We start from the raw sequence: 288,358 nt of genomic DNA on the forward strand, positions 1-288,358 counted from the left end.
TTGATGATCTTACTATCGACGTTTATAAAGGAATACTGACGATTTCTTTACTACCCGCACGCTGCAGGTGGGAGTGGGATGTGGTGGGTTTAGTGGTAGCATTGAGACTGAACTGTCAAGTTGATCCTTCTTACTATGTGTTTGAAGAATTATCTTAGGAGGGTGACATGTACAGGCATTGTTATATAGCGGTGTGAGTATTTTCAGTGTTTCTCGGGCTATAGAGGGTCAACAGGAATAGTTGCAGAAATATATATATTTAAAAGACGTTAACGTCTTTTGTTTCCGTCATTACCACTCGTGATGTTTAAGGTACCCCACAGTTACTGGAATTCAGCACATTAGAAACTTATCTCATTTTACAAGAGAGCGAAAAATAAAAATTAGATGCAAGATTTTTGCTACTTCGCATATCTGTTACTGTTCTCACTTTGTATAGGCGTGATACTCAAGATACAACCAATACAGAAGCTAACACTAACTAACTACGTATTTTATATAGCCAACATTCAACGGAACACCTGCTTATACCTTCCTTTCGTTTGCTACAAGTTGCAATGTTCAAAACGTCTTTCAATACAAACAAATTTAATGGCGTTATGATCATTATCTAAGTACTAGCGAGACGTATCCATCAGGATTTTATACATGTTAAGGAGTAGATAGATAAGTAACAAGGATACTTACAGCAGAACGCTGGACCAATTTTCAAAAATGTGACTCATGTTTCCGACGTTTGATCGACTTTTATCTACGTGTTATGCAGTTACCCAGTTTCTTTATTCTAACACAGTACTGCCAGTGTGTTGTAACTGTTCAACAGAATTAGCGAAGACCGACAGGCAGACTCTAGATGTCTAAACTGTTGGTACAAAAACTTAGAAAAACAAGGAACGTGAACAGATAATGATTAAAAGAACAATGATAACCGCAATACATCCATTGAACGTTGCGTTTCTCTTCGTGTTTATACAACTTACTGTAATTGCTGCATGTTTTGGTGGAAATCGTGCTCTTATTAAATGTACTATCTTAATTTTTCCTCTAATGACCTTACGCGGTAATTCCCTAACCAAGAGGACAGCAAGCTGAGTTTGTGTCGGTTACATGGAATTAGGCGACAACTCACACAAGCGCTCATAGTTGGTGGGAGACACTATTTTCTAGAGCATCTTTATGTGTTCACCGCGTGCTCAGAATTGAAACAAGCGACTTGAGGCCATGGGCGGGGACTCTGTCCAACACGTCTACGCAGAACTTCGTCAGTTTTTCATTATGGTTTCCTTTCCGTGATCGATCGGACCTTACATTCCAAATAGCCCTGAAATGGGAAAGTACGTTTCTAACGTGATCCCCCCACGATTCTACCTACACTAGCTATCGGCCTTGTACACTAACTGTACTCCGTACAAGAAATAAATTTCCTTTTAAAAGAGAACCGAATCTCCTAATTGCCAGCTCCCTAAAGGTTACCGTGCCAGAGCAACTGTTGAGCTGCTTTGTACGCATTGCAGTGTGAATCAATATGTGCAGTGAAGTAAGTGAATCCAAAAGAGCAGGAAGGTCATAGGAAAAATAGTGAGGTAAGCAATTGTGATTGCTGTTTCAGCGCAGGAATGCCCTGGGCACCAGTGTGTTGTCGGTGCCGGGCTTCTGCTGCCTCTTGTGGTGCCCCTGCCTGGCGGCAACCAGCCTGTGCAGCAGCACCTCGAATAGCAGCGCCGCCAGGGATGCGGCGACGCCGTAGCACACCATGAGCAGCGCGGGCGACACCTCAGTGAGGCCCACCTCGGCGTAGCCGCTGTCGCGGTTCAGGCAGCGCGGTTTCTGCGCCACCCAGCGCGTCCACTCGCGCTTCAGCAGACCTGTCTCCCGCAGCCACGTCAGCCTGTTGTATAACAAAACTTCCCTTTAGCTCCACCATATGACAGACAAGCTAGTGAAATACCAAACAAAACACACACACACTAGGCTTTAATACACTACTGGACATTAAAATTGCTGCACCAAGAAGAAATGCAGATGATAAACGGGTATTCATTGGATAAATAAATATATTATACTAAAACTGACATGTGATTACATTTTCACGCAATTTGGGTGCATAGATCCTGAGAAATCAGTACCCAGAACAACCACCTCTGGCCGTAATAACGGCCTTGATACGCCTGGGCATTGAGTCAAACAGAGCTTGGATGGCGTGTACAGGTACAGCTGCCCATGCAGCTTCAATACGATACCACAGTTCATCAAGAGTAGTGACTGGCGTATTGTGACGAGCCAGTTGCTCGGCCACCATTAACCACACGTTTTCAATTGGTAAGAGATCAGGAGAATGTGCTGGCCAGGGCAGCAGTCGAACATTTTCTGCATCCAGGAAGGCCCGTACAGGGCTTGCAACATGCGGTCGTGCATTATCCTGCTGAAATGTAGGGTTTCGCAGGGATCGAATGAAGGGTAGAGCCACTGATCGTAACACATCTGAAATGTAACGTCCATGCGGACAAGAGGTGACCGAGACGTGTAACCAATAGCACCCCATACCATCACGCCGGGTGATACGCCAGTATGGCGATCACGAATACACGCTTCCAATGTGCGTTCACCGCGATGTCGCCAAACACGGATGCGACCATCATGATGCTGTAAACAGAACCTGGATTCATCCGAAAAAATGACGTTTTACCATTCGTGCACCCAGGATCGTCGTTGAGTATACCATCGCAGGCACTCCTGTCTGTGATGCAGTGTCAAGGGTAACCGCAGCAATAGTCTCCGACCTCATAGTCCATGCTGCTACAAGCGTCGTCGAACTGTTCGTGCAGATGATTGTTCTCTTGCAAACGTCCCCATATGTTGATTCAGGGATCGAGTCGTGGCTGCACAATCCGTTACAGCCATGCGGATAAGATGCCTGTCATCTCGCCTGCTAGTGATACGAGGCCGTCGGGATCCAGCACGGCGTTCCGTATTACTCTCCTGAACCCACCGTTTCCATATTCTGCTAACAGTCATTGGATCTCGACCAACACGAGCAGCAATGTCGCGATACGATAAAGCGCAATCGCGATAGGCTACAATTCGACCTTTATCAAAGTCGGAAACGTGATGGTACGCATTTCTCCTCCTCACACGAGGCATCACAACAATGTTTCACGAGGCAACGCCGGTCAATTGCTGTTTGTGTATGAGAAATCGGTTGGAATCTTTCCTCATGTCAGCACGTTGTAGGTGTCGTCACTGGCGACTACCTTGTGTGAATGCTCTGAAAAGCTAATCATTTGCATATCACAGCATCTTCTTCCTGTCGGTTAAATTTCGCTTCTGTAGCACGTCATCTTCGTGGTGTAGCAATTTTAATGGCCAGTACTGTATATCAAGGTGACAAAACTCATGTAGCGATGGTAATAATAGCACATACACAAGGTATGAAAGGGCAGTGCATTGTCAGAGCTGTCACTTGTACTCAGGTAATTCATACGAAAAGATTACACATGTGCTTCTGGCTGCACGATGGAAATTAACAGATTTTGAATGTGGAATGTTAACTGGAGCTAGATGCGTGGGACATTCCATTTCGGAAATCTTTACGGAATTCAATATTCCGAGTTCCACAGTGTCAAGAATGTGATGAGAATACCAAATTCCAGGCATTAACTCTCTTCATGAACAGTACAGTGGCTGACGGCCTTCACTTAACAACAGAGAACAGTGGCGTTTGTGTAGAGTTGTCAGTGCTAGCAGACAAGCAACTCAGCGTGACATAACCGTAGGAATCAATATGGGATGTTTGACAAATTTGTGTCTTAGGACAATATGGCGGAATGTGGTGTTAATCGACAGTTGAAGACTGGCGTGAATATCTTCGCTAACAGTACAACATTGCCTGCAGCGCACTCCTGGGTTTGAGGCCATATCGTTTCGACCCTAGAGGGCTAAAAGAAATGGCCTTGGTCACATAAGTACCAATTTCAGTTGGTAAGAGCTGGCGGTAGGGTTCAAATGTGATGCAGGCCCCACGAAGCCATGGGCCAAATTGCCAACAAGACACTATGTAAACTGGTGGTGGCTCCATAATGATGTGGGCTGTGTTTGTATGGAATAGACTGGGTCGTATGGTCCAACTGAGCCGATCATTGACTGTATATGGTTATGCGACTACTTTGACACCATTTGCAGCCATTCATAGGCTTCCAGTTCCCAAACAATGGTGGGATTTTTTTGCATGACAATATGCCAAGCCATTGGGCCACAGTTTTTGCTGACTTGTTTGAGGAACATTCCATACAAGTCAAGTGAATGGCTTGGCCATCCAAATCGCCTGACATGAATCCCATCGAACATTTATGGGGCATAGGCGAGAGGTCAATTCATGCAAAACATTCTGCACCGGCAACTTTCGTAATTATGGACAGCTATAGAGGCAGCATGGTTCAATATGTCGACAGGGGACTTCCGACGACTTGTTAAACCCATGCCACTTCGACTTGCTGCACTATGCAGGGCAAAAGGAGGTCCGACACGATATTAGAAGGTATCCTATAGCTTTTGTCATCTCATTATATGCAATGCATCACTGGCACATAATATTTTACCAGACAGGTTAAAATATCCAATTATTAATCCATTTCATAATAAAAGTGACAAGACAGACTTAAACAATTTTCGCCAAGTTTTCTTGTCTCTATTTGTCACGCCGGATTTGGAAATAGCTAAGAGAACTTTGAACTTTAACTTTTAATTAACGTTTTTATCAGCAAAAATAAATACTTCACAAAATATAAATATTGTTTGACATTTACAGGACGAAACAAACATAAATAAAACGTAGATCATCGATTTAGTAAGTGTCCTCGCCTCTAATTCCTCGGGATGCGCCTTCCAATTTGTATCTAAAATTATTTTATGGTGTATCCCTCCTCTATCGCGAGTTAATTCCTACTAGAACTAAAAACGTATTTGCTTATTTGACCTTCATTTAACCTTGTCGTGATCTTGAATAATGTATTATATTATACGTAAAATTTGATTTGCCGCTCTTTTCAAATCTCAAATCAAATATTACGGTACTCATTTTTTTTAAAAAAAATCACTTAACCTCCAAATCACCTTGAACTTACGTTCAAGATCATGGCCAGTAGCTGTAATGTCTGATCCTCTTTGCCCCCTACAACTATTACCTAAAACATTTTGTTGTATCTCATCTCCATCCCGAGTTATTCCGCATTATGGATTAAAATAGTGCACCCTGTGTAACTGCCTGAGTAGGACTACAAATAATGTGTTCATTAATGTTAACGCTTATCATGTAGAAATATCCTGTAAACTGGCTTGTTCCACATCGATAAAAGAACCGTTCAAGTTATCTGCTGAGCATATAAAAACACACACTAGTCTTTAATAAAGAGTGACGCACCTAGAAGGAGACGAGAAAACGGAATGAAATGTAACGGATTGAGAGGGAATGCGATGTTATTTCAGTGATTACAAAAATGGCTCTGAACACTATGGGACTTAACATCTGAGGTCATCAGTCCCCTAGAACTTAGAACTACTTAAACCTAACTAACCTATGGACATCATACACATCCATGCCCGAGGGAGGATTCGAACCTGCGACCGTAGCAGCAGCGCGGTTCCAGACTGAAGCGCCTAGAGCGACTCTGCCACAACGGCCGGGCAGTGATTACAAAATCGAGTTAAATTTACAAAGAAGTTGGCTGCACGAACCCACTTATCAGCATGACATTGCACCCCGTCGGCTCTGTTACGTGCTCTGTTTTTGTTTCAGAAGGGTGTCATAAGGCCGTGCAACCTATCCTGGGGCATGATAGCTTACAACTGTGGAAACTAGTCCTTTATATCCTATATACTGGGACTGGGATGCAGTTGACATCCTAGATGGTCCCACCATGTTCTATCAGCGGCGGATTTGAGGTCTTTCTGGTCACGGAAATAGGTCGACATCACACATGCAGCTCAAAGGGATACGTCGAATCCGTTTATGATGATTGTACTGTAGAAAACTGGCCCCACTATACTGTCCCATGGAGACACGAGATATCCGTGACGTACTGTTGTGCCGCCAATAACTACCAGCCATGACCTGAAGTCGTACCTGATGATTTCTAACATCATGACGTCAGGAGTAACATTGCTGTGATCCCTAAAACATTAGAAGAATGAGACCTTTCCCTGGGCAGCCACCATGCTCACCGACAATGGTCATTCAGGGTAGCGCAGAACCGCGAATCATTGCTGAACACAATGAGACACCATTCTTCACCAGTCCTTGATTCGTGGCGTCGCCATCGATCCAAACCTACCCGTTTGTATTGTGACCTTGACGGTAGTCAACGCGAGTGACGGTAATTACGTAGTCTGGCTGCTGCTAGCCTCCGACTAATGATGCCAGATGACACGTGACCTTGCAGGCAGTCCATTGTGTGATCTCGGATGGCAGGTGCAGCTGTGAAGGTGTTGTGATATGCTTGGTACACAATACGGCGATCTTCCCTTGTGATGGAGACGTAATCGATCGGAAACTTAGGATGAGTATGCCTGTCCTACGCTGTCACGCAATCTAAACGTCAGAATACTACCACATCTGAATGTCACAAAAATCTGGATAGTGCATGAGTCAGCTAGCCTAGTAGAGATCCATAATGAGGCCCCTTTCAAACTCTTCCAGGTGCTAATATGATTACGAAGTCTTTCGCGACGGAGTCCTTGCATAAAAAGTTCTCGGTTCAGGTGCTGATAATACAAGTGTGACGCTGTTCACGGTTTTTCTATACCGTTTCAGGCCTGTTAACAACCCTGATCACCTACGCACTCTAACGGCCGTTTTGCTTATCACATAGAACTGCAACTCTAATCATTTACACACCAACCGATGATGTGTATGTGCACGGAACTACTTTGACATTCAACAATGTGTTCGAGGCCCTTCACTTTGTTTGTCATGCGGTGCATTCCAGAAAGTATCTTCCTAACTGAATAAAATTCTCACGTCAGACGAGATTCGACTGCGAGTCAATAGTGTTGTAACAACTCGTTCCCAGTGACGCCGTGGGGTCGTCCTCTCAGCCGTGATGGATGCGACAATTGGTGGGTTTGGGCTTAGGTCATCCTGGATCTGATCGGAGGATCTTTCGCTAATCCTCGTAAATCAGGTTATGTTCGTCGCCTACAAGGCTGCCTTGAGGACTAGTGACTGTCCCATAATGCTGGTGCTTTCGAGCACCTGTTCCAAATAAACTTGCGAAAATTACTGTCAGAAGGCAGCATTTCCCAGAGAAGTGGTATTATTTGGAGAAGCGAATAACCAATGATAATTCTTGCTAGTTTTCTGTTACTGAGAATCACTGGCTGAGAGGTCAGAAGTTTGAATAATTTCGGGAGTTGTTGTCAGTTCGTGGGGTTGGTAGTCAGCCAGCAGCCCCTCTGGGTCAAGGAGGCAAGTCGTGTACCCTCTGGACTCGACGTGGAGCTTAAAACCGTTTAACATTTATGATCCTTAGTTAATAACAAAATCCTTAGTTAATAACAAAATCGAACAGGGAACAATCGACACCAAGTGTTTCTAATGGTGATGACATAATATCAGCACTTGTAAGCTGGTGGCCAACTTACCACATTCTTATTATAGCTGTTCTGTTGGGTGCTCAACCATTTTACTGAGCGATTATCCCAGGGGGCAAAACCTGGACCCAGTTGCAGGCTGCCTATCTAGTGGCTACCCAGAGGTAACAAAACTTCTGTTTTCAATGTTTCATACAAGTACTGGCAGAATTAAAAAATTTAAAATGCTGACAATCTACTCATTAAGAGATATGGTCTTACGTGAAAGGTTCCATACTTTTAAACTGTATATGTCTTCAAGAACAGTAATGCACATCCCATTAATACCCAGACTATATTCGTGCAATATTTAAAAATGAGAACATTTTGTGGCTTCCAACAAACTTTAAACATAAATTCAAACCTTTCCCACACTTTTTCTAGTTTACATGGTTGATATCATACGTTTAATACATGGAGAAGTAATCAGAAGTTTGAAGTTGTTTATAACAGTAGTTCGATTCCCTAAAGAATCAGGGGGTTACTGACAAAACACTAATTTATGTAGGTTAGCAACTAGTAATAAGGACGGTACATATGCAGCACAAGGTGCCACCCTACAATGTCAGTACTGGCTCTTGAACAAAGAAGTCTGATGGCCACTGCCAGAAGTCAAGATGGTGGTGGTGGGGGCTCATTTTCAATATTATTACTGACTTTCAAAGGTAGCATACAGATGTATAAATGACATGTAAAAAAATGTTGATTTAAAAAAAACGGTACACAGAAAGAACAATCATCAGAGTTCAGAATTTATTTTCATAAGCTCAGAAAGCATATATGTAGTCAGTGCACTCTCTTGGCTTCTTTGTATTTGGCTATGTTGCATGTTTACATTCTGCTGGTTTTTTCCTTATTTCAACTAAATGAATTATTACTCACAACTTTTTTTATAATAAGAATATGGGAGGAAGGAACTAAATGTGCCAACAACAAACATTATTTTAAAAAATGCTGCTCATGAGGAGATAAAAAGTTCATCGCATCACTAAGAAGGTAGTAATTCTGTTGGTTAACATGGTGTTCCAACATACTATTAAATTCTGGTGCTGATTTGACAATACTACGCTTGAATCATATTTGCGACAACTCAGTGACCCAGAGTATAGTTCCTCAAAGGCTAAGATATATTGAATTATCACCCAAAAATGAATCTGTAGATAAGGATAACACTTTTAATTCCGATATGGAAAGATTACGTGAAATCAAAAATGCATTCCCCCGCAGAGACATGGAAATATGATCTGTCGCTCTCTGGTTTCCCAGGCGAGAGTTGTGGTTTAGAGTCCGTGTTCGTGCTCGGTAGGCAGATGTCTTGTATCAGGTCGTGGAGACACTAACCAGCTAGAGATGATGGTTAATGAAACAGATGGACTTGACAAAATGAAATAGTGAGAATACCGAAATCCCTGACTGATTTAGAAAACTGTGCCAAAATACGGCTAGCGATTTCTGTGAACCACACGACGACTGCTACAGGCTGCGTCGCTTACGTCCTGGAGAAGATCTCCTTGTACTGCGACTGCTTCCTGACGGCCATGATGATGCCCCTGAGCGGGAACATGGGCACCGCCTTGAGGCTGCACTTCTCCGACTCGAGGAAGGTGTCGCCGATCACCTTGTAGGCCGCCTCGTCCGCGTGGCACGCCACGCCGCCCTCGCGCATCTGCGCCACGCAGTCCTCCAGCGGGCGGAACGCTTTGCGCGGCTGCGAGTACACGCGCTCCCGGTAGAAGGACTTGATCAGCGGATCCTTCGTCTCCTGCAGACATCCACAACGCATTTGCTGTACAGCCTGAAAAGGTACAGACAGCAAATCTGTCTATATTTATCAAGCAGTTCCCAGCCTAAGAGGTCCTAAACATAACTTCCACTAAAAAGTTACTGCAAATAAAATCGTACGACAGTAATTTTTGTTTAAATAATCGTAAATGGCATAAATACTAATGTCGCCATTATACACTACTGGCCATTAAAATTGCTACACCACGAAGATGACGTGCTACAGACGAGAAATTTAACCGACTGGAAGAAGATGCTGTGATGTGCAAATGATTAGCTTCTCAGAGCATTCACACAACGTTGGCGCCGGTGGCGACACCTACAACGTGCTGACATGAGGAAAGTTTCCAATCCATTTCTCATACACAAACAGCAGTTGGTCGGCGGTGCCTGGTGAAACGTTCAGTGATGCCTCATGTAAGGAGGAGAAATGCGTACCATCACGTTTCCGACTTTGATAAAGGTAGTATTGTACGCTATCGTATCGCGACATTGTTGCTCGCGTTAGCCGAGATCCAATGACTGTTAGCAGAATATGGAATCGGTGGGTTCAAGAGGGTAATAAGGAACGCCGTGCTGGATCACAACGGCCTCGAATCACTAGCAGTCGATATGACAGGCATCTTATCCGCATGGCTGTAACGGATCGTGTAGCCACGTCTCGATCCCTGAGTCAACAGATGGGGACGTTTCCAAAACAACAACCTTCACACGAACAGTTCGACGACGTTTGCAGCAGCATGGACTATCAGCTCGGAGACCATGGCTGCAGTAACCCTTGACGCTGCATCACAGAGAGGAGCGCCTGCGATGGTGTAATCAGCTAAGAACCTGGGTGCACGAATGGCAAAACGTCATTTCTTCGCATGAATCCAGGCTCTGTTTACCGCATCATGATGGTCGCATCCCTGTTTGGCGACATCGCGGTGAACGCACATTGGAAACGTGTATTCATGATCGCCATACTGGCGTATCACGCGGCGTGACGGTATGGGGTGATATTGGTTACACGTCTCGGTCACCTCTTGTTCGCATTGACGGCACTTTGAACAGTGGACGTTACATTTCAGATGTGTTACGACCCGTGGCTCTACCCTTCATTCGATCCCTGCGAAACCCTACATTTCAGCAGGATAATGCACGACCGCATATTGCAGGTCCTGTACGGGCCTTTCTGGATACAGAAAATGTTCGACTGCTGTCCTGGCCAGCACATTCTCCAGATCTCTCACCAATTGAAAACGTCTGGTCAATGGTGGCCGAGCAACTGGCTCGTCACAATACGCCAGTCACTACTCTTGATGAACTGTGGTATCGTATTGAAGCTGCATGGACAGCTGTACCTGTACACGCCGTCCAAGCTCTGTTTAACTCAATGCCCAGGCGTATCAAGGCCGTTATTACGGCCAGAGGTGGTTGTTCTGGGTACTGATTTTTCAGGGTCTGTGCACCCGAATTGCGTGAAAATGTAATCATATGTCAGTTCTAGTATAATATATTTGTCCAGCGAATATCTGTTTATAATCTGCATTTCTTCTTGGTGTAGCAATTTTAATGGCCAGTAGTGTAAATACACACAAGTTCCGTGAGAAATACAGTGAGACTGACAGCACTGGAAGCGATATGCCGACGCTGTGTTGTTCTGCTTGTGTAGAACACTGTATTCAACTCTCCCAGACGCTCAGTCCGAGTTCCAGCTCCGTGTAGCCATCACGTAATCGTTGAGAGCGCCATCAGTGAAGCTGTGTTTTTTGTTTTGTGTTACGAAAATGGAACAACGGAATGTGGAGCAACATTAAGCCATCAAGCTTTGTGCAAAACCTGGAGAATCTGCGAGTGTAATCTTTTAAAAGTTGCAACAGGGCTAAGAGGAACATTCATTATGAAGCGCAAAAGTTTATCGTTCGCACAAATCGTTTCTGGAAGGCCAAGAAAATGTTCAACCTCGCTCAAGGAGATCCTCAACTTCAACAACTGACAAAAACCTCGGACGTGTGTGTGTTTCTGTGAGATCAGACCGACGTTTAAGGATGATGGGTGATCTCTTAAACTTAAATAATCTCACCGTACATCGGATTTTGAGCGAAAATTTGCACATGAGAAAGGTTTGTACCAAAAAGGTGCTGGAAAACACAACAATTGATCAGAAGGACAAATGAAGAAACATGTGCGTTGATCTTGAGAAGATTGCAATGACCAATTCGGTCGTGTGATCACAGGCGATGAGTCCTGGATTTCTGAGTACGATCCTGAGACAAAGAGGTAAAGTGGGGAGTGGCACAGTGAGACATTCCTCGACCGAAAAATAAGCTCGAATGAGCAAATCAAAGATCAAAACAATGCATATTTGCTTTTTTGACAGTAGAGGTCTCGTGCATAAAGAATTTGCTCCTCAAGGATGAATTGTCAACCACGTGTTTTACAAAGATATCCTTGAAAGGCTCAGGAAAAGAATGAATCGAGTGAGACCGGACACAGCAAACAATTAAACTATAGTAAAATGAAGACCCTAAGCTGTCGACAGGCGTTGATATACATCAACGGGGACAGTTGAAAATGTGTGCCCCGACCGGGCATTGAACCCGGGATCTCCTGCTTGCATGGCAGACGCCCTATCCATCTTTTTTTCATTATGGTTCTTAGCGGACGTCACATGACATCTGTTGAAGTTCGTTGTTGATCTTTTCACTCAGTTTTTTTTTTATTACAGAGGCCAGCCAGCTCTCTGACCGAACACGCTGAGCTACCGTGCCGGCTCCATCTGAGCCACTGAGGGCACAGAGGATAGCGCGGCTGCAGGGACTTATCCCTTGCACGCTCCCCGTGAGACCCACATGCCCAACTTAATGTCCACACACCATATTCGTAGTGCCCCTCCCCATTACACTCATTACTCGCGGCAGACAATCTTGCCGAGTCCCGTAAGAGTTCGGGCAATGCGTGTGCATCCAGCACAGAAAAAGAAGGTCAATGGCCGGTTAGCCTTAACTATATGAAGATGGTATCTGTTCTTTCGGACATGTTCGAAAGAACAAATATCATCTTCATATAGCGAACAATTGGATGCTGCATCATGACAACGTCTCATGTCACACGCCCACTTCCACCGCGGAATTTTGGAGCTCTAAAGGCATTGCTGTTGTTCCACAGACCCCCTATTCGCCTGATCTCTTTCCTTATGAAATCTTTTCTTTTTCTGCAATTGAAAAAGTCTTAAAGGACATCATTTTGGGACTCTGCAGAACATTAAAAAGAGTGTGACCGACATGTTAAAGGCCCCACCACTTGAAGCCTTTCCGCACTGCTACGTAGAATAGAAATAACACCACCGGTGTATGGCTGCCTATGGGAACTGCTTCGAAGGGGACAATATTGTGGTTTCAAAATAAAAAGTAAAAGCTTTAGTAGATAAAAAATCAATATCTTTACCTTTCTCACACGTCTCGTAATAATTACTGATGTGCAAACACATGGCGACCATTGTCCACCGCGAGAAGCAATGCCAACTGGGGAGCTGTCCACTCCGCAGCAGCCAACTCTTACGTGTTTCCATATAGACCTAGACATCGTCATAGTCATCATCATCATACCTGACACCTTCAGTTAAAATCGCAGAGCGCACTAGACCATCTAGATTGAGCCGTCGATCAATGGAAATGTGTCGACTGGTCGAATGAACCATGTTTCTTGTTACACCATGTCAATGGTCGTGTCCTAATACGCTATCATCCAGACGAACGATTCCTCGAAAACATTTACAGCGCCGCAGATTCAAGCTTGTTGGGACAGTATTATGCCGCTGGGGAAAATTACCCTGGTTTCCATGGGATCTTTGGTAATAATCGAAGGCACATTACAGCTGTAGACTACATGAACACTACTGTGAACCCCGTGTATCCTTCCATGCTTGTCTCTTCTATGACGACAATGGTATCTTCCAAGAGGGTAACTGCCCTTGTCAAAAGGTGATAATGGTATTACAGTGACTCGAGGAGCATGTTAGTGAACTCACATTGATGTGCCCACGAAATTTGTCAGATCTGAACCTGGTGGAATACAAAATGAATGCTATCGGGCGTCAATTCTGTGTCCATAAGTCAACCACCCGTAATTTGTAGGAATTACGTCACCTATGCCAGTCACCTCAGGAAATGCCACGCAAAATTCTTGATGTGTCGAATTTTAAGAGTAACAGACAATTATTTAGTTGTTATAATGTTTTGGATCCTCAGTGTAAGTAGACGGTAAACCACGCAATCTATTGTACAAATGCTACATGTGTATCTGAGGTATGAAAGCTGAGTTACGCGGCACATTTTGATGCAGATAGGTGACAGCCGTTGTTTGTGGTAGTTGGACGCTAGGCACCATATCCTGCACGTGTTGGAGAGTCTAGATATGGATATGTAAAGAGCACGATACGAAAATAGGGGCTTGTGGTATCTTGTTGAGATATAAAGTACCATACAGTGTTCAAATGTTAAGTGGAGTCATTGTTTCTTTATTGGTTGTACTAATTATCAAAAGTCCACACCTCTTACACAGTCAGTTGATTTGGACCACAATGGCCATTTTCAAGTGATGAATATATGCATATACATAGTAAATGCGTACAGATATGGTCGGACGGCAGGAGTTAGTAAATCATGGAAGTATGAACCAGTCGTCATTGTTTCTTGGATCAATACAAGAAGAAGTCGATTGTTAAGTAGTAGTGAGTACTAAAAAGTAATGAGTGCTATCGACAGCGGGTCACAACTTGATTCCATACTTCTCGATTTTCAGAAGGCTTTTGACACCATTCCTTACAAGAGACTTCTAACCACATTGTGCGTCTTAGGAGTATCGTCTCAGTTCGCGACTGAATTCGTGATATCTCATCAGGAAGGTCACAGTATGTAGTAATCGACGGAAAATCATTGATTAAAACAGAAGTGACATCCAGAGTACCCCAGGGAAGGATTGCAGATCCTCTGCTGTTCCTAATCTATGTAGTCGATTTTGGAGACAATCTGACTAGCCCTCTTAGATTGTTTGCAATTGCTGCTGTGATATACCGTCTCATAAAGTCATCAGGACATCAAAACCAATTGCGTAACGGTTTAGAAAAGTATGTGTGTGGTAGGTAAAATGGCAATTGTCTCTGAATAAGGAAAAGTGTGAGGTCGCCCACATGAGTACGAAAAGACAACCGTTAAATTTCGGTTGCACGATAAATGATACAAATCCAAAGGCAGTCTTTTCGATTAAATACGTAGGAATTACAATTACGAACAACTTAAATATGAACGATCACATAGATAATGTCGAGGGGAAGGCACAGGAAAGACTGCGTTTTATTGGCAGAACGCGTAAAAGATGCACAAACCTACTGGAGAGACTGTCGACATTACACTTGTTCTCCCTCTGCTACAGTATTGCTGTGCCGTATGGGATCCTTACCACATAGGATTGTCAAAGAAGGGCAGCTCTTTTGTATTATCGTGAAACAGGAGAGAGAGTGTCACGGTTATGATAAGCGATTTGGGGTGGCAACCATTAGAAGAAAGGCGCTTTTCGTTCTTTTCAAGAAATTTCAATTACCAACTTTCTTCACTGAGTGTGGTGCCAACCTGCACTACCGTCACTACCATCATCCGAAAGCACAGTGGTTATGACACCTAACCAGCTTTCGGAACTAGTGTTGTTTAAATCATTGTCCGACCATCTAGATTTTTATTTTTCCGTTCTTTCTCCAAAATCTATTCCCCCGAATTTCGGGGTAATCTCTTGAAAAATTATATGGCCGATCATCTTCCCATTCTTCATCTATCCGACACGATGCTCTGTCTCTGATGACCTTGTCATCGACTGGGCGTTAAACTCAAAGTTGCTTTATTACATGGTAGGTACTGTACTTATCCTAGCTCTGTACCACTTTCTGATGACATACATGTATCCCTCGCAACTTGCTACATTAGGTGGTTATGTGGCCAGAGGTCAGCGACTATAGGGCATTTTTTTCTGTGTGTTCTATAATACATTTTCACCGGTATATTTTGTGTTTGCATTTATTGATGAGAGACACAATGTATGTCTCGCCTTACATTTCCGTAGTTGATGTTGTAGGGCAGGTCATGGATGACGATGCGCATCTTGGAACTGAAGAGCGACTCCAGGGTCTTGATGCTGCTGCTGGGCAGCTGCAGGAGCGTCACGATGCACGCCGAGTAGGCCGTCATGTGGAAGACGGCCAGCACCAGCAGGAACATGAGCAGGATGCGCGAAGAGGCGTTCTGCGGCGGGTCCTGCATGCCTGTGGAGACGTACAGTAAGTCGTGTTAGAAATGGTACATCTATTAACTGTTGCTGCCCTCTGCGCAGGACGACACCCCAGTGTTATTTACGGCTTCAGTAAACAAGTCAAAATCATTTGAGATCCAACATTTTGCAAGTTGCAATTTTATAAACTGGAAAACGTGTGATAGCAATTCACTCTGCAATCTGTACTAAGTGTTTGCAATTGACCTAAACTATGCTACAACCTAACTGGCATGATAAGGGACTTCTATACAAGAAAATATGATCGCGTAAGGATGGAATGGATAGAAACTACAGCTATGATAAAGCTAACTTACTAAAAAAGAAATCCACTCAGTGCAGCATCGAAGAAGGAGAGAACAAGAACAATATCTTCATCACCAATAGCATGTCAATTGCATCAACTGGAGAAAATGGTACTGTAGTTATTATCTCGAATCCATAATGGTTTGTGTATATACAGTACTTCTCTTTACTGTGGAAACTATTACGGAGGGAGACGGAGAGAGAGAGAGAAAATCTAGTTACACCAGTGTTCGTTATGGGTGCTAACAGTGCTCATTTACCTGGTGAGCTGAAGAGAAGAATATTGACTTTATGATGAGTGATGAGTTACATATGACTAAGCAGTCAGAGGATTCAGGCAAGTAATTCGAAAGTTTCTACAAAGTAATGGTTGTACAACTTATTCTGTTCGGGACTAGGAATTGGCTCTGGCTTTAATGCGCAAACAATGTTGATCGAGTGGGGTGTTGAAGAAGGAAACACTTAGGAAAATGTGATAACCACACTTTTGCAACTGGTATTGCAAGTCATCTCAAGCAGTAAATGATACGCAGTAAAGTCAGCGCCGGCACGCCAGACCGGAACGACAAAGAAGAGAAGGCTGTGAGAAGAAGTCAGCCAATCGTACACTGACCAACCTCTCTCCAGGACAACGCGACAGCAGCGGCCCCCAGGTGAAGAGGACATAAGAGCCGCGCCCGGCTGGAGGTGGATCACTTCGATAGCAGCTTCAACGTTAGCGACTTCGTTAGGAATCTCTATGTAGCAAAGACTTGTGGTTGTCTGTTCTGAAGAAAAGTGATTATTTTGTATGTCGCCCTTTGCTTGCGCCACATCTAATAAATTCAAGTATTGTAATTGTCTTATTGTAATAAAACTCATTAATACGAGTTGTTTGATTGTTTGTCTAGTGGACAAAGTATGGTTCAAATGGCTCTGAGCACTATGGGACTTAACTTCTGAGGTCATCAGTCCCCTAGAACTTAGAACTACTTAAACCTAACTAACCTAAGGACATCACACACATCCATGCCCGAGGCAGGATTCGAACCTGCGACCGTGGCGGTCGCGCGGTTCCAGACTGTAGCGCCTAGAACTGCTCGGCCACCCGGCCGGCGTGGACCAAGTATGCAGGATTCCTAGACACAACAGGATTTGTGACTAGGATGGGATAATAACATTGACGACGAGAATGGACGAAAAACATTGTCGACGAGGTGAACGAATACTACAGCGACATTCTTTTAACATAGCCACCCGCTGTCACAGATGTTTTGTTTTGCCGTGGGCATCATTGCGCCTTAATTTTACGTTGTCTTTTCTTTGCAGGGGTGTGTTTACATGTTTTAACAGTATCTCTTATAACGCTTTTTTCTATTCAGTGTTTTCAGAAGGGTGTAGCAGAAATTTTCTTTGCTTCTGTGCTTATTTTTCTTGCTTGCATTGTCTATTTACTGCATTTGCCTGTTCCAAAGTGAGTAGCCCACCTCTCCCACCCCCTGCTGAGGCGTCTCAGCTGCAAGCGATAGATGCAACGCACCTAACACAGATGTTTCAGTTTCAGATGCAGCGGATTTCAACCCTTCTAAACACGGTACAGTAGTTACTAACAAACCAAGCAAAGAGCGCAACGCAACATGCAACAGCTGTATCTCTGAGAGGCATACTGCCTTTTCGCCAGTTTAATGAAAGAGCAGACGAATGGCTCGAATGGTTGCGAAAGTGTGAAGCCCACATCATTGCTCACAAAATATCAGATGCTATGAAACTACATTACTTTTTGTCAACAGCAGAAAGTGTAGTCTTTCGCCTCATTCAGAAATTGTTCCCTAATTCCACTCCGAGTGAACTTCCCTATGATCAGGTTGTAGGTTCTCTAACTAATATGACCAACAAGTGAATGTGGTGGCGGCTAGGTATCAATTCTGTCATTGCAAGAAAAGGTCAGTACAAACTTATCGGGAGTGGGTAATACATTTGCTGGGTATGACTAGGAAATGCAAATTCAGCTGTGCTTGTGTTACTTTATATGCAGATGTTATGTTGCATGATGCAGTCGCGTACAATGTAACTGATGTCAAACTTAGAGAACATATTTTGAAGCAGCCATATCCATCGTTTCATCATATAGTGCAATTTCTAGATCAGCATGATTCAGGTGCCGTAGAGGCTGATAAATTTGAGCAGCCACAAATTTCTTGGGTTGAGTTGTTCCTTGTTCATGACTGACCCAGTAGGCAGAAACATACGCACGTGCAACGACACGTAAACAGTTCTCTAAACAAGCGGCTACGTCAGTGAATCGAATTAAGTCACGCCGTTGGTGCTATTCACAGCACAAACGCCAAGATTGCCCGTCCAGACAAGCACAGTGTTACGCTTCTTGCAAGAAGGGTCAAATACAGTCCGTATGTTTGCAACGGAACAAACATAAGAATTATTCCCATTCACAAAAATCTAGTTCAAACAGTTCAAATGGCTGTAAGCACTATGGGACTTAACATCTGAAGTCATCAGTCCCCTAGACTAAGAACTACTTAAACCTAACTATCCTAAGGACATCACACACATCCATGCCCAAAGCAGGATTCGAACCTGCGACAGTAGCAGCAGTGCGGTTCCGGACTGAAGCGTCTAGAACCGCTCGGCCACAGCAGCCGGCAATAATCTAATCACAAGGCCCATATAACCAGTGCAGTGTATTCAACGTCTGCTGCAGGTATTAGCAAAACTAGCAAGCAAACAATTTCTTCAGTGATACGCTCGTCCAACAAACTTTTTGTTCATTTGCAACTTAGTGGAAAATATGTGAAATTTCAGTTGGACACGGGAGCCTCTGTTACATTGCTGAAGCGTAACGCGTATGAACTGTTACGTTCCCCATGCCTGTCTAAAAGTAGCACGCACCTGATAGCTTATAATGGACAAGACATTCCCGTTCTCAGAAAATGTACTTTGCCTTCTAAGTATCGTTCGCATACACGAACTGTGACTTTCACTGTGCTATAATCACGCAATTGTGGGAACATGTTTGGCCTTGGTTCGTTTGATTTGTTTGGCTTTCAAATTCATGACAATGTGTTGTCAGTGACAGCATTTAGTGATAAAGACAGTGTAACAGAAAGAATTCCCTGAACTCTTTTCCGAAGGTTTAGGCAAGGCTAACAATTTTATTGCACTTATTGCTATGAAAGACAATGCTCAGCCGAAATTTTGCAGCGTCAGAACTTTTCCCATTGAATTACGGTACAAAGTGGCTGCTGAAATTAAAGAATTGCAAGATAGCGGAGCCCATACAAGCTAGTCAGTGGGTAAGTTCACTGGTTTTTCTCACCAAACTTCAGGTCGCACTCGCCTCTGTGTTGACTTAAAGTCTAGAGCCAACCCACAAACTGTGGTTCATATTCATCCCTTGCCACGCCCGAAGATTAGGCGCTGGTCGCTACTTTTCAACAACTGATTTGCGTGACGCATATCTTCAAATACCACTAGATGAAGAATCTCAAACTGTGTGTGTTGTAAACACTCATTTAGGCTTGTTTAAATATTTGCGTTTGCCTTTTGGCAGTGCTTCCGCACCCGCCATTTTCCAACGGTATTTGGAACAGCTGACTGCTTAAGTACCAAACTGTTTAAACTATTTGGGCGATATTGTCGTAGCAGGTCGTACATGTGAAGAACACATTGGAAATTCGTGTGCTTTGTTTCGTGTGTTATCTGATTCAGGACTAAAGTGTAGACTGGGCAAAGTGCGATTTTTTTAAACCTGAGTTGCAGTGTCTTGGTCTTGTAATACACAGTCAAGATGTACATCCTCTTCAGTCACATTTGTTAACCATACTTGGTCTACCAGTTCCTTGCAATGTCACAGAATTGCAGTCAGTCTTAGGGAAAATGAACTATTATATTCGATTCATACCGAATGCTGCACAAATCGGACCTCCATTGCATTGCTTGCGTTGCGAGGATGTCCCCTTTGTTTGGACAGATGAGTGCCAAGAAGCTTTTGAAAAGCTTGAAGATTCATTTCTCAGTGATCGATGCTTGGTTCACTTTGATCCTGACAAACCAGTTGTGCTGCAAGTTGAAGCTTCCTCTTACGGAATCGATGCAATGCTTTCGCACAGCTTTGTTGATAAAGACAGGCCTATTGCTTTCGCATCGAAAGTGTTGTCCACAGCTCAGTACAACTATTCACAAATAGAGAAAGAGGCATTGGTTATTGTGTATGGTGATACCAAATTCCACCACTATTTGTAAAGCAGAAAATTCTACTTAATAACGGATCACAAGCCACTGCAGTCCTAGTTTCATCCTATGAAGACGGTTCCTGTACAAACTGCCAAAAAATTGCAAAGATGCGCTTTGTTGTTGTCTCAATATCAGTATAAGACTCTGTATCGTCGGACTGCTCAACATGGCAATGTGGACACACTTTCACATCTTCCATTTGGCCCTGATACAGACTTTGACGCTTCTGCTGCATCTTATTGCCACAACGATGCTCATGATTCTGAATTGCTTCAATCATTTCCTCTGAATTATAGGAAAATTGCACAGGCCACGGAAGCTGATTTAGATTTGAACATTTTGCTCCACCCTCCTCAACATCTGGTGCCGAAGGAAGCCGGAGGTATCGCTTTGCGCCCATGATATTGTGTTTTTCAGGGTTTTCAGTGGCAGCAGATTGTGAGCGTGAGGCAAGATCCTTCGTCGACTTGGCAAATGCATGTATCTCATTTCAGGCCGAGACAGATTGCAGCGCCGACATCACAATCAAATTCACCAATGTCATGTGAACGGTGATCCTTCTGTTTCCCTTCCCCCAGATTCACATACCCCGAGGACAGCGCGATGCCGGCCGCTGGTGGCCGAGCGGTTCTGGCTCTAGAGTCTGGAAGCGCGACCGCTACGGTCGCAGGTTCGAATCCTGCCTCGGGCATGGATGTGTGTGTTGTCCTTAGGTTAGTTAGGTTTAAGTAGTTCTAAGTTCTAGGGGACTTATGACCTCAGCAGTTGAGTCCCATATTGCTCAGAGCCATTTGAACCATTTGACAGCGCGATCATAGCAGCCACCAGAGGGTGTCATCACGACACTGCAGAACGACCCTATGGAGCCTTCACCTCCTCCGCCCCCTCTCATCCTACGATGGAGCTGGACCTGCCCAATCCGCAGACGCCGACATCTTCTACATCTTGCTATGGGCCTCAGGAGGCGGATGCGTACCCTCCTGGGCGTTTCCCAGTGGACGTTTCCAACAGGGCAAAGGCCGGATGGCAGAGTATGACCAGGACTCTGACGTCCCCTGCAGCCACAGCTTCCGGTCCATCAAAGTGTCCACGCTCCTGCCTTCCACACTACCCTCCCCTTGTCGTGCTCCATATACAACGACGGTCAGCGCCGGCAAACCAATCGGGAATGAGAAAGAGAAGGCTGTGAGAAGACGTCAGCCAATCGCACGCTGACCGACCTCTCTCCTGGACGACAACGCGACAGCAGCGACCCTCAGGTGAAGAGGACATAAGCGCCGCGTCCTACTGGTGGCGGCCCGCTTCGATAGTAGGCTTCGTTAGGAATCTCTATGTAGCGCAGACTTATGGCTGTCTGTTCTTCAGAAGACTGATTATTTTGTAAGTCACCCTTTGCTTGCGACACATCTATCAAAGTTAAGTATTGTAATTGTCTTACTGTAATAAAATACATTAACACGAGTTGTTTGATTGTTTGTCTAGCGAACCGAGTATGCAGGATTCTTAGACACAACAGTAAAAATGTTAACTGTCGTCTGTCTTACCGTATGACATGTGAAGCCAGACACTCAGATCGAGATAGTGCCATGGAAAGGACCGCTGAACATTGATGGAAAGAAGAGGATATCACATCTGTTACAGACCTTAAAATACCAGGGGAAGAGTTCGAGACTTCTGTAATGGGTGTCAGCTAGACGCTTCCGAATGAGAAGCACTGGTCAGGAAATCCGTTCCGCAAATTCTCATGAAGAGCCTTATAAATCAATATCTTCACTTCCGCACTATTTTTAAGTTCATGCTTTATGCAGCTCCGTCAGACTTATAAAATAATCTTGTCCACTGTCCAGCATCACATAGTATCTCCACCCTCTTTGCCGTCCCATTTCTGATGACGTTTCCATCGACAGAATGGTGTATCCTTATCTTCCTAAATTTTTTGTTATCCTAATGTATCACAGAAGCGGCATGCCCTGTTTCTCACGGATGTGCATTGAGGATGTGGTGATGTTACTTGATATTCACTAGCTTCCAGGCGAATCTAGGATGTCAGAATTGGATAGCTGCAGCTCTGCACATCCAGTCAGTACTCTCGCCATGTGTAGGACCCAGTCAACAAACATGATATCTTCTTGCCTCAAAATATCCTGGCGCTGTTATGTCCTCTATGTGGCAAAAGAAAAATTCCGACATCTACAATCAGGCATTGAAATAAATCCAAGGGCGACAAGTAAAAGTTTTATGCTGGGTCAGCACTCTAATCCGGCTTTTTCAGTTATACTTAAACTCTTGGGCTATCCGAGTCTGCTTACAGAATATCTCATTCGTCTTGTATATGTGGCTGCGTGTTTGTGAATGGTGTCTGTTCTTTCAGACATCTCTGAAAGAACAGACACCTAACATATATACATTCCGCGTATGCCTCTTGACGCTAAATAATAATTTCAGTGCAGATGCACTCTTCGTCCAACCTCTCCTGGGTAGCATGTGAGGCTGTGAGCAGAGAGGGTAATGGGCAGGGGGCGCTATTTGTGTAGTGTACGACATACGGGAATTTGGTTTGGATGGGAAACGTGCTCGGATAGCAGAAGTGCTTAAGGCGGACGCTCACGATAAACGATAAATCCGGGTTAGAGTCCCAGTCCAGTACAAATATTAACTTATCGCCAGTGGATTTATTTCACTGCCCCTTTGCAGCTGATGTCAGAATCCCTCTTTCGTCATTTACATACGGCTGCAGGAACATGAATGGTATCTGTTCTTTGTGACATGTCGGAAGGAACAGCTACCACACATATAAATTGCTTTTATCTGCCTGCAGTGGTCGCAAAGAGTTTTCATTTATTTACCACCATTATCTCAATCAAAATACGATGTAAGGTCATTAGACTAAAATAACGACAATAGCACTCGTTGGTTCTAGTCTACAGCATGGTACAAATGCATCCAAAAGCACTTCAAGGATCTCTGCTACCGTATAACACAATGCGTTTGAGTGTTGATGGTGTTATTATGTGGGATTAAGCGATGACATACAGTGCGATAGTCTCACACCAGCGACTCTCTGCTGAAAGTAGCACAGCGAAAGGTGCCTGCCCTCGTGTACCCTTCTGATAAATCAGCAAGATCGAAGACCTTTAGTCTTTCAAGAACTTTGGAGTACAGTCGATAGGTAAAGGTCTGGATGGATTCTGATATTGGGTTTGCGAACCTGCACCGACCTGAATATCTACAGATCTGTTTGTAATAATTACTTTATGGGTAAACGGTAAAAGACAAAAGACAGTGTCCATTTAGTAGTTTCTTCTATTTTTGGAGTACAAGCAATTGAAAACAACACTTAACATTTTTATCATATTATCGCTCACTAGGGACAAATGCCGCTACTGGACATTGGCTTGAGTGCGCAGTATCCTGGGAAAAAAGATAGCTGTGCTTTGACATACGCAAGGGCTGCAAATGAGGACGCAGATAACCTTCAGATTTTCCGCTCAAATCCATGTACCTCTTGCTTGCGTCGTATGAACAGCTACTTTACGCCTGAGTCGTTCCTTTTTTCATTAACATTGGTCACTTACGCAATTACCAAAGCGACATTAAGGCTAATCTAGCATACCCCATCCATTGGAATCTTCGCTCCATGGTCTTTCCCCCGTTTGTTCACCTCACACGACATGAACACGTTTTGTAGCCCTTAGCATGAAGATCGTCCAATAAATAACCTTTCCACAATTTTTTCCTCATGACATAACCATTCTTAAGAGTTAGAATTTGGTGGAAATACCTACATTTCATTCACATTTAATGTTTGTCTACTTAGTCTCCGTCACATCCTATGGCCAGAGTAGTGTAAGAGCGTGTGGAAAGGTGCCTGCCTATTCATTGGATCGTTCATTTCCTCATCACCTATTTCACATTCTTCGAGATCTGTGATATTTATTTTATAACTATCGCTGAGATGTTGACTTAAACCAGCTTTTGTATCTGCGCGCCGACATACTCCGCGTATTCACGTGCAACAGCTTAGTCTTGAAAAGGCTATGAATTATTAAATATTTGGAACTACATGGTCCCGTCACAGTAACGTAACCACCACTTGTGGTCGACTTCAACGTGCAGTAACGACTCACACATGATAAGTTGGTTTGTTGGTTTGGGGAAGGAGACCAGACAGCGAGGTCATCGGTCTCTTCGGATTAGGGAAGGACGGGGAAGGAAGTCGGCCGTGCCCATTGAAAGGAACCATCCCGGCATTTGCCTGGAGCGATTTAGGGAAATCACGGAAAACCTAAATCAGGATGGCCGGACGCGGGATTGAACCGTCGTCCTCCCGAATGCGAGTCCAGTGTCTAACCACTGCGCCACCTCGCTCGGTTTACACGATAAGTGGCAGACTTGTAGTGGAGGGTATATAAAGCATGTCGGGGGCACACGGAAAACAGTTGTCGTAATCCGGAAATGGAGCGATTTATCTGACGTTCAAAAGGGCATTATCATTGGCTTTCGGGCCGATACGGCTAAGTTTGTATACTGTTCCCGTGCCGCCGTGGTTAAAGCATACTGTGCAACTCAGAATGAGGCTATCCAAAACCGGTGCCGAGGCAACTGTGGTGGAATATGGGCCATGACAGGTGTGAACGAAGGCTGTAGACATGTGTGCGGTCGAACTGACGTGCAACTGTTCAGCAACTGACAGCCTAGATAAACGTAGGAGCTACCAACAGTGATTCCTCAACGACCATTCAGCGAATGTTGGTGCATAGGGGCCTCCGCAGCAGGCCCTGCACCTGGTTCATGCACCCATGCTGACTGCTGTTCATCGGCAACGAAGACTGGAGTCTGCACGTCAGTACCGCAACTGGACGTCCACTGAGTGGCGACAGGTGGCCTTCTCAGATGAATCACGTTTTATGCCCCATCGGACAGATGGCCTTTGGCGTGTAAGGCCCTGCAACAGTCGTCGGAAGGGTCCAAGCCGGAGAAGAGAGCAGTATGGCCTGGGGAATGTTTTCGTGGTATTCACTGGAAGATCTCATCGTTCTGGAAAGCACAATGGATCAACACAAGTATGCATATATCCTTGCGGATATACGCAAACCACTACATGCAGATTGTCTTCCCTCGGCACGATAGCATCTTCCAGCAGGACAATGCAACGTGTCCACAGCAATGTACGCATGTGATTCAAAGAGCACCAGGATTAGTATTCCATACTCCTCTGGCCACTGAACTCACCGGATTTAAACCCAACTGAAAATCAGTGGCACCATCTCGATCGGGCTATTCGCTCCATGGATGCTCAACCGGAAAACATAACGCAGGTGGCCACAACACTGGGGTCGACATGGCCTCGGCATCCGTCAGTGGCTTCCAGAACCTCACTCACTCTCGACTTGTACGTCTCGCAGCACTCCGCTCTGCAAAAAGTGATTATTCGGGTTTTTGGCAGATGGTCATGTTAAAGTTACTAGACAATGTAATTACTGCATTATCATTTCGCATTACTATATCTTCAATTTTTCCGTGTTATAAATGAAAGAAGTGCAAAGTCTGTTTTATATGGACGATACATTATTTCTTTTGCGACTATAGACGCTTGGTTTAGTAAAGATTAATTTAGGTAGGATTTTAATCACGTGGTTATAATTTGTGAGCCGCGCGGTTTGAGGCGCCCGTGCCACGGATTACGCAGCCCCTCCCGCCGAAGGTTCGAGTCCTCCCTCTTGTGTGTGTGTGTGTGTGTGTGTGTGTGTGTGTGTGTGTGTGTGTGTTTTGTTCTTAGCATAAGTTACTTTCAGTTGTGTGTAAGTTTAGGGACCGATGACCTTACCAGTTTGGTCCCTTACGAATTGACACACATTTGAACATTTATAATTTGTGTTCATACACTCCTGGAAATGGAAAAAAGAACACATTGACACCGGTGTGTCAGACCCACCATACTTGCTCCGGACACTGCGAGAGGGCTGTACAAGCAATGATCACACGCACGGCACAGCGGACACACCAGAAACCGCGGTGTTGGCCGTCGAATGGCGCTAGCTGCGCAGCATTTGTGCACCGCCGCCGTCAGTGTCAGCCAGTTTGCCGTGGCATACGGAGCTCCATCGCAGTCTTTAACACTGGTAGCATGCCGCGACAGCGTGGACGTGAACCGTATGTGCAGTTGACGGACTTTGAGCGAGGGCGTATAGTGGGCATGCGGGAGGCCGGGTGGACGTACCGCCGAATTGCTCAACACGTGGGGCGTGAGGTCTCCACAGTACATCGATGTTGTCGCCAGTGGTCGGCGGAAGGTGCACGTGCCCGTCGACCTGGGACCGGACCGCAGCGACGCACGGATGCACGCCAAGACCGTAGGATCCTACGCAGTGCCGTAGGGGACCGCACCGCCACTTCCCAGCAAATTAGGGACACTGTTGCTCCTGGGGTATCGGCGAGGACCATTCGCAACCGTCTCCATGAAGCTGGGCTACGGTCCCGCACACCGTTAGGCCGTCTTCCGCTCACGCCCCAACATCGTGCAGCCCGCCTCTAGTGGTGTCGCGACAGGCGTGAATGGAGGGACGAATGGAGACGTGTCGTCTTCAGCGATGAGAGTCGCTTCTGCCTTGGTGCCAATGATGGTCGTATGCGTGTTTGGCGCCGTGCAGGTGAGTGCCACAATCAGGACTGCATACGACCGAGGCACACAGGGCCAACACCCGGCATCATGGTGTGGGGAGCGATCTCCTACACTGGCCGTACACCACTGGTGATCGTCGAGGGGACACTGAATAGTGCACGGTACATCCAAACCGTCATCGAACCCATCGTTCTACCATTCCTAGACGGGCAAGGGAACTTGCTGTTCCGACAGGACAATGCACGTCCGCATGTATCCTGTGCCACCCAACGTGCTCTAGAAGGTGTAAGTCAACTACCCTGGCCAGAAAGATCTCCGGATCTGTCCCCCATAGGGCATGATTGGGACTGGATGAAGCGTCGTCTCACGCGGTCTGCACGTCCAGCACGAACGCTGGTCCAACTGAGGCGCCAGGTGGAAATGGCATGGCAAGCCGTTCCACAGGACTACATCCAGCATCTCTACGACCGTCTCCATGGGAGAATAGCAGCCTACATTGCTGCGAAAGGTGGATATACACTGTACTAGTGCCGACATTGTGCATGCTCTGTTGCCTGTGTCTATGTGCCTGTGGTTCTGTCAGTGTGATCATGTGATGTATCTGACCCCAGGAATGTGTCAATAAAGTTTCCCCTTCCTGGGACAATGAATTCACGGTGTTCTTATTTCAATTTCCAGGAGTGTATGTATGAGAAATATATTCGTAAATTTATATTCAACAACGTGTGTTTCTTAGTGAATTACCACAGAGATCATTCCTTTTGTTCGTGTTTTACTTAAATGTGCCTCAAGTGGCTCTGAGCACTATAGGACTTAACATCAGAGGTCATCAGTCCCCTAGACTTAGAGCTACTTAAACCTAACTAACCTGAGGACATCACACACATCCATGCCCGAGACAGGATTCTAACCAGTGACCGTAGCAGCAGCGCGGTTCTGACTGAAGCGCCTGGAACCGCTCGGCCACAGCGGCCGGCGTGCTTCAAATACGATGCCACCATTTTGTAGTCGTGATCTTAGACAAAGTGGCAGCTACAGTGAAAGGTTTTCTGATGATTAAGTTCACACGCTGTGAACCATGATTTGAGGCTAACGATAAAATTAAGTACAATCTCTTTGCATCCTACCCAGTTTCTAGGAACTGAATAAGGGAAGACGATGTGCGTTGATGTGTCGCTGGTGTGTTACGTATGGTAACCCTATGTCACTAAATTATCATCATTTCACGTGCGAAAGATAATGGAGTGCTATTAAATGATTTTTCAGATAGTTAACCTCTGCATTCACTCTGAACTTACGAGTATATGATTGGTGAAAGTGCTACACGCCACAGCTGATCGCTGTGCCACTACTTTAGAGGTGGTTATTCGAGTCGGATAGGGATAGAAAATTTGGTGGCAGTTACATATTTCATTTTGCAAATCACCACAATATCAGGGCTTGCGCGCCACTACCCGTACACACCTTCTAATGCAATCGTTGTTAGTAAAAACAGTTTTCATATGCCCATAGCCATTTCATGAAGTACAATCTCTTCTTCTTCAATGTGTGTCCCGCATGTAGGATTCTTAAACGGCTGAAGTAGACAGATGTCCGAAGGCGCTAGGTCGTGGCTGTAGGATGGATGAGGCAATGATGTCTAATCCAATTTGGTGATGCCTACGCAGGTTCTGGGACTTACGTGAGGGTGTGCATTATCGTGTTGGAGAGAAATTTCTTTTGGGTTCTTATCAGACCGAACAGGTCAGATATGGTTCTTGAATTTCTTCGGAGTGTTTACATGTGCCTCTGAATTAGTGATTATCCCTATGGCAACACTTCCATGAGAATGATGCCATCACTATCCCAAAAGACTCTCATTATTACTTTGCCAGCAGAGGGTGGTGCTACTGCAGTGACTACCTCTGATTTTCAACACAAGGTGATGCACCCAAGCTTCATGAAACGTAATGGTCCGTGACAGCCTCTCTGTTCGCCTCAAACGGCGCCAACAGTTTTCTTTGAACCTTATGTCTGTTATGAGCGTTCGTCGGACCTATCTTGAGCACTGCGTGCAATACCCAAGAGTCTCAGTGGTTGTACACGCCAATCCAGCGCTCACAGATTGCTGTTGAGCCAACTGTCGACATGTGTTGTGTCGATCTGCACGGATAATGGCATCCGCGCGATTCACCATGTTGGAAGTGTTGGCTGTGACGGGACGCCCCTAACGTGGCCGATCATGGAGCTCAGTTTCCCCACTTCATAACGTTTTAACTCTCTATATCCAGAGCCCACAGTACTATTATCTACTGCGTCACTGCCAAAAACCTCACGCAAACATTAATGAATTTTCAACACGGTTTCTTTCTCCGCAACCAAGAATTCAATTACAGCTGCCGGCCGGTGTGGCAGAGCGGTTCTAGGCGCTTCAGTCTGGAACCGCACGACCACTACGGTCGCAGGTTCGAATCCTGCCTCGGGCATGGATGTGTGTGATGTCCTTAGGTTAGTTAGGTTTAAGTAGTTCTAAGTTCTAGGGGACTGATGACCTCAGAAGTTAAGTCCCATAGTGCTCAGAGCCATTTGGACCGTTTTCAATTTCAGCTGGCTGCTTGTAACAAATGCTTTGCACGAACGCAATTTCGATGAGTCATTACGGACTGCCACGTGTCGGAATTGTTAGAAATTTAGCAGACGTGCTAAAGAAACATCAGACGTGACGCAGCTAAACTTACGTTCTCCTGTAGTTATTAACAGCCGTAAAAACTCGTGGCAGTGTTTATTGAACCACCCTCGTACTCTGAGAAGTGTAGCACGTTAACATGCTTTAACATTACGGTGAATAAACGTACATGTGATAAATCAAGTAGCTGGATAATATTTAACAATTTGCAAGATGTGACAACAACTTGTGAAAGTGCTTCATTTGAGTTCCCGATGTTGAGGAAATACTCTGATAAACAGTCACAGAATCCATTACAGCAATGTAAATACAATTTACGTAAATGTATACAATATGACAGAGGGCGCTGATAACCTCGCCGCTTAATGACCTAAAACACCAATCACATAACAACACAATATGACTGAGTGTGTTGTATTAAAATGTTGTTATGTCTGGTCTATACATTCTTAGTCTATTGAATGTGGAATGAGAGGTCAGCTGATGAAAATTAAGACCAAGTGCAAGCCTACCACCAAACGTTCAGTGTACAGAACGAATAATCAGATGAAACTACATGGTTCCAGAGGCCTTCTCATGTCTATAACAACTATGACGTATGAACGCAGACTGAAGCGACGAATGAAATTTGTACCAAGGCCAGGATTCAGACCCGGGTCTCCTGCTCAATAGGCAGATGCGCTAACCATTACGCCATCCTGGCACAGTGGCTTTGCACAACTGCACAACTGCCATAGCACGCCTCCCTCTTGAACCCAAATTCCCATTTACGCCTCAACCTACTTGGTATTCCCCCTAAACTCGAACATCTCTGCAGAGACTCCCCAACTGTATTGAAATAGCACCATAGTATCGAATGAAAAGGGGAATTTTGTCTAAAACCCACGTATAGGTGCTTTAATCAAATGAAATTATTTGGTTCTAGAGACCTTTCCAAGTCTCTAACATCTATTCTGTATATATATACAGACTAAAGCAACGAATAAAAATTTATACCAAGGTCAGGATTCGAACCCAGGTCTCCTACTTACTAGGCAGACACACCAACCACTACGCCACCCTGGCACAGTGGCTTTGCAAAACTGCACGGACTGCCCAGGCACACCTCCCTTTTCAATCCAAATTGCAATTGATGCCTCAGCTCACTTGGTATTCTCCCTAAACTCGAACGAATGATATTGGTTTACAATATTGTAATGGACTTGTGGATATGGACAGCATATTTCTTGCCCAGGAAATCTGCAGGACTTTCCACGTTCTAACTCTCTGCATAAACTGGGGGTAGCTGTTGAGAAGGCACGATCAGTAAGAAGGTGGAAATCGAGGCTGGTTCCAGAATGAATTTTCACTGTACAGTGAAGTGTGCATTGACCTGCAACTCCCTGGCATATTAAAACAGCTCTCTGACTGAGCTATTCAGGATAGGAGAGAGACACTGGCGGGAGTAATGTTGTGCAGAATGTCATGATTCGTTCTTGCATATTCAGTCGGTATAGCACTTGCTACCGAAAGACGAAGCAACAAGTTTCGATTTCCCGTGCGGATTGGAGAGGCAGGCTGATGTGACTAATCATTTTTCTCATCCTGTAATACTATGATTCCAGACTCATACATCGTTGAAAAGAGAAACAATCTTCAGCATTCTCATTTGAATCCAATATCGTTACTCGATTAGCGTTATTATTGTCAGTGAACACCGAGCTGCAAAGCGCCACAGGTGAGTGACGCACCTTCCTCGCAGACGATGCTGAAGGCGACGAGCGGTACGTCGGCCCAGGGCGGCGCGACGGCGGGGTCGGCAGTGGCAGAGAGCACGCCCTGCGCCCTGGCCAGCAGCCGCTGCGAGGCGACCACCAGCAGGGCGAGCAGCAGCGCCGCCAGCGAGTAGCTGAGCCAGACGCCGCGCGAGAAGGGCCGCGTGTACACGTTGCTCACCGCCGCCAGCGACGGCTCCCGGAACATGAACGCCGGCCTGCACCGGCGACAAAGCCAAGTAATCAGTTTGGGACGTTACTATTTTATTGTGGCTGGGGGTCGATCTAGGCAACACGAAAATGGATACTGTACACATACCCTGAAACTCGGAACTCATTTTATACTCTCCATTGCAAAACGAAATAAGATTCTATAATGAGGCGAGAAAAGCCATGGGGCAGCAAACTACTCTCTGGCCGAACATGGGGGTTGAACCCCTCTACCATCCTTCACACCTACAAATCCTTACTCTATCCCATCCTCTGTTATGCCAATCCCACCTGGATATTCAACCCCCCCCACCAAATTCCATAAGTCCCTCCAGATCCTCGAGCACCGTGTTCTCCGCCTTGCCTTCCGTATATGCCTCCCGTCCCCCACGCGGATCCTCTACGACCTGATTCCTTTCCCCCATCTGCTCCTTTTCCTCGAATATATCCACGTCCTCTGCACCTCCCGCCGCCTAGATCTCCCTCATCCCCTAGTTGCAACTCTCCTCTCCAAACCCCACCCTCTGCTGCGCCTTCACAGTTGTGTCCCCCTACCCTCCTCCTCTTCACCCTTTATCTCCTTTCCCAAGATGGCTTCCGTCGACTTCCTGTCCCAGATGCTGCCCTCTCTTCCTCCATTTCTCCCTCCTATCAACGCTGATCATCACCTGCCCCTCCCCTCCTCTGTCCTTTTCCCAGGCTCCCTCTCCCCCCCTTCCATCCTATTTTTCCCTGCCTACCCTCTCACTGCCTCCCTTCTCTCCCCTGAGTCCTTTTGCTCTCCCCTCCACTGCCTTTCCCACTCCTTCTCGCATCCGCCCAGCCCCCTCTTTTTACTATGTCCCCCTCCCTCCATCAGCTCCCCCTTTTTTCCTTACCTCTCCTCCCACCTTTTTCCCCTTCATTGGTCCGAGTCCTCCTCCCCCCCCCCCCCCAAGTCTGCCTTTGTGTCGCCTCTACAGTACTGTTTTAAGTGAATGTTCAGTGTTGTGCATCCCCTCTCAGTGTTGTGAACAGCCACCATACTGTCGCTAGTTTTGTTTTTATCTCGTGCGAACAGAAACCAGTGTGTCGCCGTGTTTTTTAATTGTAGATGTCTCCTTCCTGTGTGTCTTCATCCGCATCGTCAACGCCGTGTTTTTGTATTTTAAGTTAGGCAAGTTTCGGCCATTTTACTGTTATTAACTAAGTCACCGTTTTATCGCCTTTTTATATTGTTTGTTCTCTCACCATTGCTTGTTTAATTTTTCTTTCGGCTGCAAAGCAGCGTATTAAACTGCTGTCAACCCGCCCCTCCCCAGGTGGGGGGGAATCGAAGATCAATAAAAAAAAAAACATGGGGCAGCGATATGCGCATATAGAGATGGCAGTAGTATTACATACACAGGTTACAAAATCGCATGTGCTGGGAGAGACGTCATTTGTACTCAGGTGATTCATGTGAAAAGTTTGTGACGTGATTATGGCAACACGACGTGAATTACCAGACACTGAACGCGGAATGGTAGTTGGAGCTAGACGAACTGGATATTCTATTTAGAAAATCGTTAGGGAATTCAGTATTCCGAGATCCATAGTATAAAGAGTGTGCTGAGAATACCGAACTTCAAACTTCACCTCTTAACATGGACAACGCTGTTGCTGACAGTCTTCACTTAACAACCGAGAGCAGCGGCGTTTCTGTAGAGTTGTCAGACAAGAAACACTGCGTAAAATAACCACAGTTATCTGTGAAGTCCTAAATCATCGACTGCACACAGACCAGTGTAGCGTCCCGAAACGGCATCAAGAAGTCGCTCACCCGCGCGCCAATAGAAAGAGCGGGCAATGGCACAACTCGAGGATGTGTCCCCTGTTAACGCTGATTTAACCAGCCACCCATCGCTAGTCGACCCAATTCTGTCACATTACTGCTGAGTAATAAGAAGGCGTTAGTTAGCCTGCGTTCTGCGAGTAGTAATAGAGAGCAAAGTATTTGTATATAGGAGGCAAAGGAAGCACAGAAATAAAGAGAAGTTAAGTTTCTTTTCTTTTTAGAAATAAAGTTTTCTAGTAATTAGAAAGTGTTTTGCATTTATGATTCTAGATCCCTGCCAACGGCCATGGCAATTTCTCTCGTTCCTTTCTTGTGTCCATGCTGACTTCCACAGTAGCCGACACAACAAAATAAATGTGATACATATGACGAATGTATCGTATAGAATATTGCCACTTCTGAGGTCGTCACCGTATCGGTTGGACGCTAGGCGACTGGAAACCCGTGGACTGGTCAGGTGAGGCCAGATTTCAGTTGGTAAGAGATGATGGTAGGGTTCGAGTTTGGCGCAGTCCCCACGAAGCCACAGACCCAAGTCCTCAACAACGCATTGTGCAGATCGGTGGTGACTCCATAATTGAGTGGACTGTGGTTTACATTGAATCGACTAGCTCCTATGGTCCAACTGAGCCATCATTGGCTGAAAAGGGTTATGCTCAGCTAGTTGGAGATCATTTTCAGCCATTCATGGGCCTCATGTTCCCAAAGAACGATGGAATTTTTATGGATGACAATGCTCCCTGTCACCGGGCCACAGTTACTCGTGATTAGTCTGAAGAACATTCTGGACGATTCGAGCCCATGATTTGGCCACCCAGGTCGTCCAGCATCGATCTCATCGAACATTTACAAGGCATAATCTAGAGGTCAGTTCGTGCACAAAATCCTTCACCTGCAACACTTCCGCAATTATAGGTGGATGTAAGACAGCATCGCTCAGTATTCGTGCAGGGGACTTCCAACTTGTTGAGTCAATGTCACATCAAGCGGCTACACTACACCGAGCAAAAGGAGGTCTTACCCGACATTAGGAGGTACCCCACGACTTTTGTCACCTCACTGTATAGTCTCTATTGCAAAACGGAATAAGATTGTCTCTCAGATCAGCTTGTGGAATAACAATACTGTTACTAACAAAGATCTACTTAGTGCTAAGAGTCATCGATTCCGCGTTGCTCTAACGTAAGTATACTCCCTGGTTTAATCTGCGAATTTGGAGAGGGAGCTATTTCAAGAACAAGTTATGCAGGATGAGACATCCTCCTTCAGTTCATTACCAGGTCGAATGTATAACTGATGGAATTTAGGTATTCAAAAAGCTCACTTTATTTTATAACTGAAAGACACAATGTTAAACATATTTAAATTAGTTACAGTCTACACAGCAAACAGTAGTACAATTCTACTTAAGCAAACCTTAAAATACTCAATAATATTATCCTTAATTATTTGCATTTGTAAGGGATTGCGTTTGGGATCACTATAACACTAGCATTATGTCATATTTAAGAAGGTACACAGCATTTTAATGAAATTTCTCCTTCAGAAATATCTATAGTTAGTTATCCGAAGGAAATCCAAATTTACATGAAATATATTGGATTTGCAAATATGGACAACCATCGACGACATTGAAAATTTGTGCCTGACTGAGACTCGAACCTGGATTTCCCACTTAAAATGGTTTAAATGGCTCTGAGCTCTATGGGACTTAACATCTGCGGACGTCAGTTCCCTAGACTTAGAACAACTTGAACCTAACTAACCTAAGGACCTCACACACATCCATGCCCGAGGCAGGATTCGAACCAGCAGCAGCGAGGTTCCGGACTGAAGTGCCTAGAAGCGCTCGGCCAATACGGCCGGGCTTCCTCACTCACCACGTGCGATCGCCTTACAATTAGTCTATGCAAGTACGACTGATGGTTAGACTCAAACTTCCCAATGTCAACAGCCATGTGTGTAAAACCTGCACTGGTACATTCATTATGTATATTCCTGTACAGGTGAGACATTCTAATTAAAAGTCACTTCCCCAGTTTCGGCGGGTAAATACGATACTGCAATGCCTGTGCTGTACAGAAATACGATTCAAAGTTTCTTCGGACATACATGAATGGATATTCTTGTCGTCATTTGGTCATACAGCTGATGGTTACCCGTATTCGAATATGGATGAGGACACATTTTATGTATTTCTTAACGGCCGTAGTCGCCGCCGTGTCTGTTCCTTTGACCCTGCATGTATGTCCGAAGAAACCTCGCATCTCACTTCTGAACAACACAGGCAGAGGACTATCGTACATCCAAATTTACTTCTTCATTTATAATTTCAAGTGAAATATTTTTGTTGTTTTTATCTATAGTATTAAGTTCTGCCTGTTCCACTTTCCTTGTTATATGCTTTACCACACCGACCATATTCGCTCAGAAAGGTGCAAAGTAGGAACTAGATTACGGCAGATCCAGCCACAGGTGCACACAGATAATATGCATTACAAAACACAACACAGCCATCGCATATTGCGAGGCGGGCCGGCCAGGTGAAGTGTGGAAATAGTTGACAAAGCAACAGCTAAATGGATGAAAGTAGAAGCTTTTCCACACTAGCAACCGCAGAAGTGTTTACCGTACATCATTGACAGACTGGACACCATGCACACATTCTCGGGACCAACTGGGTGTCTCAGCCACACTGCCGCTGCTTGCAGTGAGCTATGGCGGGGAGCAGGAATAAAGCAATTTGGAAAGCACAAAACAATTTCTCTGACTCCAGCCTCTTCAATGCATATCTTATTTGTAGAATTCAGTATCTGACAATCACCTTTCGATATATGTTAATCAATCATATGCTTGCATTTATTTAACTCTTCCGACTCAACATATTTAACATTTTCTGTTCCATAGACAGCAAGCTTTACTCAATTATTCTTATGCACACATATTTCCAAATAACCTTTCTACTATTTCTTATCTAGAACTGTTTTTAACTTTTGTCTGGTACAGTGATAATCTTTTTGTCGCTAAAAATTACTTTATAAACTTGAAATTCTGTTATTTAGATGTATTTTTGAAATAAAATTTGAATATAATTATCTCTTCTAAAAGAACTGTCATAGTTTAGAAAAATGATCTGTAAGTAAACAAAATGCAGAAACACATGTTTAGCATTAATTAAAATTCAGAAGAAAAAGATTTCTAAAAACAATTTTTGTTTTTGGAGATGGTTGAAGCATAAGGTGGATAATTTTTTATGTAAGCAGTACAGAAAATACTTGCTTCTTTACTAAGAGAATATAATGAAACTACATGATATGATTTACACGTAAATTAAGGACTGAATGTGAAGCTCTCCTTATATATATTAGGTGCTTTCCTATCCTATTCTTTTATGCATCACTACTATTAATCATTTTTAAGTACAGAATTTTCATTCTGTAACTTACTAACTCGATATTTTAATGTAACAGTATTTGACTTAGACATTTCCAATTTTGTCTCCTAAATTTAAATTAATAATTGTCCTATCCACTATTGTCATGCTATTATTGATTATTATTGTATGTTTTACACACTATTGTTTTTGAAAAACCAGTAACATTAAAATTTATTGATACATTAATTATACTTTGTGAAAACCGTTCATACACTCCTGGAAATGGAAAAAAGAACACATTGACACCGGTGTGTCAGACCCACCATACTTGCTCCGGACACTGCGAGAGGGCTGTACAAGCAATGATCACACGCACGGCACAGCGGACACACCAGGAACCGCGGTGTTGGCCGTCGAATGGCGCTAGCTGCGCAGCATTTGTGCACCGCCGCCGTCAGTGTCAGCCAGTTTGCCATGGCATACGGAGTTCCATCGCAGTCTTTAACACTGGTAGCATGCCGCGACACCGTGGACGTGAACCGTATGTGCAGTTGACGGACTTTGAGCGAGGGCGTATAGTGGGCATGCGGGAGGCCGAGTGGACGTACCGCCGAATTGCTCAACACGTGGGGCGTGAGGTCTCCACAGTACATCGATGTTGTCGCCGGTGGTCGGCGGAAGGTGCACGTGCCCGTCGACCTGGGACCGGACCGCAGCGACGCACGGATGCACGCCAAGACCGTAGGATCCTACGCAGTGCCGTAGGGGACCGCACCGCCACTTCCCAGCAAATTAGGGACACTGTTGCTCCTGGGGTATCGGCGAGGACCATTCGCAACCGTCTCCATGAAGCTGGGCTACGGTCCCGCACACCGTTAGGCCGTCTTCCGCTCACGCCCCAACATCGTGCAGCCCGCCTCCAGTGGTGTCGCGACAGGCGTGAATGGAGGGACGAATGGAGACGTGTCGTCTTCAGCGATGAGAGTCGCTTCTGCCTTGGTGCCAATGATGGTCGTATGCGTGATTGGCGCCGTGCAGGTGAGCGCCACAATCAGGACTGCATACGACCGAGGCACACAGGGCCAACGCCCGGCATCATTGTGTGGGGAGCGATCTCCTACACTGGCCGTACACCACTGGTGATCGTCGAGGGGACACTGAATAGTGCACGGTACATCCAAACCGTCATCGAACCCATCGTTCTACCATTCCTAGACCGGCAAGGGAACTTGCTGTTCCAACAGGACAATGCATGTCCGCATGTATCCTGTGCCACCCAACGTGCTCTAGAAGGTGTAAGTCAACTACCCTGGCCAGAAAGATCTCCGGATCTGTCCCCCATTGAGCATGTTTGGGACTGGATGAAGCGTCGTCTCACGCGGTCTGCACGTCCAGCACGAACGCGGTCCAACTGAGGCGCCAGGTGGAAATGGCATGGCAAGCCGTTCCACAGGACTACATCCAGCATCTCTACGATCGTCTCCATGGGAGAATAGCAGCCTGCATTGCTGCGAAAGGTGGATATACACTGTACTAGTGCCGACATTGTGCATGCTCTGTTGCCTGTGTCTATGTGCCTGTGGTTCTGTCAGTGTGATCATGTGATGTATCTGACCCCAGGAATGTGTCAATAAAGTTTCCCCGTCCTGGGACAATGAATTCACGGTGTTGTTATTTCAATTTCCAGGCGTGTATTATTAATTGATCATCATAAGGATTAAATATCAACCCTTCACCCAAAAATGCTTGTCTGTGGTTATTAATTCTTCTTCAGTTTCTGCTTCAGTTGTGCTTATCATGTAGATAAGAATAAATATTGTCCATCTTCACAAATGAAGATTCGTATTTTTTCAATGAAACGGGTTACATGTGTCCATATCTGCTGTGATTAGTGGCTTACAAAATAAAAGATAATTGTTGAATTACACATATTGTGTAATCAAGAAAGCATCTTCCTAGCTTTATGATAATTCCATTTGTATTCAGTTTACTTTCAACAATCAGAGAATTCATAAGAAATCATTTTCTCAGAACAAACAAAGATAACAATCATAAATTTAAGTGATTTCAAAGATTAGTTCACAAACCATCTGAGTAGCATCCAGTGAGTGCGAAAGTAAAGTTTCAGTAATCGATTTGACCAAAAACCCAAAGAAGTTTCGGTCATAAGGAAATTCAATATTCAGATCGAAATAAACTATTAAATTGCTCGGTGACCATACTAGCATCGAAACAGAAGATGACAGATGTAATATCAAAATACTGAATTCGGTCTTCCAAAGTTATTTCACAGCAGAAGATCTTAATACAGTTCCTTCTTTCCATCATGACACGATTCTTGAGGATCGATATTTCTCATCAGTCTGGTACCCTTACCAAATTGGATTAACAGAAGAGATAGGGATTATCCAAAGAAGAACTATGTGCTCCGTCATGGGATCGTTTACTATCCGTGAGATCATTGCGGAGATACTCAACAAACCTCGATAGCAGGCATCAAAAGAGAGGCGCTGTGCATCACAGAGTAAACTGTTGAATTTCCGAGACCGTACATTCCAGCAAGAGTCGGGTAACATATTACTTTCTCCCACACACATCTCGTAAAATGATCGCGACGAGAATATCTCATACATTAGAGCTTACACAGAGGTTTGCAAACAATCGTTCTTCCCATGCTCAATTCGAGAGGAAACGGCTAAATGATGGCATCTAAATCTTTCACCGCAAAACCGTAAGATGACACAAGGAATACAGATGCGGAAGTAGATATGAATGTAGATATTTGCCTTACTTTCTGGAACAGTTTTATCTTTTAATTTTAAGCACATGTACTCTACATAGTATATATCGATTATACGAAATTCTTTTAAGAGAAAAATGAGTAACTTATTTAGTTACAGCGTCAACTTTGTATGTAACAGGTTTTTAAAACAAAACAAAACAATTTAAGAAAATCTATCAGAAAATAAAAGAAATGCCTCACAAAAGCTGTTAACAATGTAAGAACGTAAGAAAATTTGATTCATTTCTGAGAACCTGGATAATTCCGTGAGATTAGAAGTTGGCGTTCAAGTTACTTCTGTACTAAAATAACTGATTTTGAAAAATTCTAGTTTTATTTCTGTACATGGTAATATACCGTCAGTAGGTATATACTTACAGAAATTTTGCAAGGCTCTCTGTCTGGATAAATATTTTACCACATTGTTACTAATAATACATCATCCTACAAGTTATGAGATAAACTGCACCTCATAGTAAGGACAGCTTCCTTTAACTGTACTGAAATTTTCGACGATATTATGATGAAACCAGCTGTATGTAGAGAGGTCGTCAGGTTGTTGCACTTGTAAGGCGTAATATCAATCGGGACTCCCCACGAGTTTGGATTTGTAAACCGCGTGTCACTTAATTTGGCAGTGTCACTGTCAATACACGTTGCACTTGGTTTTCACTTGCACAAATTCCCATCACACATGTAATGAAAGCATTTTTTTTTTAAAGAAATGTCACCCATGATCATTTGCTAAGGCATGAGACATTTAAACTCTGGTTTTGTAAAGATCTCATTCCGTATAGTTAAATGAAATTCCTTGACGAATCAGTCATCCACAATGAGACACAACTAAATGAAAAAGTTCCATCGCTTAAGATCAATCTCAATAATAAATCAAATGTGTTTATCTTCTAGTAGGGTAAAATTTATGCTCACAGCTCTCCGGCCAGATAGTTACTTGTAACGCTGTGGGATGTGTCAGACTGTCAGACAGGACGGAACACTTTTCAAGATTTTCTTGACTGGCAACAAATGTGTCAACCAAGTCTGCGTCAATGACAAAACGTTGAGTTCCACATTCATCGAGTTCTAGTGCTCATTACAGCTGCAGAGCCTGCATGAGAAATTAAAGCCTGCGGAAGCGAAGTGTCAAAAATGTATGTAGGCAAAAAAATAGTCTCCAGTTCATATTTCTCACAGTGGCCTGCCATTTGACTGTTCCTCCAATAGCAAAAATCTTCCTAACACGCATCGAAATCATGCCAGCGGACTACAATGTATTTTACATGGTAGCTGAATTCTAAATGCAACTCCCCTTTTCTTTCAATAATGCTTTCGTGGAATTTAAAAAAGCGAAAATTATTAAACAAAATTAGCACAAACCATCTAATTACATGTTGCGCGGCTATTAGTTCAGAATCACTACGAAAAGACGTGAAGAAGGCATCTGGAAGGACCCAACTCGACTAAAGAGAAAGGTTCATCTCTAGCAATAAGCCATATTATTGAATATTTCTGGTATCTCAACTGCAGATTTTTCAGCGCTCATTTAACCTTAGGACTCTATATCTCAAAATGAACAAAAATGGACTTGTACCACTACTGAAATAAGCCCTTCAATTGTAATGTGGCTCACGCCATCACAAGAAGATATACTTTACTTTAGTTGCACGAGACACGGGAAATGTCTATGTAGGTATCGATGAACTCCCTCGACTATCGAAAACACCTTCACTATGTACTACTGTCTTGCCAAATTCGACATAAGAATGAGGGTAGACTAGGTGAAACGATGATCAACGACACATGTCCCCTACTACAGAAGGATGAAGGTTCTTCTAAAAGTTATTAAAAAGTCCAGAAGCATGTGTATCATGTCTGAGATCAGTAACTCTTACAATAAAATTAAAGCAACTTGGAATATTATTGAAAGGGAAACAGGGCAACCAAGAGCACAGGAAGACTTCAGTGCCATAAAACTGAATGACAAGTGTACTAACAAACCATCAGAAATTGAAAATATTTTCAATAATCATTTTTTAAATGTTGTGGAGAAAATAGGATCTAGATCTTCACAATAAGAGGCAAGGCTACTAATAGAAGAGGCCATACCGGTGCAGTTTGAAACAACTGTAATTCCAGCAACCTCTCCCTCTGAAATCAATAAAATAATGAACTCACTGAAAAGTAAAAGCTCTTACAGAATTGATGGCGTTTCCAGCAAGGTACTTAAAGCTTGTCCGCCACAGATAAGTAGGATTCTCAGCCATGTATGTAATAGCTCTTTGGAGCAGGATGTTTTCCCCGATAGACTGAAATATGCCATTGTAAAACCATTGCATAAAAAGGGGGATACGTTGGATGTCAACAACTACCGCCCAATCTTTCTTCTGACAGCTCTATCAAAAATTTTTGAGAAAGTAATGTATTTAAGAGTAGCCTCCCATATTTGTAAAAATAAAGTACTAACAAAATGTCAGTTTGGTTTTCAGAAAGGCTTTTCAACAGAAAATGCTATATACACTTTCACTGATCAAATATTAAATGCTCTGAATAACCAGACATCACCCATTGGTATTTTTTGTGGCCTCTTAAAGGCCTTTGATTGTGTAAATCATGGAATTATTTTAGATAAGCTAAGTCATTATGGTTTGAGGGGGGCAGTGCACAAATTGTTTAATTCATACTTAACTGGAAGAATGCAGAAAGTTGAAATAAGTGGTTCATGTAATGCTAAAACATCAGCTGATTCCTCAAACTGGGGGGCTATCAAGTACGGGGTCCCACAGGGTTCGGTCTTAGGTCCTTTACTGTTCATGATATACATTAATGACTTACCATTCCACATTGATGAAGATTCAATGTTAGTTCTTTTTGCTGATGATAGAAGTATAGTAATAACATCCAAAAACCAAGAACTAAGTGATGTAATTGTAAATGATGTTTTTGACAAAATTATTCAGTGGTTCTCAGCAAACGGACTCTCTTTAAATTTTGATAAAACGCAGTATATACAGTTCCATACAGTAAATGGCACAACTCCAGTAATAAATATAGACTTTGAACAGAAGTCTGTAGCTAAGGTAGAATTTTCAAAATTTTTGGGTGTGTCCATTGATGAGAGGTTAAAGTGGAAGCAACACATCGATGGTCTGCTGAAACGTCCGAGTTCAGCTACGTATGCTATTAGGGTTATTGCAAATTTTGGTGATAAGAATCTCAGTAAATTAGCTTACTATGCCTACTTTCATTCACTGCTTTCATATGGCATGATATTCTGGGATAATTCATCGTTGAGTAGAAAAGTATTCATTGCTCAAAAACGTGTAATCAGAATAATTGCTGGATCCCACCCACAGTCATCCTGCAGACATCTATTTAAGGATCTAGGGAGCCTCACAGTAACCTCACAGCATATATATTCACTTATGAAATTTGTTGTTAATAATCCAGCCCAGTTCAATAGTAATAGCAGTGTGCATAGCTATAACACCAGGAGAAAGGACGATCTTCACTATGCAGGTTTAAATCTAACTCTGGCACAGAAAGGGGTAAATTATGCTGCCACAAAAGTCTTTGGTCACCTACCAAACAGCATCAAAAGCTTGACAGATAGCCAACTAACATTTAAAAATAAATTAAAATAATTTCTAGATGACAACTCCTTCTACTCATTGGCTGAATTTTTAGATATAAATAAAGGAAAAAAAAACAGCTTAAACATTAGTGTCATGCAATATTTTGTGTAATGTAATATCTTTTATTAACCTGACACGTTCCACATCATTACGAAGTGTCGTATTCATGATGCATGGGACAAGTATTAATCTAATCTAATCTAATCGAATCTAATCGGACCCGCCCTCTGCCACGGGGCTCTATGAGTCACTGAGTTTGTTCATTCTCAACAACATCGGCAGTGTCAGATCGAGACGAATTTAGAGGGCAGGCGCCACTTCATTGGTCCACACCTGGAAATTTATAGTACTTGAAAATTAACGTGATAGCATTAACAGAATATGGTTTACATTCTTTTCACTTGGCTCTGAAAATTAATGTATTACCAATTGTCAATTCTTTTTAGAGTCGAGTCTTATTCTTTTACTGTCGCCTGAAGGCATTATATTCAGGTCACATCTCTATAATCACACCGTCTTTCACGACGGTTTTGTTCTGTTGGATGTTCTAGGTGTACTTGTCACGTTAATTCTCTATGAATATCGGAACTCTCGATATTATCCACCTTGTCATCGCCAAGAATGAAACTGAATGTCAATGAAATAATGGAATAACTGAAACCAGAGACCACTTTGGCGGTAGCGATGAAAGGTCAATAACAGTGCCTTCCTGCACTATCAGTAATACGGAACGTATTCCTCAGCGGAAAAGGGCATTGTGGATAAGCAGAACAGAAATTTTCCTCTGTTCTGCGCATTAAGTCGATGTGTAAAACTCTGCTCAGTATAGGCGAACTTTTTTTTGTTAATTGTCTTTAAATAACTACAATTTGAAAATTAAAGATTACGTATTGTAATTTTCCCGAAGCTTCACAAACATGTGATAGGTGAGTTCAGCTCAGCAGGAGAAGTGATGGCGTTAATACTACTCGTAAAAACGCTGCTTGTTAGCTGTAGCATACATTTTAAAGACGACAGCTATTTACGATCTCCATGCCTGATTATTGAAACTTCCGTAAAAGAAGACTTTAAAGCCGGTTGCAGTGCCTACTTTGCATCTTCAAGTTACTTATGCTGCTCTTCCTTCCACTAGCCAATAGGTATCACACTGGATTGATAAAAAGAATGTTCGGTATCCTTTAATGTTAACTGTCACCGAAGAAGGAAAACTTACATCAAAGCACAAAAACAGAAAAAGGCCGTACTGTGGATAACATTAAGAAATTTGAGAAAGAACTAACACTATTGAGAGCAAAAATTCAACCACTAATCACAAAACACACTGAAAAACAAAACCAACAATACTGGCTCATGCTTTATGCAGACAGGGGAAGCGATGACAAAGCAGTTTCGTCACAGTGCTAAACTAATGACTAAAATACACCACATTTCATAAAAACTCTTTATAGACACACAAATTAAATGCCACGTCAAATGCAAGACGAATGCCGTTGGGAGTCGGGAAGTTATAAGGAAAATCTTGTTTTTACCCTCTTTGCCCATGAGACTATACAGGGTGGTGACCGGGCCAAATACCTCACGAAATAAGCGTCAAACGAAAAAAACTACAACGAACGAAACTTGTCTAGCTTGAAGGGGGAAACTAGATGGCGGTAAGGTTGGCCCGCTAGATGGCGCTGCCATAGGTCAAACGGATATCAACTGCGTTTTTTTAAATAGAAACCCCCAATTTTTATTACATATTCGTGTAGTACGTAAAGAAATATGAATGTTTTAGTTGGACCAGTTTTTTCGCTTTGTGATAGATGGCGCTGTAATAGCCACAAACTTATGGCTCACAATTTTAGACGAACAGTTAGTAATAGGTAGGTTTTTTAAATTAAAATACAGAACGTAGGTACGTTTGAACATTTTATTTCGGTTGTTCCAATGTGATAATGTACCTTTGTGAACTTATCATTTCTGAGAACGCATGCTGTTACAGTGTGATTACCTGTAAATACCACATTAATGCAATAAATGCTCAAAACGTCAACCTCAATGCATTTGGCAATAAATGTAACGACATTCCTCTCAACAGCGAGTAGTTCGCCTTCCGTAATGTTCGCACGTGGATTGACAATGCGCTGACGCATGTTGCCAGGCGTTGTCGGTGGATCACGATAGCAAATATCCTTCAAGTTTCCCCACAGAAAGAAATCCGGGGACGTCAGATCCGGTGAACGTGCGGGCCATGGTATGGTGCTTCGACGACAAAACCACCTGTCATGAAATATGCTATACAATACCGCTTCAACCGCACGCGAGCTATGTGCCGGACATCCATCATGTTGGAAGTACATGGCCGTTCTGTCATGCAGTGAATCACCTTGTAGTAACATCAGTAGAACATTACGTAGGAAATCAGCATACATTGCGCCATTTAGATTTCCATCGATAAAATTGGGGCCAATTTCTGTCCTCCCATAATGCCGCACCATACATTAACCCGCCAAGATCGCTGATGTTCCAATTGTCGCAGCCATCGTTGATTTTCAGTTGCCCAATAGTGCATATTATGCCGGTTTACGTTACCGCTGTTGGTGAATGATACATCATCGCTAAATAGAACGCGTACAAAAAATCTGTCATCGTCCAGTCATTTCTCTTGTGCCCAGTGGCAGAACTGTACACGACATTCAAAGTCGTCGCCATCCAATTACTGGCACATAGAAATATGGTACGGGTGCAATCGATGTTGATGTAGCATTCTCAACACCGACGTTTTTGAGATTCCCGATTCTCCCGCAATTTGTCTGCTACTGATGTGAGGATTAGACGCGACAGCAGCTAAAACACCTACTTCGGCATCATCATTTGTTGCAGGTCGTGGTTGACGTTTCACATGTGGCTGAACACTTCCTGTTTCCTTAAATAGCATAACTATCAGGCTAACGGTCCGGACACTTGGATGATGTCGTCCAGGATACCGAGCAGCATACATAGCACACGCCCGTTGGGCATTTTGATCACAATAGCTATAGATCAACACGATATCGTCCATTTCCGCAATTGGTAAACAGTCCATTTTAACACGGGTAATGCATCACGAAACAAATACCGTCCGCACTGGCGGAATGTTACGTGATACCACGTACTTATACGTTTGTGACTATTACAGCGCCATGTGTCACAAAGCGAAAAAAGTGGTCCAACTAAAACATTCATATTTCTTCACGTACTGCACGTATATGTAATAAAAAATGGGAGTTCCTATTTTAAAAAACGCAGCTGATATCCGATTGGCCTATGGCAGCGCCATCTAGCGGGCGAACGATAACGCCATCTGGTTCCCCCTTCAAGTTAGACGAGTTTCGTTCTCTGTAGTTTTTTCGTTTGATGCTTATTTCGTGAGATATTTGGCCCGGTCACTATCAATGGACTACCCTGTATATTTATGTAAAAACTAAGGGACATGATCAGAATACCGTTACCAATATTTTCAGCTTTATAACAATGGGTATCTAATTCTTTTCAGTGCCATCTTCTCATTTTGATTAACGTGTGTTGACTAGTGTTACGTTTTTGCATAATTATGCGTAGTTAACCATCTGAAATCACGGTCTTTTCTTATTACTTCATATCAGCAAGAAAAAGATGTTACTCACAACTGTCGACTGTTCATACACAAAATGTGTCGAAGTCAAAGAAAATCCTTATCATTGTTGCATATGCAGCACTATTAACCTCTAGCTGGTTAAAAGTTATTTAATAGAAAATATTTAGTAATTGACTACCCTATATGTGATCAAGAGCAGTCGTAATGTGTAGTATTCCTCTTTTCATTATGCACTGTGGTGACGAAAGCCATGGGATTAGTGATGTACACATATACAGTTGGCGGTAGTATCACTTACATAAGGTATAAAAGGCCAGTGCATTTGCAGGTGTGTCATTTTCACTCTGGTTATTCATGTGAAAAGTTTCTGACTTGGTTATGGTCGAACGACGGGCAGTAACAAACTTTGAACACGCAGTGGTAGTTGGAGCCAGACGCATGGAACATTCCATTTAGGAAACCATTAGGGAATTCGATATTCCGAGATATACAGTATCAAGAACATGCTGAGGACATCAAATTTCAGGCATTACCTCTCACCACGGATGACTTCATAAGCGAAAACTGGTGTTTGCGTAGAGTTCTCAGTGTTAACACACAAGCAACATTGCGTTAAATAACCACAGAATCAATGCGTGACGTACGAATAACGTATCCGACAGGACACTGTGGCGTTTAATGGGCTACGGCAGAAGACGACCGACACAATGACTTTGCTAACAGCACGACATCGCCTGCAGCGTCTCTCCTGGTTTCGTGACCATATCGATTGAACTCTAGGTGACTGGAAAACCGTGGCCTGGTCACATGAGTCCGGATTTCAGTTGTTAATAGCTGATGGTAGGGTTCGAGTGTTACACAGACTCCACGAAGCCTAGGATCCAAGGTGTCAACAAGCCACTGTGCAAACTGGTGGTGGCTCCATAATGGTGTCAACTGTGTTTGCATGGAATGGACTGGGTCTCTCGTCCAACTGAACCGATCATTGACTGGAAATGGTTACGTTCAGCTACTTGTAGATCATTTACAGCCATTCATGGACTTTGTATTCACAAACGATGACAGAATTTTTATGAATAACAATGCGCTATGTCACCGGCCCACAGTTATTCGCGATAGGTTTGAAGAATATTCTGGACAGTTCGAGCGAATGATTTGGCCAACCAGATCGCCCGAATTGAATCCCATCGATCATTTACGGGGCATAATCGAGAGACCAGTTCATGCACAAAATCCTGCACCGGCAACCCTTTCGCAATTATGGACGGCTATAGAGGCAGCATGGCTCAGTACCTCTGTAGGGGACTTCCAAAGACTTGTTGAGTCCATGCCAAGTCGAGTTGCTGCACTACGCCGAGCAAAAAGAGGCCCGACACGACGCTAGGAGGTATCGCATAACTTTTGTTACCTCAGTGAATAGAAAGCGATACGTGAATTTCGTCGCCATAGGAACTAATAACAAACGTCCGTATATATGTATGTTTCTATCGTCCGTGTAACTCATTATACTGCACTGCCCTTCAGTTTTCTTAAATTAATGTTGGTTTAAGTGGAATAGTGCCATACCCGATCGTGAGAACACGTCTCGCAGTGCTACCGCTTCTTGACAGTGACGTCACGCGAAAACCCCTGATCGCTGTCGAATGCATCGGTCCGCCGATCTACGTAGTAACCCTGCTAATTCCTACCTAGTCTCTCGGTATCAGGTACACGCCCAACTCTCTGCTGAGCGGGAATGCTATATCTCTACTAAAGCTGTTCACACATATTCTAATTTTATAATTTCCTTAGCCTCTTTGATAAGTGAGTCCCAGCGGTTTGCAGTGAGGAGTTAAGTCTGTGTCGTATCAAACAAGATTTTGCACTTCTTAAGGCTGTGTTATCCATCAAATTTGTCTAGATTCCGGTACGTGAAGTGCTTCTGATATTCGGAGCAGCGCAGGGATACAGTTTAGACGCACGTTACTGCCACTTTCACTTGGAATATTATAAATATCTGGGACTACTTCGATGCACATGAAAATATTGCACGTCATGTAGGATAGTAACGGTACCAGAGTCCCAGATATACACAATAATCCATGGTAATATGACAAAGCAGCGTGGGAAAGTTTATTAAAACTGTTTCCCAGAGCTGTTCCGAATACCCGCTACACATAAAGACACTGAAATTTTTGGTTATAAAATAACATTTGGTGTAGAAGACATACGTTATGGTACCTGCAGGTGGGTTTTCTACTGACTTATATATTGTTCCGTCTTTATATGGTAGAACAATTTCATATTTATCAAAGAAAACACGAACTATAGATGCTCTACAATATCCCTGATGAATTTGTTACTCATACGACATCCATTGACTAGCGCACGTTACATGCCACAGAACGCTCCTGATCGGCCCATTCTGGAGTTAGTACTTCGCTACTGACAGAACAATACTCTTCACCTTATTGTACCCTGGCTGGTCCGACTGTCGTGACATCTAGTGATCAATTCCGCATTACATATGAGTAGCTGGATACTTTTGATAAGATAGTGCAGAACGGACTACATTTCAAAGTAAGAGCATTTTTTTCCTAAGAAACACAAGATAAGAAATCTTCACTTTGCTTTCGTGTGTGATTGTGACTGTCGGTATACCTTCTTATTTAACCGGTAGTTTACTATAGACCACAATAACAGACCCAACAGCAGTTGTGACCGTAAAATAGTATAGAAGTTGGTAGCATGATGTAAGTCAATCCCTCCAGAACCCAGCCAATAATGACAGGACGAACACTGTCACATTCAATGTCCATGACTTCTACCTTACCATTTACGACCGTCCTCTCCAGTTAACGAATACATTAAAATACCTTGGACTAACCCTCGAGTGCTGAGTAATGTCGAAATCTGACCCACGAACCATCCAACAGGATGTGCACAATAGACTACAACAACTAAAATTGCTAATGGGCCTTACTTGGGGGTTACACTCCTCCACTGTTCTCCACACTTAGAGAACCCCAATCCTATCCATCCTCTGCAATGTAAATGTTGCATGGACCTCACCCCTATTGAAGTTCTATAAGTCCCTTCAAATCCTCGAACGCCTAGCACTCGGTCTCACTTTCCAATTCCGTTTAGCTTCCCCCACATGGATCCTCTACCATCTCATGAAATTCCCACCCCCACGCCTCCCACTCACATCGAGCACCACCGCATCTTCTATACTATCTGCAAACTAGATTCCAGTAATTTCATTGTCTCCCCTCTGATTACCAACCGTGGTATGCTGTTGCACCTTCACACACAAAGCCCTCCACCCTACAACAGCACACACACTCAATATCTTACCCAATGGAACTTCAACTAACTGCTCTCCCCAACAGTGAGATTCGCCCTGGTATTTACCCCTCCTATCAATTCTAGCTCTTTCCCACCTATCCACCAAACCCCTTCCTGTCCCCTCTCTTTCCCAACTTCTGTCTTCCCACTATCCACCTCAATACCTGCACTGATCTCTACAGTTTTCCCTACAACTCAGTCCTACCGAACATATTCTCTTCTCCCAAAATACTTTACTACCAGTGCAGGTTCTTCAGATTTTAAGTGAAGGTACAGTGCTTTTTTCTCCTACAAACATTTCAAGATCCTTTAATATATTTTTAAAACGTGTATATTTTCGCTTTTTATATTACCGTCTTTGTTTTTTTTAATTTAGAATAGTAAATCAGTCCTCTTGTCTGATCTTTATATCATGTTTATTATATTTTTAAAACTGCCGTGAGCCAGCCTTACTGAAAGAGGCCAGTGGGCGTGGTGTAGTCGATGGCGTCGCTGCGCTCGGCCCGCAGGGCGACGCCGCCGACGGCGACGTCCACCTCGCCCCTCTGTATCTGGCCCACCTGCCCGTTGAACATGTCCTTGGTGACGCGCGTGCCCCACTGGTCGGCGAACACGATATTGTGCCTGCACACAACAAGCACAGAACGGATAGCAGGCCAACATATTCTAGGCAGCAACACTGGGTACACGCTGCTTCTGGACTTCACTTCAACCTTTGAGGATGAACTGCCCCAGGAAGTGGATCACTTTCCTGTCAAGCGAGATATGCTGAGGTAACAAAACTCATGAAATAGAGGTATGCACATATACAGATAGCAGTAGTATCGCGTAATCAAAGGTATAAAAGGACAGTGCATTGGCGGAGCTGTCATTAGCACTCAGGTGATTCATGTGAAAACGTGTCCGATGTGATTAAGGCGGCACGGCTTTTAACAACTTTTGATGGTGAGTAGCAGCTAGGACTAGAACATAGGACACTCCATTTCCGAAATCGTTAGGGAATTCAATATTCAGAAATCCATAGTGCCAACAATACGAAATTTCAGGCGTTACCTCTCACCACGGAAAACGCAATGGCCGACAATGTTCACTTAACAGCTGAGAGCAACGGCGTTTGCCAAAAGTTGTCAGTACTGACAGAGAAGCAACACTGCGTGAAATAGCCGCAGAAATTCGTGTGAGACGTACGAAGAACGTATCCGTTTGAACAGGACCCTAGACGACTGGAAACCCGTGGACTGCTGAGAAGAGTCCCGATTTCAGTTGGTAAGAACTGGCGGTAGGGTTTAAGTGTGGTGCAGACCCCACGATGCCATGAACCAAAGTTGTCAACAAGACACTGTGTAAGCTGTTAGTGCCTCCATAATGGTGTGAGCGGTGTTTACATGGAAAGGGCTGGACTCTGTTACTGGAAATGGTTATATTCAGCTACTTGGAGACCATTTGCTGCTATTCGTGGACTTCATGTTCCCAAACAACAATGGAACTTTTATGGGTGACAGTTCACCTTGTCACTGGGCCACATATGTTTTCAATTGGTTTGAAAAATATTCTGGACAATTCGAGCGAATGGTTGAGCTACCCAGACCGCTCTACATGAACCCCACGAACATATGTGGGACATAATTGAGATGTCAGTTCACGTACAAACTCCTGCACCGGCAACACTTTCACAATTATGGACAGCCATAGAGGCAGCATAGCTCAATATTTCCGCAGGAGACTTCTAACGACTTGTTGAGCACATGCCACATCTAGCTGGTGCACTACGCTGCGCAAAAGGAGGCCCAACACTATGTTAGGAGGTATCCCACGACTTCCGTCACCTCAGAGTATCGTTACTAAGTTGTGTGTATGAGACATCTGTAAGATTCTCAGAATGAGTGACAAGAACTGTAGATAAATTATTATTTACTGACGTCATGTCTGAATAAATGTGTAACATGCTTTGTTAGAGCTTTCATTCCTTCGCAAAATGACTATTCAATTGTTAAAGAGTCTATTTCGTGTTCTGAAATACATCATTGATTTGGACAGTCAGTCAGATCTAGTGACATTTGTGGTAATTTGCACCAAATACATGACGTGGCCACGAAGGCCAACAAAAAGGTGTGACTCACATAACAAGAACTCATTCACCCGCAAAGTGGACAGGTAGAGCCTGCACAGAATACTGTGGCCAGCAGATGAGCATACGTGGGGAGAGCAGTAGTGGCGGGGACTGCAGGCAGACACTGTGGGGAAATGCCGAGCGCTGGAGGGGAAGTGCCGTTCTAAACTCAAGCCTACCTCACATTTTTTGTAAATATTAAGTGGGGTCCCTCCACGCCCACATTCGCTTGTTGACCATTCAAAAAGATCTACTGTCACCTCTGCTTTGGTTAGTATCTAAAAGGGGTTCCACCGAAAACGCGGCGATTTATTTTCGCCTAGCTTGTTAACCATTTTTAACTTGCAGAGAACCATCATGTGTGGCGAATTTTGAGTAAAACCAAGACATTTCTCTTGTTGCCATGTCAAAAAATGAGTCTTTTGCCAAAAAACAGAGGAATGTACACAGTCTCATCTCACTCACATGTCGTGCCAACGCAGCTGTGAGAGAATTCTGAAACAGTGGTTTATTAAATTTGGAACTGAGAAAAAGTAAGACCAGTATCTTATGGAAAAGCACATCCTCGGTACGAAATAAAGTGTAACATATTCACTCACATAATTCTAAAATCCACAGCACTTTTCATTTCACCAGCTCACTTCACCTTAAAAATATATTCTTTCGTCGAAAAAGTCTGTTAGTGAAATTACACAGTCGATAATGAAGTTTTGCATAATAGCCACACGGCAAAATACTTTCCTCTTTGTGTGTTATCATTTGCCAAAATCGTATTTCGATGTCTCAAACAGTTTATGGAATACGAGGAATGTTGTGGATGTTTCACTCTGGCATTATGGCTAGCGCGGCGCGATCACAAATGAGTGTCCTATGTCAGATCAGTTTTCTCGAGATTGGTGACAGACAGACACCTCCACCCAGGTCTAAAGATAAATGCAATATGTTAGATAAATTTCGTGTGCAAACATACTAAATAATATGCACCTAGCGCAAAATCATAGCGACTCCTATTTTTCATAGAATTTTTTTTCGAGTTTCGCGTAGTGTCTTATTTCCACGTAATATCACAATAACTATGACCATTAACGAAATGACGGGCATATCGTCGTGAACCTGATATACCCTCTACCACAATTAAAGATACAAGTAAAGCAAAAATTTAAATTTTTACCAGATAGTTTCTGTAAAATCGTTTAAGAAAGCTGGCAGGACGCGCGCCTCGATTCTGTCATCGCTCACTGCGAAAGGTGGCAGACAGTGTCGGCCTCACCCTCCAAACAAACGAGTGAACTCGCCCGTCGCTTTGGACGAAAATTGGTCACTGCACATCGGCCACCGTATCCTGCGCGCACTTCTGCTGTGTTCACGCATCAGCACAGATGAGCTGGAGTTTTACCCGGCTGTGACTAATAGGTTGCTGTGTAGAGTAAGCAGTACCGTGGCTAGCACTTTTGTACGCATGGCTTTCAGAAACTGGTGATAAGACTTTTTAGTGAAGCATACCACGTAAGTAGACTTCCTAGTAGAAGACTGTTAAATATTCCAGGGCAAATAGCCACAGAAGACTTTGGTTGATGTGATCTAACAGCGACAGCCTGAGGATTCTCGTCATTTTATATTTTTCTTAGCTACTTTTAAATTGATCTCGACAATCTTCAGTGATCTTTGCTTTCTTCGAAGTGTTGAAAATAAATTAAATGCTATTTGGGAATATGGGCGGGTATTCATTACAAAGGCAATACCAAGTCAGGGCGAAAAAGGAACAAGACTATTTCTATTACTAAGGTACTATTAACAGTTGTTTACCGACCTTGAACTGAGTTCATATGTCGTAACAAGTTCAAACTTGGAACATTTCAGGGCAGGAAAAGCAACCATTATAGCAGTAGCGCTTTTGCACTCCTGTGAAAAATGTGTGTGGTCTGACACAATACTCTAGAAGTTGATTCAATGACACAGTGAAATAACAAAGCGTATTCAGTATATACTGTAATTTTCAAAGTATGACTTATTTGAGTTCTCGCACATCTTAATTTGCACCTTCTACCACTCAAAATATTTTTCACTCCTGCCGTTTCCCTTAAGGGTGCACGGCAACGACTCCAATTTTTGCCTTCCACCAGAGCGATAGGAAATATCCGTAGTAACTACAAGACATTGGCACACTAACACGCTATGATAACTAGTTTCTTAGTGGTGTTAGTATCCTTATTTCTTTTCAACCAGAATTCGCAAGTAAAAGCAGTTGCACGTTTTGTGGGTAGTCAAAAAATTCATAAAAATTTTGGTGATAGCACAGAAACATGAAAAGAGTTACATAGTTGTAGGCAGTGCAAATGGATTACTAAAACAGCTGCGATATACTGAACAGAGGAGCCACTCTTTTGGTTGACTAACGCCAGTGAAGCTTCATAATTGAAAAAATAAATGGAGATTAGGGCTTTACTTCATTGGCCAGATCATTACAGGTACACACGTCTTCACATACACATGTCTAGCATAACAATCAGTGTAGCCGGAAAGGGATTTCAATCTAGCTTCTCCGTAATAAAAAATCTACTCTGTCCCAGCTCAGTTAAATGGTATAAGACCGAAAACGGGTGCTGTTACAGTTTTATAGGTGGACATTCATGTTATGGACAGGTGAGTAATACTTGTAACTTGTGCAAATACATCAGATTCATTACCACAATTTTTATTCGTTTGTTGAGAGAAGCCGTTGGACACTTACGTGAAATTCAGCCGCGCTGCCGCCACTTTGGATACGGCGTAGTGTAGTTTGCTCCAAGTGTCCAGATGCCGGTAACGTAGGTCGTCGTAGCGAGAGAAATCATCGTGCACTTTCTGGAACAACAAAATATTTGTCAGGATTTAAATTCACTGTGCACTACCTTTTTCGTTTTTCTTTTGTTTCGTTTCCTACATTTCTTTTACCTTTTTCTATTTATCGAATGAACATGAGAAATGTTCACGACGGATTCCTAGCAAAAAGAGCGAAGTTTTCTGTCACTGACTGGTTTTTTATACGAAGTCACCTAAATCAAAGGAATCAGTAACTCACCCTCCGTTTTTACCTGTTTGCAATACTCTCAGTTAAGCCCAGATAGCCGGCCGCGGTGGTCTCGCGGTTCTAGGCGCTCAGTTCGGAGCCGCGCGACTGCTACGGTCGCAGGTTCGAATCCTGCCTCGGGCATGGATGTGTGTGATGTCTTTAGGTTAGTTAGGTTTAATTAGTTCTAAGTTCTAGGGGACTGATGACCACAGATGTTAAGTCCCATAGTGCTCAGAGCCATTTGAACCATTTTTTTTAAGCCCAGATACCCTACATTTAAAATATGTAACACTTTGGAGAGCATTTCATTTAGACTGTCGTGAAAGGGTGAGAGGTAACAGATAATTGTACTGATGCCTGTACAACGCTCCCTGATTCCTACTGTGAAAATAAAAATTGTTAGGCACACCTCATATGCGAAACATGAATAGTATTAAACAACATACTATCAGAAACATAAAACTGAAACGGGAATAGATCGAATAATCTAAATCTGGGAAATCTAGGCGCAAAAAAACTGAGTAAGGTCGAGCCGTCATCTTGGAACCATATAATGAATTAATGCTACCAAAACATAGGAGTTACAGAGTGACGCACTAGTTTCCTGCAGTGATACAAAGAAGTTGGCCCAGTAGCTGACACATGGACTAATGCGATCCTCAGCTGCAACAAATAAACATTTGCAATTTTTGGTTATGCCTAAAAGAACACTTTGTTTGACTGAACGTCGACGCTCCTGAACAAACTGACAACATCTCTACAAATCGTCACTACCCAAAAATCTCAGCAAGCTGTTGCACATGAACTGGTCATTTTTCGCTTACTGAATGTCCTTAAAAAGATTGAAGTAATCTAGTAAATAGAAAATGAAGCGAATTTGTTCCAGCTCTTGGGTAAGTTATTACTCGATTCCTGATACAACCCTAGGCGCGAATCGAATCGGCGCAGCATAGCGAAAAATTACACAGGGAAAAAAGTTCAGTTTTGAAAATTCTGTTATCATTTAGGACCATCCTCCCTCCAATAACTCTTAAATTAATTCATTTCCCTCTAATTTCTATCAGATTCCGGACAAAGCTATCTTACCCATTATACACTGCCTGCCGAAAAAAAGGAAGCACCCAAAAATGCCTGATATCAGTGTAACGTTTTACACATATACACCGTCGACAGACATGTAAATCATAAGAAATGTAATTCTCTATGACAGGTATATCAGCCACCAGAACTCATTAGTGTCGCTCGAGTGTAGTGTTGTTACCAGGCATGGTACAGTCCTTTATAGGAGGCCTGAACAACATCAGATGTCGAGTGGTCACAGTAACTCCCAGAGATACCGGTTACTCGTATCACATAATGTTACCAGCGCTTGACAGTGTTTGAAAGGCGCCTCATTCTATGTCTTCATTTGGACGTTTGGTCGAGTTGTGCAATATCCACATTTGTGAGGATGTGCCCAATCTTTGACTGCATAGGAGTGTGAGGGCAGGCATAATCGCCGTCAATGTTGCAGTCCACCACGCCTGACTAAAAATGGTAGGACTGACATATTCTGCACCAAGCACATCGTAACACCCTTACAACTGTGCCTCCCGTCCGAACACAAGCAATGGACTCACCGCAACATTCTGTCGTTACGTACTATTGGTCGGAATATGGAATTAACCCTCCGTACGTAGACTGCCGTTAACACCACATCGCAAGCGGCTGCGTTTGGATTTATGCGTTGACCGGAAGCATGGACTGTTGATGAATGGCGTCGCATTGTGTTCAGCGATGAACCGCGGGTTCTGCACTAACCCGGACGACCATCGTCGGTGAGTATTACGACAACCTAAAGAGGAGTCCCATCAGTGTAATGTTTTGGAGTGTCACAGCGGTGTTACTCCTGGCATCATGATATGGGAAGCTATCAAGTATGACTCCGGGCTAGTTGTGATGAGGGACCTCTAACGGCACGAAGGTACATCACAGACATTTTACATCATCATGTGATACCTCTCACGGGGCAGCATCGTGCTGACATTTTTCAGCAGGATAATTCTCGTCCTCGCTTGTCACATCTCTCTATGAACTGTGTGCGTGGTGTTGAGGTACTCCTGTGGCCATCGAGGCACTCAAATCTGTTCCCCTTAAAACATGTGTGAGATTAGGTCGGACTTCATCTCAGTGCCAGTGCCAATATCCAGGATATCACCTGAGCAATTACAACAGCTGTGGGCCAGCTAGCCTCAGGGGAGGATGGAACCGCTTTATGGGACCCTTCTCAACCGAATCGGTTCATACATCCAGGCTACTAATAAGTACGCCCATACTGACAATGTCTTTGTAAATTTGGCTCGATATTGTTGTCATTGACATAATGTCACATCATTTCGTTTCCTCTTCTCCTTCTGGAATCTTCATTTCCTTTGTCAGGCAAAGCAACAGTCCTCAATGATTTTCTTAAAAAAAACGCTTCGCCTGTGGTACATCGCACTTACCATTTTAGAGAAAAGATTGTTGTTTCTGTGTATCTGGGACAGTCGGTGTTTGAATGTGTACAGTGGTGAAGAAAAATATGGAAACACTGCGAGAAGTGGTTGCTTGAACATGAATGCGGATGCTTGCCAAACCTGCAGGTAGCTGGTTGCATTTGACCACGAACGGGACCTGTGGAATGTCCTCAGAATATTGCGAGTGTCAGTCCTTGTCAGAACAGTGTTCTATGTACTTGTGAATGCATTATGTCTCGGAACTAAGTGGATATTGGAACGTGGGTAAATCGTAGGTGCTCGTATGGTGTGTGTTTCCGGAACCAGGGTAGCCGAAATGTTTGGTGTTTGAAGAAGCACCATGTCGAAGATTTATACCGCATATAGGGGAAACTGAAAAATAATCATCCGGTAAGACAGAAAGCGAACGAAAAGTGTGTGTTGAGTGACCGTGACAGACGGTCGTTGAAGAGATTTGTGGCGAAAAATAAGGGAACGGCAGCTGTAAAAGTCAAATGTTCAAATGTGTGTGAATTTCTAAGGGACCAAACTTCTGAGGTCATCGGTCCCTAGACTTACACACCACTTAAACTAACTTAAAGTAACTTATGCTAAGAACAACACACACCCATGCCCGAGGGAGGATTCGAACCTCCAGCGGGAGCTGCAAAAGTCACGCAGAACTGAATGACGCACACGCGAACCCTGTCAGTATCAAAACAACGTGAAGAGATCTCCATAAGATCGGAATTGCAAGACGAGCAGGAATTACAAAATCACACCTCAGTGATTCAAATGCCTGTAACAGGAAAACGAGGTGCCGATGCCATTAAACCTGGACAATGGAGGGATGGAAGTAAGTCACTTGGCCAGATGAGACTTGGCCACACAGTTTCCAACTTTTGTTCGAGTTTGCGTCTGGAGTACGCCATCTCAAGTACAGACTGTTTGCTGCCAAGAGTGAAACATGATAGCTGTTCGATGATAATCTGGGCAGCCATATCGTGGGAGTCAATGGGCCCCATGATTACTCTCCAAGGTGACATTCCTCCCAGGATTATGTGACTCTTTTGGCTGATCAGGTCCATCCCGTAGCACAGTATTTGTTCTCCATTGCTAATGCATTAATGCATGTTCCAAGACGACGGGGCCCCTGTTCACACAGCTTGCATCACCCCGGAATGGCTTTGTGAGCACGAGGATGAAACGTCCATGTCTACCACAGTCACCAGATCTCATTATTATTGAATCTTTGTGATCTACTTTCAAGAGAATGGTACGTGATCGCTATCCACCAAAGGCATAGTTATTTGAACTTGTCACTGTTTTGCAGAAATAACGCTATAAGATTCCCTTCAACACCATATAGGACCTGCATGTAACCATTCCGTGAAGACTCGGAGCCAAATTGAGTGCCAACGTTCTCCCTACACGGTATTAGCCTTGATAATGTGATTTGGTATTTCCATGTTGTTTGTCCACTGCATGCAGAAGTAGAAAGGCGAACAAGCGTAGCGACTTACGACGATGCCGGCCTTGATGGCGAGTCCTTGCAAGTTGTCCCGCGAAGGAGGGGCGGGCATGGGGCTGCCCGGTTGCCAGACAACGGGTGGCGACACCACGAGACGAGTGCCCAGACCGTAGACGTCCCTCAGCAGCCAGGAGCCGGGAGTCGCCGTGTCTGGAGTCGCCAGAGTGACGCTCGAGTCCAGCGCCAGCTGCGGCAGCTGATCAGGGTCCGACTCGCCCAGCAGCAGCCAGTGGCGCTGAGCTCCCAGCAGCTGGCGGCCTGCAGCCTGCAGGTCAGCGCATGAGTCACTTCTCGGTACGTGGTTGCCTCGTACCAATGGGCACCAGTCTTTAAACCTCAAGATAAAGATGAGATAGCGGTAATACCTGTTTTATTTCACTGGTCGCGTAATGAACAAGGGGTCAGACTACGCAACTCACGTGCCGACTGAAACACTATTGGCCATATTTTGAAACGTAAAATATAAAGTTTTCACTACGCTACTTTTGTGTATGGAAAAAAATAACAAGAATGGCATCTATAGTAGGTTGCTTAATAGAATAAAACCAATATGCGAGTAACATAAAAAGCTAGAGTGAAGAAAACAATACGCTGTAGAAATTAAAAGTAAAAGAGTGTGTTTGTCGTATGGAGCCTATGGTAGCATCGCAAAATAGATTTTAGCTGCTAATGAGTAATTGAACAGAGCTGTAGAGAAATTCGAGGGGCAGACAATAAGTAATACAACACATTTTTTCTGAAAGCACGTCGGTTCATTTCATGATTCCGGTACTATTATTCCCCGCTCTTTTGGCTACAAAATCCTATTTTTCACCATATTTTCGTTCAGTGTGACGGCCTTTCGTCACCTTACCAAGAGGGCGCTTTGCCCGCATTGTGCCGCTCCATTGGTCGACGACGGAGTCAACGTCTTGCTGCAGCAGTAACCTCTCCATAGTCCACGTACTGCTTCCTGCGGAGTGCATTCTTCATTGGGTCAAACGGAAGTCGGAAGGTGCGAGATCCGGGCTGGAGGTTGGTGAGGAAGAACAGTTCATTGAAGTTTTGTGAGCCGGCCGCTGTGGCCGAGCGGTTTTAGGCGCTTCAGTTCGGAACCGCGCTGCTGCCACGGTCGCAGGTTTGAATCCTGCCTCGGGCATGGATGTGTGCGATGTCCTTAGGTTAGTTAGGTTTAAGTAGTTCTAAGTTCTAGGGGACAGATGACCATAGATGTTAAGTCCCATAGTGCTCAGAGCCATCTGAACCATTTGACGTTTTGTGAGCTCCTCTCGTGTGCGCAGGCTTGTGTGAGGAGAAGGGGAAGTTTGTTTGCATTTTTGTGGCGACGAACACTTGAACTCGTTTCTTCAATTTCCTGAGGATCAGCCGGCGCACAGGAGACCGAACTGGTTTGCGCTGCCTTGTCATAATGATCCAGACGTAGGATTTTTTTTCCCTTTCATTTGTGTTGTGAAACCTTCCTTCTTGCCAAATTTCTTGATTCTGGGTCAATGACTAATAATCCACAGACTTTGATGAGTGAATTCAGTATTTGAAACAAATTTCAACTTAATACGTCTATCCGTTCATCAGAGAAATGGACGGACAGACAGACAGACGGACAACGAAGTGATCCCATAAGGGTTCCGTTTTAACCAGTTGTTATGCGGAACCTTAAAACCAGTACTTTTTCTTACTTTTTTTTGTTGCACTTTGTTCTTGGTTCGATACCACTAACAGTTCTTCAATCACTTATATAGGTGGTTTAATGGAGCGTAAACACTTTGAGAAACTGTTGTTGTGCCCCTGGATTTCTGATTCCCTGATATAGTAGGTATCTGGCTGATCATACGGTTGAAAAATTCATGGCTATGAACTCGGAATCACCTCGGCTATTTCTAGCGCAATATTTATCTCTTTCACGCAATTACATGACGTAACATATTCTCGTTCGTGAGAACACTCTGTACTTTCTGATATTCTCTGTGAGGCTAGACCTGAACACCGAGGTATTTTGTTAGTATCTTTCTACTGTCTGTATACCATAAATGTAGAAAACGATACACTGTTGTTTGTATTTGTTACGTGATTTTTTCTTCACGGTTACTGAGAAGTCCACCCCATTCGACATCGCCCAAAATACTATGGGATTTCTCTTAGCTACATACACTCTGAGATATTCCACGTAACCTGTCTCGGATATGTTCCAGCCCCGTGAGGCTATTAGGGATTTGTGCCATTGCTTCGTCAAAATTTCTGAAGATATTAAAAAATGAGAAAAGCGGAATACGATCGTTCATGAGAAAGTTCTAAATTAATGCGGGAGTAGTATGGTTGATTCCTATCAACGATTGTAAGTGGACCGTGAATGCTCTGCCTGTCTCCTAAACCGCTCGACATCACAACGTGCAACCTACAGCAGGTGTTTCAGTTGTGACGTGTTTAAGTTTTTAGGGATAGGGGAAAGACTACAGACAAATAACAGAGGTGCTGCAGTTGAATCCAAAATACGTATACTGATATGAATCACGTGGGTAAAAAGCAACTCGGTCGTCGCCCTCTGGGAAAAGCCATGAATCCACAATTCTGGACTGACACAAGCAAGCCACCTATGAAAAATAACGCAAAAAAGCACACAGTGATGGGAGTTCGTTCCAGCTCTTAGAGAAAAATTACTAGATCTATCGAGACAGAACTAATATGGAGGAAAGTAATAAAATAAACGACAGTAACAGAAACGAGAACGAGAGCGCGTAGCTAACCACCGACGCATCGGCGCGCTGGTGGTAGGCTGTTCACAGAACCAGCTGCGAGTACTTGTGATATATATAGCGGATATCATGTGCGTCTTTTTGAGGTACAACCGTATTACTATGGTAGGTTTGCAGTACATGTCTGGCTCCCAGGTTATGAAGTCCGGCACTCGTTGGTAATAAGACGGCGGCAGACTTCCACGCCAGTCTTCACGATGAACCGAAACCAAGCGACCGCGACCAGATACTGATTCAGACTGCGCTGCAGAGTGTGTCTCCATCGATTTTATTTTCTTATTCGGTGTGCCACCTCTGCGAAACACAGTCCGCGCCGTTAACTTTACAGGGGAGGCGGCGGTGACCTCTTACGCTGTTTAATTGCTAAGCGGCGGGAGGGAATTAGTTCTGACAAGGCCAGAGTGGCACTAATCCAGAGACGCTAGAAAAAAAAGGCATGCTTCCACCACAGCGTGGTCGGAAAGAAAGTTTAAATGCAAATCTTATTTTCTTATTTTTTAAGGAACACACTATTTTGCAACTATTTTAATAAACTGATTTCTAGTAATCTCAGAATTATCCGAATCTCCTCAATCTGTGGTCCATTTCCTTGGCAGAAATTTGGTCAATTTTGAATCGCGGGGAAAATTATTTTTAAGGGGAATTTACCTATCAAATTTACTAGCTCGTTGTTTATGTGATTACAGTCATTTTGTTCGTAATCCCTTCTACAGTTCGAATTTGCAATTGGCTTTCGTGTTATGTTTGTTTGGATGGTACGTTTGTTAAAGACGGAAAAATCAATAGCAGAGGATTTTATGAAGTTAAGGCCACAATGTCAACTGCGTGATCCCGTCAGTATCATCTTCATTACAGCGTCATATGCAAAACACATTAGTTGTACCATATAATTAATTTAAGTTCAGTTACGTAACTAAAAAGACTAGCGCTATGAATGTGAGACAATGCTTAGAAAATCTCTGGCTCACTTTTAAAAGGAATGTAGTGTAATATAATTCTGCTGAATTCTCCGCTCTTCTCATCAAAATATGATCTGTTGTAAGCACTCTATCAATATAAAACTGATTGCTTTGAATAGAATATGTTTATTCATAACTTAAATTTACACGTAATAAAAGTTGGCACTCATGTAATCTAATTCCACTTACGATTAAAATATTAAATTCCTTCGAGTTATCAGTCTCTTTTCATGACTGCAACTGTTACTTAACATTTATGTGATTTATGTGATTCAAGCTCCCGCTTTCGGTTTCATTGTTTAAGTTATTCCTAACATTACTGACATTTATTGAAAGTCACAACCACCTCTTATTCGGGGTGAAATGATAGGTTTCTTGAGTAACAGTTTCCGTGATCTAATCTGACCAATGCTGATGCAGGAACACCTCTCAACTTATTTGTTAACACCATTTAAGACACCCTTCTCGTGCAATTAAGATATTTAAGTCGTCCCAGGTAGTCGTAATACTTTGATTCACGTAACTAGTTTCAACAAATTAATTTTAATTATATTATTAAAATACGAGTATAAATACATCAATAACTATGAAAATATATTACCTTAAAAAACGTATCGTGATTACGGCGTAAGACTTGGTTGACCCCATAACAACGACGATACGAGCCGTTATTGCAAAAGACGCTTTCTCTGCTGACATTTACCAAAGAGACAGGCAGTGGCTGGTCTGACAGCGAAATGAGAGTTTGACACATTCTTTCACACGAGATGGAACTGTACTTTTTTTAAAAATATAACTGTATGTTGTAATACCAGTGTCATCCACATTGGTATAATTTTATTTGTGGTGGAAATTAGCATCTCACATTTCGTAAGTTTTTTGTTTTAAATCTCAATATGACCTTAAGCAGTGTATGAAGCCATGAATCTGTAATTCTGGACAAGAGGACACCAACAAGGATGAACAGATCGAAATGACTTGTAGAGTTGGATTTCTACTAATGAAGGGTCGATTCAATGCCAGAAAATTAAGTAGGAAGAGGCGCGGATACTTAGTTGGGTACTAGAATTGGGGCCTGTCAAATGAGAACGAGACAGATTTAAAAAAGTAAGTGGACTGTTTATTATATCGAAGGTAATCTCCATGAATGTTAAAACATTTATCCTGCTGTGAGACAAGACGGTCAGTGCCTTCATCGAAAAATATCTGCGGTTGCCTACGGAACCATGGCTGTACCCAAACGTGCACCTCTTCGTCCGAAGCAAATCAACGGCCACGATTGCTTCCCTTCATGGCTCAAAAAGTATAGAAACTGCTTGGGGAGAAATCGGGACTTACTCGGAACATGTGGGCGGACCTACATGTTGCCAAGGTTGTTTAGAGTACGCTGCACAAATTCTCCTCGGAAGTCCTTAAGCATCGTTAATATAGCCCCGACCTCGCCCCATACTATTTCCATATTTTTCTGATACCGATGTGAAAATTTATGTATGTGAAACATTCTGAATGCGACACTGTTCACTGATGCTCTCCAAGTGAGAGAGCAGACTTACGTGGAGCTGGACCGAGGCTGGAGTCGACGGACGCGGATTCGGCCCCAGATCGTCTGACTGAGAACTCCGCCAAAATGCGGAATCTAGGGTTTTAAAGAGTATGTGAAAATTTAAACAGTTTTAGTAAAATCGTTTGGGAGTGGGGACTGGTCATGGGGGTGGTGACCTCGTCCTTCCCCCACCTTCTATCCCCACCCTTTGATCTGTGCCTGCATAGGTACCGAGGGGTTATAATTAAAGTTCACCTACTCACAGAGGTCCAGTGTGGGCTATAATTATCGTATGGCAGCGAACTTGGTAGATATACTAATGCAATATTATGGAACCGACTTACGCTGCAAAAAAATAGTTACACAAGCTGCTTATAGTGAATTGCGTGCTTACTGAATATCGTCTCAGTTATGTGACTGGATTTGTGACTTACGGAAAGTCATCTAATAAAACAGAAGTGATTTCTGGCGTTCCCCAAGGCAGTGTTATAGGCCCTTTGCTGTTTCTTATCTATATAAACGATTTGGGAGACAATCTGAGCAGCCGTCTTAGGTTGTTTGCAGATGACTCTGTCGTTTATCGACTAACAAAGTCATCAGAAGATCCAAAAAAACTGCAAGACGATTTAGGAAAGATATCTGATTGGTGCGGGAATTGGCAGTTCACCCTAAATAACGAGAAGTGGGAGGTCATCCGCATGAGTGCTAAAAGCAATCCGTTAAACTTCGGTTACAAAATAAATCAGTCAAATATAAAGGCCGTAAGTTCAACTAAATACCTAGGAATTACAATTACGAACAACTTAAATTGGAAGGAATGTAATTCATTGATTATTCCTTGCTACTGTAGTGTTATCTTGAAGCTGTGAGAAAGGAGGACAGGCGCTCCAAGGCGCGGAAGCAGAGACGATGCTGAGGGCAGACGAAACTAGGAGAGATATTGTTACATGAAATAAAACGTAAGGGGAGAGCCTTGCAGACGCCCCCAGACGCGGTCCCAGGGCGTTAGTTACTCTTCAAGGAATTAACATGTATCTTCATATGGCGTATAGACGCTGTGGTAGGTTGCCACCGTAGAACTTTGTAACCAACAGGCACGTACTAGCGTATAAAGCCAGCTTGATATCAGCTCTGAGAACAGCAACGTCAGTAGGCTCACAAGGGTTAGAAAGAGAGCGAAAACGCCAAAAACTGTTGACCTGGCAGTCCCTACTCCGGGGAGCCCGAGGGGCGGGGCTAAATGACGTATAACAATAATGTTGCAAGCCTTATTTGGCAGAGCAGTTACTTTAGCTTTCAGCTGAACAATTTTGATACCAAACACGGGCTTAGTTAGTGCAACTGCATTAACATCCCCGCCTTAGGAGCAGTAGAGGGGACCTAACTAAACCGTGATTGGCAGGCACCTGCTAGAGATCTATGGGATTGGCTGGGTGACTTTAAGTGGAAAAAACAGTGCCCCCACGCGACTCTCTAAAACCCCTAGATTCCGCATTTTGGCGGAGTTCTCAGTCAGACGATCTGGGGCCGAATCCGCGTGCGTCGACTCCAGCCTCGGTCCAGCTCCGCGTAAGTCTGCTCTCTCACTTGGAGAGCCTCAGTGAACAGTGTCGCATTCAGAATGTTTTGTTTTGCAACTAAGTTGTTGCCTTAAGATACTGCTAGTGCTTGCTACTGTGGTTAGCATCCACTCCTGGGACTTAGTAAATGTAACAGATCTAGTAAGGAGGCTGCCTACACTACGCTTGTCCATCCTCTTTTAGAATACTGCTGCGCAGTGTGGGATCCTTACCAGATAGGACTGACGGAGTACATCGAAAAAGTTCAAAGAAGGGCAGCACGTTTTGTATTATCGCGAAATATGGAAAAAAGTGTCACTGAAATGATACAGGATTTGGGCAGGACATCATTAAAAGAAAGGCGTTTTGCGTTGCGACGGAATCTTCTCGCGAAATTCCAATCACCAACTTTCTCCTCCGAATGCGAAAATATTTTATTGTCACCGACCTACTTAGGGAGAAATGGCCACAACGATAAAATAAGGGAAATCAGAGCTCCTACGGAAAGATATAGGTGTTCATTCTTTCCGCGCGCTATACGATATTGGAATAATAGAGAAACGTGAAGGTGGTTCGATGAACCCTCTGCCAGGCACTTAAATGTGATTTGCAGAGTATCCGCGTAGATGTAGATGTAAATATTGGCCACCAGGTCTACATCTGGCGCTGTTGAGCATCATCTCCACGTCTCCGGTGCTCATATTGAACAAATTCTATAACCGGCGGTTAATAATAAAACCAACATTACGCCTTTCTTATTTGTTTGACCTTTCCTGCAACCGTCCCGTTCCTAATACATTGCGTATGGAAACATTTCTATACCTCTTTCTTGCATTCAGAGTGTCAGATTTACACCTGGTGGCCAAAATTGGAACTAATTTTCTTTCCAGCGTAAATCGGTTCTGCGCGCACCAACGTAGCTATCGAGTTTCGCTGCCATACGATAGTGAGTAGCTGCTGTTCGATGTTAACCATCTGGTACATCTCAGAAGGTGGAAGTGGAAAACAAGTACTGGATGACATGAGCGTGCTGATGCATATCTAGCAATAGACAGCTGTGGTGTCAGCTGGTAGATGCGGGGAGAGACGCACCTTGCGGAAGATCTGCAGGGCGCCCGGACAGGAGAGCGCAGTGCAGACGGCGACGGCGCCCCTGGTGGTGCTGAGCAGCGCCCCCAGGTCTGGCCGCACCTCCTCCGGCGCGTGGACGGAGGCGCGCAGACCACGCCGGCTCCAGGTGCGCATGGCCGACAGGCCGCCTGCAGGACGAGCACAAGGATCAAATGGCTCTGAGCACTATGGGACTTAACATCTATGGTAATCAGTCCCCTAGAACTTAGAACTACTTAAACCTAACTAACCTAAAGACATCACACAACACCCAGCCATCACGAGGCAGAGAAAATCCCTGACCCCGCCGGGAATCGAACCCGGGAACCCGGGCGTGGGAAGCGAGAACGCTACCGCACGACCACGAGATGCGGGCGACGAGCACAAGCTCCAGTTACGGTATTCCAAGTCCAGGAATGTAAACACTGTCGCATTCACGCATGGACCTGGTAAGCCCGGGACTACGGTGCCGAGAGACCTCTATCGGCGCTTGTCTTTTCAGCCGACATACTCACTAAAGGAAAGAACTGCTTTTAGGTCAAAAAATCCGGATAAATGCGAGTGGGACACGCGCAACGAGGTTTCCATACAAACTTAGTTACGTATATAGATAGTTCATCCATGTCGGGACTCGAGAATCTCGACGATTTTTACCTTTTATCGATATCGATGGTGGCGAGATATCGGTCCCCGGTATTTCAAGATCTCCGAGAATGCTTTAATTAAAAATTTTTCTGTCTTTTCGCATTTTTTCTTTTATTTTATTAATGTTGGAGCTACACCGGGTGGTTGTAATTAAAGTACAACTACTTACAGAAGTCCATTGTGGGCTGTAGTTATCGTACAGCATGGAGTCTCGGTGGGTATGCTAATGTGTTACTGAGGAACCGATTTAAGCTGGAAAAAAAAATTGATCCAGTTTCGGCTATCAGTTGCAAATCTGGCGCTATGAATGGAAGAAAGACTACAGAAATATTTCCGTATGTAACTTATTAGAAGCAGGAGGTGGGCAGAAGAAGTCGGACAAGTGAGAAAGTCAAAGTGTTGATTTTATTATTATTCGCCTTTACACAGTTTGTTCAATATGAGCTTCTGAGACGTCGACGATATGCTGCATCCGTAAAAGCAAGTTATCAACATTTGTTTGCAGCATTTATGGTCGAATCTCCGCAACGTCTTCCTAATACCGGCCAATAGAAACGCTTTCTTCTTACTGGTCTTACTAGTAGGAAATAAAGCTTTCTCATGTATCTGTCGAAGCCACGAAGCTATTTGGAACTGTATAAATGACATTTTTTGTAGGGACATAATATTTTATGGCTGCTGTCAAACTGACTCTCGAACTTAAATCTGCTTCATACATGCACGTATTACCAACATTGCGAGGGCAGTTGGAAATACTAAATCTTCATGAATGTTGAAGATGCAAATTATTGCCCGCATCTCGTGGTCGTGCGGTAGCGTTCTCGTTTCCCACGCCCGGGTTCCCGGGTTCGATTCCCGGCGGGGTCAGGGATTTTCTCTGCCTCGTGATGGCTGGGTGTTGTGTGCTGTCCTTAGGTTTAAGTAGTTCTAAGTTCTAGGGGACTTATGACCACAGCAGTTGAGTCCCATAGTGCTCAGAGCCATTTGAACCATTTTTTGCAAATTATTCCGAATAACTGGCATCAGTTCTAAGGCTACACTGAACATGACAATAGGCACTGGAGTGACGAACGTGGTAAACGCCGTTGGCTTTCTATGAGCAGTGAATGGTGTGCCGCGCCTTAGCCTTCCTCCCCTCAATCTAGCAGCTTCCAGTCACTGACGGCGATCATAATGGTGGTTTTTCAGCACCGATGCGATTTCGCATGTCTCTTACGTACAGGTCTCAGGCAAAGATTAAATTCACAGTGAGCACCAACTGTACATAGGATATCTGCTTCACACCCTATTTGTCCCGTCCAGTTGATCTGTACGCAAACCGGTTGGATTGATTTTTGGAGACTTGAACTCTAACACACACGCATACACACACTCATGCACTGATTATACTGTTCAAAAGAATTAGGATAACATGATTTTTGGAGTCCGCGATATTTCATTGAGCAACAACTGAGGACTGGGTATGTTACAAAATTATAGCTTTATCTGACACAAATTAAATACAGAACAAAACATCATCATATCCTCGATCGTTTACACAAAAAGAATTAAAATGGCCGAGCCGGTCGCTGTGGCCGAGCGGTTCTAGGCGCTTCAGTCCGCAACCACGTGACTGCTACAGTCGCAGGTTCGAATCCTGCCTGGGGTATGGATGTGTGTGATGTCCTTAGGTTAGTTAGGTTTAAGCAGTTCAAAGTTCTAGAGGACTGATGACCTCAGATGTTAAGTCCCATAGTGCTCAGAGCTATTTGAACCAAAATGTCCGACAGGTGTCGTGGAAACAATCATTCATCGCGTCATCCTGGGTGCTCTTCAGGGAACTTTGAGGGCTTCAGTAACTTGCGTGCCCAGCATCAGCGTCTCACACTGTCTGACAGCTATTTGGCGTGCTCTGTATGCGTGCACGGAGCTCATCCTGCAGCATCCGTTCCAGTTCTTCAAGCAGAGCCCATGAAAGTTCTCGGACAGTCTGCGGTGGAACATGACGACCACGAACACGTCTGTCAAGCATGTATCACATATGCACGATGGGGTTTAAGTCGAGACTTATACTGACCATTCCTTTATTTCAATTTCCAGTTTTCGCAAGACATCCTTGCTGACGCCCACCACGTATGTCCAGGCATTAGAAGAAATTCAGGGCCCCCACCGTATGCAGCATCACCACATGGTCCAGCAGAAACTTCTCGATATGCTGCCTGGCTGTAAGGTCACCATATGCATTGATAAGGTCCTAATGGCTTCCCCACAATATTACAGAAACTTGGAAATGTGTCGATGTACTGGACAACATTTGGCAGGTACCGCTCACCACGGGTCTTGCACATGAACACAGCCATCACCTTGCATCAGAAGATATTTGGACCTGTCTGTGAAAAACTCGTTTCGCCAGTGACGAAGTTGCAAGTTGACATGGGAACGGCAGAAGTGAAGGCGAGCTTCCAGATGTTGTCGTGTTAAATAGGGTACTCGAACACGACGTGTAGGTCATATGGTCCTTCCTCGTAAACTATTAATTACAGGCTGATCAGACACAGCGGGTTCAGTGGCCCTTCTGAAACCGTCTTGGAATGCTCTGGCGGTATCCGTTCGAAGCCGGAACGCGGAGGTAGCCAGATATTCGTCTTCATGCTGGGTTGTAATGCATCGGCAACCTTGTCCAACTCGCCTTCTGTATTGGCCTGTCTCCTTGTAGTGACCGCCATCTATAGATGACGCATAGAGAAGCATTGGCATGTACAGCAACACGACCGAAAGTCTATCCTTTTTGGATCGAACAGACCACCCCTGCAACTCGCACTGCTAGTGCCTGGTTGAATACAGCGCCCACAAACGACAACTGCCATCAGTGTATCTCTCTAGAAAACTACTGGACACGGGTAACCACTTCCTTCTGAAAGATCAGCTGATTTTGTGATGCGTAACACAGCCAATAGTTGGCGAATCATTTTGTTACCTACACTGAAAGCAAAGATCTCAAGCCATGGAATAAGATCACGGGTACAGCATTCCGGACGCTGATTGTGTGCTCCCTTAATTCTTTTGAACAGTGTATTTCTAAAAACTATTTCGTTTTTCAGTTATTGAATTATGCTACCTTATACAAAGATGAAAGTGGCAAACTGATTATAAACAACAATCATAAATGAAATTCATAGTCATTGATGAATTCTAGCCAAATATTATCTTTTTACGCCGACAGGATGGACTTTAGTTTTATGCATGTTACGAAAAAAGCGAGAGGACAAGCTGACCAAGTGTACTTACCGTCAGGCCAGCAACCGAACGCTACAACGAAGTGCAGGTGTCGCTGCTCAGCAAAATCCGCCACCACTGCCACTGCGTCGGGTTCAGTCCGTTGTGAGGTCTCTGATGGCTGAGGCGTGGAAGGGGTCGCTAGCGAAGTAGTCGTCAGCAGCAGGAGAAGCAGAACCACAACCATAGTCCACAACATCTGCTGCCCTACTACTGAAGCACCTCAGCTTACGGACTCGTCGCTAGTAAATAATTAATAAAGGCCATAAGCATCACAATATATCACTCAACATCCGTTTTAAAGAATGTGAGGCTGATTTATGATTTGACGTCTAAGCAAAGGCCTGATACCTGTTTCTCAGAATCAATAGTTTCCATTTTTTCAACTCTCTTCAAGAAATAGTGAACGGAGTCATTACTAAGGAATTATATTAGTTTAAGAATATTATAATAATAAATAGCCCCATACCCAGGGAATGAGCGTAGGGAGAACAGATGCAGGAATCCTGCACCACCGCTCATGGCAAGGTCCCACGCGAGGTGGTTTTCCGTTGCCTTCCTCTCACCTGTTATGAAGTGCAAGTGTGTATCTAGCCGTGTGGGTGACTATGATGAGCGCTTGGACACTGTAGTGTTGGTTTTGTGTTGTCGTGGATGAAGGGAAGGGAGAGGGCGAAACCCCATGCTGTCACATAACCTACTCCTCTCGAATACCACCAGCTGGGCCGCAGAGCTTAACGTCACCATCCGACTGACGGATGACCATCAACAGCGTCACACGCCCTCGCTTCATAAGACACTGGGGATAGGCTTGGAATTAAATCCAGGACATTGGCAGCCAAGTACTGGCAGTGAAAATTTAACTCACCACCTGAAATCGAACCGATTGAAAATTTGCTAGCAGAATGAAAAATACATTTTCCAAGTCTGTGGCTTTTAACTGTCAGATCTGATTGACATAGAGTAGGTATACAGTGGAATTAACTATTGCAAAAAGGAAGATCTATGGGCGAAGTCGGTTATTCTGGTTCACGAAATAGAATTGTTTAAAATCACATAAAAAATCTGAAATTTTTATTCCATGAGCATTAACCAGACTCAGACTTGACCCTTAATATAGATGTGCTCTACCTAATGAGCATCTTAAAAACGATGTAAACTAAGCAAATTAATACCAATAATCGAGAGACAAAGTAAGTGACCTAAGACGTCGCGCGGGGTAGCCGCACGGTCTTAGGCGCCTTGACACGTTTCGCGCGGCTCCCCCCTTGTCGGAGGTTCAAGTTCTCCCTCAGGCATGGTATGTGTGTTGTCCTTAGCGTAAGTTAGTTTAAGTTAGATTAAGTAGTGTGTGAGTCTAGGGACCGATGACCTCAGCAGTTTTGTCCCATAGAACCTTACAACAAATTTCCAAATAGCTACTTAAGCATTACGTAATCTCAGTGTTATTATATTAAACGCCCCGGTTTCTCCACGTTTCCGCAACTTTTTCTCCCTCAAATTCTTTCTGAAAGTAATGACTTAATTTTCAAAAATAAAACTAGTAAAGATTTATTTACAACATAAATGCTTAATAGAGAGTGAGCTGACTTTATTTTTCCGATAAATTAGTAGGACATAACTCGAAAACCATACTACAGCTTGATTACTGATTCCGTTGCACTATCTGCTTCCACCATCAAAACTTTCTTTTTTTTTAATTTTTTTTTATTTCATCCTTTCTGATATTTAAGGCCTTTTTACTCATATTATGAAATTTCTTGTGGACAGATACAGATTAAATATTGCTGTGCGCTGTTATTAATTTCATAATATTAATTGGAAATAATAACTAAGTAAGTAATGTCACAGAATTTAATTACTATTGTATTACTTAAACAAAATATGGCGTGCAGTTACTGAGGTGTTGATCTTCTTTTTCACTAGTCTAGCGTATATTCTCAGTAATAACAGAAAGAAAAGGGAATATTTAACTTCGAAACGTAGGTGAAATAGATACACACCAAGAAAGCTACAAACACAAAATAAAATTTCATTTCCTTAACACTAAGAGGAACAAAATTCACTTTCATATGAAACATTACCTAAGGTACCAATAGCAGGGCCTATATAGGCGCCAGAAAACGCAGAAAATGCTGGAAACAGGCGAGACGCCCCTTTTACATACTAACCTCCTCCGACGTTTATTCCCTCTTGTTACTCTGGATGTCGTGACATCTCGTATTTATCTCGTCTTCTCTGAGAATATGAGGTTGACTCGGCCCTTCCCCGACTTGCTACTAATGGTAACTTAAATGCGGTGCGACGAACTGATTCGCTGCATAATTTCCTAACGCTGACGTTCATAGTCTTTGGGTCCGCGATAGCGTGCCATCAGACTGTCAATCACGGTGCAAGATCAACAGACCGCACATCGAACTGTCACCGATCCGATATTTTTCGTGACGCAGCAGGTTATGTTCAGTTCCTGACGATTAGTGTTGTTTTCGGTTGATTTACAAAACGATTCCATGCAAAAAGACAAATGTCTTGCTTCAAACTTATTCAAAAGTCTTGAAGTTATGGTAAGACGAAACCGCGGCTTCTACGAACATAAACGAAGCTTTCTGATAAAAATCGTTCAGAATCTTGAGGCTTCACTGCATGGCCTTCATTGCAAATCGCTGAAGAATCTTTAACGTGGTATATACTCCTCTTTACGCCAAGAATAGCGTAACTGAATATTTTCTTTAGTGTGTAAATGAAAAAACAGTACTTCTACTATTCAACAGGAAATACGTGTTTGAAAATATCTTTAATTTAGAAAAATGTGACGATTATATGATCGCCGTGCCTCATAATTGTTCCTGCCAATGATGATTCATCCCAATGATGTTTTCTTTCACGTCGAAAAGAAATTAGGATCTTTTGGAGTTTGTCGTCAACCAGAGGTCTTGAGTAAATAACTTGAAATAATTTCCTATATAGATCGCTGCGGCAAAAAAAGTAGGTTACAATTAGATTAAAGAAGCACAGTGGATTCTGAGCTCAGAGGACGGTTCCTGATAGCAATTAGAGAACTTCTGTAATAAGACTGTCCCAATAGCTGGAAGTGCACGCCACGATCGCCGTGTTGTTACGTTCCATAGGATGATGGATTCCGAGACAACGCTCTGCATGTCTGCTCGGCTGTTGTAAGCGTGTGAGGCAATTGAGATTAAATTAGCAAGTGACCTTATAAATAGAGACGGAGGTTCTTGTTTCAGTTTTGCTTGCATTTCTGTTCCCTCCCTGTTCAAACAGAAGGACAGAGTTAATGCTGCTCTTCCACCCGCTGGTTATTAATATCCACTATCGATAACTTCTGACGTTGGCCATCTTTGGTAGCATGATGACGTGCTAGTTGTTTATGGTGTGTGTTTTTTCAGCAGATGTCCCGCTCACAGAGGCTTTAAAATTCCTTGCATAGCGCTCTCTCGTTGCGTTTGTATCTTGAAAATGACGAGGTGTCGAAATGTCTATGGCTGTCGAAGACGTCGCTCGGCTGCATTCCCGTCAGCTGCTTGAACATTTTATGCACCAGTTCAATTTTTACATCATCTTTTTCAAAGTACTCCACTCCTGCTTGAATGCACTTTATCTAGCGTCCTGCCCGTCCTCGAACATAGGGTGCCGGCCTTTCTTTGTCAGGTCTTTGAGAATTACCTCACTTTTCATGAGCACTGCTTCAGAGTCCTCGAATCGAATGCTGCGAAGCTTTGCCTTTAGTCATGGGAACAAATAATCAGAGTGTGCAAGATCGGAGCGGTACGCAGGTAATATTGAATTGAGCCATAAACTGCATGACATGATTTCCGTGCTGAGGCCGCGAATTGTCATGATGAAGCCGCCACCCAGTCCGAGAAAGTTCTGGTCGTTTCTTTGCAACGTGCTTCCTCAGTTTAGCCGATACTGCCGTGCAGTATGCAGCTATAACAGTAGTGTGAGGGAAACCGCATGCTGGTAAATCATTCCCTGACAGTAAAAAAATGTGATTGCCATCGCTCTCCCTGCGGATGGAACAACTTTGGTGCTGGAGACCCTTGCGAATTCAACACCGTGCTGGCTCGCTTCCCTCCAGGATCACTATAACGCGGCCATGACTCGTCACCGATGACAATCGATTTCCGGAACGCATTCCCTCCACAGCAAACAGACGCAACACCTCACGGCACGGCTGCAGTCGCACAGCCTTCTGCCGAGACTGAACAGAGGTGCCGGGGACAAACACGAGTCATACCGCAGTGATCATGCATAATCGTAAAGACACTGCCATTTTAAATTCTTGGCTCTTCGCTTGAGGTTATACAATGTTATCCGCCGATCCTCATGGACAATCAAAGCAGCTGTGTTGATCTTGACTTAAGTCATAGCAGAATCAGAAACACCAGGCCCACCTTGCTTAAAACAGACAAATCTTTGAAGTCCTTGAACTATCTAAACACCATTGTTCGAGATAATGGTTCAAATGGTTCAAATGGCTCTGAGCACTATGGGACTTAACATCTGAGGTCATGAGTCCCCTAGAACTTAGAACTACTTAAACCTAACTAACCTAAGGACATCACACACATCCATGCCCGAGGCAGGATTCGAACCTGCGACCGTAGCGGTCGCGCGGTTCCAGACTGAAGCGCCTACAACAGCTCGGCCACATCGGCCGGCTCGAGATAATGCATCTTCACCGTACTCTTGCTTCGGCTTTCGTAAGTTTCACTGACTGAACACAGAATTTTGTTGCGTCGTACAGCTCCTCTCTCGTCACCTCCGTAGTCTCGTATGCGAAATGCTAAGAGCGCCTACAAAACAGAGCGTTACTACCAACCTAACAATAAGAGAGTGCTGTTGCTTATGAACGTTATGCATAAAAATCCGTTCTTATCAAAAATTCATGGTACAGATAGGATACTATCACGTAACCTACAGGAAAAAATCAGTCTTCATCTTTGATCAGCCCTCGTACTCCAGTTGTGTTGTTGTGGTCTTCAGTCCTGAGACTGGTTTGATGCAGCTCTCCATGCTACTCTATCCTGTGCAAGCTTCTTCATCTCCCAGTACCTACTGCAACCTCCATCCTTCTGAATCTTAGTGTATTCATCTCTTGGTCTCCCTCTACGCTGCCCTCCAATACTAAACTGGTGATCCCCTGATGCCTTATGTCCTACCAACCGATCCCTTCTTCTAGTCAAGTTGTGCCACAAACTCCTCATCTCCCCAATTCTATTCAATACTTCCTCATTAGTTATGTGATCTACCCATCTAATCTTCAGCATTCTTCTGTAACACCACATTTCGAAAGCTTCTATTCTCTTCTCGTTCAAACTATTTATCGTCCATGTTTCACTTCCATACATGGCTACACTCCATACAAACACTTTCAGAAACGACTTCGTGACACTTAAACCTATACTCGATGTTAACAAATTTCTCTTCTTCAGAAACGCTTTCCTTGCCATTGCCAGTCTAGGTTTTATATCCTCTCTACTTCGACCATCATCAGTTACTTTGCTCCCCAAATAGCAGAACTCCTTTACTACTTTAAGTGTCTCATTTCCCAATCTAATTCCCTCAGCAGCACCCGACTTAATTCGACTACATTCCATTATCCTTGTTTTGCTTTTGTTGATGTTCATCTTATATCCTCCTTTCAAGACACTATCCATTCCGTTCAACTGCTCTTCCAAGTCCTTTGCTGTCCCTGACAGAATTACAATGTCATCGGCGAACCTTAAAGTTTTTATTTCTTCTCCATGGATTTTAATACCTACTCCGAATTTTTCTTTTGTTTCCTTTACTGCTTGCTCAATATACAGACTGAACAACATCGAGGAGAGGCTACAACCCTGTCTCACTCCCTTCCCAACCACTGCTTCCCTTCCATGCCCTTCGACTCTTATAACTGCCATCTGGTTTCTGTACAAATTGTAAATAGCTTTTCGCTCCCTGTATTTTACCCCTGCCACCTTCAGAATTTGAAAGAGAGTATTCCAGTCAACATTGTCAAAAGCTTTCTCTAAGTCTACAAATGCTAGGAACGTAGGTTTGCCTTTCCTTAATCTAGCTTCTAAGATAAATCGTGGGGTCAGTGTTGCCTCACGTGTTCCAATATTTCTACGGAATCCAAACTGATCTTCCCCGAGATCGGCTTCTACTAGTTTTTCCATTCGTCTGTAAAGAATTCGTGTTGGTATTTTGCAGCCGTGACTTATTAAACTGATAGTTCGGTAATTTTCACATCTGTCAACACCTGCTTTCTTTGGGATTGGAATTATTATATTCTTCTTGAAGTCTGACGGTATTTCGCCTCACCAGATGGTAGAGTTTTGTCAGGACTGGCTCTCCCAAGGCCGTCAGTAGTTCTAATGGAATGTTGTCTACTCCCGGGGCCTTGTTTCGACTCAGGTCTTTCAGTGCTCTGTCAAACTCTTTACGCAGTATCGTATCTCCCATTTCATCTTCATCTACATCCTCTTCCATTTCCATAATATTGTCCTCAACTACATCGCCCTTGTATAGACCCTCTATATACTCCTTCCACCTTTCTGCTTTCCCTTCTTTGCTTAGAACTGGGTTCCAAAAAAAATTGTTCAAATGGCTCTGAGCACTATGGGACTCAACTGCTGAGGTCATTAGTCCCCTAGAACTTAGAACTAGTTAAACCTAACTAACCTAAGGACATCACACACATCCATGCCCGAGGCAGGATTCGAACCTGCGACCGTAGCGGTCTCGCGGATCCAGACTGCAGCCCCAGAACCGCGCGGCCACTTCGGTCGGCAACTGGGTTTCCATCTGAGCTCTTGATATTCATACAAGTGGCTCTCTTTTCTCCAAAGGTCTCTTTAATTTTCTTGTAGGCATTATCTATCTTACCCGTTGTGAGATAAGCCTCTACATCCTTACATTTGTCCTCTAGCCATCCCTGCTTAGCCATTTTGCACTTCCTGTCGATCTCATTTTTGAGACGTTTGTATTCCTTTTTGCCTGCTTCATTTACTGCATTTTTATATATTCTCCTGTCATCAATTAAATTCAATATTTTTTCTGTTACCCAAGGATTTCTACTAGCCCTCGTCATTTCACCTACTTGATCCTCTGCTGCCTTTACTACTTCAGCCCTCAGAGCTACCCATTCTCCTTCTACTGTATTTCTTTCCCCCATTCCTGTCAATTGTTCCCTTATGCTCTCAGTTTATCCAGGTCCCATCTCCTTAAATTCCCACCTTTTTGCTCTCCAGTAGAAACTCAAATTTCACATTGTCCTCATAGTTCATATATATTGTTCGTGATTTACGTATCTCTCACAGAAACAAATTTGGAGTCCGAGCAATTAAAACTGCCATTGTTATCTAGCTTCCTCCTTAGCTATCCGATTGTACCCCAACTTCCTCTACATTCATTCTGTCAAACCAGTTTCATTAAGTGAACATCAAATGACACTGCCAATAGTCTTCATAACAAATGTTCACAGAATTGTGTCGATATTTTCCTATATAACGTTGAAGACACATTCCAGAATATTACCAGCACACAAACACTCCGCCGACCGCTTGGCAGAAGCACAGGGAGCAGTGAGTGCAGGGAAATTTGCGAGTTATTTACACTAGAATGTACAAACGATAGGCTTACTAAAAAGAGCTAGACCTCTCACCGGCTTTCAGCCAGCCGGAGTAGCCGAGCGGTTCTAGACGCTACAGTCTGGAGCCGCGCGGCCGCTACGGTCGCAGGTTCGAATCCTGCCTCGGGCATGGATGTGTGTGATGTCCTTAGGTTAGTTAGGTTTAAGTAGTTCTAAGTTCTAGGGGACTGAGGACCTCAGATGTTAAGTCCCATAGTGCTCAGAGCCATTTTTGAGCCTCTCACCGGCGCTAGTATCGTGCTCTCTTACTGAAGCCGCCATCTGCAGGGCACAGAAGTGTTTGCGCTTAGTAAATTATGTAAAATATATGATAAAACGTTGCGCACACAGTGACATAACAAACGCAAAAGACGTTCATAAGGACTCTGCAACCCTGTTAGAGACAAGTGTAAAAGTGATGTGGCTAGTTGAAGTTATATCGGAGATTACAATTACTCACTTTAAAGCCAGTTCAAGAGAAATCATGGAAAGGAAGTTAGATATAATTATGTCTTACAAAAATAAATTAAAGACTGAAAAATAGGCACAAAAAACAGATGCAGAGGGTGTGACAAGAAATTTTAAACAAGAACTGAAAGTGACAAACTTAGTGAATGATAAAATAATCCTACTATTTGCTAATTCATATATTTCATGCAACTATCTTTAGTCTAAAAGTTGCACATTTTCGCTCTTACTTGTCAGAAATCCAACCCTCCATTCTTGGATACATATCTGTAACTTAATGTCTTTTGATGTAAAACTGTTATAGAATACCAGAAAATTACATCTATTTCAGAAAGACTTGATTACTCAGTATGAGTTGTGAAGTAAACATACTTTTATTTTGCCCTTCGGTTTCCTATTGTTCTCTCTTATACCTTTGAAATCAATAGACGCTAGGCCAGTTTCCATATTTGTCCCTCCAAATGGTTGTTTCAGTTCGGGAACAGTTACCTCACTTGCCAGTATGCCTGGTAGAAGCTTAGTTCCAACAAATGAGGTAAACACGTAAACATCCTGTTGGGCATCTATCAATGATGGCCGAAGTAGAGGGGATATAAAATGCGGACTAGCAGCAGCAAGAAAATAATTTCTGAAAAAGAGACATTATGTTAATATCGAATATAAATCTAAATGTAAGAAACTTAGTGATAGATTGAAACTGTGTGCTGGACCGAGACTCGAACCAAGGGCCCTTGCTGTTCAGGGCCAAGTGCTGCACTGAGTGAGCTACCCAAGAACATCTCACGCCCGCAACTCACAGCTTGGTTTCCATCAGTGCATCTCCAGCCTTCCAAATCTATGAGACTGGCCATGAGTCCTGTCTGGGTAGCTCAATCGGAAGAGCATTTACCCACGAAAACAAAAATCCAGAGTTCGAGTCCCGGTCCAATACACAATCTGCCAGAAAGTTCCACATAAACGCCCACTCCGCTGCAGAGTCGAAACCTCATTCTAAGCGTAAGAAGTCTCCTCTGAAGGCACCCTTTCTGGAGTGTAACTTTGTACGGAAGCGAAACATGGGCTATAAACGGAAAAGATAAGAACTGAATAAAAACGTTTTTGAAATGTTGTGCTACAGGAAAACTCTGTAGATTAGATAGGTAGATCGGATAAAAAATGAGGAAGCACTGAATTAAATAGACAAGAAAAGAAATTTATGGCACAACTTGAGTAAAATAATTATGGAACACATTCTGTTCTCAAGAATTATGACATTTTTGGAGAACGAAAATCTCCTCTGCAAAGATCAACATGGATTCCGCAAACAGAGATCTTGCGAAACAGCTCACTCTGTTCATCCGTGAGTCCCGTAGAGGTGTAGAGGCGCTGAGCTTGATGCCCGTCTCTTGACTTCAGGAAGGTATCTGATAACGTTCCGCATTGCCGTTCAGTGAAAAAAAAATACGAGCTTGCCACGAATCGAACCAGATTTACGACTGGATTCAAGACTACCTTGCAGATAGAACTCAACATGTCGTTCTTAACGGAACAAAATCGACAGACGCAAAGGTAATTTCCAGGATCCACAAGAAAATGTGATAGGACAGCGACTGTTCACAGTTTTTATAAATGGTCTAGTAGAAACCGTTGGATGCTCTTTAAGACTGACCGCAGATGATGCGATTGCCTATAAGAAAGTAACAACGCCAGAAACTATAAGAAAGTAACAACGCCAGAAGACAGCATAGATTTGCAGAACAGCCGATACAGGACTGACAAATAGTTCAGGCTCTGGCAGTTGCCCTGAATGTAAATAAATGTAGCACATTGCACTTACACAAGAAAATAAACCCACTACTTCACAATTAGGCTACATTATTCCTGACAAAAATTTCTGGAAACAGCATCTACAGTAAAATATCTAGTAGCGCTTAACCACAGCGACATTAAGTGGAATGACCACCTAAAACAAATAGTACGAAAATCAGATGTGAGCCTGAGATACATAGGAAGAATCTGAAGGAAATGAAACTCATCCACGAAGGAAGGGGTTTACAAGGCGCTTGTTCGACCGATTCTTGGTTACTTTTCATCAATCTGAAATCCTTACCAGGTAAGACTAATAGAAGTGACAGAGAAAATCCAACGAAGAGCTGCACATTTCGTCACAGGGTCGTTTAGTTGGAGGGAAAGCGTTACAGACATGCTCAAACAAACACCAGTGGCAGACGTTACAAGAGAGGCGTTGTGCATCACGGAGAGACTGACTACTGAAATTTCGAGAGAGTACTTTCCGGGAAGAGTCGGACAACATATTACTTCCTCCAATATACATATCGCGAAATTATGACGATGAGAAAATTCGAGAAATTAGAGCTAATACACGGGCTTACCAACAATCATTTTTCCCACGCGCAGTTCGCGAGTGGAACAGGGAAGAAGAGTTAGTGGTACCAGAAGTATTGTCCGCTTCACACCGACAGGTGGCTTCTGATGTATTGATGCAGTACTCATCGAGGTCTTTAAAACTAGCTTAAATGCCGGCAGGTCCTTGTTCTCAACACAGAGGAGAGATCTTTTGTGTTGAGTTTGTGTGGTATTAATGAAGAGTTGAATCAGCTCGCCATTATTGTTTGGTTCGTCGAGATGCTGATTCCGTTTTAAAACTACAATATACTGCAGATAAGTCTGGGAGCGTGTCGACAATACTGCAGGGCATCTATGGTAATCATACCCCATTTTATTTGGCGTTCTGCCGGTATGGTTTCATGATCTCGGATTCGAATTCCGCAAAGGTTGTGGAGTGTCCGATGATGGGAAAACTTTCACGATAACGGCTTCATTCTTAAAATTGTTCCTTCTGTGGATTCACCAGGAATTAGGCAGACTGTCCTTAAATTGCCCTGTCCAAGTATTAATACACAGGTCTCAGGCTGCAGTGTAGGTGAGAAATGTCCTTAATGAAAAGAAGCGTTTCTCATCAAAGTTCTGTCCGTTGATGGGCACGAACCTCGATGATGGGTACATTTTCTTCACAGTGATACTATTTTGTGATGTTGGCGGTGCATCACTAGACAGCATGCCGCTCATTATTACCTCTTATCCTACTCTCTGCTAAGGCCATTAATGGATCCGTAATTCGCGACTGCTCAATCTCTTCTCTAGGATTCTGAAGACATTGTTCATGAGAGGAAAACTCTTCAGTTTTGGAGAACTGCATTGGTTCTTTCATAAATTCCAGAGTATGATGTAAATGTAGATGTAGGTCGGTAGATAGGACACGCTCTTATGCGTTAAGGATTTGTTAGCCTGGTAATGGATGGACTTAGTTGGGGTAGGAGGGAAAAACTTGTAGTGCGTTGATGCCCAAGGCTTGAATGCAGTAAGGACCTTCGAATTGTTTTAGGATGTAAGTTATAGTAGTTTGTAGAAGTACAGAAGCTTGCGCAGTATAGACTGTAGTGAGGAGCTGCATGAAACAAGCCTTTTTTTTTTTAGTTTATTATCTTTGGGGGCGTGCCCACTCAGCCATCTCCATAGCAGAATGTCAAGTATAACGATACTACCGTAATGACAACACAACACGCAGTCCCCGAGAGAAGAAAATTTCCGACCTGCCCGGGTATCGAACCCGGGTCCCTTCGCTTAAAAAATCCGCCTCTCTGGCTCGACGAGCCGCCGGACTGAATATCACAACAGCGTAAATTAAGGGCACTGCTTGTAATCTAAATCAGTTGGAGTCAATGAGGCGAGTCGATTGACTATCGCACCTACTACATTACCTTTCTCGGTTAAAATACTCGAGGTTCATCACGATAGTTTCGTCGCAGCTCGTTACTCTTTCTGTATTCATCAAGTTGTAGAGGCTTGATTTGTACAGTTCGAACCGGGCCATGACTGTAACAGATTATTGCGAGTCCCATAGGCTACGAAGTAAGAAGTATATTCCGGTTTTTTTTCTCGTACAGAACATTTTTAACCAAGTGATGCCCGTGGTGAACCTGCTGTGTGCATGTTCTAACTGTGATAAGTGGCTGGAAGTGGTGCTTAGTGTTCTGTAAACCATAGGACTGAGAGATCAGGACAACTTTCTGACATCACGAATGCTTCCAAAGATGTGAAATATGGACCGTGGAAAGCGCGGAGGGCAAGAAGCTACAACTGTTTGAAGTGTTACTGCAGATGGGTGCTAAAAATTAAGTTAAAAAGTAATAAATATGAGGGATAAGTACTCCAAAGTATAAGCGAGAAAAGAACGGTCAGGTTAGTGAGAAATTTCGTGACACAATCAGGAGCAGTCAGCGGAACGAGCTGAGGGGAAGAAAAGTTTCTGCGTAGACAACGATTAGAACTACGAAACTGATTATAGGAAACTTGGAGAATTTGCAACTATGCAGATTTGAATAAATTTATGTAAGACACGAAGGCATGTTGGTGAGTATTTAAAAATAGTGAGAAGAATAGGGGAAGTTGCGACCTAAACGGGCTCCGACAGTAGTCTCATTGTAGGGATTCTTTGCTAGCTCATGAGGTTCTGCTAAGATGTACCTGGGTCATATTTTATGGTGTTCTTATAACCAGATACTTGTCTTGTGATTTACCTAATGATCCTTAAGTTCCGTTCACTGAATGCTTTTTTTTTTCATTTAAACTCTTACTCGCTCTGTGACTGGACTGAGGACTGTTCGAGATTGTTGTAGGTAGTTTCGTCCCTGATAGCCTGTCTCCCTTGATTTTCTGACGCTTCCTAGGCCGACATCCAGTGTTCCTATAGTAATGATCAGTTCCGTAAGTCTGCTGTTTTAGTGTGTCAGTATATATGCCTCCTCCGTCTGCACATTATATTGTACACACGCTAAGGGCAAAGAAAAGAAAGATGAAAGTGGTAAAGAATAGTAACAAGCTGATCAGTCACTGTAGACGAGATATTTAGCCCTCGAAAAACGAGCTACTGATAGTGTTGCCTACCCATTACCTATTGTGCGCCAGGTCCGCGTCCTTGTCCAACGCTATCTCCAGCAGCCCACGGGACTTCCAGCCAGCACTGCCGTCCTGGTGTCCAGACAGCTCCCTATAAACCTTGCGGCCCTCCCTCTGCTGGCTCGGATTCTCTTTGTTGCGGGCTACGTCTTTTGTGATACTTCGGCTCAGCCGCTAATCCACTCTCATTGCCTATACAATACTTTCCACTGTGCGCTGTCAGCAGTACGTATTATTAATCAACCTATTCTCCACTCAACCCACTTGCCGCTGTACGCATATTTTCAAGTACTGCTGCAATATTCACGCATATTGCACAGTCACGCCTCACCACACCGTGAGAAGCCTGTCTGGTTCTAAATATGAAGTCAGTGTAACCTAAACCGAGGATGATTCCTTCCGACTCATAAATTTGTTTGGACCGAAAGGGAATCGCTTATCCAGTTTACCGAGGGTGTGCGTGATGAGCACTGTTTTCTGATAAAAACCACTAACAAGCCTATATTTCGATGCCGGGGATGAGCTACAAAGTGCAGAATATACAAAGAAAATCTCTGTGGTTCTTTAAAGACAAGGTGATTTTTGAAATAATCATAGCCTACCACTTTCCAGCATCGGTTTGCTAAGAGTAAGTCTAACACTGTTTATCCTGTAGGCCATATGCGGAGGCACCATGCATTTAAACAACTTTCTTCTATCATTGCTTCAATATGTTCTCTAGTTGATCATATTAGAAGTTTACACCTTTTACTCATATATGTGGTGTCTGTTCTTTCTTAAATCTCCGAAAGAACAGATATCATTATTGATACAGCAGCCATTATGTTTTAAGACACGAAGGAATTACAGGCACTGGCTGCGAAGAAAGTTGAAAATTTTCACCGGACTAAAATTCGAAGACGGGTCTGCAAATTACTAGGCCGATGCTCTGACCACTAAGTCATCCGGATACAGCGGTCATTGTAACTGCACGCAGTACCCTAGTACGCCTCCCGTCAGTCTCAAATTCTCAACATATTCACACACTACGAATGTAGTGCCCCTTCCCCATTATCCTCATTAACCGCGGCATTTCGCTGATTCCTGCTCGACGACTCCCGCTCGGACATGATCGAAAGAGCAGACGCCACAAATATATACAAGGTGAATATCAATAAAACCGACTGATTGCTGGCTAGAAATGGAGGAAAATGGCCAGTGTGCGTGCAACGACAAGAAGTCGTCCTGTAACACAGCGCAGAGCTGCATCGCACCCACGTTAAAACGTTCCAAATGGCCTCTATTGGATGCAATGCTCATGCTCACGCGTCGCTGATGAATTGCCGCACTTTGGCTTACGCCATGTTGGCGGACCACTTGCCTGGAGCTTGTACTAGGGTTCGTCTCAGTATCCTGTAGAACCTGGTCCTCCCAATCTGATGTACGCACAGTCCACATCCTAGCAGCGCGTTCCTCTGTCTCGAAGGACCCATGATCACACAAACGGTCAAAAATGACTTGAAATGTTGTGTGATGTTGTTGATGTCTGTGAGGGTGCTTGTTTTGGTATAGCTGTGTTGCCTGTCGACCGTGCCCATCCGCTTGGGCTTGCACAAACACAATCTCGGCTTGTTCCCGACATGAATAGGGGACCATTTTACTGCTTGCAGTACGCTGCGTCAATCACACAGCCTATATAACCCAAGGGACACATGACATGTGTTTATGAAATCTTCACAGGTTATCAGTCGAGTGGCGTCGTCTTCTAGTCGCAACGTTTCAATGGATTGCGTATCCATCATCTTTAGGCGAAGTGTCGGGATGCTCTCTCTCTCTCTCTCGCCTTTTACTTTCCCCTCCTTGGGGAAGTGTATGGAGGAGATTATAGTCTGTCGGCTTTTACTCCACATGTGTGCTGTGTGTGTGTGTGTGTGTGTGTGTGTGTGTGTGTGTGTGTGTGATTATCTTTGATTGTTTTGGCCGTTTGTGTATTGTGGTGGTGTTCTGGTGGTGTCTTGTACTTGCCTGAGGTTAGCGAGATGTTGGGTATTTTAAGGATTAAGGATTGGTATTAGGACTTGAAGATCTTTGGCATTTTTCTCTTCGACTTAGACGTTGAAGATCGTCATGACGCGTTTGTGCTTATCACGGGACATGCCATACTGACCTAAGGAGTGGATGAGGTTGTTTCCAGATCTGGAAGAGCTCTCTTAGAAAGCCCTTGCCAAATCTTGGAATCTTTCTTTGGGGAGTGGGATTTCGGCAGCGGCGTGCAGATCGTCGGCCCTCCTGAGGGCGCAGTTCTGCAGCCTCTGCAGTTTGTCCAGATGCTGCTTCGCCGTGTATCCCCAGGCAGGGCGCGCATGCTCCATTACTGGCCATATAAGGGCCTGATAAACATTTAGTCCTACAGAGCAGAGAAGGGAGCTGGTTGTGTTGAGGACTGGGCATAGGATGGAAATTCTGGCGCAGACCTGCCTGTGGATCTCGTCTATGTGGGGTTTCCACGTTAGTCTCGAGAAGAGCTTACCGAGTGTATTACAACATCTAAAGAAAACCTTCAGAAGAAACGGCTACAGCGGGAAACTAATAGAAAGAGCTTTGAGGAACAATAAGAAGAGAGGAGAAGAGAGACCAGAAGAGGTCGACACAAGAGGTTGTGCGTTCCTGCCGTATGCAGGACCACCAACGGCGAAGATCGCAAGAATCCTTAAGACGCACCAAGTGAAAACCGTCTTTCACGCAGCAAAGAAAACCAAGGATATTCTTGGATCGTCCAAAGACCCACTAGGACTAATGACACCTGGTGTTTATAGTAATGGATGCGAATGTGGAATGCAATACATACGGCAGACGCAACGTTGCATTACACAGCGCCGTACGGAACATGTAAGAAACGTGCGTCTTGGACAGGTGACGGAACACAACACAACGAAACGCGTACCTTCGAATTTGCCGAAACAAAGAAGTCATGCAGCGCCAGCAGATTTAGGGATTCGGTGATAAAAAGAACTGGTAAACATTCGTCCGCATGAAAATTTATTCAATCGAGACAGTTGTTACCACCTCAGTACAGCTTAAAATCCTGCAATTAGGAAAATTCAGCAAGAACGCTCCGGTCCAAAGGGGACCGTGGCAATAGCTGATATGAACAGCCACCGGGAATCGACGCCAGCACGTGATTGGTCGGCGGCCGGAATCTGATAGCGGTCCAGCAGCTACAAAGGCGCACGACAGACAGCAACAATCGCTGCTATTCCGAGAGTTAAGCAGAAGAAGAACAAACATTCCTCTTTCTCTCGCCGCTGGTTTTCTAGCACTCTTTGTATTTTATCCTGTCGAGCTCAGACAAGTTTTAGCAAACCCATTTTTGTCCCAGCCAATTTTACCTTTATACTTGTGGAGAAATGTCAATTGACAACAGACTCCAATACTGTAGACCACCTCAGAGGAGGTTGTCCATACCAGAGAGCTGCAAGCAAGCAACAAAAGGTTTTAGATGACACAGAAACTTGGGCCCGTCGCTGGCGAATCACCATCAACTCTGAAAAGACGCAGGCTATGCTGATTACCTGTAGGCTCGGAAAGCGCGAACTTCCTCAACGCCCCCCCCCCCCCCCCTCCCACCTTCACCTAAACGGAACCCAATTCCCCTGGCGCAGAACCGCCAAGTACCTTGGCGTAACCTTGGACTCTCGTCTTACGTGGAAACCCCACATAGACGAGGTCCATAGGAAGGTCTGCGCCAGAATGTCCATCCTGTACCCAGTCCTCAACTCATCCAGCTCCCTTCCCTGCTCAGTAGGAGTGAACGTATACCAGGCCCTGATCCGGCCAGTCATGGAATACGTGTGTCCTGTCTGGGGATACGTGGCGAAGCAGCACCTGGACAAACTCCAGAGGCTACAGAACCGCGCCCTCAGGAGGGCACTGCGTTTACCTCTTGGATTCCCCATTGACGATTTGCACGCCGCTGCTGAAATCCCACTCCTGACAGAGCGTTTTCAAGACCTGGCAAGGGCCTTCTATGAAGGTTCTTCCAGGTCAGGAAGCGCCCTCATCCACTCCCTAGGTCAGTATGACATGTCCCGCAATAAGCACAATCGCCCCATGACGATCTTCGAGGACTAAGTCGAAGAGAAAATCCCAATATCCATTCCCAAATCCTGCTCCTACCCAAATAACTACAATTATCTCGCCAAACCTCAGGCAAGTACCAGACACACACAGAACAATCATCACATTTCACAGACACCAAAAAGCACAGAAATAATCACACACACAAGTACACAGGGAAGTAAAAGCCAAAAGGCTACAAACTCCCCTTCACACTTCTCCAAAGAGTGGAAAGTAAAAGATGAGAGCAGCAGCAACTTACCCCCACTCGCTGAGTAGCAGTCGAGGGTTGAGCATCGTTCCTCTCACTCGCGTACTGCCAGCCATAGGCCCCCGCTTGCACGGGAGTAAAAACAGAAGTGATCTCCGGCTCTGTTTTTATTAAAACATTGACGGGCACTTGCGCCGAGGTCTTAGCACGGACGGCACTTGGAGAAAATTTTGCATGGCGTCGCCTGGCAGAGTTGTCGTGTCTTCTCGTCGTTGTGGTATGCCGAGCTTGGGTGGCGCCTTGGGGTCGCGGCGGCCTCTTTCCGCCGACGACACGAGGCGCGTTTTCTTGTTGCCGCACGGCCGGCCGTCTCGAGCACCTCAGCTGCCGCAGAGTCAGTCTCTGCCCCCCCCCCCCCCCCAAGAACAGGGAAAAGTAGGCCAGGACCTGGAAGCGGGCCGCGGAACCACAGAAATGTTTTCCGCCGCCCCCGTCCAGAATTCCGCGTCTGCCATCGTTATGGTAGGGTCATCAATGCAACCGGAAAACCGAACGGTGACAACAAAAGTTGCAACTGACAGTAACCTGGAAGCAAGCCCCCTTTCCGCAACCGACATGGCAAAAACACACAATACGCAAACAAACAAATACATCGTCAGGATTTGCGATCCCGCCCCTCCCTCCCCTCTCCTCAGCCCTCTCCTGCTTGCCCACGGCTTTAACCGCCTTGCCGACCACATCCTCAACCTGAATGGCAAGCAGAAGTCCAGTCAGCCGACTAAAATCCTTCCCAAACCCGCAACTGCCACCCAACCCCCTACCCGATCCCAGTTCCTCAAATCCCCCCAACTCAAGTCCACCACATCCAAGCAACGGCGTGTAAGGAAGGACAGGAAGGAGAAACACTCCAAGGGGAAGAAGCACTCCACCACCCCCCACCCCAACCACTTCTACACCCTCTGAGGAGCCTGCGCCCCCGACAGCACCCGTCGTCGTCCTGGGAGGGGACCAGGAAACACCGGCACTGGAAGGGAACCACGAAACCGGGCAGGATTCGGACGGTTTCGTGCTGGCGAGGAAAACCTTTCGCCAGCCGAAGCTCCCGCCGGCCCAGGGAGTGGAACCCACCCCCAACAGGTTTCAGGCGGTGGCCGATGAGCCAGAGACACCACAAGACACAACAACACAAACACAAAATCATGTCACCCACCACCTCCCTCCGATCGTCGCGGAGTTCACTCGTAATTACGAGGAAATCTTCGAAATGCTAAAAACAGCAATCGGGGGAGGCAATTTCGAGGCAAAACCTGCTGGTGGTGACAAAATAAAAATAACAATACGCACACTCGAGCACTACACCACAGTCAAAACACTTCTCAACAACAAAAACATACCCCACTACGCTTTCCCCACAACAAAATCACGTAATAAAAACATAGTCATCAGAGACCTACCGAGACGAGTGGCCCCCCAGGCGATCAAAACAGACCTGACTGCCCAGGGGTACATCGTCAAGGCGGTCCAACAGATGGGCAACATTGGGAGCAAATGGCCCCTGTATCAGGTAACACTGCCAGACGTCCCACAAAACAAAAGGGACATTAAGGTGATCCTGGCAGTCCCTGTGACCACTGAACCACTGCGCCGCAAAAACAAGACGGTGCAGTGCTTCAGATGTCAGGGCCCCAACCACATTGCCGCACACTGCTCCATGGCAGTGAGGAGCAGAAAATGCGCCGAGGCCCACGACACTAGAACATGCAACATAAAACACACGGACCCGCAAATAAGGTGCGCGCTGTGTGGCAAAAACCACACAGCAGGTTACCAAGGTTGTGAGGTCCACAAAAGACACACACAGCAGGCAAAGGGCGCAATGGCCACCCCCCACACACGTAAACAAAACACGACAAACCCAACCAGTGACACAAGAAAACAAAATACAACGACACACACAGACAAAGCCTGGGTAAAACCAAGACCAGACACACCCAGGGCAACCTATGCAGAAGTGGTTTCTCCTCTGAGAAACCATGAAAGCGTGGCCCTGTCACCACAACACCAATCACAGTCACAAGAACAACACCGGGAAACACACAACAACAACAACCAGGTCCACCAAGACGGAGGAAGCCCTAGGGAACCCCACACACAGTCTCCCCCCCCCCCCCCCCCACACTGATCAGTTGTTAGGCGTTATGGTGCAAACCATGAACCTCGTCATGGAAATGATGAAGGAATTCAGGGAAGCCCAGAAGCAAAACACACAGGTCCTCGTTGCCCTTCAGGCAGCAGTCCAGCAGTCGCTCCCTTCTGCGACTTCCTCAGTAGTTTCAAAACCCCATCATGGATAGACGACCAAACATCCAAGGCCTGACAATGTGTGTCTTTAACGCAGACGGCATTGTGAATCAAGAGGTCGAGTTCAGAGAACTCATGAAGGAGTTCTCCATCGACATATGCTTGATGGGGGAAACCCACCTAAAGCCGAGAATAAAAGCGACAGTCCTCAACTATGTTAGCTATCGCAAAGACAGGCCAACCCAAGGCGGAGGAGTGGCCATATACATAAAAAGAGGGATCCCCCACCACCAGGTATTCTTACCAGCTACCAACAAAATCGAAGCAGTGGCGATGGAAGTAACCACTGAGACCGGACCCCTAACAGTTGTTGCAGTCTACCAACCACCACATGACCAGATAGATGAGGGAGACATAGCAGCTCTAGGGCAAATTGAAGGCAAACTCGTAATAGGGGGAGACTTCAGTGCCAAACACCCAGACTGGAATTCTAGAGTAACCTCCAGAGCAGGCGCCAAGCTGCAACAACTAGCGCGCACCCACCACTTCGAAACATGGGGTCCAGTCGAGCCCACACATTTTCCAAAAAACGGAAGCAGGCCCGATGTGTTAGATATAGCTCTCACTAGGAGGATCGCAGGATTTGTGGCCGCAAGGACGATCAACAGAATGTCCTCCGACCACAACCCAGTGATTCTGGAGGTCGATGTAGGAGAATGGGTAGCACTCCCACGGTACCAGACGTCTTACAAACGTACAGACTGGGAGCGATACCAGGAAACTGTCGCCTCTGATATCGCTCGCGCTCCGCCACCTACTGCCGAAACAGTAGAACAAGTGCTACAAGACTTAACAGGCACCATCTTGCAGGCAGTGGAGGAGGCCACCCCTCCACAAAGGGATGGCCCTCCACCGCAAATACAGCTCCCAGAACACTTGCTAGCTCAAATCCGACATAAGAACAGAGTGGCAAAAGAGTGGAAGATCACCAGAAATCAGGCCACCAGGAGGCCGCTCAATCGTCTACAGAGAGAACTGAAGGTAGCGCTCAATGAGCACAGAAACCAGCAATGGCAAAACCGCCTCACGGCTCTCAAAGTAGACGATCATACACTATGGCAAGCAACCAAACAGTTTACAAAAAGACGCGCTAGGATGGCGCCACTGCACGGCGAGCGGGGCTGGTCTGCAGCCATGCTGGGAAGGCCAACGCCCTCGCCGACTCCTTTGAGAAGCAGTTTCATACGGCAGAACCCCAGGATGAAGAGCACGAAGAGGTAGTCAGTCGTCAACTGGCTGTCTTCCTCAATGCTGAGAAGGACCCAGAGGTTGAACCCATACTTTTTGCCCCAGAGGACGTGCCAAGAGTAATCAGGTCCCTCCCCACAAAAAAGGCGCCAGGACACGATAGTGTCACAAACCAGTTAGTCAAAAAACTCCCACCCACAGCGATCACACACCTCGCGAACGTCCTCAACGAGATTACTCGTTCCCGCGAGTTCCCAGCTTGCTGGAAACATGCGGAAGTGGTCGCGATACACAAACCAGGGACAGACCCTCTATTCCCGCAGCACTACAGGCCGATTAGCCTCTTGCCAACTCTCAGCAAGATCTATGAGCGCCTCTTGCTAAGACCCATACGAGAACATATTACCAGAGAGCAAATTCTGCCGGATTTCCAACTTGGGTTCCGGCAGAACCACTCTGCCCCACAACAGGTCATGAGAATGGTTGAAGCAGCCACAGAGGGCTTCAACCACAGAGGCTACTGCGGGATAGTGCTACTAGACGTAGCCAAAGCCTTTGATTCAGTATGGCATAGAGGGCTACTCTACAAGTTGTACACACAAGGGTTTCCCAGGAGCATAGTTCAGCTGATCAAGAGCTATCTCACGAATAGGACGTTCTCCGTCAAAGTAGAAACTGCCACCTCCACCAGTAGGCGTATTCGTGTTGGGGTGCCACAGGGATCGGTCCTGGGGCCCTTATTGTACAGTTTGTACACTGCAGACACTCCAACGGCCCCCCTGGTGCACACTGCACAGTACGCTGACGATACAGCCTTCTACACAAGAAACGCGAACAAGGACCTGGTCATCCGTAGGCTACAAAAGGTTTTAGATGACACAGAAACTTGGGCCCATCATTGGCGCGTCACCAACAATTCTGAGAAGACGCAGGCAATGCCGATTACCTGTAGGCTCGGAAGGCGCGAACCTCCTCAACGTCCCCCCCCCCCCCCTCCACCTTCACCTAAATGGAACCCAACTCCCCTGGCGCAGAACCGCCAAGTACCTTGGCGCAACCTTGGACTCTCGTCTTATGTGGAAACCCCACATAGACGAGGTCCACAGGATGGTCTGCGCCAGAATGTCCATCCTATACCCTATCCTGAATACAAACAGCTCCCTTCCCTGCCCAGTAGCAGTAAATGTATACCAGGCCCTGATCCAGCCAGTAATGGAATATGCGTGCCCTGTCTGGGTATACGCGGCGAAGCAGCACCTGGACAAACTCCAGAGGCTGCAGAACCGCGCCTTCAGGAGGGCACTGCGTTTACCTCTTGGATTCCCCATTGACGATTTGCACGCCGCTGCTGAAATCCCACTCCTGAGAGAGCGTTTCAAGACCTGGCAAGGGCCTTCTATGAAGGTTCTTCCAGGTCAGGAAGCGCCCTCATCCACTCCCTAGGTCGGCATGACATGTCCCGCAATAAGCACAATCGCCCCATGACGATCTTCGAGGACTAAGTCGAAGAGAAAATCCCAATATCCATTCCCAAATCCTGCTCCTACCCAAATAACTACAATTATCTCGCCAAACCTCAGGCAAGTACCAGACACACACAGAACAATCATCACATTTCACAGACACCAAAAAGTACAGACATAATCACACACACAAGTACACAGGGGAGTAAAAGCCGAAAGGCTACAAACTCCCCCTCACACTTCCCCAAAGAGGGGAAAGTAAAAGATGAGAGCAGCAGCAAACTACCCGCCACCAAAAGGCGTATTCGTGTTGGGGTGCCACATGGATCGGTCCTGGGGCCCGTTTTGTAAAGTCTGTACACTGCAGACACTCCAACGGTCCCCCTGGTGCACACCGCGCAGTACGCTGACGACAACGCCTTTTAAACTCATAATGTGAATAAGGATCTGGTCATTCGTAGGCTACAAAGGGTTTTAGATAAGACAGAAACCTGGGCCCGTTGCTGGCGCATCACCATCAATCCTTAAAAGACACAGGCTATGTCGATCACCCGGAGACGCCTCCACTCCCCCCCCCCCCCTTCACCTGCACCTACATGGATCCCAAATCCCCTGGCGCAGATCCGCCAAGTATCTCGGCGTAATCTTGGACTCAAGACTAATGTGGAAACCCCGTATAGCCGAGATCCACCGGAAGGTCTGTGTCAGAATGTCCATCCTATACCCAAACCTCAACACAACCAACTCTCTCCCCTGCTCTATAGGACTAAACGTCTATCAGGCCCTCATACGGCCAGTAATGGGGTATGCGTGCCCTGTCTGGGGATACGCAGCAAAGCAGCACCTAGACAAACTCCAGAGGCTACAGAACTGCGCCCTCAGGAAGGCACTGCACCTTCCTATCGGATTCTCCACTGACGATCTGTACGCCGCTGATGAAATCCCCCTCCTCAAAGAAAGATTCCAGGATCTGGCAAGGGCTTTCTATGTGAGCTCTTCCAGATCTGGAAATAACCTTATCCAATCCCTAGGTCGGTATGACTTGTCCTGCGACAAGCACAAACGCCCCATAACGATATTCGACGACTAAGTCGAAGAGAAAATCCCAAAAATCCCCAAATCCTAACCCTAATCCTTAATCCTTAAAACACCAAACATCTTGCCAACCTCAGGCAAGTACTAGACACCACCAGAACACCAACACAACACACAGACAGATAAAACAGCCAAAGAAAATCACACACTCAAAACGCACACAGTAGAGTAAAAGCCAACAGGCTACACACTCCCCAAAACACTTCTCCAAGGAGGGGAAAATTAAAAGGTGAGAGAGCAACCTACCTGAGAGACAAAACAGGACAACACACACACACAACTTGGGTAAAACCAAGGCCTGACTCTCCAAGGCAACATATGCAGAAGTGGTATCTCGACCATAGAGCCACGAAAATGTCAAGAAATCGACACAAGCCCTTTCACCGCAACACCAGACACACACGCAAGAACGACGCCGGGAAAAACACAACAATGACCAGGTCCACCAAGACAGAGGAAGCTCTAGGGAACCCCACACTCACTCCACCCCCTCAGATCAACTGTTAGGCATTATGGTCCATACCATAAACCACGTCATGGAAATGATTAAGGAATTCAGGGAGGCCCAGAAGCAGAACACTCAGATCCTCGTTTCCCCTCAGGCAGCAATCCAGCAGTCCACCAGTCGCTCCCCTCTGCGACTTCCTCAGTAGTTACAAAACCTCACCATGGATAGATGACCAAATATCCAAGGCCTGACAATGTGCGTCTTTAACGCAAATGGCATTGTTAATCAAGAGGTCGAGTTCAGAGAACTCATGAAGGAGTTCTCCATCGACATATGCATGATGGGGGAAACCCACCTAAAATCAGGAATAAAAGCGACAGTTCCCAATATGTTAGCTACCGCAGAGATAGGCCAACTCAAGTTGGATGAGTGGCCATATACATAAAAAGAGGGATCCCCCACCACCAAATATTCTTACAGCTACCAATAAAACCGAAGCAGTGGCAGTGGAAGTAACCACTGCCACTGGAACCCTAACAATCGTTGCAATCTACCGACCCCTACAGGGTGAGATAGACGATGGAGACATAGCTGCTCTAGGGTAAATTGAAGGCAAACTCATAATAGGGGGCGACTTCAATGCCAAACTCCCCGATTGGAACTCTAGGGTAACTTCCAGAACAGGCGCCAAACTGCAATGACTAGCGCGTGACCACCACTTCGAATCATGGGGTACGGTCGAGCCCACACATTTACCAAAAAATGGAGGTAGGCCCGACGTGTTAGACAGAGCCATCACTAGGAGGATCGCAGGGTTTGTGGCTGCAAGGACAATCAACAGAATGTCCTCCACTCACAACCCAGTGATGGTTCAAATGACTCTGAGCACTATGCAACTTAACTTCTGAGGTCATCAGTTGCCTAGAACTTAGAACTAATTAAACCTAACTAACCTAAGGACATCACACACATCCATGCCCGAGGCATGATTCGAACCTGCGACCATAGCGGTCGCTCGGTTCCAGACTGTAGCGCCTAGAATCGCACAGCCACTCCGGCCGGCAACCCAGTGATTCTAGAGGTCGATTTGGGAGAATGGGTAGCACTCACACAGTACCATACGTCTTACAAATGAACAGACTACGAGCAATACTGAGAAACTGTCGCCTCTGATACTGCTGGCGCTCCACCACATACAGTCGAAACAGTAGAACAAGCGCTACAAGACCTAACAGGTACCATCTTACAGGCAACGGAAGAGCCCCCCTCCCTGTAAAGGGACGGGCGACCCCCGCAAATACAGCTCCAGGAACATTTGCTCGCTCAAATTCGGCATAAGAACAGAGTGACAAAAGAGTGGAAGATCACGAGAAATCAGGCCACCAGGAGGCTGCTCAATTGCCTGCAGAGAGAGCTGAAGGTAGCGCTCAATGAGCACAGAAACCAGCAATGGCCAAACCGCCTCTCAGCTATCAAAGTAGTCGATCACACACTATGGCAATCAACGAAGCAATTCATAAAAAGACACGCTAGGATGCCGTCACTGCAAGGCGAGCGTGGTCTGGCCTACAGCCAAGCTGAAAAGACCAACGCCCTCGTCGACTCCAGTTTCAAGCGACAGAACTCCAGGATGAAGAAAATGAAAAGGTAGTCCGCCATCAACTGGCTGTCTTCCTCAATGCTAAGGAGGACCCAAAGGACGAACCCACACTTTTCGACCCCAAAGACTTGGCAAACGTAATTAGGTCCCTACCCAGAAAAAAGTTGGTAGGACATGATAGTGTCACCAATCAGTTAGTTAAAAACCTCCCACCCCCGGCTATCGAACGACTCGCAAACGTCTTCAACGAGATTACTTGTTCCCGCGAGTTCCGATAGAACCACTCTGCCCCACAACAGATCATGAGAGTGGTAGAAGCAGCCAGAGAGGGCTTCAACCACAGAGGCTGCTGAGGGGATAGTGCTACTAGACGTAACCAAAGCCGTCTACTCAGTATGGCACACAGGGCTACTCTACAAATGGTACAAACAAGGATTCCCCAGGAGCATAGTTAAGCAGATCAAAAGCTATCTCACAGATAGAACTTTCTCTGTCAAAGTAAAAACTCCCACCTCCACCAAAAGGCATATGCGTGCAGGGGTGCCACAGAGATCGGTCCTGGGGCCGGTATTGTACAGTCTGTACACTGCAGACCCACCAACAGCCCCCTTGGTGCACACTACACAGTACGCAAATGACACAGCCCTATACACTCGAAATGCGAACAAGGACCTGGTCACCTGTAGGCTGCAAAGGATCTTAGATGACACAGAAACTTGGCGCATCACCAAAAACTCCGAAAAGATGCAGGCTATGCTGATCACCCGTAGGCTCGGAAGGCGCGGACCTCCGCCACGCCCCCCTCCCACCTCCACCTTCACCTAAACGGAACCCAACACCGCTGGCGCAGAACCACCAAGTATCTTGAGAATGACCATCCTATACCCAGTCCTCAACACAACCAGCTGCCTTCCCTGCTCTGTAGGAGTAAACGCCTATCAGGCCCTTATACGGCCAGTGATGGAGTATGCGTGCCCTGTCTAGGGATACGCGGCGAAGCAGCACCTGGACAAACTCCAGAAGCTGCAGAACCGCGCCCTCAGGAGGTCACCGCACCTACCTACGGGATTTACCACCGACGATCTGCACGCCGCTGCCGAAATACCACTACTCAAAAAAAGATTCCAAGATCTGGCAAGGGCTTTCTAAGAACCCTTCCAGATCTGTTAATAACCTCATCCACTCCTTAGGTCGGTATGACATGTCCCACGATAAGCACAAACGCCCAATGATGATGTTCGATGACTATGTTGTTGTTGCGGTCTTCAGTCCTGAGACTGGTTTGAAGCAGCTCTCCATGCTACTCTATCCTGTGCAAGCTCCTTCACCTCCCAATACGTACTGCAGCCTACATCCTCCTGACTCTGTTTAGTGTATTCATCTCTTGGTCTCCCTCTACGATTTTTACCCTCCACACTGCCCTCCAATACTAAGTTGGTGATCCCTTGATGCCTCAGAACATGTCCTACCAACCGATCCCTTCTTCTTGTCAAGTTGTGCCACAAACTCCTCTTCTCTCCAATCCTATTCAACACTTCCTCATTAGTTACGTGATCTACCCATCTAATCTTCAGCATTCTTCTGTACCACCACATTTCAAAGGCTTCTATTCTCTTCTTGTCCAAACTATTTATTGTCCATGTTTCACTTCCATAGATGGCTACACTCCATACAAATACTTTCTGAAACGACTTCCTGACATTTAAATCTATACTCGATGTTAACAAATTTCTCTTCTTCAGAAACGCTTTCCTTGCCATTGCCAGTCTAGATTTTATATCCTCTCTACTTCGACCATCATCAGTTACTTTGCTCCCCAAATAGCAAAACTCATTTACTACTTTAAGTGTCTCATTTCCTAATCTAATTCCCTCAGCAGCACCCGACTTAATTCGACTACATTCCATTATCCTCGTTTTGCTTCTGTTGATGTTCATCTTATATCCTCCTTTCAAGACACTATCCATTCCGTTCAACTGCTCTTCCAAGTCCTTTGCTGTCTCTGACAGAATTACAATGCCATCGGCGAACCTTAAAGTTTTTATTTCTTCTCCATGGATTTTAATACCTACTCCGAATTTTTCTTTTGTTTCCTTTACTGCTTGCTGAATATACAGATTGAATAACATCGGGGAGAGGCTACAACTCTGTCTCGCTCCCTTCCCAACCACTGCTTCCCTTTTATGTCCCTCGACTCTTATAATTGCCATCTGGTTTCTGTACAAATTGTAAATAGCTTTTCGCTCCCTGTATTTTACCCCTGCCACCTTCAGAATTTGAAAGAGATTATTCCAGTCAACATTGTCAAAAGCTTTCTCTAAGTCTACAAATGATAGAAACGCAGGTTTGCCTTTTCTTAATCTAGCTTCTAAGATAAGTCGTAGGGTCAGTATTGCCTCACGTGTTCCCATATTTCTACGGAATCCAAACTGATCTTCCCCGAGGTCGCCTTCTACCAGTTTTTCCATTCGTCTGTAGAGAATTCGCATTAGTATTTTGCAGCCGTGACTTATTAAACTGACAGTTCGGTAATTTTCACATCTGTCAACACATGCGTTCTTTGGGATTGGAGTTATTATATTCTTCTTGAAGTCTGAGGGTATTTCGCCTGCCTCATACATTTTGCTCGCCAGATGGCAGAGTTTTGTCAGGACTGGCTCTCCCAAGGCTGTCAGTAGTTCTAATGGAATGTTGTCTACTCCCGGGGCCTTGTTTCGACTTAGGTCTTTCAGTGCTCTATCAAATTCTTCACGCATGATCATATCTCCCATTTCATCTTCATCTACATCCTCTTCCATTTCCATAATATTGTCCTCAAGAACATCGCCCTTGTATAGACCGTCTATATACTCCTTCCACCTTTCTGCTTTCCCTTCTTTGCTTAGAACTGGGTTTCCATCTGAGCCCTTGATATTCATACAAGTGGTTCTCTTTTCTCCAAAGGTCTCTTTAATTTTCCTGTAGGCAGTATCTATCTTACCCCTAGTGAGGTAAGCCTCTACATCCTTACATTTGCCCTCTAGCCATGCCTGCTTAGCCATTTTGCACTTCCTGTCAATCTCATTTTTGAGACGTTTGTATTCCTTCTTGCCTGCTTCATTTACTGCATTTTTATATTTTCTCCTTTCATCAATTAAATTCAGTATTTCTTCTGTCACCCAAGGATTTCTACTAGCCCTCGTCTTTTTACCTACTTCATCCTCTGCTGCCTTCACCACTTCATCCCTCAAAGCTACCCATTCTTCTTCTACTGTATTTCTTTCCCCCATTCTTGTCAATTGTTCCTTTATGCTCTTCCTGAAACTCTGTACAACCTCTGGTTTACTTAGTTTATCCAGGTCCCGTCTGCTTAAATTCCCGTCTTTTAGCAGTATCTTCAGTTTTAATCTACAGTTCATAACCAATAGATTGTGATCAGAGTCCACATCTGCCCCTGGAAATGTTTTACAATTTAAAACCTGGTTCCTAAATCTCTGTCTTACCATTATATAATCTATCTGATATCTTCTAGTATCTCCAGGGTTCTTCCAAAAGTACAAAAACAATAGTTCAGCGGAAGTGCATGCAGTAGAGTTAACGTTGATGAGCGGCTGACTGTCTGCGCAACCCAGTATTAGTCTCCCTCCCCCCCCCCCCCCCCACCCTCTTCCCTAAAAAACGAATACGTTCTCCGTTGAGGCAATATTGGTTACAAGATAAAAAGAAATTAAAGGCATTAGCTACCAGTGGGCACTGATTTTTATCAATGGGGCAAGTTGAAAATTTGTATCAGAGCAGGATTCGAACCTGAGTCTTCTGCTTACTAGGCAAATGCCCTGACCACTACATCAGCCATACAAGTGGTCACCACAAACGCACGGACTACCTTAGTACGCCACCCGTCAGGTCCAAATTCTCAACGTATATCACGCACTGTTATTCAGCGTTAGAATGAAAGAACCAGAATGCTGGTTTATGTATGTGAGTTAATCTGTATCTTCGAATAATAACGACACGCGTAAAGGCTATCATTAGTTTGAAAGAAGGGAACAGTATACGATGACCAAGTGCATCAGAAGTGAATTTTGTACGTGGAAGACAGGCTTTCGTTATTAGATGTAAGGTTAGCCGAAAATTAAATTAGCTGTTCTGTGAAAACACTTGCAATTGCCCCGATACTGTTGACAGCTGTACGAACTTTACAGCCTACAGATTGCAGTTAAATTAAGTTTTAAGCGTGTAGAGCGCCGGCCGTGGTGGCCGAGCGTTTCTAGGAGCTACAGTGTGGAATCCTGCCTCGGGCATGGATGTGTGTGATGTCCTTAGATTAGTTAGGTTTAAGTAGTTCTGAGTTCTAGGGGACTGATGACCTCAGAAGTTAAGTCCCATAGTGCTCAGAGCCATTTGAACCATTTTTTAAGCGTGTAGAAAACCTTCTCGATTGTACAATCTTCAGAGATAAATCAACATTTCAACTCAGTAAAGTAGCGAAAACTCAACGTAACACGAAGTTAATGTCTTAAATGTCTTTTGTATTATATTCTCGCAGCAGCTGCTTATTTTATATCCTTCTACTGTACCTCCTTTGCTCACTGTAAGTAAAACCAGAAAACTCTATTTAGCAACAAAAGTTTGCGCATTTCCCCTGTCTTAATTCTATATGGGACTGGCTAAAAGACGTTCTTACCCACCGTTTGAATTTCCGCAAGGGTCCAGATGAAATGACTTTGCATTTAATCAATCTGACTGCATACGATTTGTTAGATTACATATTTACATATAGATGTACATATCATGTGATTTTTATTTGCACTGACACAATATCATTACACGAGCGCTGTAGACGCCTAGGAGGAGCTAGAGTAGCAATGGCGTCATAGGTTGAAACGAAATCTGGTGTAGAAACGTAAGCAAAAAGAAACCAGTCCGCATTACAAGTTCCAGTATCAGAGACACAAGTAAGAAACAGGAGTTCAACAGAAAAAAGTTCGTATTGAGGGCCTGATAACTGCCGTAGCGAGAAAGTAAGATTACCGGAAAAAAATATTGGTCACCCCTTAAATGAGCACAATGGTCTCTTTGGAGAGCTGTAGATGGTGTAGAACTGGTACCAGTGGGTCATGTGACACTCCACCATCGATGTAACTCGTAGAAGTGAAGTTCATGTGACAGTCGGTTATATGGATTCAGCGCAGTAAGATGTTTGACATAGAAACGTGACAGAATGACTGAATGGAGCCATAGTGTTTTGACTTTCCCGTGACACCACTGTGTGCCATTTCTTAGTGTATCAACGATGACCGCCCAACTTGCCTACAGGGAACGGTGTACAGCTCGCAGCCATGTTACACGGCGTAAGAACAAAAGCCGAAAAAAGATTCTACTGACAGTGACCGGTCATGAGTGTCACTTCTTCTTAGGGCAATCGATTTCAGACCCGATATCAGTTGCTACTGTCAGGGAATACCGCTCCATCTTAGTTTATCTCTGAGCGAAAATTGCGAAGCGAAATGTTGCAAGGAACACTTTGAATCGGGAATCTCGCAACAAACATTGCTTACAGCGTCACTTAAAGCTTCGCATCCCTCTTTCGTGGGCCAAATAACACTGATACTAGACAGTAGGTGACAGCAGGCGTCTAATGTACTCCGAGCCGTGATTTTTATCTTCTCCAAATGATTCAAGGGCGTCTATAGTTCAATTCATTTATCTTGGCGGCTCGCGCATGCCCGCCCAGACGCGGGAGATTGCAGCGTTGCTAGTTGTACGCGCCAAGAGAAGCAGCGCCGTAGCAGTGTAGTTCTCAAACTTACGTGCAGAAGCCTTTCTGTATCGGCAATTTTAAATGTCACGTTTCGTTCTGCGACATACCCTTTCACTTGTGCCCAAATTAACTCTATCGGATTGTATTGGCAATGGTACGGTGGCAAACGCAAAACTGTGTGTCCATGTTCCTGTGCAATACAATCGATTTCATAAACTTTTGTGCGAGGCTTATGAAGCACTACAAGATTCAACATTTCAGCACGAGTTTGGTTGGCAGTATGTGGAATATTTTTATTTGCAAGCCATAACATGATATCGGCTTTTTTTGTACTTGTTGTGGGTGTCTTGTCAACAACAACAGAGTGATAACTCGCATTGTCCATTACAATCACCGAGTTTGCAGGCAAGTAAGGGAGAAACTGATTCCTAAACCACAATTTAAATGTCTCAGAGTTCATTTCGGAATGATAATCCCCTGAATTTCTCTTTTTTGACCGGAACACTAATTTGCTTTCTGGAATGAATCCAGAAGCAGAACCAGCGTGAAGCACAATTATTCGTCCACCTTTACCAACTGGTACTTTAAACCCACCCGAACCATCACTCATTTTCCAATACGCTTTCCTTGTGTGATTTTGGTTCACCCATGTTTCGTCCAAGAAAAAAATGTTCTTATTCCCGGATTTTCTTACTTCAATAATACGTCTTAAAAACTGTGCCCTTGAAGCAGCGATATCACTACGTTCCATTAAAAACTTTCTTCCGTCATTTGTATGTACATATTTGAATCCAATGTTTTTAAGTATTCTATTCATTGAAGTCATTCTACCTTTAAAATTTATGGTTTCACGCACAGTGATTTTTTTTACAGTAGGAAATTCGCCTGTGTTATACATGTTGAGCACTTCTCGCCTTAGAACATCTTTGTCGAAATTATCTAAATTAGTTACAGTTCTCTCACGAGTGCGATATTTCCCTGGCGATCTGAAAAGTGGGCTTCCACAGGTCTCCGTAGATAACTTTCCTTCATTGGCAATCCGCTGAACGGTTCTCAAGCTAACGCCTGTCGCTTCTGCAGTGCGTTCCTGAGATCTGGCGACATCCGTGATAGGTCCACCGTTTTCTGCTTCGCGCTTGAAAAAAGCGTGAATCCGGTAAATTATGTCCCTCGCCTGTTTATGGAGAGTTTGTCGCTTACCACCATTATCAGCCATGACAACTTGCAACAAATGCGATAAAAATTCACCAAAGAATAACTACAATCACATTTAACACTCGCACTCGCCAAGACATTCCCAGCAGACCGTTCAGAAAACTACTGAACACTCATTGGCTGTCAGCGGATGCGTGACGTCAGGTGCGTAGAACGAGCCTTAAATCGACCGCAGTCGTTCATGGTTCCAACTATACAGAGTGTTCATTTTAATTGGAGACATTGAAATATCCGCAGATCTACACATCGGATCAAACAAATTTATAACTAAATTTTTTTTGTCTCAGAGGGGGACATCCAATGATACCAAATTCGACGAATTTGTAGTCAAATTTGTTATAATTGGATGTCCCCTTCCGGGAGGAACTAATTTTCATTAGGATTTCTTTTGGCTCTGTGTGTCGTTTTCAAGAGATTTCAATGTCCCCATAAAATGAACACCCTTTATAACATAAACAGTGTTTATAAATTGGGAAATATTCTATCTTTAGCAACTATAACAAAACTTTCTTTATACCAGAGTCATTTCGCTTTTTTCTAAAACGTTCTGATTAAAACGACGTTGGCGAAGTACACAAAACTGAATTTTGGACGTAATAAAACATAAAACTAAAATATATTGCCAGTGAGGCACAGTGCGCAAACATTTTGTTTTTGTCACAACGGACAGCAAATACTTGCCAAAACATAGATCAGTCGACGAAACCATTGAATATGATGTTGCCAAAGCAGCGAAGCAAAGAATTCCGTCAGACAATCAAATAGCTCGGCAACGTACGAGCCGAAATTCTGCTCTAAATAATACTTTTAATACTGCCGCAAAAGAATATGTCTCAATATGAATAGTAAAACAGCGACTGCGGAAGAGGCGATATACAAACAAAACGGATAACATGAATATTGTATGTGTGCCTTTTCGTTGTTTTTAATTGCTGTGAAAAGAAATATTGGAGGAGAAAATTACAAAAACTGAAAACTTATTATGATTATAATGAAGCACAGGAAATTTCAAAACATTACATTCAAACGAATAAAATTCATTAAGTAAGACACTTCGCTATTGTTTTTAAATAAATAAAATATTTAGTATGCAACAAGCCTTGAACTCAGAATCTTCCGATTAGCAGCCCAACACCTTAATCATTACGCCAATGCAGCTACTCATTTCTGGCAACTCCTGGAGCACTGTAAACGTTTGCAAAATACCGACAAACACTGTTGGGATGACTATGAATTACTCACGTTGCGTCGAAGTACAATAGGAAATAAACAATTACCGCTGTTCTTTATTGCGAAAAAGCGGTTCGTGAGACTGATACAAACACCTTTCCTTGCTATCGCCTGAATTAGGAGGCTTATTGTTTGTTTGGTTTAATTAATTAATAGAATATGAAGCAATTGGTGTAAAGAATGCTTTTTCCAAACTTTCTATAAAAGAAAGTCTGCTATCAAGACATTGCTTTTGTTCAATTACTTCATTTATGACTGAACGTTTCTAAAATTGAAGACACTCGTCCGTGCTCTGCACTGCAGTCGAGATCTGGCAACGTCGTTCTCTGTTCATTGGCTGACTGTGATTTGTGTCGTCAAATGCGCAGAACGAACCTAAACTCGGCCGCCAAGATATATGACGCGCACCTTAGTTCACCAGAAGTCCAAATGGACGTTTCATCTACAGAGCGTTTAGAGTGTTAAGTGGAAGGTGATACTGTGACGTTTTGGGGTTTTGAGTATCACGCATTCCGTTTACAGCGAACATAGTCCACAATGATTATTTCAACATTCACGGTGACCAAGTGTTGCGGTTTCTTCTACATTTTAGTGAAGAGTACACTGTGGACACTCCCTTCTTAAAAGATGTCAACAGCCTTTGTCATAGGACAACACGCATATCTCGCCGGTTTCAGGAGCATCCAGGTCCCTTATCGTACTTCGATAGTCCCGTAATAAATCACCTGATTTCATACCCATTCAAAAAGTCTAGTATTATTTGGAATACCGGTTGAAAAGCAACAGTCAACATCCTCGCCAATTGGTACCTCTTCTGGATTCCCGCTGGACATAGTATACCTGAGGAAACTTAGGGACAATCTTGCTCGCCGAATTGAAATCATTATCAAATACAGACGCGGTAAAAGAAGTAAAATCGTATTGCGCTGTTGGTTGAGAGACCTGGAAGGGTTGATACAGTCGCCTAATTGGAAAGGTTTCTTCTGTCCTTCACGCACAATGATACCTTTTCTTCGCGATGTGTGGGAGTTGAGTATTGTAAGTGCATCTGATAAATGTAGGTGACCGTAGCGGGTGTCTGCAGCGTAATGTGATCTTTGTGTTGGATGACGATGACGGGAGAGGGTGAAACCAGGTGCCGGCACATAGCCTGCTCCTCTCATATAGCACCAAGCGGGCCGCCAAGCTTAACGAACCCGTCCAACAGTCGGATCACCACAAGAACGTCACACGTCATCACTCCATGAGAGTGGAAGTTTGGAATTTAATCCAGGACACTCGCGCGAAGTCTGGTGATCAGGAAATTTGCACCACCACCTCTTCTCATCTTCGCCACAAACGCAGAGGAAATACAACCAACAGCACGTGGCGCACCCAGGTGCTTACCCGTCCAACTACTGGCCACGCCCGCCGTTGTTAACTTCGGTGAACTGACAAGAAGTGGTGTATTCAACGAGGCAAGATCGTTGGCACAGAGGCCGTGTTACATCGTTATTAGCAGTATGTTTCCTATGGATGATTAAGTTTTTGTCCGATGTGTTTCCTGTCTGCCATACCGAACTGAACATCTAACCAGGACGCCACCATCATTGTGTTTACAACCGAAGAAAGAGAAGGATGGTAGTAGTAACGGGTATACCAGTAGTCTTACAAGCAGAGCGTTATAACACATCCTTGCATAGCACAATAATTAAACAATGACCCGCCCTTTCTTTGACAATACTCGTCCCACAGATTTACAAAATGGTTCAAATGGCTCTGAGTACTATGGCACTTAACATCTGAGGTCACCTGTGCCCTAGAACTTATAACTACTTAAACCTAGCTAACCTAAGGACATCACATACGTCCATGCCCGAGGCAGGATTCGAACCTGCAAGCGTAGCAGTAGCGCGGTTCCGGAGTGAAGCCCCCAGAACCGCTCGGCCACCACGGCCGGCCACAGATTTACATAAAATTTGATGTATTATGCTTTTTTCACACTGCGTCATCTTCTTTGCATACGTGATGACTTGCTTATTCTAGCGCCTTTTCTAAAACAAATATACAACATAGGATGACTTTTCTCAGCGTTACCTTGCAAGACTTTAAATCCATTTGTTTGCAACAATTGTGATTATTCTGCAAAGATGGTCATTTTTTGTATTGGTCATTATATCGAAGAAATGGATGCCTAATAACACGTTCATTCACATCGCCAATGATATATTAACTGTGTGCACCTTGCTTCTACATACTTGAATCTCACTTCTCTCAGCATATTACGCTCCTGCCTATCATCGACTTTCTCAGCTTTAAAATTTTGCTTGCATGTTCCGTCGCCTTTTCCATCCACATTTCCATTTCTTTCTTCTTTTCTTCGTTAATAACTTAATCACAAGTGAGTGCCGTCGCGGCTGCTCGCAGAAGTACGAAAGTCATTCAAGAATTAAACAGGCAGAAAGGTGATGAGCAGAAATGGTTTTTTAAATCAGTACAGTTTTTATCTTCGCGCTTCTTACCAACTTCTATGCACTTGTCCCATCTTCTTATCTCATCCTATCAGCGGATATTTCTTTACTTTGATCTGAAGCTCAGGTTTGTCCTTTTTCCTTGCCTCTTCCTTGTAATTAAGCTTGGTGCAATACAAAGCTTCTTTCATCGGGCCAAATAGATAAAAAAAACGAAGAAGGAAGGTCAGGGCTGTAAGGAGGATAAAGCAGGAGATCAAAACCCAATCAACCAATAACTTCCGGCATCAGTTCTGCCGTATTAGGCAGAGCGTTGCCTGAAACAAGCACGCCTATCGGCTGCCATCCTGGACATATCCTCTTTGCCTGAATAGTATAGGCTGCTGGCTGTGCGTTGTACCATGGACACTAAACAAGACCGTTAACGAGACATTACCAACCGATGGTTGCGTTTTGAATTTCCTAAAAACAAGCGATTGAGGGCGTTTTCACTGGTAACACCCTAATGCTTGTATTCTGGCTCAAAAAATCCTGTCCTAAAATGCACCGTTTCTATTGATGACACAGTTTTTGAGTTCGGAGCAAATATAAAATCTGTGTTCTTTGCAATGGACGATAAACTCTTTGGGAACCTACCTTGCACAAGGCTTACGAGAGCGCAGTTTGTTCTGAATGATGGAGTGAGTTGTGGCAACACCTAATCAACATGTTTTAGCAATTTCTCCAACTGTCAATTTTCTTGGATAACTGAATCAACACGAGTTTGTTTGGATACTGCCACTGGGTGCCCTGAGCCCTCTTCATTCGCTGCGCTTTCGCCGTCACTTATAAATTTTTGCGCTCTGGATTACTAAATCACCAATTTATGCAACGGCCGCCGTATTATTTGTGCATTCGAGAAAATATATCTCAACGTTGTACACTTTCCGGAGTAAAAACGACATCACAAAACGCTGTTCTTCGAAAGTACATTTTTCGGTCGGACCCACCATCGTAATTAAGGCTTTACTTGTTATGTTTACGAAAATATTAATCTCTTCGCAAGATTGCCAACTAACACAAAAGTTTCAATTCCCTGCATTAGGTTTTGCACCGACTAGATATGTTTGTTTAACTATTGAACTATTCTCATGTTTTCAGCGATACTTTGTGCGTTTGCACTGCGAGATAACCAACACAGTGGTGTCACCCCAGGCCTTTTGATGGGGTGCGACAAGCTACAACTCTCGTTCACCTCCGGTGTTTCCGGAGGAGACGCTAACCAGCGCTCGGTAGGTGCAGAATGTTGTTATATCAGTTATTTTGCTGTTCTTGTAACAGGAAGCTGATGTGTTGTTCCAATAGGACAATGCTCGCCCACACACCGCCCGTGAAACTCAATATGCTCTGTAAGACGTGCAGTAACTTCCCTGGCCAGCAATATCTCCGGACTCGTCCCCAATCGAGCACGTGTAGGCTTCATTGCAGGACAAGTGACTCGTGCGACTCAGCAGCCAGCAGCTCTTACAGAACTACGTGAACAGCTCGAGCAGGCGTGACATAATGTATTCCAGGACTGTAATCGCCATCTGGACGACCCATTGGATTCCAGAGTCAGCGCCTGCATTGCCGCCCGCGGAGGACACACCACATACTAATATGGGTGTTTCGGCATGGTTCGATACCCAGTACCTCAGAACCGCTTGAGCTACTGATCTCTAACTGTAATCATTTCATGTATTCCATATGCTCTTATGCGACAATAAATCTTGAGTTAATTGGAAACCTCTAAAAGAGTGTTTTAATTTCTTTCCAGCAGTGTATTACAGCTTTCTTACCTACCGTTGTGCAATCTTCTGCTAAGCAGCAATGAATTTCTTTCAATAGCTTTCTGTACGTGGAACTTCTGTAGCTTCATTAGAAGATAAGGTACATAATTTCTGTCCACTCGACAAACAATTCTCTCCGTAACTAGATAGAGACCACCTACTACGGATACTCCCGCACATTGGAGGCATGACATTAGCATCTTCTTTAATCGGTAGCTGGTAAAATGCAAGCCCTACGTGTCCCGCCATCATACAGCTCACCTAGTTGGTCATCTCCTCAATAGCTACTTACTTACTTACGTGCCCCAGGCGGTGATCGATGATCATCAGCCTAGAACTGGGATTATCGACCGAGTAACAGCGTCATTTAGGCTATGGAGATAAGTAGCTTATGGTAAACCCTCGGTTTTTTACCTTAACTCAAGCGTGGTGAAACAAAATCCGTAAACGATATGCCTTTACGAAACCGTCGTGTGTGTTATTAGGAATTCCTTCAGCTATCACGCCAACTATTCCCTGTTCTTTCTTCCCACATATTTTATATAGAAACTTTTTCCCTTATAATTCGCGGTTTTAGTTTTATTTCCATTTCTAAATACGGTTTGGACTACTGTTATATTCCATTCTTTTGATATACCTCTGTATTTCAGTTACGAGTTTAAACTGTTTAAAAAACTGTCTTCCAATTTATTTATTTTCTGTGGACACTTCAGTACCTCAGAATTTATATCATCACAACTTCGTGTCTTTTAATTTATTAGTGTTGATTAAGCTATATTAAGTACTTCTGTTGTTTGATCTACATAAATATATGTATCTTCTATTTGCCTACTTCTTTTTGATATTAGTCCAGAGACAAATGAGGTTAAACCGGACTAGATCTAGACCATTGCCCAGTAACTTACTTCATAAGTCATTATCCACTCTCTGGTGCTGCTTAGTTTGTGTCTTGCACAAAGATTCTGTAGAACTTATTCATCGGAAACGAATGGTTGCAAATGAGAAGCAAAAGTCTTGATGTGTGAAGAGAGGAAAGAGATATGGTACCCCTTGCGAAATTTAAACGTTGTGGTGGTCCTTGTTTTAGAGAAACATGAAATATTTCGAATTTCGATTGAAAGGTACACATTTACGGCATAAGTGTTCAAATGTCCCTTATAACATGTTTCTGAGATATAATATTTTCCAACTCTTAATTATTTAGGTAAATTTTATTAATTAGTAAAGAATCTGAGAGGATAAATACGGATGAATAAATCAGCTGACATGAAGTGCATGTATTCGAAAACTTCTACATGCCTACAGGATATAGGTAACGAATGTACTTCGATAAAGTGTATTTTGGAGTGTAAATCTCGATGGTACTCATGAGTGTGATGGATTTTTTCAACTATGCTCTTAAAGGTCATTCACGGTTATATTAGTCTGCTCTTTTTATATATTTTATCCCCGTCTGGTGTATATAAAAGGCAGGCAGAATGACAGTACCATTAATAGCTTATCTAACGATTTTAAAAAATTTAGGACATCTAACGATTACAGTAAATACAGAGTTACTCAAGAAGATAGACCCAATTTAACGAGTTTTTATTTCTTCAAGTATAAACTGGAAACCACTAGTGAAAACTTCGTTGGAAATAAAAGCACCAAACGTTTCAATTACCGCCAGTACAACACTGATGATAGTTACACAGACGGTGGTTAGAGTGCTCGTACCAGCAGACATCCAGTTCGCATGACCTTCGAGATAACTACCATACAGCACAAATTTACCTGCGTTCTTGAGTTCACAATAAGTGAGTCGGCAGTTTCACTGCAGACGGCATATCTACTTCTACTTTTTATTGAACCACCAACTAGGAAAAGCGTAAGCCTTTCGTTTAAGCAGTTTCGATCACCACAAAAGGATGAAGCACACGCCGACTGCGATAGCAAGCTAATGTACAGCTTAGATGTCTGAAATGCAAAAAGAGGGGGACACATTGAACATTTATAACTTGTGTTTGTAAACTTTAAATCCTTATATCTCCATCTATATATATATATATATATATATATATATATATATATATATATATATATATATATATATATACATATATATATATATATATATAGGGTGGTCCATTGATCGTGACCGGGCCAAATATCTCACGAAATAAGCGTCAAACGAAAAAACTACAAAGAACGAAACTTGTCTAGCTTGAAGGGGGAAACCAGATGGCGCTGCCATAGGTCAAACGGACGGATATCAACTGCGTTTTTTCAAATAGGAACTCCCATTTTTATTACATATTAGAGTAGTACATAAAGAAATATGAATGTTTTAGTTGGACCACTTTTTTCGCTTTGTGATAGAAGGCGCTGTAATAGTCACAAACATATGGCTCACAATTTTAGACGAACAGTTGGTAACAGGTAGGTTTTTTAAATTAAAATACAGAAGGTAGGTACGTTTGAACATTTTATTTCGGTTGTTCCAATGTGATACATGTACCCTTGTGAACTTATCATTTCTGAGAACGCATGCTGTTACAGCGTGATTACCTGTAAATACCACATTAATGCAATAAATGTTCAAAATCATGTCCGTCATCCTCAATGCATTTGGCAATACGTGTAACGACATTCCTCTCAACAGCGAGTAGTTCGCCTTCCGTAATGTTCGCACATGCATTGACAATGCGCTGACGCATGTTGCCAGGTGTTGCCGGTGGATCACGATAGCAAATATCCTTTAACTTTCCCCACAGAAAGAAATCCGGGGACGTCAGATCCGATGAACGTGCGGGCCATGGTATGGTGTTTCGACGACCAATCCACCTGTCATGAAATATGCTACTCAGTACCGCTTCAACCGCACGCGAGCTATGTGCCGGACATCCATCATGTTGGAATGTACATCATCATTCTGTCATGCACTGAAACATATTGTAATAACATCGGTAGAAAATTACGTAGGAAATCAGCATACATTGCACCATTTAGATTGCCATCGATAAAATGGGTGCCAATTATCCTTCCTCCCATAATGCCGCACCATACATTTACTCGCCAAGGTCGCTGATGTTCCACTTGTCGCAGCCATCGTGGGTTTTCCGTTGCTCAATAGTGGATATTATGCCAGTTAACGTTAATGTTGTTGGTGAATGACGCTACGTCGCTAAATAGAACGAGTGCAAAAAATCTGTCATCGTCCCGTAATTTCTCTTCTGCCCAGTGGCAGAACTGTACACGACGTGCAAAGTCGTCGCCATGCAATTCCTGGTGCATAGAAATATGGTATGGGTGCAATCGATGTTGATGTAGCATTCTCAACTCCAACGTTTTTGAGATTCTCTATTATCGCACAGTTTGTCTGCTACTGATGTGAGGATTAGCCGCGACAGCAGCTAAAACACCTACTTCGGCATCATCATATGTTACATGTCGTGGTTGACGTTTCACACGTCGCTGAACACTTTCTGTTTCCTTAAATAACGTAACTATTCGGCGAACGGTCCGGGCACTTGGATGATGTCGTCCAGAATACCGACCAGCATACATATCACACGCCCATTGGGCATTTTGATCACAATAGCCATACATCAACACGATATCGACCTTTTCCGCAGTTGGTAAACGGTCCATTTTAACACGGGTAAGCAAATACCGTCCGCACTGGCGGAATGGTACGTGATATCACGTACTTATACGTTTGTGACTATTACAGCGCCATCTATCACAAAGCGAAAATAGTGGTCCAACTAAAACATTCATATTTCTTTACGTACTACACGAATATGTAATAAAAAATAGGGGTTCTTATCTAAAAAAAAAACGCAGTTGATATTCGTTTGACCTATGGGAGCACCATCTAGCGGGCCAACCGAAAGCCATCCGGTTTCCCCCTACAAGCTAGACGAGTTTCGTTCTATATACACTCCTGGAAATGGAAAAAAGAACACATTGACACCGGTGTGTCAGACCCACCATACTTGCTCCGGACACTGCGAGAGGGCTGTACAAGCAATGATCACACGCACGGCACAGCGGACACACCAGGAACCGCGGAGTTGGCCGTCGAATGGCGCTAGCTGCGCAGCATTTGTGCACCGCCGCCGTCAGTGTCAGCCAGTTTGCCGTGGCATACGGAGCTCCATCGCAGTCTTTAACACTGGTAGCATGCCGCGACAGCGTGGACGTGAACCGTATGTGCAGTTGACGGACTTTGAGCGAGGGCGTATAGTGGGCATGCGGGAGGCCGGGTGGACGTACCGCCGAATTGCTCAACACGTGGCGCGTGAGGTCTCCACAGTACATCGATGTTGTCGCCAGTGGTCGGCGGAAGGTGCACGTGCCCGTCGACCTGGGACCGGACCGCAGCGACGCACGGATGCACGCCAAGACCGTAGGATCCTACGCAGTGCCATAGGGGACCGCACCGCCACTTCCCAGCAAATTAGGGACACCGTCGCTCCTGGGGTATCGGCGAGGACCATTCGCAACCGTCTCCATGAAGCTGGGCTACGGTCCCGCACACCGTTAGGCCGTCTTCCGCTCACGCCCCAACATCGTGCAGCCCGCCTCCAGTGGTGTCGCGACAGGCGTGAATGGAGGGACGAATGGAGACGTGTCGTCTTCAGCGATGAGAGTCGCTTCTGCCTTGGTGCCAATGATGGTCGTATGCGTGTTTGGCGCCGTGCAGGTGAGCGCCACAATCAGGATTGCATACGACCGAGGCACACAGGGCCAACACCCGGCATCATGGTGTGGGGAGCGATCTCCTACACTGGCCGTACACCACTGGTGATCGTCGAGGGGACACTGAATAGTGCACGGTACATCCAAACCGTCATCGAACCCATCGTTCTACCATTCCTAGACCGGCAAGGGAACTTGCTGTTCCAACAGGACAATGCATGTCCGCATGTATCCCGTGCCACCCAACGTGCTCTAGAAGGTGTAAGTCAACTACCCTGGCCAGCAAGATCTCCGGATCTGTCCCCCATTGAGCATGTTTGGGACTGGATGAAGCGTCGTCTCACGCAGTCTGCACGTCCAGCACGAACGCTGGTCCAACTGAGGCGCCAGGTGGAAATGGCATGGCAAGCCGTTCCACAGGACTACATCCAGCATCTCTACGATCGTCTCCATGGGAGAATAGCAGCCTGCATTGCTGCGAAAGGTGGATATACACTGTACTAGTGCCGACATTGTGCATGCTCTGTTGCCTGTGTCTATGTGCCTGTGGTTCTGTCAGTGTGATGATGTGATGTATCTGACCCCAGGAATGCGTCAATAAAGTTTCCCCTTCCTGGGACAATGAATTCACGGTGTTCTTATTTCAATTTCCAGGAGTGTAGTTTTCTCGTTTGCTGCTTATTTCGTGAGGTATTTGGCCCGTCACAATTAATGGACCGCCCTGTATACTTACGTGTGTACATCCATTTTAGAATATGTATGGATTTAACCCATGCACATTATGGCCTTATGGCTCTCTCTTACATCAAGCCAGGATTTTACTCGTAGATTAAATTGACCAACAGAGGACTGTATTCACGTCAGCTTCCAGAGTGTATCCGATCTCCGGCGGTACTCCGAAAGGATACCGCCCTTCGATTGTGCCATCCAGCACTAATCGAAGCGCTAGGTTTTCAGGCGCCAGCCAGCCGAGCAGCAGCGTCCAGCCGAGCAGCAGCCAGCCAGCCCTCCAGCAGCAGCAGCAGCAGCTGCGGCATTCCTGCCAGCCGTCGTCAGCGTCAGCGCCAGCGCCAGCAGCGTGGGACTCTGGTCTTCGTCCATGTTCGTCTTCATCCGTCTTCGTCTTCGTCTGTCCCCAGTTTTTTTCCTTTCCTTTTCGTCCTGTGCAGTTTTGTTTATCCCTGTCGTCATGTCAGCCCCCACCACGACTACCACCACTACCAGCACAGCCATAGTTTATACTTCCCCCTCCGCCGCCACCACCACCATTACATGGTGTGCACAGTCACCCCCTCCCTCTTTCCATCCCTCCTCTTCTCACTCTCCCTTCGCCCTCGCTCTTTGTCGCCCCCTCTCCAGCTTCTTCCTCCCGCTCCTCTCCCTCTGATCCTTTCCCCCCACTCCCCCAGCCTGTCACTGCAGCTCCAGCTAGGGTAGTGGCCTGTCGGGCCACTGCCCATGCCCAACTCTCCCCATCGCCTTCGCCATCACCGCCACCACCGTCCCCATTGCCATCGCCTTCACCGTCACCATCTCCGGCGCCGACTGCTGCGTCCATGCCGGGACCTGCCCCTTCCCACCACCTCCCTATAGCTCACGCCCCTCATATCACCACCCACCCTTCTGCCGCCGTTAAACGCCCTAGTGGCACCACCACCTCCTCCGCTCCCAAAAAGGCCCCGCCCCATCCTCCTCCCCCCCCCCCCAGGATGCCATGGATGTCTCCCTGCCTGGCCCTGCTCCCTCCGCCTCCTCCTCCTCCTCCTCCTCCTCCCCCTCTTTATACAAATAGCTCCTCTCCCGTCCCGATCCTTCCTTCTCGAGGCCCGGAATCTCTCCCTCCTCCTCTACCAACACTTCCCTGGTGCCCCCATCTCCCTCCTCACTCCCAGATGGGATTCCATTCTCATCTCCCTCCATACTGACTTCCTCTCCCGCCTTCCCATCACCCGTTTTGGCCTCAACGCCTGCCTCACCTCCTCACTCCCAGATGGGATTCCATTCTCATCTCCCTCCATACTGACTTCCTCTCCCGCCTCCCCATCACCTGTTTTGGCCCCAACGCCTGCCTCACCCCTGCTCCTTCTCCATCTCCTACCCGCCAACCCCGACCCCCACGTCGCCCACCGACCCTCACCGCCGTGTTCACTCGGCTCAGTCTGACGATCAAAGGCGGAGGAGGTGTTGGCACAGCTCATCCCACACTGGAGGTGCGGGCGGTCCGCCGCATTTTCAACTCGGCCGGTCCCACCCGCCCGCCTTATGCGGGTTTTCTCCGAGGACGCCCCCTCCATTGACTGTCTCCTGAAGGAGGATGCCCTCCTCTTCAGCCAGCGCTATAAGTTCGACCCCTCCCGTTCCCCTCCTCAATCCCTGTGCTGCCAGAGGTGTCTGCGCTATAACGCACACCCAACAGCCGAGTGCCACATGGCCCCCACCTGCCCGCATTGTAGGCAAGCGCACTTCCTCCGGCAGTGCCCTAACCTTCCATCCCCTCCCTCCTGTAATACCTGCAATCTCCCCCATCCCACCTACTCCCAGAAGTGTAAAGCCTGACCCCATGCGACCACTCATGAACTCACCATCCCTGTCCGTCCTCTGGACGCCCCCACCCCTCCTGGCAATTTCCTTCGTCCCCGCCCCACCGCTGAGGACATCATCAGGTTCCTCACCATTGTCCTACAAAACGTCCACCCTTTCCAGCGCCTTCACACCCTCCAACAGGTCTCCCTCGCCACCCGTTCCATTTTCCACTTAAAAATGTATGCCACCTACTCCAACAACCAGGCCCATTTCACCTTCTCCCGTCTTGACACCCTTGTCTAAATCCCTGTCATGGCATGACAGCACTGTATCCTTTTCAACAACATCTGCTCCCTTCCCGCCAACAAAAACCTCTTCCTGCACACCCTTGCCACCCACCGCGTGGATGCCTTCCTCCTCAATGAAACCTTCCTCCAACTGCACCACACCATCCACACGTCGCCCTAACTCCTTCACCGCTCCGATAATTCCCTCGCGATTGCGTGTGGCGGCGTTGCCATTGGTCACCACTGCCAGATCCCAGTTCGGCTCCAACCTCTCCTTCCCGACCCCACCAAACACCTCATCCTCAGTCTCTTCTTCCCCAGCCGTACCGTCACCTGCTCCACCATCCATGTCCTCCCTAACGCCCCTATTCCCTTCGACTTCCTCTCCCACATTGACCGTACCTTCTCCTCCTACGTGATCGCCGCCGACCTCAACATCCATAGTCGTTCCGCCGCCCAGTTATGGCGGTGGCATCGGTTCCTCTCCTCCCTTCAAGGCGACCTCATCCCCATCCCTCAGCACACCCATCCCGAATCCAACTCCATTCCTGATGTTATCCTTTCCTCCCCTAACCTCCTTGGCCGCATAACGGTGGATGTCCTGGAGCCTATTGGTTGCGACCATCTCCCTGTCCTCCTCACCCTTTCAGACGGTCGTCGCCCCCACCCCGACCCTCGTACTGACCCTCCCCCAAAGAACGTCCATGACTATTTCCGTGCCAACTGGAATGCCTACCGGGATACCCTCTCCACCCAGGTCGATAGCCACCCCTTCACCTACCACTACTCTGACGATGTAACCCATGCCACCTCCTTTCTCCAGCAGACCTTGTCTGAGGCTGTGGAGGCCCAAGTCCCTACTGTCGCCATCCACCCCCACCATCCTACCCTACCCCCAAAGGCCATCCTCCTCCTCCGTGAATCCTGTCGTCTCTACCGTGTCTTTCTCCACACGTGTGACCTGGACGCACTCTGACACCACCGACAACTCCAGCGACACATTCGTAATTTGCTCATGGCTAAGAAACGCCGGGACTGGCGACAGACATGCATCCGTTTAAATGCTACCCTACCTATAAACTCGTCCAAGTTCTGGTCAGCCTTCCGTCGCCGAACCGGAACTAAACCCTCCCTCTACTATCCTTTTCTCCATAATGATCATCCCTTCCCTGACACCCTTAGTAAGGCCAATCACTTTGCCTCTTACCTTTCCAATGTCTTTTCCATCCCCGATGATCCCCAGTTCGATTACTCCCTCTTCCCAGATGTCCGCAATCGAACTGGCACCTCTGTCCCTCCCCTTGCACCTGGTTTCCAGTACTTGGACAACATGGCACACACGGAACTCAATGCCCCTATCACTACACAGGATGTCATTGCTACACTCCGCACGAAACGCAACACCGCTCCTGGTCATGATCGAGTCACCTACCGTTACTCTCGTGAAGCTCCTGTCTCTTTCCTCTGCACCCTGGCCAGGCTCTACAATGTAGTCCTGTCCACCAGTTACTACCCCGACCTGTGGAAAACCTCCCGTATCCTGATGTTCCTTAAACGTGGTAAACCGCCGTCCGCCGTCTCCTCCTACCATCCCATCAGCCTTACCTCGGTCTTCACCCGCTGCATCCACCAGCATCTCCACCAGCACCACCTCCTTCCCGTTACCCAGTGTGGCTTTCGGCTGTCCTTCTCTTCCGACGACTTTCTCCTTCACCTCACTCATCTCCTTTCCGAACAGCTTAATTCCCGTCGCTCTGCAATCTTCCTCTCCCTGGACCTCGAACGTGCTTATGACCGCGCATGACATTCCGGTCTCCTCTTCAAGCTCCAAACCTTCGCCCTTCCCATTAATTACGTCCATTTGATCGGCTCCTTTCTCTCCCACCGTCCTTCCTACGTCACCATCCATAACACGGATTCCTACACCTTTTTTCCATCCGCCGGTGTGCCCCAAGGCTCCGTCCTCTCCCCCCTTCTGTACCTTTTATATACGGCGGACATGCCGCCGCCGTCACCCCCCCCCCCGTCCACCTTCTCCACTTTGCCGATGACACCGCCTTCCTTGCCCTTGCCCCCACCCTGCAGCGCTCCCAACACCTTCTCCAACCCCATCTTGACCGGTTCACCGCTTGGTGCAACCAGTGGTTGCTCAAGGTCAATCCCTCCAAAACCCAGGCGATCATTGTAGGCAAAACCACCCCTTCCTTCCGCCTCCTTGATTTCTATCTCACCATCTATGGCCGTCCTTTCGCCCTCACCCCCACCCTTAAGTACCTTGGCGTCACCCTCAACCGTCGACTTTCCTGGACCCCCCATCTCCGGACAATCCAAGCCAAGGCACGCTCCCGACTCCATCTCCTCAAGCTCCTTTCCGGCCGTACATGGGATCTGGACCCCTCCACCATACTCCACACCTATAAATCCCTCATCCGCCCTATCCTTTGTTACGTCCATCTGGTCTGGATCTCTGCCCCCCCCTACCTTTTATAAATCCCTTCAAATCCTTGAACGCCATGCTCTCCACCTCGCCTATCGCATCCGTCTCCCCTCCCCCACGCGGATCCTGTACGATCTCATTCCGTTCCCCCATCTCCTCCCTTTCCTTGAAAGGATACGGATCCTGTGCACCTCCCGCAAGCTCAATCCTCCTCACCCGCTTGTCTCGTCCATCCTCTCCCACCCCCACCCGCTGTCATGCCTGTATTCCCACATCCCACCCGGTCTCCATCTCTCCACCCTCCTTACCCTCTCCCAAGGTGGCTTCCGCCAGCTCCCTCTCCCTGATGATGCCCTCCTCCCTTCCATCTACCCCTCCTACCAACTTTGATCCTCCCACCCTCTTCCTGTGTTTGCTCCTTTGGGCACCCTCCCTCCCTCCCTTCTCTCCCTCTTCCCTTCATCCTCCATTTCTCCCCACTCCTCCCCCGGGCTTCCCCTCCCCTATCCCTCTCCTCCTCCCCCCATCTCCACAGTTATTGGCATCCTTGTTCTCCCCTCTCCCCCACCACACCCTTATTCCCCTCTTGGCAGGTCCCCGGACTCGCACACACTAAGTGGGCATCCGCGCGCCGGAGATCATCGCCATCAGTGTCTCGTGTGTGCCGTCGTGTTTAGTGTTCAGTGTTCACCGCTACACTCCATTGTTCACCAGTGCCATCGACATCTTCAGTGTTTGTGCTTCGTGTCAACAGTTTGTAGTGTGGATTGTCATTGAGTGTGAACGGCTTCATGTTTTTTATGTTCATGTGTCTACTGTTTTTTCCCCTCCGTATTGTTCCAACTCATGTGTCTTCTCTGTTTTTATCATTGTACTATCTTTGGCTGAAGAGCGGCGTATTGTGCTCCTGCCAGCCTACCTGTTCTATGGGTTTTAAATTCACAATAAAGAAAAAAAAACAGAGTGTGTCACAGATTGTCCAGCTCACGAAAATCTGGTAAGTTAAAGCAATAGGACCACCTGCTTAGTAGCTTGTCGGTCAACCTTTGGAAAGTAATGCAGCAGAGATTCTGCGTGGCTTGAATTCGACAACTACTTGGTAAGTTTCCAGAGGTACGTATTTCTATTTCTACGTACAAGTCACACAGTTACTGTAAATTACGGGCCGATGGCTTGTAGGCGCAGGAATGGCGTCCGGTACTTCGACAGATGTGCTCCATCGGTTGCAGATCAGACATATTTCATGACCAAGACATAAAAGTGAGTTCACTATCATGTTCCTCAATTGCAACATAATTTTGGCCTTGCGAGACTAAAAGTTATCCCGTTGGAAGATGCCATCTCTGTCGAGGAACACATCAAGCATGAAGGAATGCCGTTGGTCCGCAATAATGTCATGGTACCTTTGATTACTACTACAAATTCCTTGGAAATCCAGATGAATGCAGCCCTTAGCATAATATTTCCCCCAGCAGCCTGTGTCCGTGGTGCAGAGCATGTTTCGAGCAGCCGTTTGCCTATATGATGACGTATCTGCACAAGAAGAAGCCTGGGTGTTCTGAACAGGTGACATGTTTCCATTGATCCACGGTCCAATCTCGATGATCCTGGGTTCACTGCAATTATAATTGACGACTTCGTTGGGTCAGCATTGGAACACATAGGTCGTATAACAGTGTTGTCATCTGTCGTCAGATCGGCCACAAATCGCCACATGTCCTGCCTTTCAGAGCAAGCAGGCCTGAGACCATCACGCTCTTAAATGAGCTATGGATTTCCAACACCTTGTCGCCTACTCGTGGTTTCATTTCCTTCAAGCATTTTCCATAGATGCTCATAACAGCAGCAGGCAAATAGCCGACTAGGTTCACCGTTTTCGAAATGATAGTTCCCAGGTGCTGGACCGTATCAGTCTCCTTTTTGTCAAAATCGCTTATGTCAGTGGAACTCCCGATTTGCGGTTCATACAGGCGCTAGAATATTTCACCATTCGTTCCTGTTTCGATTGTATACATCCATTATCAAGTCACGTGCGCGCAACGCCACCAGGTGTGATTCAGTCTAGTGGGTTACAGTGTTCATAATGTTATAGCTAATTACTGTGTGCATATGCGTGTGTGTATGTGTGTGTGTGTGTGTGTGTGTGTGTGTGTGTGTGTGTGTGTGTGTAACGTTTGTTTAAAATAAATCTGTCAGAAGTCGGAGCTGTTATCCTCGAGAACTGGCGAGCAAATTTACATAAAGTGATAGAATTCAACTGATCTTCAAACGGAAGACTTCATGGCCTAAGTCGACGAAGTACTGGTGGACTGTAGCTGTGAAGACAGGGGAAAGGGCAGAGGAGTTCAGGATGACTTATGGTGTTCTCTATGGAATGGGACAATGATATACATGTCTCTCACAAAGACACAGAGTTGTGCACTGAAGTTTCACGTTATCGTCACCATCTCCTAGATGTTATGGCTTCTATATGTTGTTCGTTTGTCCCGAAATATGTCTTCGTCAAGTGTTAAGGACAAATAAATTGTTACCATTAATTTCGGCGGTGTTGTCTCGTGAGTAAGAAAGTGTGACATTGTCACAACATGACGTTGCTATGCGATATTTTTTCATTTTTCTGTGGATACTTCCTGGTTATCTGGTGACTGTACTGGAGCAGTGTGTCTGAGGAATGAAAACGCAGCGCTTCGGCGGATGGTGTGCTGCCAGAAGCATCTGTATAAACACCTTCGTCGGAGGAAAGAAGGGAGGGTTGGGCAGTTCACAGGACTAGGGTATGGGTCGTTCACGGAACTTGGGCAACTATCCAGTCCGAGGATATTTAGAGTCAGACTGGCGCCTGCACCCTTGAGGTCAGGGCATGCCAAGGCCGACCCAAAGATCCCAGAGAATAACTGAATACGACCTTCTTTCTTTCCTGCGCGACTTCAAATTTTCAGACAGCACGGCACCAGCTCGTCAGGTCGGAGGAATCTGTTCTGTCCACTCTAAAAATTTTGTTCAGCCAATAGCATTGCGTCGCTCTGGACAGTTCTTGGCACATGAAGACACTGCTTCACTCTAATGCCAACTTCATGTTCAAAAATTTGCATCTTTTAGACAAAAGTAGAGATGTTCAAATCCTTTTCCCTGCTTTTTCATGAACTTAGCAAGAGTTCTCGCCCGTCACATTGGCAACAGAATCTCCTCCATGAGAGTTCAAGGCTGTGAACTTGGATTCTGGGCATTCTGTTCCAGGCTGATGTGTGGAGAATGTTCTACTCTGGGCTAGTATAGAGAGCATCAGATCCAGTTGCTGTTGGGTGCTGGTCGGCACAGGACAGCTGTTCAAGGGAATGTAGGTAAAGCAATTCGAGTAGCACGATCCATATTCTGTGCAGTTTGTTACATACTTTTCTGCCACGTAAGTCACGTTGCTTGTTTTGTTTATATAGTTCAAATTAGACATTAAGCCAGAAGTTTTAAAAAACAAGCTGCAACTTGGCGAAAACGTTCTAGATCGCTATCGTCAAGATCGATATCGCAGAAGTCCCAAAAAATTGACTTTGGGGAAAAGCCACCATCTTGAAAAGACCACCGCCCTCTTGGAATTTTTATGTTTCAGCTGAACCAAGGGACTGATTGGGATCATATTTGCTCCAAACTAATGAGTTTACACACCATCGTCGTTCAAAACGATAAAATTCTTTGCTATAATCCAGTATTGCTTTTCAAGACAAAATAATATTTATTTTAATCCAAGTAGTCTTGATAAAACAGTTGACCTAAAATGTTTGCAACTTTTGGTAATAAGTTGTTGATTTTTTAAATTATGTGTAATGTTTTTACTTACAATAAAAACAAAATGCAATTTAAATAATTTTCACGAGACAGGACAAACAGCAACAATAATACAGTGTTTTTACGACAGCGGACAGAGTTATTGTAAGCACGACTGGCTCAACGAAGCGATACTAACTCCCTGGCCCAAAATCGGCAGAAAGGCATTATCTGAAAATAAACTAAGATCAGAATTGCTTTTATAAAAATATAAAAACATTGGTCATTACTTTTTATATTTTTGGTTGTTTACCAACACGTCACTCAAAGTTTCGAAGTCGTCTTTTGTGTCAGTCTGCTAAGTCTATCCGATTAGTGCAGCTGTGGCTGGCGCAGTAGCCGCATGTACATGTACGACTCAAGCCGTTTGTCCTACATACGCACTTGTTTTCGCAACCAGATTTATGGCTGCAAGATATAATTTGAAGTACCTGTTCTGGTGCTCGTTCATCTTCACTGGAATAACGGTTTAAGGTGACCGGCATGCACGCCGCATCATCCTTTCTTTTTCCAGAAAGCGATTTCCCATTCATACTTGAACCTAATGTAAATGATGCAAATGAGTTAAAGATCCGAGGGTTTGTGTTTACATAAGACCTAGATGCTTTTAGGTGACAACAACGTAAATAATCTCTCCAAAAAACATGCAATGCTTTTTAAAATCACTCTGGTCACTCATGCAGCTCAGGCGCTTGCCTCGTTTCAGTTGCCGTACATCTTCACCGTTAATGTGAGGGCACGTGACGGTGTAAGTCTTACGACAATTCACATTCACTGTAACACATTGTTTGTTTTGTGGCGGTGTTCGTAGCGACAAGCAGTTCGCTGTAGAAACGGCTTACGAAGTCACCGCCACACTTTTAATAGCGGGCCGACCGGTCCGCTGGAACAGTGAACAGAAAGATGAAAACCCAAACACTCTGATTAAATAAAAGTCGGTACTTATCTTTATTAACGAAGATACAGAAACAGTAGTGAACTCTGTGTCTACAGAGATCTGTCTAGTTCGAGTCGGAGCGGCTAGGTCAGCGTCGGCTGACGACAAACAACAACTCTGCTGCGATGAACACACAACTGACTAGCAAGTACACAAATCGGTGGCGAGTATACAACTGAGCGGCGAATACAGAACTGTCCTAGCGCTCGCGACTCCAGCGCTTAAGAACCCAGAAGCCAGCGGTGGCGCGCGCAGACTTGCGGCGATTTCCTGTCCCGCTGGCGCTGCTTATGCGGACGGCGTCCGGACTTTGATGCTGCCAACCTTTTGGCAGCGGGCTCGGGTGGCATTACTGGCTAGGATATAACACTCCTCCCCCCCAAATCGCCGCACCGTCGTTGAATAATGACGTGGCGAGCGTCGACAGCGGGGGAGGGGTCTGGCCGCAGGCGTAGCAGAAGAGACAGGGGCGGAGACTGTTGTCGGTGGCAGTCCCCGGTCCGCACCCCAGCATTGGCTGCGCGGGGCCTCGGGAAACACCGACCGAAAACCGAGGTCAGGGTGCACGCCTGTGACCACGGGCGCAGCTTCTGGTACTGGACGCGACGGGGCGTCGGGACCCACGAAGAGAGGCAGCGTCTCCTGACGCTGCGTCGACGGCTGCTGAGTGGGCGCCGGACAAGGCGCTGCGGTGTCAGACTCCTTGGAGGTGCCCAAGGAAAGCGGCTGCAGGACAGGCTGCACAGCCACCGCTTGGGAAGGCGGCCCGGCTGAGGGGTCGACGTCCATCAGCTCCGAAGGCGGTGGCGACTGAAGAGGGACCGCAGGCGCCGGAGCGACCACCTGTGGCGCTCCCGAATGAAGCTGCGCGGGAGGCATCAACGGGACGGGCTGTCGGCGTGGTAGCGGCGACGGCTGCTGCTGCTGCCCTGGGGGCGGCAGCGAAGTCGGAAGGCGCGGCTGGAACCCGCCGCGGACCAAATCTGTGGACAAAGAACGAGCGGCAGAATCCGGGCGGCCAGCGCGGCGCAACTGGTTCTGATGCCTCCTGTGCACCCCAGTAGCACCTTGAACAGTATAAAAACCGCGACCCTGGACACTTATCACGGTACCACGTTCCCAACGACGGCGACCGTGATAAACTCTGAAAAAAACGGCGTCGTTGCGCTGAGAACGCGTGCGATGCTCAGAAGCGGCGGGTCGATCCGGGGGGTGCAACAACCGTAGTAGGGTGCGATGACGACGGCCGTGGAGAAGCTCCGCAGGCGAAGGGCCGTCGCGTGGCGTGGTCCGGTACGACGACAGGAACATGATGAGGGCCTGCTGACGAGAGTGCGTAGCACGAAGGCGGTCCATATGATCCTTGAATGTGCGTACAAAACGTTCCGCTGCACCATTCGATTGAGGGTGGAACGGCGGAGTAAGAACATGGCGAATGCCATTGGCAGAACAAAAACTTGCAAATTCAGCAGAGTTAAATTGTGGACCATTGTCAGACACTAAAGCTTCTGGAAGACCCTCAATACAAAAAATTGAAGTCAACGCCTGTATAGTATGTGCAGACGTTGTAGACTGCATGGGCACAACAAACGGAAAATTGCTAAATGCATCTATCACGATGAGCCAACGAGAATTCCAATATGGACCAGCGAAATCAATATGTACTCGCTGCCAGGGACCGGCAGGGCGTGCCCACTCAAAATAGCGTTGAGGCGGAGCAGCTTGGTGTTCGGCACACGTCGAACAATCGGTAGACATCTGCGTAATCTGCTTATCAATGCCGATCCATGTACAATGACGGCGGGCAAGCTGCTTGGTGCGGACCACTCCCCAATGACCTTGATGCAACAAGTCGAGGACCTTGGATTGGAGCACTTGGGGAACCACTACACGAAGCTGGTCATTCTCGGTACGTAACAGCAAAACTCCGTGCGAAACAGACAACAGATGACGTTGCGGATAATAGCGACGAACCACAGGATCCGATATGTCCTTTGCCTTGGACGGCCAACCACGTTGAACAAAACGTAAAAACGTAATAGTAAACTCAGGTGAGGATCCGTAGCTGTCTCACGTGCCACCTGACGATAATCAATCGGAAAATCCCGGAGGGATTGATGCTCATCGGCGTCAATCTGATGGCAAGAGTCGTCAGAGGAATCGAAGACATCATCCGCAGCAATCGGCAATCTAGAAAGCGCGTCAGCGTTTGCATGCTGAGCTGTAGGGCGATACAGTATCTCATACTGGTATTGTGATAACAAAAGAGCCCAACGTTGTAGTCTCTGAGCTGTCCGCTGAGGAACTGGTTTAGACGGATGAAACAGTGACGTCAGGGGCTTGTGATCTGTTACTAAATAGAATGGTCTACCATAGAGGTAGTGATGGAATTTTGTGACACCGAACACAATAGCCAATGCTTCCTTGTCCAATTGGCTATAATTACACTGAGCTTTGTTTAGCAATTTAGATGCGAACGCAATAGGACGTTCGGTGTTACCGACCCGGTGAGACAACACAGCACCGAGGCCGAAAGAAGAGGCATCACAAGCTAACACCAGAGGCTTGTTAGGGTCGTAATGGACCAGACAACGATCATTCAATAAAGCCTCTTTAAGCTGCTGAAATGCTGATTGGCAATCAGCTGACCACACAAACGGAGCATTCTTACGGCGGAGACGATGCAACGGTGCAGCAATCTGTGATGCATTAGGTATAAACCTAATATAATATGTCAATTTGCCAAGAACTGCTTGCAATCCCTGCAGATTGCGAGGGGCGGGCAAATCACGAATAGCTGCTAAATGTGACTGGGAGGGATGAATGCCTTGAGCATTAATAACATGTCCCAGATACTCCAGCTCCGTAAGGAAAAATGAACATTTATCGATGTTGCAACGTAGGCCTGCCTGAGACAACACTTTAAACAAACACTCCAAATTACGGAAATGTTCAGCAGGCGTCCGACCGGACACAACAATATCGTCTAAATAGTTGCAACACGATGGCACATTAGCCAGAAGTTGTGACAAAAAACGCTGAAAAACAGCTGGAGCTGACGCACAACCAAAAGGCAAACGCAGAAAACGGAACAACCCCAACGACGTGTTTATGACAAAATACTGTTGTGATTGCTCGTCGAGGGGCAATTGCAAATATGCTTCACGGAGATCAATTTTGGAAAAGAAACGAGCTTCCCCTAACTTATCCATCAGCTCGTCCGGTCTAGGCAAAGGAAAAGAATCAATGACAGTCTGAGGATTAACTGTCGACTTAAAATCAGCACACAAACGTAACTTGCCAGACGGTTTCTTTATAATAACTAAGGGAGAAGCCCACTGGCTCGCTGAAACGGGTTGAATAACACCGTTGTTTTGCCAACGACGAAGTTCATCTGCTACAGGTGCCCGGAGGGCGTGAGGCACTGGACGAGCACGAAAAAATCGAGGCTGAGCATTATCTTTTAACGTAATATGAGCAGCAAAGTTCGCAGCACAACCTAGTTCGTCTTTAAATATGTCACTGTATCGTTTACACAAATCGGTTATGCTGTCTTGAGGAACAACAACAGAATTAATTTGCAACACATTGTCTTGGATAGACAGGCCAAACAAGTCAAAACAGTCTAATCCGAAAATGTTTACGCTGTCCGTAGCGCGGGGCACTGTGAATGAAACTGTTTTTGTATTGCCACGGAATGTGGCTGGCACGCTACATACACCTAACACAGGAATTTGTTCTCCACTATAAGTAGCCAAAGAATGTTTTGCCGCTGAAAGTTTAGGGCGGCCGATAGCCGCATACGTAGCACTATTTATGAGTCACAGACGCACCAGTGTCTAATTGAAAATTGAAGGTCTTATCCTGGATGCGTAGCTTCACAAATAGTTTATTACACTGTCTCTGGATCGGTGCAGTGGAGGCGGAAGACACAAAATCAGCGCGTTTAGCGCGTGTTCGCTGCTTACGACAACTCGTGGGTTGGGCGGGTGGAACAACAACTCCCGCTTCACTTGCAGTCTGTACAGTACTTTTTACAGCGTTTGAATTACGCTTGGGTCGCATAGCAGAGGGCTGGGTGGGTGGCTTATTGCAAACAAGTTTATTACCCACACGAACCGTGGAAGAGTCTTTAAACGCGACCTTCTGGGCGGGCTGGCTTTGAAGAACATGAATATCCATGGGCTGGGCAGCACTAGAATTGTTCTTGCGTTTACGCAAACAAACAGTCTGGATGTGTCCTTTCCTTTGACAAAAGTGACAAACCGCGTTTCTCAACGGGCAACGTTCACGAGGATGAGCAAGAACACACTTAGGGCAAGACTTAACTCTATCATTTTGCACACGCGGCTGACGAATGTGTTTAACATGACGCGGCCGGCTAGTGTTTACAGTCTGACTCTGCCGGTGGGGCCGCGGGCGTGACATAACTTGCTTAGCACAGGCAATTTGAGAAATACATGGCTGATCTAACTCACACTCAGCATAGTCAAAAGTATCTTGGGCTTCAATGATGTTCATCACAGTCTCTAATGACGGGTCAGGCAACTTTAAGATAGCAGCACGAATACGAGAATCGGCAATGTTTTGAGTAATAGCGTCTCGTAACATGACATCACTGTAGGAAGCTCCACACACACAATTAAATCGGCGCTGACGGATGAGGCCCCGTAAATCTGTTAACCACTGTTTATTAGATTGATGTGGCAGTTTCTTTAATCGGAAGAACTTGAATCTGGCTGCTGCCACATGAACTCGCGACTCGAAATACTCAGCAAGCTTGTTAACAACAACGTCATAGTCTAAAGCTTCTGGCTGGGATTCCGGGAACAACTTACAAAGTAGTCGATAGACTTCAACGCCTGCAGTGGAAATTAAATAAAGCTGCCGCTCAGTACCTGTGATTTTGTAGACTGTCATGTGCGCCTGCAACTGCGCGAAATATTCTCGCCATTCTTCTCGTGATGCATCAAAAGCACGGAAAGGTGGTGCTGCCTGTGCTTGTTCCTTTTGTGTTGGAGGATTAGCCGCTTGTTTGGCGATTGCTTCCGCCAGACTTTGTATTTGCTGACTCTGTAACAAGATCAACTGCTGTAATTCGGCAGACATAGTGAACACAAATTAAACCAGCCCCCAAAATTTTATCTCTATAATTAGTAGAACAAGAACAAGTTGAACCAGTCCTGCACACGAGTTCGGAAGTCCTCGTCGCCAGTTTTGTGGCGGTGTTCGTAGCGACAAGCAGTTCGCTGTAGAAACGGCTTACGAAGTCACCGCCACACTTTTAATAGCGGGCCGACCGGTCCGCTGGAACAGTGAACAGAAAGATGAAAACCCAAACACTCTGATTAAATAAAAGTCGGTACTTATCTTTATTAACGAAGATACAGAAACAGTAGTGAACTCTGTGTCTACAGAGATCTGTCTAGTTCGAGTCGGAGCGGCTAGGTCAGCGTCGGCTGACGACAAACAACAACTCTGCTGCGATGAACACACAACTGACTAGCAAGTACACAAATCGGTGGCGAGTATACAACTGAGCGGCGAATACAGAACTGTCCTAGCGCTCGCGACTCCAGCGCTTAAGAACCCAGAAGCCAGCGGTGGCGCGCGCAGACTTGCGGCGATTTCCTGTCTCGCTGGCGCTGCTTATGCGGACGGCGTCCGGACTTTTGGCAGCGGGCTCGGGTGGCATTACTGGCTAGGATATAACAGTTTGTAAGGCTGTAAGCCAACAATCTCATAGTTCCTTTGCAGCCTCATCCGATGTAAACCACCTATGCCCCTTTTCACAACGACAAGTTCATCACTTTCATAACCTATGCATAAAACACACGTAACTTCGTCAATCGTTTCCATATTTATAAACGTTTCAAGAACTTACAATCACGAATGAAGAACTGTTACACCAAGGCAATTCCCAATTCCGAATCAATCACCGCAAGTGACTAGAATACACTACTGGCCATTAAAATTGCTGCACCAAGAAGAAATGCAGATGATAAACGGGTATTCGTTGGACAAATAAATATATTATACTAAAACTGACCGCCGGCCGCGGTGGTCTCGCGGTTCTAGACGCTCAGTCCAGAACCGCGCGACTGCTACGGTCGCAGGTTCGAATCCTGCCTCGGGCATGGATGTGTGTGATGTCCTTAGGTTAGTTAGGTTTAAGTAGTTCTAAGTTCTAGGGGACTGATGACCACAGATGTTAAGTCCCATAGTGCTCAGAGCCAGCCAAAACTGACATGTGATTACATTTTCACGCAATTTGGGTGCATAGATCCCGAGAAATCAGTACCCAGAACAACCACTTCTGGCCGTAATAACGGACTTGACACGCCTGGGCATTGAGTCAAACAGAGCTTGGATGACGTGTACAGGTACAGCTGCCCATGCAGCTTCAAGTACACTTGATACGCCTGGGCATTGAGTCAAAGAGAGCGTGGATGGCGTGTACAGGTACAGCTGCCCATGCAGCTTCAACACGATGCCATAGTTCATCAAGGGTAGTGACTGGCGTATTGTGACGAGTCAGTTGCTCGGCCACCATTGAGACGTTTTCAATTGGTGAGAGATCTGGAGAATGTGCTGGCCAGGGCAGCAGTCGAACATTTTCTGTATCCAAAAAGGCCCGTACAGGACGTGCGACATGCGGTCGTGCATTATCCTGCTGAAACGTAGGGTTTCGCAGGGATCGAATGAAGGGTAGAGCCACGGGTCGTAACACATCTGAAATGTAACGTCCACTGTCAAAGTGCCGTCATTGCGAACAAGAGGTGACCGAGAAGTGTAACCAGTGGCACCCCATACCATCACGCTGGGTGATACGCCAGTATGGCCCTGATGAATACACGCTTCCAACGTGCGTTCACTGCGATGTCGCCAAACACGGATGCGACCATCATGGTGCTGTAAACAGAACCTGGATTCATCCGAAAAAATGACGTTTTGCCATTCGTGCACCCAGGTTCGTCGTTGAGTACACCATCGCAGGCGCTCCTGTCTGTGATGCAGCGTCAAGGGTAACCGCAGCCATGGTCTCCAAGTTGATAGTCCATGCTGCTGCAAACGTCGTCGAACTGTTCGTGCAGATGGTTGTTGTCTTGCAAACGTCCCCATCTGTTGACTCAGGGATCGAGACGTGGCTGCACGATCCGTTACAGCCATGCGGATAAGATGCCTGTCATCTCGACTGCTAGTGATACGAGGCCGTTGGGATCCAGCACGGCGTTCCGTATTACCCTCCTGAACCCACTCATTCCATATTCTGCTAACAGTCATTGGATCTCCACCAACGCGAGCAGCAATGTCGCAATACGATAAACCGCAATCGCGATAGCCTGCAATGCTACCTTTATCAAAGTCGGAAACGTGATGATACGAATTTTTCCTCCTTACACGAGGCATCACAACAACGTTTCACCAGGCAACGCCGGTCAACTGCTGTTTGTGAATAAGAAATCGGTTGGAAACTTTCCTCTTGTCAGCACGTTGTAGGTGCCAACCTTGTGTGAATGCTCTGAAAAGCTAATCATTTGCATATCACAGCATTTTCTCCCTGTCGGTTAAATTTCGCGTCTGTAGCACGTCATCTTCGTGGTGCAGCAATTTTAATGGCCAGTAGTGTATTATCACGGAGAAGTAATCTGTCCACCACAACAGTGCCAAACGATGACTTCGAACGTCACACCTTGTGAAACAGCATACTTCTGTGAAAACAAAAACCATGAATATTAAAACAAAATCGTCCCTTGTATGAAAGCTTCTGTAAAATTTTCACCAGCACATGCGTGCATAGGAATAACACGCTCAAAGTCCTCTTAGTGCAATTCGTGCTTCCTTCAGAACAACAGTTTTCATCAACACAATACTTACGAGTTAAGTTTCTTGGGTATGAAACCGTTTATGTTATCAGACAAAACTTACACACATCTGCTACTAATTCATACACCATGACACATAAAACACTACTACACATATGCAGATATTCACAACAACAGTTTTTCGGTTATGTTGCAGCTAACAAACGACATTTTGAGCAAGTTATAACATATCACAACAATGCCACAGCAGCTAGAGATACCTAGCTGCGAGTTAGAGGTAGTTTCAAGCGAGAGATGATCAAAAAGCATCGTGCGCGACCCTCGCTGAGTAGTTTGTCGAGTTTTTATTATAGCTTTTAATCACAAGGACATTAACAAGTATGAAATATACGGAATAGTAACTCTTCCTGACTAGTTTTTTTTTCACCTAAAGTATCAAAACAAAACATTTTACACATAAATGAAGCCATACGGACGCTTGGTCAGTTACTTTTGTTAAAACTCGAAATTTGATGATGGCAGATTTTCCCCAAAGTGGATTTTTGGAGTCTTCTGAGATTTTGAACTAGACCTAATCCTGGGTGTTTCTGCCAATTATCAGCTTGTTTTTAAAAACGTCTCAGCTAGGGCGAATTTTTTGTCTAATTATACTGGACTAATGTGTATGGCTTCTTGTTGTAACCCTGACTTTGATTTCACGAGCTGCCCAGATAAGCAGATCTTGTTGCAATAACTTCGTGTGGTGCGCGGGGTAGCCGCGCGATCTGGGGCGTCTTGTCACGGTCCGTGACCCCCCCCCCCCCCCGTCGGAGGTTCGAGTCCTCCCTCGGGCATAGGCGTATGTGTCGTCTTTAGTGTAAGTTAGTTTAAGTTAGATTAAATAGTGTGTAAGCTGTGTAATTTAGTTTAAGTTAGATTAAATAGTGTGTAAGCTTAGGGACTGATGACCTCAGCAGTTTGTTCCCATAAGACCTTACCACAAATTTCCAATTTCTGACTCCGTACAGTCTTCCACAGTTTTTGATACCTCCTACTGTGTTAGCGTCACTTTGTAGTTTAATCTGAATTATACAGAACTTTTCTCTCTGTTAATCTTTTTGTGATTTACGTCAATCATTGGAGCAAATAAACGTTTATAGCAGTCTTCTCTTTCCGTAGATTTCATGATCCTTTAACTTGACCTACAACTTTTCCTGATAAGGTGACCCATTAAAAAGCAAATATACCCTCTTCCATTCCCAAATTTCCACTGTGACAGTGTTGTCTTTGTGCACAGTGGCCTACTACAAGGATAAGTTACTTACTATTTTATCAAAGTAACGAGCATTGCACCCACTTTTCTTATATCATTACGACTTAGTTTCCCTGATATTCAGTGTCAAAGCAATGAGCATTGCAACTGCTTATTTTGCATCAGTACACTGTGCTCTTAAGTGTTGCGTGGAAGCAACGAGCGTTGCACACAGCTTGCATCACTGACACACAGCCAATAACTGTTCATGGCAACCCTCCCAGGATCTTTGGATTCCATGCGTTTCCTGTAGTCAATACGGCATAGTGAAACACCTGTTGGAGTACAGAAAGTTTCAGAGAACATTTTTCCTCATTTTGCATAGATGTATGGTTGAATTAGCAGCTGCAGCATAGGATTTTGTGCTAAATACTGACCTTTTGTTCTGTGTTGATTTTTTGTATGTGCTCGTATTTTGAGGAATTTCGTTAACATATTGTGAGACACGCGAAGTTTTTCTTTTATTCTATGTGAAGTTTTCATTTTTGTGTGTGAAGGTGTTCTTTTGTGTAAGCTTCGTTGTTGATATTAAATTTTATGGGTAGCTTTCAGTTTTAACTCCTTTACACATGGACAGGGCTAATCGAGTGTGGTCCTGCGATTCAAGAAAAATTACTAGATGAGAAGATTCCATAGACTGAGAGGATCTCATGTCATAACTTTTTGAGAGGGAGGCGTCAGCAGTTGTTGCATTACCTGGAACGCAGAAAACTTTTGAAACAAGTCAACGGAGAGAAACTTGTGAAACGGAGTCGGCAATAGCACAGAGAAGTTCTAACCCTAGAAACATGGGGAATATTCCACTGCAAGTAAAACAGATGATAAAAAAAACAGAGGAAGACAGGAAAGAAGCCTCGGATAGTGATATAAAAGCCAAAGAAAGATACGAGGAGAATCGGTAGACGAAAAAGTGTCTGAGGTCTCTAAGACAGTCGAAAGCAACGTGACCAGGCTGGTTCAGGCTGTAGGAGGCAAACGTCTCGCTTTCTCAGAGAGTATAGAATATAGGCAAGTATAGAATCTATCACAGATCCAATGCGACTCTCCAGAATTGAGGAGTTTGCCTGATATAAACAAGGCCTTGAGAACCTGCATAGCATGTGTGAGAAGACCTGTAGTTGAACAGAAATAATAGTTTGTTAAACTAAAAAACTTAAGGGGGCAACAGGATGTTGAGAGTTTTCTGAGTGACTTTTTCAGTCAGTGTTCAAAACTAACTATGGCGCAGTTTCCGTTCCTTGGTTAGCATTAAAATATGTAGTAATTATTAGAGCAAAAATCTTTCATAGAATTCTTCAAGGCTGCGCCTTCTCATTCCTGAAAAAGTTTACCGGCAGGTGTATAATGTGTTGTGTTGAGGTTGTATGAAGTGGCCGTATTCTCCTCATTGAAGTTTAGATTGCTTCGGAGGTAGCTGAGATGCCAGGAGGCGTGAAAGCTGAGTCAGGTGGCAGTTAGGGTAGGATTCCGTCGACGTTCACAAGAAATTACCGGGCTCAGGGATCACCACTTGCTGGAGTACCAGGGTGGGCCGCACGCACCTCTTCACGCAGTGTCCAGCCCGACAATCTCAGGGTGTCGACGGGCGCCGATGTGGGCTAACTCGTAGCCACTCCGATGGCAATCTATTGATGACTTGAAGAGTTACCAAGTGTGACACTTTAAATATTTCCAGTTTAAATGCACACACCGAGGATAAAAAGAGACACACATTTTTGTAGACAGACACATGGATGTACTCAGTTTCATTTTAATTTAGATAACCACAGGAAATGTTCACACACACACACACACACACGAGCGTGCGCGTTTTTTTACGCAAAAACGCGACAGTCGCCACTATTTAACTGCGTAATCCACCAACCATACATCGTCACTAGATTCATTTAGAGTACTTCATTCAGTTCAACTCCTTATTTTCAGTCAAATTAATAAGTCTAGTTTTCATATACTCTGGAACAATTGTAGAAATAATCTGAATATCCTGATGTGGGAAAACTTTTGTTTTCATTCTGTCCAAGAAAAGCAGAAAGTAGGCTAAATTCTGTTGAAGATTTTTCATGTTGTACAGACAAGAATTTTACTTTATGTAAGGTGAAATTTTTGCAGAAAGAACAGACACTGTTGATGATCCACAGTTGCACGAAACATTTCTAAATTTATTCAGTCACTGCGAATTCCTTTGACGTCAGCTGTATTAGTTATTGCTCTACTACTCAGTTAGACACATGAAAATTTGTGCCGAACCTGGGTCATCTGTTTTTGTAACGTTAGTCAAGGTGGCCTTGCTGCGCTAGTAGTGTAAAGGCTAAAAACAAAGGGTTACTGCAAACGTTATTTTTTTCCTGAAGACATGCTGCTCTACTGTATGGCTTAATGATGATGGCATCCTGCTGGATAAAATATTGTGGAAGCAAAATAGTCCCGCATTTGCATCTCCGGATAGGACTACTGGCTTTCTACGGATCAGAGCGTGAACTGTTAGATCCATAAATCGGGTAGGTGAAGTAGAGAATTTAAAAGGGGGGAGTGGATAGACTGAAGTTAGATGTAGTGGGAATTGCTGAAGTGCAGTGTCACGACTAACAGGACTTCTGGTCAGGTCAGTACAGCTTTTTAGACAATGTTTCGAAGTTAGCACGGAAAATAAAGGGAATGAAAGATTATTTACAACTTGTACAGAAAACGGACAGCAACTGTTAAGAGTCGAAGGACGTGGGGGGGGGGGGGGGGGGGAAGTAGTAGTTGAGGAGCAAGAGAGATAGGGTTGTGTCGTATCAACACTGTTATTCAACCTGAGCAAGCTGTGAAGGAAACCAAGGAGAAATTTGAGAAGGTTATTAAAGCTCAGGGAGAAGAAATAAAAACATTGCGGTTTCACGGTAACATTGTAATTCTGTCAGAGACATCAGAGGACTTGAAATGAATAGCGCCTTGAACAGAGATTGTAAAATGAACATCAGTGAAAGTAAAACAAGGATAATGAAATGCAGTCGATTTAAGCCAAGTGATATTGAAGGGATTATATTAGGAAACGAGACACTAAAAGTATAGATGAGTTTTATTCTTTGGGCAGCAAAATAACTAATGATGGTAGAAGTAGAGAGGATATGAAACGCAGACTGGACTGTAGTTTTGTATGGACAGCAGCCGGGCTTGAGAAGAAGAGAATAGAAACTTTCGAAATGTTGTATTACAGAAAAATGTTGAAGATTAGATGGGAAGATCAAATAAAAAATGAAGACGTACTGAAATGAATTAGGAAAAACTGAGTAAAAGAGGGTATCAGTTGATAGGACACATCGTGAAGCTTCAAGGAACTGTCAGTTTGGTAATGGAAGGAAATGTGGAAGGTAAAAACTGTTTGAGGAAGACAAAGATTTATACAGTAAGCGGGCTCAAATACACATAAGTTGCGGTAGTTATGAATTGATAAAGAGGCTTGCATTGAGCAGACTAACGTGAAGATCTCCATCAAACCATCCTTCAGACTGACGACAACATTATTCCTTGTTTGTAGCCTACTATTATTTTGAAATATACTCTTTGCTTTGTTTGTTGGGTATCAAATTTTCTTGATTGGTTCTACCTTCCACTGTATTACTCTTATGCTTCTGCCAACATTCCTATCTTTCCTCCCAATCACGAAAATTTTTTACAACTGCCAATGGTGCCCCTTTCAAGACAATGTATGCTACTACATCAGTTTTATTCGCAACCTAAGGTTTGCTTTTGATTTCGTTTAGATTTACATTTTATTTATTTTTCAATATTGTTTCTTCTTAACTGTCATGCCTTTTTTTTTTTTTTTCTTCGCTTTCTGCCAATGCCACCGTTTCATTTACGAATCTCAGCCTGTCTATTCTCTCCTTGGTTGTAATTGTTCACTTTTGTTTCCTTCTGCCATTCTTTTATTTGATCTAATGATTTTTGTACGTAAACATTGAATATTATTCGCAATAACGTGACTGTCTGTCTTATACCTTCTTTATTCTCACTGGTGGTCCACGCCGTCCAAATCTTACTGCAGCCACCTCTTCGTCATACAAAAGCCAGGTGATTCTCCCGTAGTATCTCAGCCTCATTTCTCGCAGTCTGTTGGACTGCCAGTCCCTATCCTTAGGGATCAACGTTTCTGAGAGTACCATAAAGACAAACAATGTTTATCGTAGTAATCTCCATCTTCTAGGGTCGAACTGATCTTCACTTAGTGACACATCTTTATTTTCTATCTTTAATAACATTATTGTTGTCTGAATATTTTTATGTGTGGCACAATTAGCTTATTGTACGATCGCGTCTTTAAGCAGAAATTTCCGTTTATCTAAAACTACTAAACGTCCGTTTAAAATCTGTAGTTTGCCTGTCAGTTTAGTGTCTCATATTATCTTGCATTGCTCACTGCGTATTTCATATTGAGCTGCATTCGGAAGTTACGTTTCGGTAGTCCCTGATGTTTCATAGTACTTCAGCTTCTTTGAGGCTTTGTCAACTTCTTCCCACCATCAGCATCTTTCTTGCTCATCATCAAGTACCTTACCTGCATTCAGATTTTCATTTCCAACTTATATATTTTGTAATCTATTGTGTCTACATTTTAAAAATGCGTCTAACTATACTGGAGAATGTGTACATTTTAGCTTGCAGATGTTTTCCCACTGCCTTATTTTTTAACTTGTTCCTTTTTTAAGTTTATTAATCGCTCAGAAGTTACTCCTCTTTCTCTAACAATTTTTCTTAATTACTCCTTTTACTGCTGTCTTCGCCCTGTTCTTTTTCCCTTCCTATCTCTCGTCATTGTTCTGATTTCCGTTCGTCTTCGTATGTTGCAAGTATTTACTTAATAATTGACTTTCCTAAATTCTGTTTTACTTTAGTTTCTGTTTTATGGTTTTAAAATATCAGGTGAAATTCTCTGAGAACGAAGTGTTGATCATGATCATTAATCGATCTGGTATAACTTGTGCTATCTTTAACGCGATTCCGCATTTTTGTTTCAGTGCTATACAGTTGATCTGGAATTTCCGTCGTTCATTCCGTACAATTTCTTCGTAGGTGGGATTCAAACCAGTTGCTGATTATTGTTAGATGATTTTCCTCTCGCAGCCCCACTACGCACACCAAATGGGCCACTAGTTGCGTCGTCTGTTGACTTTCTAACAATGGCAGTCTACTGTACGAATAAGATTGTCCTCCCCTCAATCCCTGCTATAAATGCGATTAATTGTCCATCAGTATTTTCTACTTTCTTACCTTCATCGATGAAACTTTTGCCAAATGTATTTACAGCGTCATGGTATCCTTACATTTTGTTCTCATCAGGCTGTCCATCACACTGCAAATATCCTTTTATGCTAATTCCTTGCTCATTGTTATACCTACTCCAGGTCTTTCTTCTATTACTCCAATCACTAGGTAATTTCATCTGTAGTACTGCCCACTATAAGGTAAACTTACTTCACCTACTGTTCTCTTTCCTACACTGCTGCACACATTTTAAGTGCCAGTTTTTCTTCTACTTCGTTTTATTTTCTTCGTACAAGATCAATCTCCAACTTTTCCCTCCATGCGATAGGACGATAATGTAGAATGTTTCCTAAGGAACACTTCATCATGGCTATTGATTACTGAGGGTTTTCGATGTGGTAAATTACTTTCCTTTTCCATGTTCTATGTTGTTAAGTCGTCGGTAGTTCATCTGTCTTCAGGAATGGTTTCCAATTCAAAGACTAAGACTATCCCAGCTCCACATATTTGAGGTTCTTGGTTATACCAGTATCCTCTCCGTCCCCTGAAATTCACCACACATATTCTCGTGGATGGTTGCCCGTTCTCCAACAAACGAAGGTGTGGCTTGGGATTCCACTCTCATTGGCACCCCAAATTTTTGCAGAGTGCATTGTTCTGTGTGGTGCTCACGGAGCTGTGCGCAAGAACGAAACAGAGAGACCGTCCATGCTGGTCGACTATCGCGTGCCTTCTTAGTCTTTGCAAACTTCCACGTATGGCACAGGAGATGCAAAATATTTGCAGAGACAATATACGCAGATACAATCTAGTTGGTTCATACACTGATTGACATCACCTCCCATTCTTGTATATTACAGTTATGTTAATATTCCTTCATATTTTCTGTATCTTTTGGCTCTTAAGCGGTCAAACTCGAAAAATGGGATTTCACTGAAAAATATGACTTCACTTTTTTGATCTCAACAATACATTCTGTACATGTAATCTACTCATTTTTCATAAGTAATACACACATAACATATTTGCTATCTTTTATTGTATTTTCTGTTTGCTTTTCCTCTTAACTTACATGTAACTGTTCAAATAATTGTGTTTTCTATGGTTATGTCAATAATTGTGTTTTCTGTGGCTATGTCTACTAACGTTTCCATGGGTGCAGTCTTCCTTAGAATGTTGATCATTTAGCACTCTTTCTTCTACCTTGTGTATCTGCTCTAGTCTGCCTATCTTTCATGGGTGACCAACAGACACAACTGTTTTGTTATATACTCGCTGTCTCTTCACATATTTCTGATTTTATTTGCCTTCATTCTTTGTCCCATATGTGTTTCTACGCCTCATTCTGTCGTTGCCTGCTACTGCTGACTTCCGGACATCCGAACTCATTGTTCTCTGATCGACTGCTTCCGTATCTGTACTTCTGCGGCATGTTGCGTCGACTTTGTACCAGCACTGACATCCTTCTCCAATCTGTTGGTTACCCACAACCCTCGTGACGCCTACCTTGTGTGGAAATCAGATTCTCTTTGTTGTAGGGTCCAGAATTTGATATTACCTTCTCCGGGCTGTAATTCGTTGTTTCACTTATACAAGACTTTTCATGGTCCGTTAGCAGCGATGTATACTGTCAACCTATCTGCCAATCCGTAGCCTCACTCGTGACTGACCCCACCTTCTTGTAATATTCACGCTTCCCCTACTTACGCATTTCCACATTCTGATGTTGCGGTTTGGATTTCATAATAATGAGCCGTCTGAATCATGAGAAGAGGGTTTCTTTGTCTGTCAATTTTTTACTGCTTATGCATTTCACAAAGGCAGCGGTGCATGTTCAATACAGGTCGTTTCTAAGAACAGCACGTATTTATTTATAGCCCAAGACAGGTAATACTTCATGTAGAAAATTGAATGCCACCACTACTGACCATTTTAACATAAGCCAACCGTTCTTCTCAAATAATACTAAAAGCTTCGCTAGTTCGTTCATGAGACTGTATCGCCTTTTGACGAGGTTAGATCTTTAGGTATCACAATATCACATTCTGCAAAGCCTATATGTATAAAGGCCATCTAATGTAAGTGTCTCTTATTTGTTCCGAGTGTATTTTTTAAACATTTTTCATAAGTTTCCTTCTTAGCACTCTCGAATTCTACAATCTGAGTATCATACCTCAATAGATGTTAACTTCACTGATCCTTTCGGGCATCGTGTAAAACGTCATGAATACCCAGACGAACGAGATTTTCACTTTTGCATATTACGAATGGGGTTTAATAAGTAATGCAACACATTTTTTTTTTTTCAAATCAGGTTGTCGTTGTTCAGAATTCAAACACACTATATTATTCCTCACTCTGTTGGTACAAAACCGTATTTTTCAACATAATTTCCATTGAATGCAGTGGTCTTATGCCACCTCAGTGGAACGGCCTGTATGTCTGTATGGTTCCACTCTACCGGTTGCACAAATAACCTCCCAATGATCCACGTACTGCTTCCTGCGGAGTGCATATTTCTTTGGACCAGACAGATGGAATCTCTTCATGGCCTTCTGTTAGACGTCGAGGAACCTAGAGACCACACACCTTTGGGTACCCTAGCTGTTGGACGTGTGTGTCAGCAGCGCGGCGCGGCGCGTCGCGTTTCGTCACAGGGTTATTTGGTAAGCGTGACAGCGTCACGGAGATGTTTAGCAAACTCAAGTGGCAGACTCTGCAAGAGAGGCGCCCTGCATCGCGGTGTAGCTTGCTCGCCAGGTTTTGAGAGGGTGCGTTTTTGGATGAGGTATCGAATATATTGCTGTCCCCTACTTATACCTCCCGAGGAGATCACGAATGTAAAATTAGATTCGAGCGCGCACGGAGGCTTTCAGACAGTCGTTCTTCCCGCGAACCAAACGCAACTGGAACAGAAAATGGAGGTAATGACAGTGACACGTAAAGTGCCCTCCGCCACACACCGTTGGATGGCTTGCGGAGTATAAATGTAGAATGTAGATGTAGATGTACCAACAGAGACGGCCAGTTGAGAAGCGAGGTCTACATCTACATCTAAATGGATACTCTGCATATCACATTTAAGTGCCTGGCAGAGGGTTCATCGAACCACCTTCACAATTCTCTATTATTCCGATTCTTATAGCGCGCGGAAAGAATGAACACCTATATCTTTCCGTACGAGCTCTGATTTCCCTTATTTTATCGTGGTGAACGTTCCTCCCTATGTAGGTCGGTCTCAACAAAATATTTTCGCATTCGGAGGAGAAAGTTGGTGATTGGAATTTCGTGAGAAGATTCTGTCGCAACGAAAAACGCCTTTCTTTTAATGATTTCCAGCCCAAATCCTGTATCATTTCTGTTACACTCTCCCATATTTCGCGATATTACAAAACGCGTCTTTGAACTTTTTCGATGTACTCAGTCAGTCCTATCTGGTAAGGATCCCACACCGCGCCGCAGTATTCTAAAAGAGGACGGGCAAGCGTAGTGTAGGCAGTCTCTTTAGTACGTCTGTTACATTTTGTAAGTGTTCCGCCAACAAAACGCCGTCTTTGGTTAGCCTTTCCCCACAACATTTTCTGTGTGTTCCTTCCAATGTAAGTTGTTCGTAATCGTAATACCGAGGTATTTAATTGGATTTACGGTTTTTAGGTTAGACTGATTTATGGTATAACCGAAGTTTAACGAGTTCCTTTTAGCACTTATGTGGAGGACCTCACACTTTTCATTATTTAGGGTCAACTGGCAATTTTTGCACAATTCAGATATCTTTTCTAAATCGTTTTGCAATTTGATCTTCTGATGGCTTTATTAGTCGATAAACGACTGCTTCATCTGCAGAAAACCTAAGACGGCTTCTCAGATAACCTCCCAAATAGTTTATTTAGATAAGGAACAGCAAAGGGCGTATAACACATAACTGAGACGATATTCCACAAGCACGCAGTTTCACTACGAGCCGCTTGTGTGGTACAGTGTCAAAAGTCTTCCGGAAATCCAGAAATACGGAATCGGTGTGAAAGCCCTTGTCAATAGCACTCAACACTTCATGTGAATAAAGAGCTAGTTGTGTTTCACAGGAACAATGTTTTCCAAACCCATGATGACTGTATGACAATACATCGTTTTGTTCGAGGTAATTCATAATGTTCGAACACAATATATGTTCCAAAATCCTGCTGCATATCAACGTTAACGATACGGGCCTGTAATTTAGTGGATTACTCCTACTACCTTTCTTGAATATTGGTCTGACCTGTGCAACTTTCCATTCTTTGGGTACGGATCTTTCGTCGAGCGAACGGTTGTATATGATTGTTAAGTATGGAGCTAATTCATCAGTATACTCTGAAAGGAACCTAATTGGTGTATAGTCTGGACCAGAAGACTTGCTTTTATTAAGTGATTTAAGTTGCTTCACTACCGTACTCCAAGGATATTTACTTTCACGTTACTCACGTTGGCAGCTGTTCTCGACTCGAATTCTGGAATATTTACTTCGTCTTCTTTTGTGAAGGTATTTCGAAAGGCTGTGTTTAGTAACTCTGCTTTGGCAGCACGGTCTTCAATAGTATCTTCATTGCTATCGCGCAGAGAAGGTATTGATTGTTCCTTGCCGCTAACATACTTCACATACGACCAGAATCTCTTTGAATTTTCTGTCCGTTTACGAGACAAAGTTTCGTTGTGGAAACTGTTATAGGCATCTCGCATTGATGGCCGCGCTAAATTTCGAGCTTTTGTAAAAGATCGCTAATCTTGGGGATTTTTCGTCTGTTTAAATTTGGCATCTTTGTTTCGTTGTTTCTGCAACAGTGTTCTAACCTGTTTTGTGTACCAAGGAGGATCAGCTTCGTCGTTTGTTAATTTATTTGTTATAAATCTCTCAATTGCTGCCGATACTATTTCTTTGAATTTAAGCCACATCTGGTTTACACTTATATTATTAATTTGGAATGAGTGGAGATTGTTCCTAGGAAGGCGTCAAGTGAATTTTTATCTGCTTTTTTGAATAGATATATTTTTTGCTTATTTTTCGAGGATTTGGGGATTAGAATATTCAGTCTCGCTACGACAACCCTGTGTTCACTAATCCCTGAATCGGTTTTGATGCCGGTTATCTCACGATTATTTGGTGCTAATAGATGTTTGGATGTGATTCGTCGATCACTCCAGATGAGAGTGTCCTCTCGTTCCAACATTGCGGGAACCACAGCTGTGAGCGGCCGGCCAACAGGCGGGAGGTCGGGCATGTCTGCGCGACTTGTTCTTATGGCGACAAACGCCTCGCGGAAGTTTCACGGGGCTTTTGTTCACGGCCAGGTCTCCGTAGACATTCTGCAAGCACCTACTGTTACAGTATTGTCAACGCAACATCACGACATGGATGTGACGGAGGAGAAGCCAGACATCGTCCTATTCTACAACTGTACAAAGTATGGTTCAAATGCCACTGAGCACTATGGGACTTAACATCACTTAGAATAGTACCAACTGTAGTTATTTTCTCTTTCAAGAGATCGGATGCTAGAGGAACTGTAGTTAACTTTCTGTCGATGGCAACATTTTCTCCTGATTCTTTCTAGGTAGAGATTTCAATCAACCTTCTAACTGTTTCAGGGGCATTGTTATGGTTCTTCTCATTGTCGTGCTTTCCAGCATAGGGATTTGCAGAGAAACAGTATTTCTTATTTGAGCCACATAACAATTTTTTTCTGGTTTTGTTGGAATATATAGCCTGAATGAGCATCGGCTATGGAAGGTCACAAGTTCTTCATCCACGGTAACTGACTCACTAGGATTATAAAACTCAGGAAATTTACTATCATGTTCCACGTATCCCTGACAGGAGCAAATTTGTCGGTCTGTTTTCTAGCTGCTCGAGTTAGAGTATCATCAAAGTGCAGACCCTTTAATAAGAGCCTCAGTCCATGCTCTGAACATGAAGCTGTGCTTGTTCTGTTTATGGACTCCACAGTACAAAAGAACTCCAACTGCTGACACAATTTCTTCACTTTCAAATGCTTTCGAATTTTTTTCGAATTGCCTAGCTTTTGGTTGGTATAAATCAAAATGTTATCTAAGGTGTTATTGTGGTGTCACCGCCAGACACGACACTTGCTAGGTGGTAGCCTTTAAATCGGCTGCAGTCCGGTAGTATACGTCGGACCCGCGTGTCGCCACTGTCAGTGATTGCAGACCGAGCGCCGCCACACGGCAGGTCTAGAGAGACGTCCTAGCACTCGCCCCAGTTGTACAGCCGACTTTACTAGCGATGGTTCACTGACAAATTACGCTCTCATTTGCCGAGACGATAGTTAGCATAGCCTTCAGCTACGTCATTTGCTATGACCTAGCAAGGCGCCATTATCAATTGCTATTTATCTTGTGATGCATGTACCGGCAGACCGATGTTCACCAATTATGAATTAAAGTTAAGTATTCCAGCAGCTACGTACTTTATTTGCTAGTCTCAATTACTTTAACTGTTCCAGACCTCACGCCAGTCTGCGTGAGCTTAAACGCGTGCCTTTCGGCTACCTCCTAGTGGCTTGGCTGTCTTGCCAAGTCACAACAGTTTGGCGCCGAGGATGGGCGACGAGCCCATTCGCGTCTGTCACAATACAGACTGGTTTACTTGTGTAATGGCTTCGCCACCATCTCCAGATGTACTGTCCGAATTTTATCGCTTGCAGAATCAGCAGACGCAGGCCTTAATGGATGCCCTTGGCCAGCTCGTCCAGGGTCAACGTGCAATGCAAAACGATGCGGCAGCCGCCACTTCACCGCTCACGCAGCCACAACACGCAGTTGCACCACCTTTTCGCCCCCTACAGAATTCAAGGTAATGAGCGGCAGCCTTTTTTTGCTTTCTTGTGTCGGAGTGTCCAACTACCGTGTAATAGTGAAATTATTTCCCGGACGCGATGTAGCAACTCTGTCCTACGACGAAATTTTGTCTGCATTAGATGCATATTTCAAAGAATCAGTCAATGTAGTTGCAAAAAGGTATACCTTCTTTCGTACCAAACGTACGGCGGGACAGACTAATAGGGAGTGGGTTGCAACCTTGCAAGGCCTTACTAGGGATTGTGCTTTTGAGTGTGAATGTGGACTCCCTTATTCAGACACTATGGTACGTGATGCAATTGCACAGAACGTTTCTGATGTTCGTATATGGGAACAGATTTTGAAACTAGTCAATCCCTCCCTTAAACAAGTGATGGACATATTGGATCAGCAGGACACACTTGACTTTGCTCTGGAATCTTTTGAAACTTCGTCACTAGTGTGTCAGGTTAACCGGCCCGCCGGGCGAGCTGCACGGAACAGTAAACAGTACTCGCTCCCGGCCGCGGCAAAGCCGCCAGCCCCTCAGCCACATGTCCCGCGCCGGCAAGCAAATGCAGTAAAATCATGCCCGCGGTGTGCTACTAGACATTCGCGTAAGAATTGCCCATCACGCCAGGCTATTTGCTTTTTCTGTAATAAAAAAGGACATGTTCAAAGTGTTTGCCAGAATAAGCTCAGATCAGACACTCACAACCATACCAGGCCCTTTGCTTCGCGCCGGAATCGGAATCGAACCTAGGATACTCCGGCTCGTGCACCTTCGCCCATGGAAATTCATGTAGTTCATGCCAGTCTGCCCAGTGCTACTCTCTCTAACAGTGACTGTGTTCGTACCACAAATAGTGTGCGTCGACATCGCCGGAAATCCCGTCGAGTCGCAAGTGATTATGTCCCAGTGTCAGTTCACGTTGCACGAGACAGTCGCTCTCGTCCTCAGCAGGACAATAAACTTTTTGTAGACTTGGACATTAACGGCAACGTGATAGCATTCCAGCTCGATACCGGAGCTGCAGTTTCACTGATCAATCACGACACGTACAAACAGCTGGGCACACCTCCGTTGCGTGCCGCAAATGTTCAGCTAACTACATATTCAGGTCACGGGCTCCCTGTGTTAGGGCAGTGCAGCCTTCTTGCAATATACAAGGGACAAACAAAACTTGTGTCATTGTACGTCCTTCGTTCTTCTTCTGCAGTGAACTTGTTTGGTTTCGATTTGTTTCGTTTAACTTGTCTATAGTAAATCAGGTCCTCTCAGTGAACCAGACTGTGCCTTCAGCCAGTGTTTCTCGTCTATGTGAAGAATTTGCGGACATTCTTGCACCGGGCCTCGGTTGCGCTAAGAACTATAAAGCAGATTTGGAACTGAAAGTAAACGCGCAACCGAAATTTTTCAGAGCGCGCAATGTTCCCCACGCATTGCGTGATGAGGTCGCAAGAACATTGCACGATTTGGAATCACAAGGTGTGATTGAACGTGTGCAGGCTTCTCTCTGGGCATCACCCTTAGTAATTTTGCCAAAACCTTCTGGAAAATTGCGACTTTGTGTGGACTTCAAGGCAACAGTGAATCCCCAACTAGTGATTGCAACTTTTCCTTTACCCCGCCCGGAAGATCTTTTTGACAAACTGTGCCCGGGTAAATATTTTTCGAAGTTGGACCTAGCGGATGCGTACTTGCAAATACCGGTGGACGAAGAATCTCAGCGCGTTTTGGTGGTTAACACGCATCTTGGTTTGTACCGATTCAAACGATTGCCATTCGGGTGTGCATCCGCCCCTGCATTGTTTCAGCAATATCTACAAACTGTTTGTGCGTCGGTCCTTACTGCAGCAAACTATCTGGACGATATTGTGATCTCCGGAAAGACGGAAGAAGAACATTTAGCCAATCTCAGAACATTATTTCAGGTCTTGCGACAAAATGGTCTTCGTTTGCGGAAGGATAAATGTGTGTTTTTTGCTCGGGACTTACCCTACCTGGGCCATGTAGCCAATGCCCAAGGCATACATCCCAGTCCAGAGCACCTCCGTGCCATACAAGACTTGCCTTCGCCGCAGAATTTGAAGCAGCTACAGAGTGTGCTGGGCAAAATCAATTATTACCATCGCTATGTGCGCCACGCTTCTTCCATTTCAGCTCCGCTTCATCGCTTACGCCGTAAAGGTGTTCCGTTCGTCTGGACGACGGAATGCGAACGCGCCTTTCGCCAGTTGAAATTGGCGTTGCTTTCAAATACTTGCCTTACGCCATTCGATCCCCAGACACCCCTTTTGTTGATGGTGGATGCATCGGATTTCGGGATCGGTGCTGTGCTTGCGCACAAAGATGGATCGCACGATCGCCCTATTGCCTTTGCGACCAAATTGCTCTCGTCTGCGCAAAGAAATTATTCACAGATCGAGAAAGAAGCTTTGGCTCTCGTATTTGGTGTTACAAAGTTTCATGATTTCTTGTATGGTCGTCACTTTACCATCATCACAGACCACAAATCTTTGACATCGCTTTTTCATCCGACCAAGCCTGTACCTCCACGTACAGCGCACAAATTCATTCGCTGGTCTATTTTCCTCTCGCAGTACCGCTACGATATCTTGTATCGGTCCACTGCTCAGCACGGAAACGCCGATGCGTTGTCCCGTTTGCCTGTTGCTGAGGACAGAGCATTCGATTCCTCCGAACTTGCTTGCATGTTCATTGATTCGGAATCCGATGACGTGGTCGAATCGTTTCCGATTGATTTTCGTCGTGTAGCTACAGCCACAGCCACAGCCACAGCTACCGTTCTTCGTTTTGTCGCTACGCAATGGCCCTTGTCGAAGTCACGGATCGGGGATCCGTTGGTTCGCCGATTTTTTGCTCACAAGGAGAGACTTTTTGTACGACGTGGTGTTTTGCTGTTGCGTTCTGATAATGATCAGTCTAGGGTCGTGGTCCCACGTTCGTTACAGTCCTCTGTCTTACGGCTTCACCACCAAGGACATTGGGGTATAGTGCGAACGAAACAACTTGCTCGTCAGCACTGTACTTGGTCCGGAATCGATGCCGCGATTACGAATATGTGCTCTTCTTGCATGGTGTGTGCCGAACAACAATCAGCACCATCGCGGAAATTCTTTGCATGGCCACAAGCCACTTCCCTTTGGCAACGCTTACACATCGATTTTGCTGGTCCATTCTGGAATGCTCGATGGTTGGTTCTGGTCGATTCATTCAGTAATTTTCCTTTTGTTGTCCGGATGTCTTCTACGACGTCTTCTGCCACCATCCAAGCGTTATCCGCTATCTTTTGCTTTGAAGGTCTTCCACTGACAATTGTTTCAGACAATGGCCCACAATTCATGTCCGCAGAATTTCAGTCATTCTGCAAGGCCAATGGTATTCAACATCTGACGTCCGCGCCGTTTTCGCCGCAGTCAAACGGTGCCGCTGAACGTTTGGTCAGGACTTTCAAGTCACAGATGTTGAAGTTGAAAGAGTCTCATTCTCGGGAGGACGCGTTATTGCTCTTTTTGTCCACGTATCGCTCTCAGCCTCGAGATGGTCGCTCGCCGACTGAGTTGCTTCACGGTCGCCCTCATCGCACCTTGATGTCTTTGCTACATCCGCTGCATCAGGTTCCTGTGCAGCGGCAGACACCTGCTTTTGCCCCAGGCGACGTTGTATACTTCCGCAACTATCGAGGTTCACGGCGTCGGCTCGCAGGGCGCATTCTTCGCTGCCTCGGCCGCGCTATGTATCTGGTTTTGGGGGCCTCTGGTGAGGTGCGTCGGCATCTCAATCAGCTGCGCCTGTGTCGTCGCACGGGTTCTGCCGCTCCCCGTCTGCTTTCAGCGTCGGTGCCGTCCGGTCAGCGCCCTGGGGACCTATCTACTGGCACGCCTCAGCCCCAGGTGTTACCGACGCTGCCTTCCATTTTGCCCCATGGCGACGCGCCGCCGCCTGTTCTCCCGCCGCCGACGCCCGCAGTGGACGCGTCGCTGCAACCGCCGGGCGCCTCCCTGGGTCACGCGCCGCCGATCGCTTCCCGTGACCCGTTGTCCTCCGACATGGAACTCTTGCCCGCTCCGGACCACATGGCGTCTTCGCCCGTCGGGTGCCCCGACCCGATAGAGGTCGACCCTTCGGCACCTCCTGTCTCTCTACGGGCGCGTACACCGCATGTTGGCGTGCACCCTGGACTAGGTTTTCAGACGTTTCCTAGCTCCCCTCGGACCGAATGGCAGGGTGCGGGTGGCACAGCCTCGCCTGCTGTTAGGCTCCCCACCTCGTCGCATACGTCGACATGGGGTCCTCCCCACGGCGGGCGGAAGCCTTATAACACAACCGTACGCCGATTTGCGGGGGAGGAATGTGGTGTCACCGCCAGACACTACACTTGCTAGGTGGTAGCCTTTAAATCGGCCGCGGTCCGGTAGTATACGTCGGACCCGCGTGTCGCCACTGTCAGTGATTGCAGACCGAGCGCCGCCACACGGCAGGTCTAGAGAGACGTCCTAGCACTCGCCCCAGTTGTACAGCCGACTTTACTAGGGATGGTTCACTGACAAATTACGCTCTCATTTGCCGAGACGATAGTTAGCATAGCCTTCAGCTACGTCATTTGCTACGACCTAGCAAGGCGCCATTATCAATTGCTATTTATCTTGTGATGCATGTACCGGCAGACCGATGTTCACCAATTATGAATTAAAGTTAAGTATTCCAGCAGCTACGTACTTTATTTGCTAGTCTCAATTACTTTAACTGTTCCAGACCTCACGCCAGCCTGCGTGAGCTTAAACGCGTGCCTTTCGGCTACCTCCTAGTGGCTTGGCTGTCTTGCCAAGTCACAACAGTTATCATCGAGGTAAATGAGAAAAGCTTTACCTGGTGTATCAGGTTTTATCCCTGGCTTAGTTCCTTTTGGGGTCCTCATTAAGCCAGCAGGAGACTTCCTCCTTTGATTTACTTAAGGATCTCTCTTCCATATCGTACATGAGTGAGTGGTCACCATGTCTTTTTCAAGGTGATCAATTTGTGCCTTCAGCCTGGGTCGCCTTCTTGTTGCTTGAATATCTTTAAAAATGTGAAAGCAGAACCGTGCACTAAGCACAGAAAACACTCATCTGCCGATACAGACATCCTAATATACTCCAAAAATCTGCAAAAAGTAATAAAAATCAATACTTAACCTGTTCATTTTCATCCAGCTCGCTGGTGTCAGAAACTACTTGATCTGGAATTTCCACGGCCACATCTTCAGTTTCACTGCTTGAACTTTCGGATAGTTCCCCACTAAATTCATTGTCTGAATTCTCAAGCAACGTTCATATTTCGCCATCTGTCAATTTCATCTTTTTGGATATTCTGTGAATATGTCACAGAGATTTCAGCTTCCAGTCACCACACTGTTTACCGATTGACTGCGGGTGGTGATTGTTGAGCTGCTACACCTTCAGTTACAACAATCGCTATGACTCAATAATGAATGTAAACCAAAAGCTCTTTTTATTATCAATAGTAGCAATAATCATTACGATAAATGTCATGTATGTATTAAATAAAATACTGAACACAACGGGAGTTGTAGGCCAAAAACTACGTTGGGGTCAGCTACCGAACCCTCCTCCCCCCTTCAAATTGGTACGCAACTGTTATAGTGCCGCCACCTATCGCAGCTTGGGCTTAAGCGGGAATATTTCACGATATCGCACAACAAATTATGCATTTTTTCAACCGAAATTGGCCGAGAAAAAAATGTGTTATGTTATTTTTTGAACGCCCGTAAATGAACAGAGAAAAAGAAGGATTTGGGTGTAATGTCGCATCGACGACTTCGTCGCTGGAGACGGAATATAATATGGAATTGGAGAAGGATGGGGAAAGGAAATAGCAATATCCTCTTCAAAGGAACCGTCCCGGTATTTCTGTTCCACGGTAAATGGAAACGACGTAAAATTTAAATGTGGTGGCTGAACAGGAGCTGAACCGCCGACTTCCCTAATGCAAGTGCAGTATTTTACGACTGTTTAAGCTAGGGTACATTAGTGCTGAGAGCATCAAATTTTGAAAACAGTACAATGCCTTACAAACAACTTAAAAAATAAGACATTATTCTTATGAATAATATATCGCTTAAAAGTGTAAACTCCTCATCACTTTAATTTAGGTAGGTCATCTACTAATCAGTTATCTGCAGATAATTGTCCAATTTTAATTAATCACCGATCATTAAGCTGCATCATAAGAGAAATATACCTATAGGAAATATTTTTACACCAGATGAATAAACAAGAAAGTAAGAAGCGAAGGAAACCAACCCTAAGATGCCATAAAGCTCAAGCTCATCAGTTACTTAATTTCGTTTTGCACGATAGATCGTAATGATGTGGAACGACTCACTTTACATTCACAGCGCAAATTAATTTGTACATTTTATTACATTGTGAACATTTCTAATTTTTTTCTTTTTCAAAAAGGAACAAATGATGTGAGTTAGTAAGTCCTACCCACCACCTTTTACGCATTGCAGTAATAGAAATTCTTCTACGGAATAGCAGGAGTTGTCAAGGAGAAACTTTCTCGGGTTGTTTTCATATTTTACTTTATTACCTGTCAGAGGTTTTATTTCATTGGGTAAACGATCAAAAATTTTTGTTTCAGCATTGTGCACACCATCTTCTGCTAAAGACAAACTTAATGTGGAGTAATGAAAGTCATTCTTCCTTCTGGTAATGTAATTATGTACATTATTGTTTCTTTTGAACTGGAGTGGATTATTTACAACAAACTTCATGAGGAAATAAGCATACTGTGAAGCAGTAGTCAGAGTGCCGAACTCCTTAAATAGATGTCTACAAAATGATCATGGGTGAGCTCCATATATTGTTCTTACAGCATGTTTTTGCACAATGAAGATTTTCTTTCTTAAAATGAGCTACACCAGAACATTTTCCATATGACATTATCGAATGAAAATAGGCAAAATATTTCAGCTTATTGATCTGTCTGTCCCCAAGATTTATAATGATTCTAAGTACAAATGTCGATGAACTCAGTTGTTTTTAGAGTTCCAAAATGTGATTTCTCCGATTTAAATTCTCATCAGTATTGACACCTAAGAATTTCCTCAACATATGTTACATGTATCATTGGTATAGTACCCGTTCGCGTGCAGAATTTAATATGTTGTGACTTTTTACAATTAGGGTGAGACCATTCACAGAAAACGAGTCAATGACACTTTTAAGAATTTTGTTTACCATTTCTTCTGTTTCTGTTTGTATGCTTGGATTGATTACAGTATTAGTGTCATCTGCAAAAAGAAAAAATTCTACTTATTTTATATTAGATGGAAGATCACTTACGTCTATGGGGAATAATAGTGGGCATAATATTGAGCGTTGGGGAACACCATACGTGATATCCACCCTGTCAGAATTATGTCCCCAGTCTATACTGGATGAATTACTAAATACAGCTCTCTGCATTCTTTTGGTTAGATATGGCATTATCCACTGGTTGGCTATACCTTCAATCCCATAAAACTTCAATTTATCTAGGAGAATACTGTGATACTATCAAATGCATTAGATAGGTCGCAGAAAATACAAACCGCTTCTGTTTTATTATTTAATGTTTGTAAAATGTGGTGAGTGAACATGCAAATGGCATTGTCAGTTAAGCAACTCTTCTGAAATCAAAACTGTGATTTGCTGAGAGTATTATTGTTGGTAAGGTGAGATGCTATTCCAGAATACATCACCTTCTCAAAAATTTTGGAAAATGATGTCAGCAATGAATCAGGTTTTCACTGAATGTGACTTCGCTTTTCTCTAAATGTCATGAGTTAGCCGTCATGAACTCCGGCCGACTTACTAACCTGCAACAGTCATCTTTTCGGATTCAGTGAGGACAGACAAGGCGTTTTAAGGCACCGCAACATGAACTTATCGAGAGAAACAGCGCATTGTTTAAGTAAATAGGAAACTATCTGTGAACATCTGGAATCAATTCATCATCCATCTAGCTTGATTTATGTTTTCCCTGGTTTCTGCAAATCATTTCAGGACCATCCCTTTCCACCTGATTTAGCGCTTTATATCTAGCAGCTTCGCGGTCCGTAAGTCCTTGAGTTCTAGCTGTCCTTCGTTCCTCTTCAGTAAATACAACGAGCAGTTTGATCAGCACTTATTAGTTTCAGACAGATGTGACAACCCGAAATTGTGCAGACATCAAATATTTCTACAATCTTGGTGTAACATTGTACCGGGACATTACATGTAAAGCTTTATACATACCTAACCTTCGCAGTATTCGATCAAGAGCGCTTAATCTTCCTGGTTTGCAAGAACTGCCAAAAGCAAGTAAAGAGCCACATTGGGTAATGTGAGTCATAGACTATCTGATCAAAAGTATCCGGACACGCCAGAAAACATATTTTTCATATTAGGTGTAATTTGCTGCCACCTACTGCCAGGTTCTCCATATCAGCGACCTCAGTAGTCATTAGACGTCGTGAGAGAGCAGGACGGGGCGCTCCGCGGAACCCACGGACTTCGAACGTGATCAGGTGATTGGGTGTCACTTGTGTCACACGTTTGTACGCAAGATTTCCACACTCCTAAACATCCCTAGGTCCACTGTTTCCATTGCGATAGTGAAGTGGATACGTGAAGTGACACGAACAGTACAAAAGGGTGTAGGCCGACCTCGTCTGTTGACTGACAAGAGACCACCGACAGTTGAAGAGGGTCGTAATGTGTAATGTGCAGACATCTATCTAGAGCGTCACACAGGAATTCCGAACTGTATCAGTATTCACTGCAAGTACTATGACAGTAAGGCAGGAGGTGACAAAACTTGAATTTCATGGTCGAGCGGCTGCTCATAAGCCACACATCACGCCGGTAAATGCCAAACGACGCCTCGCTTGGTGTAAGGAGCGTAAACATTGGACGATTGAACAGGGGAAAAACGTTGTGTGGAGTGACGAATCACGGTACACAATGTGGCGATCCGATGGAAGGGTGTGGGTATGGCGAATGCCCGATGAACGTCATGTGCCAGCGCGTGTAGCGCCAACAGTAAAATTCGGAGGCGGTAGTGTTATGGTGTAGTCGTGTTTTTCATGGAGGGGTCTTGCACTCTTGTTGTTTTGCGTGGTACTATCACAGCACAGGCCTACATTGATGTTTTAAGCGCCTTCTTGCTTCTTAATGTTGAAGAGCAATTCTGGGATGGTGACTGCATCTTTCAACACGATCGAGCAACTGTTCATAATGCACGGCCTGTGGTGCAGTGGTTACACGACTATAACATTCCTTAATGGACTGGCCTGCACAGAGTCCTGACCTGAATCATATAGAACACCTTTGGGATGTTTTGGAAAGCCGACTTTGTGCCAGGCCTCACCGACCGACTTCGAAACCTCTCCTCAGTGCAGCACTCCATGAAGAATGGGCTCCCATTCGCGAAGAAACCTTCCAGCACCTAACTGAACGTATGCCGGCGAGAGTGGAAGCTGAGTGGGCCAACACCATACTGAATTCCAGCGTTACCGATGGATGGCGCCACGAACTTGTAAGTTATTTTCAGCCACGTATCCGGATACTTTCGACCGCATAGTGTATCTAGAAACTTTTGCTACCGGACGTGTATCCAATACGACGCAATGACTTTTTATGGCCAAGATAAGGAATCAGAAGGTCCACCAGATCGTCTACACTAAACGTGGGCTGTGGGGAGTAGCATCTCAACCAGACTCTTGGAGTGACACATTGTACCGCCGATATCTAGAATTAGGCTGTACGGTTACACGCATCGGAGGTGTTATGTAGACCACATGGTGAAAGAAGTGGTAGGACGTCATGGTCAGTGTGGGTAAGCGAATTTTTATTTCAGTTGTTTGTTGTTAAAGATCATGTGATTTTGCATATTTCCATTAGATAATCATCTGTCCATAGCACAAACTACATATAAATTTGATATCAAGAGACTTTGGCAAGGCACAAATGGCAAGAAAAGCGTTTCTGAAGAAGAGAAATTTGTTAACATCGAGTATAGATTTAAGTGTCAGGAAGTCGTTTCTGGAAGTATTTGTATGGAGTGTACCCATGTATGGAATTGAAACATGGACGATAAATAGTTTGGACAAGAAGAGAATAGAAGCTTTCGAAATGTGGTGCTACAGAAGAATGCTGAAGATTAGATGGATAGATCACATAACTAATGAGGAGCTATTGAATAGAATTGGAGAGAAGAGAAATTTGTGGCACAACTTGACTAGAAGAAGGGATCGGTTGGTAGGACATCAAGGGATCACCAATTTAGTATTGGAGGGCATCGTGGAGGGTAAAAATCGTAGAGGGAGACCAAGAGATGAATACACTAGGCAGATTCAGAAGGATGTAGGCTGCAGAAGGTACTGGGATATGAAGAAGCTTGCGCAGGATAGAGTAGCATGGAGAGCTGCATCAAACCAGTCTCAGGACTGAAGACCACAACATCAACGACATCAAGAGACTTTCAACTCGTAGTGCGACTATCAAATTCGCTAGTTATAGGCCATGTACATCACTGACAAAACAAGGTAGGCGGAGTTTGGTTACATCCCAGCTACTGCTGAGGTGACAGGACCTGATGTTTCTACAACAGATTTTGGGTAAACTGCGATTCACTCAAAAACCATTAAAAAGAAAAGAAAAAATACTTACACACGCTCACATACATGCGCATACATGTGTATTTATTTTACATTTTTTCTCAAATAGTTTCTCAATTTAAGTGCTTTCCTACAAATGACATTAAAAACTGTTCATCTTGTTTCATAATAGATAGTTGTTGTGACATAATACTACCATCTGCCCATGATATCTACAGAATTTATCTGAGGCCCTGTCTACGTGGGACCAATATAAGATATTTTTCTGTTTTCGTTTATGAGCCTACTCGAGCACATTCACTCGCTCTTCCATTTTCTCCAGTTCTCCTTGTGATGAGTTACAAACCGAGGCCACATCATCACCGCATGAAGTCTCGCTGTCCTTAATATTCCTATTTTCAGTAACCCATGGAGGAAGCAGGGTGACACATCCATGTGGTTACAAACAGCAAACTGTCTTTGAGTATACGCACACCATATAGATGACATTTTGTTTCACCGCTTCGAAGTTTTCAGCAAATAACAGAAGTGTTCAGAAGTCATTAAAGATGTAAACCGACGCATATGTCATCTTTGATGTTGGCTTTCCGACCCTCATATGCTAGTAATATTACATTGATCATTTTGATGCTATAGCAACATGAGACTACTATATTAAACCCAGTAAATAAAAATTCCTACATGTAAATGTGTACATATTCCAAGTAACTGAAGTTGTTTTATAATACACTGAGGATTAATTCGTCTGATGAAACGTAATTGCATTTATTTAGTTTTAAGTTGCTCAAAGAATTAACCTGAAAAAAAACGAGTGTGAATTACAACTGAAGCTTCCAAAGCTACTCAGCAGTCCCTATACGCTGCATCCGTAAGTGACCATCATTCATAGTTAGGGTACAGTAGGGGCGTCAAAGTTAACGAATCAGTAACCTTCACATGCCGTAATATCCAATCTTTTTAACTACATCACTTTAATCATTTTCAGTGGTTATTCCGAAAATATAAACACTTCTTGATACTAAGAATACCTCACGAAGAAAGAAATTTGCTAGGAATACAGTAAAAACAAAGCAAATAAGTTTGGTGATTTTATCCATTTCCGCACTGTCGCTTTGACCATTGAAGCGTTTGTCACGTATCTACGTTTGCGCAAGTAATTCCTGCTTATACGGTGCAACAACTAGCGGGCTGATTTATTAATTTACAGTTTCATACGTAGCTTCACATCTGACTTTTACACACCATTAGGGCATTTCTCTAAATGCTGTAGCTTCAACTTCGATCACTGATTCACTGTTCCTTTTCTTTCACTGAATCCCTGCTTTTGCGGCAACATGATCATCTGTTTGCCAATTCAGTAAGGCTGAGTCCTATTTGGGAACAATGTCTGTGCTACTAGTTTTTCAACCATAGTTTGCAATCAGTCTCCTGTGAACATCATAAAGTCTTACAATTTACAACTGATAAATATACCTCGCGCTTACCAGTTGGTAGGAGATGAGAACCCTACGTTCCCTGACACTGTCGATGGTAGCCCGCATCTCGTGCTCGTGCGGTAGCGTTCTCGCTTCCCACGCCCGGGTTCCCGGGTTCGATTCCCGGCGGGGTCAGGGATTTTCTCTGCCTCGTGATGGCTGGGTGTTGTGTGCTGTCCTTAGGTTAGTTAGGTTTAAGTAGTTCTAAGTTCTAGGGGACTGATGACCATAGATGTTAAGTCCCATAGTGCTGAGAGCCATTTGAACCATTTTATTTTTGTCGATGGTACACATTGGGCTAGGCCATCTTCAACAGGTATCTGAATGCAGAGGACCAATTTTCGGTGGCTACGAAACTTTATTTAAGACCCTTATTCGTTTAATGCATTAGATTAATCAGAACTTCACAGTCAGCGTTCTCTGCTAGCAGACGGTGTGTGCAGGGCTGCGAGCAGCGAGTACTGTACCCCCTACATCGGTACAGGGAACAAGCTAGGTTGAGGAGACGTGTAGGGACTTGTGTAAACGAGGAAATAGATCCTAAGGGAAATACTTGGAGAAATGTAGAATGTCATTACATTCGTGTTGCAGTGTAGATCAGTTACTTCAGTGCAAATTGGATACAGGAAAACTTCTCATTTTCCTTTAAGTTGCTTTGCGACTACAGATTTATTTCCCAATATAACTTGGGCTCCGTCTGTAGACTCATAAATTAATAAATTCTACGACAAACCAACATTTTCTAAGAATGTCACATCAAGGTGTGTGCCTGTGATATCTACATTTTCTTAGAATGCTACAGAACATACAACAAATTATATCCAAAGATTTTCCGAGATGGCTCTCAACGCCGTGTGCCAGAAACTGTGTCGGGTGCATGAGTATCGTGTTTGATAACAGAACCACGTCAAATTGTTCTACCTAAAATACGAACAAACCCCGTCCGAACAGCTTATGAAGACCCAACGGTATCGACCGGCCACCGTGTCATCCTCAGCCCTTAGGCGTCATCCGATGCGGATACGGAGTGGCATGTTGTCAGCACACCTGCTCCCCCGGCCGTTGTCAGTTTTCATGACCGGTGCCGCAATCTCTCAGTCAAGTAGCGTAGCTCCTCAACTGGCCTCACAAGGGCTGAGTGCATCTGGCGTGCCAACAGCACTCGGCAGAGCCGGACGGTGGACCATCCAAGTGTTAGCACAGCTCGACAGTCCTTAACTTCGATGATCTGAAGGGAATCGGTGCTACCACTACAGCAAGGCCGTTGGCTCAACCTGAAGTGGATCCATAAATTCAACTGCAGCAACCAAGTATGCTTTTATCAAATCGCGTGAAAAAACACAAGGACTTTGATAAAAGTAGTGCAATTAAGTAACATTAGAACGGCACATTACTTGATTTTGTTCCTCTTCTTCCTGCTCGACACAGAGCTTCCTTTCAGGTTTTGAAATCTTTTGATTTCTCACGTCCTTCACGTTTGCCGCTTCGTATTTTTTGACATGGAATGACACGTAGTGTGTTTGAAAATTGAATTTCTTGAAAGTATCCAGTGTCGTGTGATGGGTAAAAAAAGGATAGATATATGTACGGCGGAGATAGGCAACGGTCTCCAACTACCCGCCTTACAGTCAGTCTTCGTTGCGAGTGACACGTTGATGCTTCCATTGACTCTTAACTTCAACAAAAAGAAGTATTTTCCGTGATTTTAGTTTTTAATACATCTTAATATTATCTAGCATGTCCATACTTTTCCATTTTTCCCGAAGTTAGACTGTGAGTAGTTCCGTAAACTTATATTTCAGGGCTGCATAGGTCTGGAAGGAACACATAGAAAATGTGGGGAAGGCTAACCAAAGACTGCGTTTCATTAACAGGACACATAGAAAATGTAACAGATCTACTAAACAGACTGCCTACACTACGCTCGTCGGTGATCTTTCAGAGTACTAGTGTGCAGTGTGTGATCCTTACCAGAGAGGATTGACGGAGTACGTCGAGAAAGTTCAAAGAAGGGCGGCCCGATTTTTATTATCGCGAAATAGGGGACAGAGTGTCACTGAAATGATACAGGATTTGGGTTGGATGTCGTTAAAGCAAAGGCGTTTTTCGTTGAGGCGAAACCTTCTCACGATATTACTTTCTTCTCCGAATGCGAAAATATTTTATTGACGCCGACCTGCATTGGGAGAAAAGATCACCATAATCACAGCTCGCACCGAAAGATGCAGGTGTTGGTTTTTTCCGTGCTCTGCACGAGATTGGAATAATAGAGAATTATTGTGAAGGTGGTTCGATGACCCCTCTGCCAGGCACTTAAATGTGATTTATATCCATGTAGATGTAGCTACGTACCGTCACGTTGATCCTCGTTGTGTTCTCGTTCACCTTGTCTGATGACGTGCTAAGGCCATCTCTCCCTGCCGATTGGGAGAGATGGCCATACCAACTTTGGGACAGTGAGCCACCCGTAAGACTTTATTTATTTTTAAGTTTTGACGGGAATTCATCTTTCTTTTTGTACAGATGCTAAGTACGTACGTTCTCAGGATTGATTCTTGTAAAGGCAGAGAGCGTGAAGAAGACTTCAGACTGCTGTTAATAAAGTAAAAATTGCTAGTTATTGAGTCAGAAAAGTTTCTGTAGAGTTTAGTATTCCAAGGAAACCCCTGGAGTGAAACATAGAAATCGGTTGTGATGTAACAACTGCAATAGGTCCAGGTTCCTGTTTGGGTTTAGCCAATGAGGAATGTCTTGTGTGATTTCCTATCACTTTCTCTACGAAATTTACCTGTAACAAAAAGTTCAATAAAACATGTTAAGATTATTGGATATTCTTTATTCTTTTAATGCGATGTCCTCTTTGTTTTTAAAGTGTTTTTGCAGCTGGCCATCTATTCCTCGCGTGTCTGGCCATCTAATCATGATATATGGGTGAAATGGCCAAGCGGTACATAATTTAAAAAAGTTCGTAGTTATTTCGACATTTGATCTAACTTCGTAGTTTGACATTTGATATAACTTTGTGAACGAAGTCTTATTCTGTTTTTTTTTTAAATTAATATAGCTAAGTAGAAGAATAAACTAGTAGTAAAGATCGCAGGAATTCTTTTTATTCCATGTTTACCAGTTTCGGCGAAACTGAAGCCGCCATCATCGGATCTTAGGACACATGCGGGTTACAACATCAAGGCAGACAATGGTGATATTAATAGTTGCCTATAACATGCACGCCTTACAATTATATTATTAATATCACAATTGTCTGCCTTGATGTTGTAACCTGTATATGTCCTAAGATCCGATGATGGCGGCTTTAGTTTCGCCGAAACCGGTAATCATGGATTAAAAAGTATTCCTGCGATCTTGGCTACCAGTTTATTGTTCTACAACCATCTAGATCGCTCCCACATGACCACAATGTGCTCCCTACATAATATATACAAAGCAGTAAATGTAAATTTCTAAGTTTTTTTGTATATTAGTGTTTGATATCGGCATCTGAAAAAACGAGGTCATATATCTCTGTTTTACCCTGCACGAAACATTTTAACCCATTATTTGTGTAAAAAAAGATAATATTCCTCTCATTGCATATTTAAATGTGTAGACAGTCGGTGCCGCACAGCTGTGACCTGCCCGTGCGGAGACATTGTCGGTGTCACACAATTCCGTCTCACCATTGCTGCTGTTAGATGGCACCATTGGAAAAACTGTCCCTTCCCTACTGTAGCTGGCACTTCTCCAGTGTTGTCACCGCCAACGGGTGCGCGCGCATTTCCCCCTACCCCCCCTCCCCCCGGCCCCTCCTCCAAAAAAAAATCACGATGCAACTGCTCTGCTCGCGAGCAAGAGCCCAGGAGCGAATGTTCACGCTCAAAATCAGCTAGTTGTTAAGCCCCGGATCATAGGCTTAGCAATATCCGTCCCCTGCTGCCGCAGTGGTCAGATTGTCCTGCATGTATGGATGCACATCAAATATTTCTGAAATATAGGTAGCATATGAATTATATGTAGCGTAGAATCAAAAGCAGGAAATTTCAATTAAAGAGATAAGAACAGTGGTTTTGAAAGCTTTTTACTTTTATTTGTTAGTGCTGTTGCTTTAATTAATATCACAGCTACCGATGTTATAAAAAGCAAATTGACTCCTAACAAAATGACCCCAATATATCAGTGCCTCACACTGAATTGAATCTCTTTGATAACTGAATTACATTTCTTCGTCTTTCAGCAAAATGAGGTGACAAAACGAAATATTCATTCGGTTTAGATATTAGTAGAACAACATAAAATTCAAGTACTGGGAAAAAATCATTCTGAAGTTTACGAGATTGATTTGCAACACAAACTTTTAAATTTTTGTTTTTGTAACGTAATAAAGATTTTATAATGAAAATAGACATAACCAGTTTAATTATTCTTTTTTGTTGATTAAAATCAACAGTTTGAAATCCCCCTGAATAAAGTGAAGATAAGACACTGACTATGAAGTCATTCTGCAGTGCTACAGAAACAGAAGAGAGAAAAAAAATGTATTGTAAAGCTGTAGTGGTTGACACGCGAATAAATGCAATAAATGAAAGCAAATATAAAGCCTAGCTGTCGTTCATGAACACATTAGAAACTGAGCTCTCAACTCTATCTTCACCATGTGCCAGCCTCTACCCTAGAATTAGGTCTTCTTTCTCTTACTGATTGTGTATTCATTTTTCTTCTTTTTTGGGCTACCTAACTTTCACCATTAGAGTACTTTTCCTCCTATTCTTCGGGAGTGGCATCAGTATTACTGTCAGTCAGCATAATTTGCAGCCAGAATGTTATGTCCAAAATACATCAAGTCTTGGCTACACAGGTCTCCTCCATTATTAAACATTGTAATTATTCTAAAATTAATAGTGTCTCTTATGACACATTGTTATTAAATTCCATCCAGTGTAACAGTAAGTATTTCACCATTTAACATTTTATCGAACCATTTAATGACTGAGAATCAGAAAAAGATGCGATGAGAGGAGGTAACGAGATCCAGCATCACGGAAAGTAAGGCAGTGACGTGTGGCGCCAATAGAAGTGTTACGGGTAGGAACGACGAAATATATGCTCCTTTGGTCCCTCATCCATCCATCTGGATAATTTTTTTTCCAAATTGTGGAAGAACCTTCGAACCTATTTCCCCCCTTCCCACACCTTCACTTTCCCATTCCACCACTTCCCCCTCTCCCCTCCCCCTCCCCCCCCCCCCCCTCAAACACACAGGCCCTCCGTTCTTCGTTCTTTCCCGTTTTGTCCACTCTGCTGACGAAATTCAATAAAAGGAACGAGGGAGAAGTAAGTGACATTATCTTCTTCACTAAGATTCTTCTGATATTTTTTTGTTCAGTCAACGCTTGTAAGTTATATTTACCTGTGTACTTCAATATCTATTTATATTATTTAGAGATCTAATGAAAAAAAATTTCAGAAACTGTATCAGGTAACGCAAGTGGAATTTTTTGAAAATATTTTTGCTCTTTTATGTAACAGTAATCTCATTCATATTATTTCGATTCGTTTAGTTCTGTACGACGTAATTATCGGAGCTGCAGAAGAAGAAAACAAGTGCATTGTACATTAATTAAAATATGCAAAATAGTATAAGCATGGGTGGTCGTAGCTAAAATTTCTTGAGTTTGGTAGTACTATCGAAAATCTAGTCATTTTATGCAAGTGTTGACTATTTTTGAAGAGATCCATATTTTGTGGAATAATAAGGACTATTCAAAAAATTTTCTAGTTTTGGAATGTCCACGTGGACCTACAGTACCAAGTTAACTCTGTATATCAGTTTCTTTTAAGTATCCGTTATCAAACTGTACTTATTTACATAGAATCTGTAGTGTAAGGAGGTAACACTTGTAGGCAGGGGAAAACATCTTGCAACCACTTTCCTGTACAGTTTCTCTTGTGCGGCCTTGTACTCAGTGCATGCCAATTCGCGTTCCAGCTGCATACGGAGAAGGGGTGTCCCATGAGGTTTATTTACTTTCCTATCGTCGAACGAAGTTCGAGAAGATGTATAAGGTTGTTTGGCGGCTACGAGTCGGCCGTTATATTTTTGGGATACAGACCATTCACGACTCCAGTCACGGTAAACATCTTTCATGATCGTTGATTTGAAAGTAATTTGATTTTGTACATAGCAGTACTAACAGTTTAAGGTTACTGTTTCAGTGCCAAGACTCGTAGCTGGTATTTTGGTTTTATTTCCTAGTAATGAAGAATATTGTGTAGAATGGACAGCTCAGCAACTTTACGCAAGAGTTCTAGGTAAATCTCAAGCCTCTCAAGAGAGTCTCACCGGGTGAAGGACTACACCACTGTTGATGATGATCCATCCATGAGACGAGAACGTTTGGCTCAGCAAACTCTACGAAGACATTCGAGAGAAAAGGAGTGTTGTGTTGTCAGTAGAGAAGCAGTAACAGCAGAATGGATCGGTCAGGAGAGCACAGTGATTTCGAATGTAGACTAGTCACTGGTTGCCAGTGGAGCAAAAAATCCAACAGGTGTGTTGCAATCCTTGGCTCAAATGACTCTGAGCACTATGGGACTTAACATCTGAGGTCATCAGTCCCCTAGAACTTAGAACTACTTAAACATAACTAACCTAAGGATATCACACACTTCCATGCCCGAGGCAGAATTCGAATCTGCGACCGTAGCAGCAGCACAGTCCCAGACTGAAGCGCCTAGAACCGCTCGGCCACAACGGCTGGCCTCGCAATCCTTCCAGAGTTGCTCAAGTTGACTGTTGTCGGCGTGATTCTGAAGTGGAACACGAAGGAATCATCACAGCCACGCCAGGATCGGGGAGACCTCAGGTACCGACGGACAGGGACCGTCAAGCATTGCCAGCGGGAGGAATCACTCGTAAGTTCCAAAGTACTACCAGCAGTCCAGCTAGCACGATGGCTGAGCGTAGGGAGCTAAAAATAATGGGGTATAATAATCGAGCAGCTCCTCACAATTCACACAACCCGATAGGCAGTGCTAAGTGACACTTGAGGTGGTGCAAAGAGCGACGCCAATGACAATGGATGACTGGAAACGAGTGATCTGAAATGATTAATCCCGCTATATAGTGTGAGAATCCGATGGAATGGTTTCGGTTTGGCGAATTCCTGGAGAATTTCACCTTCCGTTGTGTGTAGTGCCACCAGTGATGTACAGAGGAGATGGAGTCCGGACCAGGACCAAACGGAATATACTCGAGATGAGTTAGAATGTCGACTTTGCCATAGACCCCAGCATCCAGGATCGCTACCTTCCCTGATTTCCGCTCTTGAGAAAGAATGGGCTGGCATTCCGACGTCTCATTGAAAGTGTCCCTGGCAGAGCTCAAGCTGTCATTAAGGCCAAGGGTGAATACACCCTACATCCACTGATAGGCGTCCGTATACTTTTCATCAGATGACGTATAGTCGTCTTAATCACCTGTTTGGAACAGGCCAATTTGAGACATCTGGGACGGAAACTACCCAAACACCTATACGTCGCTGCCGTATAAGATACAAGGATATGCGTCGCTCCTGCCTGACTGCTCAAGTGCGCTGCTAAGCTGCCCTGAGAAGTCATCATTTATCTCGATGTCTCATTAATTACACTGCCCCAAAGACCGTCAGGAACACATAAACATCAGAGTGGTTGGAACTGGTGGAGCTCTCGCAATAGGTCCACTTCGCTGCAGGTATGCTCAGTAGAGTGGAAACACAACAATAAACGGTTTGTGTTCTACTATGTGATGTGATAAGGTTCTAGACTCTATTGCAAATAAATTTTCACGTGGCAGTGGCCTCCTACAAGCTAGTAGATAGTGTGACTCTGATCCAGGTCCAAAATACATTAAGCAGCATGGCATATAGTGTGTTCTGCAGCAGAGTTCTCAACGCAGGAATGCCCTGGGCACCAGCGTGTTTTCGGTGCCGGGCTTCTGCTGCCTCTTCTGGTGCCCCTGCCTGGCTGCAACCAGCCTGTGCAGCAGCAGCTCTAGCAGCAGCGCCGTCAGGGATGCGGCGACGCCGTAGCACAGCATGAGCAGCGCGGGCGACACCTCGGTGAGGCCCACCTCGGCGTAGCCGCTGTCGCGGTTGAGGCAGCGAGGCTTCTGCGCCACCCACCGCGTCCACTCGCGCTGCGTCATACCCGTCTCTCGCAGCCAAGTCAGCCTATAATGTTAAATAATAGTTGTTTCCTGGCCTTCCATCACAGGTAAACCATCGCTTCACTCAGTTTATAAATTAAATGAAAGATAACATAAATTAGGTACAAACCATAACGTGCACACAGTTTATTCAACATGTAAACGTCACTACAGATATTCGGATTTAGGTTATGACATGTTCGATACGGCTGCCATAGTTGGCGATGACGTGGCGCAGAAGAATAGTGAAATTCTGCATGATCTGCTGAAGTGTTGGAACATCGATGACCTCCTGAAAGGCTCTTTTCAGCTCAGCAATGCTTTTGTGGTTAAATGATAATTAATTGAAACTCTAAGCTGCCGACTGGTGTTGTTGATATACCTTGATGGGGACAGCTGAAAATGTGTGCCCCGACCGGAACTCGAACCCGAGATCTCCCGTTTACATGGCAGACGCTCTATCCATCTAAGCCACCGAGGACACAGATAAATAGCGCGAGTGCAGGAACTTATCCCTATTGCACACTTCCCTTTGTGATTATTGCTGTAAGCCTTGTCTTTGCAACAGCCCCACAAAAAGGAGTAACATGTGTTCAGATGAGGAGAATATGACAGCCAATCGAGACCCATGGCAGTGGTCTCTGGGTACCCCAGAACCACAATGCGGTCCCTGAAGTGCTCCTCCAGGACATCAAACGCTCTCCTGCTTCGCTAGTGTCGAGCTCTGTCTTGCATGAACCACGTATTGTCGAAATCGGGGTCACTCTGGATAATGGGGATGAAATCATTTTCCAAAACATGCGCTTATCATTTGGTGGTCATCGTGCCATCAAGGAATATAGCATCTATTATTCCGTGACTTAATATTGCATACCTCACAGCCACCCGCTGTGGGAGAACAGACTTCTCGATCGCGAAATGCGGATTCTCAGTTCTCCAAATGTGCCAATTTTGCTTACTGACGAACCCATGCAAATGAAACTGGGCTTTGTCGCTAAACCAAACCATATTCACATCACAGTCCTGTTCAAATGTACAAATGTGTGTAAAATCTTATGGGACTTACCTGCTAAGGTCATCAGTCCCTAAGCTTACACACTACTTAACCTAAATCATCCCAAGGACAAACACCCACAACCATGCCCGAGGGAGGACTCGAACCTCCGCCGGGAGCAGCCGCACAGTCCGTGACTGCAGCGCCTCAGACCGCACGGCTAATCCCGCGCGGCTCACAGTCCTGTTCGTCACTTCTGTGGACAATAGTTTTGGCGAAACACAACCAATGTTCCATGGTCCTAGGGCTTAACGGCTGATGTGTTTGAATTTTGTATGAGATGCAAGTCTTCAACAACAATTTGTCGCAGTGTCTCCCGGTTGATTCCCACCTGTTGTGCAGCTCGTCTGATCGATTTCCTGGGTCTGGTTTGAGATACAGAGCGTGTCTTCTCCATGTTTTCACCCTTTTTGCATGACCGACATTGCTAACATTGTCATCACGAACGCTACCCGTTCTCTCAAATTTGCGAATCAAATTCATGATTGTTAGCATTCTTGGACTGATTGTCTTCAGCTTGAACTCGGTCGCAGACTTCCTCTGAGCCGCAGTTGGACTGTTGTTGCTCGCATAGTAGGCCTTCACAAGCGCTATACACACAGGGACACTGTACCGTGACATTTTCACCTGCAAATGGCTGGCAACAATAAGGCGCGTGCGCATGCGAATACTGATTGCCATCAAGCCCCGCAGCCAGCCATGCCGTTCGACCATCCTAACGCAAACCGTTGAGAAGTTATGATGATTTTATTTCATATAGATCAATTATTGTCATTCTGTATATACACTTCTCTCACACACACAAAATTCTAAATTTTGGTTGGGTCGACGTTCTCATTAAAGGACGTCGTTCCAGAAATAAATTAATATGGTTCCAATGACCCAGTCCTGACCAAGGTTTTTGGGAGGTTTCCATTGGTTGTGGGGCGTATGCTGGAACTGGTAGGTGCCTCCCACTTACTACCGATTGGGATCCCCCACTGTCAGCTTGCCTGATATTTGGCTGAATAGTACCACAACTCTCTAATTCCTAAGGGTGGAAAAAAAGCATCGGACAACATTCTCCCAGGAATAAATTAAAATAGTCCCAAAGTCCCAGTCTCACCAAAGTTTTCGTGTTACTACGCTTATGGCAGAACTGGAGTTACCATTTTAAATATTCTTAATTTCGATTCTCATTTGCACCCTGATGGGTTACTGGGCTGAAAAGAAGGAAATTTTAAAACACCCCGCTTTGTTCTTATGAGTTGATATTCACGCCAACACACACACGCACACAAAATTTTAATTTTGGACTGAGACAAAGGTAACATTGTCCCAGAAAAGCTCTACTGGCCAGAAGGTTCCGAGACTGATTTTATTTCTGCCGTATAAGCGACGTCAGCACTGTAACGACGGTGGCAGCTTGAACTAACAGCTGTGCGCAACAGACGTACATTCATCCAGTCAGTTGGGGCAGGCAGTGGTGGATATGCGACCGCAGTGTATCACGTTGTTGCGTTACAGATCGCAGGGGAGCAACGAATTGAAGTATGCCATTGTTATACCACTGCATAAAAAAGGAGATACGTCTGATGTCAACAACTACCGCCCAATCTCTCTTCTGACTGCCTTATCCAAAATTCTTGAAAAAGTAATGTGTTGTAGAGTAGCTTCACACCTTTGTAAAAATAAAGTTTTAATAATATGTCAGTTTGGTTTCCAGAAGGGTTTTTCAATGGAAAATGCTATATATACTTTCACTAATGAAATATTAAATGCTCTGAGTAACCGGAAGTCACCCGTTGGGATTTTTTGTGATCTATCAGAGGCTTTTGATTGTGTAAATCATGGAAGATAAGCTCAAGTACTGTGGTATGAATGGGACAGTGCCCAAATGGTTTAAATCATACCTAACTGGAAGAGTGCAGAAAGTTGAAATAAACAGTTCACATAGTATGCAAAAAACTGGTGATTTCTCAAACTGGGGAACAATCAAGAATGGGGTGCCACAAGGTTCGGTCTTGGGTCCTCTGCTGTTCTTAATACAGGGTGTTACAAAAAGGTACAGCCAAACTTTCAGGAAACATTCCTCACACACAAATAAAGAAAAGATGTTATGTGGACATGTGTCCGGAAACGCTTAATTTCCATGTTAGAGCTCATTTTAGTTTCCTCAGTATGTACTGTACTTCCTCGATTCACCGCCAGTTGGCCCAATTGAAGGAAGGTAATGTTGACCTCGCTGCTTGTGTTGACATGCGACTCATTGCTCTAAAGTACTAGCATCAAGCACATCAGTACTTAGCATCAACAGGTTAGTGTTCATCACGAACGTGGTTTTGCAGTCAGTGCAATGTTTACAAATGCGGAGATGGCAGATGCCCATTTGATGTATGGATTAGCACGGGGAAATAGCCGTGGCGCGGTACGTTTTTATCGAGACAGATTTCCAGAACGAAAGTGTCCCGACAGGAAGACGTTCGAAGCAATTGATCGGCGTCTTAGGGAGCACGGAACATTCCAGCCTATGACTCACGACTGGGAAAGACCTAGAACGACGAGGACACCTGCAATGGACGGAGCAATTCTTCGTGCAGTTGACGATAACCCTAATGTCAGCGTCAGAGAAGTTGCTGCTGTACAAGGTAACGTTGACCACGTCACTGTATGGAGAGTGCTACAGGATAACCAGTTGTTTCCGTACCATGTACAGCGTGTGCAGGCACTATCAGCAGCTGATTGGCCTCCACGGTTACACTTCTGCGAATGGTTCATCCAACAATGTGTCAATCCTCATTTCAGTGCCAATGTTCTCTTTACGGATGAGGCTTCATTCCAACGTGATCAAATTGTAAATTTTCGCAGTCAACATGTGTGGGCTGACGAGAATCCACACGTAATTGTGCAATCACGTCATCAACACAGATTTTCTGTGAACGTTTGGGCAGGCATTGTTGGTGAAGTCTTGATTGGGCCCCATGTTCTTCCACCTACGCTCAATGGAGCACGTTATCATGATTTCATACGGGATACTCTATCTGTGCTGCTAGAACATGTGCCTTTACAAGTACGACACAACATGTGATTCGTGCTCGATGGAGCTCCTGCACATTTCAGTCGAAGTGTTCGTACGCTTCTCAACAACAGATTCGGTGACCAATGGATTTGTAGAGGCGGACCAATTCCATGGCCTCCACGCTCCCCTGACCTCAACCCTCTTGACTTTCATTTATGGGGGCATTTGAAAGCTCCTGCCTACGCAACCCCGGTACCAAATGTAGAGACTCTTCGTGCTCGTATTGTGGACGGCTGTGATACAATACGCCATTCTCCAGGGCTGCATGAGCGCATCAGGGATTCCATGCGACGAAGAGTGGATGCATGTATCCTCGCTAACGGAGGACATTTTGAACATTTCCTGTAACAAAGTGTTTGAAGTCACGCTGGTACGTTCTGTTGCTGTGTGTTTCCATTCCATGATTAGTGTGATTTGAAGAGAAGTAATAAAATGAGCTCTAACATGGAAAGTAAGCGTTTCCGGACACATGTCCACATGCCACCTGTGAGTGGTTATTGCACGTTGACGCCGTACATAGGCGGTGATCACATCAGTGTGACTGAACCATGTAGTGTGGTAGAGGATTCGTTCGGAAATACTTTACGTTCATTTACATTTTGGGTTAATTGCCGATCACTGATCGTCTGAAGGTCTTCCTGGAATTCGATAGAGTCCTGGCTTTGCTAGCTTATTACAGAGAACCACATCATCTCCGAACTGGTGTTGCTACCTTCTTATAGAGAGCCACATCATCTGCGAACAGCAATGTGGAGCTTCCTACTTTGTTAACTAGATCATTGCTGCATATTGTAAACAGCTACACACATCCTTGGAGTGCTCTGGAAATTACCTTTACATCTATCGATTTTGTTCCTTTAATAGCAAAGTGTTGAGTTTTATTTCTACGGAAGTCTTGAATATAGTCGCAAATATGCACCGATAAGCTCGTATTTTGTTCACTAAACGACAGTGAGGAACCATATCAAATGTCCTCCTGAAGGCGAGGCACACAGCATCAAATGGCTCTGAGAACTACGGGACTTAACATCTGAGGTCATCAGTCCCCTATAACTTAGAACTACTTACACCTAACTAACCTAAGGACATCACACACGTCCATGCCCGAGGCAGGATTCGAACCTGCGACCATAGCGGTCGCGCGGTTCCAAACTGAAGCGCCTAGAACCGCTCGGCCATTCCAGCCGGCCACACAGCATCGATCTGGGCGCCGATGTCTATGGCGATATGTATCTCATGTACGAACGGAGGGACCTGGTTTTCGCAAGAACTCTGTTAGGAGAATCCATGATGCTTTTTAGAGAGGAGATTTTCATTCTACAAAAATGTCATATGAGAATAAAACATGTTTCATAATTATACAACAGATGGACACTTGCGATGTTGGCCTATAATCATATGCGTCTGTCCGACGGCCTTTATTGAGAATGGGAATAGCATGCGCTTCTTTCCTGTCGCTAGGTACCCTTCCACGCTGCAGCCGCCTACGATAAACTACTGCTAGAAGAGAAATTAGTTCTTTCGCATAATCTCTATATAATTTCACAGGTATCTAGCCCCATCCAGATGCCTTTCCCTTTTAAGCGACTGTGTTGTTTTGTCTATTTGGCTATCATTTATCTCAATATCTGCAAAGACAAGTGACAGGATTAATAGAGCCACAATTAGAAACTACTATTCTGCTTCAAAATCATCGCCATAGTCACTTACATTTTTCTTTTCTGGAACAGTCTACTGATGATTGCACACAATTCTACAGAAATGCCATTGAACACACAGATGTAGGACTCGGGTCTTCTTCAAACTAAGAATAATGCTGCTCCAGGATCGATTAGGTCTTTGGACACAACAGTAAGTCCTAGGATGGCAGGTCAGCTGAATGGGGTGTCTGAGACAGCACTTGTTCCACTTGTAAAAGGTCAACGTGTCTCGCTGCTATGCGACCTTTGCGTTGTCGTGGTGCTGACAGAGATGACATATATTTCGCTAACGGCGCTTCGAAAGTCAAAAGGGAATGACTTTAGACAGTTCATGAATGGCGCACATTACGGCAGTCTCAATATGTTCGGTATGCAGGGCAAGACGGTCTTTGTGAAGCAAGTGTGGCCACTTCTTTCCTATACTTGTAATTATTGTCCACCTAGGTGGGTGAGTAGATGTTAAGGAAGCACTAATTATCGGAATGTCATATACTTTTGGGATCTAATGGTGTAAAAGTGTGTCATCACAAATACATTGATGGGCCAAAAGCTTATGACCAGCTGCCTAATAGCGTGTTTGCCCACCTATGGAAGGCCAAAAGGCAGTGATTCTACTTAACATGGAATCAACAGCACCTTGGTAAGTTTGCAGAGGTAAGTGAAACCCATCACCGCATACGACACGTAATTCCCGTAAATTACAGTCCAGTGGTTTGTGGGAGTGGAGCTTGTGCCCGATAACGTTCTAGATATGTTCGATCGGGTTTAGATCAGGGGAATTTGGAGGCCAAGACATTGATTTTACTATCATGTTCATTAAACCACTGTAACACGATTCTGGCGTTGTGACAGGGGTAGTCATCCTGGCGAAGATGCTACCGCTGTTGGGAAAGAAACCAAGCACGAAGCATGAAAGGGGACGTGATGGAGGTGGGTGGGTTTTTGTAGGCCTTGGTTCTTTTCAGGCGAATATATTTCCTGATAACCTGGGGTTCCATCTCAGAAACATTGGTGTAAACCAGTGGACTGGTACTACTGTAACGTAGCGCGTCAGTCCAAAAAGTTTTGATTATAATCAAAAATAAAGAAAAGTTAAGACGGTGTTTTAATGCTTCAAGTGTTGCCCATATTCTGCCCCCTCCCCTTCCCTTCCTAACTTGAGTACGTATCACAGACCTTTCATTTAACCATGTAAAACTGTCGGAAAAGCCCTTATTTGAGATGATGTTCAACTGACGCCTCAAATTCGCACCTTTTTTGATCTTAGCCAACCATAAAAGATGCTTCTTGCTCTTGTGATTTCATGGTAGGTTCGTACTGATAACACCAAGACTCTTCACCAGTGATGATTATTTTGAGATTAGAATTGTCCGCATTTTGCGTTTCAGTCAAATCACGGTGGGCGTCAAGTTCTGCGAGACAAACTTTGCGCACACTTTCCTCTTTTTCAAAACATTCAAGAGAATGTCTTGAACACCTGATTTAGAGATTAGTTTAGATTAGTACTTGTTCCATAGATCATGAGTACGACACTTCGTAATGATGTGGAACGTGTCAGTTTAATAAAACGTGTCTATACAAGATAGTACATTAGACAAAATATTACATGACACTCAATAATTTTGATTTTTTGTGGAGGTTGCGAAATTACCCACTTACTATATCAAAAAATTCATCTAATGAGTAGAAGGAGTTGCCATTAAGAAATTCTCTTAATTTCCTTTTAAATGCTATATGGCTATCTGTCAGACTTTTGATGCTATTAGGTAAGTGGCCAAAGACTTTTGTGGCAGCATAGTTTACCCCCTTCTGAGCCAAAGTTAGATTTAACCTTGAGTAGTGAAGATCATCCTTTCTCTTAGTGTTGTAGCCATGTACACTGCTATTACTTTTGAATTCGTTCGGATTGTTAATAACAAATTTCGTAAGTGGATATATATATGTTGTGAGGCTACAATGAAGATTTCTAGCTCTTTAAATAAGTGTCTGCAGGATGATCTTGGATGAGCTCCAGCAATTATTCTGATTACACGCTTTTGTACAATGAACACTCTTTTACTCAATGATGAGTTACCCCAGAATATGATGCCATACGAAAGCAGAGAATGAAAATATGCGTGGTAAGCTAATTTACTCAGATGTATATCGCCAAAATTTGCAATGACCCTAATAGCATAAGTAGCTGAACTCAAACGTTTCAGCAGATCCCCAGTGTGTTTTTTCCAGTTCAACCCTTCATCAATGCATACACCTAGAAATTTTGAATATTCTACCTTAGCTACCGATTTCTGATCGAAGTCTATATTTATTAATGGGGTCATTCCATTAACTGTGTGGAACTGTATATACTGTGTTTTGTCAAAGTTTAATGAGAGCCCATTTGCAGAGAACCACTTAATGATTTTCTAAAAAAACATAGTTTACAATTTCACCAGTTAATTCTTGTCTGTCGGGTGTGATAGCTATACTTGTATCATGGGCAAAAAGTACCAGCTTTGCATCTTCGTGAATATAGAATGGTAAGTCATTAATATATACAGGGTGTCGCAAAAAGGTACGGCCAAACTTTCAGAAGCCTTCCTCACACACGTTATTTCCTGGTTCTTTTCGGAATGTGAAGTTACCTCTTAAGGATAGGATTCGCTAATGAAACTTCTATACAAAGTTTAAGATTGTTATTGATTTGGCAGAATGGCTGAGAGGCGCACCTACTCACCTTGAATAATTATTCATTAGAATGTTGCTAGGTACGGTCGAGGCTGTCGCGTGTGAAATGCAGTGAAGTGTACTGTTGTGGAGGAAACATGGGGCTCGCAAGAGCTGTAGCGCACAATACCGTAAGCTGCGATTACTGCTGTCTGCGCCGCTCACTGCTGACAAATAAGATAATTCTCGTTCTATCTGGACTGACCTTCTCCAATCAAACTCTCCCTACGCCTTGATGAAGTCAAGGACTCCTATTCGCCCCTAGTCTAACTATTGGCGTGGTACACAGGTCAGATAATCAGTCCACTGCGATGACACTCAAAATTCGCTCGCAGGCGTTTAACTATAACTCTGTCCATTCACACCGCACAATAAGTGTGGCGGCCAACACAGTGAACAATGCTTAATCACAAGGACTCAATACAGAGTCGCACTTCGATTCGCTCTCGACAGAGGTGCTCTCCCAGTGAAGTACTGAGGAGAGACTTGTTCCTCGCTCTTTGAGTACACGTACGAGCGCGCACGCTCTCGGTACGCGTTCTCGCTCCAAGAACGACAACGGAACGGCCCCTCTCCACGCCAGACGTGAAGGGGTATATCTTTTGGTCTCTTCCATTACTCCTTCAGCTCAAGGCGCCAGAAATATCATCTGTCAATCAGCATTGCTCTTCTAAAATGGGAGAATGACGTTTCGTTTGAGGCGAACAATCCGGAAATCTATAGTATCAGCGTTTGGCGTTTGCTGTCTCCCTGTGAAAATCTCTGAAACTGCATGCTATATGTAAATAATGCGTAGGCTGGTCACTCCCACACAACGTAGCGGAATTTGCTTTTAAGCCAAACACGGGGTCGTTCCTCCTTTCCCTTGGGCAAACGCTGTCTGCTCTACGGGCAGTCACCAGCCAACGTACGTGGGTTGGAACTGGCCTCCTGGCGTGTGGTTGCCTCTCTCGAACTAAAAGCTCCTTTGACCCTCGTGTCTGGAATGTATGTGTGTATGCCAGCCTCGAGTATTTCAACTACGGTGCGCACTTGCGATTTATTAGTTATTTGCATATCGTTTCCATGAATTCATACAACATTGACTTTATCTTGTCGAATTTAGGTTCGAATGAAGCATCTTGATGTGCGGAATGTCATTGTGAGGACATAATATGTAAGCAATGAAGGTCAGGAGACCACGACGTCTTACAGTATATACAGCGTATCCAGGGACGCGGGAAACAGTGCAGTCGTCGTCGTAATGTGAAATCTGACGTCCAAAAAGGCATAATCATTGGCTTTCGCGCCAAGTGTGGAAGCATTTCTGATACAGCTAAGTCTGTAAACCGTTCACGTGCCGCCTTGGCTGAAGTATATCATGCATGGCAAAATTGCGCTGTCCAAAACCAGAGCTGAGGTAACTGTGTGCAGCAAGGTCCATAGATGACAGAGGTGAACAATGGTTGCGGAGATGTGTTTGGACGAATAGACCTGAAATGGCTGAGCAACTGACCACCCAGACTAACCAGGGGGCACTAACAGTGTCTTCTCAACGACCGTTCAGTGGGTGTTGCTGCTTGCTGGCCTCTGCAGCAGGCACCCAGTCCATGCTAGCATGCTGACTACTATTCATCGGCAACGATGGCTGGACCACGAACGTCAGTACCGCAACTGGACTCCAATGTGTGGCGACAGATGGCCTTTTCAGATAATTCACGTTTTATGCTCCACTGGATAGCAGGTGGCGTTTATGGCGTGAAACGTCTGAAACAAAGAACCTCCATCAATATTCGGCAGGACACAGACGATGCGGTCTGGCCAATGTTTTCGTGGCATTACGTGGGTGGTTTCGTAATTTTGAAAGGCACAATGGCTCAACACAAAGAAGTACGCCTTTATCTTTGGGGACCATGTGCACGCCATATTCACTTAGTTTTCCCTCGGCACTATGACGTCTACCTGCAGTACAATGCAACACAGCTCAAAGAGCACGAGGAGAGTTCAGCGTACTCCGCTGGCCATCAAACTCCCCGAATTTTAACCCAATCGACGATCTATAGGACCACCTCGAGCGAGCTGTTCGAGCCGTTTACCTCAACAGAGAAACCTAGCCCAGTTGCTCACGGCGCTAGAGTCGGCATATCATCTCTGTCGCTAACTTCCAGAAACTTATTGACTCTCTTCCTGCACGCCTCACAGCGGTCCGCGCTGCAAAAGGTGTTACTCAGGCTTTTGGGAGGTAGTCGCGTCAATGCCGTAGGACACTATTTGCGAGAAAAATAAATAAATAAATAAATAAAACAGAAGACAGTATACGTCATAAACACCTAGGAGCAGTCTACCGGAACGTCCTACACTGCTATGATCACATAAAACAAACTGTACGAAAATGTCCGTTTGAGATTCACTGGGAGAATTTTAAGGAAATGTGCACTGAAGAGCCAAAGAAACTGGTACACGTGCCTAATATCGTATAGGGCCCCGCGAGCACGCAGAAGTGCCGCAACACGACGTGACATTGACTCGTCTAATGTCTAAAGTAGTGCTAGAGGGAACTGATACCGCGAATCCTGCACTGCTGTCCATAAATCCGTAAGAGTGCGACAGGGTGGAGAGCTCTTCTGAACAGCACGTTGCAAGGCATCTCAGATATGATCAATAATGTTCATGTCTGGGGAGTTCGGTAGCCAGTGGGAGTGTTTAAACTCAGAACAGTGTTGCTGGAGCCACTCTGCAGCAATTCTGGACGCGTGGGGCGTCGCATTGTCCTGCTGGAATTGCACATGCAACTGCACATGCCCCACACGATTACAGACCCTCCATCAGCTTGAACAGTCCGCTGCTGCATACAGGGTCCATGGATTCATGAGCTTGTCTCCATACCCGTACGCGTCCATCCGATCGACACAATTTGAAGTGAGACTCCAGTCATGAACAGTGAAATGTCGTGTTGATGGGTCCAGGAGAGGCGTAAAGCTCTGTGTCGTCCGGCCATCAAGGGTAAACGAGTGGGCCTTTGGCTCCGAAAGCACATATCGATGATGTTCCGTTGAATCTTGATAACCTGCCATTGGTGCAACAGCAACCGATTTCACAACTGCACCAGACACCTGTTGTCTTATATAGGTGTTGCCGACCGCAGCGCCGTATTCTGCCTGTTTACTTATCTCTGTATTTGAATACCCACGCTGACACTTGATCATAGCCCAGCACTCAAATCCGCTACAATTTGCGGAAGGGTTGCTCTTCTGTCACATTGAACGATTCTGTCCAGTCGTCGTTGGTCCCGTTCTTTCAGGATCTTTTTCCGACGCAGCTATGTCGAAGATTTGATGTGTTGCCGGATTCCGGATATTCACAGTACACTCGTGAAATGGTCGTACGGGAAAATCGCCCCCCCCCCCCCCCCATTCATCGATACCTCGGAGATGCTGTGTCCCATCGCTCGTGCGCCGATTATAACATCACATTCAAACTCACTTAAATCTTGATAACTTGCCATTGTAGCAGCAGCAACCGATTTCACAACTGCACCAGACACTTGTAGTCTTGTATAGGCGTTGCCGACCGCAGCGCCGTATTCTGCCTGTTTACTTACCTCTGTATTTAAACATGCACGCCTATACCAATTTCTTTGGCGCCTCTGTGTAATTCACCCATGAAATAATCAGCTTACAAAACAGTTGTTCGACCGATTCTTGAGTACTGTTCATCAATCTAGGGCCCTTACAAGGGTTGAATTAATGGAAGAGATGGATAATATCCAACAAAGAATGGCGGGCTTCGTCGCGGCACCGTTTAGTCGGTGCGAGAGCATTGTAGAGATACTCAACAAACTCCACTGGTCGTCGTGAAAGGTTTACCATCGAAATTCCGAGAGCGTGCATTCCGGGAAGAATCGGGTAACATATTACTTCGTTCTAAGTACGTCTCACGTAACGAGTATAACGAGAAAATCCGTGAAGTTAGAGTTTATATAGAGGTTTGTCGACAGTCATTCGCTCCATTTGCGAAAGAAACAGGGATTGAGGAAGCAGATAGTGGTACCAGAAGTAGTATGCATCACACACCGTAAGGAGGCTTTCAGATTATGGCTGTAGATGTAGGCGTAGACACAATTAGAAGGACACTTCATGTGGTGTGCTTACGTGACAGAGAGAATTTCCTTGTACGGTGACTGCTTCCGGACGCCTATGATGATGGCCCTGAGCGGGAACATGGGCACTGACTTGAGGCTGCACTTCTCCGCTTCGAGGAAGGTGTCTCCTATCACCTTGTAGGCCGCCTCGTCGGCGTGGCATGCGAAGCGGCCCTCCCGCATCATGGCCACGCACTCCTCCAGCGGCTTGAACACCTTGCGGTACGGCTGCGGGTACACGCGCTCTTGATAGAACGACCGGGTAAGCGGGTCCTTGGTCTCCTTCACAACAAAACGCGTTTGCTTCCATGCAGTAAGGCTGAATCAGCATTCTACCATATTCAAAACAGTGTTTACCAAATACACACTGAAAAAAGCTTGTTCAATCAAATAACACAAAAGTTCGGAACTACAATCAAACTGTAATTTATTCTATTAAGTTTGCATTACGGAGCAATAGATTAATTTACATTTCTTACTCAAGTAAAGTGTGGTGCCAAAATAAAAAATAAAATAAAACAGAGCAGTTATATTCTTTGATTAATTATAAGCTAGCTGATTTTCGCCAAAAAGAAGTAATTTGATACAAATGCTTTATAATGTATGTGTTGAATCCCACATCATTGGTCCTGCGGGTAGCTCACCCTTCTGACACAGCGGCATGGCAGCTCGTCTACACTGAGGTGAGGCCAAGAGCGTTGGTTGTTCCTGATGCTGCCAGCGGCGACAGAATTATTTCGTCACACCTCACCACGTGCACCAGTCGCACACAATGGTGTCATCTCCCCGCTCGTGGAGCCAACCAGAGGGGTACAAGATATTGCATGCAGCACTAGTCAGTCACTCGGATTCATTGCAGTAATCAGAGCAGCTTTATAACTAGTAATTCAGTGAGTCAGCGATATCTCATCAGTACATTTCATTGAAGCATTTCATTGGGATTCAGAAGGGTTCATCGTCGGCAGAACCAAGAGTACAGGATTCCTCGACAAATAGCAAATTATCAGCAGCCAAGAGGCTGCCTTTGTCAGTTCTCAGTCAGGTTCCTTCTGCTGTGTTGGCCGGAGTTCACGTCAGCAACAGCCAGAAGAGAGCTACCACTGGCCCGAACTCTGCCGCCCACAAGTAAACTAGCTAGGAGGATGGGGACCACCACAGCCAGGACAGGGGCTCTGAACAGGTGTTTGCTTCTGGAAATGACTGTTGTTTATGGAACTTTATTTCCAGTTTGGACAGATTCATAGGTGTATTTGTGAACTGTGTGACTGTTGAATAAACATGTACTTGTTTCAATTATTTAAATGTAGCGGTGTTTCAGAACGCGTATTACAGAACGCCCACCAGAAACATTGTTAGCTATTCCCACTGGTCGCTTTGGAACACTGTAGACGGTATTTAACTGGTACGAGGTGGACATTTTACCATCCCCGTTGAAGCAAGTCGTGGCAGTGAAACGGTATTCAAGATAATTTGTTCCGTATCTACACGGAATGTGCAACGCGCAATGTGCCCTCGCAGCCATATACCATGGTCTAAGAACAATGGTCGTAAAAATATCAAAAGCGGCATGCAACACAGACGAGCGTCACGCATTGTCAGTGATAACTGATAGAAATTGCAGCTGTCAATGAATGTTATTCCATCTCAAGCACTTTGCGAACAAACCTTGTGAAGGAAATAGCACGCAATCCACATACGGAATCTAGCATCTCCCGAAAGGTCATGTTCACAGTGGCATGTAAACCTACATGTCTTCTATGGGCCAAACAATAGGGAAACTGGACAGTAGCCACCTGAAACCAGCAGAGTCGCGTCGAGTGCACCGACAGCCCAGTGATGACTTTAACTTGCAGTGTCTCATAGGTGTAGCTCAGGCCAGAGGTGGTTTTGTGAGGTTCATATTCCGTGCTTTCTTTAACATTCTCAGTGACGAAGTGCTGCCTTTTGTCTACATCTTTATGAGAAGTACGTTGTGGACTCACCACCTTTCAAGACAACAAAAACTGCGTTCACATGGCTGCACACGTGCGTCAGTGGTGTGAGAAACATACAGGCGCCCTATCGCATCTCAAATATTTTGCTAGATCACCCGATGTTAATGCCATAGAAAACGCCGGGGGCTATTTGGACAAGGTGGTGAAATGTAGCAATCAGCATCCCGGCCATATGGTAGCTGTACAGGGTCTAATAGTCAGTGACTGCTTCAGTTGCGTACGACATGACTAAAGATACCTGTGGGATCTCTTCCTCACAGAACAAAAGCCAGGATCAGAACAGAAGTGATGGTACAGAGTATTAGTGCGATGTCTCTTAGGGTTAACTAATAATCTGGCCGGTGTTGTGCTGATTTCGAGTCATTTCTTATACAGGCTGGTCAGAAACAGTCTGAAAAGCTTGTAAGGGTGTTGCAGAATAGATTGTGCTGAGAAATAAATGATGAGCGAAAAATTCGATATGTTTACCGCTTCCAAGTTAATTAGCACTGAAGTTAACCGACCAGGCCGTTGTCCGTCCAAATTCAAGCGGCCCTGCAACGACAGGTAGCCAGTCGTGTTCTTCTTTCGCTTTCGAAAAACCGAACAGGGGAGCAATACAAAAACTGGACATGGGACGGCACTAAGGATCGGACCTGAGCCAAAGTCTGACCTGCCCGGTGCGCTGTCAGCTGCACTATGAGAACAACTGACGCTAATTGTATCTGGCGGGCAGCCTGAATCTGCGCGCACAGCGACCATTTTGACTAACTTGCATGCTAAATAGCGGCGCAACGTATCTAAACTTCTTTTAACAATTATTTCTCAGCTGAACATTTCCTGCAAAAGGCCACAGTGGCTTCAGACTGTTTCTGACCCCCCTATATTTATTATTATTATTATTATTAACATTTGTATTATTGCTATATCTTATAATATCATTAATTATTAGTTTATTATATCATTAATAAGTAGTTTATTTTATCATTAATAATTTTGATGTGCATCTTCATGTTTTCGCGGCGTGAAGACTGTTCCATAAAATTTCGGGCGTGCAGCCACATAAATTCAGTTTCTTCTTCTAATGTTTCGGCTGAATACCGTCCAGCTGTCTTCAGAGTGAGCCGAGGTGGCTAACGCTCCAGCACTTGCTCCATCCTTTTAACTCGAGGACCGAACCACTGCGTATGCGGCCAAAGATGCGCAAGGTGCCAGGGACGTTGATAGGCGGCAAAGAGGTGTGTCATACGCATGGAAATTAAACCTATGGCTGCGCAGTCGATCCACACGGTGATATCGATGCGTCACGGAGAGGTGTACCGTCGCGACGTCTTTGTGATTTAATTACAGAAATTGCCGGATTCCATGACTTGTCTAAGCTGAAGCCGCTATCTCTATTAATTAAATTCGTCGCCAACCGAATTTCAATTGCTTCTTTCACTACTGAGTCCCAGAAAGATGAAGTCGAGGATAAAATTTCGACAGTATCGTATACTATAGACTGCCTAGTGTCAATACAGTGCTCGGCCACCGCAAATTTATTAGGTTGTAAGAGACGGGTGTACCTGCGGTGCTCTGTGCTCTGTGCTCTGTGCACTGTACGTATCGTCTGTCCGATGTATGAACGGCCGCACTCACAAGAGATCTTATAAGCCCCAGGCTTCCGAAGCACCAAATCATCTTCAATGGAGCCCAGGTGTGCTGCAATTTTTGGTGGAGGGCGAAAAATAACTTTCACTATATGTTTCCTGAGGATCCCTCCTATTTTTTGCGAAAGGCTTCTCACTTATGGCAGGAAAGCCACTGGATTTCTTTCCGTGTCTTCTTCCGCTTTTCTTGTGCCAACTGTTGATTTCATTTGTAGTGCGTTACGTATCAGCTGTGGAGAGTACCCGATGGCTTCAAAACCTCTTCTCAGGTGTAGTCCTCCAGACTGCTCTCGTCAGCAGTGACGTGTGCTCTTTGTACCAGAGTTCTGAGTACACTCATTGTCTGCGAAGGATGGTGGCAGCAATTTTCATGTAAATATAAATCCGTATGGGTTAGTTTTCGATACACTACATGTCCCAAAGTACCATCATCTTTGCGCCGTACCGACGCATTCAAAAATGGAAGGCATCCATCTTTTTCGATTTCCATCGTTAACTGAATTTGTCTGTGGATATAATTCAGATCATTTAAAAGTTCTTTTAGCTTGTCTTCACCATGGGGCCACACTACAAACGTGTTATCAACATACCTCCAAAATACTGTGGGTTTCAAACTAGCAGGTTCCTGTGCTTTCTCCTCGAAGTCCTCCATAAAAAAGTTGGCCACCAAGTGCGACAGAGGACTACCCATGGCGACACCGTCAGTCTGTTCATGAAATTCCTTATTGAATAAAAATATGTCGAGGTCAAAACATGAAATGTTTTTATCGAAAGTCTTTCCAATGAGAGACAATAATTCTGAAAGAGAAACTTTTGTGAACAACGACGCTACATCGAAACTGACTAACGTATCAGCATTTTTTTTAAAAAAAATGGCTCTGAACACTATCGGACTTAACATCTGATGTCATCAGTCCCCTGCTTAAACCTAACTAACCTAAAGACATCACACACATCCATGCCCGAGGCCACAGCGGCCGGCTCAGAATTTTTCAGGTTGAGTGATTTCAGTTTGTCAATCTGAAGATGGATGGACGGTATTCAGCCGAAATATTAGAAGAAGAAACTGAATTTATGCGGCTGCAGGCCCGAAATTTTATGGTACGATTAATAATTTTATTTATGTACTTGCATTTAGTTCAGCCATTATTTAGGAACTGCACAATACTCTGCATTGAGGCTGGTTATTACCAACAAGTTATTAATAGTGTATTGTACCCAGAAGTGATACGCTACGATGTAGGAATTTAGATGTTAGATGAACCCGAGTTATAGAACGTGAAACACAAACTGTAATAAACTGCAGAAGTTCCAAAATCAGTCTCACACCAAATCGCCGCGACAAGTATTTACTGAGTAACACAAACAGTTCTCTTCCTCTCTTTAAATGTATAGGTGATCAATATAATATGAGCAGACTATCCCATCAAAGCTTTAATATTTCTATGAGCTATCTCTCCATATACAGGCCGTCTTTTTACCGTGAGACAACTAAATATCCCGGAAACGACGTATCGTACGGAAGAAATGTTCTAGGTGAAAAGTTACTATACTACAGCTGGTCACCTCCTAACCACCCCTCCTGCGCGGGCGTGGTCAACTTTGTATTTTCAAATGCGAACTCCCTCGTTTTTATTGCATATTCGGATTCTACGCCAGAAAACACGCACGGTGTACTCAAATCACTGTTTTTCATTCGTGATACATGGCGCTGTAATCGACAAATATCAAGTGCGCCTTTTTTTGCAATTAAGAATCGATATATTTGATTCTACGTTTCATTCATGATATAAATGTAAACCTTTGTGTTCCAATTGTTGATTTTCTGATCGAAATTTACTTTTTGTTGCAAATATGATTATACAGTACAATATTGCAACCCATTCCTGTGTCTGGTTAGAAACTACATTTGCTTGATCTAGGAACAGCGACGTGGATGTAATAGTTTTGTTCCCAACGGGATGCTTGGTATAGGTGAGTCCGAGAGCCTCTCATCGTTGGAGTGCTTGATTTCGATTGTATTGTATTCTATTGTATGTTAACCGAGGGTCTAGAAACGACGGAGAGACCCCGTCCCCGCCTCACCCGCAGTGGTCCACAACCCCACGACAATTACCGCAGTCCACTTCACCCCTGCGCCGCCCCACACCGAACCCAGGGTTATTGTGGGGTTCGGCCCCCAGTGGACCGACACCCCCCCCCCCCCCCCTCAGGGAACGTCTCACATCAGACGAGTGTAACCCCTATGATTGGATGGTAGAGTAATGGTGGTGTACGCGTACGTGGAGAACTTGTTTGCGCAGAAATCGCCGACATAGTGTAGCTGAGGCGGAATAAGGGGAACCAGTCCGCATTCGCCGAGGCAGACGGAAAACCGCCAAAAAACCATCCACAGACTGCCCGGCTCACCGGACCTCGAGCTAAGTCCGCCGGGCGGATTCGTGCGGGGGACCAGGCGCTCCTTCCCAATTTGGAAATCCGTGGACTGCACGGCTAACCGGACGGGCGTGCCTGTCACTATTACTTCACAGACATTTCACCTTATTACAATGATTGTGGTTTGTATTCCGGTGGTAGTCAGGTAGCGACCAGCGAGAGTTACGGCGCTTGGATAGAAACACACACTGAAATCCAGTCTTCAAATGGTTCGGGAACTCACCACAATCAACTCCGTATGGAACAGAAAACTGCGTTACCATACAGGTAGCTTATTGGCCAGAAATGTCAATGTTTAGCCACGTTAATGCTAGTATTATTTGGAGTGTACAATCACATTTGTAAAATTCATGTAACTTTTGAACATCAGTATCAGCTGTTAGAACACGAATGCTTACATTTAGCCTACAACTTAAATGAAATGTAAAATGAAATGCATCGATTCTTGAAAGTCTCTTCGGGTTTGATGCCGGATCCTAAAATCAACTCGATTCGTTATTTCGGCGATCCAACAGTTCGCCATCTTCAGGAGAATGCTGCTTCTGCTGATGAGACCGCTGAGAACTGACGCCAGGCTGCAAATCGACGTCCTATATAGGCCTGCTTCCCGTACAAGGTGCATGCGCCGCCCATCAGGGTTGCTGCCCTCCAAGACTGGGCAGCCGCGCGGTATTAGCCGAGCGGTCTGAGGCGCTGCAGTCATGGGTTATGCGACTGGTCCCGGAGGAGGTTCGAGTCTTCCATCGGGAATGGGTGTGTGTGTTTGTCCTTAGGATAATTTAGGTTAAGTAGTGTGTGCTTAGGGACTGGTGACATTAGCAGTTAAGTCCCATACGATTTCACACACATTTAAACATTTAAGACAGGGCAGGTGGCGCCGACCTTCGTAGAACACCGCCGGCAACTATATGTTACACTCAGCGACGATTTTCGAACATTCGGACTGGCCGTACCGAAGAACGTTCTGTTTTGAAGGCGGATAGTACAGGATTCCACGACCTGCTAAGAGGAAACCCATTGTCTCTATTAATTAAATTATCCGCCAACCTAATTCCAATTGTCTCTTTATAGACACTGTTCCAAAAACCGGAAGTGTTGGCAACTATCAAAGTTTCGTCGAATTTCGTACCGTGACCCTCATTTAAGCAGTATTCTGCTACTGCCGATTTTTATGGCTGTTGTAGCCTCGTATGATGGCGATGTTCCACACACCTGTCATGAACTGTGCGAATCGAACGCCCTATGTAAGCCTTCCCACAGTGACATGGAATCTTGTATACACCGGGTTTCCTAAGCCCCAAGTCATCTTTCACAGAGCAGAGTAATGCCATAATCTTGGTAAGTGGACGGAACATACTCTTAATGTTAAGATTCCTGCCCCCAGCATAAGGAATAAAGGCGACCAATCTATGTTCCTCTTCATGCACCTCCAATGATGATCCAAACTCCGTAGCCCGACGAATCTGCTTCTCAGAGTATCTATTTTCCTTAAAAACAGCCATCAAATGCGCAAGTTCTAGTGTTAAGCTGTCCGCATCAGAAATGGCATATGCTCTGCGTACCAAAGTCCTGAGGACGCCACTGCGTTGGTATGGCGGATGACAATTCTTAGAATGCAGATACCGATCTGTGTCTGTCGGCTTTCAGTGAACACCATGTCTCAAAGTACCATCTGGTTTTTTGTAAGCTATAACGTCCAAAAATGGAAGCATCCCATCACTTTCAACCTCCATGGTAAATTTAATGCGGGGACGAAGACAGCTGAAGTGATCCAAAAACCTATTAAGAGCATCACTTCCATGTGGCGAGACGAAAAAGGTATCATCTACATATCTCCAGAAGCACGTTGTTTTAAAAGCCGAAGTCCTCAGTGTCACATCCATAAATAAATTGGCAACTATGTGTGATAAAGGGCTGTCCATAGCCACTCCGTCATTCTGTTCAAAAATGTTGCCGTTAATAAAAAATACGTGGTTGTCAGCACATGAGGACGAAGCTTCACCAACTCTTCATCCAGTTTTACACTAATCGAACTGAAGGACTCTTCCAGAGGGACTCTTTCTCAGTCCATACATTGGCATGTGTGAACACCATATCTCCAATTCGGTGGATTTTATTAGCATTCTCCTGTAGATGGCGAACAGCTGGATAGCCGAAATGTCGAATCGAGTTGATTTTAGGATCCGGCAGCAAACCCGAAGAGACTTTCAAGACTTATTACGCCGGGAAAGCCTACGAACTTGCATCGGTTCTCGATTACAGCGCCATCTACCACGAATGGAAAACAGTGATTTGAGTGCATCGTGAGTGTTTTTTGGCGTAGAATCCGAATATACAATAAGAAAGGGGAGTTCTTTCAGATGTCATCTTTACTAACATTAGTTTTTCACCTGAACATTTTTTTCGCAGGATGCATCATTTTCGAGGTATTGAGTTGTTCAAGTTAAAGCAAACACCGTGTACTTCGATCATTTTCGCTCATTCGTCCATACGTATTTTCGAGATGGTGTGTTTTTGTGTGTGTGTCTGTGTGTGTGTGTTTGTGTATCCGTGCGCCCCCTTCTTACGTTTCCGTAGTTGAAGTTGTAGGGCAGGTCGTGCATGACGACGCGCAGCTTGGAGCCGAAGAGCGAGTCGAGGGCGTTGATGGAGCCGCTGGGCAGCTGCAGCAGCGACACGATGCAGGCAGAGTAGGCCGTCACGTGGAAGACGGCCAGCACCAGCAGGAACATGAGCAGGATGCGCGACGACACGTTCTGCGGCGGGTCCTGCATGCCTGCGGGCACGCACAGCACGCACTGTACTTCAGCGGGTGCGCCGACACTCCTCTCCGAATTCTAAGCCCCTCCACGTTTTAAAACTAACATAGGAATAATCTATAAAGCTGTTTACTACCTTTAAAAACGCAAAACTAATTTTTTATTCATACACATTGTCGTATCCACAAAAAAATAGTCAAGTCTTGTAGAAAAATAACGAATGTAGAACAACGTTAATTCTCAGAAGTCTTATGGTGTGGCAAGGAAAAGTCAGAGGGTAGCCAGGGGGACAGCCAAGTGCCAGCATGTCGGCATGTCGGGCAGTCACGTGCAACAATAATGCTATAAGCTATGAACACAGAGTCATCCAAGGACTTTACGGAGTACCATTAATAGGCGTAGCTCCAAGTGTACTCGGAACACATGTCGACAATACTGGTGATGCCAGCATTTCCTGACGTGAACGAGAGGGATTAAGAGAGAGGTCTTTGATAGGGACACCGATACATCGCGAAAAGCCAATGGCGAGCTTAGGACGCAGAGTGTGACCATATAGGGAGAGGCGCCTGTCAGACTCCGGAAAACTGCTGAAGAGTAGTGCATAATTCGGCCTTCAGAAGTGGACTAAAGGTAGGAAGTCAGAGAGACCCAGAGAACCGGGCGAGTAGTCAGCCAAGTCTAGGCAGAAGCAGCTGCATTTGTATCAGCACAGTTAGCGCAATCATAGGCGAAAAGCAGGGGAACTCTGTGTGTCGTATAGCGGGTGTGGGCTCAGTTAATACTCTCATTTCAAAGTAGACGGGATTGTGCTGCCAGGCACCGTCTCTGTCCTAAGACTTGGCCTCTTCGTTAGAACAACTCCTTCTAGGAAAACAGAGCAAGAGCTAAAACTCTATCCTGAATAGATTTAGGAGTTGCAAAACGCTTCTAGTTGAGGTTATTTCAAGTCCTTTTCCAACCCTTCCCTTTTGTAATAAGGGATGTAACATTACAGCCAGGTCAAGATTCCCTCTCACATACACCAACCATCTAATTCCCTTCTCACGATCCCCGTCGCCCAGTCTCAGGCAATACTTACGCTTGGGACGCGACAACATTCATGGATGCGCAATACAGGAGGCCTCTTTTCCATCTTATTCGAAGGTAAGTGGAAACAAATTCCTGATCACTCTTATAGACGTTGACGTGGAGACAAGCGAAAGAGACTCTTCCATGTTGTCGGTAACGACAGAGTGACGCGGTGAACGGCTAATCAGAAGTTACGTCCAGAATACAGTCAAGCTTGTCGTAGAGCGTGATAAATCAGTCCAGAGAGTAATCCAAATCGAAAAACGTAACCATGCAGGGTCGAACCCAGAAGAATCATATCGAACGCAGGGGAGGTATTTATAGACTGTGCAAGAGAGAGAGAGAGAGAGAGAGAGAGAAAGAGAGAGAGAGAGAGAGAGAGAGAGACTGGGAAGTGTCCAGCCACGGTATCCATCTGTGGTGTTGCGTCAATGGCCACGCCCATCCACGCGCCGGCTGCGTCCACTCGCTGACTACTCAGCGCATTTCTGACCCCACATCTGTATCAACATTAGGGTTGGGCTGCAAATCCTCAATTCCTGTCAGTAATAAAAGTCTCTATATCTTTCCCTGTGCACTCTCGTTGTCTTGATAGACCTACACAATACTTTAGCGGGGAAAATGGACGTAGAGTATACGCAAAGAAACTTGGGTCGTAGCTGCACAGATTATGTGGTAGGGGAGGGAAAAACGATAGTGGTAGGAGGCCATTGCAAGCGGCCACCGCGTTGTAGTGGAGGTGCACTTCAACAGCTGAAGATTACTCACAGGCAGAACTCGTATCCAACAGCTGGCGAGTTTGCAAACTGTCTTATTAATATGTTATGCCAGTACGACCAATAATTCGACAAGTCAACCATTTATTATTAAAAACACAATGGGTTACAGGATTACTGTGAAACTACAACAGAAGGAGCGATTTATTTTCGCCTAACTTGTAAGTATTCTTATCTTTCCCTTGTTAGTATGTTAAAATTAACTTCTTTTTCCAAAACAGTAAGGTGTTCACCTCACTGGCATAGTAATACAATAACAATTGCGACAGAATCCTGAAACAGACTACTACTAAACAAGTAATTGATGATAAGCCAAACCAATAGCTTATAAAAAGTTCATGCTCGGTGTAAAAATAAATGAGTAATTTTTTCAGTTACCTACACTAATTCTCATTTCATCAGCTATCGATGGCCCTCAAAATAATTACATTATTTCATTGAAATAATCTGTAGTTACCCACATAAACCGGGAGATAACAGAGTTTCATATCTTAACTAAATGGAAAAATACTCTCCACTTTGCATATTATCATTCCTCAGAAACTCATTTCAATATCTCAAAACCGTTATGAAATGTGAGGGATATCATGGATGTTTCATTTTCAACTCTGTCATTTACGCATGCAGACAATGCAAGCAGAAGTGAGTGCACTAGATACAGTTAATTTTCTCCAAATTGGAGATAGAAACAGATCTTATCTCAAGTTTAAAGAAAAATTCTGTATGTTGGCTAGATTTCATATGCAGCAGTATATGACGTAACATGCGCTAAATGCAAATTCATAGCAGCTCCTACTTTTCGTTGAAAACTAATCGAATTTCGCGCAGTAGTTCACTTAATGTCGAAATATCACAGTAACTATTACCATTAATGAAATGATAAGCAGTTCATCATGAAGTTGATGAACGACGCCAAAAGATGTGAAAGAATCATTATTTCATCGAATAGTTTCTTTAAAGTCGTTTAAGAAAGACTGCAAATGAGCCAGCCTCCATTTCTGCAATGTAGCGAGTCGGCCACCAACCAGACTGAAGCGAACAAAGAATGTTTCGTTGATAACAGACGAAGTGCATAGCTTAGTAGGTGACAGCTGAGGCCGCTGCCCCTTTGGGAGTGTTGGATATTCCCGATGTTGAGAACGAGAATGCATTTCTGTGAGCTGCTGCACGAAATTCGAATAGTTTTCAACGAAAAGTAAATGTCGCTATGAATTTGCATTTAGTGCACGTTAGGTCATACCTTGTTCCATACGAAACTTGAGATGAGATCTGTTTCTATTTGCAATCTCGAGGAAATTGGTTGTATGTAATGCACTCAGTTCTACTTGCATTCCTTACATGCACAAATGACAGAGTGAAAATGAAACATCCATGATATCCCTCACATTTCATGACCTGTTTGAGACAGTGAAATGAGTTTTTGAGGAATGATATAAAATTATTGGTCGCACTGACATAAGGTATTAATATTCTCCCTTCGCTGGTGCCTTCTTTGTAATGGGAACGAAATAGTTTCACCATTTAATAAGTAAAGGAACTGCAGTAAAAGTCTGGAAACACCACATTCAGCCGGAATATCAAAAATATTGATACGATTATCATCATGTGACAGCCGACTGTGGTGTGAATGCTGTGGAGTAGGGTAAATAATTAAGAACAGGGATAAATGAAAGTGTGTCTCAATGTTTTATTCCGCAAATATAACTTTATGGTTGTATCTATCATCGTTAACATATTAATTATCTCATCTTTCTGCAGACTCACGTCAGGATAAGTTCAAAAGCAAAGCAGAACACGTTTTGGTCCTGATGGGCTAATCGTGATCGACCAACCGCCGTGTCATCCTCCACTAATGAGGTCACTGGATTCGGTACGAAGGGGCATGAGGTCGGCACGTCAGTCTCCCGGCCGTTGTAGGCTTTCTTTGCCTTGAAGTCAGTAATTCTCATTCAAGCAGCACCTTAAATGGCTTTATGGGGCTGACAACAGTGTGCCAGTCCTCCCACCAAGAAAAAATTTCTGGCAGTACCAGGAATCGAACCCGGTTCCTGACATACTGACCACTGGGGTATGGAGATGAACTGGATACGTCCAGGCTTCATACTTTTTTTTACCAGCGGATACTCATCAAAGTCAGCTCCAAAATGTGATTTGCCATAATGTTGTACAGAAATTGGCTTCAGTTCCAGGTTTTAAATATGATGAATTACCGTAATACATCCTTCCTGACGTCTCATAGGGGGTCGTCTTCTTGACTGCTGGGAACGTCATAGCCAGTTTCCGGCATCCAACAGAAGGGATTTCGTTCTTCGTCCACCCTAGAGATGATGGGATGGTTTTTCCCTAATCTGAGTAAGCTGTCGGAGGAGGAGGAGGATATTAGTGTTTAACGTCCCGTCGACAACGAGGTCATTAGAGACGGAGCGCAAGCTCGTGTTAGGGAAGGATGGGGAAGGAAATCGGCCGTGCCCTTTCAAAGGAACCATCCCGGCATTTGCCTGAAGCGATTTAGGGAAACCACGGAAAACCTAAATCAGGATGGCCGGAGACGGGATTGAACCGTCGTCCTCCCGAATGCGAGTCCAGTGTGCTAACCACTGCGCCACCTCGCTCGGTTAAGCTGTCGGAGGCTTCTAGACTGGCTTAAGGACTAGTGACTTTCCCATGAGAAAAGATGTTTCCAGCATCTGTTGCAAAGAAACTTGGAAAAAGTCGTGGGAAGAAGCAGCCCTTTCCAAGGGAGTGCCCTTAACAGGAGCGGGAAATGGCCATCGAAATTGATTTCATTCTGCTATTAAGGCTAATTCGCTGAAAGGCTGTTAAAACAGTTAAATGGAACGTTTTGAAGTTAGAGGAACGGAATAGTTGGCTGCTAGCCCGTGCAGCTATAAGAGGCAGGTCTTGTGCCCTCTAGGACAGAGGCGGCGTTTTAACGTGTTTAACATTGTAGAAATGGGAGTTAGTGATCCTCCATGATAAACAAAGTTGCTTTTCCAGTGCAAAAAACCTACAAGTACTCTAAAGTATGTTCTTGGATGAGGGCCCTGGACTCAGTCACTTTCCGCTGTTCTAGTAAACAGGGCGGTTTAGTGGGCGCTCTTGTGCTCGGTAGGAAGAGGATTGAGCCATTAGCTAGCGGAAGGCCATGTTTAATAAATGTGGCAGATTTGATGAGGTTGCAGTCAAGTCACTAAATTACGATGGTTGGAACTTTAATAGTGGCAACTATTTATTTACAGCTCGTACAAAATAGATACGTGTTTCAAAGTTTTACTGACCTTGAAAGTAGTCACCAGCATTGTGTATAACCTGTTGCCAGCGATGTTGAAGTGGTAGGATTCTTAGCAGTGCCAGTTGTGTTGACAGTTTGACCGGCGCGGTCTATTGCGCGACGGATTTGTAACAGTTCTGAAGCGAAAGCCGTGAAGTGTTTCCTTCAGTTTAGAAATCGAGTTGAACTCAGGAGGCCTTAAGTCAGGAGAGGGCAGTAGGTGGTATAGCAATTAGTAGCTCTATTAGTTAAACGAATCAGTAACAGCTTGCACTGTACGTGCTTGAGCATTGTCCAGCAAAATGATGGTCAGGTCCTGCAGAAAATGTGATCACTTCTGTCTCTATGCTGTTCGTTTTTGGAACACAACCTACGACCAAAGAAGACCGAAGTAACGAATTTCTTGACACGTCACAGACTCGATGTTGTTTTCATCTCAGAGACACATCTCCAGGAGCCGACGTACGCAACATGCACGTTTACCGTACGGATAGAACAGGACAATGCGGGGGAGGGACAGCCATTCTCGTCCGCTGACTTATGAGGCATCACCAAGAACGGTTAACTCACCCTCAGAACATCTAAGCAACGGCAGTTGCCATCGCGGCGGCGATCGGAAACTTGATGTGCTACAAATGGTATCCAAGAAGCTGAGCATAACCATATCGAGTCAACGATCGGTTCATTTGGACCAGAGGACCCATTCCAATCCATACATATACAGCCCACATCAATATGGAGCCACTACCAGCTTGCAGAAGGCACTGTTGTTAAGTTGGGCTCACTGCTTCGTGAGGCCTTCGCCACACTCGAACCCTACCATCTGCTCTTAGCAACTTAAATCTGGTCTCATTTGACCGGCTATGGTTTCCCAGTTGTCCAGGGGTCAATCAAGATGGTCACGAGCCCAGAAGAGGCGCTGCACACGATGGTTAGCAAAATTACTCTCGTCAGTCGTCTGCTGTTATAGCCCAGTAACGCCATATTTTCCCGCATTCTCCTAACGAATACGTTCGTCGTTACGTCCCACAGTGATTTCTGCGGTTATCTCAGGCAGTGTTGCTTTTCTGTTATCACTGTCAATTCTACGCAAACGCCGCTGTTCTCGGTCGTTAAGTGAACGCCGTCGGCCGCTGCGTTGCCCTAAGTGAGGGGTAATACCTGAAATTTGGTATTCTCAGCACGTCTTTGACACTGTGGATATTAGATTCCCCAACGATTTCCGAAATGCAATGTTCCATGCGCCTAGTTCTAACTACCATGCGGCATTCTAAGTCTGTTAACTCCCGTAGTACGGCCAAAATTACGTCGGAAACCTTATCACACGAGTCAGCTGAGTACAAATGACAGTTCGCCAATTCATTGCCCTTTTATACCTTGTGTTGGCGGTACTACCGCCATCTGTATATGTTCATATCTCACGACTTTGTCTCCTCGGCGCATGCTGACCACCAGCAGTGGTAGACCAGTGCATATCAGACGCGCACCTTCCTCGCAGACGATGCTGAAGGCGACGAGCGGCACGTCAGTCCACGGAGGCGCGACGGCGGGGTCCGTGTTGTCGTCGAGGATCCCCTGCGCCCTGGCCAGCAGCCGCTGCGAGGCGACCACCAAGAGAGCGAGCAGCAGCGCCGCCAGCGAGTAGCTGAGCCAGACGCCGCGAGAGAAGGGCCGCGTGTACACGTTGCTCACCGCCGCCAGCGACGGCTCCCGGAACATGAACGCCGGCCTGCACCGGCGACACGCCGGCTAGAGCTTTGCACACAGTATTGGCGAAAAGAGTACGACAAGTGCCATAATCCGATTTCCCAGAAACTGCGCTTAGTGGGAGAGCGAACACGTTGAACTCTGGTTTCGCAGTACAGAGCGGATCAGGTTGTGGAAAGGGGCCAAGGTCAATTACTGTTAGTTATACAAGAACACAAAACGTTATTGCTCGAGCCAATGCACAGTTTTCTCTTTAAAACAACAAAGATCAATTCACGGCTGAGGGCCCAAGTAACTTCTCCAGAGTAAGTTTAAATGATTCCTTGTTTAACACCAGGATTTAGAGTAACGGCTGAAGGCCTTACTTCATTAAAATTGCAATATCTTTTCGGCTAAAAGCCGAAACAATATTTCAGATCAGCTAAGAAAATTCTATAGAAGCCAAGCATTTACAGTTTTCGGCTAAAGGCCATATTAAGGAAAATTCAAATAAATTCTTCGGCTGAAAGCCCAATAAAAAATTTCTTTACATAATAAAAGAGAGGCTTTGAAGATATGCTTTTACACAGTACAACAAAACATCTTAAGAAGACTTGAAGCGTTTTGTCGGCTGAAGGCCCAAACAATTACCCAAGAATAATTAAAGACCACCTTCAGAGAAACATTTACAGAACACAGCTGAAGGCCGTTCCAAGAACTCAAGATAATTAAAGTGAAACCTTACAGGCAAGGATTTACATATTAAAGCCACAGATTCTGAAACAAACACGGCTGAAGGCCTAAGCCGGTCGCAGGTTCGAATCCTGTCTCGGGCGTGGATGTGTGTGATGTCCTTAGCTTAGTTAGGTTTTAGTAGTTCTAAGTTCTAGGGGACTGATGACCTTAGATGTTAAGTCCCATAGTGCTCAGAGCCATTTGAACCAATTGAAGGCCTAAATACAGAGCAAAAGGAATTTTAAATAAAACACTGTTGAAGACCTAATCTTAAAATAGTTGTTATGAAGTCGGCTGAAGGCCATCTACTAAACATAAAACAGATTATTAATACACGGATGAAGGCCTGTCACAGTACCTGTGACCATATAAAATGACAATCACAAACAACAAACAGTGGTCCTCAGAAGTGTTCCAAGGGTCGGCCTGGGGAAGAAACTCTAGGTGAGACAGACAGCCAAGCGTAACACTAAATAATTAGGCGACAACACGACCTAGGGACGGCTGAAAACCAACTAACAACCTAATCAATTCCCTCTGTCGCAACCGACCAACTACCTATTCCAGTCCGCAGACAGCATTCATCTGCTCGGTGGAAATCACAGGAGCTACACACAGTTCCACGTAAACACACTTGCACAAGGACTCGAACAATCTTAAAAGCAATCACTGTGGACCAGCAAGGGCGAATCATTTCGACAAACAGAGTTTCCACAAGCTGTCGGTGACCAAATACACGTCGTCCGATGAGACGACGGACCGAACGACCAACCAAGATCGTCCCCACTCAAGTTATGTGTGTCGGCAACGGTCGGGCGAGTCATGGCTGTCCGAAGCTGACTGCAGCTCCAACCCGACTCAACTCGATGTCCGTTCGGAATTCGGAGACACGGCGACCCGAGAACACTGGTTCGGACCCAACCATGCAGAGGTAACTCTTGCCAATTGGCCACGACATCTCTGCACAAGGAAGGAACCGACCCACGTCTCAGAAGATGACCAACTGACGAGGCCCAGAAACGGTCAAAGGACTAAATAGACGTCACCCGATGAGACGACCAACCAACCAACGGTCGTCCCGCTCCAATCTCCTTTCGTCGGACAGTTCATGTAGGTCGCCAGCTGTCGGTAACCACTGGCTGTCCGCACCTCACTGGTGCTCCGTCCCCGACTTGCTCCACTGCAGGTCCGCCCGCAACTGAACTCCCGACACACGACGACCCGGAAATACTATCGGTCGTTCCAGAGATGGTACGATAGTGCACATATCGATAAGCGCTGCTGCCACTCACGGACAGGTAAGACAGGAAGTTAGTGACGCCAGTAAATGGAATAAGAAAACGAAGCGGCAGTACCGCAGTAGAAGATGACAAACAATAAACGGCATGAACACGAGCCGCGCACGGCTCACACCTGTCTCAGCTTAGCCGTGGATACTCGACCGTTTCTGAGAAAACGACGGTAAAAGTTTTCCAGGTAGTGCCTTTTAAAAAGCAAAAAGGTTCAAATGAAGCGGAGTGGCCCGGCAGTAGACGTCTGGCATTAGGTCCAGCGAATTCTGGTATTTCTCAAACGTGCTGCTCCTGACCGAATAACAGCGCAAACGATGTTTCTAGATGATGTTTACGACCCGCAGAAAAGACTCATTTGTGAATTAGGTCCGCCGTCTTGCAGCTCCACTCTTTCTTTTTGCCACTGACGAGAAGTGTATTCTCGATTTTTGAACTTACGCGAACATACGACATTGCATCGTTGTCTGTAATCCGAAATATAGGCAATACTTTTCCAGCTTCCTTTGGAGTGCTTGCTACGACCCGCCGTGCAGTTGGAATGTCCCTGCAATGAGCAGTTGATCTGATGTACTATTTCTGATTTTTTTATGCTGCGACCTCCAACGGTATTCTTCTTTATTTCGAGAAGACGTGCTTGGGTTTCTCCACAGCTATGGACGGCTTTCATGGACTTCACTCCACATGTCCGAGGAAAAAAAAAATATTTTCTTCTGATCCATACATTTGTTACCTCTGCCACCTTTCCTTTCCTTCTTTCTTAGTTTAGGTAGAACTGTTGGAATAGGCGTAATTAGGTGCCGACGCCTGCAGCGGTAGCAAATAGACTCCTTCTTTACAGGTTCCTTTATAGCCAGTATAATGAGTGGTAAAATTGGTTAGCGTTAAAAAAAAAAAAAAAAAAAAAAGAGTGGCGCAGTGACTAGCGTCACGGATACACGCTTTTGCGCCTCGTTTTTGAAACACGATTGCTATTGTTATTTTTGTTTTTCATTTATCTATCCATCACTGTAGAAGATTTGTATACGAATGCTTTCCAGTGTATACTGAAGCAATGTTTTTCTTATTCGTCAAGTAATTATATGTCTGGTGAACGAATTTAAAAAAATGGAAAAATTACTTCAAATTGTTTTCGGTGAAATTCCTGCAGTGTATCTGGATTCGTAATCAACTGCAAGGACCACTTTTAAAAAGATTGATCCAGTATGCACGATTTGGCTGTGAAACTATTGCCAACACGTGAACTCTTCAGCAGTGTTAACGACGTTTCTTTCCCGAGTGAGATTCATACTAAGAAATGTCGCTGCGGCAAATATGCTTCATTAGTTGTTCGTGGTGTTCGGAATTTCTATGTTTAGTATGTTCCTAAGTTCGGTATCATCCAATGGAGTGCACGAAATCTTTCTCAAGAATAAACATAAGAATAAAATGTAAGAATCAAAAACTGATATAAGAATGTAGTATAAGAATGTGGGAATTTAAAATGATTGTAACCCCTAAAATACCACACAAAAAAATGGCTCTGAGCACTATGGGACTTAACATCGATGGTCATCAGTCCCCTACAACTTAGAACTACTTAAACCTAACAAACCTAAGGCCATCACACAACACCCTGTCGTCACAAGGCAGAGAAAATCCCTGACCCCCCCGGGAATCCGGGCGCGGGAAGCGAGAACGCTACAGCACGACCACGAGCTGCGGACAAAATACCATACACACACACATTATTCAAGTAATGTATGACACTTATTGTCAAACCCAGCTGTGATATTACAGTTAATGTAACGCCTTTTTGACTTGATAAGAAACATTCGCGTAGTAGCTTCCATGGACATGGCAGGATAAAGGAAAAAAAATTAATTAAATAAATAAAAACAATCGGACTTCGAACACGGGATGTAAAAGTGAGAGGCCGCAACCCTAACAACTATGCCACCAGTCGGACGGAGCTTACCATCCCGTAACAGACACCTACATATATTAAGTCGGTGATTTTCACAGTCGTTTTGTCAGAAACGGTCGAATATTTACGGATAAGCCGAGACAGGTGTTTAGTCCTCCTCCACTAAGGCGAAGTTTCTGGGAAATCGTGTTATGCCACTTTCCGAGTTCTCCTCGTGAGTCAGTGAGTCAGTTATGTGACATTGATGAGTTGGCAACGTTCCGCTTCTGGCCGTCAGGCTTTAAGGGTGAGGGTAACAGGCATTCTCGGGCAGTAAGAGATGTGCATTGCAATAAACTGACATAGACTACATCCTGACTGAATGTCTGCCCGTGCAGCAGTTTTTTCCTCACACGTTCAGGCACTGAAGATGTTCTAACAGTTACATGTCTTATGTAGTGCGAAAAATTAAACCAACGCAAGTATAATGTATTCATTGGAACTATGGTCAAAAACTCAAGCGAACTTTGATGTAGCTATACGTTTTGTTCTGCTATAATGTTTGGCTGACTTTGATATCGGTTTTAGAAACGATTTTTGACGAGATTAGACTTGCGAATCATGTCCTTTACTTTGGTATCCCTCATTGGCAAGTGCACTTTAAATTGTAAGTTAGATCATCAGTAGTGTCCATGTACGTTTTGCAACGCGGCATGCGTACCTTTTTACGTCGAGCTGGGACTCAAACGCATTGGAAATCAGCCAAGACGAGACTTGTCTCGAACAAGCAGAATGCTCAGTCAACGAGTTGGGTCTTGCCAAAGCCTACCTGTCTGCATTGTGACACTTTACAACCATCATGGAACAATACGTAGATGTGGAAAATAACTTGAGTCTCCGTTGTGCATTCTACCATCTATTGTACAGTAACCCAATTATCCATCTACAAAAGTGCTGCTTTACGTAACTTTTGGATAATTACTTTTGAATACAGCGCAAAAAATTCACAGCGTTCTGATACCTTTTATAACGTTCCAGAACACTACAATGTTTTATTTTAATGGCCTGTAAAGTACTTTCAAATGTGGAAGTACCACAAGTTGCACCGTTTACGTAATTCTTCGAATAAATATTTTTAAACATGACACCAAAAAGAATCAATGCGTTCGCATGTTTATTATGACAGGAATTTTGTAAAATAGCACTAGTCTGGTTCTGTGGAGTATAAAATAGCAAAGAACTGGTAGGTAATCGAAGAGTGAAAACAAAAAAAAATTGTAAATTAAGTATACGAGTGGAGATTTTCATATAGCCTCGACAGAGCTTTAGTTGGGAAAGACTTACTGAAATCGTCCAGGCGGCGTCGTGTAGTCGATGACGTCGATGCGGTCCCTGCGTAGAGCGAATCCTAGGGCGAGCTCTATCTCGCCTCTCTGCAGTTGACCAACCTGACCGTTGAACACCCCAGGGGACACTCGCATGCCCCACTGGTTCGCAAATACGATGTTGTGCCTGTTTGAGACAACACTCACAGGTTATGAAGACTCCATTTGGATGAACAGCTTAGCGCGATCACCTGAACTTGTTAATTAATCACGTAAACAGAAAAGTCGCAATTAAAAATGTACAGTTGTTTATGAAAGTGATACAGAGCAGTAAGCAACAATTAAAGACATGTCGTCGACGGAGTAGGAACCACAAAATATGCATTAAAATGATCAGCCCATAAAGCCTATATCTGGATTGCTGAAAGTGTGGTCTGTCGTTTCGAGCTTCGTATTGGTTTTGTTTATATTGTGCACATGTCGCTATAGTGTTGACAAGCACAGTTCGAACAGTTAAATGATCTAAACTGATGTCTTAATGCGGGTTTGCAGCAGTGAATAGTTCTAATGAGAAACTGCCCGACAGTTTCAGAATAAGATGCCCGTTGTGTATCAGAGTTGATATCAGTGGTTCACGGAAGCGCACATGCTAATCCTGATGATCCGAGGACAGCACCATACTTTCACTAATGTGACAACAAAGGAAAGTAGTGTAGAACATAATCGCTAAAGACAACATCCGACATCTCTATGACTGTCTCTCCCAAAAACTGCAGCGTTGCACTGCAGGTAGAGACGTCGGTACAATATACTGCAGTTAGGGCCCAAGGTAATGTATAGTAGTTGTACGACCCTGTGATTGCGATTATATACAGGGCAGAAATTTGAGAATATACAGTGCAGAAATTATGTGATGTGTAAACAAATTTTTATTCGTATAAAATCTTTACTTTGGGGAATGTTTTCTCACATGCCATTTGTGTATTACAGGGATAGCAAAATGACATTAGCGCTGTTTCAAAACAGTAAAGCACCTCTGAAGACAACGAAACAGTAAAGTTCCACTCGCTAGAACATTTCACCTGATTTCCCTCACTCGTGAACCACAGACGATAGAAATGGTTCGTCATATTTCGTGGCAATCATGTATCAAGCGCTAAGCAAAAAACGGAAGGGAGAAGGCTTGTCTTTACTTCTCCCGTGGATAACGAGATCGTTGGGATCAGGAGAACCTAACGTATACCGGAAGATTTGCTAAAAAGACTGTTTACAGCATCATTCTGTACTCACGTGTAGTTGAGGCGTGCAGCTGCTACCTTGGATATGGCGTAGTACAGCTTGCTCCAGGTATCCAGATGGCGGTAACTGGGGTCATCGTAATGTGAGAAATTGTCGTTCAGTTTCTGCCAAATGTGAAGTGTGACATATATTACTCACTTACTAGGATCGTTTAGCGATATATTTGACACACATACATCTACATAGAAAAACACACACACACTTACATACAAACACCCGCGCGCGCGCGCACGCACACACACACACACACACACACACACACACACACACAGGCACATCCTTGTTGTGGAAGAAGTTTCGTCACCTACGACCATCATTTTGCCGGCAAGAGGAAGACAGAGTAACTTTATGTTTTTGATCAGCAGACCATCTCTCTAATGTACTGGGCTAAACACACCTATTTTCATTATCTCATAGAGTGAGAGTATGTGACAGTTCTGACAGAGATCCATCTTTGGAGAGGATGTTGACCCTTCTTCTTTGTCGTCAACAACATAAAACCCTCTTATTTAGGTTCCAGAACACCCCTGGAGTGTCTCCCATTAACAGTACGATACAAATTCACGTAACCTTTGGTAACTTAACACTGAGAACTGTTTTACAGAGGAGAAACTCACAACACAAACACATATATGTGTATCTGCAAGAGCTCACTACATGGGATAACGTATGGTAGAAACCGTTATGGATGTTAAGCATTATAGCTGTTTTTATAATCACCCAGTCTCAAAAGAATATGGTAATTTGCTTGCTGTTACGTAGCAATCTTAAACTGGAATTTAGAATGGGTATTAACACCCATAACAATGCAATAATCTCAGCATGCAGATGTCAGCACTAACTTTTAACTATTAGCAACACTATATGTGTCAACACATCAGTCAGTCTGCTTCCACTGTGACAATCCTGTTTCTGTCACTCTTCACTGAGATTTTCAGGTTTTCTGCGGGGTTATTATCTTATTGAAATGTCAATGCTAATTAAATGTTATCCATTTAAAATTGTGAGATGATAAACAAAATGCCCAAATGTTTTATTAAACAAAGCCTTCCATGATAAAGCTCTTATGTTCTTAAATACAGGGTGATTCAAAAAGAATACCACAACTTTAGGAATTTAAAACTCTGCAACGACAAAAGGCAGAGCTAAGCACTATCTGTCGGCGAATTAAGGGAGCTATAAAGTTTCATTTAGTTGTACATGTGTTCGCTTGAGGCGCTGTTGACTAGGCGTCAGCGTCAGTTGATGCTAAGATGGCGACCGCTCAACAGAAAGCTTTTTGTGTTATTGAGTACGGCAGAAGTGAATCGACGACAGTTGTTCAGCGTGCATTTCGAACGAAGTATGGTGTTAAACCTCCTGATAGGTGGTGTATTAAACGTTGGTATAAACAGTTTACAGAGAATGGGTGTTTGTGCAAAGGGGAAAGTTCTGGACGGCCGCCAGGCAGCCCGTGACAGAGCACTTCATCACTGGCCTCCAAGAAGCCCTGATCTTACCCCCTGCGATTTTTTCTTATGGGGGTATGTTAAGGATATGGTGTTTCGGCCACCTCTCCCAGCCACCATTGATGATTTGAAACGAGAAATAACAGCAGCTATCCAAACTGTTACGCCTGATATGCTACAGAGAGTGTGGAACGAGTTGGAATATCCGGTTGATATTGCTCGAGTGTCTGGAGGGGGCCATATTGAACATCTCTGAACTTGTTTTTGAGTGAAAAAAAACCTTTTGAAATACTCTTTGTAATGATGTATAACAGAAGGTTATATTATGTTTCTTTCATTAAATACACATTTTTGAATCACCCTGTATTATCAAACTATGATGTTTAGTAATATGTTAATGATATATGTAACAATAGCATAAAATATTCGTGGGTTAAACCTAACGTCAATGATTCACGAAAAATACAATATAGAAATGTTCTATTAACGCAGGTGTCGCACCTTAGTCCATTTATATATTCGTTTTCAACTGCCTTACTCAAGTGAACATGTCTAATTTGGTAGCAATTATTAAATAACTAATTGGAACGAGCCATAGTAATCTATTAAACCGTAGAATTGGCCATTATACTACCTAAAATCTAAGCTGACGTTCTTATACAATGTTTGCCAAACAATAGAAATAGTTGCAAAAATGGCTGTGTGGACGATGTGGCCTATTCTGCACCTTATTTAGATATATGTGACGATGCTGTGCTGAGTATATTTCTATGTTTTCACGATGCCAATACAGCGTTATCACTTTAGGACGTGGTGTAGGAAACATCTGAGGATGGTCATTACTAACTGAAACCGGTCATCGTCAAAAGAATTGATATTGTGATCAAAGACTAGAATAAAAAACGTTTGATAGACAAGAAAGTTTTATCAAATAACTTACCAGCAGAGATACAACTAAATTAACACTCAAAGACTCATAGATGCCAATTAGAAACGTTGATGTTGGATGGATGTAACAAAATGAGAGGATTAGGATTTCTGTGTAGAGGAGGCATAAGTCTGGCTGGGAGTCCGGATGTTCTGGTGGTAGAACGTTTGACTTGCTGACTCACCACGATGCCAGCCTTGATGGCGAGTCCCTGCAGGTTGTTGCGCGACGGCGGCGCTGGCATGGGCTCTCCCTGTTGCCAAGCAGCGGGCTCTGAAACCACGAGGCGCTCGCCCAAGCCATAAGCGTAGCGCACCAGCCAGCTGACGGAAGCGGCACGTTTTCCAGACAGCAGCGTCACGCTGGAGTCCAGCGCCAGCTGCGGAATCTCCTGGGGCTCCAGATCTCCCAGCAGCAGCCAGTGGCGCATCACTCCCAGCAGCTGCCTGTCAGCCGCCTGCGCACAGCCCTAATAGCTACAGGCCACTGGCACAGCGGTAGGCAGTGTCTGCAGAAAGCAGTTCCCCGCTGACAACAGGCCAGGCCGTCAGTAGCTTTGGGAGGAAATTCTCTTGTCCAAGAGATAAGAAAAAAGTCTACTGGAACACAAAGGGCCCTCAGTACAGAACAACCACCTTCAGCCACAAATCGTGATTTTATTAAAATGCACGATGCATTTTGAGCTCTTGGGACTCATCTTCAGTTACTTTGACAGTCTACATCAACTTCACATTTCGTTTTATTCTGGGACTGGTAAGATCATATTGTTATATTACAAAATGCCACATTATGAAATATAAGTTTATAAAACTATGATAAATCCAAAAGGAACTTTGCATGGCTCTCGAGAATGTTTATGTACAAATACATTTACTATTAAGCAGCACATTTGCATAAACATTTTGGCGCAACACATTTTCGAACATAATTTAAACAAGTCAAAGAATTCCGACCGTTAAGATGCTGCATTTTAATACACAGATATTATTTACAAGGTGACACATTATTATTTACATAGACGTCATTCACAGTACGAGTACAAATATCTGTGAATGTGATAAATGTGCCCATATTTTATGGTATGCCTATATTGTATGAAATCGTTGTTACTAAATACTTGTATTAATAGGAAAAAATAAACTCTTAAAATTATTAAAAAATTGTGACTGCTTAACTGTGTTCTTTGAACAAGTTTAGAGAAGCTTTTTCTTTAAGTATTATGAGATGTAATGGCTCTATCAAACCAAGTATTTAGCTTAATTTCTGTATGTAGTACGGATTAGCTAGTATGAATGTTATCCTAATCCGTGTCTGATAAGGTACGTGTAATGTCTCTATGTAATGTAATATCATTGTAATATTACGGCTGCGAGTACCAGCGATGATGCGCTACCGTAATTGAGACGACAACGCTCTATGCTGAGAAAAAAAAGGACCTATGTTTTTTGTAATTGTTGGAGATAAGGAATGCCGATGGACACTGTGCTTTTTAGAGGTCCGATAAGTTTGCATATAGAAGCAATTTTGAAGCACGAAGGAGATAAAACTTGTAATCGCAATTATCAAGGATTAAAAATTTAATTTGTGGAAAAGAAGGTAAAGATCGTTTACGAACTTTTATTCGGTGTTGTATCTCATGACCTTCGTAAAATGATTAATGTGTTTAGCAATACATAGTGGCTTCTTCGCAAATTAACAATACTGGGCAAATCTGCTAATATCACGGTCCGAACGACGCTCAATATTTCTCCGTCAGCTTGTGCGTTAAAGACGTTCCCTAAGCGACCAGTTTGTTAGTCAGAAGATATACTGCCACTGTTCTTCAACCTTCTCATTCTGAAAGTGTCTCCAGAAAATCTTAAGGAGACTGTGAGTATTTTAGCTGCCACTAGAGACGGCGTCTTCATCGCGAGTTGTATCAGTTTTCTCTGACTTTACCTGGCGTTCTCTGAGAACCGGAGAAACGGAAACCTCCGACCGCCAACTCATCCTGCACGTAACCCGTTCTCTCCTTACGGTAGCCATGAAGAAAATATATTCATCTATAGTCAAATGTTTCACAGATTTTTGTTTTAGACAGGTAACAAATTTTAAAATGCATGCATCAGGACAAAACATCAAAAGAGAGTTTAAGTGCAGTACGTGTATTATCAGTGTCAAAGTCAAAGGTTAAGTTAGCTAATTAATTAATTTTTCTTTGTACGACGTAGCAGTTTATTTCAGTGGTTAAGTGTAAAGGCATCAGTATGTGCGAGGTAAGTGGTGTCCCAGTTTGTTGTTTACAAAGAAAGAAATTTTAACATTGGTGTTTCTAAATAAGTTACAAATTTTTATAATGCTGTGCCTAAAGAGGGAATGCTTGTGAATATATGTCCAGTGTCAGATTTTTTCCTGTAGTGCTTCTATTGCTGATGTTAACCTGTATTTTGTTTGATAGCTTTCAATTTATTTATCAGAATATCCGTTATTTTTTGCAGTTGCTTTGATGGTATCAATTTCTTGTGGTACGGCTTTGGGTTTTAATAGTAATCTGTGCCCTGTTCAGCGTAGATCCAAATGCAGCATACTAGTGCGTGTTTAGATGGTGTGATGATTCATGTTTTGTGATATCAATGCAGGCTGGTTTTCTGTAAGTGTAAAAATTGTGCTCTTGCTGTTCATTAACAATTGTGAGGCCTAAGAAATTTATGGAACGGTCAGTTTCATGTTCAACTGTAAACTTTATTTTATTGTGGAGGGAACTAAGTAATGTGAGAAGTTCATCAAGTTCATATTTTGTGCCATCAAATGGGAGTAGTATGTCATCCACATATCTTATGTACTAAACAATGTTTTCAGCAAGTTTATTTTCCCTTCAAAAAATTAGTTTTCTAAGTGGTTGATTAATATGTTAGCCAGGACGCTTGATATGTTACCAAAGCCTTCCTTCTACTGAAACATTTTATCATTAAATGAGAAGTAGCTTAGGACAGTGCTTCAAATAGATCGACCAATTCTGAAATCTCTGAAGATAGTGTGTATTTTTTACTAAATAAGTGGTTTCAAAAGTGTAAAATTCTCTGAGGATATTATTCAACAGTTGGGAAACTTCGTGTGCTGGACTATTCTTAGAGTTAACAGCGGGTCTCACTGTAGAACCAGATATGTGGACCTTTGGCTGTGCTCTGAGTTTGGGGGCAGTGGGTTTCATTAATGTACAACTTTTAATTTCTCTATCAGATAGGAGGAAGTTACATTAGCTAAGCATTTTCTTTAATTTTTTCTGGAATTTGGTGGTTGGATCACAGTTCAATTTAGTAATTTTGTTTTCCGAGAAAATTAAGAGTCCTAGCAATGTTACCATTTTTGTAAAGGACAATAAATGGACTTTCCTTTATCAGCCTTAACAACAGTAGCGTTGTGTTCAGTGAGATATGTTTTAACACTTTGTTTTCATCATAATCTGTATTAGAGCAGTGTTCAGCTTCTTTCCTTTCATTACGGATGATTTCATTAATATTCTGTGCTAAGACAATCTGTTCTTGTGAACATATATGCCGCTTTCTTTGTATTTACTAAGAGACTTTTTAGGTTACGATGATTAAACACTGGCCTGATATTGTGATTGAGACCGCAATTCAGTAAGGCTTGTTCTGTGTTTGTTGGTTTTGTTTATAACTCTTTCATAGAAAATGTCGTCAACTGTTAACGAACGGACTACACGAATCACTATTGATTTTACAGTCTTATGATAGGGCTGTCTGGCTAACTCTCTCTCTCAGATTAATACAGCAGCAATCGCCAGTTTCCAAACATCGATGGAACCTTCTCAAATTAATGGCACGTTTTGCAAAAGTAAGCATTGCCTACAGGGGAAGCAACTGTAGAAACTAAGTTTTTGAAAACAGCCCCAAGTAACAGTATTTTTAATTTACCGGCTTCTCTCTTCAAATGATGATGCGTTTGTTAATTTGAAGAGCAAAATCGGTAAATAAAAAATACTAAGCGCGAGTTCTGGCTTTTTTCACAAGTTAGTCCCTTTTTGCTCTGACATGCGCATGCACGCTTCTTGACAAAATTTTCGTCACTCATTTCTCCAAATGTTAGAGATATTCAGAACGCTATTACCTCAAAATACACTAATTTTGGTTCATGTATCGATGAAGATTTTTTTCACTTCTTGATCCTGCGAACACGCAGTACTTATGCGATGCGTGTTCCACGTAATCGCGAAGAGCTATTTGCAGTGCTAGAAAGCACTGTGTGAAAGGTGATATAGGGTACCGGCACTAGCTCAGATAGAGGACAGGGAACGAAACTGTGCCCCCCTTGGACGAATGCAGACACCAGGCAGTAATGAATAGCGTAACACTAGTCATGCACAGTACTTGCAACGAATCGCTGTTTATAACAAATAATCGTAAGAGAAATGTATTATATAACTTTGACCCTATACACTGATATTCAACAGAGCATTTAATAAACCTGTGACGCGATTCTGTGGGTTGTTCAGCTGAGAAGCTGTGTTGTTGCGACTACGGTCGACAATTTGCTTGGAATTATAATTATTGAACTAGTATGCAAACATTACCCAATGTACTTTATAGCTTTGACACGTACGATATATACTTGGCAAATGCACCAAAAAGTCTGACAAATCAAATTGCTGACTTTCACTAGCGTCATCTTCCTTGCATTCGCCTCAGGAAGCCGTGTGCCGAATCTGGCAACCTACCCTTTCCTGGAATCGTTATCTGAATAGAGGCCGTTTAATCTCGTTTTCCTGAAAATAATCAGAATGTCTTCTTTTGATATTTATTTACTTTTTGCCAAAGGAAATAAAGAAAACTAGGTTTCTCTAAGGACAGATAAGTGTCCCAACAGATCTTATATAATGTTTGTGAAGTTAATGCAGTGTCAGCACAAAGAAGGCATTAGTTGTTGGTGAAGGTTTCAGACTATTTTCAGAAACCGTTTTACGCAACCTCTTCGCTCCTTGTAAATAGCCTCCTCTGCTACGACATGCTTTTCCGTTATGGTAAACACATAGTGAACACCCCTGGCATGTCACTAGTAAACAACTTCACACATTCAGATTTCAACATCCTATTCCCGTTTTCGCACTTTACCTACACCTCTACACCTACTAAAATTCACACTACAGTGTTTGACAGAAGTTCATCAAGCCATCTCCACACTATTTCTCTACCGTTCCACTCTCGAACAGCGTGCGGCAAAAACTAACACTTAAACCTTTCAGCGCGAACTCTGATTTCTCTTATTTCTTACGATAATCATTTCTCCCTACGTAGGGGAGCGTCAACAAAATGTTTTCGCATTTGGTGGATAAATTTGGTGATTGAAATTTCGTTAAAAAAGAACGAGAAGCGCCTTTGTTTTAACGATTGCCACTCCAACTTGCGTATCATATCCGTGACACTCTATACCCTATTTGGCGATATAACAAAACGAGCTGCCGTTCTTTGAATTTCTTCGATGACTTCCATCAATCCTATCTGTTAAGGATCCCATATTGCTGAGTAATAGTCTAGAAGAGGACGGACGAGCGTTGTGTAATCTGATCCGTTGCATCTACTAAATGTTCTGCCAAAAAAAAGAAAAACAAATGCAAGCCTTTACATTTGTTTGATATATTGTATTATTGTGTAGTAGAAATTTAGAGAATTCCATGTAGCAAATCAAGTGAATGAACTCAGAGTTTTTCTTGTTCAGAGTCAACTGCCGCTTTTCGCACCATACACATATCTTGTCTAAATTGTGTCGCAATCGGCTCTGATCTTCAGACGACTTTCCTAGACAGTAAACGATAGTATCATCCGTAGACAATCTAAGAGGGCTCCTCATATTCCCCTCTTAATTGTTTATATAGATTGGGAAGAGTAGATCGCCTAAATACTTCCTTGGGGAAAGACAGATATCGTTTCTGTTTTACTGTCTGACTTTCCGCCATTTACTACTACCTGTGACCTTTCTGACAGGAGTCACGAATCCAGCCGTACAGCTGAGGCAGTATTTCATAGACGCGCAGTTTGATTAGAACCCGCCTAAGGGCAACCGGGTCAAAAGCATTCTGGAAATCTATAAACTGGAATCAATTTGAGATCTCTTGTCGATAGCACTCGTTACCTGGTGTGACTAATGAAATAGCTATATCTCACAACAATGATATTTTCTGGACGTTTATTATGTGCCAAGAGTTCGCTTTCGTCGAGGTAATTCGTAACGTTTGAAGTCCGCCTGCTTAGCTGGGTGGTAACGTGCTCGCTTTCCATGCAAGCGGGCCCGGGGTCGATTCCCGACCGGGTTGGAGATTTTCGCCGTTCGTGGAATGGGCGTTGTGCTGTCATCATCACTTCATCCTCAACGCTGGCACGCAAGTCGCCCAATGTGGCGTCGACTGAAACAAGCCTTCCACTTGGCGGTCGAACTTACCCGGATGGGTTCATTTTCAAATGTTCGAACAAGGTAAATGTTCAAAAGTCCTAATGCAAATCTGCGTATGTGATACGTATCTGTCATTCAGTTGATTATGTCTATTTCCTTTCTTATGTAGCAGCGTGATCCGTGTAACTTTCAGTCTTTAGGTTCTCGTATTGCTAAACCTCTTTTTCCTGGGGATTCTAGGCCAGGATTTGTATGAGAATCGTTGTCACCAGCATTCAAAATACATGTTCCTCAATTTAATTTGGATTTTTACGTCTTCTTCCTGTAACTTATAGCAAATATTGTTCTCTGCTTGTAGAATAGTTTGTTTTATCTTCTCTGCTGAAAAGTGAGGAACTTCACTTATACTTACGTTTGCAAAAAACCTTTATTCCTTAAGATACAGCAGAACTGCCTTTGATTTAGGTCTCTTTCATCACTTTCCCTTTGAGGTTACCCGCTGTATAGCCTCTGATAGATGTTATCCTTAGTATATCTCTGTATCTTCCTCTTACGTAACGTCACACTTGGCATATGGTAAATGTGACAAATGCTTCGTATCTTAATGACAATTTGATAGACATGAATCGTTTTTTTTAAGATTATCAATCTTTGGTTTTAGTGACTCAAATGTTGATATAGCGCGTATACATTATCAATTAAAGTCTGTCCTCACACTCTGGATTATAAGTTGATAATTAGCCCAGAGTACAGAGTGAAGGTATCGCCAGTCACCAATGTTGTTATACTCAACCGAGATAAGGGCAGACATTTTTTTTAGATAACTGACTGTCTTACATGCTAAACTTTGCCTTATTCTGACAGCCTTGCTTCATAGCCAGTGATGTAAAACGGATAGTATATATCGGCCTCTGCAATGGATCTTCTCAAACTTCGTTTTACAAAAACTACCATTTTTTGGAACTATTTTCCTGCACGCTTTACTCATCCTAGCAATTTTACTGAGATATACTTTCTACTGAGCTTCTGACTGTCAGCCGATGATTGATAGGATGTGCTAGGTAATTTGACGGACTTGTAGAATTTTATTTTGCACTGCTATTCTCATTTACGGCCTGTCTAGTCCCTCTTCTTCGTGGCTTTGTCTCTCCTGTTAGGGACACGTTTGTTGTTGTTTACGCCACCATCCATTTTACTGGTGCTAACAGAATTGTAATTTCACTTGAGCTTTTAACACCGCAGTTACTTTACATGCAGCAGTAATAATAAACTGTCTTGAGTTTGTTTCAGTATTCATACGTGAATAGTGTGAATGTGCGCAAGTTAGGTGACACTTGCGAGTCGTGAAAGGAACTCTTAAATGCATGTTACGTCTAAAACTTGCTCGAAATTTCTGCATCTTACAAAGGAAACGAGTTTACGGCTTTAGATATGTTATTCCCATGGCCAATGTTAGCGGTATGTGTAGACCGATTGCCGACCCTAGTGGCCGAGCGGTTCTAGGCGCTTCAGTCTGGATCCGCGCTACCGCTACGGTCGCAGGTTCGAATCCTGCCTCGGGCATGGATGTGTGTGATGCCCTTAGGCTAGTTAGGTTAAGTAGTTCCAATTTCTGGGGGGACTGATGACCTCAGAAGTTAAGTCCCATAGTGCTCAGAGCCATTTGAACCATTTATAGACCGATTATTATGGCAACACTTCATGAAATCGTAAACATGTAACCACTTTTAAAGATCTTTCGCTACAATTTATAGGACGAATGTAAATAACGAGATGACTGTGTAGTAATCGTTAGTTCGTTGCTGGCTGAATATACTCTAAGACGTATTGAACGGTCACACTTGGGATGTAGTTAGGGACCATATGGAACCAGATAGAAAAAGCCACCAACATATTAATATTGAATGTGAAAAACGTCGTCGTTCAATGTCTTTTTTCATAATTAACTTACTCCCACGTCTATTGTTAGCAGAATTTTGGTTAACGAAATTGATTGGCGCTGCTCCATTAATCTACAGTAACATTTGAGCTATCTGCAGCGAGCAAACCATTGTTATACGTTGGAGTTGTCGTAACAGCCCCCAGACGTATAAAGTTGATCGTAGGTGATCTTCGTTAGTTCGATTGCAGTGTTTTCGAATGACATGCAGTTTTACTTATATTCAATTCATTTCGAAACAACCATATTTAGTCCTGGCGCAAAAGGATTGTCTTCAGAGAAGAAATAAGATTCAAAAATATGATGGAATACCTACTCGAGCTGCACAAACAGCTTTACAGTGAATTGTGGTAAGATCGAATAGTAAAATGATTAGTAGAGATGGAAATATTATAGAACTTGTTTAGTGGGCTTATCCTGTTTAGCATTTCAGTGCAAATTTATTTAGGAAAGTCAATGATTATTTTTTTTTATTTTTGAATCATGCCAAGTGATAATTTGGTTTCCTAAAGTCAATGAGAAAATGTCAGTGTGTAGTTAGCGCATATTTACTTTCATATTATATGCATGAAATGTGTTCTGAATTACAAAGAAATTACATTTTGTCACATAGCCCCTTTAGCATGATAACACTCCAATTGTAGTAGCTGGCGACAGGTTGTGTGCCCGATGTTTTCACGGGGTGAGGCATCTGGAGAACGTTTTGGCCAGGACAACAGTCAAACACGCTCTGTATCGAGGTAGTCTGGACAGAATGCGACGCATGACGTCTTGTATCATCTTGTCGAAGGGCAACTTCACGGTAACAAGAAAGAAAGGGCCAAGCACCGGACTTTACACGTCAGAAACGCAATACCTGCTGTCGAAACTATCATTTATTCAAACCAGAGATGATCGTGTTGTCTACTCAATAGCACCCCATACCACCATGCCAGGTGCTTGGCAGTATGCCAATGACGAATACAATATGGCAATGTTTGCTCTCCTCTGTGCATCTACACACGGATACGTCCATCGCGACGCTACACGAGAACCAGGACTCGGCTGAGATTAGGCCGTGCAGCCACTCCTGTCTCTAGTGTTGTTGTTGGATACATCATTTTTGACGGGCCTCTCTCTGCTGTCGTGTCAAGGGAAGCCGCTAAAAAAAAAAAAAAAAAAGGTCCCGACTCGAGCTGTGTGACGTGGCTGTACGATGGAACAAATTATATGACTGTCCCGGTCGCTTGTACCGAGCGAGGTGGCGCAGTGATTAGCACACTGGACTCGCGTTCGGGAGGACGACGGTTCAATCCCGTCTCCAACCATCCTGATTTAGGTTTTCCGTGATTTCCCTAAGTCGTTTCAGGCAAATGCCGGGATGGTTCCTCTGAAAGGGCACGGCCGATTTCCTTCCCAATCCTTCCCTAACCCGAGCTTGCGCTCCGTCTCTAATGACCTCGTTGTCGACGGGACGTTAAACACTAACTACCTACCTACCGGTCGCTTGTCGCGTGGAGCGTTGACACACACTGAGGTGGCGAGAGTCATAGGACTCCTAATATCGCGTCGGACCTCCTTTTGCTCGGCACAGTGCAGCGACTCGACGTTGCATGGACTCAGTAAGTCATTGGAAGTCCCCTGGATAAATATTGAGCCATACTAGCTCTACAGCCATCCGCAGTTGCGAAAGAGTGGCCTGCGATCGAGGTGGCCAAATCATTCCCTCGAATTGTCCAGAATGTTCTTGAAACCAAGCGCAAACAATTCTGTCACGGAAACGTGGCGCAATGTCATTCATAAAAATTCCATGGTTTTTTCAACTGCAAATGGCCTCCAAGTAGCTGAGCATAACAATTTCCAGTCAATTATCGGCTCAGTTCGACCAGAGAACCCAGTCCAATCCACAAAAACATAGCCCGTACCATTATGGAGCCACCAGCAGGTTCTAAAGCGCCTTCCTAGCAACTTGGGTCCAGGGTTTCGTGGGGTCTGTGCCACACTCTACCATCAGCTCAGGACTCAACTGATAAGACCGCAGTTTTTCAGTCGTCTAGCGTCCAAGCGATATGGTCACGAGCCCAGGAGAGAGCTGCAAGGGATTCGTGCTGTTAGCAAAGGCACTCGCGTCGGTCGTCTGCTGCCGTAGCCCAATAACGCCAGATTTCACCCCACTGTCGTACTGGACGTGTTCGTCGTTCATCTCACATTCATTTCTGCGGTAATAACACGCATTGTCTTTTAGCACTGACAACACTAGGCAAATGCCGCTACTCTCTGTCCTTAAATGAAGGCCGTCGGCCACAGAGTTTTCCTTGGTGAGAGGTAATGCGCGAAATTTGGTTTTCTCGGCACACTCTTTAAGTTATGAATCTCGGAATATTGAATTCTCTAATGATTTTTTAAATAGAATGTCCCACGCGTCTGTTCCAAGTACCATTCCGCGTTAAAAGTCTGTTAATACTCATCATTCGGTCATAATAACGTCGGAAACCTTTTCACATTAATCACCTGAGCTCCGCCAGTGCGCTGCCCTTTTATACCTTGTGTACGCGATACCAGCGCCACCTGTATCTGTGATATCACTGCCCCATGGCATTTGTCACCTCAGTGTACTGTCTGGCGTTGAGTATGGCCCTCTATAATCCGTTGATCCCATAGTCACGTGACAGCCATGAGATCCCAACCAACACATGATCGTACACATTTCTCTTTACAAGGAGCGTAACACGCTCTTCTCCCCATATTCGAATGTGATTTCTGAATAAGAAACCCATTATGTACTCTACCCCTGTATACCGAATGAAGGTAACTGCACTCCTACCTACTTTGTGCGGTAGCGCTGAACTGACAATTATTTGTTCATGCAAGCAAGCAATACATTTCATGGAAGTGCTAAGTTTGTTGTGTAGTATAACATTTATGAACTGGTATGACACTGACCTTGAGCGTGAAAAATGACTACACCTGTATTACAGTATTTTTAAACATACTACTGTTTATACCAAAGGTCCAATGCGACTACGATGTAGCTTTGATACGCGTTCCATGCGCTATGCGTTTACTCCTTGTTCATTGTGTCTAATTAACTTTGTAGAGAAGTGTTACCAGTCGCAACAATCCGTCCTGTATTTGTTACCCACAGCGACAGTGGCGCCCCAAACGGCCAGCAGGTATCACCTCTGAGTACGATTTCGGATGAGTGCAAATACTGTCGTTTATATTGATTTTTAACATCGTTTTCACAATAAGGAGCGTATGAAGTGCCATAAAAATTGACAATAATTGAAAAATGGCAGCACATTTGTCATTCTTCAGTTTTCTAAGGACCCTGGGAGGTATGAGACGGTACATTAAAAAACAGTTTATTTACGATTCTCTTGTAACGTACAGTTATTTACTGAAGAATGTCTTTTCCTTTTAATAACAAAAAAATTCCTAGGAAACACCAGGAGACAGGAAAGACGTCGTGTATCTCCCCAAAAATGCGAAGTTTTGTTCGCTACATTTTCACCAAACCACTGAATGACGGACGTAAGAAACGTGTGTGGGATGGAATACCTACATTATACCTGGAGCTGAAGAGAAAACGGCATAGATGTCATAATAAAACGTTAAAAGCAATAAAACTGTTCCCCCAACAGAGAAGAAAACAATTTTACTATGTCACTACCTCTGAGACACAAACGACAAGAATCTTAAAAGGCATTCGCTTTTGAAGCAAAAGTAATTACATTTACAAAACTATTCGTGTATCAGAAAGTCTAATGATGTGTAAGACTTGGCGTATGATTAGACTCCATAAAAAAATGTACGTGCCAATTAAAGTGGTTATCGTAATAAGAACAGAAATACACGTTTTCAGTGCATGAAACATGTATTTATATTCTCTTACTGTCAGTGAAGTAAGCTGCAATTCTACACATACTCGAAAGTATTTCTTCGTGAATAAGTTATAGCTTATGTCATTGAATCAGTGAAATTCGGCTGTTTTTTTGATTTATTTCGCAATAATTTATGACCCTTAGTAATTTAGTACTGTATGGAACGGAAAATATAACAATTATTTCGTTAAATATGTCGAAAAATAATTAAGTCATGTTTTATCCTTACGACACATGTGAATGTCTGCTTTCTCACCGCCTGGAGAGATAGCGTCACTCTAGGTGGTATTGCTCCGATTGTGTTATTAGAGAGAGTAATGACTCTAGAAAAGATAGATGTTTAATGAAATCTTAATTATCGAGAAGAATCATTATCTGTCTATATTACGTGCTGTAACAAGCAATATTTGGAATATTGAGAAGATTATAATAAAAGCCGGACTTATGAAACTGATAGTACGGTAACTTGAATTCTCCCGCTTTTTATTCTATTAATCTTGTATAAGGGATTTCAGTAAGCCGGAACGGAACAATAAGGAGCTCTAAAGCCGTGCTCGAACCTGCTGTACACGGTCTCTGCATGATATAGACTCCCAACGAGCTACAAGTTCGATATCTGGACCGCGCAGCACAGGCGACTATGCCTGTTAATTCTTTAATATATTGTCTTAATACGCCGTCACAGACTTTGCTTAATATAATTACGAATACCACCCAACCACGATATTATTGCACTTGCCTCCCATGGCTGTTACTGGAAACTAGGGTTGTTGATAAAATGTCGATATATCTTTTCGCAATTTTCGGTAAATATTTGAAGTTGTTCTTTTGAAATTATAATAGAACATTATTTTACTTTCATTGTGTGAATGTGTCTTAAACTTTTTTAACTTTCATCGCATCCACTCTTTCTCTTTGACTGTGTGAAGCAACTCTAGGCGGCGATTACACTGGGGTAGCGGTGTGAATGGAATAACAAGATACCGGATATGAAGATATAGCACACCAGTTGCGTTAAAAGATAGTTTATAACGCAGCTAGTGTGCTATTTCTTCACAACGACATTCTCCAAAAACAGTTGCTGAAAATGATGAAAAAAATCTAAATGACAAGATTGGTCTTTTCGGTGGGCGGAGGGGAAATGCTGACGTAATCGGCGCTACCAACAGAAACTGCAAGGCTTAACTTCACCACTCAATTTTGACACTACAGTTGCTAGGTCTCTGCCATTAGCAGAAATGAAAAAAAAATGTATGTAGACATGAAGCGTTCCGGATAAATCCGACAATGACGAAACCGAACGACGAATCCATCGAACACCTTATATTGTACCATTTACATGCAGTTACCATTGTTAGCAAAGTGGTTATCGCCAAGTGTTAACATGCAGTTCTTGATCTGAAGGGGACAGGCACACTGCTAGCTTGTTGATGTACAGAATATCTAATAATAAATCAATACTTGAATATGCAACTCTATATTGACAATGTGCAGCAGATATTCTTGTAGGCCGATACGTCGAAATTTTCTCCGCTAATATATCGATATTTGGATATTTTTTAGATTCATCGATGGTCGATAATGATATTCCTTTAAATATCGATATAACGGATTCGCTATATTTTTAAAATTATCACCAATGCTCCCGGAAACACGCAGTGACGTTACAGTAAACAAATACAGTTGTAACAAAGGAGTACGCATCGCAGAGACAGCTGTGTATGTAGCAACAAGTGGTTCAACGTGTTGTGAAGTATCAGGACAAAAACTCTCCGTAAGCCGACTGAAGTACCCTCACACTCAGGTGCAATAATATTGTGGTCAACTATACGTTATTCATCATAAGAATGAACCTGACGTAAACAAACACAAACACGATGACAAATTCTCAGCCGTAGCACACTTACACTGATGTTGTTACGCTGTTACTTACGTCTCATATATCTTGTTACTACATTACAGTAAGTGACACTTTAAGATATTCTAATGTATTAAGAGCCATCAACGTTTTTCTTAATCATGCTTTAGCTATGAAGTTTTTCTTTCAAAAATCGTGCACGGTCACAGTCTCTGTACTGTGCGCTCTCATTGTCGCGCTGTTAATACGCAGTGTGAAAATGGTTGACGCTGCTTTCTGCTCCGTAGTGATATGTGCGCGCGGAACTTCGCTATAAAGTAACATGTAGACGTTGTTCTTGATGTTTTTCAAAAGTTCACAGAAAAAATCGGTTTTTAAGTTTTCCAAGGAACTGTATTTACTACAGGTAAGGGATTGCTTATAAAGTGGATGGATAGCTGAATCGGGAGCTTTGTAGAATGGTTATCTGTTTCAGTCCATCGCTTTGATACCTTTTTTTTCCTTCGATTAAATATTGCACACAAAATTCCATTTTTCATCGGAAATATAAATTCTTAATTATCGATATTTTATAAAATATTGTTGATGAAGGTTGTTTAAATTTTAAAAAAAGATTTCAAATTAAATTTTTAGGACAAAATTGAAAAAAACAGATACTTTTTGTTTGGACTATGTCCATTGTTTTAGACCACAGATGTGGTCTGACAGGAGCCAGAGTGATATGCATCGTAGGAAACAGAAAAACAACCATTTTCACAGCATCGATTACGTCATAGGAATGCTGCATTTTTACAGATGCCACCATATCATTTCAATATGAGCCCAAGAGAAATGGTTCAAATGGCTCCGAGCACTATGGGACTTAACATCTATGGTCATCAGTCCCCTAGAACTCAGAACTACTTAAATCTAACTAACCTAAGGACAGCACACAACACCCAGTCATCACGAGGCAGAGACCAAGAGAAATGAACTGAAGCCAAGTTATGGGATTTGTCGCGAGAAATAAAAAGACATTTGAGCTGCCAGACGTACTGGAACTAATGCAGGAAGCTCTGTCACACGTCACTGTCGAACGCATGCGGCTACAGAACGGCACAGCATGGAAGGAGAAAACGCAGCGCAAGGATGGCTCCGTGGATTCTACTGTCGTTCGACTTGTTATCAACGTATCAGATGGCAGTTCCAGTACATAAACGTATTTCCCGGGTTTGCATATGGAAGGAGTTCAGAGGTTACCAGAAGACGGACTATAAATAATAGCCGGCCGCGGTGGTCTCGCGGTTCTAGGCGCGCAGTCCGGAACCGCGCGACTGCTACGGTCGCAGGTTCGAATCCTGCCTCGGGCATGGGTGTGTGTGATGTCCTTAGGTTAGTTAGGTTTAAGTAGTTCTAAGTTCTAGGGGACTTATGACCTAAGATGTTGAGTCCCATAGTGCTCAGAGCCATTTGAAGCCATAAATAATACTTTATGTGGCTTCAATATTGGAACTATGCGGTGAAGTCTCTGCGAAAAGCTTTTGTGTAACACGTAGCTCGCTCAGAAAAATGACCATGTGTTAAGGTTAGGAATTTTCATCACTCTTCCTATTTTCATATTGTGTTATGTGTGAACGACAGCATATTACGCTTTCCATCTGGTCCCCTAAGAAGCGTGCGGTATTGCTGTAGTTTAGCCGAATATTATTTCATTCTCTTTAAATATTAAACGTCATTCGAAGCTGTACTGCTGCTCTGCGCGTCCCTCTTTACGACTCAACTGTAAGTGCTCACATCACTGCAGGATCGTTGGACCAAATGGCTGGCCAGTGCTGTCAAAGATAAGTGCGTCGGTAAAGGTGTACCGTATTATCGCTCACTCGACGTGAGCGAAACGCACAGCATAAAACGTATCCTTATTATGGTGATCGACTTTACTCGAGAGAGCATGGCTTCCGCTCCATGTAAAAAGAAATCCAATGAGATTCCAGCACTCGTGGAAGAATGCTTGGTGTAATGTTTACATCAGGTTTAATCTTACGATGTACAAAGCCTAATACAGATAGGGAGATACGGGGCGTTCAAAAAGTCTCTCCGCAGTGCCGTATGATTGTTAGCCGCGCGTGCGATATGCCGCAGTGAATATACCGAAATGAAACTCAGTGGAAAACAAGTTATTAATTTCTTGAATGTTCATTTTTACTTACAAAATTTCATATTAAATATTGACAGTGTCCCCCTTGTTGTTGAATACACAATTCAGTTTGTCTAATCATGTTTCCAAATACAAGCTGTAACATTTCTTCTTAATAGGAGTAGTGAAAGTGGATATTGCAGTTTTCAATTCATCGATGGATTTTGGACGGTTTTTATAGACAGTTGCTTTCGCTGCACCCCAGAAGAAAAATTGAGGTGGTGTTAGGTCAGGCGATCGTGGAGGTCAAAGTCCCTGTGAAATCATGCGGTCACCAAAAACATCAGCAAGCAGTGACATGGAAAGGCGAACTGTATGCGCGGTTGCACCATCTTGTTGAAAATAACCGTTCAGTATTTCGCTTAACACAAGTTCTCCTATGAATGGGTACAGAATATCACTGCAGTATCGTTGTGCTTTTATTGTTTCGTTGAAAAATGTGGGACCCACAATCGGACGTCTAGAAATTGCAATCCAAACTCCTATTTTCAGAGAATGAAGTGGTTCCTCATGAATACGCAATGGATTTGCAGTACTCCGCACACGAGAATTTTGCGAGTTCATGTACCCGGATAAATGAAACCACGCCTTCATCAGTGAAAAAGGTTTCATTAAGAATATCCCTTCCATTTTGTTGAACGAAAATTTTGAACCGTGCAGTCTCTTTCCATGATCAGTGTTTTTCAGTTCTTGCACGACTATCACTTTGTATCGGAAAAGTTCTAATTTTTTCCGTACAGCTGTGTGGGCCGGGCCGTTCCGACACTAACATCGATTTCCTGGGCGAGCTTTGCTACTGACTTGTTCGAACACATGAACATTTTATCGATAATTTCGAGTAGTTTATCCTTAGACAAAACGGTACGACGACCACTTCTCGGTGCATCTGTCACTGAACCCGTACTTCGAAATTTTTTAATCAAGTCTCGCACAGTATTGTGAGGTGGGAGTGTTGTCTCCGGGAAAACTGAATTAAATGTTTGACGAACTGAAACTGTGTATTTACCGTCAGCTTTGAACAGCTGGTCGACTAAAAACACACGTTGTTCAATGGTTATCATTTTAACAGTGACAAAAACGAAACAAATGAACAAAGGATCTAAAACTTAAACGCTCACTTCAACGCGTAACGACACACACCAACGATACTACTGACGCTGGCTGAGATGAACGAAACAGTGGAATGTTGGGAGAGTCCACTTGAAGGGAAGTAACCCAGGCAGGCGTACAATCCATGCGGCACGCGCGGCTAACAATCATCCGGCAGTGCGGAGAGACTTTTTGAGCACCCCGTAGTATGCTTGCACAGCTACTTCTTCGTGTTGCACTTGTAATAACCAGCATTGTACAAGTGTTGGAGTAGGTATTGCTGGTAGCGTACCTTACGGAAGACGTGGAGCGCGCCAGGACAGGAGAGGGCAGCGAACACGGCGACGGCGCCGCGGCGGGTGTCCAGCAGCCTGCCCAGGTCTACGCGCAGATCCCAGGGTTCGTGGACAGAGGCGCGCAGTCCGCGCCACCCCCAGGCGTGCATCGCTGACACACCACCTGACGCAAAATGATTCCCTCACTTACATGATCGCATGGTGTCTCATCTTTCGGATTTGTTGCATTCATAGAATTGATATACCTAACTGGGCAATGGATCCACCTTCTTCAGCGCGGAGGCGCAAAAACGTCCGACCTCCTGTGAGAATCTCAGTGTAGCGAACGCGAGTAAAATGGACAGGAACTACGGACAGGTGCTGCTCGGGGGGAGTGTGGATCGGCCGTGAGGCGGGCCGGGATGGTTCACGCAGTTGCGATTACGCTGTGCCCCGGATGGCGCAGTGGTTACCGCACCCTCCTAGTAAGCAGGAGACCCCGGATTCGAATCCCGGTCCGGTACACATTTTCACTCGTGGCCGCTGATTCCGCGTAACGTCCCGCTACAAATGACAGTAATGACCCCCTTCAATTTACATATAAAGATTCCCTAAGTGCCACGGATAAAAAGTAATTACCTTACCATTGAATTGCCGCGTCATAACAAAATTATACAAAGTGGAGCAATTTGGGCAACGTCACTGTCGAGCTGAATAATGGGCGTTTCCGTGAAGTAGCTCTTATTATGGCATTCTCCTAAGGGTGGTGCCAGCGGGGAGTGCCTCACGACAGCGAGTCTCTTTATGTAGTATTCTACAAGCCTGTGTCTGTTGAACCGACTGCGAGAATGAAAACAAAATAGCACATCGCTGTGTATACAATTTTTATTTAAAATTATGTACGAGGAGAAGAATATCTATGGGATGAAGTTTGTCTAATGCTTTAAATGCACTGCTACTGTAGTTCAAACTGACTGCGAGAAAGAAAATAGCACAGTATATCATAGAACGTTCTTTCTCACGGTCATTTTAAAATAAATCGTGTACAGTGTTGCTTAAAACATTATTTAGCATATGTCCATCCGAGTAATTATTAGAGTATCATGGAAAAATTCCAAGTATATCAATCAAGAAAAGTTCGAGATATTTTCTAACGTTTCCTCTTTACATCTTATAATGTATTTATATACCATATACATTAATGTCGGTCCAAACTTATATTAATCGTGTAAAAAATTTGAAGCAGATCAGTCAAGAATTTTTCGAGGTTATTGGTTACAACGTTAAACAACGACTTGTTTTTGTATGGTAGTACAGATTTACTGGCAACAAGCATTTTTGTTGAAAAATGTTCACTATGTTGTACTCAATAACAGCGTAGCAAAAAAGACCCTCTGCTTGCAAAAAATGAGGTAGGTTTATTTTTTCTATCTTGTGTGTATAGTGGAGAATATATAGAATCCAAGTTTTCGACCTTCAAAACCCTCGGGGCAATTTTTTGTGGCAAAAAACCACCAAATTTTAACACTATTTTTCAGATTTTCGCCTGTTACGCAGAAATTATACGTCCTAATGAAAACGTTGGCATCACCAGAATGAAGGAGCATTAAATTTTGCATCGAATGACCTACTTGAATGTCAAAATCGGAACAGCCGTTTGGCCGCAATCAGTTGCAAAAGTTCGGTCATTTTTACGAACTTGGCTAAAAAGTCGCTTCCAACTCCTGCAATTCAAAAACGGCTATTCCAATATCAAGTTATCAAAGTTTTGGGGGATGAAATTTCATGCTACAAAACCATCTAGGTTTTCAGTTTTAGGCATTATTAAACTTTCATACACTTGAAATCCAGAGTAATTCCATTTTGTTGTTGTTGTAAGTCAAAGTTATTCAACGAAATGAAATTTCCAATAGGAAGACGTAAATCTATCCAATCTTCGGGTGTGGAGGTATCTATACATCTCCTTCGATTGATATGTAGTTAGCAGCCGAGGCTACCATCCCCTCCATTCCTTTGTTATTCTTTCCATTGTTAGCCACGCTCAGTCTTCCTGTGTTGTGCGAGGGACGCGCTTAAAACTCCTGTGTCTTGCAAAATTCTCGTTTCCTCGTTTGAGTTTACTTTCGTTGTGCAGTCAGTGCATTTAAAATGAGTGTTCCAGATTGTACAGATGTGTGTTTTATATACGATGGCAACTTGACAAACGATAATGTGGTTACAGTGAAACAGAAAGGACTAGAAACGCTACTACAGTCCCGTAAGGATAAAGAAATCGCAACACACGGTAAGTTATTAACTGGTCTGTCTGAAGATGATGTGCACAGTTCCTGCCACGAGAAGTACAATAAATCAAAACTGATCAGATCGTCTTAGACAAAAGGCCCGGCACAGTTAACGGAGAATCTTCGTTAGTACAAGAAAGTATTTGATTTTAATAAATACTACTTTTTACTGTGGCGTGGAAGTTGATGATAATTGGGAGAAACTTAGCAGACTTTCCTATGCAAAGCTAAACATTGTTCCTAAAGCGATGATACTAGAATTAAGAGATACTGTTATTGGGGTAACTGAAAGGCGAGGACTGGGCTCTTGAAGTCTTGCAACGTATCTGTGATGAGAACCTTTGTGCTAAAGATGTTAATATTGTAGGTTTTATCAGAGAGATTTTTTCCAGCCAGTCAGGGGTGGAGGAAAAGAAATAAGTCCTGGATCCATACAGATATGTGAAGCAGTGGATATGATTTCCTCCTACATCGAACAATCAGAAGAGTGCCAGTGTACGCTGCAGGAGTTAAAGAACCAAATCACCAGTGGCTAAGCGACAGATGTAAGGATCATACAGATCCGCCTCTTTCAGAAGCGCGGTGAAGAAGTAATGTTTGTTGACAGACATAAAAAGATCACAATAGTGTGTTTCAAAAGTAAAGGCTATAAGATAATGTCTGATAGTCCCTATCACAGCAAGCTGTCAGATCTACGAGAAGAGCGTCTGAGAATTGCACGCTCTGCTGTATATGTACTTCTTGAGGACTTCCGTACACAGGTATATGATACATCACAATATCCCCACCTAATGATTTCTCGTCATATGTCCAATCAGCGATTAGTGAATCATTGCTGCATTTCTTTGAGTCGTTGGTTTTCAAAAACAAACAAAGAACTCTTGATAAATAGAAAAAATTGTGTTACTCATGTGCAAAAGATTCGGATCAAGACTCATTGTCGACGCTCTTAGTGCAATTGAATTCGCTGCTCCATGATGAGACCTTCCCTATTTGAGAAGTCTTCGATTGCACAACCTGAGCTTCCTAACAGAACCAGTGAAGGATTCATCCAGGTCATCTTTGATATCGCCGATTTCTATATCCGCACGATTGATGGATTGAATACGTTCCACTGCATGGGAGGAATCACGGCAGTTCCTCGCTACACAGCTACGGAGTCTGACAAGAACACTGATGGGAAAGGAAAACATTCAACTTCCAGAATTTTTGTCTGCTGTGGGTATGCCTCAACTGATTACCTATGAAAAAGCAAATGACGTTGCCTTAAACAGTCTTATTATAAAGGATCTGAATTACAACAACCCATAGTGCTTGAAGGTATCGTTCTCCGAATATAATATTCTGTGGCTTTATGGGAAGTGGAAGAAATTCACTGACGTGTCAGAATGGGATGGATTCATGGAAGAAGTGACAAATCATCAAGAATCGGTTCATTCAGAAATAATGTGAATCCCATTCTTAAATTATCTTCCAACTTTTTAGGACACAGTAGATACGTCTCTTCTAACAGCATTGAAAAAATGCATGAAACATGGTCAAATGTGGTGGTTTGTCATTTTCGATCAGCCACTTTATCTGAAGACGATGGTTATTGTAAGAAGCGAATGCAGTGTTAAAAACATGCCATTTTACGATTAGGTGGGCTTCACCTTGTAATGGCCTTTTGGAGCATCAGTAAAGTAATGGCGGGAAGTGACTTGAGAGACTTACTGTCTACAATATTGCTCAAAATAGTTTGGATAAAGTTTTGAGTGGGCATGCATACGCTCGAGCAGTAAGAGCTCATAGATTGGGTCACGTGGTATTGTCATATTATATCTTTCAGAAGACTGACTTCAAAAATGAAACTAAAATAACTGATATATTTTGCTTCCCCATAACATACCATCAGTATTTAAATGTCAAAGCTGCTCGTAGGTTGTGTTCCAAAAATGAACAGTATAGAGACAAAAGTGATGACACTTTCTGCAGGACCTGGCCATCATTTTGCAGGACAATGCTCAAGCACGTACAGTGCAAGCTGTTACTGATTTGTTTGACTGACGGGGCTACTAATTGCTATACCACTTACTGCACTCCCGTGACTTAAGCCCTCGTGAGCTCAACTCGATTTCTAAACTGAAGGAAACACTTCACGGCATTCGCTTCAGAACTGCTACAAATTCGTCGGGCAATACACCGCGCCGTTCGAACTGTCAACACAACTGGCACTGCTAAGAGTATCCTACGACTTCCACATCGCTGGCAACGGGCTATACACAATGCTGGTGACTACTCTGAAGATCAGTAAAACTTTGAAACATGTATCTATTTTATACGAGTTGTAAATAAATAGGTGCCGCTATTAAAGTTCCAACCCTTGTATGTACTGTACATATGAACTGTTCAATTGCATATTAACTCCAGATTTCAATGAGTGAGAGTGGATTGATGAGAAACATGTATTGCTAACGTTTAAGTTTTCATATAGTGACGTAATGTTTTAATATGAGAAATCAGAATTGACGTTTACAGTCTAGGGTCCCAGTAACGTATTTTGCGCTGGTAGAAACAGTATATTTTCGGGGGATTTTTAATCAGGTGCCTTAAAAGCTGTGGTTCACCCAAGATGAATGACACAGACAGAATTAAATTTCATTCATAAGATTAGTGCTTGGTGTAAAGCCTAGACGAGCAAAAAATTGGTTCAAATGGCTCTGAGCACTATGGGACTTAACAGCTGAGGTCATCAGTCCCCTAGAACTTAGAACTACTTAAACCTAACTAACCTAAGGACATCACACACATCAATGCCCGAGGCAGGATTCGAACCTGCGACCGTAGCGGTCGCGCGGTTCCAGACTGAAGCGCCTAGAACCGCTCGGCCACTCCCGCCGGCCCTAGACGAGCAGAACCACCACACATTTACTACGTGAAAACAAAATTCTCGCAACCTTTCTTCTAGGACTACAGAGTTGAAGATTAGAACGTAACTTTATTTTTGGGATGACGTAGGCGCCAGTTGCCTCGATTTTCTGCAACACGGAACGACAGGAGCACCTCTTACCGTCTGGCCAGCATGTGAATGCCACGACAAAGTGTAAGGAGCGCTGCCGTGCAAAGTCTGCGACCACGGCCGCAGCGTGTGGGTCCATCTGTGGAGGGCGCACTGCCGGTGCGCCGCAGGACTGTGCCGGCAGCGTCAGCGTCATCAACGCCAGAACCGACAGCGCGGTCCGCAGCGCCTGCTGGATCTCTTTCGAAGGCCATTCGGATGGTCCCATCAGCAATGGACGCAGCTCACGGCGGTCCTTTCTGCGGGGCTGCAACGTTACGCACGTTCCCTATGCATAAAGGCCTTTCGAGTCCTCTTGAATTCTAAGAAACAATTTTAATCACTTTCCAATATATATTATTGTACGTTCAATAAGATATTTTCCTCACAAATGACTAGCTGCATGCTTTTCAACTTCTAGTTCAGAAATAAATTACGTTGGCTCCCATAAATAAGGATAAACTGTTATGTGGCTCACAACGCGACCTCACGGAGAGGCCTTCTCCGATTTTCTCCATACTTATAGGATTTTTCTGTGCACTGGTAAGTATATATCATTTCTAGCATGTTAATACAGTCTCCGACACCTGGGTTCGCAGAGTAAGAATCTTGTAACTGTAAAATTAGTGTTTCGAATCTCCCTTGTAGCGACTTCCTATTCCATATTTATTAACAAACGAAAATGTTAATTAACAAATATTGATTCATTATTTTTGAATAAAAATAACATCATTTTATTTTCATTACTGGTAGTTAAAATCTGATACAGACATGCGAAATTCCTTATTATTAAATTTTTAAAAAATGTACGTGGTGATTCACAATTCCTGTTACAGGTTTTTAGGGATTGTAGAGAGGACCTAACACATAAAGTTTTGATAGTGAACCCATGCTCGGAAATGTAGCGTTCGGATGTAAAATAAGTTTGAAGATCGGATCACTTTTAAAGAGGACCAGACCGTGGTTCAGGTTGAAAAAAATCGATTTTCGGTTTTCATCATATTTCGATAGATTAATGTTTTATTTAAGTACTCTGAAAAGGATTTTACTGAAAAAAAAATTTTCGAGCAATTAAAGAGTATTTTCCTACCACGTGTGTTTATGGGCCTCTCCCACTTTTCTGCCACCCACTTTTCTGCATATATTTTAGATCTTTATATCCCCTACATTGCACGTTAGGGATTTTTTTTACTCCCGAGTGTGTTGGCTATCCTTGGAATGCAATGGTTGGTATTCTTTTGTTTCTGCTGTTTGTAAACAACTCGCTTTCAATTAGAAGATGGAAAATTGTTGACCGGACAGGGTCAGTTAACTAAAACTGATATAGAAAGCACTTGCATGTATACTATGGGCAGGCAATTAGCAGAAATAAGGAAAATCTGGAGGCAATGAAGAGAGATGTTTGGTCCATATTCTTCCATAAGTCCTCTATTGATGATAAGCAATGTCATGGATTGTGTCCATTAGGAGAAAATTCGTGGTGCAAATAAAACTGGAGAATCTTATTCTCACCAGCATTCTCTTCCTGATGCTGTTACTGCAGCAATTAAACTTATGTACTGAGACTTGGCTCATCCTGACCTTCTAACGAAATGTCTGCGTGGGCAGACACAGAACCCAAATGAATGTTTCAACAGCATAATTTAGAACCGCCTTCCTATAACTGTATTTGTAGGCATGCACACAATGAAACTAGGAGTTAATGATGCTGTTATTACATTCAATTGTGGTAATACTGGAAAGTGTTGGGTACTGAAAAAGTTGAGAATTAATCCTGGTGAAAATACGGTCACTGGGCTGCAACATTGCGATAAAATGAGGATTAGCCAATACAGACAGTTCAGCATGTATTATGGCCAAGAAAGCAAGACAAACATCCAGGAAGGTGAAAAACAAGCTTGAAGACCTGCTAGAGGCCGAAGAAGGACCATCATACGCAGCGGGACAGTTTTAATTAACTGTAAGTAACAAATTTCAAAAGTTTTTCTTTAATGTTAATTTCCCGCAAACTAAAATTTTCAGTACATATGTCCCATCATATTAGAAACTATCGTAGATAAATGAATGAAATTTTCAGAGACTCTGCATAACATAAAAAGCCACCTCTGGTACTACATTCATTAATATTTCTCCATTAGGAGGTTCACAAAAAATATTTTCTGCAGAAAAAAGTTAATATTTTTGTTAATAAATTTTAAAAAAAATTCTTAAAAACTATAAAATGGATAAAGTAGATTTATTACAGTTGGCTCTATTAGCATCATGTAACATACAGTAAAAATATTAAGGTGCTACATCAAATAGTTTTTTCAGAAATGGGTCAAATACTTGCCTAAATTAACATGGGTTAGATAGGCAGGGTGTGGTCCCCTTAACTCTCTTGATTCACGGTACATGCACAACAGCAGTTCCTGTCGTAATTGCAACATCATAGAACATTTTCATACGATTACGAAAACGGCTGCGTTCGCAACTAGGAGGACTGACTGTCGTGCTGCAAGGACGCGCCTTTCTTCCTGGCTTCGAAGAGGACGTCCTATGATATGTAGATGAGAACCCTGTGACGAGTATCCAAAACATTGCCCATGCCAAGGGCTCCTGTAGAACACACGGATCTGAGTCCATTGATTCTGCTGTGAGCGTTCCGTGAAGAGTGTTATTTCAACGTGATCCTATCTTCAAACTTATTTCACATCGTGGCAGTACATTTCTAGATCTGGGTTCTTTATCTAGTAAGGTCTCTCTAAAGTCCGTTGAACCCTGAACTAGGAATGGTGAGTCACCCCGCATACATCAGTCTGTAATACTGTTCAGTTTTTAGAAATAAAAAAAAAATTTAGTTTCTGTTTGATGTTTCTCATTTTTACCAGATTTTAATTTATTACGAATACTCGCGTTTTCATGCGATTAATGGATAAAAATAAAATATCTTAGTTTTATTAAAAATTCTGATTCAATATTTGCTAATTTATATATATATTTGTTAATAATTATGAAATCCAAACAAAAGTGGATGAAGTTCCCCGTAGCGAGATTAGAACCCGTAAGTAAATTATTACAATACTTTCACACTACTCGCACAGCCACCGTCCAGTGCGTTAACAGGCTACAAATGTTTTGTACTCAATACAGCCCGGAAATCTTTTAATCTTTGAAGGCGATTTTTTATTGCATCGTACTACTTTAGAAAACCGATCTTCAAATTCCATAAGTATGAAAAAAATCAAGGATGCCTTTCCGTTAGATCTCCTCGTGACTGACGTAACTTAGCCACCGTGTATGATTTATGACAGTCAATAAATAAAACATCAAAGCAAGGTTCCAAGCAACAAATTTATGTTAGAAATTTACATGTGATAAAACTTACGAGATTTACTGTGTCAGTTTGGTATCTTGTAATGAAAGTAACCTCACTTATTGCCTCAACGAACTACACGTTTCATACAGCAACGTGTGAGGCGCGTAATGATGGTTTTTATGTGTTTCATAGGAAGTGAATGTGTATCATTCTTCTCGTACAACTGTTGTCAATCCAGGAAGATAGTATTGAGGGGCACTGTGAGCAACAGAACTAATTCCTCTTCTTGTTAGTTTCGTCAGTTAGTGAAAACTAATGTATCTTTATCTATTGCAGTTGTGAAATGTACCGTTCCGTCGATATACGTACATACTGCTTAATTAGGTGCCACAAAATATTCATTTCAATTAGTAAAAATACAATTTTATATATCACCTGATGTTTTAGCGAGGCTACTGCATTGTTCACTATATACCACAGTAAGCTTTGCCGTTAGTATTCAATCTTTATATATCTTTTACTAACGGTTTAGAGCCTTCATTAAGAAATGTTGACCAAAGACTGACAACGTGACAGTGGAAGACTAGAATCAACACGCAGCAGCAAAGCGAATGCGAGAAAAACCTATACAATACTGGCTACAGCTAAGGGTCTACTTAACGATCTCTGCCCCGGCTTCCTTAGACGCGAGTTCTTCGTCAAGTGTACCTTGCGTCAGAGCCACCTGCTTCACAAACAGGCCTCAAAACCTGCGTGTCGTCAACATCTACACAAGCAGACGGAGCCTCCAGTTTCGGATTAACTTCACTGGCAAAAAAATGACTGCTCTGCTAATTGCGCATGTTCGCAGTAATGCTATCTAGAGTCGCAGCACATAATTCAGTACAAATATTCGAACCATTCAGACGCGGTTCTGACCTTACTATGTTTTTGGATGAATCTTTCACTCTCTATAATGACGGACGTTGGTGTGGAACTTCCTAACACATCCATGCCCTACCAGGACTCGAACTTGTTCGTTTTCGCCAGCAGTGTTATTACCTACCAGCTAATTATATCGCTCTGAAAAATACAGTATTATTTACGTCTACTTTACAGATATTACGAACGGTAAGACGTCTGTGTAACTGAAGGCCGAGCCACACCGTATCTCAACGAGCAGCAACGACCCGTCAAATAGCGTTAAGTTGTCGTTGAACGGAAAGTCAACACAATGTCACGTCGCACCACCCAGTCTCAACGATGAAAGCGAGCTGGTGAAGGAGCGTCTTGTTAAAAGTTGGAGTGAAGCGTCTTTATTAAGGAACTGCAATTATACTATACGCATTTGATGATGATGATGTCCCATACTCCGAGGAGCGTAGGGAACGATGCGGGAGATCCGCACCGCCGACTAGGCAAGGTCGTAGCGGAGGTGGTTTGCCATTGCCTTCCTCCGACCGTAATGGGGATGAATGATGATGAAGACGACACAACAACACCCAGTTATCTCGTGGCAGGGAAAATCCCTGACCCTGTCGGAAATCGAACCCGGAACCCCTTGCGCGGGAAGCTACAACGCTACCGTAAGACCACGAGCTGCGGACATAAATGCATTTATTGAGGGGCAAAGCGAAATTCATAAGGAATATGCTGACAAAGTTTGCATGGTAAATTCTATTTATTGCAGTGAAGAGCGAACATGTGTTGTACATACATTTTAAGACATCAAACATCAAAATATATTCAAATATGGAGATCAACAATAGTTAGAATGCAGACGCAAATCTCAGTTTTGCTCTTTTCTTTGCACGTTGTTTTCTTTAAATTTGTGAATCAAAGTCAAACAACTCATTTTCATCCTCATTACTGAGACTATTTCACTTTCTAAGTAAGTTTCGTAAAAAAGTCTGATTCCTATTTCTATTACAGGCTTCTGTGTTAAACATGTGTTGCGTAAAATTTAAATAATGTTTCTTTCCTTCTTTTTAGGCCGTTTTGACTTCAGGAAGCCACGTGTGCGATGGAGATAAAAGTAAATCTGCGTCCTTACTGTAGTTCAGTGGTGTGATCTGTCTCCATTCGAGAGCGGAACCACTGTATGTGGCTCGTATACGGTACAGTGTTCAGTCTGTCAACATGATTCGGCGGTTATCTGAGACCGTGATCGCTCTATCACTTTGGGACAAGACGGGCTGTCAGCACGGAAAGTTGGCCACCGAAATAGCGTACCTGACAGCAAGTCGTTAAAATATTGAACAGCTATTGTGATACACAAAACATTGAAGATCTACCTCATGGTGACTGCCTGCAGTAGGGACAGGGGTTGGACAAAAATTTGGAACTACCGCAAGAAATGCATGCTTGAACCTGCACGTTCCGCTGTTGTATTTGACCACGAACGGCACCACTGCAATGTCCTCAGTTCTATAGGTGTCCACTGTATGTGAGTCCCTACGTTGGTTCACGACGGTCGAGTAGCGAAGTGATGAGGAGGACCACCGTCAAGCCCAAGGTGTCAATCAAATAGCACTAAATTAACATCCGTTTATTGCAGAGAGCTTTGCAGAGATCCAGTCTCCTCCTCGAGACGGCCTGGTAGCAGCCGAGCTAAGTCCGCGTTGCCGGAACGTGCTGAGTGGCGCACCAGCACCCGTTGTGGAATTTATAACCGAAGCACCTGGTGTTGCCCGCTTTCACTTCCGCCGCTTCGACAGGGCAGAGCTGCGATCGGCGTGACCCCACAGCCTAGCGTGACTGTGGACATCCGCCAAAGCCTCATTGTTCTAGTTGAGCGTAGTTGCACTTAGACTTGCATGCAGTAATCCGCATATGCCTCATCACGGATGTCCCAAGAAGAGCAATACGGAGGACATTCCGAGCGGCAGTCCCAGTGTACAGCCGATAAGGCGGTACACGAATTGCCAATGAGAGGCACCACTTGGCGCCCCGCCCCCAAGTCGAACAGCTTGCAGCCAGATACATCACTTCTTCATCCACGGAAGACCCACTTAGCCCATATCTTCAATCAGTCACCATTGTAAAAGGCGGGATGGCAGCTCGCAGAATTGAAGTTCCCCCCACAGCAGGATCGCTGTGGACCCAGACAAGTAGACTCCTAACTGACAGTTGCTGGTACACTTCGTCGTATGTCTCCAGGTCATGTTGCAACTAACAGTACTGGTGTCCCGTCGGTATCAGTGGAGGAACTGGTGTCGAACTGAAACTATATGATGCAGCCTGTTCTTCCAATCAAAAGATGCAGCCTGGAAGTTTCAGCTGTCTCGGTCCGAATGCCAGTTCAAAATGGTTCAAATGGCCCTAAGCACTGTGGCACTTAACATCTGAGGTCATCAGTCCCCTAGACTTAGAACCTAACTAACCTAAGGACATTACACACATCCATGCCCGAGGCAGGATTCGAACCTGCGACCGTAGCAGCTGCGCGGTTCCGGACTGAAGCGCCTAGAAGCGCTCGGTCGCAGCGGCCGGACCAAATGCCAGTCAAGCACAAAATTCCAGTATGTTACAAATGTATCCTCAGTATACTCTCCACATGTCATATACGTTGCCAAAGGGTCAAGCATAACGAGCGATAACTCATTCAAGGCGCCCCAGTTTTTAAGACACTGCAGTCACACAAAAGAAGAGTGAAGTTCACGTTAACATCCGAGCAGCCTTGTTTACATTTCCCATTGTTTCTCAGATGGCGTCAGCCGAAGGCCTGGTTGGTTCTTTGGGAATAACTGCGCCTAATTTATTCGCCTGTTACTGTCCAGAAGTAATGACGGGAAGAAAAGGAAAGTTTTTGAGTGCTGTTAAAATTTTGGGTGAAAGGTTATCAATGATAAGATTCGCTGATAACATTGCTATGCTCAGTGAAAGTGAAGAAGAACTGCAGGACCTATTAAATGGAATGGACAGCCGAATGAGCATACGCTATGGACAGAGAGTAAGTCAGAGAAAGACGAAAGTAATGATGAGCAGCAGAAATCGGATTAGCAATAAACTTGACAAAATTCGGGACCACAAATTAGTCGAAGTGAAATAATTCTGCTAACTTGAAAGCAAAATAACACTTGACGGTTGAAGCAAGGAGGACGTAATAATGAGACTAGCACAGGCAAAGAAGCGTTCCTGACCAAAAGAAGTTTAGTGATATCAAACATCCAATTTAACGTGAGGAAGGAATTTTTGAAATGTACATTTGGAGCACAACATTGTATATAAATGAACAGGCGGGAGACAGGAACAGAAGAGAATAGAAGCGTTGATGATGTTAAAAATAATATAGATTCATAAGGAGAGAAATGAGGACGTTCCCTGCAGAACCTGTGAAGAGAGGAACATGTGGAAAACATTGACAAGAAGAAGGGACAGGACGATAGGACATATATTAAGTCATTATGGAATAACCTGCAAGGTGCATGAGAGATCTGCAGAGAGTAAGACTGTGGGGAAGACATCAACAAATAATTGAAGACGTTGCGCACAACTGAGATGAAGAGCCTAATATAGAAGAGGAACTCTTGGTGGGCCGTGTCAAACCAAAAAAATAATAAAATAAAATAATATAAAACTGGCCAAGAGCGAGTAGGAATCGCGCAATGAGGGTTCCGTACAGACTTATTATGTATATAGACAGTTAATCAATCCCCGGAATCGTGAGTCTCTACGAATTTTGCCAGTCGTAGACATCGATACTAGCAAGATATAAGTCCTGGGAATCTCAAGACCGTATCAAAATCTCTACAGAAGTTGCTGAGACTAGCCCGGACACACAAAAAGAAGCGAGAAAGAGAATTCAGTTTATATTCCATGCGTAGAGAGATGATTTAATAGAGAAAATTATTTTACTTACTAAAATGTTACTCCACTTTACATTTATGGTCGCATGCAATAATTTTTTTTTCTCTTGTCTTTTTGACGGACTGGTGAATACAGTGTAAGTTCTATCGGTAAAAAGTTATTTTTATGTGAAATAATTAAACTTTAGCAATTTTCACATTTTCCTTTTAGTTGTACTGTGAGACCTTGCTTCCTTCCAAATTACATGATTCTAGGTAAACGGTTTTAATGACTGAGTTTGCGAGTATCACGTATGTGACAAAAATGGCCGTATTTTCTGATTGCGCTGACTTAGAAGCTGAAATGTTTTACACCGCCAAGGGACCGTAGACGTTGGTATGTGATATAAATTTGAACTTGATGCGCTCATCCGATCCTGAGAAAAAGACGTTCTTAACAGACAGACAGCCGGACAACACAGCGTCCTACGAGGGTTCCGTTTTTACGGACTGAAGTACCCAACCCTACAAAGAAAAACAAAAAACCTAATGTACATTCTCTACTGGCAGTTGTGGACGAGACGTGACGTTCAACTTTCCTTACCATAAGCAAAAGCACACGTTAAAATGTCATAGTGTTACATCAACAAGTCTATGAACAAACCTGAATAGGGGTGAACAGTACTCTGTAAGTTAGGCAGTACCTTTAGGATGAGCCCTGAATAGCCGATCCAGAGAAACCAAAGGAAAGACAAGTTACGTTAGTTTATATATCGAAAGCAATGGCCGCTACGCAGTACATTAATGCAGTCGCTGTATTTGAAATTAATGTTAAACGTTCACCTCGGAAATCACGAAGAAGAACTCTGTTTGTACCAGCTGTGCCTTCACACGGCAGCGTGTGCAGCAACGCTAAGGCTAGTTGCATAATTCTGTCCAGAGGCTTACATTCCGAGGCAGAGGTGCGCTGTGTCTGCTGCAGTATTAATATGTGACCTCTGCTTTACGTATCACTTGAAAGATAGTCGATATAATTCATATATCCGGAAATAAATATACTATACGAGAAAAGTCGCCTGATGAGTTCTTGCGGAAATTCATTTTTTTAAACGAGAAGTTCTAGTGTGGCCCAAAGTAGTAGTCGTTGCTTTGTACCTTGTTTCTGTCTTATCATGATGACTTATCATTAGAGAGATGACCTCAGTTTTGGCGCCGAACAACCCTTGATACTGTACTATTTAGCAAACAGTCACTGTTATAATGCGCTTTTGGAATCAAAGTAACATAACAGAAAGTAATCTTAATCGCGCTTCCACAGTTGAGTAAACATGGATGTTAAGAAAACTGTTATTTCGGGTAGATTTGCTGCTTTTCGTTCTGCACGAACATACTCAGATGACAATATGGCGGAAATGTGCCAGTGTAATGATTTAAAATGCTTCACAACCGGATAAAACGTTAAAAAGGTGTATGTTACACTGCGACAAGTATAGTACTCCATTTCGTTGTCTGTGCTTGGTATAAGCAAAGCCAGCTGCACGTGTTGGGTAGAAACAACATGCAGTGCTATACTGATGATAGATGTAGTTAGAAAGTGTTGAATTATTAAAAAAAAAAAAAAGAGAGAGTGTGGGTTTTATGGCTGTTACAGTACGATGTCATCAGAAAAGGAGAATGTTGTTACTGTTGCACAATACTGCTGTTTTATGCGGTTTATCAACTAGTAAAACAGTAGGGTGCTTCAAATTTCCCAATTCTCGTTTTTTTTCCGAGTCCATGTGGCTTATCATTTCAGTTTAGCTGCAATTACCACAGTCCTTAGTATATTTATTGAGAAAAGATATTAAATCCATTTAACATTTGCCGAGAGTGAAAAATTGTGAAATTTTCATTGTCTATATCTAGGTAGGATGGGAGTTCAACTTGTACAAAACATGGGGCAACTGAGTTTAAACACTAAAGGAGTAATTCAACACGCACTTGTTCAATCACTAGAAAACTCGAGATTGTAAGGAAAATTTGCAAACTTTTTCGAGAAATTATGTAACATCTCATGGACCCAATCGCAAGCAGAAAATTTGCTGTGCTAAGTCACAACCTTTTTTTCATTCTTTACTGCAATTATAAATATCTAAATGGCAATAGACACCAAACTACAAAAAGGGTGAGGTGCTCCACATTAGTATTAAAATGAATCCCTTAAATTTTGACTACACGATAAATCACACGAATTTAAAGTTGTTGATTAAACTAACTACCTAGGGATCAGAGTTGTAATGACTTAAATTGGAACCATTACGTAGAAAATATTCTACAAAAGGCGAACCGAAGGCTATGTTTCATTGGCATAGTATTTGGAAGACGCAGCAAGTACGCTGGAGAGACTGCCTACACTACGTTTAGCCGTCCTTTCCTGGAGGATTGCTGCGCAGTATCGGACCCTTACCAAAGAGAGTGGCGGATCGTTCTGAAGCATAGTGAAAGAGGGGAATGAGTGTCACAGATATGATATGCAAGTAGGGAAGTCAATTATTGAAACAAAGGGTTTTTTCGTTGCGGTAGAGATCTTTTCACACAATTTCAATCACCGAATGCGAAAATACTTTGTTGGACTGCCGCCTACGTAGGGGGAAATGACCATCGTAATAAAGTTGAATTTCAGAGTAATCATGTAGATATAGATGCAGGCAATAGAGAGAGGCGTCACGACATCCGGAAGCTTAGAAAAGTTTAGATACTATATATCAATAAGATGCACTATGATCAACATGGATCGCTGAGTATTGTCATTCTCAATGCTGTCTACGTTGGGTGTGGAACAGATTGAGGCAATGCGACTGCATCAAGAAACTTGACAGAGCCCAGCAGTAACACAAAAAAAAGGATTATTAACATGTGTGACTGTACTGAGACACAGAAACTTGGTGTGAAATACACTATTGCATCCTCAATGGAAACACGCATCTGAGATTAGGCACATTATTGAATCGCTATAAAGTAGTATGTATGTTTAAATTACTGCTGTCTCAACTCTCGAACCCAAGGGCCAAATAGCCAATGCTGAATCTGTGAGAGACAAGCAATGAGACACTTGTACAATACTTAGACAGTGTAAGAAAGTGAGGGAAATGGAGAAAATGTGCTGAGAAATTCTCGCTGATGGGAAGCGGAAGGGGAAGGACAGCTGCAGTTTTCTCACCATTTTTGCAGTTTCGATTTTTCTCTAGTGTCCCACCAAAATTTGATTTTAGTGCCATTCTGAATTAGCATACACTGGCAGGGTGGGACGAGGATGCAGTGGTGGGTCACAGCTACTGTGTTATCGTCTTGTTACACGTTCCTGTTTTGTCCAGCGACTATCAGTCTTTGGTGTGCTCCTTATCTGTTGGATTTTCTCGGTCGAACCATCTGGACGTTGCCCCTGTGGTTATAAATTGTCGGTGTAATCTAAGGAAGTGTCTGCTTCTGCCCTGCAGCTACTATAAAGATGTGACCACTGTACCAGTTACAAGGAATTCATCCTGTTCCTATCACGGATGGAACGCGGTAACAATGCTTGCTTAAACGCTTCTGTGTAGACTGTAATTAATCTGATCCTGTCCTCGCGATCCCTATGTCTTCGACTTTTCCGCTCCCTGTCTCTCCGTCTCTCCCCCACATCTCGCGTGTTTTCGACTTTCGACGTGTTAGGTTTTCATGCTTTTTTGTTGACCTACAGAATTAAGTTTCCATATTATAAAATATCGAATCAATAATGGAATTAGTTAATAAAACGTAAACTCTAAGACAACAGAAAACTACGCACCACGAAGAAATTATCCGAATTGGACGGAAATCGGCTGATGTGATAAACCAATGATACAATTTCAGAAAATTTGAATGATGTATTCTTGAAAGAGAGATCCACAAATTGAACAAGTCAATAACACATTGGTCCACCTCTAGCCCTTATGAAAGCTGTTATTCGGCTTCGTACTAATCGATAGAGTTGTTGGATGTACTCCTGAGGGGTATAATGCCAAATTCTGTCGAATCGGGGCGTTAGATCGTCGGAACACTAAGCCTGGTTGGAGAGCCCTGCCAATACTGCTCCAAAAGTTCTCAACTGGGGAGAGATCCAACGATCTTACTGGGTAAGGCAGAGCTGGGAAGCACGAAGACCACCAGTTGAAACTCTCGCCCGTGTGCGGACGAGAGTTATCTTGCTGAAATAAAAGCCCAGGACGGCTTTCCGTGACATCTTCGACTTACCGCTGTGCTGTAAGGGTGCAGTGGATGACAACCAGTGGGGTGCTACTCTGAAAGGAAATGGCACTCCTGATTGTTCGGCTGTATGACGAGCGACAGTCAAATTGGTATCCCACCGCTGTCTCGGGCATCTCCAGACTTGTATTCGGCCTGGAATGTCATTAACTAGAGTACAATTACTTTCAGTGACGAGTCCCACTTCTTACTAAGCTCCGTTGACGAGCGAAAACCTGTCTGGAGACGCCCTGGACAGCAGTGGGATACCAACCTGGCTGTTGCCCGCCATACTACCCAACAATCGAGGGATGCAATATATTTTCATAGCAACATCCCTTTGGTTGTCATCCGCGGCACCCTTACAGCACAGTGGTACGTCGACGATATTCTACGCCCCGTTTTGTTGCCTTTCGTGGTAAACGTTGGCTTACATTTTAGCAAGATAGTGCCCGCCTCCACATGGCGAGAGTTTCTACTGGTTGTCTTCGTGCATGCCAAACACTACCTCGGCCGCTCCATCCAGCTCGGGATTTTGACTATCTTGGACAAAATTTGGCACAATATCCCTCGGGCAGGACATCCAACAACTCTATCAATCAATGTCAAGTCGAAGAACTGCTTTCATAAAGGCCAGAGGTGGAACAGAACTCGAAGAACCGCTTGCAAAAGAGCCAGAGATGGCCTAGCATGTTATTGACTAGCTCAGTTTGCGAAGCTCTTTCTCTTGAGTAAATAATCCAATTTTTTTTCAAATTATAATCTTTTTTGTCTGTAAATACAAATTACTTCTACGTATTTCCGTCCCATTCGGATTTTTTCTTTTTCTCTTACAGTGTATTACGGAATCCGCACTTAAATCCACCAAGTCTTTCAGTTTGAACAGCATTTCCTCTTTTCGTTCAATAGCCCGTTTCATATTATTTAGTTTCTTCAACTCGCTTACTGTTTTGGATAGACTACTTCCGTAAAAAAGGCAGTTTGCTAACAATTATACTGCTTGGTGCTAGCTTGCCTCCAGTGTTTCCAAATTACATGCACATTTGTGTGTGTGTGTGTGTGTGTGTGTGTGTGTGTGTGTGTGTGACAGAGAGAGAGAGAGAGAAGAGAGAGAGAGAGACCAGGTCCATCGAAAATACAAGGGCCGATCGAGGTCTCTCGTCGCTCCATTTTCTCTCGGTATACCGACCATTCAACTTACCTCCTTGCCGTAGCGCCAGTTTCAGTCCTACTTGGAGACATGCAGGTAGCTGGAACGTACTGATGGCGCCAATATACTTTTGTACTTTTGGATACAGTATGTTTGTTTGGTGCAGAAATACTGTGGTAACAACATAGTTGTCCTTCTTGTCGTTTGTTGTACGGGAAGAACACATGGTCGTACATTTTCCATGTCGCATCACTTAGTTAACCTCTGTGATTGGCTATTTCAACAGTAATTTTGCAAATTGCGATTATAGGACTGTATTTTCAGTTGCTTGGTTCTACGAACAAGCAGTTTGCTTCACTCTGTCAGTAACGGCATAACGGCCACTCATGGCAAATAATTGATAACAATTGTTGAACATTGTGACAAGAATTATATAACTTTTTATACCACGGGTGTGTCTAAAAACAGGAACACACTGTTTGGGGAAATAAACTTTATTTTGTATTCACTAACGTTATTGTTGTTGTTAAAGTTTAGAACTGGCGTGTTTATCGTAGCATTTGTAAGAAACTATAAAATACCCTGCGAGCTGGCAGTAAGCTAAGCAGAATCTGGCGAATTCCCAGATTCCCAGCGCCGATATACCTCTGGCAAACACCCTGGTCCTAAACTTGCCAGCACAACGGTACCTCAGAATGGAAAACAGATAACACAGCTTGACAAACTGCCAACTAACTTCTCTTATTCTGCGTCTTTCTTCGCTAATACGATTCTCACCGGAAAATTGTTGACGGTGATTATTTCACAGTTAGGCAAGGTGGTTCGGTTTATGCAACTGCGGGTCCAGCAAGCCGGGTTTCTATTACTGCACGCTCGACCATTTGGCAAGGGTAGCACTGTTAAGGTGTCTGTCTCTGAACAATAGCGCTGGGCCGTGTCAAAATGTTTTTAATTTTATTTAATTGAGTACCGCGGCCATTATGAAAGTGAAAGGAAAATTTTGATAATATTTAGACTGTACATTTGCTAACTCAGCTTCTGTTCGTAAGCAAAAACAATGTAATGCATTATTCGTTTTGTTCTGTGCATGAAAGCTGAAAGATGGCAAACCATTTCTTAAAGACCGATCTTTGTGACTGTGCTTCCCACTGATCACGTAATGAATGCTGGGGCGCAGCGTGCGTTCGCGAGCAGGACTCACCAAACGTTTACACAAGCTGTCGAGAGGAAGCGATGTACAGAGAACTAGGAACAGTTTGACGAATAAGCATCTGCGTGGCATGGCCACTTAATGGCAAGAGCGATTTATGCTATAGCTTAAGAAACAAAAAGAAAATTTATAAATTTTATAAATAATTGTCAGTTATCCTTTCATATGTTGGATACCACGGTTCGTTGCAAGATGGACTTCAGTGCACATGAATATTAATTGTTTTACGATTACTTTCGATAATACACGCCAGTACACTTTTTTTAGGCCTATACAGTTGCCTTTCTGTTAAAGTCATTACACGCATCATTTAAGCCTACGATTTGAAGCTGCTTACAGCAGCAGGGCCTTGGTCTGCCTATACAATCTCAACCCACATTACCCTCTACTACCAAATTAACGTTTACTTGACGCTTCAAGATGTATTCTATCAACCCATCTTTTAGTCAAATTATGCCATAAATTTCTTCCCTTCCCTGTTCACTTCAGTATCTCACCATTACTTATGCCATGCGCCTGTCTAATCTTCAGTAATCTTCTGTAGCGTCACATTTCAAAAAATTCAGTTCTTTTCTTCTCTGTATTGCTTATCATCCACGTTGGCTGCACTCCACAAATACTTTCGGAAAATATTTCTTAACACTTAAATTTATCGTATATTATAAATGTTAATAAATCTCTCTTTCTCAGTAAAACTTTTATTGTTGTGGCTACTGCGTATTTTATTTGTAATATTTCAGATTGTACTATAACATTTATGAACTGATATGACATTGGCTTTGAGTATGAAAAGGGACTATGCTTGTAATTAAATGTATTTTTAAACACGCTACTGTGTGGATCGAAGATATCTGTGACGGCGATGTAATACGTTTGCTCCTTCTTCATGGTGTCTTATTAATTTTACAGAAAAGTATTACTCCGATTGTGTTTTGGATAAAGTCCAAATCTACCCTAATCTCAAGTACCGATGGATGATTAATTAATTATTAATTATCTAGGCAAATCATTATCTGTCTTTATTGCGTGTTATAGCAGCAATACCTGGAATATTGAGGAGTTAAGAGTAAATGCTGGACCTGCGAAACTATTCGTGAGGCAGCCTGGATTCTTTGACTCTTTATTCCATTAATCTTCCATAAGAGATTGCAATCCATCGGGACGGAGTGGTAAGGAGGACGAACGCCACGGTCGAGGCTGTTATGCACGGTCTCTGTATGATTCTAGCCTCCGCAACGAGCTACAAGCTTCGATACGTGGCCCGTATAGCACTACGCGGAACCCGCCGACTGATAAAAAATCTTTCGGTTTTTCTGGCGACAGTGAATATCTGCAATTAATTCTTTAACAGGTATATCGTCTTATTAAACCATCACTGACTTCGCGTAAAATAACTACAAGTTAGAGAGATGGTATAAGATTTCAAAAATACTGAGCTTACACATAGCATAATATCCGCTTCTGACAGTACGAACCAATTTGTAATTTTAATTTTTTTTCTCTTTGCAATAATTACAAAATCGAAACTAAGAGCATAAATTTATGAAGGTGAACTGTAATTAACATATATATTTTTGTAGACTATATTGTTTCATTGTATTTAAAAAGTGCTGAGGGAACTTTTTGAGTATTGACACGGATTTCCGATGAAGTACTATATGAGCGTCAGGCATATTTTGCGCAATCAAAGGAAGAAATAAAGCTTTTCTGTTTGCTTATGTGTGGTTTAGTGGGTAAGAGGTGAAGTACCAGCCTATGGATCCAAAGGTCTCGACTTCAGTCCCCAGTCGGTCCTGGGAGTATTAACTGTCACTTAGCCCTTCTGAAAAATGCCGATCTGCGCGATGGCTTGGAGGCCAGGTCAAATTGTAGGTCGCCCTAAAGGGTGTTCAGAAATTCCCGTTACAAACTTCTTGAACTAGTAGAGGGGAGTGAGTACATAATATTTTGAAAAGGAACTCATGTCCGGAAATGTACCGTTTCCGTTCTATGACGATTTCCATTCAGATGTGTAACGCGTACACATCTGCTGAGGAAAAGAGGAAAGCCTCAGAGATGCTTGTCCTGGTATGCAACAGGGTAGACAGGACTACTTCTTGTGGGATTGTGTGCAAAGTTTAATTTATGAGACTTCTGTAGAGACAGAGGAAGATACAGAATGTAATTTTCACTCTGCAGCGGAGAGTGCGCTGATATGAAACTTCCTGACATATTTAAACTATGTGCCTGGCAGAGATTCTAACTCGGAATCTTTGCTTTTTGCAGCCAAGTGCTCTGCCGACAGAGTTACGCAAGCACTGCTTACGTCACGTCCTCACAACTTTACTTCCGCTAGTACCTCGTCTACCTTTTAAACTTCGCAGAAGCTGTCCTGCGAAACTTGCAACACTAGCGCACAGTTTAAATCTTACGGGAGTTTCAAAGAAATATCTGCTGGTATGAGTTCTGTCCGCTGCACTAGAAACTGAGGAGGCACCAGGTGGGATGGACAGCATGTACCAGAACATGTTTCGTAGGTACAACGTCTGCACAACGTCAGAGGTCGCCACATGAAGCCGCTGATGTAATGCATCAGTACTGTACTGTAAGTACAGTTGCTGGGTTCCTTTTTCTTTTGGAATGATGTAAACACGTAATATTTAAGTGCTAATACAAACAAATGTGCTTAAGTGAGAAATGGATCTTTCGTTATGCTTCCTTTACAATTATTACCTAATAACTGTACTGTATCAGACCTATTCAATTCGTCAACCAGAAGTGGATGCGTTACCTCTCTGGCTGCACATGGTATCTGGACCCCTCCACCGTCCTCCACACTTATAAATCCGTCATCCACGCCATCCTATGCTATGCCCATCCCGCCTCGATTTCCGCCCTCCCAACTACTGTAAGTCCCTCCAAATCCTTGAACTCCACACTCTTCTCCTCACCCATCACATCTGTCTCCCATCTCCCACACAGATCCTATACGACTTTATTCCCTTCCTACACCTTCTCCTTCCCCTCGAACAGATATGGATCCTTTACACCTCCCACAAGCTCAATCCCCCAAATCCACTTGTCTCTCCCATCCTCGCCCATCCCAGCCTGCTGCTGTGCCTGTATTCTTGTATCCCACCTGCTCGCCATCTTCACACCCTCCATACCCTTGCCCAAGGCGGCTTCTGCCAACTCCCCCTCCCTGGAGATGTCTTTGTTCCGCCCATCTACCCCTACCAGCTCTGACTCTCCCCTCCCATCCCCCCTTTCCCCCAGGGCTCTCTCTCTCCCTCCTCACCATCCTTTTTCCCCCCTCCTCTCTCCCACATCTCCCGCTTCCACCCCCCCTCCCCAGGCTTCCAAACCCTCCTCTCTCCCCTCCACCCACTCTCCCTTCTTTCTCCCACTGGCTCCACCCCCCTCCTTCCCACCTTCCTACCTCTCCCTTCCACCTGGAGGGAGGCCTCCCCCCCTTCATCAGTGTGTTTGTGAGTGCTTCGCCAGTGATCGTCACCAGTGACCAGTGTTTCCATGCATCAGTTTTTCTCAGTTGTGTGCTACAGTGTTTTCATCGGTGTTCTCCTATGTTCGCATCTCCAACTGGATGTTCAAAAATATGGCTCTGAGCACTATGGGGCCTAACTGCTGTGGTTATCAGTCCCCTTGAACTTAGAACTACTTAAACCTAACTAACCTAAGGACATCACACACATCCATGCCCGAGGCAGGATTCGAACCTGCGACCGTAGCAGTCGCACGGTTCCAGACTGCGTGCCTAGAACCGCGAGACCACCGCGGCCGGCCCAACTGGATGTTTTCGTCTGTTCTACTGGTGACACCCTTTGTGTATCATGCCTTCTGGCGAACGGCTTCTAATATATCACGCAATGTTCATCATGTATTACCATACTTTTTATGTTCTCTGTCTCCTATGTCTATGTGTTGTATCTATTGGCCAAAGAGCGGCGCATGTAGGCCACTGCCGGCCTGTCTCATCTGAGGCATGAAATAACAATAAAGGGAAAAAAGTGGATGAGTTAAACATCTGAATTGAAACTGTCGTCGAACGGAAATTATACGTTTCCAGGCAGGGGATCCGATTCAAAATAGTATTTACTCAATCCCTTCTACAAGACGTTTGTAACGGGAATTTGCGAACAGCTATATAACTAGCTGGGCAAGTCAGTTCGGAGATCGAGGGAAGGCAGCGGCATGTCACTTCCAATAGGTCTGTGCCTAGTAAAGCATTGTGGGGCTCAAAAAAGTGATCTGATAGGTAATTCTTTTATCTTATTTATACCTGCGTCCTGTTACAAGCATTTTGGCGTTCGTTACCAGTACCTGGTATACAAACACATATTTCTTGGTTTCTAGCGAAGTCATAAACACTTGCTCTAGTTCTATACTGGTATGTTTCTTCATGAAAACCAATAGAGGGAAAGGCACAAAACAGAAGCAATATTATAGTATCATCATTACCAGTAAGAATGTACTTGTAAGTGAAAGAAGTGTGAATACTACTTTTTTATTTTGTTTTATAAAATGACCAATTATTTTACCCAGAGGGTTTCCTACAAATAATTACGTTAAGACCTCTTGTTTATAATCATGTGCTTGTGAGGTAACGGGCGAGTTGTGTCGCCCTGAGCTTATTCTAAGTTCGGAGTTGGCGTGGCCGCACAGGCCTCTCGGCGGGTCGCGGCCCGGCAGCAACCACGTGGTGCCGAGCGTCAGCTTAGCAACCACGTGGTGCCGCACAACGGTTGTCAGACTATGTGGCTGGGGGTTCCTTGGTGACGCTGTGTCGATGAAAGAGACTTGTACACCGGGAGTGACAAAGATGGCGGACTTCGTGAAACCTTGATCACAGACACTTCACAGTTCATATGGTAATTAATAGTAGCCAGAGGAGTCATGATACCTCAAAAAGAAACATGTACATTACCATTATTTGAACGACGATTCTGATGGTGTAATCAGATTTTCAGTATCTTTATTGGTTTAAAATTTAGTATCTGACTGCAAATTATACAATCAACATCCAGCAACGAATTTCCAAAATCTAAACGTTTCATCCGATTTTGTCGATCGACATGTTTTTAGAAAGCTATTAGTGTAAACCTAAATTGGTATGAATTACAGGCATGTAACTTGAATAGTACATGAGTTATTGGTGGTCAAAGTGGCCGATTACTATAAATCGCGTCAGGCCATAAGCACTCCACAGTTACAAGAAAAAACGGTAGCAGCATACTTATAAATATATTTATTCATCTATATCTTTGTTTATATCCGATAATACTATTCATGAAGAAATTGGTTAAATATTTACTGTGTTTTAGAAAGCATAGAGACATTAGGCTAGTGGGGTAGTGGGGCCTACCTTTTGTTGCTGTTCCTTCGATATATGTTTATTTAATTTGTTTATGTATCTAATAATGTGTGCTAGAGCGTGTTTATGGTCCAGTCGTAGGGATATTTATTTAATTTCAAGTTATGTAAATGTAAATCCAGTATTGCTAATGTGTTTCATTATGTTTGTGTGGGTGTATAGGATTGAAGACATGGCGCGAGCGCTCTAGCCAATCACAGAGCTCGTGAATGGGGAGACTGGATGGAGGACGGGACAGGACAGTTGACACGGTACGGGAAAGGACACGAGGATTGCTGGACGTGACGGCGCGACGGCGGGGAAGACTTGGAGTGGAGCAGTTTGCTCGTGATCGCGAGAGACAGAAATACTTCGGAGTGCCGACTTGTGTACTTGTGAGATTTCCGTGACTTCTGCAGTGAGGGTGTAGTACGCATTTGGAACTGAATATCTCGCAAGCTATGTACTTTTTCGTAACTATACTACTGGCCATTAAAACTGCTACAACAAGAAGGAATCTACATCTACATCTACATCCATACTCCGCAAGCCACCTGCCGGTGTGTGGCGGAGGGTACCCTGAGTACCTCTATCGGTTTTCCCTTCTATTCTAGTCTCGTATTGTTCGTGGAAAGAAGGATTGTTGGTATGCCTCTGTGTGGGCTCTAATCTCTCTGATTTTACCCTCATGGTCTCTTCGCGAGATATACGTAGGAGGGAGCAATATACTGCTTGACTCTTCGGTGAAGGTATGTTCTCGAAACTTTAACAAAAGCCCGTACCGAGCTACTGAGCGTCTCTCCTGCAGAGTCTTCCACTGGAGTTTATCTATCATCTCCGTAACGCTTTCGCGATTACTAAATGATCCTGTAACGAAGCGCGCTGCTCTCCGTTGGATCTTCTCCATCTCTTCTATCAACCCTATCTGGTACGGATCCCACACCGCTGAGCAGTATTCAAGCAGTGGGCGAACAAGCGTACTGTAACCTACTTCCTTTGTTTTCGGATTGCATTTCCTTAGGATTCTTCCAATGAATCTCAGTCTGGCATCTGCTTTACCGACGATCAACTTTATATGATCATTCCATTTTAAATCACTCCAAATGCATACTCCCAGATAATTTATGGAATTAACTGCTTCCAGTTGCTGACCTGCTATTTTGTAGCTAAATGATAAGGGATCTATCTTTCTATGTATTCGCAGCACATTACACTTGCCTACATTGAGATTCAATTGCCATTCCCTGCACCATGCGTCAATTCGCTGCAGATCCTCCTGCATTTCAGTACAATTTTCCATTGTTACAACCTCTCGATACATCACAGCATCACCTGCAAAAAGCCTCAGTGAACTTCCGATGTCATCCACCCGGTCATTTATGTATATTGTGAATAGCAACGGTCCCATGACACTCCCCTGTGGCACACCTGAAATCACTCTTACTTCGGAAGACTTCTCTCCATTGAGAATGACATGCTGCGTTCTGTTATCTAGGAACTCCTCAATCCAGTCACACAATTGGTCTGATAGTCCATATGCTCTTACTTTGTTCATTAAACGACTGTGGGGAACTGTATCGAACGCCTTGCGGAAGTCAAGAAACACGGCATCTACCTGTGAACCCGTGTCTATGGCCCTCTGAGTCTCGTGGACGAATGGCGCGAGCTGGGTTTCACACGACCGTCTTTTTCGAAACTCATGCTGATTCCTACAGAGTAGATTTCTAGTCTCCAGGAAAGTCATTATACTCGAACATAACACGTGTTCCAAAATTCTACAACTGATCGACGTTAGAGATATAGGTCTATAGTTCTGCACATCTGTTCGACGTCCCTTCTTGAAAACGGGGATGACCTGTGCCCTTTTCCAATCCTTTGGAACGCTACGCTCTTCTAGAGACCTACGGTACACCGCTGCAAGAAGGAGGGCAAGTTCCTTCGCGTACTCTGTGTAAAATCGAACTGGTATCCCATCAGGTCCAGCGGCTATTCCTCTTTTGAGCGATTTTAATTGTTTCTCTATCCCTCTGTCGTCTATTTCGATATCTACCATTTTGTCATCTGTTCGACAATCTAGAGAAGGAACTACAGTGCAGTCTTCCTCTGTGAAACAGCTTTGGAAAAAGACATTTAGTATTTCGGCCTTTAGTCTGTAATCCTCTGTTTCAGTACCATTTTGGTCACAGAGTGTCTGGACATTTTGTCTTGATCCACCTACCGGTTTGACATAAGACCAGAATTTCTTAGGATTTTCTGCCAAGTCAGTACATAGAACTTTACTTTCGAACTCATTGAACACCTCTCGCATAGCCCTCCTCACACTACATTTCGCTTCGCGTAATTTTTGTTTGTCTGCAAGGCTTTGGCTATGTTTATGTTTGCTGTGAAGTTCCCTTTGCATCCATAGCAGTTTTCTAACTCGGTTGTTGTACCACAGTGGCTCTTTTCCATCTCTTACGATCTTGCTTGGCACATACTCATCTAACGCATATTGTACGATGGTTTTGAACTTTGTCCACTGAACCTCAACACTATCTGTACTTGAGACAAAACTTTTGTGCTGAGCCGTCAGGTACTCTGTAATCTGCTTTTTGTCACTTTTGCTAAACAGAAAAATCTTCCTACCTTTTTTAATATTTCTATTTACGGCTGAAATCATCGATGCCGTAACCGCTTTATGATCGCTTATTCCCTGTTCTGCGTTAACTGTTTCAAATAGTTCAGGTCTGCTTGTCACCAGAAGGTCTAATATGTTATCGCCACGAGTCGGTTCTCTGTTTAACTGCTCGAGGTAGTTTTCAGATAAAGCACTTAAAAAAATTTCACTGGATTCTTTGTCCCTGCCACCCGTTATGAACGTTTGAGTCTCCCAGTCTATATCCGGCAAATTAAAATCTCCACTCAGAAATCCAGATGATAAGCGGGTATTCATTGGACAAATATATTATACTAGAACTGACATGTGATTACATTTTCACGCAATATTGGTGCATAGATCCTGAGAAATCAGTACCCAGAACAACCACCTCTGGCCGTAATAACACCTGGGCATTGAGTCAAACAGAGCTTGGATAGCGTCTACAGGTACAGCTGCACATGCACACAGTTCATCAAGAGTAGTGACTGGCGTATTGTGACGAGCCAGTTGCTCGGCCACCATTGACCAGACGTTTTCAATTGGTGAGAGAGCTGGAGAATGTGCTGGCCAGGGCAGCAGTCGAACATTTTCTGTATCCAGAAAGGCCCGTACAGGACCTGCAACATGCGGTCGTGCATTATCCTGCTGAAATGTAGGGTTTCGCAGGAATCGAATGAAGGGTAGAGCCACTGGTCGTAACACATCTGAAATGTAACGTCCACTGTTCAAAGAGTCGTCAATGCGAAGAAGAGGTGACCGAGACGTGTAACCAATGGCACCCATACCATCACGCCGGGTGATACGCCAGTATGGCGATGACGGATACACACTTCCAATGTGCGTACACCGCGATGTCGCCAAACACCGATGCGACCATCATGATATTGTAAACAGAACCTGGATTCGTCCGAAAAAATGACGTTTTGCGATACGTGCACCCAGGTTCGTCGTTGAGTACACCATCGCAGGCTCTCCTGTCTGTGATGCAGCGTCAAGGGTAACCGCAGCTGTGGTCTCCGAGCTGATAGTCCATGCTGCTGCAAACGTCGTCGAACTGTTCGTGCAGATGGTTGTTGTCTTGTAAACGTCCCCATCTGTTGACTCAAGGATCGAGACGTGGCTGCACAATCCGTTACAGCCATGCGAATAAGATGCCTGTCATCTCGACTGCTAGTGACACGAGGCCGTTGGGATCCAGCACGGCGTTCCGTATTCCCTCCTGAACCCACCGATTTCATATTCTGCTAACAGTCATTGGATCTCGACCACCGCGAGCATCAATGTCGTGATACGATAAACCGCAATCGCAATAGGCTACAATGGTGAAACGTCATGGTACGTATTTCTCCGCCTTACACGAGGCATCACAACGTTTCACCAGGCAACGCCGGTCAACTGCTGTTTGTGTATGAGAAATCGGTTGAAAACTTTCCTCATGTCAGCACGTTGTAGGTGTCGCCACCGGCGCCAGCCTTGTGTGAATGCTCTGAGAAGCTAATCATTTGCATATCACAGTATCTTCTTCCTGTCGGTTAAATTTCGCGTCTGTAGCACGTCATCTTCGTGGTGCAGCAATTTTAATGGTCAGTAGTGCAATTACGTGAAGTAAGAATCTATTGTTTCCCTGTTATTCAACTTATATTTTATTTAATCATCGACACCAATAAGTGTTTGGCAGAAATATACCACATTCTCAAAAGTGCTTCTGCTATCGTACTCATCATTTAAAGTCTTTAAGATAGTGCCTGCAGATTTTATTTAATTGCAATCTTTCATTTATAAATTTCTACGTTACATTCGCAATTGCCGAGTGATAGGAACCTTCGACCATTCGATTCATGTGTATATTTATATTGTATACTGTAGACTCAGCAGTATTTGGCTTGTAATGCGGCAACTACGTATCCCAGCCCCTAGACAACGAAACCAGCCAAAACTTTTAATATTTCAACTTTGAGTCAGAGGGTACGCAGTTGAGGGCGATTTCATCACATCATTATTATTGTGATACCCCGCATGCTGCACATTAGCAGAAGTGAGAACAATATTTTCAGATATTAAAAAACCATTCTTCTCTCATAATCGATTAGACTTTTACAGCATTACTTCCGCACACATTCCATACGTGACCACCTGTTTAAAGCCTGAATAATCACCTTTTGCACTGTGGATCGTTACTAGACGTGCAGGAAGAAAGTCGGTGAGGTTCTGGAAGGTATCGATAGGGATGTGGAGCCGTTCCGGCTCCAGAGCCTTGGTCAGGTGCATTATTTATTTTTATTTATTTATTTAACCTGATCAGATTAGGGCCTTCAGGCCCTCTCTTACATCGGACCAATGTTTCACACATGCAGCATTTCAAACATCAGAGCTACATCATGACAATGGCTTAAATAAGAAAATTAGATTACTCTAGTGACAATATGAATAATGAGTAATGACTAAGACCTAAAACAGTAAATGCTGGCAGTATTTTTACAACAGGCGCTATACATACAAATAATGATAAAAGCAATAATAATAACAGTAAAAAAAATCTAATAATAATGATAAACATTAGAAAAATAGGCAATAGTAATGAAGATTTTGCAGATGTACATTAATATCTTGGTGTGTAAAGTAGATGTTTGCTGGTATAGTGAGTTTTGGGGAAGGGAGAGTTACGGAGGGGGAAAGAGGGAAGAAATGAGGTGAAGTGCATTCATGTACAGAGGAAGGCATTACTGTTGCTTAAGTAGATATGTCATTAACTGTTTTTTTGAAGTCGGACATGTTTTTAAGTTCTCTAACATAACGAGGGAGGTTATTCCAGAGTCGGGTTCCCACTACTGTAAAGGACTTGGAGAAGGTGACTGAGCGATGCAGTGGAACAGAGAGGATTTTATTATAATGGGAACGTGTATTTCTGTCATGTTGTTCTGACATAAGCTTTAAGGACGAGGAGAGATATGAGGGACAGTGTACATTTATAAGGCAGTAGATGAGACAGAATGTATGGAAACCTCTGCGTTTGTCTGCACGCAGCCAGGACAATTTTGCGTATGTTGGTGAAATGTGATCAAAAATTCGAGATATATCGGACGCAGGCATTCATGACCGGTTCCAGACGTCGCGAATTTTCCTGAGAGAGGCCTTGTAGGATAATATCGCTGTAGTCAATGATTGGGAGTATAAGCGTTTGTACTAATTTCTTTTTCAGATCGAAAGGGAAGAGTTTTTTATATTTTTGTAGGACATGAAGGGATGCTGATGCTTTTTTGCACACTGCAGTTATGTGCTCTGTCCAATTTAGATTTTCATCTATTACTACTCCCAAACTCTTTGCTGAGGGAGAGGAGCTAATATTTGTTCCATTTAGGATAAGACATGGTACGGATTCCCGATGTTTTGGGCTAATGATCTTAGAGTGACCAACAAGTACCGCTTGGGTTTTAGATGGGTTTAGTTTCAGTCCTATGTCCTGTGCCCATTTTGATCGTGCATCGAGGTCAGTATTGAAATTTTCAATAGCTTTCTTAAGATTGCTTGGTTTCGCACTTAGATACAACTGAAGGTCATCAGCATACATATGATATTTGCAATAGGTCAGAACCGATGACACATCATTGACATACAGAGAGAAGAGTATAGGACCTAATACTGAGCCTTGGGGAACGCCTGACACTACCTGCTGCCATTGTGATTTTATATTCCCGGACAGGACGCGTTGCTGACGAGACGTCATGTATGAGCGAAACCATTGCACCGCACTTGGTAAGAAATCTAGACCGCTAAGTTTGGCTAGTAAGATGTCGAAGTCGACAGTATCAAATGCTTTGCTGAAATCTAAGAAGCAAATGATAGTCGCTTCTTGTCTGTCCATGGCAAGTTCAGGTCATCTGTCACCTTTATCAGTGCGGTTGTTGTGCATCGATGTTTACGGAAACCTGATTGGTATTCGTCTAGTAGGTTGTTAGTAGTTAGGTAGTTCGTGAGCGGGTCATGGATTATATATTCTAAGGCCTTTGATAGTGCAGGAAGAAGGCAGATGGAGCGGTAGTCAGAGGGTGCTGTGGCGATGTCCTTTTTAGGCAGTGGCTTAATTTGTCCCAGTTTCCAGGCCTCAGGGAAAACACTTGTGATTACTGTCTGTTATAGAGGGCAGTAGTTGATTGATTAGGTTTCTCGGTTGAGCATCCATAGCGCGAACAGCCCGATCGAGTTCGTCTCACAGATACTCGATTGAGTCTAAGTCCGGGCAGTTTGATGACCAAGGGACTACGGCAAACTCATCCTGGTGCTCTTTGAACCACCCACGTACACTGCGAGCTGTGTGACAGGTCGTATTGTCCTGGTGGTAGATCCCATCATACCGAGGAAAAAAAACGCCATATAGAGGTGGACATGGATCCCGAGAACAGATGCATAGTTGTGTTGATCCACTGTGCCTTCCAGAATGACGAGATCGCCCAAGGAATGCTACGAAAACATTCTCCAAGCTATACCACTGCCTCCTCCGGCCTGCACCCTTCCGGCGATTCTTGCAAGATGTATGTTTTCAGACGTTTCGCGCCGTGCACGCCAACGGCCATCTGTCCCATGGAGCATAAAACATGGACGTCCTGTTGCGGTATTGGTGTGCAAAGTTGTTCTTTTGTCGCCGATTAACAGCAGTTAGCCTGCTACGCAGGCCCTTAGAATCGTTGAGGAAACACTATTGGTAGCCTCTTGGTTCACCTGGACGGTCGGTTGCTACAGAGTTTCACGTCTATTCATGCGTACACATCTCCACAGCCGTCTTACTCCACTGTTATCTATGGTCGATGGTGCACTACAGTCGCCTCAGTGCGGATTTTCGATGACGTCATTTTCCAGAGCACAGCACACTTTTATCACAGCGGCACATGAACAGTTTACAAACTTAGCCGTTTCGGAAATGCTTCCACCCTTTGCCTGACAGCCAATAATCATGCCTCTGCGGACGTCAAATAAATCGCTCCGCTCCAGCATTACGACAAATACTGCACAATTTTCCGCCCCCCCCCCCCCCCTGACACGCAGTATATACACTGAAGACCCAAAAACTCTGTTAAACCTGCCTAATATCGTGTGGGACCCTCACGAGAACGCAGAAGTGCCACGACACGACGAGGCATGGACTGGACTAATGTCTGAAGTAGTGCTGGAGGGAACTGACACCATGAATCCTGTAGGGCTGTCCATAAATCCGTAAGAGTACGAGGAGTGGAGATCTCTTCTCGACAGCACGTTGCAGGGCATTCCAGATATGCTCAACAATGTTCATGTCTGGGGAGTTTGGTAGCCATCGGAAGTGTTTAAACTCAAAAGAGTGTTGCTGCAAGCGCTCTTTAGCAATTCTGGACGTGCGGGATGTCTCATTGTCCTGCTGGAATTGCCCAAGTACGTTGGAATGCACAACTGACATGAACCGATGCAGGTGATCAGACAGGATGCTTACCTACGTGTCACCTGTCAGAGTCGTATCTAAACGTGTCAGGGGTCCCATATCACTCCAACTGCAAACTCCCCACACCCCCACACCATTACAGAGCCTCCACCAGCTTTAACAGTCCCCTGCTGACATGCAGGGGCCATCGATTCATTTATCTCCATACCTGTACACATCCATCCGCTAGATACAATTTGAAACGAGACTCGTCCTACTAGGCAACGTATTTTCTGTCATCAACAGTCCAATGTCGGTGTTGACGTGCCCAGGCGAGGCGTAAAGCTTTGTGTTGTGCAGTCATCAAGGGTACACGAGTGGGCCTTCCGCTCCGAAACCCCATATCGATGATGTTTCGCTCAATGGTTCGCACGCTGACACTTGTTAATGGCCCAGCTTTGAAATCTGGAGCAATTTGCGGAAGGATTGCATTTCTGTCACGTTGAACGATTCTCTTCAGTAGTCGTTGGTCTCGTTCTTGCAGGATCTTTTTCAGGCCACAGGTAAGTCGGAGACTTGATGTTTTACCAGATTCCGGATATTCACGCTCCACTCGTGAAATGGTCGTACGGGAAAATCTCCCCTTCATCGCTACCTCGGAGTTTGTGTCCCATTGCTCGTGCTCCGACTGTAACACCACGTTCAAACTCACTTAAATCTTGATAACTTGCCGTTGTATCAGCATTAACCGATCTAACAACTGCACCACACTCTTGTTGTCTTATATAGGCGTTGCCGACCGCAGCGCCGTATTCTGCCTGTTTACATACCTCTGTATTTGAGTGCGCATGCCTATGCCAGTTTCTTTCGCGCTTCAGTGTACCTTCCACTGTCAGTGCTGCCACCTGCTGTCCATAAATGGCTATTGGATGTTGAAGTCGAACATAGGCGGTGGCCACATTATGTGGCTGGACCGTGTATAAGGCCCAATTTTGTTAGTACCACTTACCACAAATGACGTAATGCATGACAAGCAGAAATCAGAGCAGAGGGAGATAGACCAACAGGGTCCGAAACTTTATCACACTGAAACACGTATGTAACGTAGCAGCGATGGCGAGGCATTGCAGCGTCTCTGACCAGAGAGTATGCGCTTGACCGCGCGAGTGTTACGAGCAGTTCTCTGTCAGTAGTCGTTGCGAGCAGTAGCTCTGTTCAGTGGCGTGCAGTGCGCTAGTAGTCGTCATGCAGAGCGGTCGGTCAGTGGTAGCAGCCCAGTGCGGTTGTGTGATGTAGGCTGTCGGCATTCTGGTCAAGAGGCTAAATGAAGTATATTGTTAATTAAGGTAATCAACAGATAATGTAAAGTTTATTTATTGTAATTAATCTCCAACAAGTGCCCCAATAATAATTTTGATTTCAAAAGCAATTTTACAAAAGATTTTATTTAATTGAAGTAACTATTTCGTTCCACTTCCCTTAAACAAAAGTTTCAGTTAAATAATAAAAAAAAGGGAATATTATTATTTGCAATGCAGTTCCTGCAAGCCGTGCGCAAGAATAAGAGCAGAAATTTGACTTGCAGTTACAATGAGGTAAGAGTTTAATTCTGATTTGCACAGGGCCAAAGACCGATATTTCGGTGTAATTGAATTAACATTATCGGTGAGATTTTGTTGTCACTGAATTGACTTTAATTTTTTTGTGAAGAACTTATATTTGAGTCAGATTGCTAATTTTATTTGATTGTCATTGTCAGTAGATTCCATTGTGGGGAAGTTACACTTAGCGCAATGTCCATTAGCATTCTTAAATAATATTGTCCATACTTTTCAAAATTTTTGTGGGGAGGTTACACTTGGCGACACCCAGTCCAGGATCGTATTTCGTTGAGAGTCTTTTGAAAAACAGTCAGATATCTGCTCTTATTTGCTTAAGTATAATTAGAATTTGGCGCAACGCTTTTATTAACTTGTAACTTTCTTTCTACAGGTCAACGGCAATTCGTTGCTCTGTTGTATTTGTTTGTTGCCTTTTTGCATTTGTGCTTATTTGTTTTGTGAATATTTGTGACTATTGTAAAAATGCCGCGAAAGACTGTGAATAGTGTATCGCGAGGTATTTTGAATGAAATTACCGACTTAAACAGCGTGACCGATAGTAATTGTGACACGCAGTGTAGTGATGACAATCCTGCGTTCACTAACAATCAGTGCATTACAACCACTAGTGATGACTTTTATATTAATGATGAACAAACGAACTCAATTGTCTCGTCTGTTAATTTGACGACAATTGATGACGCGGGACGCTCTATTGTAATGAGCGCTGCCGAGCTTAACACACCCGATTTGGAAAATTCAAGTAACATACAAACAAATTTTTCGAATGAAAATGGTCAGTGTAGTGAGAGTACGACGGATCCATTTAATTCCGAAATAATGTCTGACAGTGTACATCCGACTGACAAACCTTTTTCTAAATCTCAGAATAACCAAATGGTTACAGTAAGCGAGAAAGTTCCAGATCCACCACTAAACAGCACAGAGAGTATAAACGCTAACTTTGGCTTTGAACAAATTATGGCAAGATTGCTACAACAACAATTTAGTGAACAGAACAAAACATTAGACAAACAAAGTGAAGATTTTAAACAACTTAATGAACAAGTCAAACAACAGAGTGTAGATAACAAACAATTTAAAGAGAATTTCAAACAACTTAGTGAACAGCTCAGACAACAAAATGAAAAATTAGACGACAATTCCAGACAGCTTAGTGAACAAATTAGAGCCGTTGCCGCGCAGTGCCATGACACTAAGGAACAGTTGCGCTTGGAAATTGAGGCTTGTTCACAAAAAAATAGCGAAGAAATTAAGTCTGTTGCGCAAGAATTAATGGAAATGCAGACAGCCGCAACAGAAACACTCAGAGACGAAATTAGCGGAGTCGCTAAACAATGCTCTGAAAAGGCTACACAATTACGTGACGAGTTTAGAACAATGACTGCAGAACTTTCGCGCGCAATGGATGAAAAGATAGACGCGAAATTCGACCAACAGAACTCTCAAATTGACGAACGCTTTAATCTTCACATACAAAACAGTGATACGCGTTTCCGCAAATTTATTCAGGATCAAAACAAAGTAAAACGACAAGTCATGGAAACAATCGCTGCACAAAGACAAGAAGACAAACGTAAAATGTTCGCGAAAGCGAAGACATATGTAGACAATAATATTACTACAGTGTCCGACAAAATTAATACCATAGAACAGTTGAATGCGGAATTACGGGATGAAATTTCTGATCTTAAATCAAAAACAGATACACACGCAGTAAATATTCAAACAGTGACAGACAGATTCGAACAATTAGAACTAACACAGGATTGCGATGTCATCAAAGCCGATGTTAAAAAACTGAGCGGAACTACGCGTAAGTTGCAAAAACAGATTAATGCATCTGATTCTAAAACCGATGATCAGGTTAAAATACTGACTGAAAAATGTGATGAATTGGCCAGTCGTATGGATGTTATCGAAAATACTAATGACAATAAATCAGACGATACTGCACCGGTTTCATTTAACCAAACACCTGAATTTCAAAATTTACAGCAGACAATTAATGAGATCGATTCATCTAACAACACGTTACGTAGGAAGTTGTCAAATTTACAACAAGAAGTAACAGAGATGAAAAACATTTCAGTTAATAACATATCACAGCAGACGCCACTTTGCGAACATTTGTCAGACTCACGCAGTGCGTATCATGTGAGCAATTTACAGAGACTACGAGACGTAAAATCCGAAAAGCCACGCGACTTAAAATCTGAAAAGCTACGCAACTTGAAGTACGAAACGACACAGACAAACAGATTCACACACAAACCCGAACGTGTTCTCAAATTCAGTGACGAGAACGTTGATAATAAGTAGTTTGCATTTGTAAGAAAATGTAAAGAATTTAATAATGACAGAGCACAGATACACGATTTGCACTGTATACGACAATTTATTTTTGTACTTTCACCGCTATTACCTGTAATGCAGAAACTAGCTTTGAACCAGATGCGACAATTTATTTTTGTATTTACAACAGCATTGCCTATAATGAAGAAACTAGAATTAGCATGCAGACAGCAATTTATTTCTGAATTTGTACCGCCATTGCCTATAACACAAAAGCTAAAAATTATTTGCAGTGCGTAATGGACCTCAGGGGATTCATTACGCTTTAATGAATATGTGCCGTAGCGAGCATAGGGCCCCGAGCTGTAGTAGTGCTGTTTCATCTTTAGTTTTCTGCACTGCTGCCTTTTCTTCTACTATCCTTTATATCTATCAAAACTGCTCTTTAACTATTGCTCTACCTAGAATTAAGAAAAATGACAATGAAAACCCGTTGTGACAAACTTTTACCGAATGTGACAATTTTCAGTAGGCACTCCAGAACCGCCGTAATTTTAATTACAGATAAAATCGTAATCATCAGTATGTACAAAATTTTCGGCAGTCGCAACCACATTTTTTTTGTAACAATAGACGTTTTTCACCGCAACAGCATGAAAGTCAGCCGCTTAGCATACGTAACCAACAATGCAATCTACAAGGTCAACCAAACTTTAATGTTTCGCCGCGTGCACGTATAGTCCCTGGTATAACAAATAGTAACGCATGGCAGCAAAGAAATAACTACGTACAGACAACACACCATTTCAATTCCTATCGCAATGCGCCGTATAGAAATTACTATCATGACAGACGTAAAAATAATGAGCACAATTTTCAGCGTACATTTAATAACAGTCTATCTTATCTGCAGCAACAACATCAGCAACAACAAATAATCATGAATGAAACAGACAATAGGTGTCATCCATAGCGTAACACGTCAGTAAGAAATAACAGAACAGTTCATATAGTGGATATGCCACAGCATCCTCCCGTAAAATAAATAACGGCACGTACGATAGATTTTAACTAGATATAGCACAGATTGCATATTACAGTAACGCAAACATTACTTTTGACACGCAGAATTTTGCTCACGAGAATGTTATTTGAAACATGCTCTGTTGAATGCACGACTTTTATCGCACCCTGATCTTACTAGAAATTTTTCCATTGCCACCGACAGTTCTAACACCGCTTTAGGCGTACACATTTTCCAGGAAATTGAAGAAGATGGTTCAATAGTAATCAAAAACATCGCATTTGCAAGCCGCATTCTGTCACCTGCTGAGCGAAATTACTCCGTTACAGAACTTGAAACATTATGTGTTGTATGGGCTTTTACGAGATTTCGGCACTTTCTTTATGGCAGACATACCACCGTCTACACAGTCCACAGAGCGATACAATTTTTACTTTCGGCTAAATTCACTCACGACAGGTTAAGTAGATGGAAACTATATTTACAAGAATTTAATTTTACGATTGTTCACATTCCCGGCACACAAAATGTTATAGCAGACGCACTATTGCGTTCTCTCGGCAACAATCAGCAAGACGTAGCAACCAACTTCTGCAAAACAAATTTCAGTGTCATGTACATTCAGCAAGTTGCATTTGAAAATTTTATTTCATCGTCATTACAGGACATAGCACGAGAACAAAATAAAGACAATGTGTGGAAAGAAATTAAACACCTTTGGCTAGATAAGAATAATGTTACGATTAGAAACCATTACACTGTACGCAATGACATTCTGTTTCGCCGCTCTCATCCTGACAGCAACAATTGGTTATTATGCATTCCTGACGAACTGGTTAACAAATTAATTTGGTACACTCATTTAAGTTACGCACATTACGGAGCAAGAAAATGTTTTCTTATACTGAGACAGAACTGTTATTTTACTAACATGGACAAACGTATACGACGAGTTTTAGCGTCTTGTAAAATTTGCCAGAAAGCTAAATCAGACACCACTTCACATATTCCTCCTTTATATCCCATTGTACCTGTTAAATTAAGACATATGGCCGCAGTAGATATTTTTGGTCCGATTCCGAGAACTAACAGAGGTTTTTGCTACATCTTTGTCGCTGTTGAACTCACTTCAAAATTTGTTACTTTCACTCCGTTACGCAAAGCTACTGCTAAAACTGTTTCGAAAGCATTTGTAAAACATTTTCTATTTCATGTAGGGCATGTGATGAGAGTAATTTCTGACAATGGATCTCAATTTCGTAGTAGCGTATGGACACGCATGTTACGAGCCAGAAACATTTCTCCGATCTATATATCCAAGTACCACGCTTCTTCGAACCCCTGTGAAAGATTAATGAAAGAAATTGGTAAGCTGTGCCGAATATACTGCCACAAAAGACATATTGATTGGGATACACACATACTCTCATTCCAAGATGTAATTAATTCCATTCCAAATGAATCCACTATGCTATCTCCGTCTGTTATACTGAAAAACGTTGAACCACCGAACAAAATTAAAGAATTAGTAAACTTCCCAAATGTCGTCGACTAAGACACCACGAAATAATTGACATTGCGCTGAACAACATCAAACGTGCCGCAGAGCGCCGGAGAAGACAGCAAAAACAGGTTTGTACACGCCGCGACTTTCACGTTGGACAGAAGATATTAGTACGTACACACTATTTATCCAGTAAATTAAAAGGTAAGTGCAGTAAATTTGAACTTCTATACGCAGGTCCATATCGGATTCGCAGCATCCCTCACCCCAATGTTGTACACGTCGAAACTTTGAGAACCAGAAAATCGAAAGGCAACCACCATATCTCAAACATTAAACCGTTTATTGAATGAAGACACTTTATGATTCAACACACTATGTCATTTACTAATGCAATTATTTCACCTGACTAATTACTGATGATTATCGTATTTTTTCTTGGCAAGTGCCCGGCAAGGTAAGGTTAGCAGGTCGCTCTTCTTGTCGTTACACATCAGACCGTGCATATTTTTTCCAGACAACCTACGTATTTTATGAATAATTATGCAATTGTATGTAATGACGTAGTAATTTTATCAAATTCTCTCTCCATTAAAGTCTTTAATTCTCGCCTCTATTAACTACACTCTATACAAGCTGAACACAACGGACGTCACATTTTGTCTTTTTATGCACGATTGTTTTCAGTTTTGTTTGTATGCACTGTGAAATAGTTAAGATATAACACACAGCAGTTGACTTTGACATTTTTTTTGCCCTATGATATCTCAACATCGTGACTGTTTTACGTTTTTTGCTGCTGCATTGTGATATTCTCTGTACATTTTGCCTTGGAACACTGTTTATGTTTTTGACATATTACGTTTTCTGTCATGTTATGCTGTATGGTTAATTATGTCACCATAAACCAGTCATTATCTAGTGGGTATATGATTTAAATGCAGGACATTAATCTTTGTTCATCAATTTCAGAAAGAAATGATGTATGTAAGAAATAAATTCAACAGAAATGGGAATTTCACCTACGGAATAAACGAAAGGAGATGCAATAACTTTATGAGGAAGAGTAAATGGATCAGGATTAACAAGCATTAACAAGAATATACTATACTCATCGTAGAATAGCAGTCTTAACTAATTTTTTCTTTCAGAATACAAGGTGATTGATGCAGGCTGTCAGACAAAACTACACATCTTAGTTTTAGTGATGAAATATGCTAGAGATAAGGAATAGTTATGTAATGAGTAATGAATTGATTTTTGCAGATGATAATGAATGCTGACGAATAATGATGAAGAATATGCTGTTATGAATAATGAAGTTTTTCTTTACAGGTGATGATGATAATGAAGTTATGATAATATGGATAATGAATAATGAAGTTTTTTCTTTACAGATGAGGATAATGTTGAAGTTATGTATTTATGCTATGTAGTTATTTAAGTATTTGTTGCAGTTTGTTTTGACAGCAGGTGTTATATTGCATAGTTGGATGATGGAAAATTTTGGAAAGGACAGCTATGGAACACATTTTATACACATTTCACTACCTGTTAATTCGAAGTTCACTACTTTTCAGCATAGTGTGCGTTTCTTCTTTCAGGTCAATAATCGATTTTGTATTTTTTTTTCAGGAGAAGCTTTTCATGATACTTACTAAACGTGTTACTTATTATACCTGTTCTAGTACTTGCATTTTTATTTTTTACCCATTTGTGTTTATCATTTATAAATGTGATCACATATACTGCCTTGTTACATAATCTTGCTACAGCTGACTCATGACGAATGACGTTACCTATCCTCATTTGCAGCAATAGGTCAAAAGCAAGTAGTGTTACGCCTCAGCAATTAATTATCGATCCCAACGCAATGCATTGCTAACAAAAAAAAAAATGTATTACCAGTCCCAAATAGTGATACCAGTTTGAGAAAGTTCTGAGTAATGCTGATTAGCTCTGAATAGTATGTCACTTCAGTAATGACTTCTTAATGAGACAAAAAAAAAGTATATATATAAAATAATGCTTTGTCAGTAGCTAATAACTGCCACTGTTTATTGTAATGAGACTACTTATAATGCCCATGATTATTAATGCTATGATTGTAATTAACTGATTTTTAATAATGACTTCGTAATGATCTGAATAATACTGAATGATGAACAATGTTTTATTCTATTCAATACTTGCTGGCCACTGAGTGCCAATAATTAATGTCACTCGATGAATTGTTATTAATTATGCCATTAATTAGCTCTTGTTTTCAATGTTCATACTTTGTAACTGGAAAGGAATGCGATTGTTTAATAATGCTTTGTAATTAGGAGAAGGCTAATGATTCTTACTATATTGGAATGACAAATGATTAATTAACTGTAATTAGGAGAAGGCTAATGATTCTTAATTATACTTTGTAACTGGAAAGGAATGTGACTGTTTAATAATGCTTTGTAATTAGGAAAAAGCTAATGATTATTACTATTGGAATGACAAATGATTAATTAACTGACAAATGATTAATTAACTATGCCATACTTTGTAACTGGAAATGAATGCGATTGTTTCATAATGCTTTGTAATTAGGAAAAGGCTAATGATTCTTACTATATTGAAATGACAAATGATGCTATGCTTTGTAATTAGAAGAAGGCTAATGATTCTTACTGTATTGGAATGATTAATTAATTATTATGCTTTGTAACTGGAAAAGAATGCGACTGTTTCATTATGCTTTGTAATTAGGAGAAGGTTAATGATTGTTACTATATTAGAATGACAAATGATTAATTAACTATGCCATACTTTGTAACTGGAAATGAATGCGATTGTTTCATAATGCTTTGTAATTAGGAAAAGGCTAATGATTCTTACTATATTGAAATGACGAATGATGCTATGCTTTGTAATTAGAAGAAGGCTAATGATTCTTACTGTATTGGAATGATTAATTAATTATTATGCTTTGTAACTGGAAAGAATGCGACTGTTTCATTATGCTTTGTAATTAGGAGAAGGTTAATGATTGTTACTATATTAGAATGACAAATGATTAATTAACTATGCCATACTTTGTAACTGGAAATGAATGCGATTGTTTCATAATGCTTTGTAATTAGGAGAAGGTTAGTGATTAATACTATTGGAATGACAAATGATTAATTAACTATGCTATACTTTGTAACTGGAAAGAATGCGATTATTTAATAATGCTTTGTAACTAGAAAAAGAAGGCTACTGATTCTATGTAAAACAATTAATGAACATTTTTCTGTAATACTACATACTTGGTACAGAAATGTTCAATAACTGGGCTATGAATGCCACAAACTACTAATGAAGACTATAATTGTCAATATTATGTGACATAATGTCCTTCTCCTCATAAGCTAACTACCCTGAATTACTGCAATGTCCATTTGTCCTGTTTATCCTAGTGATCATGGAGCACTATCTTTGGTTTTGCACTAATTCTACGTTGGTGTGCCTTGTAAGAGCGTGGTGTTGACACAACATGCTGTCCACCACCGTGAGCGGTGAAGACGTTATTATGGTCCCACTGTTTGGTGTACCTAATGTACTGCCAAAATGAAAACATGGAATATTACTACGACAATTCAGTGTCTTGGCTACGCTGATAAATTCTGATGGGAAAAGAACTTCAAGTTGTGTCACTTGGTGTTGTACTTCTGTGGGCTGTGTGCAATCTAAAGTGCTACAACCATGATGCAATCCTTCCCTTTCCTATCCTAATTCTTGTCACATAGTGAAAATCATTTTTTGCTAACATTATTTATGTTCATGGCTATACATTTTTTTTCAATTCGCTGAACTCCAGTGCGAGTACACTTATGTCAGTTATCGATATGAGTTTTTTTGCCATTATGTTTATTTATTGCGAAAATGCTAAAGACATTTTTTCGATTTGTTCTGAAGTACAGTATATGTACACTCTTGTCTTTTATATTGTATATACATTTTTATTGTCTTTTATATTGTACATACATTTTTATTTTGATGATATGTTCTGAACTACAGTGCATGTGCACTTATGTTAGGTGTTAGTATGTTTTCTACTGAACTTCAGTGCCTGTGCACTTTTCTCATTTTTCAACATGATTTGTACTCTTTCTGTATATTCAATACTTCAGTGCGTATGCACTTATGTCATTTCTTACTCATTGTATGTTCTGAACTCCAGTGCATGTCACTTGTCATGATTTTTTTTTTTTTTGCCAGTCTGTTTATTTGTTCTGAATATGCTAAAGAATTTTTTCTGTGCCTGTGCACTTTGTTATCTGTCAAATAATTTTTATATACAGTTTTCTGATTTGCTACTATGTTTTGTACTCATATCTTGTCTTTGTCTGAAATGTTTTGTACTCTGTGCATGTGCACCACGTTTAATTCATGTATCTAAACATTCTGTAAGTTATACAAGTTGACTAATTAATGAAAAATTTTGCCGCGCTTGGCAAATCCAAATGACTCACCATCGCTGCCAAATTTTTGCCCCCCCCAGTGGAGGGTTATGAAACACGTATGTAACGTAGCAGCGATGGCGAGGCATTGCAGCGTCTCTGACCAGAGAGTATGCGCTTGACCGCGCGAGTGTTACGAGCAGTTCTCTGTCAGTAGTCGTTGCGAGCAGTAGCTCTGTTCAGTGGCGTGCAGTGCGCTAGTAGTCGTCATGCAGAGCGGTCGGTCAGTGGTAGCAGCCCAGTGCGGTTGTGTGATGTAGGCTGTCGGCATTCTGGTCAAGAGGCTAAATGAGGTATATTGTTAATTAAGGTAATCAACAGATAATGTAAAGTTTATTTATTGTAATTAATCTCCAACAAGTGCCCCAATAATAATTTTGATTTCAAAAGCAATTTTACAAAAGATTTTATTTAATTGAAGTAACTATTTCGTTCCACTTCCCTTAAACAAAAGTTTCAGTTTTCAGTTAAATAATAAACAAAAGGGAATATTATTATTTGCAATGCAGTTCCTCCAAGCCGTGCGCAAGAATAAGAGCAGAAATTTGACTTGCAGTTACAATGAGGTAAGAGTTTAATTCTGATTTGCACAGGGCCAAAGACCGATATTTCGGTGTAATTGAATTAACATTATCGGTGAGATTTTGTTGTCACTGAATTGACTTTAATTTTTTTGTGAAGAACTTATATTTGAGTCAGATTGCTAATTTTATTTGATTGTCATTGTCAGTAGATTCCATTGTGGGGAAGTTACACTTAGCGCAATGTCTATTAGCATTCTTAAATAATATTGTCCATACTTTTCAAAATTTTTGTGGTGAGGTTACAACACATAACTGAAAATTTTTCTTTTTTTTGTGACAGCATTGCGGCATTTAAAGATACTTTTGCGTAGGTTCAGAGTACATTTTCTGTTTAACAGTAGTTATATTGCCCTGTTGAATTGGAAGACGTGCGCTAAAGCCAGATCTAAGGCTTACGACTGTTTAACGATTATTGGTTTGGTTCTCTTAACAGATTTAATGTTGTTTTTAGATGTCTTTCCACACAACTATAGGCGAGAGTCATGCTGTTTCTCTGTTTCCGTCTCAGAAACGTAACACTTAACAGCCAAAATATGGAAACACACGAAACAAAATGTTTGATGCAGAAGGAGCATCTAGCCACAGAATAGAAATAAAACCAATCACCACGTCTCTGACTGGAGATCACCCATCACTAACGGCTTCTGCCACAGGTGGAAAAAATGCTGAAGAACTTGTTCCTATTTAAAATGTTATTGGCAAAGAGCTTAGGTGAGCACATTATTTTTAACAATAAACTTTGTTTCAGTCAGTGCCCGCATAAACTATTTTATAGCTGCTGTGTCCGTTGTCAGGTAGGGTACACATACATATGCAGTGGGCGCCACACTGCAGGCCGTCTCCAGAGTGGCGCCACATTCACTGACGGAAAAAATCTCAACAGCAAGAAGATCTTGTGCGACGTAAACGAAAGTTGGCGGGCGTGTTTCTTCATCTAACGGATGAGGTTTATTCAAGTTTCGCGCCAGTCGCAAAAGAGTGGCGCTGTTAGCGCCACTATGAGGACGCAAATCAGGTTCGCTTTAAATATACGCTGTAACGGTCGTGCGCGTTGGTTACCTTTAAGTTGGCGTCAGTCAAGAACGCCTTTAAGGCGATAAAGACGCCATTATCAGCATCTCACTGTGTTTGAACGAGGTCGTGTAATAGGACTACGAGAAGCTGGATATTGCAGGAAGATTTGGCAGAAATGCAGCTACTGTACATGATAGCTGGCAGCGGTGTATGCGAGAACGTGCGGTCAAGAAGAGTGGGCTCCGGATGGCCAAGTGGCACCAGCCGAGAGAAGGCTATCACGTTCGGCATATGGCTTTGGCGCAACGTACTGCATTTGTAGCAGCAATCTGGGCAGCAAACGGCACCACAGTGACACAACAAACTGTTACAAATCGGTTACTTCAAGGACAGCTCCGAGCCAGACATCCTGTAGCATGCATTCCACTGACCCCAAACCACCACTATTTGCGACTTCAATGGAGTCAACCTAGAGCACATGGGAGGGCAGGGTGGAGGTTGTGTTTTCTGATGAAAGACGATTCTTCCTCGCCGCCATTGATGCCCATATGTTGGTTAGAAGAAGGCCAGGTGAGCGCCTGCAACCAACCTGTCTGCGGGCTGTACACACTGGACCTAAATCTGAAGCTATGGTCTGTGGTACGATTTCGTAAGTCAGCAGGAACACTCTCGTGGTTATCCCACGTACCCAGACTGCGGATTTGTACCTCAGTCTGGTGATTAGACCTACTGTGCTGTCATTCGTCAGCAGCAAACCAGGGGATGTTTTAAAACAGCACAAAGCTCCCCCACACACCATCGTTGTAGCCCGATATGCTCTACACTACGTGGACATATTGCCTTGGCCTCCTCGATCGCCAGATCTGTCTTAAGCAGAGCACATATGGAACATCATCAGATGACAATTCCAGCGTCATGCACAAACAGCATTAACCGTCCCTATGTTGACCGAGCATATGGAACAGGCATGAAACTCCATCCCAGAAACCGGCATCTAGCACCTGTCAACACAATGCATTATTTTCTGGTGTTGCGATTTTTTTCCGTCACTGTAATTCCAATATTGTTTCATTCTTTATTTAGGCTTCTAACGCTTCTCAAAGTAAAGTTCTGTCCAGCTTTTCCGACTGTAAGAGCTAGGTGCAGCGATTTAAATAGATACCGGTAAGCCAAAACTTTATGTCCACCAATATGACAGTCTGAGGGTCAACCTTTGCAATGTAAAACTGCTTCAGTTAAGGGCGTCATGGATTCGACAAGTCCTTCGTAGGCTTCTAAACGTATGTGGCACCAGATGTGTATACACAGGTGTAAATTACGGGCCGGTGGTTTGTCGGCACGGAACTAGTGCTCGATAGCTTCAAAGTTGTTCAGATCAGGCGAATTTGGTGACTATCATGCTCCTCAAACTACAGTAGGATGCTTTTGACCGTACGATGTGAACAGTTACCCAGCTGGAAGACGGCGTTGTCACTTGGGAAGACATGGAGCATGTAGGGAGTCATATCTCGATGACTCTGTGCTCACTGCAGTGATGACTGACGGTCTAGTTGAGCCAACGTGGAACACGGCGGAGCCCCATGTTCGCCAATGTGCACTGATCGGTGTGCTCCGAAACACTCGTCCTTGCACTAACTTTGTACTCTGCACTCTGGCACAGATGGCCCCCTGTCCTGCTTTGCAGGGCAGACAAGCCTCCGATCTCCGTTTTCTATGATGAGGCGTCGACGTCCAACACTATGTCGCCTGCTCCTGGTTTCACCGTCCTTCCTCCTCTTTCCATAGTTGCTCACGACACTAGCAAGCGACCAGCGTTCCAGCTTTGTCGTTTCTGAGGTGCTTGTCCCCAGGCGTCGGATAGCGAAAATCTGATCTTTCTCGAAGTTGCTTACGTCAGTCGGTTACCCTCCTTTGCAGCGCGTATCGTCGCTAGAATGGTTCCCCTACACACCACCTGGCTTCTGGAGATCTCTGGATCTCGTTCCTTTCGTAATTCTGGCACTCGCAGCGCCTTGCTTACTTAACTGCTCTTTTAGTTCCGTTTTTAATTCCGTTCTTTTTTGTGTATCTCTTGCTATACCACTGCCCTTCATTGCGTGCTTTATTCACGCGATAGGTCCGGCCACCTTGTGGTCAGGCGCCAATGTATGTGGTTGCCCAGATTGGCTATTAATGGATTTTCAGACCTCTGCGGCTCTTCATAGAAGTGGCTAGCGGTCTGTTTGTTCTGCACTTGCTGAAGTTTTTCAATGTGGATGTTGGCAGCGTTGTTCCAGATCGTAGAAGCGTACTCTGTAACGAGCCTAGTAAGAGCCGGATATAGTGTTAATGCACACTGGGTGGATAGCGTTCGTCTCTGTGCCGTTTATGGACTGCCCTTGGTGCCACCAGGTGGCGTTCCGTCGCTCGGTGGGCAGTGAGCATCATGTTTTGGCTCTTCAGTATGTGTCAAACCCTCTTCGCAAGCTTTCTTCCAGCGCTCCCACTCTAGTATTTTGTACCCAATTTTGAGGTGCAGCACGTCGCACGAAAACGTGTACATACAGAGCATTGTACTTAAACGTAGTTGTGCGTCTGTACATAGTTCAGTCATTCAGTCTGCACAACATTCGCCCCCTCACTGTAACAGGGATTATCGTTCTCCACAGTGAAGATATTGTTTTCCTATCTTTATGATTTTATCCTTTTTAGATGTAGATTCCATCTATGAAAAGTTGTTTGACAAGGAGGACATGTTAAGTTTTAACAAATATTAAAAAAGTAGATCACCATTCTGCTGAATCAGTACAGAAACCACAGAGAACCTGTGCCAGACATTGGGGCCAGCCAGTGTGGCCGAGCGGTTCTAGGCGCTTCAGTCTGGAACCGCGCGACCGCTACGGTCGCAGGTTCGAATCCTGACTCGGGCATGGATGTGTGTAATGTCGTTAGGTTAGTTAGGTTTAAGTAGTTCTAAGTTCTAGGGGACTGATGACCTCAGATGTTAAGTCCCATAGTGCTCAGAGCCATTTGAACCAACTGAACCAGACATTGGGCCAAAAATAAATTTTAATTTTTTTACCAATATAAATGTTAACATGGATCATTCGAGTACAGTTAAAAAACTACACTGCTACCAACCGGTCATATTTTAATGTGGGTATTATTTACACCTCATGAAGTACAGTGTCAGAGTACTTCTGAAAAGTTTCAGACGTGCATGATTACTTTGCCTTCTTATAATCCTAGTAGGCAAGAAATCATCGAAACTCTGAAATGAGTAGTTTTTGTGTAGGTGCTCGTGTTTGTATACACTGCTGGAAAAAAATTGTACAGCTGGAAAGATTATGTCGATTTTTTTCCGACGACAGCCCTTATTCATTTATTTATTTCATCAACAGTACAGAGTAACCCACCGCCTTGAAATGTAAGGTGGGTCGGATGCTTCTGAATCCAACAGCAAAACACTTCTCAGTATTACAGTGTTATTGGTATACAACTGTAAATGCATTTTTTAAATAATTTTAAATAATATAAAGAACGACGGCACATGTCACCTGTAGATTCACTACCAATGGTTTCAACGTCGTCCTCCAACAGATCGCATAGTGGCATAGCTACTAGAGTGCCATCTGTTACTGCCCTTTTATAGGGAATGGTCAGAGCCAGAAGGCTCACTGTGGTGCAAATGTGTGAAGCAAGCAAACAACATGCCACAGAAACACAAACTCGTGCTTCCGACGGCCAACTGAGGGTATTGGAAAGGGGTGAAATCGTGACTTTCCAAGCGGCGGGATGGTCCTTTCGCACAAGTTTCACATAAGTTGGACTTGCTGCGTCAGTTGTGCAACAATATTGATATTAGTGGTCAATTGAACCTTCTCACACCCGTACACGAGGTTCTGGACGTCCACGCAGCACAGACGCCCGCCAGGATCGTCGTATTGTAATGGCAGCAGTGGCAGCACAGGTAAGAGGGCTTGTAAGCCCAGATCTGTCAACACCAGCTGTTGCAAACCGGTTACCCGCAATGGGACTACAGGCACGCACACCTCTAGCCCCTCTTCCAGTCATGCCACGGCACTGACGTGCACGGCTCGCCTTGAAGATGGAATGGCGCACTGTGGTCTTCAGCGATGGAAGCAGATTCGGCCCGCATGCAAGTGATGGTTGTTTGCGCGTACGATATTCACCTGGTGAGCACTGTCTCACCGTGGAGTCCATTCGTCCAAGACAGACTTGCCCCATCCCAGGCCTATGGTGTAATGAGCTGGAACTCTTGTTCACCTTTGGCGTTCCTGGAAGGGACGCTAACCAGTGCTCGGTACGTGTAGAATGTTGTTAGGGCTATCCTTTTGCCGTTCATGCAGGATAATGCTCGCGCACACACTGCCCGTAAAACTCAACGTGCAGCAACATCCGTAGCCAGCACAATATCCAGACTTGTCTGCAATCGAGCGAGGTGTGACATGTGTGACTGGTCAGTGAACAACTCTTATAGAACTACATGAACAGGTCAAGCGGGCGGGGCATAACGTATTCCAGAGCGGTATTCGCCGTCAGTACGATCGCCTGGATGCCAGAGTCAGGGCCTGCATTGCCACCTATGGAGGCTGCACCACGTACTAGTATGGGTTTTTCAGCATGAGTCGATATCTGGTACTTCAGAGCCGCTTGTGCTATTGATCTTTAAATGTAATAATTTCCATGTATTCCTTATGCACTGTTGCAACAATAAATCTTGAGTGGATTGGAAACCTCTGAAAGGGTGTACTAATTTATTTTCCGGAGGTGTATATATAGATGGTCGGATGTCACTGTAACCCGCCATCGGCGGGATTGTAAATGACTGGATTTGCAGTTACCTGTGACAGATAGGACGGTCACTGCAGTGCATTTGTGTTGCTTCTACATCTACATTTATACTCCGCAAGCCACCCAACGGTGTGTGGCGGAGGGCACTTTACGTGCCACTGTCATTACCTCCCTTTCCTGTTCCAGACGCGTATGGTTCGCGGGAAGAACGACTGCTGGAAAGCCTCCGTGCGCGCTCGAATCTCTCTCATTTTACATTCGTGATCTCCTCGGGAGGTATAAGTAGGGGGAAGCAATATATTCTGTACCTCATCCTGAAACGCACCCTCTCGAAACCTGGACAGCAAGCTACACCGCGATACAGAGCGCCTCTCTTGCAGAGTCTGCCACTTGAGTTTGCTAAACATCTCCGTAACGCCATCACGCCTACCAAATAACCCTATGACGAAACGCGCCGCTCTTCTTTGGATCTTCTCTATCTCCTCTCTCAACCCGACCTGGTACTGATCCCACACTGATGAGCAATACTCAAGTATAAGTCAAACGAGTGTTTTGTAAGCCACCTCCTTTGTTGATGGACTACATTTTCTAAGGTCTCTCCCAATGCAACTCAACGTGGCACCCGCCTTACCAACAATTAATTTTATATGATCATTCCACTTCAAATCGTTCCGCACGCATACTCCCAGATATTTTACAGATGTAACTGCTACCAGTGTTTGTTCCGCTATCATATAATCATACAATAAAGGATCCTTCTTTCTATGTATTCGCAATACATTACATTTGTCTATGTTAACGATCAGTTGCCACTCCCTGCACCAAGTGCCTACCCGCTGCAGATCTTCCTGCATTTCGCTGCAATTTTGTAATACTGCAACTTTTCTGTATACTACAGCATCATCCGCGAAAAGCCGCATGGAACTTCCGACAATATCTACTAGGTCATTTATATATACACTCCTGGAAATTGAAATAAGAACACCGTGAATTCATTGTCCCAGGAAGGGGAAACTTTATTGACACATTCCTGGGGTCAGATACATCACATGATCACACTGACAGAACCACAGGCACATAGACACAGGCAACAGAGCATGCACAATGTCGGCACTAGTACAGTGTATATCCACCTTTGGCAGCAATGCAGGCTGCTATTCTCCCATGGGGACGATCGTAGAGATGCTGGATGTAGTCCTGTGGAACGGCTTGCCATGCCATTTCCACCTGGCGCCTCAGTTGGACCAGCGTTCGTGCTGGACGTGCAGACCGCGTGAGACGACGCTTCATCCAGTCCCAAACATGCTCAACGGGGGACAGATCCGGAGATCTTGCTGGCCAGGGTAGTTGACTTACACCTTCTAGAGCACGTTGGGTGGCACGGGATACATGCGGACGTGCATTGTCCTGTTGGAACAGCAAGTTCCCTTGCCGGTCTAGGAATGGTAGAACGATGGGTTCGATGACGGTTTGGATGTACCGTGCACTATTCAGTGTCCACTCGACGATCACCAGTGGTGTACCGCCAGTGTAGGAGATCGCTCCCCACACCATGATGGTGGGTGTTGGCCCTGTGTGCCTCGGTCGTATGCAGTCCTGATTGTGGCGCTCACCTGCACGGCGCCAAACACGCATACGACCATCATTGGCACCAAGGCAGAAGCGACTCTCATCGCTGAAGACGACACGTCTCCATTCGTCCCTCCATTCACGCCTGTCGCGACACCACTGGAGGCGGGCTACACGATGTTGGGGCGTGAGCGGAAGACGGCCTAACGGTGTGCGGGACCGTAGCCCAGCTTCATGGAGACGGTTGCGAATGGTCCTCGCCGATACCCCAGGAGGAACAGTGTCCCTAATTTGCTGGGAAGTGGCGGTGCGGTCCCCTACGGCACTGCGTAGGATCGTACGGTCTTGGCGTGCATCCGTGCGTCGCTGCGGTCCGGTTCCAGGTCGACGGGCACGTGCACCTTCCGCCGACCACTGGCGACAACATCGATGAACTGTGGAGACCTCACGCCCCACGTGTTGAGCAATTCGGCGGTACGTCCATCCGGCCTCCCGCATACCCACTATAAGCCCTCGCTCAAAGTCCGTCAACTGCACATACGGTTCACGTCCACGCTGTCGCGGCATGCTACCAGTGTTAAAGACTGCGATGGAGCTCCGTATGCCACGGCAAACTGGCTGACACTGACGGCGGCGGTGCACAAATGCTGCGCAGCTAGCGCCATTCGACGGCCAACACCGCGGTTCCTGGTGTGTCCGCTGTGCCGTGCGTGTGATCATTGCTTGTACAGCCCTCTCGCAGTGTCCGGAGCAAGTATGGTGGGTCTGACACACCGGTGTCAATGTGTTCTTTTTTCCATTTCCAGGAGTGTATTTTGAAAAGCAGTGGTCCAATAACACTCCACTGTGGCACGCCAGACGTTACTTTAACGTCTGTAGACATCTCTCCATTGAGAACAACATGCTGTGTTCCGTTTGCTAAAAACTCTTCAATCCAGCCACATAGCTGGTCTGATATTCCGTAGGCTCTTACTTTATCAGGCGACAGTGCGGAACTGTATCGAACTCCTTCCGGAAGTCAAGGAAAATGGCATCTACCTGGGAGCCTGTATCTAATATTTTCTGCGTCTCATGAACAAATAAAGCGAGTTGGGTCTCACACGATCGCTGTTTCCGAAATCCATGTTGATTCCTACAGAGTAGATTCTGGGTTTCCAGAAATGACATGATACGCGAGCAAAAAACATGTTCTAAAATTCTACAACAATTCGATGTCAGAGATATAGGTCTATAGTTTTGCGCATCTGCTCGACGACCCTTCTTGAAGACTGGGACTACCTGTACTCTTTTCCAATCATTTGGAACCTTCCGTTCCTCTAGAGACTTGCGGTACACGGCTGTTAGAAAGGAGGCAAGTTCTTTCGCGTACTCTGTGTAGAATCGAATTGGTATCCCGTCAGTTCCAGTGGACTTTCCTCTGTTGAGTGATTTCAGTTGCTTTTCTATTCCTTGGACACTTATTTCGATGTCAGCCATTTTTTCGTTCGTGCGAGGATTTAGAGAAGGAACTGCAGTGCGGTCTTCCTCTGTGAAACAACTTTGGAAAAAGGTGTTTAGTATTTCAGTTTTACGCGCGTCATCCTCTGTTTCAGTGCCATCATCATCCCAGAGTGTCTGGATATGCTGTTTCGAGCTACTTACTGATTTAACTTATGACCGGAACTTGTGTTTAATGTTGAAAGTGTTATAAGAGGGGTGAACAGCGTGTGTGTTGAATGATCACTGTGAAGGACACGGTGATGCCGCCTACTCGTGTGAGACAGCGTTGTCAACAGAGTTTGAAAGGAGTCTCACTGGGATCTCCATTTGGCCGGCTGGTCTAGTAGTGCAATATCCAGATTTATGAGGCATTCTTATGTAACAGTGACGTGATGCTGGGCTGCATGGAAATGGGAGGGCAGGCATACTCGTCTTCATGGTTCCGACCGACCATGTCTATTACTAGGGAGGACGGCTGTATTGTGCGCCTGCCATCAATGAATCAGTAATGGACTCCACGCAACATTCTGTGTGATCCTGCTCCGTTGGTTGGAGATTTGCAGCAGCCGGACTACCGAATTACGCCTCGTGCGTATGCTGCAGTTAATACCACAACATGAACGGCAACATGGTGCCATGTCCGGAAGAATTGGACTACTGATGGCTAGCGTCGCATTGTGTTCAGCGCAGAACAGTGCTTCTGCACTATCCAGGGATGACCATCGTCGGCTAATATGGCGGCGACCTGAGAAGGGGTCACATTCTTCTGATGTTTTGGAGTGGCACACCGGTGTTACACGTGGCGTAATGGTGTGGGGAGACGGCGGTATGAGTTCAAGCCACGGCTGGTAGTGTCTGGGGAAACTCTGGGGGGCACAGCTGTACGTCACGGTCATCTGCGTCCTCTTGTGTTACCTCTCATGGGACATTAACATGGTATACTTTTCAACACGACAATTCTCGTCCACAGATGGCACGTGTCTCTATGAAACGGCTGCACGACGTTGAGGCACTACCATGGCCAGCAATATCCCCAGATATCAAGCGAAAAATACACCTATTCATAAAAGCAGATAAAAATTCACTTGACGCTTTCCTGAGAGACAATCTCCATTCATTCCAAATAATTAATATAAGTGTAGACCAGATGTGCCTTGAATTCAAAGAAATAGTATCGGCAGCAATTGAGAGAGTTATACCAAATAAATTAACAAATGACGATGCTGATCCTCCTTGGTACACAAAACGGGTTAGAACACTGTTGCAGAAACAACGAAACAAACAAGCCAAATTTAAACAGACGCAAAATCTCCAAGATTGGCGATCTTTTACAAAAGCTCGAAATTTATCGCTCACTTCAATGCGAGATGCTTATAACAGTTCCCACAGCGAAACTTTGTCGCGTAACCTGGCAGAAAATCCAAAGAGATTTTGGTCGTATGAGAAGTATGCAAGCGGCAAGAAACAATCAATGCCTTCTCCGCACGATAGCAATGCAGATACTATCGAAGACAGTGCTGCCAAAACAGAGTTGCAAAACACAGCCTTCCGAAATGCCTTCACAAAAGAAGACGAAGTAAATATTCCAGAATTCGAATCGAGATCAACTGCCAACATGAGTAACGTAGAAGTAAATATCCTCGGAGTAGTGAAGCAACTTAAATCACTTAGTCTTCTGGTCCAGACTGTTTACCAATTAGGTTCCTTTCGGAGTGTGCTGATTCATTAGCTCCATACTTAACAATCATATACAACCGTTCGCTCGACGAAAGATCCGTACCCAAAGACTGGACAGTTACACAGATCACACCAATACTCAAGAAAGGTAGTAGGAGTAATTCACTAAATTACAGGCCCATATCGTTAACGTCGATATGCAGCAGGGTTTTGAAACATATATTGTGTTCAAACATTATGAATTACTTCGAAGAAAACTGTCTATTGACACACAGTCACAGGGGTTTAGAAACATCGTTCCTGTGAAACACAACTAACTCTTTATGCACATGAAGTGTTGAGTGCTATTGACAAGGCATTTCAGATCGATTCTGTATTCATGGATCTCCGGAAGGCACTGTACCACACAAGCGGCTTGTAGTGAAATTGCGTGCTTATGGAATATCGTCTCAGTTATATGACTGGATTTGTGATTTCCTGTCAGAGAGGTCACAGTTCGCAGTAACTGATGGAAAGTCATCGAGTAAAACAGAAGTGATTTCTGGCGTTCCCGAAGGTAGTGTTATAGGCCCTTTGCTGTTCCTTATCAATATAATCGATTTGGGAGACAATCTGAGTAGCCGTCTTAAGCTATTTGCAGATGACGCTGTCGTTTATCGACTAATAAAGTCATAAGAAGATCAAAACAAATTGCAAAACGATTTAGGAAAGATATCTGAATGTTGCGGAAATTGGCAGTTGACCCTAAATAACGAAAAGTGTGAGGTCATTCACATGAGTGCTAAAAGGAATCCGTTAAACTTTGGTTACACGATTAATCAGTCTAATCTAAAAGCCTTAAATACAACTAAATACCTAAGTACTACGATTACGAACAACTTAAAATGGAAGGAACACATAGAAAATGTTGTGGGGAAGGCTAACCAAAGACTGCGTTTTGTTGGCAGGACACTTGCAAAATGTAACAGACCTACTAAGGAGACTGCCTACACTACGCTTATCCGTCCTCTTTTAGAATACTGCTGCACGGTGTGGGATCCTTACCAGATAGGACTGACGGAGTACATCGAAAAAGTTCAAAGAAGGGCAGCACGATTTGTATCATCGCGAAATATGGGCTGGACATCATTAAAGGAAGGGCGTTTTTCATTGCGACAGAATCTTCTCACGAAATTCCAATCACCAACTTTCTCCTCCGAATGCGAAAATATTTTGTTAACACCTACGTACATAGGGAGAAACGATCACCACGATAAAATAAGGGAAATCAGAGCTCCTGCAGAAAGATACAGTTGCTCGTTCTTTTCACGAGCTATACGAGATTGGAATAATAGAGAATTTTGAAGGTGGTTCGATGAACCCTCTGCCAGGCACTTAAATCTGATTTACAGAGTATCCATGTAGATGTAGATGTAGATCTGCCCCCGACAGAGCATTTTCGGAACCAGTTCGAATGTCAACTCCGTCACAGTGCCACTTTCCAGGACTTCCAGGACCAGCTGCAGCAGTTGTGGGCCATCTCGCCACAGGAGAAGATGTAACGGCTTATGAAATCCTAGCCAATCGAATCAGTGCATGCATCTAGATTGGATGGGATCCAACGTCATACTTATAAGTGGGTTCATACTGCCAAATCCTTTGTAAATTTGACTAGATTTTGTAATCACTGCAGTAACATCACATACCCTTTTTTTCCTTTATTGTGATTTCATTCCCCTGCCCCATATGGGCAGGGGAGGGCTGCCAGCGGCACAATCCGCCGCTCTTCAGCCGAGTGACATGACAACCAAGACAAGAATAAAATGTTACATATATAAGGCGATAAAAAGGGGAACATAAAACAGAGTAAGGGGAGATACTGGAGATAAAAATGCACTGACATGGAGATGTCCATTGGGGGGGGGGGGGGGGGACAACTAAAAAGGTCGTCATAAAGTTAAAAAACACAGTTGGCGATTCTTAAAACACAAAGAAGACACTGAAGGCACAGGCACAGGTTAAAATTCGGCCACAGTATTAAAAACACTCCAGAACAACACACTTAAAACCCACTTGGAGCACACTCGATGAAGAATAAAATTGCCAGGTGGGACCTATCGAGGGAGAGGCCAGAGAGGAGGGAAAAGGAGGGGAGAGCAAGGGGCAGCAGGGGAGGCGGCGGTATGAAGAGAGTAGGGGCGTCAGCAGGTACAGTAAGAGGCAGGAGACTGGTGGGGCAGGAGATGAAGAGGGAGGACAAGGCAGGAGGGAGTGCAGAAACACTGAAAGGGAGCACAATAGAGGTAGGGGGAGTAGGAGGGGGAAGCTGCTCAGTAGAAGGGGGGAGAGGAGAGGGAGGCTGAGGAGGAGGCAGGAAGATGGGGTTAGAGGTGGTAGGAAGGGTAGATGTATGGGCAAAGGTCATCATCCGGGAGGAGTAGATGGTGGAAGTTGCATTGGGAAAGGAGGCGGAGGGTGTGGAGATGGAGAGAGGGTGGGACACAACGGTAAAGGAGCGACAATGGGTTGGGGTGACACCAGTGGGTAAGGGGGATCAATGCGGCAGGCAATATATAGTGTGCGGATGTGTACAAGGCAAAGGAGAAGGTGGGGGAAGGGGATGAGGTCGTAGGGGATACGCATGGGGGACGGAAGGCGGATGCGGAAGGCGAGGTGGAGCTCATGGCGTTCGAGGATTTGGATGGCTTTATAGAACCAGGGAGGGGCGGATATCCAAGCTACGCTGGCATAACAGAGGATGGGGCGTATACCCTCTCAACACGTAAGGTTTCATATACACAGGGTGATTTTTTTTTCACTGCGTACAAACTCTACAGGTCGATCGATGAGAGGATATGGAATAAAAGAGGTCTAAGAACTTATGTCCGGAAATGCGTTGTTTCCATGCTAGAGATCATTTATTCAGTCATACTTTCTTACAGAGACTACGGTCTAATATGCGCTGTGCCACACGGCCACAATTATAGCATGCATAGTTCCCTCCTAGAGGGTGGTACTGTTCATCATAGTCATGCCCTAGCGCCCTCTCTTGCGAGAGTAATTGGTAATGTTGTGTCCGATTCACTTCTCTTGCTGACTCACCTTGTAGTGGGTGTGATACAGCGTTGTACCTAATGGTTCCATATTTAAATCGAGAGCTTGCCGATATGGTGGTTACTTACGAAAAGGCAAATGGCAACTAGTGGTGGGCAGCAAGATTGTATCAGAAGACTTATCCCGCCGACAACAACCACAGCATTCAATGTCTGCATCAGTGTTTCGCCGCTTGTCTGAGACAGGGTCGTTTCAGGAAGCAGGAAATCATGAAGGACATGTCCGAAGTGATTAACACTGTGGAAAGCGACCGCCGTGTCAGTACCAGGGGTTGGTCCGCCACTACAAGACAAACCAGACGACGGTGTCGAACATTTTCCATGACAATTGTTACCACCCTTATCAATTACAGCATGTGCAGGGCTTGCTAGCGACAGACTTTCCACATCGGGAGCAGTTTTGTCACTGGTGTCTTCACCAGGCAACCACAATTCCGGAACTGGTGTCATCCATCCTGTTCACAGATGAGGCCACCTTTTCGTGGAGTGGTATCTTCAGCTTTCATAACAGTCATGCAGTACACCCATCGTAGGGTGACAGCGAATCACCAGCATCGGTGCAGCCGGAATTTGTGGGCCGGGATAATTGGCCGACCGTATTTTGGGATCAGTCTTCCTTACACGTCGCCTAACATGCCGGAACTATCGGTGTTTCTTGCGGGTGACTTTGCCTTCACTGCTGGAAGAAGTGCCATTGATGATTCGAAGACTTATGTGACTCCTACATGATGGTGCCCAGTCCTCTTCGCCGTTAACGTCCGGACGCATCTCAATCGTGTCTTCCCTGGTCGATGGATCGAACGAGCAGGACCATTTGCATGGCCTGCTCGTTCACCGTATCTCAACCCGTGCGAGCCCGGCCGATGTGAACGTGTGAGACAGAGCATGCTACGGCGTGTACACGCATGCGTTGAGGCACATGGAAACCATTTTAAACACATACTGTAACTGTGGTGCATGATACAGCGCGTATTAGACCTCTGTGTCTGTAATGTGTATGACTGTATAAATGGTCTCTGGCATGGAAACCATGCATTTCCGGACATAACTTTATTAGACCTTTTTTGTTCCGTAACCTATCGTTCAATCCCTAGAGTTTGTACACGGTGGAAAAAATCACCTTTTGTATACATTTTTCATCAAGCAGCCAGAAAAGATTGAAAAGGGAACTTGACGAGTTCGAGGATATGTGATGCTATTACAGTGACTACAAAATCGAGACAAATTTACGAAGAGTGTGCCAGTTGATGCTATTGCCTTCGGGGACAGTAACTGTGTAGCGGTACCGTATCATACAGAGCACACATTTCAGACTCGTGAAACATGGTTATAATGGAGATCGCACTGTAAGACAGACATATTACGTGATGTCCCATTGCCCGTACTGCAGCGATTTCACTGTCAGACACATTAAAGAAACTCAGATTTTTACGCTGGCTCGGAAGATGTAGTGGATGAATAATTGATCAAAACGATTCTTTGACGGTGTAATAAATTTTTGAGCGAAGCACTTGGCTCTGAGTAACGGATATCTCTGTTACTTCCGGACGTCGAGTTTGCGGCTTACCGCATCAGAAAACACTGCTGCGTCGCAAATTCAATCTTACGTGTTTCAATCAATTTCATCTAGTGCTGATATTAACAGTTCCCTTCCTTTGTGTTCGTATTCCTCTTGCTTCAACGATAGGTAATATGCTAGTGTAGTTATGTTTACTAGTTAGACATTTCTTGGAAACAGCTTGCAATAATTATATTAATAATAGTAAGACGAAGCTGGAGTGGAAAAATTAATCACCATGTTTAAATGGACGACATATGAAAATAAACGAGTTTGCATTTCCGTATTTTCAGACTTCTCTGACGCATAAAGCTAGTTGGGTGATGCACAAATTTTTCGCTCGTTGATCTGAGTACAGCAATTCTAGGGTCCAGGCACCTTCGGTATGTTTGTACTTTTCGTGAAGGTTCCGAAATTTAATACACTTGGTTACTGTTTACCCAAGATCAGTATCAGGTAGGTGAATTTTATCTATTGCCGCGCAATGAAGCACTGCACTGAAATACTTCATCGTAAATTAGACCTTTGATTTTTTTATAAACCCCCTGACTAATTGTCGTGGAATCCTAATGTTCTGCAGAACACAGTTTACGAAGCTATCTGACATTTTTTCCAGATATATATGTCTACGCAATCACACGTGAACTGTATCCATGATTATGTTTTTCATGTATATATAATGGGTGCTAAAAAAGTATGTGCCGTTCGAGCGTATCACACGCAATTAAGGCCGATTTTTTGCACTAACTGTTAATATGAATCGATAACCCACGCTCTAGTACTGATCAAAATCGTAGCAAGGTGATGAAAAAATGACTCAGCAGCGAAAAATAAACTAAAAATCCGACAAATAGTATATCATCTCATGAATGAACCAAGTGTTTAAGTCATAAATGTTTGTAGCTTGGTGACCGTGGTAGTTAATAACAATAATTACTTTTCTTGTGGCTTCTTTACTTTCGTTAGGAAGGCATGCTAAACCTGAATCTAGTAAAACTGAAGTGAAAATACTAAATAACGTAGGCTAGTCGGTAAAGGTTTTATGAACTCATCCACGTATTTTTGCTTATAAATGCTACACTGCTTAGAGTGACATCGGAGTTCCTTTCAGTCTGCTCGCTAACACAAGAATGTTTCAGTGTCTTTTATCGATGTCACTTGTCTTATTCTTCTTCTGTAGAAGACAAATGAAGCTGTGGCAACAGGAGAGACATAAATGCTATGTGTAATCGGTAGCAAAATACGTCAATACTGGAAAATGTATATGTTACTGTAAATCACGAAACTAAATAGATCGATTTATGAGGAACTCAGAGGAGGTTTAATGTGAAATAGTGCATTGTGTGACCGTGGAATAAGGCGTTCTCTTGAAATAAAACTAAATAGAAAAACAAAAGCAAAAAAACTAAAACTGTCTTACGTGGCTGTACGTTGTGTACGTTCTCTCAGCCGAAAGTTCCCGCTAATTGCAGACTTGTAACTCGCTGCCAAGATGTTTTAAAGCCAAATAACAATGTAAATCAGCAGAAAATAGAGTGAACTGTTAACAGAGCAAATAAAAAACCAGTGTTAATTAGTACGAGAAGTTTGATACCAATAAAAGCCGGACACAAGAAGAGTGATAAACTTTAGGCTGGGTTCACACTCACAGTTGCAAGTGAGAACATCAAGTTTTCAGTGGCGTTTTGTGACACCACTTTGCTCCCGCCACCCCCGAATAGCATCATTCCAGTGCTACCTTGTGACTAAACTTTGGACCAGCTCAAGTGCGTTTCCGTTCACTAATTGTGATTCTGGCGTGTTTTGCTTTATGTTTGTGTGCGGAGACTGGAGCATCTGCAGACGCGGTTTATAAACCCACTTTAGCTTGGTATACTTGCAGTTTCGCACGAGTTGGGACTGCCTGCCTTATGTGTGCATCCGGTCTTTGAATGGAGCTTGATACACCACCCAATAAGTACTCGAAATTTGTTTCTGCCATTCGGGAATGGTTTACAAACGAGTTTTCGTCTTCTAATGCTAATTCGCAAGAGTATTTCTAGCCCCCATTTTATTCTAGCGTGAAATCAATTTTCGTAACCAACATTTCCGTTTCTGTACGTCCATATTTTCACAGTTTTCTTTTTCTTTGTATTTAACTCTTGATTCATTTGTCAGATGTAATCCCATCTTCGCTTATTACATTGACATGTGTTCGAATTACCTGTATCCAACATTTGAGTTTGGTTTTCTTTGTATTTATCTTCCGACTCACCTGACAGTTCTAGTTCCACTTGGGCTACTACGCAGAAATCTTTCGAATCATCTCTGCTGACGCTGACGCCATTTTTAAAGAATTTGTGGCGTCCTTTGCGGTCGATAGCTCACGTGCCACTGTTGAATGCCACGAGCTGTGGCGTCACATTAGTTCTGTGTTTGAACCCAAGAGGAAGAAACAGTTCATTAAACTAATTCATTAAGGGGCTCCGGAAAGGCTCAAAATCATGAAAAGTTCAATTTTTAGTTTTTTGCGTTTTCTGAATCTGCAGACTATTACCTTTTAATAGATATATAATTTATTCAATTCCGAAGACTACAACTATTTTTAAATTTTTTTTGAAATGTGTTCTACATGGGCGTGACCCACTGTGGCGCTGTTAAACTGCTGTCAAATGGTGTTATTATTAACGTCCGTGTTCATCAGGTACATTTTAGTCTGCCTCATGCAATAATGGAGGTGATAAAACCTATTTTCAGAGACTTAGCAGCACCTGAACTGTTGAAAAAGTGTATTCACGGAAAAACTCAAAACCCCAATGACAGTGTAAATAGTGTTATATGGTCGAGAATCCCCAAGACTGTATTTGTTGGAATAGAAACACTTCACTTTGGTGTGTATGATGCTGTTGCAACTTTCAATGATGGCAACATTGTAAGATGCAAGGTATTTAGAAATATGGGAATGAAGATAGGTTCTAACATGGTACGAGCGATGCTTGCTTTAGACAAGGAACGCCTTCGGGCTGCAGACAGGGCTGTAAAGAGTCTAGAAATACAAGCAAGAGTAAACAGGAGGAGGAACAAGAGGAAGCTGGAGGAGGAGTTTGCAGAGGATGAAGATAATCCATCCTATGGACCTGGAATGCACTAAAAAGTTAATCCAATCTTTGTCGCTCGATTCCCAAAACTTTTATTTTCTCATACTAATTACATGTTTTCTAAGGACCTTCCAAACATATTTGTTTCAAACTTTCAGTAAATGTTACACAGTACCTTCTGCATAATTTAACACAGCCTTTTTCCAAAAAACTGTATATTTTTGAATATATAAATATAAAATTGCAAAAAAATGTTGTGAATTTTCATTACAATTGAAAAAAACTCCTCTTTAATAACTGAACTAAAATTTTGTAAAATCCCTGTGTTAAGTTGTAGCCCATATGCCAATAAATAATCTGTAAAAAGTTCAACTTCCTACCTCAAATACTTTGTGAGGAAAGATGTAATTTATAAGCGATATTTTAACATTGCAAGTATAGGGCGTTCCGGAGCCCCTTAACATGCTTCAAAGGAAACAAGCGTCGAATGAATGGAAAAAGAATGTTTCTAAAACACCTTCTTGAATAAATGTACGAGTTAGTGTAAGACCTGGAATGGAATGAAACTACCAATCCACCTAACTACGAGTTAATATACGGGGGTCTGAGGAAAGTAGATTGAGGTATTGACATGGGAAAGGAAACAAGTCAAAACAAATCATTTTTCACATTTTTCATCGGCAAATTAGTACGACATGTCGCCCGTGACACAGAAGTAGATGAATGTGAAAGCAGAGTGCGGCTGCGTTCTTACAAACGACGCAGGGTGGTACTTTTTGTAACATCACGTGAGCTGGCATCTCGTATATGGGAATAAGTTAACAAGGCACCGTGTTATCAGCTTTTCTCTGGGGCCAGCCATTCATTACTGTGTTACTGATTCGGTAGTAATGTTACTAGGAGTTGTTAATACGACAAAAACCCTCCAAATCCTGTTCTATACAAACTGGTAAATCATATTTTCTGTCTGCAATGAAATTTATTTGATTACATTCAGTCGTAACATCTAGTTTTATATTTCATTATGACCTAACCGATCTGTATGCTTCCTTTGTGCAGGCTTCTTGTAAAAGCAAATATAACTGCCGTAGTTTTGAAGATAATGACGTACAGAAGCTGCACTCAGAGTTTTGGAACCAAAATTAGTGAAGTCAAGGTAGTTTTCTTTTTGGTTTAATCAACATAGTGCGGATAGAACATGGAAGGTTGCGCAATACTGACGACCCTGCTTTAGCAAAAGACAAATAATTGTTATTATTGACTCTGATTCTGACTGTGTGGTGTGACAAACACGAGGGGCCAAAACAGAAATCGGATGCTTTTAGCTGTCCCAATCTACGCAGTGGCAAACAGTACGGTTAACAATGTCAGCCGGCCGTGGTGACCGAGCGGTTCTAGGCGCTGCAGTCTGGAACCGCGCGACCGCTACGGTCGCAGGTTCGAATCCTGCCTCGGGGATGGACGTGTGTGATGTCCTTAGGTTAGTTAGGTTTAAGTAGTTCTAAGTTCTAGGGGACTGATGACCTTAGAAGTTAAGTCCCATAGTGCTCAGAGCCATTTTTGAACAATGTCAGTTTGAAAAATTTTTATGTCGGGACAACTGTACATGTCTTTTGACTGAGGTTTCGGCATAATAGAGAAGAGAAAGAAGGTTTCACAACCGATGACTCTGACGAAACAGCTGATACGATTAAAGATGCAAAGAATGTACAACCGATGAATGTTGTGAAAGTCCCGGAGGAATATTTCTATGATTTCGCCTCGGTATGCGAAACATTATTGCGTTCAGCACCAGTCAGGATCAGTTCTGCTTCTTGGTTTATAATTGTGGCGCATAAGCTGCCCATCATAGAAATAAAAGATTCGTTCAATGAAATTGAGTCATTCCCATCTCATTATTTTTTCAGTAGTGATGACCATAGGCGTCCGTACGGGTTCTGGCTGGGGAGTGGGAGGGAGGAGGGGGGAGGGGGGGAGGGATGGACAAGAGAGAGCACTTGCCCCAGCCTGGAATCTGGGTACAGACTTTTTATTCATTCCAGAATTTTGTCGGACTTTAAGCAGTCATTGTCTGCGACTCCACTAAAGCTCGAGGAAAAATGCTGTAGCTGTAGCAATCACTACCGTATAACATGGGTTTTCTTGTCATTCTACTCGCGGGAAATTATGTCGATTCACGATGCCGCTACGGTTTCGGTCCCAATGGACTGTCAACATTTATACCCACCTTCGCAGAAGCAGGCAAAAATAATGTCTTCAGTCTTTTTCTGTCACTTCCTCTTTCAGCCATAATTTCGCTACAGAAAGAAGCCGGTCTAACACTTTGGTGCACGCCCACGAATTCCGTCGCGGATTCCTAACACGTAAGTGCCACACCAGTATACATACCATCTGCCTCCCCTTGATGCACAAAGGAATCATAATGGTACACTACTGGCCATTAAAATTGCTACACCACGAAGATCACGTACTACAGACGCGAAATTTAACCGACAGGAAGAAGATGCTGTGATATGCAAATGATTAGCTTTACAGAGCATTCACACAAGGTTGGCGCCGGTGGTGACACCTACGACGTGCTGACATGAGGAAAGTTTCCAACCGATTTCTCATACACAAACAGCAGTTGACCGGCGTTGCCTGGTGAAACGTTGTTGTGATGCCTCGTGTAAGGAGGAGAAACGTGTACCATCACGTTTCCGACTTTGATAAAGGTCGGATTGTAGCCTATCGCGATTGCATTGGTAGAGATCCAATGACTGTTAGCAGAATAAGGAATCGGAGCGTTCAGGAGGGTAATATGGAACCCCGTGCTGGATCCCAACAGCCTCGTATCACAAGCAGTCGAGATGACAGGCATCTTATCCGCATGGCTGTAACGGATTGTGCAGCCACGTCTCGATGGGGACGTTTACAAGGCAACAATCATCTGCACGAACAGTTCGACGACGTTTGCAGCAGCATGGACTATCAGCTCGGATACCATGGCTGCGGTTACCCTTGACGCTGCATCACAGACAGGAGCGCCTGCGATGATGTACTGAACGACGAACCTGGGTGCACGAATGGCAAAACGTCATTTTTTCTGACGAATCCAGGTTCTGTTTACAGCATCATGATGGTCGCATCGGTGTTTAGCGACATCGCGATGTACGCACATTGGAAGCGTGTATTCGTCATCGCCATACTGGCGTATTACCCGGCGTGATGGTATGGGGTGCCACTGGTTACACGTCTCGGTCACCTCTTGTTCGCATTGACGGCACTTTGAACAGTGGACGTTACATTTCAGATGTGTTACGACCAGTGGCTCTACCCTTCATTCGATCCCTGCGAAACCCTACGTATCAGCAGGATAATGCACGACCGCATGTTGCAGGTCCTATACGGGCCTTTCTGGATACAGAAAATGTTCGACTGCTGCCCTGATCAGCACATTCTCCAGCTCTCTCACCAATTGAAAACGTCTGGTCAATGGTGGCCGAGCAACTGGCTCGTCACAATACGCCTGTCACTACTCTTGATGAACTGTGGTACCGTGTTGAAGCTGGATGGCCAGCTGTACCTGTACACGCCATCCAAGCTCTGTTTGATTCAATGCCCAGGCGTATCAAGGCCGTTATTACGGCCAGAGGTGGTTGTTCTGGGTAGTGCTTTCTCAGGATCTATGCACCCAAATTGCGTGAAAATGTAATCACATGTCAGTTCTAGTATAATATATTTGTCCAATGAATACCCGTTTATCATCTGCATTTCTTCTTGGTGTAGCAATTTTAATGTCCAGTAGTGTAGTTTACCGCTTGTATGCGGAAAAAAATCGCATGATGGTTTCCTGATTCTGCATTCAGAGCTACTGCAGCATATACAGAACATTAGAAAGGTAACATGAATAGATTTGTAGCCGATTTATAGTGGTGTTGTGTTTTCTGTTAGGAACACATTCGTAATTTATCGATTCCTATGTGCCACTGTGTCTTCCACTTACAACAACACAGTAATTTTATATGTAGCAGTAATATGAAAGCATCTGATTTTTTGTTCCAGTGGTCATACGCTTCAGAAGTGTATGCATAGTGCGAAGGTATACAAATACAAGTTAGCAGACATCTGCGAATCGTGAAAGGAACTTTGAGATACATATTATGTCTTAAAGTGCTTGAAAATTCCTCATCTTACATAGGAAACAAGTTTACGCTTTCTTTTAAGTTATTATCATCTCCATTGTTAGCAGAATGTGTAGACAGAATTTAGTGGCAATACTTTGTGAACTCATACACATGCAAGGACTTTCAAGGAGCTTTCAGCTAAGGTTTGTGGGTAGCAAAGCAAAACTCGCAATGACTTTGCATGAAAGACGCAGCTGGCACTAGAAGTGGCCAGATACCTCGTTGGTTCTTTGGCTGAGTATGCTATGGGACATACCGAACGGGACGTACCGCTACAGATGCAGTGGTAGACCATGTGGAAGTGGATAGAATCCGATGTCGATGACACATTGAACGTGAAAAATGTAGTCGTTCAACGACTTTATGCACTATGCCTTACAATTAAAGTTGCTGCGCGTGTTCGGGAATCTCTCAGTTTCGGTGAATCGAAACTGACTGACGCTTCCTCCGTAATCTACAGCAACATTTTAGGTAATTGCAGTGATGAAACCATTTGTATATGTTAAGAGTTATTGTACTAATCCTCCATACGTCTAAAAGGTGATTCTAACCGATCTTGATTAGTTCGACTGCCATACTGTTGTCGAGTGACATGAACTTTTAAAGACCAAAGGTAGAAATCACACTGCAAGCTCTCGCTAAATTCAGGAGACGTTGGAGTGACAAGTAAGACGTGATGCAATTGGTGATGAAAGTTTACCTAGAGATTATTCAGTGAAGTTTCGGGACTGATGCCGGATAACGTCGACTTCTCGCCACGATATTTCAGTTGAAAACCATTTAGCCATCTTCCGGTGAGCGTTTTGCACTGGAAATTCTAATTCACATCGCTACCTTTACACCAAAAATCGACGCGAAGACGCACGCATAATGGCAGTCGCTACATGAGTGACCTCTGTCGAGCTTCGCGCCCTCTCGACTATTGCTCCATCTATGGCGCACAGGCGTATGCGTAATGTGAACTACATACGCATTCTGTTGTAATACGCACTCGCAGAGTAAAAATTCAGATGTCAAAATTAATTAAAGGTATTATAAAATGTTTACTTTCTGAATAAATTAAAGAAATAACCGGGTCCTACGCCTTAACTTGTTCAAAGTCATCATCACGATTAATAAAATCTTGCATCA

The 288,358-nt window shown here is 43.8% G+C and overlaps 2 protein-coding genes across 2 annotated transcripts; both read right to left on the reverse strand.

The window, feature by feature from the left end:
* Positions 1-1,605: 1,605 nt before the first annotated feature.
* On the reverse strand, positions 1,606-67,246 carry LOC124775786 (glutamate receptor U1-like). The gene is made up of 8 exons (XM_047250617.1): positions 67,094-67,246; positions 59,183-59,455; positions 54,865-54,977; positions 50,477-50,647; positions 31,259-31,500; positions 15,492-15,700; positions 9,117-9,418; positions 1,606-1,888 (listed from the first exon to the last, which is right to left on the reverse strand). The coding sequence occupies exons 1-8, from the start codon at positions 67,244-67,246 to the stop codon at positions 1,606-1,608; spliced, it is 1,746 nt and encodes a 581-aa protein (XP_047106573.1).
* Positions 67,247-71,106: 3,860 nt separating this feature from the next.
* LOC124775787 lies at positions 71,107-225,408 on the reverse strand. Its single transcript, XM_047250618.1, has 12 exons — positions 225,264-225,408; positions 219,950-220,116; positions 202,536-202,808; positions 199,967-200,079; positions 198,696-198,863; positions 193,244-193,485; positions 186,450-186,658; positions 177,835-178,106; positions 165,074-165,211; positions 84,070-84,234; positions 71,363-71,429; positions 71,107-71,253 (listed from the first exon to the last, which is right to left on the reverse strand). Exons 1-12 carry the CDS (start codon positions 225,406-225,408, stop codon positions 71,107-71,109), a joined length of 2,106 nt encoding a protein of 701 aa, XP_047106574.1.
* Positions 225,409-288,358: the final 62,950 nt, after the last annotated feature.

Source organism: Schistocerca piceifrons, chromosome 2, assembly GCF_021461385.2.
Source record: "Schistocerca piceifrons isolate TAMUIC-IGC-003096 chromosome 2, iqSchPice1.1, whole genome shotgun sequence".
Taxonomy (NCBI): domain Eukaryota; kingdom Metazoa; phylum Arthropoda; class Insecta; order Orthoptera; family Acrididae; genus Schistocerca; species Schistocerca piceifrons.

Bases quoted from the DNA above. Each gene is read 5' to 3' on its own strand.
- LOC124775786 (XM_047250617.1), bottom strand. From the start codon at position 67,246: ATGCGCACCTGGAGCCGGCGTGGTCTGCGCGCCTCCGTCCACGCGCCG. The intron at 50,648-54,864 runs GTAAGTGTCCAA...TGTTGTGTGCAG, and splicing joins GCAGCGCGGCTGAATTTCAC to GCACAATATCGTGTTCGCCG. The intron at 9,419-15,491 runs GTAAGGCGAGAC...GTACCTTTTCAG, and splicing joins ACAACATCAACTACGGAAAT to GCTGTACAGCAAATGCGTTG.
- LOC124775787 (XM_047250618.1), bottom strand. From the start codon at position 225,408: ATGACGCTGACGCTGCCGGCACAGTCCTGCGGCGCACCGGCAGTGCGC. The intron at 202,809-219,949 runs GTACGCTACCAG...GGCTGTGCGCAG, and splicing joins CGCTCCACGTCTTCCGTAAG to GCGGCTGACAGGCAGCTGCT. The intron at 165,212-177,834 runs GTAAGCACACCA...TTAACATTATAG, and splicing joins AAGGAAATTCTCTCTGTCAC to GCTGACTTGGCTGCGAGAGA.